Source organism: Podarcis melisellensis (assembly GCF_964234715.1).
Source record: "Podarcis melisellensis genome assembly, chromosome: 5".
In the NCBI taxonomy this organism is placed as follows: Eukaryota; Metazoa; Chordata; class Lepidosauria; order Squamata; family Lacertidae; genus Podarcis; species Podarcis melisellensis.
The window spans coordinates 46,211,534-46,499,891 of record NC_138537.1 but is presented as its reverse complement, the minus strand read 5'-3'; positions in this window follow the sequence as shown (position 1 = coordinate 46,499,891).

Below are 288,358 nucleotides of genomic sequence, written 5' to 3'. Positions count from 1 at the left end.
TTTCCCAAACTTGGGTCTCCAGCTGTTTTTGGACCACAACTTCCATCATCCCTAGCTAGCAGGACCAGGGGTCAGGGATGATGGGGATTGCACTCCAAAAACAGCCAGAGATCCAGGTTTGGGAAACAACTAATCTTGTTTGCTGCTATCAGTTACTGCCTTCCTCATTCACGGTGCTGCCTCAAATAGGTAGCTTCACCTTGCTACATAGCTGTGTCTGCCCTGGGTGATTGACTCCAGCAAGCATGTACAGAATAGTCAGCACTCTCAATACCCTGCCCTTTCTCTGACTCTCACACATATGTACCTAGTACAACCATGTCCCCACTGCAAAAAGAGACTATTTCAGCCTTTGCTTGCATTGCTTATTCCTTGCTTTGCTTATTCCCTTAATCATCATTAATTATTTATTCACTTGTAAATAAGTAAAGGTTACTTCTACAATTCGTCTGCCTTTCCTTCTTGCCTGCGTAAGTTTGTTGTCATTTCAGCTTTCTCTGTATCCAAGTTCTTATTGCCCATCATTTTTTGGTAAGAAGACTGAATCCTTTCTGCCCGTTCAGCTTTTGATTAGGATACTTCCTTTTTCTCTCTATTCTTCTTCAAGTGATACAGTTTCCCATGTTGCTTATGCTGTCTTCTAGCCTGGTTTCTTTGGAGTGGCTATTGGCAGTTAAACAGCTCTGTCCTCTCTCTTCCTTACTGAAAAATGGTTTACCATAAGGGATATACTTGCAACATTTCCCCCCTTACAGTTAGATTTTTCAGAGAAAATACAAATAAACAGCAAAGCCATTTGATCAAGGCCTATGAGAAACTGAAAGTTATAACTTTTCTGAAAAACCTGTCCAGATGTGAAACTTTATAACAGGTAATTTGTTCTTCCCTATCTTAAGAGTAGCCTTTCAGTGTTATACTCTGAAATCATTGCTGATAAAACATGATAAATCATTCTAACAGGAACAGTCAGGAAACCCCAAGAGGGGAAAAATAAAAGAAACACAAAACAGGGATGTGCAAAACCTCCTCAATTTTTACCAGCATGCTTGTCTCATGAAAAGGTAAGATAACATGTTCAGGAGGGCAATATTTTCTGAATTACTGTTTGCACTTTGATCTAGGAATGAGGGAAGACAACATTAGTTGGCTTAAGCAAGGACATAATTTTGTTGAACAGGATTAAATGATCTGCAATTATTGTTAACAACTTTTAACTGATACTTCCTGGGCTGAAATTGCAGATATAAATTTTCCACTGCCTCATACTCTAATATGGGCAAGTTCTACTCAAACTCAAAGCCTAAGAACAGTTGCTATAACTGCTTGAGTCTTCTCTCTTCAATATAGACCCATGCACAGCTTTTCTGTGGCCCAGGGCAGGAGTCTTGTTAGACTAAAGCTATAAACTCAAACAATAAGGCAGCCAGTCCCTAGTGTGTGTACCCCCCCCCCCAGCTTAGCCCTCCGAGGCCCAGGGCAAGTGTTCCAGCTGCCCCCTTCCCTTGTTTGGGCCTACTTCGATCTAACTTGTGACATATTGAAGGAGACCTACCCCACTGACCATTCTCCAGATCCGTTAGCCTTGGTGGGCAAATAAGGCATGTGCTGAGTCAGTTTTGTATTATGTTCCTGCATCTCTTTTGCTCTGAGATGCTGATCTGAAATACCCTACATCATCAGATTGATGCCTCACTCCAACCCTGAATATCCTTCTGTTGGTTAGCATTTAAACAAGTGGAACTATAAGAGAAATGGACATGATTTAAAAGGAGCATGACTTATAGATGAATCTGAACGTCACTTTTTTCTTGACTAGTTTGAGCTAACCTATCAGCAACAGCTAGCAAGTTTTTGACTGTTTCCTATTTTCAACCTAAACATATTTTGTTATTGTCCTCCTCACATTTCCCTTATTCTTCTATGGTTCTGCTTCCTACACAATCCAGGAAATAGTTCCTATTCTCATATCCAACCAACATATGGGACTATATAGATGCAAGTTGCTAGATTCACTAGAAATCTAGCATTACAGTCATCACAGTATTCCACATTTTCATATGTTCAGCAAAACTGAAGATTGTATATAGCAGGCATGTCCAGCTCCCCAGAGACTGTGATCTACTCCCACTATAAAAAAAACTGGCGGTGATCTACGCATTGGATTTACCAAAGTTGTTGAGCTTTGTTGGGGGGGGGGCACTATCGACCAGAATCACACGATCGACCAGGGACGCCCAGCGATTGCCCTGTTGGACATGCCTGATATATAGTATGATCCATCCTCTACAGCTTATGAGACAAGAAAAACATGAGATGGACCAGAACTCATGTTTTCTGTGAACAAAAGAACTGGAGGCTTTTAACATGAAGTGTCCATGATAGCTTAAAGCAATTTCATACCTCCTAAAAGTGATGTGTGTTTTCTAACAGTATCTGAGAATGAAACTCTGAATGTGTCAGTGAATGTTTCAGCAAAGAGGTGATTTGCTTGTTTTATTGCAGAAAATAATATTTCCACCTGATGATTTTGTGTATTTCTGCAGATCCCAATAAGTTATGTTATGCTAACTAGAGAAAAGCAATGCCAGAATGTCTCCTACTTAATATGCACATTAGAACATCACACCAAACAGCAGCAGGATACTGAAGCTGGCAGAGCATTCCTGTAGGGAAATGTCTCTAGCAGTTGTTTTCATCCATGAGCTACGGACCAGACCGGAGGGACCCAGTCATCATCTCAGCTGTTGCCACCTATAATTACTTCTAAAGATTCATGTACTATAATGATCCCAGGCACTCTTGTTGTCTGTTCCCAGTGACTGATCTGCAACATCTGTCACTTACATCCACACAAGTTAAGACAGCAATTTTGTTTGGGGATGACACTGACAACAGGCATTGACACTGAGAGTACACTATGCATTGAAACTAAGGGGAAAATGAGAGCCAGAGAGAAAGGGAGAATTAGGAGGGGAATGTCATATAGCATCTGCAAGCTGATGCCTTAGTACTGAATTTGAAGACAGGTGGATGTTGATAGGTGAGCAATGAACAAGCAGAAGTTATGCTGCTAATAAGCTTGCTGCTGTGTTTGGCCAAAGCAACCTGTGAGTTAGAGAGCCTTCCAGTTTGTGTCACAGTGGGTGCCATCTTCTTACTGATGATTTAGAACTCAAAAAGAACAAAAAGCAACAAAATTGCATCATGTAATTGCCAATGTAAATAACTTCAATGGTACCTCAAACAGTGATAAATTTGTGACCAGGAAATTTCCCCACCTCCACCCCAAATTAAAATTTCCTCATTTGCATGACTCTTCCCAAAATATTTGTTTTATTATGGAAATGGGCAGAAGGAAGACCCTAGTATCTATCAGAATGCCTTTACAACAGTGATGGCTGAACTTGGCCCTCCAGCTGTTTTGGAACTACAATTCCCATCATCCCTGACAACTGGTCCTGTTAGCTAGGGATGACAGGAGTTGTAGTCCCAAAACAGCTGGAGGGCCAAGTTTGGCCATCACTGCTTTACAGTATATAACAAAATTAGCTTTAATATCTTCTGAGGAGACACTGCTGGTCATTTCTTGACCAGCAGATTTTCATTTGGTGACAACGCAGAAGTGGGCTTTCTCGGTGGTAACACCAACCTTTTAGAATGCCCTCTCCTAGGTGGTTTGATGGACAGAGACAGTACCTATCTTTAAAACTTCATAAAGGAATATATGCTTACCCAAACTTACCTAGACTCTGATTCCTGGTTCTTAATTATGTGTTTTTGTATGTATGACTCAGTTATATCCATGGTATATAGTTTTATTCTGCTTTCACTTGGCTTTTAAAAAGTATTGGCTGAATGTTCTTGTTCTATTCTTCTTTGATTTTATGTTTATTTTTTAATATTTCATGTAAACCATTTTAAGATTTCTTTTTAATGTAGGTGGTATATAAATTCTATAAACAAACTTCTAGGTGACTAAACACCACCACTTCCCAGTTTCTGGTGGAATTCCTCAGTCAAGCTTAAATATGCTTCTAGCAGACATGAAAACGAGAGTTTAGATAAGGATCTGCCTTCTAGGGTGTTGATATATTGGTTTCAAATTTGTCAGTGGTGGAGGTATAATTGAGTGGCCAAAATTCCAGAAATTCTTGGGTGAGATTGGTTTTCTGACCTATAATAGTCAGAGTTCAGAGAAGAGTTCAGTCTGCCCTGGTTATCTGGTTTGATTATCTGTGTTAAGAGATCTTTCCAAGCTCTTATTGGCTCCCAATGTAACTGGCCATCAAATTCTGGTGTGCCAGCGGCAGGTGAAAGTGGCAGGTACATCATGGTGGTAGATGAACTCCCACTTAATAATTTGGTGCCATTTGTTTCACATGGCCAGTGGCCTCTGCAGCAACATTTACTAGGCCCTAGGCACATCTTTGGACCTCACTGTGCATGACGAGAACCAGGTCTAAAATGTCTTCTGCAGCATGAAATGTTTGTGGACCAGAATTAGCTTATTAAGAACCAAGGCAAACCTTCCTTCGTGTGATGATTACACTGTACTCCAGTGCTTCCACTGGTTGAAAGTCTGGACTATCCTTCTTGCAAAAATAATCAACCAGTAATGACAGAATGTCGAGCATAATACCTGGTAGTTGCTATTTATAGGAACATTACATCAGATTTATGGTGATCTTGTGGTGACTTACACTCCTTCTACCTACATTGCTTTTGCCTCAATAGCCGGTGGTGCTCCAATTCAATTTAATGATGGTGGCTAATAGATGGAAAGTCAACATAAAGGACAAATAGATGGGTTGTATGACAGCAGTTGGAACAGACTGGAAGAATTGGAGGGAGATCTGCAATTCCAAAGGTGGGTTTCTTTAATGAAAAGTGTAAAGTCAACGAAAAGTGTAAAGTCACCATCACAGTAAAGCTTGAATTAGTCTTCACCATGATGGCCTTAACTAACTTACAGCTCCCATTGGTATGCACATTGACATATGTTTGAAAGAAAGCAGGATATTTATACCCAGTCCCTGAAAGTGAAGGGAAACTTCCAGTGTTGCTAGGCACAGCTGGTGAGGAGAAGGCTATAGATCAATCAAATCTTTGAAATCCTTAAAAGGAGCCCTCACTGAGCAGCAACCTTTCATCTCCCCTAAATGACAGATCTGTATCGGAAGTAACTGTTCCACTCCCATGAGCTAGTCATTTCTCGCTTATACCTGCTGGCTTCTGGTGTGAATTAACAGACTTCAAAAGAATATATTCCTGATTGGCACAAAAGAAAAGAAGAGTCAGAACCAGGCTCTTTTGGAGCATGTTATGTAACTGCTAGACCTTGCTATTTTCAGGATTAACCCCACATTGATGTACTTTCTTCCTTTTCCTGTGGGAGGGGAAATATTATTGATAAGAATGGTGCATTTTTGTCTGCCTTGTAGTCTATATATAATTCTGCTCCTTTGGAGTACTGAGTAGGAATCTTTTAGATGTTCTCTGATTGGTCTCGTGGTTCACTCTCTGCCTTGTTTTTTGCCAACTCCATACCGTCATCATTAAAGGTTTGCTGGATTTACAGTTGCTACCATGTTGCTCTTGGTCTTAGCTGGTGGCAGGTGCAGGCAGGAAATAACAGGTATGCTACATTTAACAGCAGGCACTTTGAGGCTCCTGCAGCACCCAACTCACTACATTTTTGGATGAAGGAAAGTGGCAAAGGGGTGATTGCTGGGCTGCAGTCAACCTTCCTTACAAAGCACAGGTCAGTGGGGGCAGAAAGGTCCATGGTGCCCCCTTGGCTTACTGTTTGTGAGCAGGTGGGGAAAGACACAACTCAGCCAGGTGGCTGAATTGTACCTGAGCTGGATAGTTGTGCCCTTGATGGGGGACAGAGTGGAGCTTAACACCAGCTGGCTCCAATCAGGCTGCCCATCCTTCTAGATAGGATGTTATCTGCTCATTGCAGATCTCTTATTAACAAAAACTATGACATTTTAATCTCATTCACTAGCATCATTTTTATTCCAGTGGTGACAGCGGCAATCAATGGATAGGTAGGTAGGTAGATAAAAAAAATAAATATTGCATCGCATCACATTACATCTCTTTTCTTTAATAATTTTAGACAGTTCAACTAGACATAAGGCTCAAGTCAAGTAATTGTACACCAGAAATAGATGCGTAGATGGGAGACTATTTAGACTTTCTCAAAAGTGTGAGGGGCATGGAGTGTTCATGCCTTGTAAAGAATCCTCAAATACTTTAAATTTGATTAAATGTAAATTAAATCACATCTTTTACTTTGATTTCTTGAAATTCAAAGGAAATTTTCTCCAAATACCATATTGACATATATGACTTGCTAATCAGGCTCTAGGATTTTGTGGCAGAAGAGCTGATTGGATCTTTATCATGGCAACAGCAGAGGCTGGTTGGAAAATTAGTTTTGTACTTAGTCGTGTATCTGGGAAAAGATACCTTTTGACCAGCCGAATTCTGAAATTTCAGACTACTGGCTAGAGGAACGAATGGACTGAGCTATATAATTGAACTGGTCCTATGCACTCGTGATCAGAATTATTTCTGTTGCTGAGACAGATTCCAGTTTCCATCTATATACATAAAAGAAACTAACAATAAAAGTGTAAATTGCCAGATCTTTGGCGTGTACACAAGAACATAAAAAAGCTCCACTGGCCCATATAGTACAGCTTTCTGTTATCACAGTGGTCAACTTGTTTCATACAACATCTTTTCACTAATATAAGCAAGAACAGCTTTTCTCAGCAGAATAACTTACAGACTTGTCTGTCCACAGTGCCAAAGAGCTTTGGCATTTAGTTGTGGTGAAGAAATACAGTACAGAGAAATCAAGGCAGTGAAAAAAGAACTCAAGTACAAAGGTGCAGCAGTTGGTTCAAGGCTCACAAGAGGTACTGCTGCCCATTGGGACATTTTGGTCAGCATTTCAGAGTGTGTCAGCTTGAGCTGGAGAATATCAATGGAATTCAAATTCTAGTTCATTGCGGTCATTTCCTCTTTTATATATAAGATATTCCTGTGTTGACCTCTCCCTGTCAAATGAATATAGATGCTTATGGCTAATGGGCTTTGATCTCTGCTGAAGACAGACAATCAGAAAAGCACATGGATGTCATAGTCTAGCACTGATTCTTTCTGCTTTGGTTCCCTTTGCTTGCAACTTTGATAGATCAGTATTAAATGAAATGACTCTCCAGGGTCCTGTAAAACATCATTCATGGTATATCAAATTGAAGATGCATCTCAGAATAGAAAAGGAGAGGGAAGGAAGGCGAATAACTTAGTGAATCATTCATTATAGACACAAGTTTGCAATGCACTCACTGTCTGATGAAGGCAAGTCAAAGTTTGTGAAGGGCATTTTTCAGTGAAGGGTTGCTACTTGCATTAAAACATTAAAATTCTGTTATTGAAGGTCCACAGCTTCTGCTTTGTGCTTCTTAATCCTTGCCCAATGTGATAGTACACAAAATTATAAATGTGGAATTGTAAATTTCAGACTCATTCAGAACCAATCACCTGTAGTGTCTCGAAAGATCCTATATATAGTCTATAGAACTGTCATGAAGTGTGTGGTGTACATTCAAGCCTGCAAGTTTCACATGAGACACAGAAACTGATTTTTAAGAACATTTGACATTGAACTTGGGTGCACTCTGGAATTTGACACCTCTTGCAATTAAGAAAAATGAAGATAAATCTCAAATGTTAGTGTATCAAAAAGGGAATTAGCATATTAATTAAAAAGATGTTTAAAAGGAAGTTACATGGTTTCCAGAGGCTTGATATGCAAAATATTAGTATCATAGAATTGTGGAGTTGGAAGGGATCACAAAGGTCATCTACTTCAACCCCCTGCAGTGCATGAATCTCAGCTAAAGCATCCATGACAGATAACCATCCAACCTCTGCTTACAAACCTCCAGTGGAGAGTACACCACCTTCAAAGGGAATCCTTTCCACTGTTGAACAGCTCTTACCATCAGAAAGTTCTTCCTGGATTCTCCTCTCTTGTAACTTGGAGTCATTGGTTTGAGTCCTACCTTCTGGAGCAGGAGAGAACAAACTTGCTGCATCTTCCATGTGACAACCCTTGATATATTTGAAGATGGCTCCTCTCAGTCTCCTCTTCTCCAGGTTTGACGTGCCCAGCTCCTTCAACCATTCCTCATAAGAATCAGTTTCCAGACCCTGTATCATCTTGGTCACCCTCGCCTGCACATGTTCCAGTTTCAAGTTCCATCCTTGTTAAATTATGGTGCCCAGAACTGGACACAGTACTCCAGGTGTGGTCTGACTAAGGCAGAATAGAGCAGTATTATTGCTTCCCTTGATCTGGACGCTATATTTCTGTTGATACAGCCTAGCATCACCACCTCCTCCTCCTCCTCCTCCTCCTCCTCCTCCTTCTTCTTCTTCTTCTTCTGCATCACACTATTGCCTCATGTTAAGCTTGTGGTTTACAAAGATCTCTAGATCCTTTTCACGTGTACTGAGTGTCCCCCATCTTATATTTGTGCAGCTGGTTGTTATATTTGCACAGCTGGCCTAAGTGTAGAACCTGACATTTGTTCCTATTGAAATTCATTTTGTTAGTTTGCGCCCATAGAAAGGACACATGGATACTTTGGTGGAGGATTGTAGCACAATGGCAGAACTCAAGCTTAGCAGGATCCAGCATGCTTTCATATTAGATAAGGGACTGCGTGTTGAGATTCTTGCATTGAAGGGAATTGGACTACGCTGATGACCTTCAGGCTCCCTTCCAACACTACAATTCTATGATCTGTCGATCTCCAAGCAGGGCTAGAGAAGTCCTCTCTCTGAAGCACTGTGGAGTTACTGTCAGTGCAGAATTCACACTCTAGATAATATGTTGTAAAATGGAGCTAAGTGGTCTGACCCAATATTATAAAGCATCTTCCTACATGTCTATCTACTGCCTCCATTAAAGCAAGTGGGGTAGTCTTGTGGGTTTAAAATCTGTGTGTACAACATATCATTCCGCATTCCCATAGCTAATTGCTAGATATAGATACATGATACGTGCAATCTGGCATTATTCAAAGAGTGTTCACATGTTATGTTCAATGAATATAACCGCCTGTGTACCTATATACAGTGGTACCTCAGGTTAAGAACTGAATTCGTTCTGGAGGTCCGTTCTTAACCTGAAACTGTTCTTAACCTGAGGTACCACTTTAGCTAATGGGGCCTCCTGCTGCCGCTGCTCCGCTGCTGTGCGATTTCCTGAAGCAAAGTTCTTAACCTGAGGTACTACTTCCGGGTTAGCAGAGTTTGTAACCTGAATCATCTGTAACCCAAGGTACCACTGTACACAATAGCTGGCCTATACACTTGAACAGTTATTCGTATGTAATCTTCAGCGAGTGTACTGTCTGTGTACTTATGTACCTATGAGCTTAACCTGCGCACCCACAGTTGAGCTTATAAATCAACTAGTGCATACACTGCACTGTGGTCAGAGTAACTTTTGAGCAAGCTTTCAAGCAATTCCTTTTTAAAAGGGGGTTTGCAAAAAGAAGTTCCTAGCGCGCTGCGCTCAAACGAGTTTTGTCAGTGACTTTGCTGAGATTTACATCGTAGCCCATACCAGGAGTCTTGCACTGGGTTTACATATTTTGTTATTCCATGACTATAGGATCCAAAGTACCAATGGGAAGGCTTGTTCTCCCTTATGGCAGGGAAAAAAATTCTTGCTTAACACAATTCTTTATGCAAGGTCAATCCATATATCATTTTCCTGTTTATCACAGCATCGTTTATAGCTCTGAATAAATCTGAAAGTTCATTTAGTTGAAGATGATCAATATCTCTTGGTTTTATGTCTGAAATTGACTCTGCAGAAAGAAATACACCTCTTGGAAAGATTCCCTGGAGTTTGCTCCAGTCTTTTTATTTATTTTTGAAACCAAGCTTTGTAACACAAAGGTATCTGAAATAAGCACAGCAGATACAAATTACAGATTGCGCCTGGTTTTGTCCCTTGGAAGCGATAGAAATTCATGTGATCTGAAAATTAAATCTTCCATGCTTTTGTGCCTGCCCTCTTCCACCTTCACACACACAAACTTAGGTGTTATTGATGAGGCTCTGATCTTTTATGCACAACTGCAGCTGAAAAATTATTCATATTGACGTTTGATAAAGAGCACATCACTGGGGAAAGGGAGGGAGGTGAACAGAGGAGGAAATGCAAATGGCATTCTGGTAACATAATTCTGATTTTGTACATTAGGTGTGCTTGCTTATATAGGTTGGAGATAATGCAGACTACCTCATTTCTTTTAAAACATTAACAATAAATGGAGCACAGCTGGAGAGGTTAAGAAATTGGAATTGAATGGACAGGATATGATTTGCATTGTCAAATTGTGTGTGGAAAGCTAGGACTACATTTGGAGAGTATCAGGTGTGTGTGTGCTCATTTTCTGTGGTCCCCCTGCTTTCCTGTAGTTTGAATGATATTCCTTGTCTCATTTTAATGTGTTGTATCTTGGTAGGGGAAGGGATTACACAGTGGGCTGTAGGTTACAAAATCATGTAGATTTTTCAGTGACTGAGAAGGTCAAGAAGCTGGAAGGATACTTGCTGGCTAGGGGCATCTAATGTCAGAGATTTATTTTACTGCCTCTCATTATTAAAACGAAGATAGCATATGGATGAATGAAAATGGAAGTCAAAAGCAGGCTGTGACAATAACAGCATTATTAAATGCAAAGTGAAGAGAAACCTAGTTAAGAAAGCTGCCAAAAATATTCCATCCTTGAATATGCATTACATTTTTTAAAAATATATCAGTTAACCTGCCCTTTTGAAGAGAAAAAAATCCAGAATTTGGAAACCAAGTGAGGCAATAATTTTAAATATCAAGTTATGAAGACAGAATGACACATATAAGCAAATTTTAACTTAAACAGCTATACAAGACACTATAACCAGGGTCTAAATAATTAAGAAATACATGATAATTGCAGCGTAATCCTATAAATGTTTACATAGAAGTACACCCAACTGACTGGGATTGTACTGGTACTGGCTCAGATTAGTATGTGTAGGATTTCAGCTGGGGAAGAGGTCAGCTGAAAAATGCTCAGGTATGAATGCATCTTGCTTCTTAGAGAATAGCCTTCTCCTCCTGCAACTATATGGAGATAATAAAAAATCTTACCTACAAATTATAGGAATAATTAAATCTCTCCATTAAACAGTCTAACAGAGGTCTCCTATTCATGTTTAGTAAAGGTAAAGGGACCCCTGACCATTAGGTCCAGTTGTGACCGATTCTGGGGTTGCGGCGCTTATCTCACTTTATTAGCCGAGGGAGCCAGCGTACAGCTTCCGGGTCATGTGGCCAGCATGACTTAGCCACTTCTGGCGAACCAGAGCAGTGCACGGAAATGCCGTTTATCTTCCCGCCAGAGCAGTACTTTTAATCTACTTGCACTTTGACATGCTTTCGAACTGCTAGGTTGGCAGGAGCAGGGACCGAGCAATGGGAGCTCACTCTGTTGCGGGGATTTGAACCGCCAACCTTCTGATCGACAAGTCCTAGGCTCTGTGGTTTAACCCACAGCGCCACCCACATCCCCTATTCATGTTTACTCAGAAATAAATCAATGGGGAAAATCTACCTAGTGAAACTACCTAGTGTGTTTAAGATTCTTTTTGTTGGCATCTGCCTGTCTCAAGAAACAATAGACTATGCCTTCAGGAATGAAGTCAAACTGCTGTTTTAGCAGCACCGAAGTGACCTTCCCAGGGCACAAGCCTGGGCAGTGTGTATGCAGGTCTTGGGCTTGCCCAGAAGACAAGATCTCCTCCTTGGTCTCACTGTTCTTGGAACTATTCATATCATGATAGCAAACAAACAAACATTTTTAACTAAATATACTAATTGTGTGCATGGCCTTGTATCTTTTCTTTAATAATAATAATAGTAATAACACTAGTAATAGTAGTAGTAGTAGTACAGTCTGCTTCTGAGTTACTCTGCAATGTGTCCACTGCAATCTGGGATTCTGTTTTTGATCCACTCTGTGTTATACAAAGCTCTGCACTCCTTTTTCATTCTTAAGGGGAATTATATGATCATACAGCTATAACACCTCCCTTTTTCCAGGAATAGATGAAATTTGCAGGCACAGGAATTCTCCAGAGTGGATTAAGTCATTGAAATTGCAGGCTTAGGTGATTTTATGGGGGAAGTAAAAGAGTTTTACTTTTCATCATAATCCATAATAAGGCATTACCTTTGTTCTACCAACTAAAACTCCAAAATCCATATCAGTTGCAGTAGGGAGTCTGGGGTTTGTCTCTTGTACTGATTCAAAATAGTTAAGAGGTGACCTAATGCATATTCTTGCTTGGAAATTTTTATTTAAAATAGCACCTTCATATGGACTGGCTTAGCTTTCCTGATGTTGGGAAGGAACATCTTCCAATAGTAAGGCTGCCAATGGAATGTTGAAGAGCTCTGGGGATCCTCGTCTCAAGCTGAGCAACACACCTTTTAAAAATAATAATATGTGAAGGTTTTAAGGTAAAAACACCACCTTCAAACCCTCTAATTCTTGGTTTTAACAAAAACCCATCCAGAGTTCTTTAATTCTTTTTAGACAGGCAGGATTTAGACAATTGCATTTATTGCAAAATCTGTGGACCAAAAGTAGAGAAACACAAAGATGGGAAACCAGGGACATAGTGCACAGATAAGTAGAGAGTACGGCCGAGGGTAGGGGAGAGACAGAGCAGCAGAGAGCTTTCTGGGGGTCCTGATCTGACTTGGGGCTTTGTTGACATTGCGACTGAACTTTGGGAGAGTAAAATCACTCCAAATCATCTCCATTTGCCTCATTATTTTGACAGGAAAGAGCAGTTTCACACCCCTAAAATATCCCTTCATAATGGTGTCAGCTACATTGTAATATCCATTCAATTTGTACCTGTGATGATATAATGTATTAGGTATTCACTTCATCTAACCTTGCACTTACATTTTCAACGTAAAAATGAAGCCATTTAATTAAAAATAAAACCACCCTGATATCCATAAACACTGACACAATCTTTCTGAAACTCATTATGTATCATATATATGGTGCCCACTTCTGTCTCTTAGAGTTAAAGATTAATAATTCCAACCATGAAAAAATAAGTCTCATATTGTCTGGGTGCATATTTATCAAAGCAGACACTCACAAGCAGGATGCTTCCGTATAATTAGAAGAGATAATAAAGGCAATGGGTAGATAAACCAAGGTGGACTACTGCCAGGGACAATAAATTAGTTAAGTCTAGTACAACAGTTTCTAATAACCAGGTATCAAGGAATGCGAGTGTTTGCTAATTTGAAGTGTTGTGTTAGTGCATATTGATTTGCATTCGAAGATAGTAGCTGCTTTTGGTGGCTATGGATACAAAATAGAGATGGATCACACATTTTGAGCTTGAAACATGCTATGAAGTTTTTGTTTTTGTTTAAAAAAACTCAGTGCTTAATGGAAATAGGGAGAAACCTTATTTCTACTTCTCCTGCCCAAGAGTTAGAAGTGAACAGTGATGGTTTATCTCCAGATCATGGGCCAAATTAGGTCCATCAGGATCTGTATTTGACGGACCAGGCCAAACTGGCCAAGCTACAGCCACCTGCCTTTTACTGGACATCATATATGGTGTAGGGCACATGGCTGAACTAAAAGGGGATTTGCAGGCACTCAGTAGCAAGACACCTACTGCTTAAGCATTTTGGTTATATGAGGTTGGTTATCCCACAGCCTGAAGATGAGAATGGTTAAACCAGGATAGTGACAGGGTGCCTACTGCGCGTGAACTTACTTAGAAACTCTCAATCAAACTTGCTTAAAAGCCCTCTTCAGATCTTTGTGTTAATTATGTGAAGATTTCAAGAGAAGCTGGTGCTCCTAAGGACATTGTGGGTGGGTTTTGTGGGTGTGTTCCCAACCCTTGAACAGGGTTGCATCTGGGAAACTGAAGAGAATTTCAAGAGCAAAGCAAGGGTTTTGTAGGAGAACAGTCATGAGCCTTCAATGATAATGTGTGCTGAATTCTAAGAGAAGGAATGTGCTGGCTGAAGTAGGACTGCCATAGGAGGAATGGGGCGGGGATTTCCGAAAGGTGGTGTTTTCCCCAGGATCTTAGGCAAGTCAGCAACTTTTTGAAAGATGGAAACTCTAGAAAGGAGTAGCTGAGGATTCACAGCATACAAAAAGACTCACCTTGAAATATAAGAGTATGAAAACAATGCTCATAGTTACTGAGGAAAATAAAAATATATACTGTCTTATGTGACAAAGGAATGCAGACACAAATCATAAGACTAAGGAAAAGAGGTCAGTGACATACATATAACAAATATATAAAATGAATATTTCTTCATACCATTATCTAGTGAAATATAAACTGTAATCTTCCTTCGTGGCCTCAAATGACTCTTCCAGATTATCACTGGAAAACAGCAGATAGTTCAATCATATCAACTTCCCTTGCTATACCATAGCTTATAAATCTAAAAAGAGTCATTTGTTTATATATATATATTTAAAAAAGATAACCACATGCTCTTATGCTAATTCACACAACCAGATTTGTGCAACACGATATGGATTACCTTCCTATCTTACCGGATGATAACGCACCAAGATAATTAGATAGTTGGATGGTAAAATAAGATAAGCCAAACAACACTTGCACAATAGATCAGGTGAGAGCCAAAAATTGTCAGAGAACATTTTTCCTGGAATAAAAAAACTTTTCCCATCCATTTCATGAAATATTCTTCAAAAATTCTTCATACATATTTGTTCCTACTACTACTACTACACACACACACACACACACAGAGATAGATAGAGAGAGAGAGAGTGAGTCTAGGTCCAGGGGATTGTGGAAGATGAAAAATGGCACCCAGGTTGGCAATGCAGTTTCTCCTGTGGCTAATTGCAGTGACAGGACTTGGGCAGGGGTGGGGGGTGGGAAGAAAGAGACAAGGAAAGAAATATGTGTGTTACTGCTGTTGTGAGTTCCACCCCTGAAAACTGCTGGAGAATTTCTCCTCTCCCTGGGTTTTCTGCAAAATTGTTCTCCCACAAATAGTGCTAAGAATTTTCAAAGGCCATTGCTCTACAGTAAATCATGCCTAGCTGTGCTATAAAATATCAGCTAATTGGAAGATTACAAAAGTAATGGTTTATATACAAGTAACCATAAAACTGATCCATTGAATCTATTGTTTCAGCTATCTATTTACATTGACCCCGTCTTTTTCCCCAGTATGTTTTAGATGGCATACATGGTTCTCTCCCTCCTCATTTAATCTTCATAGCAACCCTGCATGGTAGGTTAGGCTGAGAGGCAGTGACTGACCCAAGGTGAACTTCATGGCCAGGTGGGGATATGAACCCTGGTCCCCCAGGTCCTAGTCTGACACTAACAACAGCACCACACTACCCACATATGGCATAAATAGTTCAAGCAGAATTTTACAGCTGTTTGTAACATGGTCAACTGTCCTCTAGTTCGGCCTGCTCCTGGAGCACAGACAAGCATTCAGAAAATCTTCCACTGATTCAATGCTGTCTTTGCCTAAATGAATGTATTTTGTTCAGCAATTATACCTCCATATCCAATATTTTTGCATTCCTTCTGTCTCCCCTTAAGCTTGTTGAGTCTTCTACTTCCAAAATTCTCCACCATCATTTGGCTCATTGGGAGAGGAGCTAGCGCTTCTGAACTTCTCATTATGGACTCTGGATTCATTTATAAATTTGATGGGATGGGAATTAATAGTGACAAGGGGCAATTATGGTACTTGAACATACGATCCTTAATTGAAATAAATCAATGGCAGAAAGGAAGCTAGAAAGAGAGGCTGATTGAAGAGGTTCGAAATGGAAAATAGCAGGCTGAATTACACTCTGAAATGTTTCAAATAGACCAAGAACAGAATGTTTTATCATGGGAGGGAAACTACCATACTAATCAACTCTCTGCATCTTTCTCATTATCCCAAATGTCCCTGTGTAGTGCAAAAGGAGGGGGCAGCCTTATAAAACCTCAAAACACATTACAAAAAGTTGCATGAATCTGGGGTTTCCCGCAGTTGTATTCCAACAATGTCCATCAGGAAAATGGAAGACGAACTGTGACAGACACAAACAAAAATATAATGCCTTATTGTTTCTTAATTTACAATCCTCTTACACATAACTGAGCCCTGTTAATATTTTCTTATGTCTGAGTTTATGCATAATTATTACTTTTGTGGTTCTCCAGCATGACTTGGGAAGAGGAGAACCTGTCTTAAATATATATCCCAGGGTTGCAAAAGTTATGAATGCAGAATGTAGACTATCAGCCATGTTTTGTGGCCTGTCCAGAACCAGAGGCAACTTTGGTTTTTGCCACATGCCTGGGAATAAATAAACAAACAGAAGGTGTTATGCTGAGCATCTGTTAAGCCAAAACATCATAAAATGTATGGACTATCATTTACTTACTTACTTACTTACTTACTTACTTACTTACTTACTTACTTACTTAATATCCCACCCTTCCTCCCAAAGGAGCCCTGGGCAGCAAGCACAAGTGATAAAACACATCTAAAAACACATCCAGTGCACATGCAAACTGGAATGAAGCTCTACTTAACAGTTTTGTAGAAAGAGGAAGGTCTTCAGCAGGTGTGCATCGATATATGTCTCATGTATCTGATGGCTAACTGGACTAAAGCCCCCAGAAGTCCATCTATCAGTCTTGAAGGTGACCTTTGATTCTTCATTACAAGAGGCTAACCTGCAATTCCTCTAGAATTTATCATGCATCTTTTATTTTTTTCAAACATACCTCTGCAATTATAGAGAGTAGAGAAGCTAACTTAAAATACTAAGTAAGTATCTTTTCCAAAATTCATTTTCTAATAAAATACTTTTGTTGTCTGTTATATTTATCCCACTCTCTGAAAGTACAAAGGTCAACTACCTAGTAAGCTCATTTTGGCTTATGAGGTGTTTTGATTAATATCCCTTGTCTAATTCCCTGAGAAAAGTATTCTAACTCCCTGGGCAATGAATCCAAGGCTGAGTTATTTAGAGACTTGTTAGTGAAGCTGATTTGCATATAATTAACAGTACAGATTCATTTGTGCACAGAGAGCACAGGATGCCTCGCCCTTTCTGCATGTTTTGTGCCAACTTCATGACAAATTAAGAAAGCATGGCGTGATTTTCAGATCATAAGGATTCAGGTGGGTAGCTAAGTATATTTTAGGTGATTGATAAAGCATTAAGGACCTTACAGAAAACAAATTGCTTCTCCAGTGCAGCACTATTTATATCCTTCATATTTGTTACTGTATGATCTGTTTCTTAAAAATCCAATTAGAGTATATACAAAGGCATTAAAAACAAATGGAAAGTTGAGCTGTTGTGGTAAGCCTGGAAACAATTTTTTTCTGACCTACTTATTGGGAAATTGATATTGTTGCCACTTTGCTATTGTCCTTATCTCGGGTCTTGACCTATGATAGAGTAGAGCACTTGTTATCAAGGCTAATATGGAATAGTTGGTGTATGCATTAGAATTCTGCATTTAAAAAAATCCACATGAAACATGTCCAATTCTGCAATTAATGTGAAATTAAAATAGTTGAGACATATTTGTTTTAATTTTCATTAATACTACATTCAGATTTTGGTGCATCTCTGAAAATTTCATTACAAATACAGTGGTATCTCGGGTTATGTACTTAATTCGTTCCAGAGGTCTGTTCTTAACCTGAAACTGTTCTTAACCTGAAGCACCACTTTAGCTAATGGGGCCTCCTGCTGCCACCGCACCGCCAGAGTACAATTTCTGTTCTCATCCTGAAGCAAAGTTCTTAACCTGAAGCACTATTTCTGGGTTAGTGGAGTCTGCATGTAACCCAAGGTACCACTGTAATTGATTGGTGCAATCAAAAGGAAGATAAGCAAAGTTACGGTAAGTTCCTTAGAAATTGGTGGGATTTAAGCTCCCACCCTACCACTGAACCCTCTAGAAGGAAAGCTCATGGGAGAGAAGCTTCAGCATGGAGAAACAGTAGGCCCTCTGTAACACTCCCTCACCCCATTGCTTCTTTATTACAAATTTTCCTTTCCTGAAGCTGCTTTTCTTTGGCAAACAGAAGGTTTTCAGACTCATTACTAGGGGTGTGCATCAGCCCTGTGCACTTTCACAATTTCAAGGTGAACATGGGTGTGGGTGAGGTTTTTGCACGCCCAAGTTGGATTGTGCCATTAAAATGACATTTCTTATATGGATCATGGACTCCCTGAAGTCTCGAGTTGTTCTGTGGGCAAAGTGAGTACTACATTTTTTTAAAAAGCGAAACCAAAGCTGACAGGGAAATTCTCCAACTTCAAGTGGGTGTAGAGATGGGGAACCATTTGTTTTGATTGGCAGGTCTATGTTTTAAGCACTGTGAATTATTTTGGCAGTGCACTCTGATCACAGTGATGGGGGATGGAGGAATATTGAACTAAATAGAGCTTGTTTTTCAAGTGGATCTGTGCTCCCCCCCCCACTACCCTTTCCATTATACAAGTCAATAGATGGCTCTCTCTCACCTGTGAAGAACCTCTTCTTCACATCTTCATGTGTCTCTTAAATCTGTGAGGCAGGGGTAACAGGGTCCCTAACCCAGTCTTTCTTGGGAGTTCATGCTCTTTTTCACCACCCCTTCCCCAGCGCAGATCAATTGGGATATCTCTCACTCCTAGGGATTGAGAGATCCCAAAAAACCTCTCTGGAAGAGAGAAGCCCACCATGACCCTTGGGATATAAAGGACCTTGCTAAGGGGTATTTCACCCACCTCGGTCTTCCTTGGAGACCCATACTATTTTTTCCTTCCTCCCATGATTCTTTCCAAACTCAATATGGTAAAGTCTGTCCTTGCAGGAGAACCATTGCAACTATCATTCTTAAATTTGGCAGGCTTTGTCCCTCTAGAAGGAGTGACCATGCCTGTAAATTGCATCCATTTCTGACAGAAAATAAAAAACACCTTTCCTTTTCTTTGAAAAATGAACCTTTAAATGTGCCCTGCCCAAGAAACCCTGGGTGTAGCTACCTACAGTTTTGACAGGTTTAATCCATCCAGAAGGGACTTCTAGGCCTGCAAATTCCACCCACTTCTTTGAAAACAAAACAAATTATAACCTATTTTAGATTCCCCATTATAGTGAAAGGTGAGAGAAGAGCTTCATTTTTTAACAAATCTAATTTGGTTTTGAATAATGAGTTGAATTTGGAAGATTAGGGTGGTTCTGAAACAGATTGGGCTGCTTTCCAAAGCTACAGGTACAGGTACAGATTGAATTTCCTGGCTGAAACACTTCACTCGCATTTCCTTCTAGCCTGCAATGAGTTTGAGGGTGGGGGAGACTACTGACAGCAGTCTGAAGATGTCTCATTAATGAAATCTCTGTAGACTTGCCAAATGATAGAATTACGCTTTTTGTAGGGAGGGGATTATACTATGTAGTTTGGCCAGACAACAGTAAGTAACAGAATGACTAATTATGTTATGAAATATTGTAATTAATTGCCTGGTTTGGAATGCAACATTATTCAACTCATACTGCTTGGACGTATTACAAATTGAGCATCTTCTCTCCTAAAAGGTCTTCTCTGTCATGAATTATAAAATGACTTAAACACATAAAATGATATACAAGCCCATGTACATTGAAGCTCATTCAGCAGCTATATAGGAACATGCACAGAAGTTCCTTAATGTCAGCCTCTTCCTCTTGATAACATTCTAGCTCAGAAGTACCTCACATGGGACCTTCCATATCCCCTTAAGCCCCAGCTAGCATGGCCAACTGTCAGAGATGATGGAAGTTGCAGTCCACTGACATCTGGAGGGTGTGCTGAATCAAGAAGCTTCATTCCTCATGTACACTACCCACAGTACAGTTAAAGCTTAAAAACTTCCAATGCTCCAGGATTTTGTTTCATTAATTTGTTATGTTTATTTTATTGAATTTTATATACTGCTTCACACACCCAAATTGGGTGCTGAATTAATTTACAAGACAATGAAGCATGAAAATACAATATAAACAGAAAGTTCGTTAAAGCAATAGAAATAGAGAAATACCAAAAGTGTTCATCCAAAAGAACACCTAACAAGAATACCTGTGAGAATTAAAACACCTCTGCCTAGTGCTGAAAAGATGGCAGTGGCAGGCTAGCTTCTCTGACTTAATAAAGGCATTTGAATAAAATAAATTGTTCAAGAGATGAATGTGATTTAATTAAATTAATCAGCAGAGCATCCTTACAGGGCATTACAGAGCTCTATTTCCCCATCACCCACTGCATGTGAAAATATGCATTCAACATACAAGGATGTTATGGGTAGGGATGATTTTTTTATGAAAATATCAATGTTGAAATTATCCATATGGAGTGGTATCTGTCTAAATGGATCTGCTAGTGTAAAGAGGTTTAGTGGTACAATGGAACTTACACACACACACACACCTCTCCCCACACACTATGTGTGATCTCTAAATTTGTTCAAAGGGTTCCCCCAACCCTCTGGAGCAGATCTGCATAGGGAGAAGAAAGGGAAAGGAGGTTCACTGCACAGATAAAACTTGCTGCACTAGCAGAGCTGTTTTGTTGGCTAGTACCCTTGGATTCTACTCTGCCCTAATTCCCAACTTGCATATTAATCTTTATGAGAAGCACCCCTCATCTCAGCTAAAAATATGAACAATTATTGCATATTATATTCATTATTATGCTATACTGTGGTACCTTGATTGTTGAACGGCTTAGCTCCTGAACAAATTGCCTCCCGACTGCCGCAAACTCGGAAGTGAGTGTTCTGGTTTGTGAATGTTTTTTGGAATGTCTGACACAGCTTCCGTGGCTTCCAATTGAGTTCAGGAAGCTCCTGCAGCCAATTGGAAGCCACGCCTTGGTTTTCGAATAGATCCGGGAGTTGAATGGACTCCCGGATCTGATTAAGTTTGACAACCAAGGTACCACTGTACTAATATACATTATTAATCAATTTAAAGCAAATTCCTCCTCAGTTCCTCGTTATGAGGAATGGGTGGCCTATCATATTGCCATCCAGCCCTCCAGCCCTTGCAATGTAAAGGAACTTCTGCATATGATAAACATAATTAAGACTCTCTCTTGATGAACAATTGGTATTCAATGGGACTTTTGAATTTCCTTGTGGGAAGCATGGGGCAAGTGGTGCGCTAATCACACACAAAAAAAAACCTCCAGCCGGATTACATTGAGAAACAAGCACAGCGAAGTTTATTATTTAAGCCACACACTGACTGTACTGTTCTACTACGTTGGAACCCGTGTAAATAATAAAGTCAGCAGTGGCTGACCTTTGTCCTTTTCCAGCCCATCTCACAGCAATGACATCCGCTATGAAGCCAACCCCTAATTAGAGTAAGATTCACAAGAGGCAGATCAGCAGGGAAGGTTAACAATACCCATTAATCATGATGAGGTTTCAGTACCATTACCAAGAATGACAGTGAACTGAAACCCAAGCAAATAAGTTGTCTGTGATTATAAACATCACAGCTGAAAGGTAGAGGCTAAAGATCAAAGTAGGGAAAAATAAGTCAGCCAAGTTACCTTGTCCTCTGCCAAGCTGAATTGGAAAAAGATGGCAGGTGAAGAATATGAACAGTGAAAGCAATCATTAATAAGCATGTAATAATTTGGAATCAGACAGATATACATATAAACACTAGGGATGGATGGATTTGTATGGATTTATATACATGGGAGGGTGAAGAAGTGGATGTATATGGATAACCAGCCTCATATAACTGAAATATTTAGTCTAATTAATGCATGAAGGGGTTAATGCTGTAGGTTGTAGGCTGTAGGTTGCAGGTCACTCCTGCTCAGCTTGAGACAAAGGAAGACAAGCCTATTGTTTCCTCAGTCTATCATGTGAACTCTGGTGTGAAAAGAGGTCTGAGCGGGTTGTTTCAACCATGGTCTTTTCTACAAAGCCATTCTTGTGTTCCTATACAAATAATTTAGGAACTTTCACAACTTTGGACCTAACCTAAATTTTTCTGCCTGTGTTTTCTGAATAATGTATGGGAAAAGCACATGTATCTGACCTTTGAAGTGTCTGTAAGTAACATCATTTTTAACATCAAAAATGTGGGTTTCTTTCTATGCTAAGGGGACTTGGGAAGGAACTTGGGAAGGGCATACGTTAAAGATCTAACAGCCTATATTTCCATGCTTTACTTTATGTTTTATGATTTTAAATCTCTGCTGGGTTTCTCTCACCAAAGAGTAATTGCCCCAAACCTAGATCTTAATTATCCAGGGAATTCTTTTTGTATCCCATATATTTTCTTTCCCAGCCAACATTCTTTACAGACTCTAGGGTTGGATATATCCTCTGAGATTCACAACACAAAGTTCTAAATTCTGGAACAACACATTTACATAAAGTAACACCCACTAGTGGTAGTAAAAAAACAGTATGCATATTGCTTGCAGTCATACTGGTTGGACTTCAGTGTTCATATTATAGTAAGGACAGAAAAACAAAGAGGTGACTCTCATACCTTTAGGTTATAATAAATAACATTTTCTAGATAAGAGCTGATCTGTATGTTCCGAAACTTCTTCAGTGCTGTGTGTGCTCATCTCTAACTCAAACTACTAAAGTTTTAATTAAAAGCTGGAATACGGTCAGTCGTGCCTGCTATAAACTTTACTATCTGTTTCCCGTCAAAGGTGGAGAGTAAATTACAACTACTTCTTCATTTTATTTTAATTAAAAATAGTTAGATGGCCATGATCGCCTTTCTTCCACTTTTGTTATTTAATGGCCATTAAAGTAACAGAATTGAAGGGCTATTTAGTATTCCGTGAAATCACTGATGGTTAAATACAGCAATGGAAGCTTGGCTTCCAGGGATGGATCTGATTAATTAATTTAATGTGCTAAGGAAATTGCACTCCATCCAGGCTAAAAGCATATTGTAAGAGGAAGGCTATGGGGGGTTTCTTTGTACAGAAGTCTCCATGTTTTAATGACATTATTTCTTCTCTCAAAAGGAACCTGGGCTCAAATGCAATTAATGATTGCATAGTTTGCAACATACCTTCTGATTAGTAGGCCTGTATATTCTCTTCTTCAGGGCAATGTCACCACAGTAGATGTTGCACTACAACACTTTGTCTTGCTCAGTCTGTATCAGGACCCACTGTTGGTATACATTATATCTGCATCAGGGAAGTTCATCTGCATCAGGGAAGGGGTATGCATCAGGGAACAAACTAGCCATTATATACACAAGTGCATGTGACTTTCTCTCAATTGCTTAAAAAAAATGAAAATCATCCTCATGAGGCTGAGGTTGGGAGTCGGAGAAAAGCAAAAGGTTGGTTCATCTTTTCTCCCTCAATATAGGGAAATTCACTCCACTTTCCATAGGGGAAAAGCAGCAGGGGAATTTTGAGGAAGAGCCTGTGGGGAATGATTCAGCTCTCCACCTCTCATTTTCTTTTGATCATCCTATCTTAAAGCTGGTGTGTGTGTGTGTGTATCACAAGACACTTGCACTTTTGTAGCTTCTTATTTCCCTTTGTCTTCCACATTGTTATTCTGCTCTAGACTGTTCCATCCTGAAAGAGTGCCAGCTCTCTCTCAAAGATGCAGTCTACCTAGCAATTCCTGACTTTCCTCCAACTGGTTTTTTTGTTTGAACAGGGCCTTTGAAAACAAAGAATTGGGTGCAGTCTATAGATCTAACTTTGACTCCCCTCAGTTTTATCCTGGCCACCACCACCCTTTGGTCCCTTTTGAGGAGCTTTGTATTGTAAAATCACCACTGGAATCAATACAAGTCTACCTATAATCCCTCACTTCATGTGTAGAATACCAATGGAGATACTTGTGCCAGCAATTTTACTGCCATCACCCTTTCTGTCTGTATCAGCCCTCCTTTCCTAACCCCCCTATTGAGACTATGTCCTGAAAACTAATACTTATCAAGTTTTCCTCATATCCCTGAGCTTCATGGGCCTGCGTGTTAAATGGTGGCCATCCGTAATTCAAATGTTAAATGGTGGCCATCCGTAATTCATTTGGCTACAGGAAATCTAAATTCTATGTGGGTGTCTTTAAAAATACATTTTTTTGAAGTCTGTTCTTCTGCAGATCAGAATACATTATTCTACAGAGGCAAGGATACGATCTTTGGCTGACTCTTCTTGATCAGTCTATTACTGATCTCTGAAGGGTAGTGTTGTAAGTTCAGGCAAGATTTGTGCTGTGGGTTAATTGAAGAAGAAAAAAACATAATTTTTAGAGACACTGTGCGTAGGCAAGCAGGATTGCGACATAAATTCTTTCCATGGTAGATGAGTACATTTCTGTATTCCACTATTAACTGAATACTTTGTTTCTATGAATTGTTTCTCACACAACTATTTGTACCCAAGTGGTGATACAAGACACACTGTAAGTACATGGCATGCAAATTATGAAGAGAAACATGTCTGCATTAATCACCACCTGTTTTCTTTTTCAAACCACAGATTTAGAGACAATTTAAAGAAAGGAGGAGAAAGAAAACGTTAGAGGAATATTCTTGCTGTAATGAGATCATCTGTATTAGAGGGTTTTTTGTTGTTGTTTTTTACACAAAGGTTATTTTCCTGTGATTTCTGAAAGCTTCTACCTTAGCCTTGTTCAAGACACTACCCAAATTAATTAATTTTTGCCTTCTATTTTTAAAACACTCAGTTCTTCGTCACTGCCTTTGTTGGCTTTCACCCAAGCTACTTGGAAGAAGTGCCCAGATTTTTCCTACCTTATCCTTTACATCTGTCTGTGCAGATGCCTAAGACTGTAGTACCATAAATACTTATGGGAAACTCAGACCCAGGTCTTACTTCTAAGCAAACACTCATAGAACTGCACTGTCAGAGAGAGTGATAGTGAAAGCTTGATCCCTGTTCTTTGCAACCTGCGAAATGGCTAATAACATATGCTAATCAGATACTTCTTATTATGAAAAGCAGGGTATTTGCAAAGCCAGTAGCTCATGGAGTACCAGTTCATGAAAGCTAGACTAACAACTGCAATAGATCATGCAACTCTGCCTTCTTTTGCCCCCACCAGAGTATTGCCCTCAAGTGCCTCACTTTAGTTTTCTTTATAGTCATAGCAGCCATTTATTTATATAGGATAAAGTAGAGGATTCACTGAGAAACATCACTGGGATGAGGACTAAACTTTCTTCATGCTGCTGGAAACCTCAGTCATGGAATTGTAGAGTTGGAAAGGACCCTGAGGGTTGTCTAGTCCATCTTCTCGCAATGCAAGAATATTTTGCCCAGCGTGGGGCTCAAACCCATGATCTTGAGATCAAGAGTATCATGCTCAACTGAGCTACTCTCACTTCTTAAGAATCAAGCCTGCCCCTATCTGCACACCTGTGCATGCATGCACACAGATTTTAGTTCTTTGTCCCACTTGAGTGTGACAGAATTTGAGGAACACGGCATGTATATTAGGCAGAACCTGTGACCCTCCCGGTGATGTTGAGCAGCAATTCCCATCATCCCTTCCCAGCATGGCCAATGTTCCTGTTCACAAAAATGTGTAGTGAAAGATGGGAGTTCTCACAGCACCACGAGAGTCATAGGTCTCCCGTTCCTGTTTTTGAAAGATATACATGTTTTTGCTTTCCTCTGTTTTGAGATTAGGATGCTAGCTCTTCAACATAGGCTTCTTCAATGTATGTAGAATGTCAATGTATCTATGACAGAAGAGTCTAGGATTCCTTTTTTTGTTTATTTGTTTGCCAAGCCTTGTGGGGTTCAAATATTTACTTGCTTCCAGTGTTCCAATTTTCCCATGCCCCCATTTGCAAGTTTGACTTACTACACATGGAATGTGTGTGGCTTTTGAGCACCTGCTGAACTTAAGCAGAAGCAATCTGAACTTTTAATGGAGCAGGAGTGTGGGAACAGGCTCTTCTTGCTTTCAGACTTTTACAAATAAGGATTACAAATAAGGATTAGGGAGCTGGTGGCAAACAATATAAATAATTCAAATGTCCATCACTCTGACTAACAATCAGAAGAGAGCTCTTCTATCCTCCCACTGGTTAGACAGAAAAGAGAGGAGGAAAGAATCTGTCGGAAATGATTAAAGGAGGTACTCTATAACAAGCCTTCCATGCGTTAGGGCTGGCGGCGAAGAATCTGGTCACTCATATTTAAAAACATATTATTTCCATCTTCCTGTCAGTTTGTTTTGTGAGCTGCTCTTATTTGTCTGGCGTCTGGATTGGAACGGGGGCTGGTGAATAGTAGCTGAGCTAACATGAAAAATCAATCTGAAATGTAACATGCTCTCAGCACATTGCCTCTGGTTTATCTTTTGAAAGAAAGAAAGAAAGAGTAAATTCTCATATGTTGGGGGCACATTTAATTATTTATTTGTTCCTCACTCTTTAACCCAAGGTCCCAGGGTGGGTTACAACCTTAAAACATTAACACCAGTTGTAAACAACTTGCAATCATAAAAATATGTGGGTCCTAGACGCGGGTGGCACTGTGGTCTAAATCACTGAACCTAGGGCTTGCTGTCAGAAGGTTGGCAGTTCAAATCCCAGCGATGGGTCCCTGTTGTTGGGTCCCAGCTCCTGCCCACCTAGCAGTTTGAAAGCACCTCAAAGTGCAAGTAGATAAATAGATAAATAGGTACCGCTCCAGCAGGAAGGTAAACAGCATTTCTGTGTGCTGCTCTGGTTTGCCAGAAGCAGCTTAGTCACGCTGGCCACATGACCCGGAAGCTGTTTGTGAACAGATGTCAGCTCCCTCAGCCAGTAAAGCAAGATGAGTGCCGCAACCCCAGAGTCATCCACAACTGGACCTAATGGTCAGGGGTACCTTTACCTTTACCTTTAAACCTTTACCTTCAAGTGTCAAAAAGCCAGGGTAAAGAGGTGTGTCACCATCATCTGGAAGCTGTATAATGAAGGTTTCACAGCTTGGGGGCTGCCACAGTGAATGGCTTTCTCCAGGCTGCCACCACCGTGAGCCTCTCAGAATGAAAGAACTTCCAAGAGGGTCCCTTCTGTCAATCTCAGCACCCAAGAGGTTTGAGTGAATGTGAGGAGAACCAGGAGAAATTGTGAATATTCAAATGGTTTGCATATCTGAATTTTTTTTTATTTCACATTACCTCTGAAAGATATCAAGGCACACAATAATGATAATGAATTAGAACAAATAAATAATAATAAATAAAATAAATAATAATAAACCTTTATTGTCACTATACCACCTGTGTGCAGTGAAATTAAACGAGCCCCCCCATACACTCAGTCTTGTTCGCGCTCTGTGTGCTTGTCAGAACTCAATTACACCACTATTTTTTTTCCATTCAGCAGCCCACCAGCCCACCGATATAAATTGTTCTTTAACCTGTTGGTACGGCTGACTATACTTCTGTATCTCCTGCCTGAAGGTAGGAGATTAAAGAAATGCTGGCCAGGTTGTGAGTCGTTCCTAAGAATTTTCCTCGCTCTCCTGAGGCAGTGGTATCCCGTGATATCATCTAGCGAACTCCAAGGACAGCCCATGATGTCATGTACTGTATTTGCCCCCCTCTGTAGGGACTTCCTGTCCATGGCTGTCAAACCAGCGTATCACACTGTTATACAGTATGAAAGGACACTTTGTATTGTGGCCTGGTAGAAGGCGATCATCAATTTTTGTTTGACATTGTTCTTTTGCAAGACCCTGAGGAAATGGATCTCTGTTGGGCCTTCCTAACTACCTAGGTTGTATTGATTTTCCAAGTGAGGTCTTCACTAAGGTAAACTACCGGGAATTTAAAGGAAGAGACTCTCTCCACACACACATCCCTGATATACAATGGGGCTAGTTCCTCTCTCTTCCTCCAAAAGTCCAACACCATCTCCTTTGTCTTGCTGATATTTAGGTGCAAGTTGTTCTCTAGGCACCATGTGGAGACTTTTTGAACCTCCTCCCTATACGCTGATTCATCTCCACTTGTAATTAGACCCATTATGGTGGTATCACCTGCAAACTTAACAATTGCAGTGGATGGATCAGATGAAATGCAGTCATATGTATACAACGAGTACAGGTAGGGACTCAGCACGCATCCCTGTGGGGAGCTAGTGCTGAGCTTCAGAGAGGTAGATGTAACAGGCCCAATCCTCACTATTTGTGTGCGATTATGATTAATTATGATTAAAAACTACACAAAACTAAAAGCAGCAGGGAAACAGGCACTGAACCTGTGGTCCTCCAGATGTGGTTGAATTCCAGCTCGCATGAGCTACAGCCAACATGGCCAATAATTAGGGATGATGGGATTTCTAGTCCAGCAGCATCTGGAAGGCTGTGGTTTCCTCGCTCTGGGGAAACAATAGTCACATTTAAAACACCCAACAAAAAGCAGGGATTTTTTTCAGCTAGAACTCACCAGAACTCAGTTGGGCACCATTGCCATTCTAAGAGAACAAGAGAGGCATTCATTGTGAGTTCTGGCACATCTTTTTCTAGAAAAATAGCACTGCTAAGAAAGGTGGTATTTACAAGGTGGTGAAAGGAATTAAAGAAAGTTTCTTGTGGACTTCTCTTGGAAGGGAGCTGCAAAGTCTGGAGAAGCAACTGAAAAGGTCCTCTCCTGGGTCCCAAGCAGATGTATTTCAGTGCTCATTTCAACATGAAAAATGACCTCTGTGGTAGATCTTAATAATTGTGGAGGTTCATTTGAACTCTGAACAATAAAGGACTTTCATCAGCAATGTTTTGAATTGGGCCTGGTAATTAGAAACCAGTGCAGTTGTTACAGCAAGGTTGCAGTAACTGAGCACTGCATTCTAGACCAAAAGGTAAGGCTTGTCCAAATAGCTGCCATGCAGACACTGGTGGATCTCCATATACATATGAAAACACACACTTGTCCTAGTAAGGTGACTATATGAGAGTTTATTGCATGGTGATAAAATATTACCATATTGCAGCTGTGTGATTTGTGTTCACATTGTATTGTAATGGCCATTGGCCACAAACAACAAAATTGATTGATTGATATTACCATATTGTAGTTAATGCTTTTGAATTATGGTGCTGGAGGAGACTCTTGAGAGTTCCATGGACTGCAAGAAGATCAAACCTATCCATTCTGAAGGAAATCAGCCCTGAGTGCTCACTGGAAGGACAGATCCTGAAGCTGAGGCTCCAATACTTTGGCCAACTCACGAGAAGAGAAGACTCCCTGGAAAAACCCTGGTGTTGGGAATGATTGAGGGCACAAGGAGAAGGGAACGACAGAGGATGAGATGGTTGGACAGCGTTCTCGAAGCTACCAGCATGAGTTTGACCGAAGTACATGAGGCAGTGAAAGACAGGAGGGCCTGGAGTGCTCTGGTCGGTACATGGGGTCATGAAGATTCGGACACAACTAAACAACAACAAAGTTAATGCTTGGGCCATTTCACTTTTAAACTATTTAAGAATTTTCACATCTGACCTGGGGGACTTGGGTCACTTTTTAACTATTCAACAATAAATACTAAAATGTCATCCTCTCTCACTTCTTTTTGTTGCAATTCTCAGATGCTCTATCAAATTAGTCCAGCTTTGGATATGTATTTATGGACAACCTATACTACAAATGTTTATTGCTCTTGGACAGTGCTTCCCCCCAAAAAATATGTTTAGGGTACTCTCATTTTCCTGCTCATATTGAAATACTGCCCCTCAACAAGGCCAAACTTAGATTCACTACCTGTTTAGGGGTATATGTCCCCCGAGAAAAAAGCACCAGCCTTGGATAAGTATAATAATGTTAGCCCCCCCCCCCAAGCAATCTGGAAATTATAGTTTGGCAAGGTTGCTAAGAATTTTCTCTAAGCTATCCCTGCACCCGCCACCACAAAAATCCCTACAGAATTCTATTATGATAGGTAATGGCTACTGAACCTGTTTAAGTCAATATGTGATGTGATTTTTGCCTTCCCTTTTTGTAAAAAAGGAATAAGGACCATGCTAGGCACATTAAAAACTGCAAGTTATTTGAAAGTAATAATACCTGAATATGTTCAGGTGAGAAAGCAAAATGCAGTCATATATGCATTGAATTCACATAAAAATGTTATTCCTACCACTAAAAACTCTGCCAATGTATGTTTTATTTATAGCTAGATTTAATTTCCTTTTAAATAAGAAATTAAAGGTGCTGGTTTAGTAATTGGTTTTTATGTGCAAGCTAAACTATAACCATTAAGATGTCTTTCTATATTATGTTTCAAAGATTTAACCAAGATCTACATGCATAGTTAATGTTATTTATTTTAACAAAGAGTTACTTTCCTGCTGAGTTGCTCCTGTTGTAACACAAGTAATGCAGTACATAAATATCTGTCTGATTAAGTGATTACACAGAGAAGGTTGCCCAAACATCTTTTATTTCTTTTTGTTATTGATTAACTTTTCATGTAAAACAGATGTTTTGGAATGACCAGGTTGCTAACCCTGAAAGCCCCACATCAAAATGATTGTGCAGTCACTTCCAGATGACCTGATTATTAAAGACTCATCCTGATTTGTTTCCCTGTGACCAACATCTCCAAGCAAACAAAGAAAGTCCACAGGACATTCAGTCTCCACTGCTTCTGCGTAGATCTTACCACCAATTACCATTTAACTCACCACTATCACTGAACTACTATGATTACAATGAAAACCCCTCTTCACTTCATCTTTGCTCCCCAGGTGTGCATGCAATGAAGTGCACTGATGCCGCAAACTCCATCTCCTTTCAGGCCTTGTCAACCCCAATACATCTGAAAGGGAAGGGCAAGATTCTTTTGTGTTTCTGGCAACATAGAAGGAATGGTCAATTTAGTTGTATTTCTCTGCACTTCCTTGAACTTCCCAGTGGTGTGATGTGATATCCGATAGCTTCACATGTTATTATAACAACAAAGAGAAGGTTAAGATCTCTTAGAAAAATCTATGTGAATTTCTCCCTGTTGAGACCCTATGCTACTAAATATCACATCATCCATTAACTCAAAAATCCCTCAACTTAACGAAAACCTTTCAAACAACTTCCATTTTCACCATGTTGCTGTCTGTAAAGGCAATCTGCCACCACATCTAAGAAACAGGGTCCAAATGCACTTCATTTTTGCTCGTTCATTCACTTAACGTATTTTTTTATAGCACTCCTTATACAAATCCCAAGGGGACTGATGACAGTAACACAATAAAACAACACATTAAAACAAGGCAGGTAAAGCCACATCACAAGAAACAAACAGATTGTAATACAAACAGTAACAACAGTAGTCGGACAAATTTTCAAGCCTCAGAACCTGCAAACCACCAATGCCTGGGTGAATGCATATCTAGGAGACACTGACAATGCAATTGAATCAGTGCTTACCTTATTTTAGCAAGGAAATGTTTCTACAGAATAGGCATCAGAACAGAATAAGCCCTCCCCCTAGTTGCCGCCAGATGTACTTCAGCAGGCTATGGCACAACTGGAAGGGCCTAATCCCAAGATCTTAATACCTGGGAAGCTCTGCATGGGCAAAAGTGTTTGCTCCTTCAGGTAGCCCTCTCCAATAGCAGTCAGACTCACTGGCAGAGAGCTGGGGTAGAAGGGAGAGAAAGCAAGTGAATTCACCGAAATGATAGCACAAATAAAGCACTTCTCATTTTTCAAGTGTGTCATGATTCCTTTAATGAAAGCATTTTATTATCCAGCTTTTTAAAATTATACCATATGACTACACTTTAAAGATGATTTCATTTTTTTAATAGCTCTGTCCCATTACTAAGAAAAGCACGTTGATAAGGCACCTATTGGATCCTATTGTAAGCCATGGAGAAAGTGTAAAGGGCTTGGTAGGCATTAAATACAGAAGCTCATGTCACTTGTTGATGCTTCCTATCAACCACATCATCATATCCTGTCAATAAAGGAGCTGACCCTAGGAGGTAAATGTCAAGTGTCAATTAGAAGAACAGAGCAGCAGAAGGAAATTGGATTTTTTTAAAAAAGAAAACTTTCCAGTATATTCATTTAAATGTCAGGGTCATTCCCCCCGCCCCCCCCCCAGTTCTTAATAATTTTCTGAGCCATATATTGGTAGGGTTTCAAGTAGTAGCTTAGCATGGTCCATCAAAACTGAAATCAACAAATAACTGAATACTTAATGTTGCAATCCTATGAACACACTGCTAATGGTGCTATTATTACAAATATTATTTTTCCCACAGTGATTCAAACATTAAAAGATGCTTGCTTCTTGGGAGAAAAGCAATGACAAACCTAGACAGCATCTTAAAAAGTAGAGACATCACCTTGCCAACAAAGGTCCGTATAGTAAAAGCTATGGTTTTCCCAGTAGTGATGTATGGAAGTGAGAGCTGGACCATAAAGAAGGCTGATCGCCGAAGAATTGATGCTTTTGAATTATGGCGCTGGAGGAGACTCTTGAGAGTACCATGGACTGCAAGAAGATCAAACCTATCCATTCTGAAGGAAATCAGCCCTGAGTGCTCACTGGAAGGACATGTCCTGAAGCTGAGGCTCCTATACCTTGGCCACCTCATGAGAAGACAAGACTCCCTGGAAAAGACCCTGATGTTGGGAAAGATGGAGGGCACAAGGAGAAGGTGACAACAGAGGACGAGATAGTTGGACAGTGTTCTCAAAGCTACCAGCATGAGTTTGACCAAACTGTGGGAGGCAGCGGAAGACAGAAGTGCCTGGCGTGCTCTGGTCCATGGGGTCACGAAGAGTCGGACATGACTAAACGGCTAAACAACAACAACAATGGATGTTGGAGGGTATGGAAACCTGAGGGTATGCAAGGGGTGGGAACTTTTGAGAAATTTGAGGACAAATGTTGGCAGAACACTAATTTAGACCCTTGTTTTAGTTGCACACTGGCAAGCTGCTAGTCCACTAGCCTGTAATAAGATGTAGACATGTCAGTCAGCTGTGCATTGGTGATGCTTAACCAGACCCAAAGTAAAAAGGAGTGTACACCTTTTAATCTGTAACTTAGTACAAGAGTGTTTGGACTGAGAAGTGCACAACATTTGCAGAAATATATTTAGTATTTTGGGGTGCTGACTTGTAGTAGATAGAAGGACCTAGGAATCTAATCGCATTAGTAGGTGATCCAGTCAACCATACTTTATCCTAATCTATGATAACAGTGTACATTTGTGTAGTGCTCAGATTGAACTAGTATAGAGTATCCAAGCAACAGAACTAGCCTTGAAATAATTTCAGCAAACAAATCTGCAGGAAAATAAATATCCCATGGAGAAAAACCAATTATGTGTTTTGAATCAATCTGTTTTGAAAGCTGGTTTATTAACAGGAGGTTGTGGGGCAGTTAACTTCTGGTTTGCCATTTTGGGATGCAGTTTGGTCACCAGTATCCGAAAGGAGGGTCCAAATTCAATGGGTACTTAAGAGAAAATGTGACCTTTCCTGTTCTCTACACAGTCTTTTATATTCCTTTATGGGTGGATTTTGCCATTCCTGCAATTTTCTGCTTCTCTGAGGACTGAATGATGCAAAAACATATGTGAATAATATGTTTACAAATATAAATAAATATGATTTCACATCTGCTTTATTACAGTATTAGATCCTGTCAAAATCACGATACTTTATGGGTACTTAGTTTTCCATATTGGTTTTTACTTATTTGTTTATTTATATCCCACCCAAAAGCTCCCAGAGCTTCTTAGACATATATTATGTGGTGTATAAATAGGAAAGACAGAAAAAAAAACAATCCACAAATGAATGTAATAACTTCTGCCTGGAGTACTGTTATGACAGATTGGAAAGATACGTTGAAGTGATTGTTTAGTGAACGGTTTAATGAAATGTGGTTAATTCCCAGTAATGAACAAATAGAAGCGGAACCACAATGCCATCTAGATATAAAGTTCATTGAATAATTAAATTGTAGATTCACATAAGCAATAGCTTTTACAGGTAATGAGACAGAACTGGGGGTTATTCTTAATATCACATTTTTAACAAGCAAGATGCTTTAAAATGAGAATGTTCTCAAACACAACCAACTTGGATGCTACCTTCTCAGCTTTTCATCAGTCATTAACCCAGGGATGAGGAACCTGTGGCCCTCCCAATGATGGGAGGTCTCCCACTCCCATCAGTCCCAGCCAACATAGGCAGAAATTATGGGAGTTGTAGTCCAGCGACATCTTCTTTTTTCTCTTTTTGTACCCATCTTCACAAAGGGGGGGGGACTCAGGTAAAAGATCCAGGTAACTACTGATTGGTCAGTTAGACACTGAAAACAGCAAAGGCCCATGTATAGATATAATTAACAGTCCATCTGTATTCACTTAGGAAAGGATGTAATGATTACTAAAACACAGCATGGGTTTCTCAAAAACAAGTCATGCTAGATGAATCTCATTTCTTTCTTTTCTTTTCTTTTTTGATATTGTTACAAGCTTGGTGGAACAGGATAATGATGAAAACATAGTGTATCTTGATTTCAGATTGGAGAACTGGGCTCAAACTAAGCAAATGAATTTCAATAGGGACACATGTAAGGTTCTGCACAGGCAGGAAGAACCAGCTACACAAATATAAGATGGGGGACACTAGACTTGCCAGTAGTACATGTGAAAATGATCTAGGGGTCTTAGTAGACCACAAGCTTAACATGAGTCAACAGTGTGATGCAAAAGCAGCAAAAAAAGAGCTAAGGCTATTCTAAGCTGCATCAACTGAAGTATAGTGTCCAGATCAAGGGAAGTCACAGTACCACTCTATTCTGCCTTCGTCAGACCACACTTGGAGCACTGTGTCCAATTCTGGGCACCACAATTTAAGAAGGATATTGATAAGCTGGAATGTGTGCAGAGGAGAGCGACCAAGAAGATCAAGGGTCTGGAAATCAAGTCTTATGAGGAACTTTTGAGTGAGTTGGGTATGTTTATCTGGGTAAAGAGGAGACTGAGAGGAGATATGATAGCCATCTTGAAATATCTACAGTGATTTCCTATGGAAGATGGAGCAAGCTTGTTTTCTCCTGCTCTGGAGGGTAGGACTTGAACCAATGGCTTCAAGTTACAAGGAAGGGGATTCTGACTAAACACGAGGAAGAACTTTCTGACAGTAAGCGCTGTTTGGCAGGGTAACGGACTCCCTCAGCAGGTGGTGTACTCTCCTTCATTGGAGGTTTTTTAAGCAGAAGTTAGATGGCCATCTGTCATGGATTCAAGCAGAACTTTCTGATGGTAAGAGCTGTTCAACAGCGGGACAGACTATAATTCTATGATTCTTTGCTTTAGTTGAGAGTCGGCATTGCATAGGTGACACTTGGGTTACATTCCAACTATACAATTCTATGATCTCAAAGAGCCCAGTTCTCCATCTGTTCTTCCTATGACATCACTCCACAAATTCACCATCATCAATGGAAATGTTTGCTCATGAGGAAAATAGGTTTCAGCATAGATCTTGCCTTTCTTTAAAATGTCATCTGTATGGCATTTTAACAAAACTTTTATCTCCACAGTCTGTCAGCCAAAGCCTATCTCAACACAACTCCTCAAATTGCAAATCATATCTTCAGATTGCAAGTTGCCTGATTTCTACTAAAAGAATCAAGACCTGCTGATGGAGGAGTATGAGAAGCTGGCTTTCTAGTCATGCCTGGAGGTGCTAGGTTAAAGAACAAGAGAGATGCATTGGATCCATGACAGAGCCTCTGACTTATCACTTGCTGTGAAGGAGTTCTTCTTTCATCAGTGTGTCCTACCATGTATCAGAAGAGTTTCTGAAACTTAATGTATGGGTCAACCGTCTCTCCATGTTTCAGATTACGTAACACTGAAACATTTGAACTGAAAATTGATTGAACCTCTTTGATTCAATTCCTGTGATTTCTGCTTGCTCCTCACTTTCAGCGTCTCTCAGCACATTTAAGCTCCATGGCACATGATGATACATTCCCAGAGAACGTTGTAAATCTGCTTGAGATAATTTATATTTTACAGCCTCTCTTGTACAGTTTCAGAGAAATCAGTTAAGCATGAGCAGAGATGAGGGTTTTCTCAGACCACTTCCCCCTGCCTTTATGTATTTTATATAAATTAGCCAACCAATACCTAGAGTTTTCAGAATAGATGTTCATCTGCACACAAGTGATTTGGGGTGGGGGGAAGATGAATCCACTTGCTTTAGATTTGTGTTTTAAAACAAACAGAGTTCTGCTACTTCCCACAATTATGTGCCAAGTTTGAACTGCAACCCCCTCTCATTTTACTGAGTTCACAATCTGATTCATTTCCTGAAATCAGAATCTTTTGTGTATCATCATCAGGTGTGTGAGTGTTTGGGTGTCTATTTCTGTTTGTGATCCATTATTCCTTCAATTCCAAAATTCCCTAGCCTTCACCATTCCACAGTTCTGAGGGCCATCTGACCAACACTAAGGGCAGACAGAAAGTGACAGCTCCTGTCTCCAGAGTCTCATAAAAAAAAATCCTAAGAAATTTAAGTTTATAATATAGAGGACATTGTAAAAGAAGGCACAATCCCCTGTGCAAACATTAATCTTTTTATCCTGTTTTGTGCCATTCATTATTCCCATGACTGCTTCTTCTGTCTGTTTTCTGGATCAGCTGTGGAAGAGATATCACCAGACAGAATTAAGAAAATGATCTCATAATGCTATGTGGCCAATCATATTTGCCTATGTGATGAAACTGATGATTAGTGAAGGCACATGATAGTGAGAATAAGTAAAGGAGCTACGATATGGCAACTGTGAGGTGGCTCAGGAATCCTAGAAGTGCAGCTTTGAGCTCTCTCTCTCTCTCTCTCTCTCTCTCAAAAAAAAAGCCAAATGCAGGAAAACAACTGCAATCCACAATGGAGCAAACCCATTTGATGATAGCACATTATTCTTAGAAGGATCCAACATCAGCAAAATAAAATGCCAGGTTATTTGAGCTCATTCTTGCTGGAAGAAAAATCTATTAAAATAAAGTAATTATCTGTAAGACATTTTTTCTCTCCCACAACAGCCAGTAAATTTTAATTGGAGCTGTATAATAATTCCATTGTGCAGTTTAATAAATTAGATTTTAAATGTGCCAAATGGCTTTTGAAATAAAAAGAATTAACACACAGTTTTCTTGTTTAGAATGTTAAATGGAAACTTTGCTAAATGCTGTGTGAAATGTGTAATGGGAGGGAGTCTTTAAGGTTACCGTGTCTAACCAAACTGAGGTGAAGGTTTACCACAGGAATAATCACATAGTGCTTTTTTTGTTTTAACCAGAATGAACATGGGTAACCAAAGAAAGGAAGAAAAATGTACAGCTCAGGATAGAAAAACTGTTAATACCAAATACTCTGTTGTTTTATTTGCCTATGTCAGTAGTGATGAATAAATCTATCAGTGTCAGTTTCTCTCAGTCCTAAATCTTCCAATCTTAAGTTCCGCCCTCTGCATTTCCACATCAGTTGGTGGATTGTTTTATAAAGAAGTCCACATAAAAATTCATCAGCATTTCAGTGGGAATTTCTCCTAATATACAGAGTTTGGCATGCATCCTTGCCTAATCCACACATTTTTACAAATGAAGTTCCCCAATATAATGCATTTTTGTACACATTGCTTGGCTTGAGAATTGCACTGCAAAATTCAGAGAATTATGAAGGAAGGCTTCATACATATTTTGGAAAGTTCAAATTAAATATGTTGGCCTTCAGATGAATATCATTCATCTCCCATCCCTATCTGCTACTCTACACTGGTCTGCACACCACTGTAATCTAAGCTACGGTTTACCGGGACCATGTTAACATGTGGGCTCTCAGAGAGGTATGCTCGCAGCCAATAGACTTTGTGGTTAGTGAAAAGACTGCTTAACTCTGAACTCCAGGTTATGACAACATGCTAAGCCCAAACTGGTTTACTTCAGTGTGGGGTGAGAGCAAAAAAGATTGGGTAGGAGCAAGATGGTTTCAAGCTCCTCTCCGGGAGCCTCCATAGACCCTGGTAAAGCATAGCTTGAGTTGCCATGTTGCGTGAACCACACAACTGTCTTTATGACTTACTAAATTGGTACTTGGTTGTGAACTACTTCAGAATCATTGACTTCAAAATTACAGAAAGAAAAAATATTCTTGCCAGGCAAATTTAATCCTAATCATACACTTCTCTCATGATTCTGGGCAATGTTGATACATTTAAGATACCATCAGATTTGTTACATAATGGACTGCCAATTGTGTGGATTAGTGTAGACACTATATTTTGGATCCCTTCCAGTTGGGATTCAGGCTCATCATGGGACTGAAACTGCCTTGGTCGCACTGGTTGATGATCTCCGGTGGGCTAGGGACAAAGGTGAGAGCTGTTTCCTAGTTCTGCTGGATCTCTCAGCGGCGTACCATCGACCATAACATCCTTCTGGACCGTCTTGAGGGGCTGGGAGCTGGGGGCACTGCCATACAGTGGTTCCGCTCCTTCCTCCTGGGCCGTGTTCAGAAAGTGGTGTGGAGGATGAGTGTTCAGACCCCTGGGCTCTCACTTGTGGGGTGCCTCAGGGTTCTGTCCTCTCCCCCATGCTTTTCAACATATACATGCAGCCGCTGGGAGAGATCATCAGGAGGTTTGGGCTGGGTGTTCATCAGTATGCGGATGATACCCAGCTCTACCTCTCTTTTAAATCAGAACCAGTGAAGGCGGTGAAGGTCCTGTGTGAGTGTCTGGAGGCGGTTGGAGGATGGATGGCGGCTAACAGATTGAGGTTGAATCCTGACAAAACAGAAGTACTGTTTTGGGGGGACGGGAGGCGGGCAGGTGTGGAGGATTCCCTGGTCCTGAATGGGGTAACTGTGCCCCTGAAGGACCAGGTGCGCAGCCTGGGAGTCATTTTGGACTCACAGCTGTCCATGGAGGCACAGGTCAAATCTGTGTCCAGGGCAGCTGTTTACCAGCTCCATCTGGTACGTAGGCTGAGACCCTATCTGCCTGCGGACTGTCTCGCCAGAGTGGTGCATGCTCTGGTTATCTCCCGCTTGGACTACTGCAATGCACTACGTGGGGCTACCTTTGTTTTGTTTTTTTTATAATAAATTTTTATTAAATTTTTCCATAATATCTCCAATCATACAAATTTCCACATCACATATTTTGACTTATTGAACCTCCCTCAACTCCTCTGACAATCATCCGTAGTTAAATTTCTATCTTCACATTCCTTAATTATAGTATCGCCTTTAAATAATATTTTTCTGTCTTCATTTACGTGGGGCTACCTTTGAAGGTGACTCCGAAACTACAACTAATCCAGAATGCGGCAACTAGACTGGTGACTGGGAGTGGCCGCCGAGACCATATAACACCGGTCTTGAAAGACCTACATTGGCTCACAGTACGTTTCCGAGCACAATTCAAAGTGTTGGTGCTGACCTTTAAAGCCCTAAACGGCCTTGGTCCAGTATACCAGAAGGAGCGTCTCCACCCCCATCGTTCTGCCCGGACGCTGAGGTCCAGCGCCGAGGGCCTTCTGGCGGTTCCCTCATTGCAAGAAGCAAAGCTACAGGGAACCAGGCAGAGGGCCTTCTCGGTAGTGGCGCCCGCCCTGTGGAACACCCTTCCAACAGATGTCAAAGCGATAAACAACTACCTGACATTCAGAAGACATCTTAAGGCAGCCCTGTTCAGGGAAGTTTTTAACGTGTGATATTTTACTGTATTTTTGGTTTCTATGGAAGCCGCCCAGAGTGGCTGGGGAGGCCCAGCCAGATGGGCGGGGTATAAATAATATATTATTATTATTATATTATTATATTTTCATGTACTGTTGTTTTAATTTTTTGTGAACTCCACCCTGGAGGAGGAGGAAGAGGAGGAAGAGGAGGAAGAAGAAGAATATTTAAATAAATAAAATGTTCACAGCTATTGAATCTTGGCTTTCAGAGATGGTGAAGTAATGAAAGCAAATTCTGACTGCTAATGCATGCTTCATACAGCTGCATGAATATAATCTTGTAAAAATGTTGACTGCTTCTGGAAAAGCATTGCATAGAACTATGAAACATTCACTGGATATTCACTAACACAGAAAATATTCAGAAGATATGTGCTAAAAAATTGTTGGAGATATTTTGGGGGACACATTTATTTCAGCATCCATTCTCACACTGGAAAGAAGGAAGAAATACATATTAAGGAATATACTTGTCCAATCCATCAAGTATATCACATCAATACTTTCCCCGTATGCAAGCAAAAATTCTTGGGAAATTACTAGGCGGGGAATGAACTTTTAGATGGAAAAAATATGGAACACTCCAAATTAGTTAATATTCGGCGGGGAGGACCTTTGCATGAGGAATACCAGCAACCTGCTTATAGACATCAAATACACAAATACATTTTTTATATATCACATACATATACATGGCAAGTGTTGCTTTCATTATGGGAGGAAATAGGTTTGCTGACATCTGTTGATGTGATGCTAACCTATCAGAAGATATACATATATCGTAATGATTTCCATGCTAATGAATATCTAAGATCAGACCACCAGTACTGCTCATGATACTCTGCCACAGTGCAAACAACAGAGAAATGAACTGCTGAGTCGTGTATTAGTCTATTCTATAGATAATAAATATTTAGACACAGATGGAGCATGTGAAATAAGAGTTTTGAGTTAAAGCTTGGTTCACTTCATATGCCAACCAGAAAACCAGGATTGATTACAAACGTTCATTTTGCTCTTCTATACAAACCTTTTAAAATTGGAGCCAATCTCTATCCAACACAGCAGCTAAACCTTTCAGTGTGGCAACAATCTGCTCAAATTTTCCTGTAATCCTTCAGATATATGGGAGAAATGTAAAATAAGATTTGGGTGATCTGTGTCATTGTGAAACGGCTGCTTCTAGCCAACAAGGAATAGACACAAATGGCAGAAATGGAAATTTCTTCTGAATGGCATCCAAGTTGACAACAGCCAAATGCACTGAACTTTCCACTACCTTGACTTTCAGCCAATTGGCCATGGGGTGATGCTTGTGCATGTCATTAGGGCCAAAAGCTAGGGGTATAAATATTAATACATTTCTATTTTCAAACTCTACAGACTGGTTTTCAATAATTTAAGATTTATGGAGCTCAGGAAAGAAATATCTGCTTGAATGCTCATGCGCTGCCTTACAACTCTGCTAATGCTTTTCATCCCATCCCTTTTCTTATTCATTCATCTCCAAGCTATTTATATATTTCATATGCTTAATCCCAGGAGAGGGTGAAAGTGGCCAGGTTCAGTTATAGATGACATACACAGCTCTGTAGAGCCCCCTAATTGGAGTAGGTACTTTGCGATCCATATTTTGTGGGCATTGCTGGGATTTGGCCATTGGAAACAGTGTCCAGGTGGAAGTGTAGATTTTGGTGAATTTCCTGAAAAATAGCTCTAAAACTAAAATGACTCTAAAACAAAGCGCAACAGCTTTGGGCAAAACAAAACAAAAGCATAATAATAAAGTTCAATAACTTTTCTGTCTGGATTTTCACTTTTTTAAATATGGCAACCCTATCATATCTTCTCTGGAACTATGAAGGATATAAAGGGCTGCAGCTTCCCTTTTCCTGGCTAGGGGCTGGGCAGAGTGTTCATAGGCACGCTCCCAGCAGGAAGTGTGCAGTGAACATAGAAGCCAACTCCTTGGGGCTGAGGTCCCTACAGTCCTTCCAATATTTTTTTTGAGGAGGCTGGATCCCCCAGAGTTGATGGAGATTGGCATTCAAATGGTGTGTGTGTGTGCCCCCCAATATTTTGTTCAAGTTGGCACTCCTGGCATTGAAAGGAAGAGAAAATTGCTCCCACACTTTCATTGGGGATGAATGTCCCTTCCAAAAAATAGGAGTGGGATTTGTCTCCATGTTAATTCATATACACCAACCCATGTCACTATTATTTTTTTTTACCAAATAAACTGAGTTGAGCCCATACTTTCATGCACACACACACACACACACACACACACACACACTTCGCCCTATAGCAAAGTTCTCAGGGCAGCTTGCATAGAGATACAATGATGTGGGAGCTTTTGAATAGCATCTCATTCAGAAAGGCAATATGTCTACCGGGACATTTCCCAAAAGAGTGACAGCCATGGTGAGGAATGCAAATTGCCAGCATACATTTGTTTTATTGTATGAAATAAAAAAGAACTGCTGATCTCTCCTCTGATATTGCCCTGAATAGTATTTGGCCACTCCTTCATCAGAATCAACAAGTCATTTCTTATTGCTTCAGATTCACCTTTTCATAAATTCTATGGTGATTTCTAACAATACCAATGAACTACTTCTATACAAGCTGATGTTGATTAATGATTACCGACATCATATCCATACTCCATGTGACAAGTTAAAATAAGGATAGAAACTGGTTTTGGGTTTTGTTATTATCCCCATTTATTTCCATTGTTCCCCAGATCTAGCCATGCTGAAGTGAGTGTGCAGAAAAGCATCAATGGTCCTTAATCCTTGCTATGACAGAGATGGAGGGATGGAGCTTTCTCTGCCATCCCTTTCACTTTGATAAAATAGTATGAAATGCAGGAAGTAAGGTAGCAAAAAAGAAAAGGAAAAGCTTTGATTCACTGCTGGAAAGCCTCAGCTGAATCCAGAGAACATCCATGTAAAACACAGGAAGCTGCCTTATACTGTGTCAGATGGTTGGTCCACCAAGCTGAGTATCATGTACACTTCCTGGCAGGGGCTGTCCAGGGTTTAAGATGGGGGCATTCCCAGCCCGACCTAGAAATGCTGTGGATGAACCCTGGGGCCTTCTCCATACAAAACAGAGCTACAGTTCCTCCCCTCATCCTCACACCTTACTAAATAAATGTAAGATTACCCTCACTGGCTGGCTGCACTCACCTGTTACTAACACATCCGCCCTCTTGAAGCTCTTAGGGTGAAGAAGACAGCAGTGGAAGCCCTGCCCCAACAATTCCACAGGAGATTATCGCACACTGAGCATGAAGGCCTAAACAGACTTCTAATTGTTTTTGGCTGAACACAGTTTGAATTCTCCACATGATCAGAAATCCTGCATTAGTAGGTTTCCCAGTTGTGAAGATGCTTATAAGCATATTCATTCATTCGAACCTGCTTAGAAGCCACCTTCATACCCTCTATTCAATGCAGGAAGGTTGAGGAGGTGAACATGGGATGAGGACATTGGATGCAGGGCTGATGCACATGCTTCAGTGACCCCCAAAATAATTCCCCCATGTTGCTTGAAGACTTGAGTAGGATTATCCTAGATGCCTCTATGTATATACAGCTGTATGTACTTAAGACCCATTTTACAATAATACTGAACATGTAGTGTTTTCAGCAGGCCTGGCCAGTAAGGATAATCCCCTTTCCCCACTATTCATTCACTGAATATGGGGATAGGAACACCCTCGCATCTTGGCTTGTTGAGGGACCTCATCCAAAATGAACATTGGAGCAAACAGCTAAAATCTGGGTCCTTCCAGTTTTGAGTATTTGGTAACCTTTGATTATCAGAGATTTTGAACCCCACTAGGAATCGGGGAGAAATTTGATTCAGTTCACATTTAAAGGCAAGCATACCCAATTCACACTTTCTGAAACCATTCCTGCAGTTCTTTAGTTAAGTGATGTGTACAGAAAAGAATATACTATGCTAAAATGTGCATATAAATGTGTACTTTAGTAAAACAAATGTATAAAAATATATTATATTACTGGGAAATGCTTTGGGGGGAAATTCATACAAATATGTATCTTTGCAATTTGCAATAATATGCTGATGGGTTTTCATGCGAACTTTTTTTTTTTAATCACAAATGTGATGTGGAAATGCAGAGGACTGACAATAAGATTGGGAAAAAAATAAGAAACTGAAATTGACAGATTCACCCATCCCTTGAGGTGTAATTGTGTTCTTTGTACATGGGAAGTTCAATGGCAGTTCACCTGCTTTGCATGCAGATGGTCCCAGGTTCATCCCCCCAAATCTCCAGTTAGGGCCTGGAAGTCCACACATAAAATACTGCAGACACAAAACTGAACTAAATGGGGCAGTGGTCTGACTCAATATAAGGCAACTTCCTACATTCATGTTTTTCATGGGCAGAACTAGAATAAGAAAAGCAGGCCATTCAAAATCCATTTTCTTAAATGTAAAAGATTTGAATACCTGACTGATGCTGAATATATTATGCTTACAGCCTTAGCACTACTAAACACAGCTTTGATTAGCTAGGAATGCAATTATTTTTATAATACTACTTTGCAGACAAGATTGTAAGAATAGCACTGACCTTTTCTCCCCGCTTGCTATTTTAAAAGCTGTTTTCCTTAGACAGGCTGAAGATTTACTGGAGAAGTAAGTGCTTTGGCTACATTTAAACACCGCAGAAGACAGACTAGCTGTGCTTTTAGACATTTACATCAAAGTAATTATAGCAGTATATTAAAGTTCTGCATTCATTAAAAGGATCTGAAGCAATTATACAAGAACACACACGTATGTGTGTGAGAAAGAGAACACAGGAAGGTAAAGAAATGAAATGTGATTACATTTCGGTAGTTGGGTCCCTCTCAAATTGGTACCAATGAAGGATTGCAAAGAAATGAAAAAGATGAGATTATAATACTGTTTAGTATCTGCGCCATTGCAAATGTTCATAGACACAATTCTTTTCTTCATTTATCATACCAGTATCTATTCAACAGAAATATATAATTTTAACTATATTTGCTTGCTGACACTAAACATGCCACAGTCCAGGAAGGAGTCCTTGCCACAAAATATGAAACCTGCATACACAGAATTCCTTTTCTTTGCAAGAAAACCTACGGGGGAACCCTACAGATCCAAATACACTATTTGTGGAGGAGTAGATCAGCTCTGGATGCTGCTGTGCACATCTAAGTTTAGGTACCAGAAATAATTCCTCAACAAATATCAGCAACACATAAATCTGATTTTAAGTACAAGGTGAACATTCTGTATGCCCTATCATAAAGGTAAAGGTAAAGGTACCCCTGCCCGTACGGGCCAGTCTTGACAGACTCTGGGGTTGTGCGCCCATCTCACTTAAGAGGCCAGGGGCCAGCGCTGTCCGGAGACACTTCCGGGTCACATGGCCAGTGTGACATCGCTGCTCTGGCGAGCCAGAGCCGCACATGGAAACGCCGTTTACCTTCCCGCTGGTAAGCGGTCCCTATTTATCTACTTGCACCCGGAGGTGCTTTCGAACTGCTAGGTTGGCAGGCGCTGGGACCGAGCAGCGGGAGCGCACCCCGCCGCAGGGATTCGAACCGCCGACCTTTCGATCGGCAAGTCCTAGGCGCTGAGGCTTTAACCCACAGCGCCACCTGCGTCCCTATCATAGACTCGTAGAATTGGAAGGGACCCCAATTGTTTTCTGATCCTACCGCCTGCAATGCAGGAATCCTGGACAGGTGGCCATCCAACTTCTGCTTAAAAACCTCCAATGATGCAGAGTCTACCACTGTCCAAGGTAATCCATTCCACTGTGGAACAGATTTCCCCATCAGAAAGTTCTTCCTACTGTTAAGTCAGAATATCATTTCTTGTAATTTGAAACTGTTTGTTCAGGTTCTACCTTCTATAGTTGGAGAAAACAAGCTTGCTCCATCTCCCATGTGACAGCCCTTTAGATATCTGAAGGTGAATATCATATCACCATTCAGTCTTCTTTTCTTTCAGATTCATGCTCAGCTAGTAATCGAAGCCAGACAAGAATCCAGTTCTTTCCTCAAACTCATCCACTTCCCTCCAAACCTTACTTTCCAGCAAGTCTCCAGCCTTTCACTTCCACAAGTCTGCAGCCTCTCCCCAACTACCTGACTTACTATTCACCAAGTTACCCCGCTGCTGCAGTTCTGGTTCAGGTACTGGTAAAAAGGGAGGTGGTTTATCTCTCTACTCTCCTCATTTCTTATCATGGAATTGTAGAAATGGAAGGGACCAGAAGGATCACCTAGTCCATCCCGCTGCAATGCAGGAATCTTTTGCTCAACGTGGGGCACAAATCCATGTTGTGGGTGGTAACATTGCATGCTCTACCATCTACCATCTCACTCATATCTGATACAGGAACAACATTTACATGGTGTCCATTTGGAAACAGGGTTACTAAGGTTCTTGTTCTTCCTTGGCAACATACCAAGCACCACTTCCTACCAAAATCTGAGGCTCTGAGACAAGGAGAGGGTCTGAGCAGCTGCATCTCACTTAGACCATGATAGAGGCAAGTCTTCCCTTGTTGGCAATTCACAGTTGCCAGGCAACAGCTTTCTATGAGGTCCAAAGTACCAGGAACCTAGAAGCAGAGCATTTATACAAACAAGTCTCAGTTGTGGAAGCTGAATTTGATACAAATAGCAGATTTTATGCAAATAATCATGGGAAGAAAAACTTTGAAGAAATGTAAATAAAGATGTCTGTACATTCATGTTTGCGTTCTAATTAAGCTACTTTGATATTTCATTAGTTCTGATGCAGGAAAATCAATATATGTCCAGTTCATTACCAGACATTTTGGTTTTTCTTTGCAAAACCAAGGGGAGTAAAATAACATGTTGGTGCTATAATTATCCTAGCCTATGCCACTAATTTTCCTAATTATTCTTTAATTATCCTATCCTATCTAATGGAAGCCTCAAATATCAAAGAGAAAGTGGAGAGAAAATGGCATACCAAACGAATGAAACATTAATTGGGGATATTATTTGCATAAGTCACAAACTCATATGAAGAATGGCATATGGATTCTTGTGAGTGGTCTTGTGACAAATAGTTTGCATTAATGCCAATTCATTGCCAGCTTATCTTCTTGTCCCAAATCTACTGATTTTAAACATTTTCTTTTTATCCCGGGGATCCCCATGTTGGGAAGAATCAGCATCAGCTGTGTTCTGAATGATAATGGCAGTTGTGATGTGAAATACATAAGGATGTGAATTTGACTTTAGGCATTTATTCATTCAGTAGGGCCGGTACACAAGTTTGCTTTGTGAATATGCAGTAGCTAAAAGTCTCTGCTGACTTGCTTTTTTCCTGGGGACACTATGAAAAACAATCTGTCCTCATTGCTTCTCGATTCACCTGAGAAATGTTGGCACAGAAACAATAGGCTGGCTTGGGCTAATTGACATGTGATCTGTTGGACCTTTAGGCAGCCAGTACAATCATTAGGCATTGACCAGTCACACCCAAGGATGTAACATCCTAACTGCCATTTCATAGTTTTTACAATACAATTAAGGCACTTATGTGCCTGTGGCCTATAATTTATGGTGTTAACAGGCAATCTACTCAATGACTTGATGGAGGAGCTGAGGTCAATGACACAAATCAGTGCCCCATTATTACTTACCCTTCCATATGGAGAGATGTCACTGGTTTCATGAGCAATAGGTATTCAGCACAATTGCTACTCAGTATATGGAGGTCAACATTATTTTCCTTCAATGAAATTGAAAATTCTAATTCCCTTTCCCTCTCCTGTCTCCATGCAGCTCTTATTTCTTTCCCCTCACATCCATCGTTTTAGAAAGCTTCCTTATCTTCAAGGGAAAATTGCAGGGACTACAGTGTTCTAAACCTGATTTTGCTTTCCTGAAATGCAAAAGACACCACAGAGGCAGTAGACAGCATATTAGCCTCCACTTGTTCCTGGACAAATACTTCCACCTGCTACAGGCAGCTCAGCCAATGGTCAGCGATGAAGAAAGTTTGTTATCCACTTGCCCTTATAATTTGAGTGCTAAAGGGAGTTTGTTAAACTTGTTCTTGGGATTCATTGAGATCCTTTAATTGAGGGTGGATTCAGAAACCAGCCTTTTAGCGAGTTTCAACTATGTATTCACACCATGTCAGATTTTTCATTGCAATTTCCCACAAAAATATTGTTTCAAGACAAACACGCCAATGGTTGTAGTTTGACAATTGCTATTTTTTGCATCCCCCTCTTGGCCACACCATTCCTCCCTCCCTCCCACCCGTACTGCCTATCCTCAACATGCACATATTTGAATAAAAGGTTCTTGTAGTGCAATCCTAAACATGTCTACTCAAGAAATAAGCCCTGTTGACCAGGCAAGTGAGGTTAGGTTTACAGTCATGGACGGTAATCTTTCCCAACCCCTTTGCATCTTCCAAAACACAAGCTTTTATAAATGGATGTGTGTGTGTGACCATAGTTCTTTCCCTTGCTGCGAAAGCGGAGAAGGGTCAAGGGGAGGTCACTTGCATTTTCTATGAGGCAGGTGTGACCAAGTCTGTCCCAGCAGCTCTGAATTAACACAATACAACACAACACAACACAACACAACACAACACAACACAACACAACACAACACAATACAATAAATACCTTCATTGGCCTTACATGTTAAGACATTTCAAATCACTGGGATAAATTTAAAAGGGGCAGGCTGTTGAGGGTCACAAGGCACTCAATTGTTCTGCTTCACCCTGTCTATTCCCTAGAGAAGGGATGTCCAACTTCCAAGATACTGCAATCTACTCCCACTAAAAAAAACTACCCATTGTATTGACCAAAGTTGTTGAGCTTTGTTGATGCCCTGCAATATCGACCAGTAGATTGTGATCGACCTGCTGGACATCCCAGCCCTAGAGGGATGATTCATTAAGAACCCTTTCGGGTAAGATAGAGATTAAAAAGGAAGCCACTTAGACAGTAACATCCTTGTCCCTATCCGCTAAGAGGAACCTCATTTGGCTTTCTCTTGGAGCCATGGGTTGTAGATTCAATATCATGCTCAGCATCTGTTTGCGGAGTTTGCTGTGCAAAGGGCGGTCCAAGACTATATTTCCAGCCATTAAGGTTGGTTAGGGCAGAATTGCCTGGCACTCAGTCTCACTCATCTGCCTGTTCCAATGAAATGAACAAAAGGTTTTATGAACCATGGGAGGGAGAAGAAATGATCTTAGAACCAAAATGAAGGCTGAGGAAGAGGAATATGGGTAGTCTGGAAGTCCAGAATAACCACATCCACCACAAATGTCACAAAACCAGGTGGTAAGTAAAAAGTGGAACCTAAACATTGAATTAGCACTTGGGGGGGACAGATCTAGGAAGAATCATGCTAACTAACTCTTGATGGAAAGTGTAGTTACACTATTTCACAGGCTTGGATATTTCCTTCCAAATATTTGGGGGAAGAGGAGTAAAAATATGCAGAATTGTCTGCTTTGATGTGTAATTAAATGAATTAAAACTGATGCCAGAAACTGAACATTTTATTATCTATTAAGAAATGTGAGTTTCACCTTCACCATGTGGAAAGGAAGGGAACACTGATTGAATGAGCTAAATTATTGAAAACTAGAGGAACATTTCTGCACAATATAGATTAATTGCAAAATCAGAATCAATATTTTATCACAGCTGCTCATGAAATATTTACCAGGCACGATGGAGTAATTAAGAAAATGTAACCTCCAGGTTCACATGTCATTTCTCATATCCATGTTTATGAACCAAATGAGTTAAAATAAACCAGTTCAACTGGGAATCGATCTTTCCTGCCATGTTGTTGATATGGATTTTTTCCAGCAGTTCTTGCACAATTTTCGAACATATTTTGGAATTCAATTCTTTGAGAATGGTGCTGTTTTGTGATTCTCACTTACTTGGTTCAAGAAAATGCTGGGCCCCTGAACTGGAACTGAAAACACACATGCCTAAACTGCATTTGCAACACACACTCATTTCTGCATCATATAAAGCCACAGTGATATTGAGGTTGCAAAGCTCAGTCTGAGTGTAATGACTCAAATGCTCCAAATCTGAAATATTCCCTGTGATGTAATATTAATGCACACATTCTTATCTGAGGATTTGACTATTAATTTTGAAAGGATTTTTAAATCACTGTTTTCTCTCTTTCGCTCTCATAGCCAAGGGTAATTGTGTAACATTTTACTTTCAAAACCTAACTGTTAACATTAATTTTAACCGTGTTTTTAAGAACAACAGTTCACCACCTATGTTCCATACAGTCCACACTCCCAATGTGTGCCTCTCACTATTTATCCTCTGACCTAACATGCTAGGGCATGTTAGGATCAAAAGGCCCTTAGAAGATGCCTCTGCCTTATTTCTGATCAAAGCAATGACAGTAACTACCTTGTGACAGCAGGAAGAGCGGACGAGGCCCAGTCTGTGCCCCATGATCACTGAGATCTTCTGATGGGGCACTTCTGGTGGTTCTCTTCACCCTTTAACTTATCCTTCACTGAGGTCTAAGCCTTTAGCATGCCAGGCCCTGCCCTGTAGAACTCCCTACAAGTAGAAGTTTAACAGGAATCACCCTTGCCTTCTTTTAGATGAATTCTGGGAAAATATATTGTTAAAGACAGGTCCAGGTGACACCAGGGATCTCCCAGTAGCAGTTTGTGCTATGGAAAGGACCTAGGAATCATGCAACTCCCATTAATGTTATCCCAGCAGGTTGGTATTGGACATCAACCAACAAGCAGACTGCTCAGTTTTTGGATCTCTGATCTATGTCATGCCAAACTTTGTAATTCATAACCCTTTCTGAGGCTATGCACTGTCGTTTTCACAATATACCTCACCATATTGAGCGCTGGGAGTCATTAGAAAAAATGAACGTGCATTGCAAAATAGGATGTGGCTTTACATTATTGTGTTGGTGTTTCAGATAAAACACATTTCCTAGCAGAGCTTCAAAGGAAATTTACACTCAGAAAATAACACTGACTTTTGCGGAGAGGTTATTCCTTTTCTTCAGTGTAACTCATATCCCTTTTTTATGTGTGGGTAGCAGCAAACCTACAGCCTCTGTGTAAAGAGATTAGGATGCCCTCTTTCTTTCCTTTGCATACCAAAAATATATATAAAGAAAATAGAAAAGAACCTGCAATTCTATAAGGGATAATTGGATTATTTATTATTTAATTTCTTGGCCATAATTTCTCCCTCTGACATATAAACAGCGGAGATAACACATTATTTCTTTAGAAATTAAACTAAATGAAAAGCAAATTGCCTCCAGAAGAAATGGGCTTAGGTTGCGTAGCTACTAATTAGCAACTTAATTCTTCTAGCAGGCCTGGAGGCATGAATCAGAAATGGCAGAAACCCTTTTAGAAGCCACTTCCTGGTTAGGAGGAGAGTTCTATTGGTTAGGGAAGATGTCCATCATGAATGAGTGGCAATCTGTTTGGGTGTTTGGCAGAGCTGCTGCTTATCTGGAGCCTACGGTGGCAAGGTGGAGTGGGATTGAGGCTGCATGGGAACACTGGTGGAGCCATCATTCACTCTAAAACCTTAATAATTGAGGCCAATTAAAAATCACATGGTTGTTTCTACATACTTGAAGGAACTCTTGAATACAACGAAGTATATTAGTTCATAAATTCAAAGAAATTATAAAAGAAAGCAAGACAAAAGTGTCCAAAGGATGTCTCATTAGCGAATTCTAGGAATTTTGTGGCGTGGAATTTTGACAGTGTCTACTCAAAAAGAAAATAGGGGGGGGGGGAATGGTCTGCTCAAGCTATTAAGAGCCAAGGGTGTCACATTTTTCAGAGCCCTATCCCTGGGAAACACCTGCCCCCCTCGTCATGATAATTCAAAAATTGTAGTTCCTGATGAGAAAAGCAAAAATAAAAATACAACTATGGAAGTTATTTATTTAAAGGCAAATGCTAATTTTCCTTTCCAGTGTGGCATTCAAATTGAATTCTTCTATCATTGTCTAGTCATCTGCTTCTCCCAGTCCACTAATATTAGTGGAGCTGCCGTGGAAGTATGCAAAGTTGAGCAATGGAATGCAAAAGGGCCAGTCTTTCCTGCTTCCATCTCTTCCTTTAATATATTATTTACTTATTTCGTCTGTTTTAAATCCCCCTTTCTCCCAAAAGAGCAGAGGGCAGCTAACAACACTATTATTCCTGCTTAAGAATTGTATGTTGTAGATTCATGGACTGATCTTAGACTAGTCATTTACTGTTCCACAGCTGTAAAATGAGACCAATGCCCTCTAAATGGTATAAATGTTTCCCTCTATTTGCTGGGTCTGTTTTATGGATTTTGTGATGGTTTTATTGCAATGTATTGTTTGTTTTTATGCTCTGCCTTTGCCAGGGCACTTTGACACACCCCACACTGGCTTGCCAGAATATATTATGCTTTCACTTTTGCTTTGGCTTTTCTGTTACTTTTATCAGGGCGCCAATGGAAACTGGCATGAAGTTCCAAGCAGCTTGCACAGAAATCACACAAAGATGACAGTGTCATCTATCTTAATCCATCATGGCTACTCTGCTGTGCTTTAATTCATAATAACACTTGGGTATGCAGGCCTAAGGTATGCCAGTGGCGCTGTGGGTTAAACCACAGAGCCTAGGACTTGCCGATCAGAAGGTCGGCAGTTCGAATCCCTGTGACGGGATGAGCTCCCATTGCTCGGTCCCTGCTCCTGCCAACCTAGCAGTTTGAAAGCACCTCAAAGTGCAAGTAGATAAATAGGTACCACTCTGGTGGGAAGGTAAACGGTGTTTCTGTGGGCTGCTCTGGTTCGTCAGAAGTGGCTTAGTCATGCTGGCCTAGAAGCTGTACGCCAGCTCCCTCGGCCAATAAAGTGAGATGAGCTCTGCAACCCCAGAGTTGGTCATGACTGGACCTAATGGTCAGGGGTCCCTTTACCTTTACTTTATGCAGGTCTAGCAGGTCCCAGGTTAACAACTTCAGGTAGTGTTCACGCTATCAGGAGAAAAGTAGGGAGGACTTTGATGTCATTCAAAATCCCAAACCTTGATTCCCCCTACCAGTTTTAGATAAATCATACCTAGTAGTCTTCTACAAGCAGGAGTTACTGAGGAGGTCCCCTCTTCTGCCTCCCCCCAATCCAATCCTCCTTCATACCCTTTCATCTACAATTCAAGATGAGTATTATGCCTCTTCATAGTGCTTTCTACTGAAGTCTTTCCCATCTGCCTTTATAGTTTGCCAGTATTTCTAGAACAATTTCAGGCACATTCAGAACAAGATGAGAGCATTAGTCTTCAGTGTATTATTTTGTTATTATGCACTGTTAATGTTTGTTTCTTTGCTGATTTTTGGCCAAAGGCCCCCAAAGCATTGTATAAACTGCTAAAAATACATATGGAAAATACAGTCTAATTAAAATCTAAATCAAAATAAACAACAACAATATCACTTATAAATTAAAACAGTATCCAAGATTCTAATTTCTGGAACCAATGGATTTGTTCCCTTGCCAACTGGTGAAATGTGGAGGAAGATAAATGGGAAAAAGGACTGTAAAAAGGGCAGAAACTGAAGAAGGAGCAAAAAGGGTTTTCTTGTGTGTGTGTTTCTTTGTGGCTGATTAGCTGCTCTCCCTGTGCAAAGGTCAGAGGGGGCAGGGTTTCTGTTGAGGCAGGTGATTAGCTGTGGGAGGAGCTTATCAGAGCTTGCAGGGCAGCGGCGTGCGCCTAGCGGCGCGCGCAGTTTGATCCATCTTTTAGATTTAGGGGAGCTAGTCTCAAACGTTTGTTGGGGGAGACCTAGGTTTTTTGGGGGGGAGTTATTTGTCCTGTCTTCACACTTTTTATGATGGAGGACCACTGTAGCCACCCCCACGACATGTTCTCTAGATGGAGGGGGAGGGAACAGCTGCAGTCGCCTGCAGTTCCTGCGCAATGTTTGCCATCCTGCCAAAGGTTGCAAGGCAGCTTTACCTGCAGTAATTGCATGTTGATTGCCCTTTAGAAGACAAAGTCCAGCAACTGGAGGAACGTGTAGCTACGCTCCAAAGAATTAGTTCACCAACACAAGAGCCAGATATATGGAGAAACGTGACTCAAAGAAGTAGGAGGCCCAGGGTTCACTCTGATTGTTTAGAAATACACAATCGCTTTGAGGTCCTCTCCCCTAGCATGGAAGACGAAGAGCAGACTCCATTTGAGGATCTCTTCCTCATTACAGTCGATCAGGTATATGAAGACGAGCAGCAAAGTCAGTCCTCAGGGAATGTGCAGGTGACCTTGGAACGGACAGCTCACGGAAGAACCCCAAACAAACCTAAGAGGAGGTGTGTAGTGGTGATAGGGGATTCCCTACTGAGGGGAACAGAAGCAGTGATCTGTGGGCCTGACTAGATGTCTCGGGAAGTGTGCTGTCTCCCTGGGGCTAAGATCCAAGATGTAACTGAATGACTGCAAGGAATCATAAAACCCACTGGCAAATACCCCTTCCTCTTGGTTCATGTGGGAACCAATGACACTGCAAGCAATAGCCTCCAGAAGATCAAAATGGACTACGAGGCTCTGGGCAGGAAATTGAAGGAATTAAATGCACAAATTGTCATCTCATCTGTCCTCCCAGTTGAACGCCGTGGCCCAGGGAGAGAGGGAAAAATAGTGGAAGTGAACAGCTGGCTTCGCAAATGGTGTAAACAGGAACGGTTTGGATTCTTAGATCACGGACTGCAGTTTCTTGAAGATGGACTTCTGGCAAGCGATGGGCTGCACCTCACTACGGTTGGGAGGAATGTTTTTGCCAAAAATCTCAGAAACCTCATCAGGAGGGCTTTAAACTGACTAATGTGGGGGAGGGAGACAGTGCTCCTGAAGGTAGGAGTCTATCAATTGATGAAGATGATCATCCAAATATCATAGACTAAATGGAGCAAATAGCATGCAGACCTAGTGGTGGGAGGAAAAAATCCTTAAATAAGAGACACGGGGGAATGATAAATGGACTTCAATGTCTGTACACTAATGTGCAAAGCATGGGAAATAAACAAGATGAGCTTGAGCTCTTGGTACAGCAAACTAAATATGACATAATAGGCATCACTGAAACCTGGTGGGATAAGTCCCACGATTGGAATGTAATAATGGAGGGATACAATCTATTTCAGAGAAACAGACCAGACAAGAAAGGAGGAGGAGTGGCGTTATATGTCAGGGATGTGTATACCTGTGAAGAGATCCAAGATTTAGAACCTCAAAGCCAAAGTGAGAGCATTTGGGTCAAAATTAAGGGAGAGAAGAATAACAGTGACCTCATTGTGGGAGTTTACTATAGATCCCCAAGCCAAATGGGGGACATAGATGATGCCTTCCTGGAACAGATGGCCAAGCATGCAAAAGGAAGGGAGATAGTAGTAATGGGGGACTTCAGTTACCCAGATATTTGTTGGATGTCAAACTCAGCCAAGAGCATAAGGTCAAACAGATTCCTCACTGGCCTTGCAAACAACTTCATTGTCCAGAAAGTAGGAGAAGCAACAAGAGGAACAGCCATTTTAGATCTGGTCCTAACCAATGTTGATGACCTGGTTAGTGGGGTAGAAGTGGAAGGGTCATTAGGCGCGAGTGATCATGCTCTTCTGAAGTTTACTATACAGCGGAAAGGAGCAGCCAAGCATACTAGGACTCAATTTCTTGACTTTAAGAAAGCCGACTTCATAAAACTTAGGGAAGTGCTGGGTGAGATCCCATGGACAGTAATACTAAAAGGAAAGGGAGTTCATGATGGCTGGGAGTTTGTTAAGAGGGAGATAGTAAAAGCACAACTTCAGGCAATACCAATGAGATGGAAACATGGAAGGTGCCTAAAGAAGCCAGGGTGGCTATCTAAAGAACTTTTAACTGAGTTAAGATTAAAAAAGGATGTGTACAAAAAATGGAAAAGGGGGGAAACCACCAAAGAGGAATTCAAACAAATAGCCAGCACGTGTAGACACAAAGTCAGAAAAGCTAAAGCACAGAATGAACTCAGGCTTGTTAGAGAGGTTAAAAGCAACAAAAAAGGCTTTTATGGGTATGTTCGTAGCAAAAGGAAGCACAAAGAAACAGTGGGGTCACTCAGAGGAGAAGATGGTGAAATGCAAACAGGGGACACAGAAAGGGTTGAACTCCTCAATGCCTTCTTTGCCTCAGTCTTCTCCGATAAAGAAAACAATGCCCGACCTGAAGAATTTGGAGCAAATGATTCAGCAGAGGAAACACAGCCCAGAATAACTAAGGAGATAGTACAAGAAAACTTGGCTAGTTTAGATGTATTCAAGTCTCCAGGGCCAGATGAACTGCATCCAAGAGTATTAAAAGAACTGGCAGATGTGATCTCAGAACCACTGGCAGTCATCTTTGAGAATTCCTGGAGAACAGGCGAAGTCCCGGCAGACTGGAGGAGGGCAAATGTTGTCTCTATTTTCAAAAAGGGGGAAAGAGAGGACCCAAATAATTACTGCCCAGTTAGTCTGACATCAATACCAAGGAAGATTCTGGAGCAGATCATTAAGCAAACAGTCTGTGAGCACCTAGAAAAGAATGCCGTGATCACCAATAGTCAGCATGGATTTCTGAAAAATAAGTCATGTCAGACTAACCTGATCTCGTTTTTTGACAGAATTACAAGCCTGGTAGATGAAGGGAACGTAGCGTGGGGGGTGCCAGGGGTGCCGGCCGCACCGGGCGCAACATCTGGGGGGGGCGTGAGTCCAGAGGGAAGGGACAAGTTCCTTCCTCCGCCGGGCTCCCTGCTGCCGCCGCTGCGCTCCACTCACTGCTCGCAGGAGGAGCAGCCGCTGCAGCAGCGCCGACGCCGCCTGGCCGGGCACGGGCAGCCTCCGCACCCCGACGCCGCCGCCATCCCCTCGGCCCAACCACAGGGGGCGGCTGCTTCTGCCGACTGGGAGGGAGGAGAGCTCCGAGGGGCCTCGCTGCGCCCTGCGCTCCCCAAAACCCTCCGAGAGGAAGCCGGCGGGTGGGCGAGGGTCTCCCGGCGGAAGGGGGCGCCGCTGGCTCAGGCTCTCAGTGCAAGTCTCAGCCGTGGGGGGGGGGGAGGACGGAGCACGGCTAGAAGCCCCCGGACCCGGCCGGGAGGAGGAGAGGCGCTCGCCAAGCCCGGATCTGGAGCGCCTCGGAGCGCGGACTCCACCTACAGCCCAAGGAGAGGAGGGGGCGGGGAGGCGCCCGAGGGGAGGGGGCTTCGGCTGCCTCGGCTCGTGGGGGCTCCGCAAATAATAAATTTAATAAATTCCTGCTGAGCCTTAAGGGGGGGTCCTTGGCTCCTTCGCTCGCCCCCAGCCCCAGTGGCGTAGGGGGGCGCAAATTACTTGCCTTGCCCCGGGTGCTGACGACCCACGCTACGCCACTGGTGCCACTGTATTCTGCTCTGGTCAGACCTCACCTGGAGTACTGTGTCCAGTTCTGGGCACCACAGTTCAAGAAGGACACTGACAAAGTGGAACGTGTCCAGAGGAGGGCAACCAAAATGGTCAAAGGCCTGGAAACGATGCCTTATGAGGAATGGCTAAGGGAGCTGGGCATGTTTAGCCTGGAGAAGAGGAGGTTAAGGGGTGATATGATAGCCATGTTCAAATATATAAAAGGATGTCACATAGAGGAGGGAGAAAGATTGTTTTCTGCTGCTCCAGAGAAGCGGACACGGAGCAATGGATCCAAACTACAAGAAGGAAGATTCCACCTAAACATTAGGAAGAACTTCCTGACAGTAAGAGCTGTTCGATAGTGGAATTTGCTGTCAAGGAGTGTGGTGGAGTCTCCTTCTTTGGAGGTCTTTTAAGCAGAGGCTTGACAACCATATGTCAGGAGTGCTCTGATGGTGTTTCCTGCTTGGCAGGGGGTTGGACTCGATGGCCCTTGTGGTCTCTTCCAACTCTATGATTCTATGATTCTATGATCAGAAACAAGGCTAAATTTGGAGTCTTGTTCAGGGTTTGGTTAGTTTGCTAAGTTTCAAGCGCTGGGAAGATTCAAAAGAATGTAACAAAGAAGTGGCACATTCTCTGTCTGAAGATTATGCAAAGTTATAGGTATATTATCCTGAAGACTCTGATTCTTACTTGCAGTAAGAACAGTTCAGAAAAGGAACCAGGTACTTAGAGGGTGATGAGGTTTTCCTCACTAGACATTTTCAAGTTGAGACTGACAGTATCTCTTGGGGATGATCTGCTGTGGCAGAAGCAGAGCTGGCTCCATGCATCCAACAACTTATTTGACTCCTGCCCTTAATGTTTCCTTCCCCAGGCTGTAAAATCGAATCTTTCACCTGCCCATCAATTCTGCAGTTAAAACTTATCACGCACATGGCTGAGTTCTTTCACAGAACTCTGCTTTGAACCAGTGTTTGAGCCCTTGCAAAGTGTATCTTGCCAATATTACCCAGCAATAGTAATTGTCAGGAGCTGGAATGAAGTCAGCAATAAAAAAACACACCAGTGTCAGTGAAGTTAACTCTTTCAAAGAAATTCAAATAAACCAAAACAGTGCAGGCCTGGCGATCACAGCATCTCTTCCCAGTAGGTCTTGCCCCAATGAGGCAGTTGCAAGGACTGAAGGTCCCCACGTTCCCACAGCTGCCCAAGTCCCCTCCTCTCAAGGTTTCTTCCCCCCCCCCAAATGACCAGAAACAGTGTTAGCGCTCAACCAATCTCTGCCCTCTTCTCTGCACTTTTCATTTGCAGTGGTACCTCAGGTTAAGTACTTAATTTGTTCCGGAGGTCCGTTCTTAACCTGAAACTGTTCTTAACCTGAAGACCACTTTAGCTAATAGGGCCTCCTGCTGCTGCCGCGCCGCCGGAGCACCATTTCTGTTCTCATCCAGAAGCAAAGTTCTTAACCTGAAGCACTATTTCTGGCTTAGCGGAGTCTGTAACCTGAGGTACCACTGTATCTGTGTGTTCTGGGAGACCAGTGAGGAGGGAAGCTGGTCGCTGCTGTAGGGGTAAACAGCCTGGCTTCCTCACCAGCCTGACTCATCTCTGTCTCCTGCCTGCCTCATCTCCAGCCTCTGAATCAGGACTGCTCTCTGCCCCAGGCTCTTTCTGCTCACTAAACCCTGTTGCCTCTTCAGCTTCAGACACCTCCTCCCTTCATTCTGCTCCCTTTCCCCGCTCTAACCACTCATTGTCATCCCACCACCAGTCCCCTGGCTCTGAGCCTTCTTCCCTTGGGGGTTCCTCAGCTGCTGTGACCTAGCATTCCTCTGCATCCAGCCGGTCCATGACAGTAATAAACAAAAGAAAGCATAATTCCCATAGGCCTCTTGTGCTTAGTTTGAATATTTATTGCCTGGTGCACCAGAAACTACATTGTCACATTTTTCTGCAATGCAAACAGCTAGATGACTAACATTCTCAGATGGCTAGCCAACAGTTCCGAGTGAATAGATTAAACTTCTTCTTTATAAGTGTGACCTTGTAAAAACTATTTTTAATATAAATAGATGAAGGCGGACCCAAGGAGACAAGCACACATTGTTTTGCTTATTTCCCATTCAATTCTACTCCTTACCACTAGGTGGCACTCTGTAGATGCTTCTAAATTGGTTGCTTCTATTTTCTTTCTTTTTGTTTAAAGCCATCAAATTAGAGACTTCCCCACAAACCTCCATTGTTTATAGCCTGCCAGAAAAGCCAAGTGAATTAGACGGAGCAGTTCAGAAGATTAGCATTGTTAAATGTGTCACATATATCACTAATAAAGTTTCATTATTTACATCGCCAACTAGAAAAGCACTTATTTCCCAATCAATCAGTTCACAACTAAATAAACAGTCATATAGGCATACAACATGAAATGAAGGCATTCCCAAATCAGATTTACTGGAGCTTGAAGAAAGAAAATAAAGTTTGTTGGCTGAAGGAGACCAGAGGCTCAGTGCTCCCCTTCCAACCCAAAAAATCTGATGTTTTTGCAAGGAAAGAAAGAAAGAGAAAGGTTTACATATATTAGGCCTTATGACTCCATTGTTAAAAGCATAAGAGAATCTTGCATGCAAAAGCAGCTCCACTATTTCAAATAAAATTAAAGTGGTGGCAAAGATTTCCAAGAGAGGAAGATTGTTAATATTAATAGCTGTTTTCCTCTGAAGCCGGGCCTGGGTGCTCGGGGGAGTGCTTATGAAATTTAAAGCTCAATGTGCCAAAATTGCTTTAAAGGCAGCTACAGAAAACAGCCGCTGAAAGCCATAGCTAACTATCTCTATGCAGCATTTATTTCATTCTATTTCATCCCTGGAAAGATTTAGACCCTACCTTTCTGCCACTAAGTGCTCACGGCAGCTTGCAGCAATCAGAGCAGTCAGTCGCAGCAGGAAAAGAACAGCGAAACAAACAATTAAGAAATCCAATGAGAAAGAGCAGAGACTGCAGGAAAAAAGTCCAGTGACACATAGGCTAATGGAGCAATCCGAAAATCAGGGTGGTGGAGAGGAAACGTGTCAGGGGAACCACCACTTTTTAAGCCCTGCTGGCTCGCTCTGGCCAGGGCAGCATGTACTGGTGGAAGTGGTGGGTTCTTTCCACGCTTTATCCTCTCCCCTCATCCCATTGATTCCAAGGTGAAGGGATTTACTATGCTCCAGGCCCATTTTGTTATAAACTGCTAGGAAAACTAGGAGACTGAGGATCCTGCAGATTTATGGCCACTGCTCACCCCAACACGCCCCTGACACCTTCTTCAAAGCATCCTGTTTTGAGCCTCAATGTTGGTGGAACACCTGAAATATTTTTGACAGCAGATCCCTTTTTCTGCTGGAAAAAGAGGGAGGTCTCCATCAATTTACGCCACCTTCTAGGAAGCATAGGATTGCTCCCTAAACGTCTAATTAGGTATCTCAGTATAGGAAAGCTGAAGGAATTTCAGCTTGCTAGAAAGAACAATCTCACTTCTCCTCCCGCAGTATTGTTCTGGTGGGGGGGTTCCCTGACTGCCCAGAAACAATTTGGGGGCATACTGGCAGCGGGGGGGGGGGGGGAGCTCTGTTGCACAGTGGAAGACCTTGCCCTCTCTTCCATTGTTGGAACTCAGTAGCTTCATCTAGCCCTTTAGCTGTAATTGTAGAGCAGGATTCACCAATTGCGCCCTGTCATCGCAAACCCTATGCAAGGGTTTCCGCTTGTGTGATAAACGTTCCCTTTCTCTCCACCGCCTGCATCTCCCAAAACTGGCTTGGGGGTTCAAGAGAGAACCCTCAGAACAGTGGGAAGGGGGAGGAGAGAGAAATTGTTCCATCTTGCAAACTGCAAGGCTTTCACTGATGGGATGTTCACCACAGCATGACGTTGATTTCCTTCTGTACTTTTAATCAGTTGCAAAACTACTCAAGTTTAGCTTATGTATTATTATTATTATTATTATTATTATTATTATTATTATTATTATTAAAGTTTCTTATCTACCCTTCACCCTAAGGTCCCGGGCAGGTTACAGCAATTTAAAATTAAGATCAAAGCCAGTTTAAAACAAGTCACAGTCACAGGAATAGGGTGGGGCCCTGCCAATAGATATCTCAACTGTCCAAGGTCAGGGTAACACAGTGGATCTACAGCCTATGGTGGAAACTATATAAAAGGTAAAGGTAAAGGTACCCCTGCCCGTACGGGCCAGTCTTGCCAGACTCTGGGGTTGTGCGCCCATCTCACTTAAGAGGCCAGGGGCCAGTGCTGTCCGGAGACACTTCCGGGTCACGTGGCCAGCGTGACATCGCTGCTCTGGCGAGCCAGAGCCACACACGGAAACGCCGTTTACCTTCCCGCTGGTAAGCGGTCCCTATTTATCTACTTGCACCCGGAGGTGCTTTCGAACTGCTAGGTTGGCAGGCGCTGGGACCAAGCAGCGGGAGCGCACCCCGCCGCAGGGATTCGAACCGCCGACCTTTCGATCGGCAAGTCCTAGGCGCTGAGGCTTTAACCCACAGCGCCACCTGCGTCCCGTTTGGAAACTATATAAGGAAGGTGCCAATTGCACCTGTGTGGGAAGGGAATTCCACATCTTAGGAGCTGCTATAAAGAATGCCCTCTCACTAGGCCACCCTCCCCCCCCAAAAAAATGTCTGAGGGTGGTGGAACTACCAAAAGGGGCCCCCTGCCCATCTTAATAGCCAAAAGGGTCTGTCGGGAAGTACCGTAGGCAGTCTTCCAGATACTAATGGAAACTTTGCTAAGTTAGGGACTGAGAGGGGTGAAGCAGTGGGGAGGGCAACATGGTGCAAATGCACTGAGGGAGCCAATCTAGTGCTCCTCCCGATACATTTGCATCACTCTGACCACCTCACCACCTTCCCCCTTTCCCTTTCCCTTCCAGTAAGAAACAGTGAGCCTCCTGCTGACTCAGCCCTACAGTCTGCAATCTACGTAAACTGACAAGTGACACAGGATTGCCGTTATGACTTCAAAGTTTGGCTTTTCATGTAAACATGAAATCTGCACTTTAACGTTTGCATAGGGCAGGCATATTCATAAATGGAACTCCCTGCCTAGTGAGATCATTGTGCTCTTTTCAGTGCATGCACAAAGCATTCTTGTTTTAGAGAAGCCTACCCAGATGTTTAGAAACTTGAAATTTTAATCTGTGTTGTTGTTGTTGTTGTTGTTGTTTAAAAATATATGTTTTAAAGTATTTTTCCTTGATTTTATTGTTTTATCTTTTTGTAAACCACTTTGAGGGAATAAATAAATCATTGCCCAATCACTTCTAAAAGGCCTAGTGTTGTTGTTTTTAATCGTTTTTATTTGATTTTACAAATATAAATTTATAACAAAACCAAATACATATCCATATTTATCTGAATCTCGAGACTTCCCCCCATCCCCTCCATGGGTCCTATTGTCAACGTTTTCAGCTGCATATTATTTTATAGTCTATATTTTGTATCTATCCATAGTTTTATCTTATAAGCCAGCGCTAAAAAACCCCACCTATTTTGACTCTGGCCTTTCTCGGTTTTGTGCTGCTGGTGCTAATGACCATGGATTGTATGCTGCCTGTAGCTGCATGTTTTATTTTATTTATCTTTGTGCTCTACTGTTGATTTTCTGTCCCCAGTACTTCCTTTTTACCTATTCCTAGTCTACACATGTTCCCTATTGATTATACCCAGAGAAAATGACTTGGTTCTTAGCACCTTAGTCTTCAGCTTCTCCTGAAGATGTTGTCACCTTGAACATGACCAGTATGCATCTTGCTTCATTATCACCTTCCCTGGAGCAGGGAGTGGTTCCAAAGTTTGCTATCGATCTCTACCTTGGCTTATCTCCTGCCCATATAGGACCATGAGCCAACATTTAACTCTGACAGTTGTAGACCCTTCCAGTGTGTTAGATGTGTGGCATGAAGGGCTAAAACAATCTCTGAATCAGAAAGCGACACCCATGGCAGCATGTAATCAATGGGTCTTGTGAGTGCATTTATTTCCTTATTTCCCAAGAGGCATCAACATTATTTATCTCTGGTATAACTTAATTAGAAAAGTTAGACTTGCTGTTCTCTCACTTTGTTCTTTCTGCATCGGCAAAAGAAGAGAAATTCATCCTCCTTGTTGTTGTTTAGTCGTGTCCGACTATTTGTGACCCCATGGACCAGAGCACGCCAGGCACTCCTGTCTTCCACTGCCTCCCTCAGTTTGGTCAGACTCATGTTTGTACCTTCGAGAACACTGTCCAACCAACGCGTCCTCTGTCGTCCCCTTCTCCTTGTGCCCTCCATCTTTCCCAACATCAGGGTCTTTTCCAGGGAGTCTTCTCTTCTCATGAGGCGGCCAAAGTATTGGAGGCTCAGCTTCAGGATCTGTCCTTCCAGTGAGCACTCAGGGCTAATTTCCTTAAGAATGGATGCGTTTGATCTTCTTGCAGTCCATGGGACTCTCAAGAGACTCATCCAGCACCATAATTCAAAAGCATCAATTCTTCGGTGATCAGCCTTCTTTATGGTCCAGCTCTCACTTCCATACATCACTACTGGGAAAACCATGGCTTTAACTATATGGACCTTTTTTGGTAAGGTGATGTCTCTGCTTTTTAAGATGCTGTCTAGGTTTGCCATCGCCTTTCTCCCAAGGAGCAGGCGTCTTTTAATTTCACGACTGCTGTCACCATCTGCAGTGATCATGGAGCCCAAGAAAGTAAAATCTCTCACTGCCTCCATTTCTTCCCCTTCTATTTGCCAGGAGGTGGTGGGCCCAGTGGCCATGATCTTCGCTTTTTTGATGTTGAGCTTCAGACCATATTTTGTGCTCTCCTCTTTCACCCTCATTAAAAGGTTCTTTAATTCCTCCTCACTTTCTGCCATCAAGGTTGTGTCATCTGCATATCTGAGGTTGTTGATATTTCTTCCGGCAATCTTAATTCCGGCTTGGGATTCATCCAGCCCAGCCTTTCTCATGATGAATTCTGCATATAAGTTAAATAAGCAGGGAGACAATATACAGCCTTGCCGTACTCCTTTCCCAATTTTGAACCAATCAGTTGTTCCATATCCAGTTCTAACTGTAGCTTCTTGTCCCACATAGAGATTTCTCAGGAGACAGATGAGGTGACCAGGCACTCCCATTTCTTTAAGAACTTGCCATAGTTTGCTGTGGTCGACACAGTCAAAGGCTTTTGCATAGTCAATGAAGCAGAAATAGATGTCTTTCTGGAACTCTCTAGCTTTCTCCACAATCCAGCGCATGTTTGCAATTTGGTTTCTGGTTCCTCTGCCCCTTCGAAATCCAGCTTGCACTTCTGGGAGTTCTCGGTCCACATACTGCTTGAGCCTGCCTTGTAGAATTTTAAGCATAACCTTGCTGGCGTGTGAAATGAGTGCAATTGTGCAGTAGTTGGAGCATTATTTGGCACTGCCCTTCTTTGGGATTGGGATGTAGACTGACCTTCTCCAATCCTCTGGCCACTGCTGAGTTTTCCAAACTTGCTGGCATATTGAGTGCAGCACCTTAACAGCATCATCTTTTAAAATTTTAAATAGTTCAGCTGGAATACCATCACTTCCACTGGCCTTGTTATTTGCAGTGCTTTCTAAGGCCCATTTGACTTCACTCTCCAGGATGTCTGGCTCAAGGTCAGCAACCACACTACCTGGGATAGTTCATCCTTACATGCCATTAATTGGAAACTTCAGTTGTGCCAAAGTCACTTCAAAATTCTTGACCCAACTGTTGGCTTCAGCCAAGGAGAATGAGTGTGTGGGCTCTGCTCCATTGCCATGGCACTACTCCCACAACCTATAAGGTCTTTGTGAGGTTTTATGTATTTAAAGATGTAGAGAGGGATCAGCGATCTATAAAACAAGAGCTTTAGGGCTGATGAAGTGTATACTATGGAGTTGCTATGTGCTGACAAGCACAGGCAACCAACTGCAGTTTAGAGTAAATAAATGAATTTACGAGGAGTAAGAGAGCAAGACTGCTGATAAAACAGAAAAATATACTATACTCAGGAGGAGGCAATTTGAACTTGAGCCCTAATATTTTATACAAGGGAATATTGAATTTAAGGAAAGACTTATTCATTCATTTGCCTTTTTAACTTTCTGAAGTGCTTTTATTGACTGATTTTGTTGGTGGCAGCTAATATTACTGTCACTGTAACAATATTTTTTTCTTTATTTACTTCCCTTAGCACAAGTTGCTGCAGGAAATTATTTTGCATTCATTTGTTACCAACATATATTTTTAAAGGTAAAAAAATAATAATGTATACAGTGTGGACCAGAATTATATGGCTATGAGAGGTGTGTTATTGATCCGTAATGGTGGAAACTATTAGGAAATTATGGAACCTTTTCCCATATGGAACCTTTTCCCTGGTGCCCTCCAATTGATTTGGATTACCACTCCCAATAGCCCCCCCCTGACATGACAAATGGTCAGGACTGATAGGAGTTGCATTCCAAAACATCTGCAAGGCACCAGTTTGGGGGAGACTGGTTTAAAAATATGCTCTAATGCAGCCCAATACCCCTGGGAATTCACCAGCATATGCTGTGGAAAAGTGAGCATACTGGTGTATTTGGAACACAAGAAACTGCCTTTGTCTCTTCACGCTCACTGACTACACTGATTGGCAATGGATGCCTGCTTCTTGGGAGGAAAGCAATGACAAACCTAGACAGACAGCATCTTAAAAAGCAGAGACATCACTTTGCCAACAAAGGTCCATATAGTTAAAGCTATAGTTTTCCCAGTAGTGATGTATGGAAGTGAGAGCTGGACCATCAAGAAAGCTGATCACCAAAGAATTGATGCTTTTGAATTGTGGTGCTGGAGGAGACTCTTGAGAGTCCCATGGACTGCAAGAAGATCAAACCTATCCATTCTGAAGGAAATCAGCCCTGAGTGCTCACTGGAAGGACAGATCCTGAAGCTGAAGCTGCAATACTTTGGCCACCTCATGAGAAGAGAAGACTCCCTGGGAAACACGCTGATGTAGAGAAAGACTGAGGGCACAAGGAAAAGGGGACGACAGAGGAAGAGATGGTTGGACAGTGTTCTTGAAGTTACTAACATGAGTTTGACCAAACTATGGGAGGCAGTGGAAGACAGGAGTGTCGGACATGACTAAATGTTTTATTACAAACAACTTTAATGGAAGCTGCTGCCCACTAGACCTCTCAAGTGCTCTTAATTTCTTAAGGCTATCAAGGTAGTGTGTGAGAGTTAATGTTACAGGAAGAACTGACACATCATAGTATGCTTTTGAGATGGTGAATGGTGAAATATGATGATTCTATGGTCATATGGTTTCCATTTATTATGTGTGTAAACAAAAACAATGGAGACTTTTTCCTTTTTGGAAGGACTTGCTGAAATGTAAAGCATGGGGAAGATGGTGAATATTCAGCGGTTCTCTGGTCTGTAAGTAAGTGGCTGTTATCATTTCACTGTATATTTAGCCCTGCATGAGTCATACACTGCTGTGCACTGCCTGTTACTCTGTTCTTAATGTTTTGTAAATTAAAACGTTTAAAATATGCAAACAATAACAAGGTGCTTGTCAGGTTGCTGGCAACATACTGAACATAACTGCTTTGGGTTGTGCACTTGTAAGACAAAACCAGTCCATGAATGCATGAAGTCCAAAACTATGCTGATCAATGGAAGCTTTGCTATTGGTTCCATGCCAATGTTTGTCACTTGTTTAATTAGAATGTAAATTGTATTGAGATGCAAAGCATCTCCAGACTTTCAGTATTTGGCAAAAATGATTCAAGGGCATACCAGGAAATTTAGGTTTGCACAATTAAAGTGGGTTGAAGAGCTCTGTCACCCTAGCACAACAAATCTACCTTAATGAAGAAAGTGATGTTTTGTGATTAAAAGCAAAGCAGAAATGCATTGGAAATGGTGAAATGAACAAATGTTTAACAGGAAGAAAGACATCCTGCAAGCAAGTCATTATGATTTCTCATTGTCATATAACCACCTCACAAACCAATCAGAACAAATGTTCAATAAAGACGTGATATAATCTAACTTCTGTGTAAACTTTGAGCAAGCAAATCAGGATGACTGCTTAATAAATATATTGTCTGGAGGAACCTGAAGAAATTGAACAGCTTAATGGGAAGGAATATTCTATCTATGTTCTTGTGGCAAATGGAATTGAAGGTAGGGGATTATAGAGCCAGTTCAGCTGATAGGGAAAGCCATGGTAGTATACAAAGTCCCCCCCCCCCCACTCATGCAGCTATATTTGGGGGGGGGTGTGTGGAAGAGCAAACTTTACTATGTTTAAGGGAAATATATCTGTTCCCTCCAACAAATTTTGACTTGAAAATCCAAGTGAATGAACATTTGGCACAGCCCTAATTGTACCTTGTTAGGTATGAACCGACAAACTCTCCCAGCTTAATGTGTTACAGAAGGAACTCGTTGACATAATGACATATCACTCATCCAAACCATTCTCTGTTTGGCATTTGTGCCACCAACAATAGTGGCATTTCCACCTCTTTGAGTGGGAATTCTGCCATTCCAGCAGACGGCACGAATATAGGAGCCAGGAGAAGGATATACATTATGAATTCCAAATGGCTTAGCTAAGGGCAGGCTTCCAAACCCTGGTGAAACAGCTGTCATCTCTGAGCTTCTGCACTTAGGGTGAGAGGTGGTCTGGAATTACCTCAGCAAGACTAATGAGTTCCTGGACTGGAAATAAAGCAAGAAATTGTTCCTGTGGGTGCCATTGAGGGAGGTTTTGTGGCTGTGCTATCCAAAGGAGGGGGCTTCCTTACAATGTCACCTAACCCAAAGTGGATTGGATTAGAGGTCAATGATAACCATCAATTAAAATTGATATTTACTGCTGTTTGCTCCCTCAGCCTCTAGATATTTTGGACTGTACACGTTGGTATCTTGAAGCATAGTGAGGTTCTATGAAGCATACTTTTGAGCTGAAATGTTTTGAATTTAAAAAGTTTACAATAAAAGTGAAATATATGAAATACAATTCAGATGTTTTATAGATGCTGCTTATTAAACTTCAAAATAAGCAAAAACATTGAAAACCTACAGAAAAGGGGGGATAGAGATCAATAGTGTGATCTCTCAATCAGGATCAGCAGGACATGGTTGACTTCCTGTGGCAAGCACGGGGCTGTTGGAGGGTGAGGTGGGGGAAAAATAAGTTTGTGTCAAGCCATGCTCCAGGCAGCCATTTTGTGTTATGCCAACTCCCTCCATGATAGCCTTTTGCATTTATTAGACAAACTTTTATTAAAATGCTGATGAATTTTCATGAGGTTTTTTTAAAAAAAAACAACAACCACAACCACAAATCACTGCAGAAAGGTGGAGAACTAAATTTAAGATGGGGGGCAGAAACTGAGAACACTGATTTTTTTAGAAAAAGAAAACTTCCATTCATAATTGACACTATATGAACAGATTGTTTATTCTCAATATTGATGCCTATAGGCTTCTCATTTATGATTTCCCTACTCACACATATTTTGTGCAATATTTTTTAAACTGCAAACATTGTCCAGAATTCCTAGATAACTTTGGCATTCAAGAGCCACACATTGAGAATCTTTAGTTTGTGAGGCAGCTTCCAATTAATTAGGAAACAACAACAGTTAATTAATAATAACTAGGCAGCATTTATAAACCTTCCTGTGTCCCTTCTGGGAACCAGGTGGAAAAAAGAAATTGGTGATTAGCAGCTTGAAGAGACAGCTTATTTTCCTCTTTACTTTTCTTTGTTGTTGGTCCCAGGCACACTATGGCTCTAACAACAACAAAAAGTTATATTGCCATTAATTAGGAGCTCTTGATTAAGGCTTAAAAAACAATAATCATTGCTGGGTTGACTATAACTGCATCTAATGGTTGTTTCAAGCCTGCCTTCAGCTCATAAGCTTGTCTTCCACTCTTGTTTAAGCTGTTTTTAATGCTGTGTTGTATATTGCTTTAACCCAACCTGGCACCTTCTGATAAAGGGTGAATAATATATAAAATAATAATAGTTCGTCTCCCAAGACAGACTGGTGCCAACAAATAAGAGCAGTACGAAATATGGTTGACAATCCATCAATACCTTGGTTTACAAAATTCTTTGTTTAATTGGGGACAACTGTTTTCTAAACTCATAGAATCGTAGAATGGCAGCATTTTGGAGTTCAACTGGACCTTGAAGGTCAACTAATCCAAACTTCTGCTCAATGTAGCATCTACAATGCAGGACATCATCACAGCATCTCTGACAGATGGTTCTGTAGCCTCAGTTTAAATACCTGCAGCAAAGGAGGACCCACCACCTCCCAAAGCAGTCTGCTTCACTGTTGAACAGCTCTTGCAGTTCAGGCATTCATCTTGTAAGTGTTCTTCAATGGACCAAGTAACAAGGCTAATGCTAAGGTACTTTGGACTCCTTTCCAATGGCATTGTAGTCCAAAGTACATGCACTGGGGAGCAGGTGCACATTTTCAGGTTTCGTTGAAACAGCACAGCTCAAAGGCTTTCATCCTTGAATACATTCAAGATAAAATCCCAGATATTCAGATACTTCAGTAATTGTTGTAGTTACACTTTTATATATCTCAGTAACCAAAGACACAGGTTCCTTTGCATGATAATCACATGTGGCTTGAAACACAAGCAAGACTCTCCTCTATCCTCTCAAAATGTCAACATGCTGGTGCAGCTAAATTCTTAGCAGATACAGTCATTCCTTGGGGAGCGAAGGAAGCTACTTTAACCTGAGTCAGACCATTGGTCTGTCCAGCTATGTCTTTTTCACTGGTGACACTAGTGTTGTGACACATTGTTCCTGCTGAAATATGAGAAGCTTCGTCAGCACTGACATTTTGCCAGATCTCGAAGACACATCTGTTCAGACAAAGCGTGTTCTCATTCACAGAGAGCATGTGTTGCGGTGGGGTCTGGCAGGCCAGCCCTCTGTTGCTGGGCAGGTTAGTTTGGATGACCATCTGCAGTGATTGGGCGGTTGGGTTACTGGGCAAATTTTGGTGTTGTCATTTAGGGGGATGGACCAAAGGTTATAAAATTAAGTGACGCAGCACTGACTGGGCTCTTTTGCTGCATGCATTGGATCACCCTCCCTCCCTCCCTCCCTAATTTAGGGATTTTGGTTGACCTTGCTATGCCTGACATGGAGTTGCCTGCTTTAGGGGCAGGGGCCTGGTAGGAATGTTGTCCAATTGGCTGATTGGCTGGTGCCATTTGGTTTTTGCCTACTGCATAGCAAATTGTCACAACTTGTAAGGTTGCGATTAGGCATTGGTTAAAAAAATGCTGCTGCTGCAAGGGAATTCCGTTAAAGGAATCCAGGGGCTTGCCATTCTTTCGCCCATGCCCCTGAATAGGCTTAGGGCCGTGCGAGCCCCTGGGAGCATGCGGGGAGGGTCTGCTGCCCAGCTCCATGCTCTCCCCATATTGTTTCCCTTTACTGATTTTCTCTGGAATCTGGAAGTCAGTTCTGTCCCAGGGTGGGGGACAGATAGTCGGAACCAATGCCTAAGCAACCACTCACATTTATGTATTTTAATAAAGTTGTGGCCAAAATTATGCCAAAATCCTTAAACAAAAATTATGTGTGAATTGTGAATTATTTAGGGGTGGCTTGGGGGACCTCGACATGCAAGCTAATCTCCTGACTTGAACCTCTGGTTTCAACTGCTGTTTAATTGTTTTGCTGATTTAATGGGTTTGTTTGTTGTACATGCTGTCTCAGGGCAGTTCACAGAACAAAATCAAAATATAAAACCACAAAATAATCAAAATATAAACAACAACCCAATAGCCCCCTTCCCCCCCAAAAAAACTCACCACATTTTAAAATTCTGCACTAACTGAAGTTTCCGAACCATCTTCAGAGGCAGCCCTATGTATAACACATTGCAGTTATCTAACCTTGAGGTTACCAGAGCTTTAAAAACAGTAGTTAGGTGATCCCTGTCCAGATAGGGGCGTAGCTGGGCCACCAGCCAAAGCTGATGGAAGGCACTCCAGACCACTGAGGCCACCTGAGCCTCGAGCAACAGCAAAGGATCCAAGAGTACTCCCAAACTACAAACCTGCTCCTTCAGAGGAAGTGTAACCCCATCAAGAGCAGGCAATCTCCCACCCATCTGGTCTAGGGAACTATCCACTAATAGTGCCTCAGTCTTATCTGGATTGAGTTTCAGTTTGTTGGCTGTGTTGATTTATACTTTAATTCATTCATAAAATTACCTAATTATTGCACTGTATCATAACTAGTCTCCATTTTTCAGAACCTCAGTAATCTGTAGAATTATGGTTGATTGGAATAGCAAGTAAGCAATATTTTTAATCACAAGTGTACTGCAGCTATTATTTTATTTATTTTATTATTATTGCTTGCAGATTGTTAAGAAATGTGATGTAGACTTGCCAGGGGAACTGGGGATGGTTTATTCAACACAATGTGTGCTTTGTGATTATTATGAACTGGTTTTTTTATTATGGCCATTTCGTTTTCCCTTTGAATATTTTACTTTACTCGAACAACCGAGAAAATGAATTTTACACCAGATAATTATGAATTGATATGAATTACACCTCATACATATGAATGATGTTTTGTGAACTGGAAACAAGTGGAGATATAAATGTAGTCAGAGAAAGGTTTCCATTTAAATGTCCAGATACATATGGTAGCACACAAATCTCCTTAATATAATGATATCCATGGAATTAAGAAGCTGCTGCCAGGTTTGGCTTTAGACAATAATTTATAATGTTTACTCAGAAGTCAGGCCCACTAAAGTTCAATGGAACTTACTCTCATGGGAGTGAGCTTAGCAACCCTAGTCATGTGGACTTTGCTTACACTGAACTATTTTGTTTCCTTCCCATTTTTTTATTTTATTTTAGAGAGATACTTAATGATTTGCAAGATGGCAAATCAACCCTTTACAAAGAGTTATGCGTGTCTGACTTTTCCGGGTCCCACAGAAGTAAATATATTTAACTGCTACCAGAAATGTTTCATAATTCAAATTCATTTTTTGATCTCACCGAAAACTCAATAGCTGTTGCATAAAGCCCATATTACAGAAGTCAGTTTGAGAAAGTCATATAGAACAAATGTCCCCAACCTAGTGCCCTGGATCCAGATGTTTTAGACTCCAACTTCCATTCCAAGCCAGCATGGCCAATGGTCTGGGGTGTTCGGTGTTGTACAACAAAACATCCAGAGGGGACCAGATGGGGAAGTTTGGTCTAGAAGCTAAACATTGTGTTACTCTTAAGATAAATTTACCTTAACACGGGTATCTTTAATGGAGTCATTAGCAGGTAGGGTAAAGGTAAAGGGACCCCTGACTATTAGGGCCAGTCGTGGCCGACTCCGGGGTTGCAGCGCTCATCTCGCTTTACTGGCCGAGGGAGCCAGCATACAGCTTCCAAGTCATGTGGCCAGCATGACTAAGCTGCTTCTGGCGAACCAGAGCAGCGCACAGAAACACTGTTTACCTTCCCGCCAGAGCAGTACCTATTTATCTACTTGTACTTTGACGTGCTTTCAAACTGCTGGGTTGGCAGGAGCAGGGACCAAGCAACGGGAGCTCACCCCATCATGGGGATTCGAACCGCCAACCTTCTGATCAGCAAGCCCTAGGCTCTGTGGTTTAACCCACAGCGCCACCCACGTCCCAGCAGGTAGGGTAGGTTGGTCATATTCCTGGTGCTTACCAGGACGTAGAGAGGAGATGCGGAGGTTGGTGTAGTGCAGGCACACTGGCAGAAGCACCAAATTGGCTCTGCTGGGGCATTTGCCCTGCACTGACCAGCCCCCCTTGCCCTCTACATTCCATAAACACAGTAATGCCACCAAGCAGAGGTCATGTAAGCGCCATCACCCCACTGTAGCATCCATCTGAAGATGACAGGATTCAGATTTGAACCACTACATATAAATTGACTCTGCTACATGGTTGCATTATACTAAGTCAGAACATTGGTCCATCTAACTCACTATTGCCAGCACTGACTAGTAGCAGCTCTCCAGGAAGGAGTCTTTCCCAACCATGCCCATAGATATGGATTGGATCCAGGACCTTTAGTATGCACAGTATGTACTCTGCCATTGAGCTCTGGCGCTTCCCACTTGTCTACTGTGAAGAGTTATCTTAGTTATCATATGCTACCCATAAATACCTCCCTTATCTTCCAGGGTCTGTACAGTGAAAATGAACGAACATGAACCAATAAGAAATTGGTCATATCATCAGTACAAAAGCTAGTGAAACTATGAATGATTGGCAGTGTTGAAACATAGTAAAATAATCCAGTAGCCTGAGGCCTTTTTCCAATGGCTTAATCTGTACTGCAATACACCACCTCTCTCTCTCTCTCTCCACTAAATTATTGATGCATTGTAATTCCAAACACAGAATAGTATTCATTTGTATGCATTTTCAATATGACTTCTACTTTAATTTTTTTAAGTAATTCCCCCAGTCGCACATTTTCTAAGCAACAATCACTCGACAAATATTTTAAAACTGGGCTGAGGAATATTTCAGCAATGGATGTAGAGAAAAATAAAAATAAAATCTAATCTTTCACATGAAAAAGGAAGTGGGGGAATAGCTGTAGATGAATCAGTGTCAGCTAAAAGTATGCAAAGGTGTAAACACATGACATTGGGAACTTGGCTTAATTCTTCTGCTGAAAAATCATTACCTGTATTAGAGCTGCATCAAATATTCTTCAGTCCCAAGTTCTAGGTAGAAAGTAGCTTTTTGATCATCTGACTCATTATATCTTCTTGGTCGTTTTAAGTGCGGTTGCTTCCTATGGTTGCTGCTGCGCCAGCACCACAGTTTCATTCTGACTGTTGATGTTCCTGCTTCCCAGATTAATCACTTTGGTGATCCTACATAATGAAGACTCCTCAGTCAATCGGATGGCATCACAAAGTGACCATTCAGATTTGGCTGTGCAATTATGTGATTGATGGAAAGTGAGGGCTATGTAAATGAATGAGTGCACACTTTCACAAGAAGTGCTAAAAGATGACTGAAAGGGGGAAGTGTTTGGGGCAAAGCTGAATATGTTTGCTGAAGGGGAAAAACCCAACTGAATCATTTTGGCTTAGCACTACTAACCTGAATGTTCAGTATTGAAGATCTGTGGTGCTATTCTTATTCCTCTGCTTTGCTACTGAATTGACAGAGAGAGCTGTGCGTGAAAGGGGAGGCAGAAGTAGGATACAGTTGCTCTGGGCCAAAGTTCTATATTGGCGTCATAATACAGTGGTACCTCTCATTATGAACTTAATTTGTTCCAGAGGTCCATTCTTAACGTGAAACTGTTCTTAACTAGAGACATGCTTTCGCTAATGGGGCCTCTTGCTGCTACTGCGCCACCAGGACACGATTTTCATTCTCATGCTGGGGCAAAGTTCTCAACTCGAGGTAACTCTTCCAGGTTAGCAGAGTTTGTAACCCGAAGCATTTGTAACCTGAGGCATTTGTTACTCGAGGTACCACTGTAGCCCTCTTTGGGTGTTCAAGCAACAAATGCCCCTTCCAGCACCCTCATTTTGCCTGTGCTCCTCTGATCTTCTCACAGGTCAGCGGAAGTCACTGTTTCTCTGCTTAGCCTGAGAAAACAGAATTGCCAAGAGCATGGAGGCTTCCAACTATATTCAGAGAGAACTGTAACTAGAGAGAAGCACCCTTCAGACTTTCATGTTCAATGTGCAAAGGTCGCAAAAAGTGATTTTTAAGGGCCATTGGTCTGAAGTTACCATAGAAATTCAAGGCTAGCAAAAATTTCTCAGATGAGTTCTGTATATCTTGCTTGAACTACAAAATTGTGCGAAAATGATAAATTATTTTCTTATGTATTCTTATTCTAGACAAAAATAGTTTCTTGGAAGGAAAAGGTTCTGGTGTTTGTTCTCATTTGCACTGATGATAATCTAGGTTCATTGTTCCATAAATGCATCCATTCCCCATCTTCCTATCAGGCTTTGCTGAGCTGCTGCAGCCTCTGACTGTATGCTCTTGTAAACAGACAAAGCAGAGGTTGTGAGACAAATACAGATATGTCAGCAAAAGACAGTTACAACTTTAGGATAAGGCTGAGGATTTTGTAACTGTCAGACTGCAATTTTTCCTTTCTATCAGCTGCCCTAGTCAGCTTTTAATTGTACTGTGCCATGAGGTTGCCTTGGTAGGAAGGGGTATGTTGATTCACCCTATATCTCTGCTGGGCAATATATGCCATACTGTATTACTTTTCTCCTCATCATTCTTCCCTAAAAGGTCACAGGCACCATTTTGTTATCAGCTGAAAAACTCAGCCTGTTAAATCACCCTCAGAGCTGTCCATTAGCAGATCAGGCATCTGTGGAAAATTTGTCATTTCTCATTACTACTGAATAGATCAGTGCACCACACATCAACACACTGATTTATGGTGGATCAAAAGCCACACTAGTCTGTTGAAATTGTCTGTAATCTTGGAGAAGACCATGAGTTGGGTCCTGCACCATCAAAGTTAATGGCCACCTTACAAGAGACTTCAGTAGGTATTAAAAATTAAATGGAAATGAATTATTCAGAATGAACTAGCAGCAATTATAGTGGGGTTCACTACTGTGACATCCATAGATGCAATGATATCCTTGAGATCTTTCCCTGATACCCACAAAGTCTCTAAGCCAAACATATTTGTCTCCTTCTGTCTTTGTATGAGGAGGTGATCTGGAGGAAGGTTAAGAGAAGTGATTAGAAAAGGTGGCACCCATAGCACTTGAAAATCCAAATGTTCCCATGGGCCTAAAAAGTTTGGTGACACCTTCAGTTTGCTGACATTTGCTTCAGAGGGGGAGCATAAGTCAGGAATAGGGGGAAGCACTTTTAGTGTGTCAGGTTCCTTGCACAGTTCTGGAATCTCTTGGTTTGGGAAGGAGAACCTGGGTAATCTGCTATAATCTATGAAAGACCACTAGTCAGATTCAAACTACATCTACAATGGTTTTTCCTATATTTTCATTTATTTTAAGCATTTCTATGCTAGACTTCTTTTCCCGAACTTTATCTTATTTTTAACCTGATGAATGATTATAACTTTCCTAAGTTGGAAAGTTATTGGAAGATATTGGTGGGTGAGAGGCCTGGGCCTAATCAGGGCTGGTCCTAGATAAAAGATGCCTCTGACAAGCTCTGTTTTCACATGCCCTCTCCATTTGTTCAACTTTGAGCTGTATCCAGTGACGCCTATTCAGAGCACACACACTGAAATCAATGGACTTGACTATTGATTTCAGTGGGTCTACTCTGGATATGACTTCATAGGATACAAACTCATTTTTACTACATTGCTCATTTCACAACCTTGATATACAAGCATGATCAATGTTGTTATTTTAGAAGAAAATGCATGTTTGATGTGATCACACTACTCATAGTTTGTTGAATGGAAACTGTGAAGCATGGCCATCCCCTTTGCCCTATGAGGCAGACCTGGCTGACACACATTTCCTAGATTTATTTATAATTTGGCTGCTTCCACTTCCTCCTTTAGAACATCTAAGTCTAATTAAGAAAGAAAATCAGAGTTCCATATTTGCACGAAGAGGTAAAACTTTTAGCAAGTCTACTATTAGGAAGTACATAGTCTATTATTAAATTCCCCTCTCCTTAGCACATGAATGGAACAAATCCATGGGGCATGCAAGGATCCTGTCCAAATCAAAAGGGGTTTCAAGGAATGGAGTGAGACAAATAAAAAATATTTGTAGAGAAAAATAACAATGTTAAACAAACATGTCCTTAGTTGGGCTTAGTTTCATTAGTGTGGGGAGTCAATTCTCCTGTAGGATATAAAACCGTGTACTGCTGATGCACAGCTTACTTAAATGATATTGCTGATGGCATCAGGGCTGGGCCTAGGCTTTTAAAAGCTTCCTGAATTAGCTCCCTTCTGTCTTCATGAAGTCCATTTGAGAAAGTAACTTCTATAACACATGATTTGCTATGCAGACAGTATAAATGAACTGTGGAGTCAGAAATTAAAAAGCTTTTATAGCATATTCTAAATAGTGTTTATGGGTTTGTAGTGCTACCTAGATTGGCTACCATCCAAATAATTATAAGCTCTGCCAGGATATATTTTGTTGACAAATAGGCTGTGAAGCATTTGTTGCAGTTTATGTATATCTGTGAGCTAAGCTACCTGTTTAGTGGGCAGGCAAACTGCCCAGTAGTATCACTACATTATCACACAGGAATTGGAGAGGGTACTAAAGACCCTCATATGTATTCCAGCCTGTTCCTGCCTGTTTTGCCTCCCTATCATGTTGCCTACCATGCAGTATCAAGGTACCAAAGTCTGCTCAAGAATGGAAGTGGCTACTTCTTATAACTTTTCATCCTCAGATATAGCAAAGCTAACCAAATTAGAAATTCCATTAGTTAATTGGCCTGGTTCACACATATACTGCTAAGCCATGGTGTAGTGTACTATATATTCTGGAAAGCAGTTTGTTTGTCTATCCATCTATCGTTTCTCTATAGGAGGGGACAGTGGCCTTCAATGATGTTGGGAAGCTGCCCCCCCCCCAAGCCTCATAGCTGCATGTTTTTTTCTGTCTGGCTAGTAGCTGGAGAGAAAAGGGACAATGACAATCTCGCTATACCTGCAATTAGATGAAAAAAACCACAGACATAGTTTTATGCCGTGCAAATAAGGCAACATCTAATTTGGCTCTGAGTATACACTGAAACATGAGGTCAGGATCCACATGGACTTTGTAATAAGGCAGCTGCTGTGTTGTTGTATGGCTAAAACACCAATTGTGTGAATTAGCTTTAGTTATCCAATTGTACTGTTGTTCTGCATTTCTTTGCGGTCAACCTCTGTCTCGCACAGTCACAACCCTATGGAGAACACTATTTGTAATTGTTTGTCACAGTGGTGACTTTCGTTATTATCAACAACATCAGCAGCAGCAGAGAGCATCTTTCATGACCACGGGACTGTAATCATTGATGATTATGACCTTTATCTAATTTAAATGCATGTGTGAGGGATTCTTGGCCAGTATAAATTGACTTAGTTTCTGGGGGGTATAGTGAAACTGGGCAGGTAGTATGCCAGCTGAAGAGCTTTCCTAGGAGTGCTTTCACTTTAATGTTTGTGTCCATCAGCGCTTTACAGAAATGGTAACCAAGCAACATACAGGGATACATTTTATAATGCTTCTTATCTCTACCTCCCTAAACAAGTTCACTACCAGAATATATTACTGGTATATTCTCCCTGGGTTGTGCCATAAGCCTCTACTTGAAACCTAGACTTCCCGAGTTCATAGTCCTAGGTGTATTGTCAAATGAGGCTTGCTGGTGTGTGATAAAATTGCTGGGACTCTGTGACCTCACCTCAATAAGCTCTTGCCTGGTGCTCATCAATCATGTATACTGTGCTCCCAGTAAGAGTGCTTGTAGCACTGTCTCCCTTAGAATAGAATAACAGCACCATATGCTCAGGTAGCAAGTAAGAGGTTATCTTTCATTTCCCAGGTTCTGAAAAGAGCAAAATTCAAAGCAGAGACACGTTATGGTAATAAACTCATATGCATATAGAACATGTTGCACGAAAATAGAATGCACGGCTTTTAGGAAGCTGCTGGGGCTATTGATTCAAAAATGTCATAACTTGTTAAAAAAAAAACCATAGAAACCTCAAAGTAGAACGGCTACTATGAAAATTAATGTCGTATTCCAAATCCGCTTGGACTCCATCACCAGCTAATTTTGAAGTCAATATCTCATATTTGCTATAAGATTATCCAATCGATAGTGGTTTTGAGGTTGGAGGATTTTATAGACTTGCCCCTTATAATCAGTTTTGCAGTTCCTTAAACTATATTTCATTCAATAAGTTGCAGTTATGTAATTTGTTGGCATCCATCTGTCTTGAGAGACAATGGGGTTGTGCCTCCAGGGGTGGAGTCAAACCGCTGCATTAGCAGCACTGAAGTGACCTCCCCAGGGCAGAAGCCTGGGCTGTGTTTTATGGAGGTCCTCAGCTGCCTAGAGGACAAGATCCCCCTCTTGGCCTTGTTGATGTGGTCCAAAGGAAAGCAGAGCAATACATTTGGCACCAGCGTGGCTGCAGGAGTTGCCACAAGGAGCATACAAGGCACTATCCAACCATTTTAGGGACTGTACTCTAGATTTGTGTAGGGTTCACTCCTCAGCTTTTTCTTCTCTTGAAAATATCCCACAAGGCAGCACAAGTTTAGGACCAGAGTTTTCCCTCTCCTGGATGGTCTGCCTTCCCAGGTTGATGAGCCGCATCTGCCTTAATAATGAATTTTGCAGTTTTGAAAAATTTAAATCACATTAAATAAGTTATAAGCATTTGATAACTTATTGATAATAATACTTAAATACGTTGCTCCACTCTTGCATTCCATCAGAGTTTCTTATTCCCTGTTGCCTCCTGTCCCCCCCTGTTTTTCTGTAATGTCCCCCACCTTTCTTCCTATTTAGTTCCTGAAAAAAAAATGGAAGGGGCAGTGTTTAAAAAAATCAATTATTTTTTCCTTACTGTTTTCCTTGTTGTACAGCTTGGGGAAAAGATTTTGTCACTTTTGCAAGAAAATTGGTAGGCTTCTTTTGTGTATGTGTGTGTGGCACACTAAAGTCAGGAAGGAATTGCTCTAACTTGCTTTCCTGAACAGTAGCTGAATAATCTGTTGCGTGTCGAGGTCCCCAATCCACCCCCCCCCCAAATAACTCACAACGCACCCTTAATTTTTGTTTAAGGTTTTTGGCATAATTTTGGCCACAACTTTATTTAAATACAAAACCGTGAGTGGTTGTTTAGGCATTGGTTAAGACTATCTGTCCCCCCCGCCTGGGGACAGAACTGACTTCCGGGCACCACCGAAAGACAGTGCGGGGGAAAGCAAGTCGGGGAGGAATGGAGCTGAGTCACAGACCCTCAATTCTCATCCGCATGCTCCCCAAAGGCTTGCCGGCCCAATTCCAGGGATTGGACAAAAAGATGGCAAGCCCCAGGATTCCTTTAACGGAATTCCCTTTCCGCAGCAACCATGAAGGGGCAGGCCCAGCCTATCCTAACCCCTCCTCCACCAATTTATAACCAATGCCTAACTCCAACCTTACAAGTTGTGATGATTTGCTACGCAGTAGGCAAAAACCAAATGGCCCAGCCAATCAGCCAGATGGACAAAATTCCTACCAAGCCCCTGCCCCAACAGCAGATGATCCCATGACAGGCATAGCAAGGTCAAAGCAACAACCCCTTACTCAAGGGCGGGTGGGTGGGTGATCCGTTGCACACAGCAAAGAGAAAGCTCCCAGCTGCGTGCAGAGTATTTAAACATTTTACCCCTCCCACCAATATTGCAACATAACTTTTACTCCAGCAACCCAGTGAACCAATCACTGCCCCAGGCCATCTTTAGAGACCCTGCCTGGTAACAGAGGGGTGGCTCAGCAGACCCCACCGCAACACGTGCTCTCCATGAAGGAGAACACGCTTTGTACTACAAACCCCACCCCACACCCCTCTGTATACCATAAAACCCAGTGGTGCTTACTTCAGAATTGGCCTGCATGGGATTAGAAAGTCTATTCTGAGGCAAAAACTGAATAAAAACAAACCTGAAGCACACAGATTTTGAGGGTGATAGGAGGTACAAGAGGAAGGTGAAGTTCCATTGCATGAGTAAAAGCACATTGCACTCATGCTGGAACAGCAGTGGATACATCTCATAATTTAAATGTAATAGCAGCATTCCCTTCTAAACCATATAAATCACAATACTAAGCAGGCTAAATCTTGCTGCTATTCATATTTTAAGACTACTCATTTTTCTACTGTCAGTGACTATACATACACTTAAATCCTATAGGATTAAAAAAAAAACATTACAAATTATCAGGAGCTGAAGACTTTGTTAATAGACAAAAGAAAAATGTTAAGCTTGGAAAGGCAAGATGGAAGGCAAAATAAGATAATTAAAGTAAATGAAGATTGAATGGAATAACTATCTAGGCAAAGGATAATGGATTTAAGACTACACTAGTTTCAGATATGGCATTATAAAATCAACAGGATTTTAGATATGCAATATTGCAATAAAACTGAGAACAGGGAAAACCTTTAATTAGAATTCTTATTTTTCAAGACAATTGACAGTATTACTAACACATGGCATTTGGTATTAAACAGCTGTCAGTTCTTCACATCAAAAAATCAAAAACTCAGATAATAACAAGACAAATGGAATTCAAGGAAGCTGGGGGCAAATGCTTCTATCATAAGTAGCACTAAGTTGGTTGCTCAGTTCCATCATCATCATCATCATCATCATCATAATCTATTATTTATACCCCACCCATCTGGCTGGGTTTCCCCAGCCACTCTGGGAGGCTGCCAACAGGATATTAAAAATATTAGAGCATTAGAGGAATGGAACTACCCCTTTTCCTCCACTTACAACTCCCTAATTTTTTTCTGGTCCCTCTCCCCCATTTGAGGGGAGTGCAAGGTGCACACAGGAGAAGGGGATATTCTGTTCTGCTCGTGTAAATCCTTGTGCTAATAGAATTAATAATCATAATCATAATTTATTATTTATTATTTATACCCACCCATCTGGCTGGGTTTCCCTAGCCATTTTGGGCTACTCCAATAATAATAATAATAATAATAATAATAATAATATGTGATAAAACAGAAACATAATAGAACAAGAGCACTGGATACCACCTTGCAGAGGTGCTTCAAGAGCTTTGGAATCCTGATATTTGCAGCATCCCACTGTTCCATCTCACAGCTGAGCAGCTCTCCCAGGTAGACAACCACCCCCGGGGAAAGAGATTTGTATGAATCAGAGCTCCACAAAATCAGTCCTGCTGCAATTTCCATGATTGCAGCAGGTGTAAAATATTCAATTGTGACCTCAGTTTTCACAGCGGGAAATGAAATACCCATTTACCCTACGTCTTTCTATACATGGCCACTGTATAGGATAAGTCATTCAGTATTGACAAGAGCTATTTTGCATGCATTAAATTGTCCTAAGATATGAATGTTTCAAATGCCAGATATTCTCTAAAGTCAGTCGGCTGCAGGAAAGAGGTGAAGTATTTTGACTTGGTATATTGTGAGCAGACTAGAGCTATTAATAAATCATTAAGTAACCCGATTTATTTTTTAAATACAACACAGATAGTGTAAGTTGCAATGTTATGAAAACAGTTCCACCTTGTCATAAAAAGGATCAACAAGTGTGTAATAATATCAATTGTCTGAGGCAAATAGCCAATAACTTGTTGCCCTGCTGGGTAACTGCTGTCCACTTGAGTACTGCGTAATTATAATTTGCTGTGAGTAGCTATTGAAACAGTAATTCCTTGTCATTATGACTTAAGTACATGGCTATTTCTGAATTAACTTTTGGATCGGAAGGACATAATTACCTAACATTAATATTAACCATGAGCAGAAAGATAAAATCAAAGCATGTATCCATCTGCTTTGTAAAACATTACAATGCAGTGAGAAATCATGCCGTCTCTCTGAAGTATGACCTGTTTTGAATGAAGGATGGCTCCATCTCACTGGACCCACCATAGCTCAAATCATACAAAACTGAGTCTAGATGCTGCCATTTTGTGTGAGGTCAGCACCGTTCTGGAAACATATCTGAGATTTCCCTGGGAATTCTTCCAAGTAGGCAAATGAGAGCCAGGATAATTCTGCTAGTGATCCCATCGTCAACATAATCCTTATCGTAAACCTAACTGGCCACTAGAAGGGGTAAAATTAATAAAGCAATGCCAGAGTAAGGCAACCATGGTCATCCCAGATGTTTGCTTGGCACCAGTTACATTCATTAAATCATTACACAGTCAAATTGTGTGCACGCTGCATTAAGAAACAAATGCAACATTTTACCCTGCCAGTTAGGCAGCATAATCAGTTACAGAATAGAACGTCTGCTTCATTCTGAAACTCTTCTTCCTATACCAGAGGTGGGGAACATGTGACCCTCCAGATGTTGTTCAACTACAATGTCCATCATTCCTGGCCATTGGCCATGCTGACTGTGGCTGATGGGCAGTGCAGTCCAACAACATTTGGTTTAGAAACAAGAATGGGGGGCATGTCGCCTTTCAGATGTTGCTAGGCTTCAAATCCCAGCACTACTGATCACTGGCCATGCTGGCTGGGGATCATGGGAAATGTAGTCCAACAGTATATTGAGGGCCACAGATTCCCCCTCCCTGGTCTACACCAATATGAACGTACTTGTTTTCCTTTTCATCCTTTTCCTTTCCTTCTAGACACATGATAGAAAAAGATGCCAGTTACCTTACAAATTCTTTAAGCTCTGATTGATTCAAAGTTTCAGATAAAAGGAAGCAGATATTCTTTATTTTGAAAGAAAGAAACAGTAGGATCAATAAACTACTGTATATTTTACAATGACACGGGCAAGTAGAGTATGTTGCAGATGAAGTCTTGATCATCCAATTTTTCATTTAATTTGGGAACGATAATAGAAACATTGTGGGTTTTTCCCCCTTGTAGGAAACCTTTGGTTTATCTTTCAGGTCACACTGCTTTGCTCCCTTGATGAAACTATTTAGAAATCTCATTCATTTTGAGGAGAAAACAAAATCGAAACAATCTCCCTTTGGATATAAAGGGCCTGACAACACCAAACCTTATGGAGCCACATGTTTCCAATGTGCTGGTTAAAATGCTAGCAGCAGAACAGCAGCTTGTCAAGTTTTATTTGCAGTTAAATGAAATAGGTGCAATAAATGTGAATTGTGACAAAAAAAGATTAAGCAATAAAATGTAACATATTATTAGTTCTCAAAAAGAGTCACACAGACACACACACCCCTCTCTTGCGAAGACCAAGTAATTTGCAAGCTTTTGAGGCACCAAAGCCTTGGGCACACTGATCGCAAGGCCACAGGGCACTAAAAGTGTGGATCTTGTTAAAATGTGCAAACCATTGATCAGGGTATGGGTAGCTGGAAGGAACGTGAACAGAAACCATCCAGATTCCATGACACCTTAGATTTTGGGTGTTTGGGAGAGGGAGTGGGGTGACAAACACCTCTGGCAAATAAATTCAATTCAAATTCCATCTGTTTTATAAAATGAAAAATCCTTCAAGCACTTTTAGAAGGATTACTCATGTATTCAAAAAGAAAGAAAGAAAGAAAGAAAGAAAGAAAGAAAGAAAGAAAGAAAGAAAGAAAGAAAGAAAGAAAGAAAAAAAGAAGGTGCCAGGCAGAATGTTCTCTTAAATATCTGTGTTGATTTATGTGTGGTTATTTGTTTAGCACTTGTTGTTGCTTCCTGTGTTGTTAATAAGTGGATTGCACTGCCCTTCCCTCACACATTTGATTTGGGAGAAACTACATTAGCTCCTTTATGAAATGAAGGAAGCACCTAGGTTGATGCAAAGCAGCACTGCTTGCTCATGTAGACCACCAACTATTTATTTATATGCTTGTGTGTCTTTTAATATGTGTGCCCGAGATACTTTGCAGACATTATGACAAGCTGGCTGCCCTACCCTTATTTGTTCTGGACATTGGATCAGGTGGGGAAATGTCAGCTGCCAGGAGAAGAAATGGTAGAAATATCTGGATAAAATTCTGAAAAGTAGTTTTTGGTGCTGAGCAGGTAAGAAAAATATCAAATACAAACCCACTGAAACCAGAAAGTTTGGCATCAGACTTATAACTGGATCTATTAAGGGACTGGATCAGATGCAGGGAGTTGTTTACTTTGGACAATTTTGCCTGTTGAAACTTTTTTGAACCAGTTTGGGAAGAAGAAACAAGAAACTTCATTTAAACGGAAATGTCATTCCAATTCATTTTGGAACAAGGTAACAGGAAAGCAGCTCTGAAGCTCAAGAAATCTTTAATGGATATACATTTTTCACATTACCCAAGTAAAGTTAACAATCAGATTTGTGAGAGATAAAACCATTGATTCCCTTTGTGAAGTCTGAACCTCTCAAAGATTTGTTTCATCTCTCAATCTATGCTTCTGACCTCTGGCTTTGTCTGCTTGAAAAACGTCTCTTTTAACTGTTAAGGCACTGACTTCCATTTGCTTTCAAAGTATCACTATATGTCTGGACCATCAATCAGACCCATTCATTCCAATGGTCACAGAAATGAATGCCTTCTTTCATGTCATCTGCAAAGGATTTCCCCATGGTGGGGTTGATGCTGCATGTTACATATGAAGACATCTTTGTATTGCAGAGTTGGTCAGCCAATGGGCTTTGTCTCCCTGTAGAGGAGTAATATTCACTAGTGTATTCACTGGTGCATGTTCTGTAAACCAGATGCAGGTCATGATCTCTTTTTTCCTTGCTTCCACATTTATCCTTAACTGATACACTAAGATACTAGGAAAATTGCCATCTTGGAATCCTATACATTGAGTACTTAAAAACTAAACAAAACATTGGTACTTATACAGATGGGTGCTGTATTTTCAATGTAATGTAAGCCAACCAAGAGCGGCTGAGGAAACCCAGACAGATGGGCAGGGAAGAAGAAGAGGAGGAGGAGTGGCTACTACACTTTTGTCTGTCTATGGGCTATATAAAAAAGATTAGGTATTATGTATGCATAAAAGGTAAAGGTAAAGGACCCGTGACAGTTAAGTCCAGTCGTGAACGTCTCTGTTGTTGCGGCACTCATCTCGCTTTACTGGCCGAGGGAGCCGACGTTTGTCCACAGACAGTTTTTCTGGGTCATGTGGCCAGCATGACTAAGCCACTTCTGGCGAAAGCAGAGCAGTACATGGAAATGCTGTTTACCTTCCCGCTGTATTGGTACCTATTTATCTACTTGCACTTTGATGTGCTTTCAAAGTGCTAGGTTGGCAGGAGCAGGGACTGAGCAATGGGAGCTCATCCCGTTGCGGGGATTCGAACCGCTGACTTTCCAATCGGCAAGTCCTAGGCTCAGTGGTTTAGGCCACAGTGCCACCCATACATGTATGTAAATAAATAACCCCTTGATAGACTTAAGGGATTGGGTCCAGACTTAGCTCCTGCAAGCAGGATCACCCTCTGAGCAGGGTTCAAGTCAGGGGATGGTTCCAATAAGGGGGGGAGCAACCCCCCTTTCCTTATGTACCACTTCTCATGTTGTTGAGGGATCTTCCAGAACAGTGTGAGAGGTGGTGTTGGAGGCTGCAGAGGGATGGAGAACCATTAAATGTTTCCTCCCCACTCCACCAATGGGATTTGCTCCAATGTTGCTCAAGTGCACCTAGATGAGAGCTGCTTGCTTTTCACACAGTGAAAGCTGGTCCATTTCAGTGAATGGGCACTGCCCCATCAACCTCAGTCCACCCTCAGCCAGTCCCCACCTGCTTGCCTTCTTACATCTCGTCCAGGATGTGACACTAGCTGTCAGCTTCCTCCTCTTTAGTCTCAGTGTTGCCCCTTGTAGAACTCAGCAGGAAGGATGAGAACAAAAAAACGAAAATTAGTAGGCTTGCCTGTGATTAGCTCTGCTGCTGCCTATCATGTCTCTGAATCTACCTATTGCTGGTCTCCCAGCCTTCAGCCCTACCAGTCCCAATGGGCACCAGCCTACATCACTCTCACACATAATGTTCTTCGTAATTCTCTGAGCACACTTTGGTGTTTCTTTTGACTGGGAAGGGTACAGAATGGGGAAAAATACTTATCCACAGAAGTGCAACTAAAGCTACTTCTATGCCCTTCTCTTTCACCCCAGTGTTCTGCTCTGAAACAAGACGGCTGAACTGTCTCTCTACAGGAAACTAGCTTTTGAATGTGGAGATCCGTATCTGCCTCTTCATATCGCAGATATTGCAAAATCCAAGTGAAAATTCAATAATATGAAAATAGCAACTGTGCCTACAGTTAAGGCTGTTAAAACAATGTGTTGAATTGAAAATATGGTATAAAAATATCATTTTTTATATAAAATAGAAATTGAAAAGGCTCTTTCTGCTTATGAGAGTTGTATTAGGAACACTGCACAGTGCAAGGTCATATTGAATTACAGTGCAGAGGCGTGTTCAATTCATGGGATTGTGTCTCCTCTGACTAAATGAAGACTGTAAATGATAGAAACTGTTATAGAATGCCTTTGTTAACATCAGCATCATCCTTGGCATAAAAATGCCCAAACCCATAAACATTATTCACTGAATTAGGCCAAGGAGTTGTCGTATTTAAAAATGAAGAGCCTTGTCTAACTCATTATTGATTTAAAGGTGATAGGAACAAGCTCTCAGACTGTAGCCCACAACTACCTGCAAGGGCAGCTCAAGGTAGACGAGAGGAATTTCAATTATTCAATTTCACTCTTCTTTTGTTCAGCTAGCTTCCTGTCAATGTCAACATCTTCATTCAAGAAATGCAAAGTGAAAAGGGAATATTCCCAGTCCATTGCTCCTGTCTTTTATCCCATCTTTCCTAGCGGTTGCAGAATGTTTATTATAATATTTATTACTTGGAGGTGGTGGGGGAGGGAAATGAATTTAATAATCACTTAGTGGTGTATACATGAAAGAGGACTTGTTAATAGAACACTGCTTTGTAGAATCTCTCTCTCTGATCACTTCTGGTAACATGCACCACAACAGTATGTCACAAGAATTCAAACAGGGTGCTTGTTTTGGTGTATAACCCTACTTCAGTTCTTGTGAGCAGAACTGAGGGGAGCATAGCCTGCTGTGAACTCTAGAATAGTAGCTTTGGGATGCCTTTCCACGATGCTTGTTTCGTATAATGCATAAAAATAACACTGTTACTCCCCTCCCCCCCAGTAGGCAGGCTCTGTTTCCAACAGCTGCATAGCATGAAGAAATCAAATAAGCAAAGCTTTTGCATGCACTGATGTGTATTTCTGGGTACACATTCCAAACATGGGTGCTGATAATAATACAGTGAACTTCTACATTTCCTTGATTATTTTTCTTTTGGTTAATGGCCATGACAGTGGCAGTCTTTGTAGACTATGAAAAGGGGAGTTATTGTTTTGCTGTTTTGCTGTAGTTATATACTTGTTTTTATACTGCATTTTATTCTGTGAACTGCCCTGAGATCTTACGATGAAGGGTAGTATATAATTTTTCATAATTTTTCATAATAATAATAAATAGTTGGATTGAGCCCACTGCAGAATTTGGAGGAACATGAATTTCCCAAGAGAAAAGCCTTCCTCCTGCCCACTCTGCTCATCCTTACAGGCTACAAATAATCATATGACTAGCGAGTGCACAATATAGTGGAATAAAATGAATGTTGCAGCATACATCCAGAAAACTGTTCCAGGAAATTCAAGTTATCTGTGAACTTGAACAGTTGGAGTTCACTTACTCCTGATGATAGAGGAGACTGAAACCTTTTTAACCTTTATACTGGATAATTTCAGCTTCCATTCTTTAATAGCTGGATTCCAGGCTGCAATTTCAGAATCAATTTACTGGTATGTACAAGAAAGGCAGAAATGGTAAAATAGATGATGTAGGGTTTTTCTTCTTCTTAAAGACAGAGATAGAGAGATAAAAATCTCTCCCCCACTCCCCGTTCCACCCCATATGCCATCAAATGAGATCAGAGTTCTTTAATCTGCTCAGACTATCTGGCTGACTGTAACACCGAAATAATACTGCAAATATCTGACTGTTACCACATCTATGAAATGCAATATTAAAGTCACCAAAATTTGGTATTTCCTGGGGTTGTATACAGTGAAATGTTCCCATTAGTGCAATGATTTCTACTTGTGCAATGAAATTTCCCCTAATTCTCCTCCCCAATGCACTGCCCCCCCCCCCGATTTGTGCAGTCTACCAATCATCAACAATAGATTGTCAATTACATGACTTCACCAAGTCAAGACTTCAAAGCACCATGCACAGAGGAGACCTCAGATGCATGGTGGAGTTCCCTGGGGGGTTGGGGCAGGTTTTGCCTTGCAATATAGCAGGTTGCTTTCCCTTGCCAATGAACAATTGGAAGTGCACTTTAAAGCTCTTGACTGTGCATTGGCATCCATCTTCCTACCTGCCCCAGACTTGATGTCACATATGAGGTTAGTGTGGAACAGGTGGCTTAGTTTGGGGAAAACAACCTTGCAGGCTAAATTTTAACCCCTAGCAGGCCAAGTTTAATCCACAGGCTGGAGGTCCCCCACCCCTACACTGATGGAATGATTTTGTTGCATGCAACCCCTGGTTTGGAATAAGAATATAAGCAGCTTATAATGCCCACTTGAATTTTTAATTGAATACCATTTCTCCCAGAAATCTTTTATGGATTTGAAATTTAAATATGGTCCAGAACATGCAAAGTCAGGATCTTCAGACCACACACACAAAGTCATCTGCTTTGGCACATGCACATAATTCATTTAATGTTAACCCCTTGGTCTCAGTGAAACGCTCGTTGATAGTCATGAACTACATGGTCCGATAGCCTGACAAAGCAGCCTCTGGGAGAACAGAGGTGTTGAATACATACCTTTTATAGAGATCAATGGTCTTCACTATTGCTTACCAACCTTTTATGTGATTCTAGTCCCGATCTAGATCTAAAAGTTCTATTTCCAATGAATATATTTCCAGCTCTGTGGCACAGCATACTTAGAGACTGATTGATCAAGCAGATTATAGTTCTTCCTAAATACATACATACATAAATATATAACAGGATACAACTCAATAAAGTGCAAGTATGCCATATTATTGGATCACCAATATAGTGAGATGGAACAGAACACTTGGAAAACAGATTTTATATCTGAATGCTCACCAATAAATCATTAAGCTTGCCTGAGACAGCTTGCCTGTCACTCTTGGGCACAGATCTCAACGATGGAATATCTGCATCATGTATTATAGCTATTCCATTTCTTGTAGATTTCATATTCGAAGTAATTAAGACACGTGGATCTGTTTACATTAATCCACCTAATTCTATTACAAGAAGTGCTTCAGAAATGCAAACACAGAGATCCATCTCTTGCCTTATCAACAGCTGTCTGCTGCACTCCACAAAATATCAAACCAAACAGTTCCAAGAACATAATTAGGGTGATTTATCACTTGTATTGAAGTCGCATCTAGAATTCGCCAACTAAGACTCAGTGCCTCATTTGATTGGGTTTTTTTGCTCCAAATGCTTCTCATGTTATGCTGTTAGCGAGCCAAAATGCTACAGACATATGAAATGAAGGAGGCGATAACAAAATACACGAAAACATTACACAGATGTATGCACTGATATCCCCATCCACAGAGAAAAGTATCTTATTTCTAGAAAAACCCAATATGCTTAAGAACAAGTTTTTCAGTACAATTGTGTTACTCAGACAGACTCATTTCAAATCAATTTCAATGTGTTTTATGCAGTTACTTGGGGATGAATTCAGCACTACAGCAATCATTTCATCACTTCTCTCTGCCACAGACTGTATCAACTTACTGAGTCCTGTTACCCCCTCAGTTTCTCACACCTCCCAGGCTTTTCTTCCTGTGACCACTCATTATTCTCCCACCACCACTTCCATAAACCAATTCCCCCATACCTGTGGTCTTGGGATGGGAGACATGGCTGGGGAGGACTCTGGGGAGTCCTGAGGGCCAGGTAGAGAAGCCTAGAGGGCCACATTTAGCCCCTCAGCTTGAGGCTCCCTGCCCTAATCTAAACTTTGCCTAATGATAAATATAACATGGCATTCAGCTATGTTTAAGTCAGGGTAGAACTACTGAAAATAAAGAACATGACTGAAGTCGCAACTTTGCTATACATTTAAAGTAGCATCACACTACTTTAAACAGTCCCAATGATCTTGGGAACTGTAGTTTGTTAAGAAAAGTGAGAGCTGTTAGGCGACCCCTATTTGCATCATAAAGCTACAATTTCTAGTGTTTCCTGGGAAAATGGATGGACTGTTAAATCACTTCTTTGGTGGAATCTGTGCCTGTTTAAAGTGGTACTGCTTTAGATGTATGGTGCAGATGGGGCTTAAGTTAGGTCGATTAATTTCAGCAGGTTTCCTTGAGTACTGCTTAGTTGAATATCACTCACAGGATTTTATCTAATTAGGGTTGACAGGTGCAGATCTGGAAGCTTTGCTTGCAACTATGGCACTCCAATCCTATGCAGTTACCTGAGAGTTAGTCCTACTGAAATGAATAGGATTTGTGAGGAAATTATGAATAGGATTGATGTGTGTAACCTCCGAGATAGCATGAACATACGCAGTGACACTGGCTCCTATCCCACAGTCCCTCCTTTATGAAGCAAGTAAGGCTATAACTCCTGGTCCCTTACTCGTGACCCAAAAATGCATAGTATAATTTTTGGAGCTCTGAGAAGGGAGCCAACCAATCTGTACTCTCAAGATATTGCAAACTCTGTTGCTAACTTTTACAGTAATAGGAAGGCTGTATCTTCAAATTCCAATCCCATTGCATTTACAGAACTAAACAGAAGACAGAAATTGTAGTCAAGACATGCTTTCTTTTACAAACAGATGAATATTCATATCCATATGGCTATGAATGAATATTTAGCATGGGGATGTTCTATTCTATCCATTAAAAAACAAAGGCTCATTTTTCATACTTTAGCCTTATCCACTCCATTCTGCAACCAAAAGAACCACTTAATCTTAATTACATCCCTTAATTTCCTATTGCTTTGTTGGCTTTGTTGGCAAGAGAAGATGTAGCCTACAGGGAGAAATCCGCTTCCAAATCTGCACTTGAACAAATAAAGCTTTTGGAATGCTTTATTGCAGCTCAAACCCAATATTTAATGACACATAAGAAGTGTCGACTACTTCTCAGTCTTTCTCCCGCTCAGGGTTGGGCTGGAGGGAAGCACAGTAAGCAAGGATTCATAAAGGCAGATTGTGCCTACATTTTCCTGAAGGAAGAATGTCTTTGTAGTGTTTTCTAAAAGAAGCATCTTGGGGATGCTGCACATAGGTGTTGATTGGGATGAGCTCAGTTGAGTCACACAAATGGGGTTTATTAGGAGAGTTCACTGAACTAGTATAGCAAGCGGTGGTCAGTTGTAAAGATGAGGACTCATCTTGTTTGACCAAAGGTGAAAGATAGAGTGAGCAGGAACAGTAAGAGGATATAAGAGAGATATATCGCTCGCTGCTAAGCAACCTACTAAAAGAGCTTGGGCTCCTCTTGTTTCCCTTTATTTAAGGCATCAAGCATCCACAGCTATTCTATTTGGCTCTTGATGACACAATCAAATTTTAACCAAGAGTAGGGCAAACTGTTCATTTATAGATTCGGAATATAAGAAATAAAGAGTCTACATCAAATTCTAAATTTCCTTTTGCTAGTAGATTGTCAGACTGTCTTTAATTTTCCTTACAACCAGTGTATTCCATAATTTATTCTGTTCAAAATGGTAACCTCAGGTCTGCTGGAGGGATTTCGTATGTAATACCACAACAATTCCTGAACAAATGTGCTCCAGGATTGGGAAGGCTTTAATACTAGATGGTGCAAACTTTATTATGGAGTCTGGCCACTTATAATGAAAGGTGTTGGAGCAAATGTGGGTCTGCTACAAGGGACAGAGCTGGATTTGGGCCTTTGAATCTATATTGAACACCCATCATCACCAATAGACTTCTGTGTGTACCTCTGTCAAAACCCCAATATCTCCACCTAAGTTCTTAGTGACCTACTGTACAGGGGTATACTGAGAAGGGTGGGGCACTTTGCAAATTAAATGTGGTATTGTAATCAATTACAAATAGATGCTGCCATGTCCTTACTACAGTATTACTTACTGCATATCTTGCCTTTCCTCCAAGTAGCTCATGCAGGATACATTTGTTCTCCCCCCCCCCTCCCAAATTTATTTTTATAACAACAACCCCTTGAGGCTGGTTAGGATGGGAAATAGTGACTGGTCCAAGGCCACCCTGTGACCTTCACAACACCCATGGACTTTGAACATGTGCCTTTTAAGTATTAGTCCGACACACTAGTCACTACATCACAATGGCACTTTCACCACCTCTTCCTTAGTCCAAATCCTTTATCAGTCCTTCTGTGTCTCATTTTAAAGCTCCTATATTTCTAATACTCTTGTGTTGAATTCTCTCAGTTGTCCATATTTGATTTCATGGAACATGCTCCAAAACACGTAGTACGTACTCCAAAAATGCCCTAGTGGGTTGCAGTTGCAGTAAACAGTTACTATCAATTTCAAGGACTCAGAAGTATATAAGGAGTGAAGCAGTATGTGAAATTTGGTGTAGACGAATGTAAGGTTAAGGGAGCTAAGGATGTCATGTGCTAGGAAGGACAAAATTCAGAGCAGATCAATGGTCTGGAAATTATGAATTGATTTATAAATTGTGCAAGTGGGCCACAGAGGAGCAATAGGGGTCTAGAATAAAAGCAATGGGGTGTGCATGTATGTGTATCACTGAGTAAGGAAAAATCATGCTGATGATCAGGAAATACTCTCTGTGGAAGTTATGATGGCCCAGAAGAAATGCTTAAAGCCTGCGCTACATGTTCTCTTTTTTAAAAAGGTAAAAATAACCCTTAAATGAATGAGGCCTGATGCATACCAGGTGCCACCTTTATTGTAGAGATTTAAAAATAAATATTTTAAAAATCCTGGTCTGTATATATATCGGATTTCAAACTGCTTTTATTCACAAAATTGTTTAAATTGATTTTATGTATGAAAGTGTTTTGGTGTTGTTGTTTTTTATTAGATCATAAGAACAGAAGACAAGTCAGCTCAATCAGGCCAATGATTCATTTAGTCCAGCATCCTGTTCTCACATTGCAGGACACAAAATACCAGTAAATGGTATCCAGAAGCATCACTGCCTTCACCTGTGGAGGTAGAACAATTCAAGGTGTTTCATGGGAGGCAATTCATAAATGAAAGGAAATAAGTAAGCACATGTGAAATTTAAACAGACTTGAAACAGATTAATTTGCCCATGCCTATGGCCTTTCCCCTCCTTTATGCCTCAGAGATTCTTCTACCTCATCTCTTAGGACCCATTCTGGCCCTCTGTGTCTTCCTACTTGGCAACTACCTTGCCTACATGAGATACATCCTTTCTCCTGCTAAGAGAAACAATTGCTGCTGCAGCTAAATACTCTTGGATGATCTTATTCTATCCAAGTCACATATGCAAAGTTGACTCTTCACTTGGAGATGCACCCAGTTGTTCATCCATAAGTCTATATGGTCCTGTTTTTGCAATGATCTGCCTTTTAAAAAGAAACCCTTAAAATCATTTTTTAAAATCAAACTTTTGAATGATCTTTATTCTTAACCCTGGTGTTTCCCGTTTTCTCCTGCCTTGTTGCAAAATGAGCCAGCATTTTGTTCACGCCTTTTGCTCGAAAGGTTTTGGGCTTAGCTCAACTGAACAAAGAGCAGCCTGTCTTCTGGGGGGGGCAGTGGTGGGAAGCAGTTCCATTTGCACATTTGAGCTCAATTCTCCTCACCCATTGCTGTTCTAGAGGGGCTTTATTCCTCCTCGAAAGATTCCATCAATGGTGTTTCTGAAAAATTTTACACATCACTTGGGAAGACAGGTGAACTAATATCAGTGTACTGGAAGAAGCAAAGCTCACCAGTGTTGAAGCAATGATTCTTCAACATCAACTTCGTTGGACTGGTCGAGTTGTGCGGATGCCTGATGATCGTCTTCCAAAGCAACTACTCTATTCCGAACTTAAAAATGGAAAGCGTAATGCTGGTGGTCAACAAAAGAGGTTTAAAGACTGTCTCAAGGCAAATCTTTAAAAAGTAGTATAAACACTGGCAACTGGGAAATACTGGCCTGTGAGCACTCCAGTTGGAGAACAGCTTTTACCAAAGGTGTCATGGGCTTTGAAGACACTCGAACTCAGGACGCAAGGGAGAAACGTGCTAAGAGGAAGACATGCTTGGTAAATCCACACCGTGATCAATTCCTGCCTGGAAACCAATGTCCCTACTGTGGAAGGATGTGTAGATCCAGAATTGGCCTCCACAGTCACTTACAGACTCATTGTTAAACCATGTTTATGGAAGACAATCTTACTCAGCTACGAGTGATCACCAAAGAAGAAGAAGAAGATTCCCTGAACACAAAGAAAAACATAGAAAAACATTGTCCCTAGCAAGTTGTTGTAACAGCTCTAAGATCCATGCTGCTTTATATGTCACATCTTGTCTTCCCGCCTGACATGGCAAGATGAAATGAAGCACTGCACATATCACTTTTGCCCCCCAATAGGGAGACATACCACATTTGGAGGCTGAATAGCTGACATTTCAGACACAAACTAGAAAAGTATACTTGTCAACAGGATAGAATGTTGTCACAGAATAATGGTCTCCCACAGCTGCTTAAATGCTACAGGCTTTATGTGTTTCAGAAAGAGGCATTGATTCTGTAATAATGCTCCCACGACTTTGCTACTTTTAACTTTTGGAAAGTCGCAGATTGAGCCACTGCATCAGGAAATGCTTCAGGGGATGTTATGACAGTCATTCCCCGGGTGTGTTATTGACCTACGTACTCGAAGTTCTTAACACAACCGTTATCACTTTAGCATTAGAGGTCTTCACAAGCTTTTAGACATCTATCCTGTAGCTCTGCTTGATAGGCTTGTAAATATCATTATTTCCTTTGTGCTTGAAATGAAAGGCTACAAAATATTTTTTGCCTCTTTACTGGCCTGGCTGTATTTGCAACAAGCATGTAAGTCAATGATGGATCCAGCTGTAGACATTTATGAAACAAGGAGTTGTGCAGTTCATGACCTTCCCTCACCTCCTTTCGCATAAAGCAAGTATGTCATGTGAAGGCTCATACAAAAAGCTACCCAATTCTCGCCCTATAAAAATGGAGGGAGATAAATCATGAATACGGGCATCGGGGCGATGTATCCACATTGTGTTCTACATTAGTAGTATGGTGAGAACCAGGATTTTCTCACTGAAAGAAATTCAATGTTCAAATATTCAGGGCCAGTTCATACAATGAAACATGTAATAAAGTACTTTATTTCAGGCTACAGTGCGTGTGTTCACTTCAGTATTTTTAGGAAGGTTTATTGGACATATTGTTCTGCATTGTTCATTTAAGCCACTTAAATATTTTATTATATTTATTATATTATGATATTAAGGGACATAGGAATTCTGCAAATAAATAAAAGAAGAAAATAAACGTATTTACCAAGAATTTGCCCAATCCATTTTCAAAGCTGTCCAAACCATTCCCCTTTAAAATCCTGAAGTTTAAAAGCTACTCAGTTAAATGTGATCTGAAATATGAAGGTTTTTCTTGCCTCTAATTGGGAGCAATGCAACATTATGTTTTCCCAAACCTTGAGATTCCTGCATTGTAGGGGGTTTGACTAGATGATCCTTCGGGTCCCTTCCAACTCGACAATTCTATGAATCTATGTTCTGTCAGCACAAACATTTCAGCTTGCCTGAAGGAGGAATCTCCCCTTTCCTCCTCTTGCACACTATACTAGGTGTTCTCTAAAACTCCCAGATCCAGTTTGGAGTGCACAAGGGGCATGTGGAGGGTTAAGCAGGCAGTCCTGTTGAGTGAGCAGGACTCATTGTGCTGTCTGCCACTAGCGAACCTACTTAGTTAAATCCAGCCTGGAGACCAAAAGTATAGGGAAGTCACTTCAAATAAAGCTCAAGGTCAGCCTTCTCTAATCTGGTCCTCTCCAAAGGTTTTGGACCACAGTGCTCATCATCCACAATCAGCATAGCAGATGCAAGCCACCTATTGCACTTCACATGATGCTAGGAACACTAGGAAAGTAACTTCGTTCACCATGCCAGTGCACGGGGATGGATGCAATACAATTTAAGATGAATGACAATACTTGATGTGGCAAATAAACAGAAATAGTACACTAAACTTAATGGAGCTTGGGATAGTTTTTATTAAGAAGAATCTCAAGTACTTTTAAAGTGTGATTCATTTCCTCCTTATTGCAAACCCATGTCACAATCCCATGTATGATTTGTTATTAAAGAACTGTTACCCTTTTCACTGGAAAAGGAAGTTCTTGTAATTGGCTCCGCATAGTTCCTTGAGGCATTCATTAAACTAATTATCACACAGCATACTGAACTGCAAGTTTTATTTTGCCATATAAACCCGCCCAAAATTAAAGTGTGCCATTTTAAAAAGATAATAACTGTCATGCAAAACCTTTTTTGATTCATCGTTCTTTTTGCTAAACCACTCACACAATTAGATTTGCTAAAATTTAATTTTGCAACAGCTTAGAGCAGAATGAATATTTTAATTGGCAATTGAACATTTTTTAAAAGAATAGATTAATCTAGGTGAATCAGCATGACTGGCAGCTTCCAGATATCCAAGGAACACGCTGACATCACTTAAATTTGTATGACTTCAGAAAATTACCATTCCTTTCTTCTACCTGCAGCCATTAAGGTTATGTACGGTGGCCAGCTTTGTGTCTTTCATGTGTGAACAAGACACTGGTCTGTGGCCAGAGTGCCATGCAGAAAATTTCGCCTATGTTTTATTCTGAACATTCTCCATCAGCTTAAAAGAGTAGAAATTGTACTGGAAAATTATTAAAGGGAGGAGAGAAATTACTTGAAATGTTCATGGATTGTATGTGAGGGCTTCATGGGTTGGCTGGTTGGTTGGTTTACTGTATGTGTGTGAGAGAGCTTACTTTACTTTCAGGTGGTTTGTGAGAGTCTTGTTTCAATGATACAAATCCAATCATTCTGCAGCCTTCCTAGGTGTATGTATACCCTAAAACAGAAAACAAAGCAAAAAAATCGCATGATGTTATTGTCTAGGGTTTCATTTAAGTGAGTGAATCTGGGAAAGTTATCTACAATGCACCTGACAGCTGTTTGTTGTTAAAAAAATTTAGTGAATGAGTTTTTATTTTAACTTTTTAAAAAAATTGTGTTAAAGACAAAATCATCAAGTGTGCTCATCTCACAGCTTTGGTACCAGCTTGTTCATCTGCCTATGCTTCAGTTAAAGTCCAGGGGAAGTTGTCATGAGATTGACTCCTCCCATGGGGCCTTTTTTCAGATCAGGAATCACAGGCAGCCAGGGAGGCTGCAGCATACTGGGAAAATGTTTAATGGAAAGAAAATGCACACACACCAACACACCACCCATGGAACCCTTGCAACAATAAGGTTAGTTCAAAAATAATTCTAAAGCATCCTGTGAACGAGCAGAAAAACTGAAGCATCTTTCACTGGGGAGCAAAACTTTTCAGAAATTAGAGAACAGATTTTATCACAGCACTAGTATGTACCCAGACAGAACCTCCCAGTTTGATGGTGGTGTGACACAGGAGCTGAGATTATATAAGCCTGATGTCTTCTCCCTTCCTTGCCCTCTGCAATTTTGGAAAGGTTGTAGAAGGAACTAATCAATTGGTGTAACTTGATCAAAAAAAGAGAGAAGAAAAAGCCTCAGCCGTGCTTTCATTCACTATAACTCCCTGACCCCTGTTTCTGTTCCTTTGAAATCCTGCAGGCTGTTTGCCTAAGAACATTGACAATGTATGCTATTTTGCAACAAATTGCCCCCCAAACACGGGGGAAGTAAGTGAATCCCTTTTGCATCAAACTTTAAAGATTCTCCTCCCCTGCACCTATTTGTGTGAAATTTGGCAGACATTATACATTCACAATTGGATACTGTAATTTCATCCATTAATGTCAAAAAGATCACACACACACAGGTATATGTGATATTCCCATTATATTCAGTGAGGCATATGAAGCCTCGTATTTTTTGAGAGAAGGCTTTTCATTCAAGGTTAAGCAAACTGCTTTGTGAGGCACTGTCTATTCTCCATAAAATAAAACAAAACCCAAGAACCTCTGCAACTAAGGTTTTGCTCTACCCATCTACCTGACATCTAGCTTTCTATGCCTAAAGAACAACAGTGTTTTTATCCAGCAACTAACTATATGCTTGTGATTAGGTTGCCAATAGCTCGTGAAATAGCTTGAGAACACAGCAATAATAAACGGTGAACAACTGACAAAAGGAAGGTGCTTGGTGAGTTCTGTGTATGTTATGTGCTCATGAACTGCACTCCCTAAACTGACAGGCCAAGACATTTTTGCGTTTGTCTCCCACAAGCAGTAATTAAGGAGGGGGGGCAAATGCAAATATATATATATAATTAAACTAAGCTCCAGTCTATTTTTGCATACACTATGCATCAGTACTTCTGATGCATTATTTAGCCCACTGTGTGTGTGAAAACCCTGCTAAAGCTGTTGATTTAAATGATTTCTGCTGTACATTTCACCCTCAATTGTTTACTCAATGTAGCTGAATGTGAACATCTGATATCTAAATTCTGTACCTCATAATTATGTGATATATACTGTATACATATCACAAATTTAGGTATGCTCCCATATGCTTGAAATCCCTCAAATCTCACAGCAGAGTTTATCATATTGGAATGTTCTAAGTGCTTTAAATGCAGTAGTAACATCATGTGGGGTGGGGTGGAGCTGTTAGAATTCCTTGTTGTTAGCCGCCCTGAGCACGGCTTCGGCTGGGGAGGGCAGGATATACATAAATAATTATTATTATTATTATTATTATTATTATTATTATTATTATTATTATCTATGATTGCAGTCATGGGATTCTTGTCTCTCACATGACGGTGTATGTTTTGACTCCACAGAGTGGGATGTGACGGAGACAGGATGTTTGTGTTACTTTGTTCTGTGAAGTGGGACTGTTGTCCATTGTTCTTTTTCTCTTTGCTGTCTGATGCAAAGAGGGAGCCATGTTGCAGTGCTCCGTGTGTGTTTCTATGTAAATAAAGTAGATTAGCCAAAATGCTGAGTTGCTGAGGTCTGTCATGCATGATGCGCAAACTCTGCGGATCCCTAAGTGTGTTGGTGTTGGTTGGCATCGGTTGCTGTGATGTTCGGGCTGAAAAAAGCTTTTGAAGCTCCCAAACGATCGACCAGGAGGGAGAGAACAAGCCAGTTAGGCATGTGTCTCTGCCAGGGTCCTACTCCAGTGTAGGCTGAACTCCTGACAGGAGCTGCCCCTTCCAGCACCAGCATTAGTGTTGTATACCTTGACAGGGATGAGGCAGGGCACCTGTGGGGTGCACAGTCCTGCTGGTGCAAATGACCCCCACCTCAGCAACGCCCCAGCCCACCCAGGTACACAGCAACGATACTGGTTTAAGGATGGGAGCTCCGCATCCCTGCACATCCACATGCACCACTACTTTTAAAATACCTGCATAAATATTCAGATATCGTTCTCCCCATGGGCAAAATCTATCACATTTAATGTCCACATTTTCAGAACTCGAAGCCTGTCATGAATTTCAAAAATGGCTTTTCTTTCAGTTTCAAATGTCTCCCCTTTCCATTAATTAGCTGTCATTAATTTCCCTTTGTTTTCTCACTTAAAAATTGGTAACCATTTTTTTTTTTTTGTATTTTAAAGACATCGCAGTGTAATCTAGTTCTTTTCCAACTCACAGATGCCTTCGGTACACAACCTTTTTCAAAGCAGTTAGTTACAAGGCAGAAGGCATTTCATTTTGTCCAACATCTAATCAAGACTTAGGGAAGTATTAAATGAGTTTGTAATTAGCTAATTAAAAGGCCTGGCTGCCCAAATGACTTTGGTCGTGGAGCTTTGCTAATATTTATTTATTTATTAAATTTAGAAGATCTCAGGGCAGTTCACAGAATAAAATCCTTCTAAGACCCAGCAGAAAGTGTGGTAGAAATAAGCCTTGATTTGCTGCTCTTAGCAGTTGCCTTGTGAAAACAGCTGCTTGAAGCTTACCAAGAGAAATGTGCTGGATATTAATACCAATGAGCACATACCCATCATCTGTCCTGATAAATTCGGGAAATCCCAGTTTTGTGTGATGTGCTCTCAGCATGGCAGCACAAACCATGTGATCATGGAAGCCCAAAACTTGTGTTTTGAGGTTCTGTGACTCACACAGGTCACGTGATTCACGCTGGAGTGGGGCCATGTTGTGGATCCTAAGGTAAAAAAGTTGGAGGGTATTTGAGCAAGTGAAAAGGACTGGTGGGCTCAGAGGTGAGTAGCATACAGAAGTGGCTTAGTCATGCTGGCCACATGACCCGGAAGCTGTACGCCGGCTTCCTCAGCCAGTAAAGTGAGATGAGCGCCACAACCCCAGAGTCGTCCGCGACTGGACCTTACGGTCAAGTGTACTTTTATCTTTAATTTTTTATTTTTATTTTTGTAAACCTCTTTGAGGTGTTTTTAAAAATAATAATAATCAAGCAGTATATAAATTTGGTTAAATAAATAAATAAACCACACACTCACACACAGACACGCAAACACTCTTGAATAAAAGCACCCCTGTAGAGCGTCAGACACAGACCTTGGCTTGTGCAACAATGAACTAAAAAACCCCCTGTTTCCAGCAGTTACAGTTCTTCTCTGCCCTTGAGTGCCATCTTCTACCTCAGCCCTGGCTCTGCCAAGTTCTTACAGAGGTGATTCACTTTTAGTTACCTCTGTTGAGAAATATATATATATCTCAAGAGACAGACCCCTGACTGCTTCTTTGTGGAGTGTATGTTCCTCATCTTCCTTCTGCAGCACTTCTCTCAATTTATAGCAACTGAGGCACAAGTTCAGAGAGACTCCCAGACTGACAGCTACCAGGCCCAACAGACTGAATGAGGTAGGCTGAGGCACACAAGGTGTTCAGACAAACTGAAGGAGAATGATAGCAATCAGTAAGTAAAAACAGTTTGCACGTTTGTGTCCTGAGCATATTCTAATATTACCAGGTCACATCAGTTCCATGGGAATACATGCTATTCCATTGATTGTCTGATAATTACCTTGAAATGAAACAATCTACTGGTATTTGGCCTTGCATGTTTTTTGCTTAAATCCACAACAGAACAGCAATAAATTTTGCATGAGTTGCTCCTTCAACCAAGTAATTCAGTAGGGTCAATGCAGAGTCAGTGGCAGGATGCTCTGCTCAGTTTCCTCTGTCAGAATATTTTGTATTCTCCATGATCAAGTTGCCAACCAATGAAGCTTTTTTCAGAGAGTTTATAGATGGTCTAGTAGTTCAATCTCAGTCTAGGCCTATGATTAGTGTGGTCAATCTGACTAGAAGATGGAAGAGTTTAGAAAGCTAAGTCAAAAGAGATTAATATCTTGAGAGGTGGCTGAACCCATGCAAAAAAAAACAACAACAACCCAAAACAGATAAAGTTACACCCAAGTGATGTTTCAGTCCATCATGATGATTTAAAATGGTGCCAAGCAACCAAATGTCAATGAAACCTGCTGCACCCACCTCAGGAATCATTGTGCCACATTTGGTGATGATATATGAAGAGGAGTCTGAGGCTATGCCAAAGAACGGGCAATCTTATCCCAAAGTCATGTTTCAGTCTGCCATCTTGATTCACAATGGTGACCACTATCAAAACATTGATGAAATCCGCTGCCCCCAGAATGGGAACTCTTGTGCCAAGTTTGGTAATGCTATGTTGAGAGGTGGCCGAACCTATGCCCAAGCATGGGTAAAGTCATGAGAAAATCACATTTTTGTTTGCAATCTGGATACAAAATGGCAGCTGGCAGCAGATCTATGTACAGAATCAATCGCCTGGATGAAATTTGATCATATTTGTATTCATAATACATTAGTATGCCATATGCCATATTATATTTATGTTCTGTTAAAAACATGCTATGAATGATAATTTCATGCATAAAAACAATCTTATTTATATTTATTTGTAAACTGCTTCATAGCAATGGATAGTGAAGGAAAGGTAATAAAATATGGCCTATTTTTTTATTACTATGGATGATTGCTGCTGCTTTATAATGAGTCAGGCATTCTTTGACCAATAGCCGTGGTATTATGAGATAAGTGCTTTTACATGTTCCTCAACGGACATTAATTTGGTTCCTTTCTTTATCTTTCCCACTAAAGTTTGGAACTCCAACTAATGGTATAGCAAAATATTCTTCGGTTCAGAAAACCACATTCACATTTTCTAGTGTGTTTCAAAAAGGTCTACTGTACCAAGGCCTGGTGCGCCATCCTTTCAGAGTAAACTACCATTATGTACCATTTATAGATATGCAATGTCAATGAGTATTATCAAGTCAGGAGTATTTATTTTTTAATATACCGCTACCATGACTTTTAGAGGGGTCTTTTATGACAAGAACAATGAATCACCTGTAGGAACATAGGTTCATCTAGTGTTTACTCTGATTGACAGAAACTCTAGAGTATAAGGCAGCAGAATCTCCATCAGAGCACATTCACAGAGGTAGTAGTGCTGGTGTGGAACTTTGCATTCTTTTCTTGTTTTTTAGCTCATGGTTTTACAGGCTGAAAAACATTCTATTGGAAGGAAAGATCAAATTACATGGTAATAGGCTTTCAAATTCCATGGCTACTGTATGGAGCCCTGCCACAAACAGTTTCCTCTCATTTGAGTTCAACAGGACTTCAGAATGGCAGCATTATACCAATATTTAGATTAGTTAAAAGTCAAGCATGGGAAAGGAATACTATCATTCCCATAACTCTACTGATGGTAGATGAACATAAACGGAAGCATGTTCTGGAGACAAAAACCAACGTCAATGGTTGTCAATGTGACACCAACAGACCTTGGCATTCCCCCACCTTTCTCTAGAGATGTTACTTTCCTCCTCTTCCCCTTAGCTACTGGCACAAGTGCCTGGTTAGTATGACAAGTTTAGATGTATAACAGCTGGTTATGGACGGACACAAATTGCAGAGCATAGCGCAGCAGCATAAAGATGTGAAAGAGGCATTGCAGAGCTCGCCACCTAGTCGCTCAGCCTGTAAGAGGTATTGATCATGGGTTGCAGAGCAGGAAAATAATGATGCAAGAGCTCTAGGTTTAATATCAGATGTAATTATCCCAGAGAATATATGGGTGATTGTACAGCAAAGCCATTTCTCTTTGCCTCCTTCCCAGCACAGATTGCTCTAATGGAAATATTATTTATTAGGTAGTTTCACCCATTCTGGACTTAGCATACTTTCCCCATTGGGCTTTCTGAAGGGAAAACTGCCTTTTGCTATGTCCTTCACAAGATCTCCTGCCCCTTCTACAGAAGAATCAGTTACAATGTGAGACTCTTGCATATGTGGAAGTTTAATCACTTATTGTCCCCCCTAAGAATATCTGGGGTCGACTTGTTTGAAGGGAGTCGGAAGATAAAGGTCTAGGGAGCCATCCATGCATTTGTAAATTCAGCCACACAACGTTGGCCTCTCCTTGTCATGTGATGCATGTGCCATCAGCCCCCCCCCCAAAAAAATGGCGGCACAACTCAGAATCTATGATCAGGAACACATTCTGGATATGGCCCTGGAAGTTCAGCTTTTCTTCAAAAATAACTCTGGTCAGTTTAATCACATTTTAAAAAAGAAAAGGCAGCACAAATACTGAAATGTGCAGTTTGACCCATAGCAGAATCATATACCGTAAGCAGAAAGTGCAACTTTCATGTGCTTGGCTCACTAACAGTCCTACTTTAGTATTTTTTTATAATATGAGAATACACCCTATTTTATAGAAATGATGAATAATAACTGCAATTTAAACACACACACATACAGAGAGAGCAAGAGCAAGAGAGAGAGAACACAAATTCAACCAAAATTAAAACCCAAGTCTACCCACTGAAAGAATGTGGTATTCACATGGAAAAGAAGCCTGTCCTTTTAAAATTTCTATGAATTTTAACCCTTAATCACCTGTCTGTATTCCTCAGCTGCAACTCATTGTTACCTGCTACCCATTGCTGCAACATTTATGGGTCCCCCCCACTTTTTTTTTGCTGAGGCTTATAATGCCATTAATCTATTATTTACACCACCTAACATCTTTTATAAACCAGAGAGCAAACTGAATGGACAGCTTCTATTATTTTCCTTTGCCTGGAAGGCAAAACTCTCACTTTCCTTAGTGAAATGTTACTTCCGTTGATTTATAGCTTTGCAGATCTTTCTGTGTGTGATTGCTGAATTTGCCGTCCAACAGGGACTAGGTAATCTGTGTCTCTTGGCAAGGGCTATTCATCTTACACGCTTCAATCCCCCTGTTACATTATTCTTATGTTTATGAACTACAGTAACAGTGATCACTGTAGCTGAACATGACACTGAGATTGGGGTTTCTTCTCCATAGACGACGGGAAACCAGCTTTTTTGGGAGGGGGGATCTTAGGCAATCAGGAGAGAAAGGGCCTAATTCTAGGATACAAATGTTTTGCAAAGTGGAGAGGAATTGCCATTTCTGGGACAGATGTAAACCTTCAGGTTAGATTTTATCTGACTCTTGTAACATGGGTTTCACCAGAGCAGTCCAGTAGATTTACAGGTTAAGAATATGACTTGTTACCGGGTGAGGTGTGGCAAATATGGGTGCATAAAGTTAATTACTGAAGGCTGCTTCTACCCAGAGATGATATTCATGTAGGAAGGATATGTGTATTAAAATGTGTACATGGTTGTAAGGTGGAAGAAGACTTTGCTACTGAGTCCATTGGAGAGTACACATATTATTTCATTTTGGTGTGGAACCCCAGAGAAGCAGGGTAAGCAGGAGGCTGCAGTGCAATAAATCAATATTTATATGCAATAACACAAAGCAGCTTGGCTAGAAATTCGGCCCTTTCAGCATGAAGCCCACTTCACACCAAACACATATTTTCTTGGGATCCAAAGTCAGAGTTTTATTTAGACACTGATGTTAAAGTCCAAGATGACCATCTGCACCTTGAGAAATGTCATTGTGGTAATGTATTTACCGGTAGTGATAACTCTGGAAGTACTGTATATACGCAGTTCTGACCAACATAAAATACATTACTTCTGGTAAATGAGCCACGATAGCCACCAGAGGGCTGTGAAAATTTGTGTCTCAGGCTTTTTAGACTTGTCTGCCCATATACTAAGGATGCGGGTGGCGCTGTGGGTTAAACCACAGAGCCTAGGTCTTGCCTATCAGAAGATCGGCTGTTCGAATCCCTGCGACAGGGTGAGCTCCCGTTGCTCGGTCCCTGCTCCTGCCAACCTAACAGTTTGAAAGCACATCAAAGTGCAAGTAGATAAATAGCTACCGCTCCGTCGGGAAGCGTTTCCGTGCACTGCTCTGGTTCACCAGAAGCGGCTTAGTCATGCTGGCCACATGACCTGGAAGCTGTACGCTGGCTCTCTCAGCCAATAAAGTGAGATGAACGCCGCAACCCCAGAGTCGGTCGTGACTGGACCTAATGGTCAGGGGTCCCTTTATCTTTACCTTTACCCATATACTATCTGAAACCAAAGGGGCGCATTAGTTGCTAGATGTAAATTTCTTTTTCAGCTCTCCTACCCCACTATGATGGGTGTCAGTGGCATTGATTCAGTACAGACATCTGATATGTCTGAAATTTGAATCCAGTATCTCTTTTGCAGTTGGCATGACAAGGAGGAGCGAGTCGTTTTGGGTATGGAAGCATCAAAGTTATCAAGCTTCAACTTCTCTTTTCTTGTAAATGTTTGTGGCACTTCAAATCAGTGTCTCCGTTTATTATTAGACCATTGCGGAAATGTATCATCTGGATATGAAATACCAATTTTTGGTAAATGAATGAGACAAATTGAATCAAACTGGAAAGAGAGCAGAAAAAAGTATAGAGGCTTTGGGAAGGGGAGTCTGCAGAGAGAGATAAAGATGAGTAGGCATATTGAATTTGGAGAAGAGCAACTAGACCTGTCTACAGGTACATAAATGAAAATTATAAAGAGGAGAGGGACTAGTTATTCATTTTGAGTCAGCAAGGACAGGACAAGAACAAATGGACTTAGGATGCACTAGGGGAAATCTATTTAACATTAGCAAATAATTTCATGGCTATAAAAATGATTAGGATGGTGGATGGCACTTTGAAGAAAAGGTGTGACATTTACATTACTTGTACTGCTCATTCTACATACCTCAGCTGGCTCAAGGAAAAGGAAAGCGAAAAGTTCTTCTCTGAAGATGTAAAATGAGTCCTGGAGACCCTAAATTGGAATCCATTATAGTTTAAGGTCTTGTTCCTGCAAGTACTCCTTTAAAAAAGAAAGAAAAGAAAAACACTTCTGGAAAACCAAGAAGGGCAACCTCTTCTTAATGAGAGTTTGGTGGAGAAAATTGTAGAATGTCAAGTTTTTCTCTCCAACCATGATGGCTAGAAACATATGCTTTAAAACAAGGGACCCCAATACCAGTGTGTCCTCCAGTACATCCTCTGGCATCTGTGGAAGGTTTCAGTAAATATTCCCTCAAAAATACACAATACAAGAGTCTGTTATCTCTTTCTACACGGTTTTTGTGTGATGGGCTCAGCCTCTCCTACTCTGAATGTGTCCCCCAACAGTGCCCACATTTCACTGGATGCCAACATTGGGCACCCACCTGAACTGAAGAGAAGCACAAAGAGTGTAGCGGTGGTCTTTTTTCACTGAGGGGGCAGCTGATGAGAGGACATTCCCACACCATTTTGTAGCCCTGCCTCTTTCTCTGCCTTTTTTAGATGTGGCTGCGATTATGCCACACCCTTCCAGCAGCCATTTTGTGACTGCCACACAGACACTTTCTCAGAATTCCAAATGTGTCCACTGGCCTTCCAAGGTTGGTGATCCTTACTAAGAAAGACAGAAAGATGACCAGGACTGATATTGGGTAGGCATCATCAGGCACGTACAGAGGTACCTCAGGTTAAGAAATTAATTCATTCTTAGTAAAAGGCGAAAGATTTATACGATCTGAGGAGAAGCCAGAGTATAAAAAAAAAGAGGTGTGGTGATTTATGCAAAAGAAAAATTAGATCCAAAAATGATATTCAAGGATGAACAAGGAAGGTACCTGGCAATTGAAATTCAAATTCAAGGAGAAAAAGTTTTGATAGTAGGAGTTTACGCACCAAATGAAGGGAAGGCTGAATTCTTCAAGAAGTTGCATGAGACCTTAATGGATTTTCTCGACTACAAAATCGTAATGATGGGAGATATGAATGGAGTTGTCTCCACAAACATGGATAAAGCGCAGAGACAGGTGATTTCTAAAGAAGGGAGATTACCAAAGACATTTTTTGAAATGACTGAAACTATGGACCTTATTGACATTTGGAGAACAAGGAACCCTCTTGAGAGAGAGGGAACTTTTTTCTCTGAAGCAAAAATGACATGGACAAGAATTGACCAAATTTGGGTAACTAGTAGCCTGGCGCCAAGAGTGAAAAAAACAGAAATCTGCCCAAAAACCTGCTCCGACCATAATGCGGTAAAGATGGAGATGAAACTAACAACAACTGGATCCTTTAGATGGAAAATGAATGACACCCTATTTAGAGATGAAGAGATTTACAAGAAGGCCCAAAAAACATTGAAAGATTACTTTGAGATAAACCTGAGAACAGATGTGGAGAAAAGAACAATTTGGGACGCTAGCAAGGCCGTGATGCGTGGTTTCCTAATTCAGCAGAATTCCATAAAGAGGAAAAAACAAAATGAGAAGAAAGAAAATTTTTTGGAGAAAATGAAAGAAGGAGAAAAGAAACTGAGATCTAAACCAAAGTCCCAAGAGATTTTGAGAGAAATAAAATACTATCAGATGCAATATATGGAACTGATGAATCAAGAGATAGAATGGAAAATAAAGCAAATGAGACAAAAGACCTTTGAATCAGCAGACAAATGTGGGAAACTTCTGTCATGGCAATTGAAAAAGAGGCAAAAACTGAACACTGTGACATGCCTTGAAGTAGATGGGAAAACCATCCACAAGCCAAATGAGATAAGTAATTGTTTTCAAAGCTTCTTTAGGAAATTATACGCACAAGGGCCTGTAAATGAACTAGAAATAGACGAATTTATCAAAAGACATGGACTACCAAAAATTTCAGAGCAAAGCAAAATGATCCTGAATGAGAAAATTACAGTACATGAAATAGAGGGTGCCATTCAGAACATGCAATTGGGGAAATCTCCAGGACCAGATGGTTTGACTGCAAGATACTACAAAGCGCTGAAGGAATGGTTAATACAACCATTGAAAGAAGTATGCAATGAAATTATGGAGGGGAAAAAGGCTCCCGAATCGTGGGAAGAGGCATTTATCTCACTTATACCGAAAACAGAGACTGAAAAGAACTAGGTCAGGATTTACCGCCCTATATCTTTGCTGAACGTGGACTACAAAATTTTTGCAGACATTCTGGCAAAAAGACTCAAAAGAGTGCTGTTAGAGGAGATTCACAAGGACCAGACAGGCTTTCTTCCTGGGAGACAGATGTCAGAAAATGTGAGGAACATCATAGACATTTTGGAGTTATTAGAGGTGGATATTAATAGGAAAGCTGTTTTGATTTTTGTGGACGCGGAGAAAGCCTTTGACAACATTTGCTGGAGTTTTATGAAGAAGAATCTCCAAGGGATGGGGGTAGGCCAAGGTTTTGAAAACGGTATAGGTGCAATATATTCTAAACAAAAAGCTAAGTTAATAGTAAACAATGTGGTTACGGAAGAAATACCAATAGAAAAAGGGACACGACAGGGATGCCCAATATCCCCTTTGCTTTTTATATCAGTCCTGGAGGTTTTGTTAAATATGATTAGAAGGGACCAGTTGGTTAAAGGTATTCAGGTCGGAGTTAAAAATTACAAGTTAAGGGCATTTGTAGATGACCTAGTCTTAACTTTGCAACAGCCAGATACTAGTACCAAAAGAGTATTAGAACTAATTGAGACATTTGGTCAAGTAGCAGGATTCAAACTGAATAAACAGAAAACGAAAGTGCTGGAAAAAAACTTAACAATGGAAGAGAGAGAGAGATTTCAGAGTGAAACAGGGTTGGAAATAACAAAAAAAGTGAAATATCTGGGGGTGAATCTATTTAAAGACAATTACGAAAAGTGTTGGACAGAAGTAAAGAAAGATTTAGAAATATGGTCAAGATTGAGACTTTCCTTGTTAGGTCGAATTGCTGTTATTAAGATGAATGTATTGCCTAGAATGTTATTTTTGTTTCAGACGTTACAGATCTTAGACAAGATGGACTGCTTCAAGAAGTGGCAGAAAGACATATCCAAATTTGTCTGGCAGGGCAAAAAGCCCAGAATAAAATTTAAGATTTTAACTGACGCAGAAGATAGAGGGGGCTTTGCCCTGCCGGACTTAAGACTCTATTATGAATCAGCAGCTTTTTGCTGGTTGAAACATTGGCTGCTTCTTGAAGATACAGACATTTTGGATTTGGAAGGGTATGATAATAACTTCGGTTGGCATGCATATTTATGGTATGACAAGGCAAAGGTGTATAAAAGTTTTAAAAACCATATTGTTAGGAAAGCACTATATAACGTTTGGATTCGATATAAAGATTTGTTGGAAAGTAAAACCCCCAGGTGGTTGTCACCAATGGAAGCTAAGGCGGTGAAAAAACTCAATATGGATTCTAAATGGCCAAAATACTGTGAAATCCTAGAACAAGATGGTGAGAAGTTTAAACTTCAGAGTTATGAGAGACTAAAGTCCAAAGTTCGAGATTGGCTACATTACCGTCAGATAAATGAGACATTTAAGCAGGACAGGAAAATAGGATTTCAGAAGGAGAGGTCAAAGTTAGAAACAGAACTGTTAGAACCCAATACTAAGAACTTGTCTAGAATGTACAATTTGCTGTTGAAATGGAATACACAGGATGAAACAGTGAAATCAGCTATGATTAAATGGGCACAGGATATCGGTCATGACATTATGTTTGCTGACTGGGAACAGTTATGGACCACCGGTGTTAAATTCACGGCATGTAATGCCTTAAAAGAGAACATAATGAAAATGATTTACAGGTGGTACATGACCCCAGTCAAACTAGCAAAAATATACCATTTGCCCAATAACAAATGTTGGAAATGTAATGAGACTGAAGGTACCTTTTACCACCTTTGGTGGACCTGCCCAAAGATTAAAGCCTTCTGGGAAATGATCTATAATGAAATTAAGAAGGTCCTTAAATGGACTTTTCCTAAGAAACCAGAGGCTTTTCTCCTGGGCATGGTTGGCCAATTGGTGCTAAAGAAGGACAGAACCTTTTTTATGTATGCTACCACAGCAGCAAGAATTCTTCTGGCAAAGTATTGGAAGATGCAAGAACTACCTACTCTGGAAGAATGGCAGACGAAGGTGACAGACTTCATGGGACTAGCAGAGATGACCGGCAGAATCCGAGATCAGGGGAAAGAGACAGTGGAAGAGGACTGGAAGAAGTTTAAATTATATCTTAAAAACTGTTGTAAAATTGAGGAGTGTTGAGATGTCAAGGGGTAAGAAGTAGAGAAATACAGCTGTAAATATTAAGTTTAAAGAAATTTAATGAAAGGGAACTAATAGATAAACTGATTAAAGGGTTGCTAAAGAACTTTGGAATAAGGATGCAGCGAAAGGGAGGTACGGGGAAGTCAGTATATGTTTAATGTGGTGTATGTTTTTGTTTTGTAATGTGTTTGTCTTTTATTATGTGTTGGAAAAATCAATAAAAAACTTTTATATAAAAAAAGAAATTAATTCATTCTGGAGGTCCGTTCTTAACCTGAAACTGATCTTAACCTGAGATACCACTTTATCTAATGGAGCCTCCCACTGCTGCCCTGTCGCTGCAGCACAATTTCTGTTCTCATCCTGAAGCAAAGTTCTTAACCCGAGGTACTATTTCTGGGTTAGCGGAGTATGTAACCTGAAGCGTCTGTAACCCGAGGTACCGCTGTACTGAGGCTGTACTCCTCTAGGAGGCCCACTACCACTCCTGGGCTTTGTTTTTAATCAAAAGTTTTGTATATCACTTGTCTAAGTCAATATATTGGATGATGCGTTATTCACATGCTCTCTCTTGGATCATATATGCAAGATAATTGACAATTTTAATAGTGGAATTATTGTTGTTGTTGGTATAGCAGTGATGAGAGTGCATAGATAGAGAAGCACACCCCCCATTTCCCTTGCACTCTCCCTCTGGATGGTTGTGCAAACTGAGTCTGGAAGAAGAGAGCAATGAGTGGGCAATGGTGCATTGGAGAAGCCCCTTGTTCATGCCCCCCCCAACTTTGTAGCCCGCTCTAGATGAAACCATTATGGGGTTGTGGCTCAATTGGTTCGAACACGGTGCTGATAATAGCAATGTCACGGTTTTGAACCCTATATAAACCAACTGCAAATTTGTGCATTGGGGCCCTTCAAACTCTACAGTTCTTTGATTCTTTGATTCTCCAAGCATCCCACGAAAATGGATTTAAAACTAGAATAAGTAAAGGATGACATAACAATGGAATACGACAAAGGCGGAAGGAAAAATAAGCACTAGGTGTTCGTTTGATAAGCAAGCAGGTTGCTAAATAACCCAGAGGCCCAGGCAAAATTATTGTTTAATTCTGTGAAATGGCTGGCTGATCTAACCCCAATCTAATTAGGGGATAGAGCGGACAACACTTCATTATCTAATCTAACTAGACATTCCAAGATAACATGTCATCCTGAATGCATTACCTCTGCTTTTGCCTGGCATTTTTGAGGCCTTGCAGGCGTCTTTTAGTTGCAGTCATTTGAATATTAACCTTCTTTGTTTGCACTGCAATCTTTTTTTGGCCTCAAGTCTCAAATCATTTTTCTCAACTCACCTATTCAAATGCCCTTTCGGTTTGTGTGGTGTGATTGTTCTGCTATTTCCCCCTCATCTTCCTTCCAATTGAGGACCACAGTGTTGTTCGGAGGCCAGGAATTAGTTACCTGTCAGAGGCGCCAGAGAGGGTGGGAGGGAGCGAGAGAGCTGGCTAAGTGGTCTTTGTCAGTTTTCTGCCAAAGGGCAATTTTACACTGAATTCTCATTTAAAATTCATTTTTTACTTATGAAATTCTAAGCAGCTTATCTGATTGTTCTGCCTAAATGGAGTATCTGAATAGAGCACATAATGCTAGGGAAGGGTGACACAAGACCTAATGAAATAAGGGAGATAGACTTTGATTGCACTATGGAAGGATGGTACAGTGCAGGGAGCAGCCATATTTCCCCCTCCTCCCAATGCAACTTTGGAAAGCAATTTTTAGAACACTCTTCACACTATTCAGATCTTAATTTTGAAGAACCAGTGCAATCTCTTTCAAAGATAAGCTTGAACACAGATTTGTCTTTCTTTTCTGAAGTCTCTAGCCAACTGAATGGATCATCATTTCTACATTTTCTTTTCCCATTTTCCGGCATGAATCTTCCCATGATTGAACCCATTTGCATTAATCTGGAAACTGAGCAACTGTCAAATTGTTCTAGAAATAGATCCTCATCATTGGGATTTTTTGTACCCATTATCCTTTAACTCTTTGAAGAAAAGGTGACTAGATATTGATTTTATCTGACCTACTTCTCCAAAAGTGGGGCAGAACGGGTGTGGTGTCCAGCCACATGGACACAGGCTTCTAACACTGCCTTCATGTCACAGGAAACAAGACACAAGTTGGCCATACACCAGCAGCTCTCACCCTACAAATGCAACATGAAGAAGGGAGCCTGTAATATAGACCCCAGACAAAGTAAGAGTTAATCAGGCTATGATGGTAGAATCCAAGGATGCTTGCAGTCACATTTTTGCAGATCATGTATATAAAACATGAGAGAGGTATAGTGTATCCTTCTCCTTCCTGAATCTTTATTTGCATCAGCCTTCGGCCATAGCAATAAAACAACAATATGATATACAAAGAATAAAAATAAAAAGTCAATTATATAAACTACATTTTAGGGTTTTGAATCCTTCTCCCTTATGTCGTAGCCGGTGACAAGGAATTTTTACATGGAGAATTTGAATAGATAACAAATGATGTACATAATTTTGTTGAAATATGGTATCCTTTTTATAAAATACTTTAGTGATAATCCTGAAGAATAGCAACTGCCGAAATCACAGTTTACCGTAGTCTTGGGCAAACTTAACTAGATTGATCTGTCCTGGAGTGGGGAGGGGGACGAGTGGGGATTTTGTTTTTGTATCCTTTTCTCACTCTTTTTTGGTAGTTGTTTTATATTGGAAACCAATAGAACTATGTTAAAAGAAAAGTAGATTTCAAATACATTACTTTCCAACTGATGTCATCCAGCCCAGAATTCTACCACCACAATGGCCCCCATGTGTCACACTCACCATTAGTTTTCACACATTGCAAGCTGTATGAGTGATGGATGTCGTGGTTTCCTTCCTCCATACCATGGCATCTCTCTTTCATTTGCCTGGTGACTCTTTCATTGGATGATCATCTTGCATATGTTATGAAGTAAAATAGTGCTGTGCTGAACACCAAGGGAAGTTAATTCTGCTTATCAGTCAGCTCAGTTAGCACTCCATAGTATTCACTGTTCCATTTCTGCATCCTCCAACCCTGAAGAGCAGGGGTGGGAAACTGAATATATAACCAGCAGGCCAGTTTCTTATATCCCCTACAACACACAGGCCAGATTTGACAGGTGGGCAGGGCCAGATGGCTGTCAGTGACCTGATTCACAATGACATCATGTAATGTGGCACTTTGAACCCTGAAGTGCCTTCATTTAAGCAAAGTCTTTTCCAGCACTCTAAACTACTTCATTCCCCTACACCGAAATGTATACACTACAAGCAGATTTTCATACTCAATATTTCTTATACTGTAGTGAAACTCCCGGAAAGAAACATTGTTTCACTGTAGATGAAACAAGATACCCATGTGCAAGGGAAACATTTGAAAGAAGCTCAGCTAACGACTTGCAAATAATATTTTCACTACAAGGAGAAAAAGAAATGCAGGACAGCCTAATTTAATTCTTCCCTTGACAGTTATTAATGAACTCATACATACACAGAGACTTAAGTATTGATGAGATAAGCTAATCTCAATAGAGATAAAATGAACTTGTGGGTCAAATTCATTTATAAGACTATCAGCAGTACACATTTGTCATTGATACATATCTAATAAAGTATGTAGAGACATCTCAATAACTTGACTCCAATAAAGTTTTACCTTTTGGAGGGGAGCAATGATAGCCTAATGTCTTAACTTACTACACTTCTTATATTTGCAGTTCAGGGTATCTAACTAGTTAAATGCTGTACAGTTAGATGGTGTAATTAAAAGAAATGCACAAACCCAAGACTTTTCAGGTTTTCATCATAAGGAAACAAATTCACAAATCGCATAATGCGTTTTATACAAAGTCATGGCATCTCAGTGCAGAACACACAATTTCTTTCTTTCCCCCAAATCATTTCTCCTTATTCCCACCCCCCTGTTAAGCCTTGTGTAGTCAGGGTCAATGAATGTAAGAATAAAAGAAGATAACCACCGGATCAGATCAAAGTCCCATCCAGTTCAACATCTTTTTCTCAGATGGATGTCAGGCAGATGTTGCATGTATGGAAAGCCTGCAAGTGGGACATGAGCACAACAGTACTCTCCTCCATTTACAGCAGGGTGAGTCCTTGCCACAGAGCTGGCCTTCTGGAAGCAGTGTCACTGAGACTAATCTGGATGATTTGGTGGGTGGGGCAGAGTAAAGTCAGAATGGTGCAAACACACCTGCAAAAATAATCTGGTGCTCCCACATGTCAAGGACCTCTGACATTGCCTTCTGGCATGCCTGCCATTGCAGGATCTCACTCTCATCCTGATCAACCAGCTACTCCTAACCATTTGTATTCCTCAGCAACTGATATACAGAGGGATACTGTCTCCAACAATGGAGATGGAACACTGCGATCATGACTAGCCTTAGACTGCGATCCGGTAGCCTTACTATCCACGAGACTTGTTCTTCTATCATTCTGCTTGGTAATTCTGTCTACCAATTTTCCAGGAGCGAACACTAAGTAATTTCCGGCCTGTAATTTCATAAATCCCCCAGATCCCATGTGTTAATTGGTCACTTCCCAGTGCCCAGATATGGAGGCAGATCCTAGCAGTGGCGTAGCGTGGGTTGTCAGCACCCGGGGCAAGGCAAGTAATTTGCGCCCCCTAACCCCTGGATTTTAGCACTCGAGTGCGAGCGCGCCCCCCCAGATGTTGCGGACGGCCCCCCTGCACCCCCCCCACGCTACGCCACTGGGGCTGGGGGTGAGCGAAGGAGCCAAGGACCCCCCCCTTAAGGCTCAGCAGGAATTTATTAAATTTATTATTTGCGGCGCCCCCACGGGCCGAGGCAGCCAAAGCCCCCTCCCCTCGGGCGCCTCCCTGCCCCCTCCTCTCCTTGGGCTGTAGGTGGAGCCCGCGCTCCGAGGCGCTGCAGATCGGGGCTTGGCGAGCACCTCTCCCCCCCCCGGCCTGGACCGGGGGCTTCCAGCCGCGCTCCGTCCTCGCCCGACCCCCCCCCCCGCAGCTGAGAGTTGCGCTGAGAGCCGGAGCCAGCGGCGCCCCCTTCCACCGGGAGACCATCGCCCGCCCGCCGGCATCCTCTCGGAGGGTGTTGGGGAGCGCAGGGCGCGGCGAGGCCCCTCGGAGCTCTCCTCCCCCCCCAGTCGGCAGAAGCAGCCGCCGCCTGTGGCTGGGCCGAGGGGATGGCGGCGGTGGCGGGGTGCGGAGGCTGCCCGTGCCGGCCAGGCGTTGGTGGTGGCGGTGGCGCTGCTGCAGCGGCTGCTCCTCCTGCGAGCAGTGAGTGGAGCGCAGCCGCAGCGGCGGCGGCGGGGGGGGGGGGGCGCGCGCGCACTAGGGCGCAAGGCTGGCGGGCGGCGGGGAGCCTGGCGGAGGAAGGAACTTGTCCCTTCCCTCTGGACTTGCGCCCCCCCAGAAGTTGCGCCCGGTGCGGCCGGCACCCCTGGCACCCCCCACGCTACGCCACTGGATCCTAGGGATAAGTTGCATATCTTTGTAAGGAGATCTCCAATGTCAAATTTAGTTTTTCATGAAGAACCTTTGGGTGGTTGCCATCTGGAGTGGGTGATTTATTCATTTTTAATTTGTTGCCAGTGCTGATTCTAGCAGCAGAACAGGAGAAATATATAATTTTAGCAAGAATATTCTTTACAGCACCTTTTTTTAAAAATCCACCTTCTAACCTCCCTCTTCTTGGCTTTTAACTATAAAATAAATCAATAATGGAAATCCTTACAAGCAAACACCATCTTTTAAGGCCTATTCATACATTTTTTAAATGATTTGGATAAAGATTGGATGCATGGAAGAGAAAGGGTCATAGCATTGGTCTTTGGGGCCTAGTGCTGTTAATGAGTTTGCAGACAGTACTGCAAATAATCTCAGATCTACAAAACCATTAATGCTCTACAAACAGTGCAAAATTATTATTTTTTCATGAATGAAAGCTGCATTCATGAGTAATGAAATTTGTACAGGCTTCTCACTGAATTATGTGCAAGCACATTAAAGCATGAACTTAAAGTTTAGTTAAATGTGAAAGAAACAGCTGACATTTTCTATTAGAAATTAATACCTGGATAACTGGCCTGTCAGACTAGTATACAGTCTCATTAAAGTGCAGTGATTTGGAGACTGAAATGGTATTGAAATGGCTGCCAGCCAATTTTGTTCTGAGTAAAACACAACAGAAAAGATAATACACAGCCCCAAAATTCTGCAGGGAACATCTTATATCAGACTTCCCCAACTTGGTGCCCTCCAAAAATTTTGGACTACAACTCCTATCATTCCTGGCCATTGGCTGCACTGGCTGAAGCTGGCTAGGGATGGGAAAGAGATCGGAGGATGCTTGAGATTTCAGTTAATTCTACCTTCTCCTCAATATAGCACATTTTGAGCAGTCTTGTAGTGGTCCAGGATTGCAGAAAGTCAAAGACCCGTTACTATTTCTGCAGCAGGGACACTGCCTCCAGCATCCTAGAGCCACCCAATGAGCATGAAAGGAGAGGGGGGGTTGCCACTGCATGTTGCAAAGTGTTATAGGAATTCTAAGTACTTATATATATAAAATAAATGCTCATAAATGTACAAGGCAAACACAAGCATAAGTATATAAACCACGTGTCTGAAATAGTACAGGAGAACAATCCTGAAGCCATTTTGACTCTCCCAAATTGAGCTCAAATATTTCTCTGCAAGGAGGAAGGAAATGGGAAAAGCTTTCCAATTGCCTTTGGACTGTAGGGGCTTACAACTCCCTGTAAATACAGTCTGGCAAGTATCTGCTAAGCTGAGCACACTATCAATATACATAAGATATTCAGGAACTAAGTATTTACCATCTCAAAGGAATGGCCAGGCTACCCAGAAAAGGCAATCAGATAAGGCATTATCAGGTATCCTGTCAGACAGGAGAGAAGCAACACACTCAAATTTCTGCTGGGGACCACCTCTTTCTGTGACGTATGTATGATATTTTTGGGGTTGGTCTTGAGCTGCAGGGTAGGCAATTTCAAAAGTCTTTATAAAAGCTTTCATATCAATGTTCTGGGTTCCTCTCCTCCCTCCCCGCATGTGGTGAATGAGGACCCTGTTGCAACAGTTTAAGAAAGATCATGCTTATCAGCTGCTTTGCTTCTCAATATTCTCTGGTTGGCCTCTGTTATTTTCTCTTACCCATAGAGAACCTACATAAGGACTCTATGCATGAAAAGGGAGCAGTTTTTTCTTATAACAAAAGCATTTAGGAACACTGAAAACACAAAGTGCTTCTATTTCAAGAGAAGGTACACAAATTACATACAATAGAACTTCACCAAAAAACCCCTCAAATCACTCCAAAAGGAGATACTGGGAGCACTTCAAATCACTTGTCAATGTACATGCACAGAAAATAGTAGATCTAGCTGAAATGCAACACATGGGGATCTGCACTGGGATCAGCATACTCTAAGAATGGACATGGCTATGAGGTGGCATAGCTGTGAATATCACAAAGGGTCCCTGCACCTCTAAATTTGCTACCTGCTGACTGCTGATTTAGAGTCCTTGGTGACATAGATACGCCAGGGAATTCCAGGTACGTAGGAGCTGAAGCTTCCACAGCCAGAGTAACTGGACCATAAGATTGCATTATGACACTCACATGCAATGACTATTGAGGAAAGAAGCAGGGAAAAAAGAGTACTAGCTTTGTGTCTTACTGCTAAATATTATAACCTACAGATCAGCAGACAGTCAGGTAAGGTTTAATTTGTCCTTCCGCCTTGCAGCCTCACAGACACAAGCACAATTGATGCAGGAGATGCTTTTGAAAAATGAAATCTCCAACTGCTTCAGCGGCAATTACCTTGTTTCAAAAGTTCTCCATTAACTTCAAATGTTATTTTTGCCCCAGTGTCGTTCAGAGTAAATTGACATTTTAAAAGGAAAATATACGTTTTTGCGTAACCTTTAGAAATCACATTAGATTGAAAGACTATCCAGCTTGCCTCCTTTTTGCTATTCTTTTCCTCATCCCCAGTAAAAGCCATTTAAATCTTGGTGTGTTGGACACAAATGATGGTATGGGATGCAAACAATATAGGGAGCATTTGGTCACAAGTCCTGAAATATTATGTAGAATAATTTTTGAGCCACGACTTAACTGTTCTATCTTTTTTCTTTTCACCATGAAAGAGCACAGACCAAGCACATCTGATTAAAAAAAGATATGAAAGAGAATGGCAACAAGAACACAGTTGACCATGTGCATACTGATTTATTTTAATAAATTAAAATGGCAATAATTAATCATCATCACTGAAAAATCACAATGCCCCTCCCCCACACATCCAAAAGTCCCTGGGAATAGGTTCTAGACAGGCCTGATTACTGGCTTCTCTCATTTTAATCAATTTGGTTTTTACAAAAAACAATAATTAGGTCTGCAACATTAATAGATGAATCAAATTGACAAATTGGTTTTTAAAAATTGTCCTGATCCAATTGATAGGCCAGATGAATCTCTCCCATGTAAATCTGTCCCAAATACCAAGACAGCCTAGCTAACTTCTGTCTTTGTTACTCTCTCTCTCTCTCTCTCCCACACACACACTTTGGAAATGTATAGCTACTTTTTGAGAAAGCCTATGCAGCATTTAATTATTAGACTACCCCCTTTTTATTATTACCAAAGACACACATGAAAGGGGAGCTCTGCAAACAGAGTTACATATATTTTATTGTTGCTTTTTATCATCAAAATTCTGTCTGCCCCAGGAAACATCACTAAGCTAAATATTTGCTTGCAGAACTGCTTTTCTAATGAGATGTAAATTCTTTCATGTTGTTTGCCAGGAGAATGAGTAGATGCATTAATCAGCAGTTGAACCTTTTTATTATTATTTTAAGTACTTTTTCATTGCTAATAAGATCTTGGGATGTGTTTATGTACTTTCTTATTATATTTCCATTTCTTATTATACTTCCACTAATGGCTGATCTGCACGATGCAAGGTCAGATTCACATCAAGAATACTGAAGATTTCTGGAAAGAAAAGACAAACAGTCACATTCCTATCTCAGCCATTATACTTCATCTTAGCCACGCAGCAACTTCTGTGACACATGGACCTCTGCATGTGGGAAAAGCTGTTTCCTATTGGATCAGCCCAATTGTCCAGAGAAGCATCATGCCATGAAAACAGCTTATCTGTGTTACAACCTTAAGTTGAACCATTTCCAATCAAGTGTTTCTGGATGGCTTTCACATAACAAGAAACACTTCCCCACAGATGATCCAAAAGTCAATTCTAGGGTATGTATTATAGAATTGGAAAATTGGAAGGGACACCAAGGCCAATCTATTGTATTCCAACTCCGTTCAATGCAAGAATCTCAACATGCAGTCCCCCATTCAATTTGAAATCATATTGGACCGTGCTTAACTTTGCAAATGTTTTATTCTGTGTGGATCAAACCTATGATACTCATGGAACCTCCATACCAGTTTCATTTTCACTTATTTACATTAAGTAAGATATACTTTTGTGAGCAAAATGTTAGTAATCAGTACCAGATTCCTTTTATACTTGTCTTCCAAAATTATTTTGAATTTTGAGCCTGTTTGTTACTATGACATGGTAACATCCCTGATCTTCTAGTCCATTTAAAAAAATGTGGCTATATGGTACTGTCAGAAAATAAAGTCCAGAGGCTGAAATTAGAAGGTGGCAGCAATGGATACTGCACTAACATAGGGCGGTGAAAGCAGAGTGCAGAGGCACTGCCATTGAGAGAAATCTGCAGAGGAATCACACCTGTCCTTCACCGGAACCTCCACCCCACTTCAGTGCAAAACACTAAAGGTGCTTAACAGTCCCTGCCACTGTGGACAATAGTGAGTTAGATGGATCAATGCAATGATTCAGAATACCATATTCCTGTGCTTATAGTCCAATCCTAAATGCATTACTCAGAAGCAAGTTTAAATGAGAAGAATGACACTTGACTTTATAATAAGCATTCTCAGAATTCCAGCTTCATAGGAGAATTCTTGCCACAATGCATATCAAAGTCATTGAAAAACTGAAACACTATTGCTGTCTCAACAATGACAAAGATTTAGAATGAACTTTTCAGAATGCAGCATAATTGCTGAATTACCACATCATCCTTTCTAGTGCAGGTTTCTATGTAGGTTAGGTTCCTCGCTGGCCCCTTCTTCCAAAGTTATGTGTCCCATTCAAATCGGGTTGGCTGGAGCTCATTCTCCTTCGGAATCTTTGCCAGAAGTTATCATTCTAAGTAGCTTTATTGTTATTGCCCCTGTTATGATTGTTTCATTTTCTATAGAAATGATCACTTTTACTGGAATCATGAAAATGAAAGCAAAATACATCTGGTCACTGAGCAGGGACTACAGTGGTACCTCGGTTTTTAAACGTCCGGGAAGCTGAATGTTTCTGTTTTCGAACGCCGAAAACCCAGAAGTAAACGCTTCCATTTTTGAACGCACCTCGGAAATCAAACGGCTTGTGCTGAGTGTACATGTTATTTTTTTCAGTTTTCTGCAGACCGCCCTTTGCACCTTGGTTTTCAAACATTTCGAAAGTCAAATGGTCAAACGGTACCACTGTATTCAGAAGAACATTGTGTGAAGCATTATTACAAGGATTGGGAACCTGTGGCCCTTCAGATGTGATTGGACTCCAATTCCCACCTGCCCCAGTCAGCATGACAAACTGTCAGGGACGGGGGGGAGGACCATCCCTGATCTACAATTTATAGTAATAGTTTCCAAATCTTTCTGTTCTAGGAATTATGACTTTGAGTTGATGCCTGGCAACAACTGCACATTTTATACGATATCTATTGCTGCAGAATACAGCGAGTGCAGGGAGAAGACCACAGCAGTTTCTAAAGCCAATTTAAGACAACCAAGAGAGGTGCAGATGTTATGCTGGATTGCCATTTGAGCAAATAGGAAGCTTCGTTCATTAGGGGGATGGGTTCTTGAGGGGTAACATAATAGGTTAATTTAGAGTCAATGTGTTTCACATACAGCAGTGCCCATGATCTCTGATAATACAACAATGACTGCTGTTCTGAAATTCATAAAGTCCTAGCTTATTATACACAAACTATTCCCAATTACTTTTGTCTTCCAGCTGTGCATAGCAAAGGCTAATGTTGTTCAATGCTTCATCAGTCATAGTTTAGGGATCGTGCAAAATTTTGAAATGCAAACTCATGCTGCTTGAAAAATCTGGCCTACTTCAAGGTCGATATAGTCCTTTCTTGATCTGATCTTGAGTAAGAACTTGGGTCGCCTCATCCCTAACCTTCCTTTGCTTAGAGAAGGCAGGAAGTAGGAGAAGTATCAAGCAAAGGGAGAGCCACAGGAATCAATTAGGCTTTTCAAAGAGTGAATATGTGTGTGTGTGCTCTAATGGGATAGAAATTAAGCTGAAATGAGTATGGGCTTGTCCACATTTCTGCTTGCCCTGTGCCTAGAGATTTTGCCTTTGCCCCACCAGTTTCCCCTGGAAAACCTGATCTCCAGCACTAAATAGGAACAAATGACAATCCTCAGAAAACCAAATTGCCATTTGTTCAGATCTAGTTAAATATTGGTTTTCCCTGGGGGAAAGCATTGAGGCAGACAGAGGTGTGGTTAAAAGGTGAGTAGCAGATGACTGGAGCAATTTACTATATTGTTTCTGAGATGGAGAAAAGTACATACGATGCAACCCCTAGAAGCAGATGTAGCCTATCAACCTATTTGCAGTATCATGACGTGCAAAATTACCACTAAGTCCCTGTTACACTTGATGAAAGGCTACTGCCCCAAATGGCATCTCTATATCAAATCCCCTCCCTGCTATAATATTCAAGATCTGTTCCTTGAGGTCTAAGACAATCATATTATGCATGTCCTCACTCCCGCTTCATATTTGGCTGCTTCAGATGGAGAAATGCAAGATATGGTGATGTCAGGACATGGAATAAGTGATCCCATGTGTGAGGGAATGGCAGAATTGATAATACCAATTGTCAGTGGCAGCCTTCCATCAAGTATAATATGCATTTTCCAGTCTAAAAAAAATCTGCTTTTCAAGGAGACACATCCAACCACTCCAGTCAAGCAAAGCAGGATCACACAACCAAGTCTTCAATACTGCATGAGTTAACCTCCCTGCTGCTGGCAACTGCTGGGTAACTGTAGAACAGTAATTACTCTGACAGCATTATATTCTCTGTGAGATAGCAAAGTGCTGTAGATAATGTTTATTTTTGATCAAGTATTAAAAGTAATTGCCTTTAATTATCATGGCAAATGCTCTGTGTTAGATAATTACATGTTGACCCTTCTTCATAGCTTCAGAGTTGGGAGGCTGTTGGGCCAGCTATAGCCTATTGTTATGGAAGATAAGCCCTTTCAAGGCAATTATTCTATGCACTGCTCCATATTTCTCTCTCTTTTTCCTCTTCCTTTTTGATTTTGCAAGCTTATAGTGGCTACAATTCACCCATGCCTATGCCAATGCTTCTAAATGGCATATACAAACATGATTTTTGTGGATCACCTGCTTGGGTTAATTTGGGATGAGAAGCGGGTAGACCACATCCCTTCAAATGCTTGCCTTTAAACCAACCAATGGGAATGGGATCCAGGAATAAGAAGGGGGTGTTTGCATTCAGCCTATCCCCCCCCCAAAATAATAATCATAGCAATATGAAGAAACTTATCCACATTCTTGAGTGGCAACAAGGCCACCGAACAAGGCAACAAGACGTTGTTTTGCTCATGCAGCAAGTTACCTGAATCCCGCCCATTTTCTCTAGCACATACTATCTTCTTCAAGGATTCATTGCCCACTCTGCCACACGTTTCTCAGCCTTTCAGCAAAGTGTGTTCTCCCTCATGGAGAGCACAGGTTGCGGGCGGGGCTGACAAGACACCTCACTGTTACTAGGCAAATGGTTTGGCCATCCTGTAAGCAGGGGTGGGCTGTTACTGGGGAAATTTAGATGTTGCCAATTAGTGATTGACAGCCCTAATTGTTAAATACAAGGCACGCAGCAATAGATGTCCTCTTTCACTGCATGCTTCGGATCACCCGCCCTCCCTTCCCTAATGTTGGGCTGTTTGCTTGACCTTGCTATTGCCTGTCATGGGGTCGTCTGCTTTGGGGCAGGGGCCCGGTAGGAATTTTGCCATTTGGCTGATTAGTGTGTGCCACTTGGTTTTCGCCTACCGCGTAGCAAATCGTCACAACTTGTAAGGTTTGCGGTTAGGCATTGGTCTGGAATTGGTTGCTGGGGGGTATGGATTCGGATGTGCCTGCCCCTCCAAAATGCTGAAATGCTGCTGAAGGGTTTTACCGTTAAAGGAACCCAGGGGCTCCCCCATGCTTTTGTCCAAAACCCCCTGGCAAGGGGCTAGGGCCACACAAGCCCCTGGGAACATGCTGGGGAGAGGTGAGGCATGGTTCCCAGTCCCGTCTCTCTCCCCAGGTGACTTACCCTTCCTGACTTCGCGGGGGGTGCGAATGTCAGAGCTGTCCCCGTGCGGGGGGGGGGGTGTTAGTGCTACCAATGCCTAAGCAACCACTCACATTGCTGTATTTGAATAAAGTTGTAGCCAAAATTATGCCAAAAACCTGAAACAAAAATTAAGTGTCAATTGTGTTTTTCTTGGGGGGGTGTCTTGGGGACCTCGACGCACAAAATATTATTGTGATCAGCAAATACCTAGACCTCACGCTGGCAGTCAGCAAAACCTCACTTTGACCGACAAGCTGCTTTTCTGCCTTTCTCAGAGATTGCACAGAGCAAAACAATGTCCTCGAGCCTTACTAACTGAAACTCACCCAATGTAACAGGATTAGAAAGTGATCTGGACACCTCTGGAGATTAATGTGCTGTAACAGCGGGAGTCAAAGTCCCAGCAGTTTTGTCCTGGACAAAAAACACAGGTGGCTGTAGCCCCAGAGCAAGTAACAGAGGGAGTCTTGCAGCCAACCCCATCTCTCAGAAGTGGAAGGTTTGTGAAAACATTTGCCACACTCTATCAAGTGGGAGAAGACATCTAGGAGCTATTATGTCACCTGTCTGGGCTAATTTTTTGTTTACTGTCCGATGAAGTTTCCACGGCTTCCCATTGAGTACAGGAAGCTCCTGCAGCCAATCGGAAGCTGCGTCTTGGTTTTCAAACCGTTCTGGGGCTCGAATGGACTCCCAGAATGGATTAAGTTCGACAACCAAGGTATCACTGTATTATTCTGTTTGTATTTCCCAGGTAGCATCCAAATCAAAGGTGGCATAAGGTCCCCGTTGTCAGATAACCCATCTATAGGTTTAAGGTAAGCATCTAACTATAGAACAGATATGCTTTTCCACTACTAGCGTTATGTAAGAACAGAACAGCTCAATAATGAGTCAGGATGAGCCACAGAGCTCCCCCATAATGCCTCACTCTGAGGAAGGACTTCTCGAAGCTTTGTCAGCAACAAGTGGGCAGATGGGGAGGAGGATAGGATGGATGGCAGCAGAGATTAGGAGGAGGAGGAGGGCAGCAGTGGCAGAAGGTGGTGGCAACATAGTTCCATCTCAGGCACTGCACTGTTTTGCACCAGATCTGAAAAAGAAGCTTGACTGAGCCATTCTCACTCTTTCTTCAGCAACCGTTCAAAAAAATATTATATAACATCCAAAAGCACACACGGTTTTCAATCTCTCACAATGCTGCAATAAAATACATATAATTCATCTCTCCCCCCTCCCATTTCAAACCTGTTAAGCTCCTTACAGCACATACTGTTTACTTTTGTTTCAGTGTGCAGAAGTGACAATAGCTTGTTGAACCTGTTCTTTCTGTGTTGCTGGCAGAGGTGAAATAACAAGGTCAAATGAGGCCCCATCCATTTCTCTCACTGAATATTTCATTTGATGTAATAGCATCTGAGATTTCTGTCCTGCTAGAACTGTATTGCTGGGCTCAGAGAATTCTTGTCCAAACGGAAATGTAGTAAATTTAAATGGCATATTTGGTTTTTTTATGTTATGTGCCTTTCTCTCTCTCTCTCACTCTGTGTGTGTGTGTGTGTGTGTGTGTGCACGCGCGCCCGTGCAGTATACATATAATATATAACTGATTGCAGTTTAGTAGCTGTAATGGTAAACTTTGATATATGTTTGTGTGTGTATTTGCTGCTAACAGTATCTAAAATATAAAATTTTATCAGCAGATTTATGCAGGAGGGAGAGATGCATTATTTAGGTGCAGGTTCTCAAGAACAGTTAATCCATTCCTGTTTATTAAGGTACAAATCATACATACTTGGGTGCAAAGAGGCTGAAATATGGTCATGTAGGGAGCAGTATAATTGATTTTCCAACCTCAAAATGCAACAAGTGTGTGTTTGTGTGTGCATGATCAACAATAGAATCCAATTTGTCTTTTCCCACTTCCATAGTACACAATCACCATTTTTTCCCTTTTCCAACAACATGCACATTGTCCTGCAAGTTTTTTTTTTATTTCCTACAGAGTTTCTTTCACATAATGAGACTTTCCCTCCTAGTTGTTCAAATCTCTGTTTGTAGATTATGCCTTTTGAGTGACTGGACTTAATCCACTCAGATTAATCTTTCTTTAAATAAGCATGCTTCATTCTGGTGTGGTAGGTTTTAATCATTTAGTTTTCTACACTTATCATTAAGGGGCAAAAACAAATCCTCTTATCTATGGAGCATGAAATAACTAGTTGTATAACCAGTATGTAAAAAGAGCTCCCGATTAACTGTTGCATTGAAGCTGTTTACAAGCCTTGCACAGTACGTACACATCTCTCAACTTTTGCTGCTTTCCTTACACACTCCAGTTATATCAAAGACAATTGGTTTTTGCTGTGTTTCATCCAGGATCAGCTTTATATTTATATATGCACAGCATGGTGCCTACACTAGCACTATGCAAGGAGTTGGCGCTGCAATATACACTTTCCCTGCTGATTTCTAATATGTTTCCAATATGTTGTTCCCTGTGGGTGTCAAGGAGTTTCTTATGAGGTGATATGTAAGCTTAAAGCCAGTGGTGCAAATGCTAAGGACTTAGTTCAACAGCCAGTCCCAAAGAGAGAGCCCCAAACAGTACAGCCCCAAAGTGCACATGCATGTGTAGTACTTGGGGGAAAAGAGAAACAGTGGAATATTTATTAGTACTTCAAGCTTCCAACAAGGGAAGACTATTACCTTGGAGATGCTGGGTGATTTGGTAAAGGCTGGGGCAGAGTTATGCAGCTACCCTCCCAACAGCAGCATCGCTTCAGGTGACCTTGATGGTGCTAGGGCAGAGCAATGGCAAGGTCTGAGCTGCATGGATGCACTGGCAGAACCAATCCCCAGTGGAGATCCATTAAAAACTGGGAGGTTTGCACAGCCTTCTGTCCCCGCTTTCCATCCCCGCCTTCTGCCCAGGAATGCAGACGTGACAGTGGCCTATGCTTTGGTCGGGGTTTGCTGCTGCCCAAATGAAGTCTGGATTGCACCTTCAGTTGGATATATCACCCATACTTTTTTCTTCTTTCGTTGGATTTTGGATTTAATACGGTGTTTAAAAGATTACATGGATGCATTGACTAAAAGTGTAGCCCAATTCAGACCCCCCCCATTGATTTTAAAAGGAAACTTCAATTTTAGATTTGTGCAAGCTTAACTTAATTTACATAACACATAATCAATTCCTTTGGCTCCATTTTTAGGGGTAACTGAAAGTCAACGTAGCTTTCCAAAGTCAATTCAAGTCTACAAATGTTGCTGAGAACTTAAAAGGAAAATTTAAGGAGCCACCATTTAATGAAGCATTTACTGAAATGTCCTTGGTACACCACCTCTGACCCCCCTGACACCAAGGGTGGTGCAGATGGTCTCTCTCTGCAGCTACTGTGGAGTTGGTGTCTTATAACAAGCCAATTAATTCAGCAGCTTTTCTCTGAAACTACTCATTAAATAGCTTTTGAGCAAGTGCCATCCACTATTAATAACTACTAGCACAGTAATTGAGACAGGTATAGTTCAGCAACTGCAACCACCCAGCATGATTTCTCATCTAAGCATCAGGATATTCTGATTGAAAACTCTCCAAAACAGATATTTTTAAAAATAAGAGTTGAGCCAAAACTTCTCCCCTTTTCAATATCCCATTCACCCTCAGTGAAAGTGATGGTGAGGGATTTTGGCAATTGGGCAGGGAATGAAGTGAAATTTGAGGGCGGTAGGAACAATACTCAACAGTGCTTTCTCAACTTTCTTGGGACTGTCAACTTAATTCACCATGATACACCCAGAATGCTGCTACTTCACAACATAGCACCTTCCAGAGAGGTATTTTGTTTGGGAAATGGTGGCATCAACAATGAGGGCTTCCATGTCGTTTCCAGAACAGATCTGAGAGGGCAGGAGGTTGAGATAGGAAGATCTTTCCATTGCTCAAGGATAAATCCTTGTACTGATGGAGCATTCACCTTAGCGTTATATGTTGAATACAACCCTTAGTTCCTACAGAAGAAGACTAAGTATTGTCCCAGTGACTGCAGTCCCTCCCCCAAACAGGGGAGAAACGAGGCAAGAGTACTAGAAGAATACTGAGGTGAAATATTTCCCTCTCACTATTAACACTTGCACTTCTTTATTGCGGCACTTTTGCAAACACAAGCTTCAGAAACAATCTAACGTTTCTTCTGTTGTAGGTAGCATTACGCTGCTTAGGTATCAGTTATTCAAACATCTCTGCACAAGCCAGCCTTATCTCACCTTGCTCACAGATACTTCTACTTGAAAGCCATGATCAATGACCCCAGCAAATGAAAGAAAAGCAGGAATTCTGTCTGAGCATCAATGGTCTTGTTTCTTAGAAGGATTGCATTCTTGCCTACATTAAGATTGATGGTGAGATTAGCATAATTAAATCCCAGGGCCTAGAGCTTTCTTTTGCTAATCAGCAATTACTAATGGCTTTTTCCTTTCTGTCTGTGCTTTCCTGGAGACATCTATTTTGTGCCAAGCAGAAAGGCCATTTTTAAACCTGAACAGGTCAGCTGTCAATTTCACGTGTTTTGCTCACAGGTCTGATCCAAAAAGGATTCAAGGTTCCCAGTCAGACAAAATCTTGAAGCGACTGAAATTCCAGTGGGGCAGGAAGTGGGCTGTAAACAATACTGGCTTGATAGGCTATTCACATACCTGAGATTAAACAGCTACCAAATAGTGATCAAGAGGCACTTCACAATAGTTCAGAGATACACCTGACACCTTTTGAAAACACAAAAGATCACTAGTCCTCCATCTGTCCTTGAATTGTTCTCCCCTGTCTACATTACTGTAACATCATTAAAAGGGCTTTTCAAATGATTTTGGTAGCCAAACAAATCTGATCTCACTGGATTCAGCTGTCACTTTATTTGCAATCACAAATGCTGTGAGGACTGGGGTTGTGCTATTATCCTACTGGATAATACTCATGACAAGCAACACATCTCCAGCTTCTCTTCCCAACTAATTTATATCCATGGATTTAATTGGCCCTAAAATAAGGTTGGGACACAGGTGGCGCTGTGGGTTAAAGCCTCAGCGCCTAGGACTTGCCGATCGAAAGGTCGGCGGTTCGAATCCCTGCTGCGGGGTGCGCTCCCGCTGCTCGGTCCCAGCGCCTGCCAACCTAGCAGTTCGAAAGCACCTCCGGGTGCAAGTAGATAAATAGGGACCGCTTACCAGCGGGAAGGTAAACGGCGTTTCCGTGTGCAGCTCTGGCTCGCCAGAGCAGCGATGTCACGCTGGCCACGTGACCCGGAAGTGTCTGCGGACAGCGCTGGCCCCTGGCCTCTTAAGTGAGATGGGCGCACAACCCCAGAGTCTGTCAAGACTGGCCCGTACGGGCAGGGGTACCTTTACCTTTACCTTTTTACCTAAAATAAGGTTACCAGATGTGCCCGTTTCCAGGGGATAGTCCCTGGATTTACAAATCAATCCCATACAAAATCCATTGAAGTTGAAAAGTGTCCCCAACATCATTGGAAAAAATCTTGTAACCTTACCCTAAAAGCCTTATAAGGACTGTAATAAGTTGTATCATGTTATTTGTGTTGGTTTCTGCTTCCCTCACTGAGCAGCAGAAGTGCTTGTCACAAGACAGGTGTTTACATTCCACACAGTCTGTACTGTTGGAGGTTTTCCCACGGGAACGGGAGACTGGATGTGACGTATACTGGTTTCCTGTTTTTCCCTGCTCTTTGCAGTTTCAGTTTGTGATTCTCTCCGTGCTTTAGAGGAGAGATGACGCTTTCTCTGCTCCGGCAGAGGGAAAATGTTTTTTCTGTAACTTACCAGCTTTGAACTGTAAATAAAGTAGTATAGAGCATGTTGGCTCATACTTTTCATCATTCCGCTGTGCACTGGACACTGCTTATCAGCAACATTTGGTTATGGGCCCAGAAAAATGCAGTGTTTTGAGATTGGGCTTCAGAAGTCGGGCTCCTGGCAAAGGAACAAAGGAGCACAGAGACGAAGTGCCGGCAAAGCATCGGAAAGCAGCAGAGAGACGGAACGCACGGTATCTGCTCTGCGCGTCAAAATGATTGATGAAGGTATGTGCTACTGCTCCGGGCAGCCTGCCAGATTCTAATTAATGGCTTTATGGCTGGACTTTGAACTTTTATAGCCGGTTTTGCCGCGGCACAGGCAAATGGCTCAAAGGGACGCTATGCTGGGGGAAAACGAAAGTAAAGTGCTGTTGTTTCAAAGCAGCTGCAAATGTGACGCAGCAAAAATTAAAGGGCAACATTGAGAAAGCACTTGGGGACTATCACTTTTGAGCTTGCTTTTGGAATGCAGTTTGAAACAGCTGCAGATAAGCAACGCAGCATACAGAAAGGCGCAGGCTCAAAGGCAGAGGCTGTTTTGAAATTGCCTTTGGATTAAAGCAGCTTGATTTAAAGCAGCAGCAGACAAGCAGAAATGGCGACTGCAAAGCTAGCTGATGCTTGTGGGATTTCTAAGCTCAATAAGAAAAATTATGCGGACTGGGTTTTGTATGCAGAGGCAATTCTGCGGAAAGAGGGTCTGTTTGAGGTAATTACAGACAACCCCCCAGCTCCAATTACAGATGCATGGGAAGCTAAGGATTCCAAAGCAAGGGGAACTCTTACGTTGATAGTATCCCCAGAAGAGCTCTGTCTATTGCGTGATAAGACCTCAGCCAAAGAAATTTGGGATGCTTTGAAAGAGGCTCACTTGAGGACAGAAGCTGGGTCCACTATGTTTTACTTCAACAAGCTGCATAATATGGCTCTTGCTGAAGGTGGAGATGTGCGTATACATCTGATGGAGATGCAGAATCTGAGACATGAGCTGCAACAGAGAGGACTCAACTTTCCAGAGGCTGTGTATTCCTTCATGATACTACAATCTTTGGGTTCAGGTTGGGAGTCTGTTGCAACTCAGATTGCTGTACAGCCAACTGCTCAGCTGACAGTGGACTATGTTACTGCCGTGATATTGAATGAAGCGGATCGCCGCGGTGCTAGCTGCATCAACAAGGGGGAGACTTCACAGTCGTCATCCTGCAGTGCAGTGGAACCACCAGATGGCGCCAAAGCTTTGAAGGCAGTGAAATGCTACTCATGTGGACGTCTAGGCCATATGAAGAGGGATTGCAAATATCCCAGGGCCAAGACAGAGCAGCGCAGCGGAAGCTCATCGCGTGGAAAAGGCCAGAGCAAAGGCAAAGGTCCGGTGTCCAGGACAACGCAGCACAAGGCAATGGTCTCACGCTTCGCTCCAAAGGTTGCAAAGATTGCAGAGGTTGCAGAGGTCCAGAAGACGTCTAGATCTTTCTTCGTTGTTGATTCAGCTGCAACGCATCACATGTGCAACGATAAGCGACTGTTCGTGTCTTTTACACCGCAGGAAGGTGCGATTCACCAGGCAGATGGCCACACGATTCCCAGTAAAGGCTACGGAACTGTTGTTCTTCACAGTTTGGACTTATCGATACAGGACGTGCTTTATGTGCCGGACGCGAAACATAATCTGCTTAGCGTTGGACAGCTGATGGAGCGGAAAATAGACGTTTCCTTTAAGAACAATAGATGCATCATCACCAAGATGATTATCAATTGTATGCTGAATTTGTTGATCGTTTGTTTCTTTTGTATTATGATGATGTTGTGCAGGATGACACTTGTTGCATTGCAGGTTCTAACAAAAGTTTGCATGCAGAATGTATTCACGATTTTCACAGGAAATTTGGTCATTTGCATTTTGAGGCAGTATCTAAAATGCCTGCTTTGGTTGAAGGTATGACTATTAAACCCTGCAGGTACCACATGAAGTGCAAGGCATGCGCAGCAAACAAGGTGAAAATGGCTGCGAAAGGTAAGGTGTCTAGTAGGCAAGCTACAGAACCATACCAAATTATTCATGCTGATTTGGTTGGACCACTAGCGCCCTCTTTGGGTGGGAATAGGTACTTCATGGTTCTTATTGATGCATTTTCCAGGTATATTTTTGTGTACAATCTCAAGCAGAAATCAGAGGCTTTTCCTAGGTTCAAGGAATTCTGTGCTTGGTTGGGAAATGTGCATGGTAAGAAGATTAAGATTCTTTTCACTGACCGGGGGGGAGAGTTCACTTCTCAGCAGTTTGAAGCTTTTCTGGCTGAGAAAGGAATTCAACATGATTTGTCTAGTCCTCGCTCGCCATGGCAGAATGGACTTGCGGAACGAGCAAATCAGACATTGCTTCAAGGGTTAAAAACCTTGCTGCATGATGCAAATCTTCCAGAGAGTTATTGGGCCGAAGCTCTCTCATGTTTCACTTACAGTTATAATCGCAGGTTATCTTCAGCGATTGGTTGTACCCCCTATGAGAAGATGTTTGGCAAGAAGCCATACATCAAACACATGAAAATTTTTGGTTCGGACATGTGGGTTCACTCACCACAAAACTCCAAGTTAGACAAGCGTGGATTGCATGGTATCTTTCTAGGTTATCAGAAAGGGTCTTACAGAATAATGATGACTGACTCTAAGGAAATTAAGCTCACAAGAAGTGTTGAGTACAATGCCAAGTGGGGGGAGAATGTGGGAATTTTCCAATGTTATCCTGATGACAGTGATGAGACTGAGGATAGTCAAAAGCAACCGCAACAACCCACACCCACTGATGAAGGTTCTGATTCTGAGTCTGAAACTGAATCAGATGATTCAGAGGATTTCAAGAGTGCGAAAGCCTCTATGCGACCCTCTGAAAGCTCTGATCAAGAATTGGAGGAACCATTGTTCACAATAGGTCACTTTTCTCCTAAGAAGGAAGAGGGGAGTGTTGAAGACCTAAGGCTAATTCGTAGGTCACAGAGAGCCACAAAAGGCAGACCTCCAAAGAGATTTGCTGATGAGTTTGCTAAGATAGCAGTAACAGCTGTTAAAAGCTCCAAGAAGGTATTTGAACCTTCAAGTTTCCAAGAAATCCAGGATTTGGATTCAAAGGAAGCTGAGCCATGGTTAAATGCCATGAAGGCTGAGCTTGATTCCTTGGAAAGGAACAAAACATGGGACCTTGTTCCAGTAGTTCCAGGAATGAAATTGCTTGGAAGCAAATGGGTCTTCAAAGCGAAGACTGATCAAAATGGCAAGATAGTCAGACACAAAGCCAGATTGGTAGCCAGAGGATTTGCTCAGGTACCAGGTGAAGACTATCACGAGACCTACTCACCCACAGTGAGGTATGAGAGCATTAGGCTTATGCTCAAGCTACCTGCAGAGGAAAATCTACACATTAGTCACCATGATGTGAATACAGCTTTTCTGTACGGATCTCTAAATGAATCACTTTATATGCTTCCACCTGATGGCGTACAGGTAAAACAGGGATTTGTTTGTGCTCTGAAAAAATCCCTTTATGGTCTCAAACAAAGTGCACGGTGTTGGCACACAAAACTCACTGAAGTATTGTTTTCTCTAGGTTTTAAGCAAGGGAAATCTGATCCATGTGTATTTGTCAAAGAGGAGGGGCAAAAGAAACTGTATTGTTTGTTTTATGTTGATGATCTTTTATTCTTTTGGAAAGATGTCACAATGTACAATAACGCCCTAGCTCAACTGAAAGAGCACTTTGACATGAAAGATCTTGGTGAGGTAAACAACTACCTATCTCTGGAAATAGAGAGAGATCAAGATGGTAACATTCTAGTACACCAGTCATGGAAAATTGCTGATGTGTTAAACAAATTAAACCTGATGGATGCTAACCCTGTAGACACACCGATGACAACAGGTTATCAGGTAGATGACACTGAAGAAACATTTTCTGACACTACACTGTACAGAAGTGTGCTAGGCAAGCTAAACTTCATTGCCAGATGTTCAAGACCAGACATTGCTGTTAGCTGTAATTTGCTAAGCAGACAAGTCAACAATCCTACTGTTAAGGATTGGAAAGCTCTGAAACGCATAGCGCGGTATTTGAAAGGCACTATGCATTACAGACTGAGATTTAACAATCAGAAGTCTGGTGGTCTTGAGATATTTGCAGATGCAAGTTTTGGAAGTGACACTACAGACAGGAAAAGTACGTCTGGAGTTTGCTATAAGTACAATCAGGGTCTATTTGATTGGTCGTGCAAGAAGCAAACAACAGTTAGCTTAAGTACTTGTGAAGCTGAACTGAATGCACTGTCTTATTCACTTAAGGATTGTGAATGGTTGTTACAATTGTGCAAAGACATGAAAATTCCTGTCAAATGTCCAATCCAGGTTTTCCAGGACAACAAAGCATGTTTGGCTTTGCTAAATTCTGAAGGTTGTAAGCAAAGCACGAAGCACTTACAATTGAAGGTGCAACATGCTAGGGAACGTATTCAGAAGGGACTCGTAACGGTGTCCTATATGCCAGGTAATGAAATTCCTGCTGATGTATTGTCCAAGATTGTATCAAGGGATCAACACTGTACCTATGTGCAGAAGTTGGGTTTGTACTGATATTGTACGAACACGCTGCCCAGTGATGTTCACAGAAAGGGGGAGGATGTTGGTTTCTGCTTCCCTCACTGAGCAGCAGAAGTGCTTGTCACAAGACAGGTGTTTACATTCCACACAGTCTGTACTGTTGGAGGTTTTCCCACGGGAACGGGAGACTGGATGTGACGTATACTGGTTTCCTGTTTTTCCCTGCTCTTTGCAGTTTCAGTTTGTGATTCTCTCCGTGCTTTAGAGGAGAGATGACGCTTTCTCTGCTCCGGCAGAGGGAAAATGTTTTTTCTGTAACTTACCAGCTTTGAACTGTAAATAAAGTAGTATAGAGCATGTTGGCTCATACTTTTCATCATTCCGCTGTGCACTGGACACTGCTTATCAGCAACAATTTGTGGCTCAGACTGCAAGCGGGAGGTGTGGAGGCAGGAGAAACAACTTCTTGGATTAATTTTAATAGGGGTAATCAAGAAGAAATGCTCCTTTCCTCACAACCTGTGTAGTGACATGCAGGGCAGCAAGGATTGGTACTGTAGGAAGTGCAGCATTGTAGAGTTTTACGTTGAGTAGTGATGACTACCTGGCATCAATACGAGCTTTAGTAAGAGTGAATAGTCCTGGTGTTACACTGCCCTATTTATTACTGAATAGCTGAGTCCCTTTTATGGGTGAGAGGGCTTTGTCTGATCTAGATTACAAACACCTACTTCATCAGGCTATTTCAATCGCCATGTTCCCAACACCCCTTATGGAGGTGATGTCCTGTGTATCTAATTATGAACCTCTCCATTTCTGGGTTTATATGAATAAGCTCTGAGTAGGGCTAACCTGGGGTTAATAGCTCTTTTATGAGATTGTCAATGGCACAGGCCTGATGTCAGAACCTTTCCATTAATTATTCTTGACATGCAATATATTTGACTAATTCATGATGAGATCTAAGTGCTGAGCATCAGAACTAGAGGGGAGGGCAAAAAGACCTCCATCAGAAGTAAAAGACTTGATTATAAGATTTAATCAAGTCCTAATTGTTTTGACTTCGAGGCTTATGAGGAAAGTGGAGGCTTCTTATAGATCTAGAAGCTAGAGTCAAATGGTTTATCCATGTATCATTTACAGAGAAAAAGACTCCAGGCTGATTACTAAGAATTATGGAAGGGATTGAGGTCAATATCACTTTGGTTTCTAACTTAATATTGATGGCTTTGCCTTTGGGATGTTCAGGTTGTTCTGATCAGATAGGTAGGATGAATGCAAAATCCTGTACAGGCAGGAAAATGTGACAAAATGGAAATGTGAGGGACCAACACAGAGAAATAACCTGGAAAATAACCCACACAGGAATGGCACAAACCCAGCTTCTTCACCCAGTAATCACATAAAATGAAAGCACTAGGAAAAAATTCACTGAAATTAATTCCGAGATTAGATTCATCTTCTTCTGAATAAATTTGGCAAAATTGTCACCTCGATTTCTTTTCCCGTAAATACAGTGGAGAATTCTGAGAGGCTGTTTGTGCCCAGCTGTCCTCAGAAGAGGTTATGCTGCTGCTGCTGCTGTGTGTGTGTGTGTGTGTACCATTTTGCTCCAGTTTTGCATTTTAAAAGCTCATATAAAACCCTGAAAGCTCATATAAAAGAAAAAGGAAAGAAACCCTGTTTGGAACATGAAACACTTTGGGAGTTCTGAGTGAGAAACACACTTGGGGGGAATATGTTTGCAGATCTTGATTCTTTGAACTGCAAAATTTGTATTAAGATTAAGGGCCCAAGAAAGAAAGAAAATGTGGGCCCAAGACACTTATAGACAAATATCAAATGACCACAATGTGGGCCCAAGACACCTATGGACAAATATCAAATAACCACAACAATAACAATTCAGTTAATACGCTTTGAAATTCTCTATACAGAGCAGTTGTGTGGGTGAAATTGTATGATTATGTACCAGAAAACACGACCACATCATAAAACCACTTTATGGCATGTGATTCACCTGAACATGGCAGCACGTATTTCAGCCACCCCACTTCCACATATTGCCACTAGGAAATGCTGCTTGCACTGGGGTTGTGTTGGCCCAGAGGTCATGTCCTCCACATAACTTGTCTGTGAACCATATCATAAGGAGATTTGGGATAAATTAAGCCTACAGCAGGGACCCCACTCTCTCCAATTGTGGCTTCACAGAGGAAATGAAAAGATTCAGTCAATTAGCATTCAAAAGAGGCATCTATTCTGCCATCAGGCCCATCCTTGCTTAATTTGCAAAGCTACAAAGATTTAATTAGACATTTCAGAAAGCCACTAATACTGCAGGGTATTCACATTGTCACAATGTATTTTGACTCGCTAATGTTATGCCAGCCTGCACGGGCCACTAAATTTCATTCTGTTAAGAAAGTAAAAGAAACAGGATCCATGAACGACCAGGAGCTCTTCTCTTGACCCTCAACTCTGGTGTTTCAGTTAGATATTTTGCCAACAGAGAAGGTTCCATCTTATCTGGGGAAAGATTAGGTGTGGACAGTGAAGCCTTAAACTCTCTTTTCAGTGGCTTCAACAGGGCCTTTTTGATTAAGACATTTCCCTTATGCTTCAGACCAAAGTAATTTTTCACTGGTATACACTATGATCATGTGAAGCTGTGTTATTCTGAGTCATCCCATTGGTCCTTCCAAGTTAGTAATGTCTACTTTGATGGGCAGCAGTTGTCTTGCATCTTGAGCAGATTCATTTCCCAGCCCTTCTACATGGAGATGCCAGGCCTTGATCCTATTACTTTCCTCATGCTGAGCAGATACTTTTCTTCTAGTCATTGCCCTTTCCTACTAGATGTTATAAAGATAATCTCAGCAGCAGTGGAACCTGAATCAACATTTCTCATTGCACAGATGGTGAGGGGTATCAGATTAGGTTAGGACTGTTAGGCAGGGCTGTCCCTTCCATTAGGCAGACTGAGGCAGCTGCCTCAGGTAGCAAATTCTGAGGAGTTGAAAGTGACTAGAAAAGTGTTCCATGTGGTTTTTCCTACAGCCCAAAAGCTAGCTTTCTGCCCTAACATGCAGTGGAAGACTCTGTTCCATCACTAGTGCTGAAGTAAGATTCAACTACCATTCTAGTCAGATTTGTGCACAAAATGGAGAATCCACCATCTTGTCCTTCACCTCAGCAGCAAAATGGCTTGGGCCATTCCTGCTGTTTGGTTGGGGGAAAATATAACAAAATGATGTGATATTGTCATTAAACCATGAATGGTTGAGCAGAGAAAATGTGTTACCATTTTTGTGCTATAATTAACATGCAAGACATGTTAAACAAGCACTGATCTTTTCACACACTGTACATAATTGCTTCAAGTGCATAACTGAATTTTTGGGCAGAAGAGAGGCAGAAAAGTCATAGACGGCAGAATAGTGCCAGTTTTGCAAGACATTTTGTGCATCAGACAGTTTGCAGCATCTATGTTGGTACAGATACAGTCTGGGATGCGTTTGTTTGTTTTTTGCAACTGGTGCTACAAGGTTTCCGCCTGTAACACTTGCTTGTTTGCATGTAGTCAAAATCCGTAGGGGTTATGAGGTTAAGATTGGAGGAGAAATTGGGTTTGACTTGTCTTTTAATGCAAACCCACCTAATGCAGCTATACTTTCGAATTTGCACTTTTCCAAATTTTGTGATACCATTTCCCAAGAAATCTTTGTATACAAAAATGTGTATGTTAAGGGAATGTGAATGAAAAATGCTTTAACTAATGGAAAAAAATTGACTTAATATTAAGTAATTTGCAAAACTTTATATTTTAGACATACAAAAATATAGAATAATAAACTTTTCTCTTCTGATAAAAGTTTATTATTCTATATTTTTTTAATATAAAAAATATTGCTTTCAACTTGTTAATTTATTATGATTTTACTGTCTGTTTTCCAGTATTTATATTGTTGTAAACCACTGTAATAAATTTATATGATACAGTGGTATATCAATATTTTTATAAATAAATAAATAAACATTGGGAGAAATGCACATCAAGATGCTGATTAGGTGAAATCCTGGCAAGTTTAAAAGAAGAAGCCCTTCCTGGATTCCTCTGTATTGGATCATTTCAGTCTTTTATATTCTACTCTCTGGCAATGTGCTTGAGTGCATAGAGGTGAGGTAGAAGCTTCCTAATACAGTGGTACCTCGGGTTAAGTACTTAATTCGTTCCGGAGGTGCGTTCTTAACCTGAAACTGTTCTTAACCTGAAGCACCACTTTAGCTAATGGGGCCTCCCGCTGCTGCCAAAGCACGATTTCTGTTCTCATCCTGAAGCAAAGTTCTTAACCTGAAGCACTATTTCTGGGTTAGCGGAGTCTGTAACATGAAGCGTATGTAACCTGATGCGTCTGTAACCTGAGGTACCACTGTACTGTTACAGTGATTCTAATCCTTCCCAGAAAGGTGGCTTTAGAATGTGATTCTGATTGACCTGCTGTGTCCTATAGGGTTCTGTGGTGCTCTTCTTGGCTGTGAGCCTTTGCAGCCCTTTTCTACCTGCTCTGAGAGAGCAGGGCCCTGACTGAATCCAGCTGCAAAAGATGAGGCTGCGGAGCAAGACTCTGGGGCTGGTGTGGGGATTTTTTTTGGGGGGGGTGCTGTTGGCTTTTTGTATCTTTATTTTAGATTTTCATTTATGTGGAAACTTTTCTATTGGGTTGTATATATTTTAATGTTTTATTTATTGGCTATGACAATGGAAGTGTGCACCTTTGGGGGTGAAATCAAACCATTGGAGAGTTACAGTACCTGCTTTGACTATAGAGACAGTTATGGAGAGACGTGTTTTGTCCGGTTGTGCTGATGAATGTGTACCATGGCATAGGGAAATTTTTAATGTTTGAAGTTCTATTCTGTTTTTTCGTGTTCTGTTGAAAGCCGCCCAGAGTGGCTGGGGAAATCTAGCCAGATGGGCAGGGTATAAATAAATTATTATTGTTACTATTATTACTATTATTTATTCTTTCTGTGCTCCTCCCAGTCATCTTTCCTTCTCCTGTCGCTGTTGTGGATATAAGACTTGACTGATTGCCTCCACTGTGGTCATCTGTGAGATGATTCTTTTGATATTTTAAGGCACAAAAGCTCTTGTGGTTTCCTTTTTGGTGTTGATTTTATTATTTTGTGGTATTGCTTTGTTAGATGCTGTGTTGGATTATTTAAAGAAAGGCAGTACAAAGAAATGTTTTAAATATTAAGCTGGAGCTTAATATTAAACCGACAGGACATTGTGTTATGATCTACTTTTTGCAGTTAACCATTTCTTGCTTTGTGGAGACTTTTTGATTAGGATTACTGCTTTGGAATTTCAATAGGTTCTCAATAAAACATAAGAAAATAAGAAGTGCCTGCTAAATCAGGCCAGTGGCCCATCTTGTCTAGCATTCTGTTCTTACAGTGGCCAACCAGATGCCTGTGGGAAACCAGCAAGCAAGATTCAAGCACAAGACTCCCCTCTTTTTTCTCCAGTAACGGGCATTCAACAAATTATAGCTAATCTAAATCATCTGGAACAAACTTACTGATGGTAGCTTACAGGATATCGTTGTCCTGATCCAATGAAGTTTTTTTTTAAAAAATAATAATAATAATATTTATTAAAGTTTTAAAGGTTACAAAAAGAAAAAAAGAAAACACCAAATTAAACAAAAACAAGACAACATATCACAATAAGGAAAAATAAAGGAAAAAAGAAAAAGAGAAAAAACACAGAAAAATAAAAACAATTGAAAAAAACACAACGAACCTTCCCATAACTTATCTTTCATTTGCTTGTTTCCTTGACCTCCTCACACCTCCCTTTTTTGTATTCTAGTTCGGTTAGCTATTTCAGCAAATCCTTTCCATCTTTCCCAGTTTTTGTCCTATAATTTATCTTAATATAATGTAACGTTACTTTCCCTCCTTTCACCAATTAACAATCTATTTTTTCTTAATCCTTTATAACATTTCTGCTAAAACCACATAACTTCATTCCAACATCCTTCTAACATTCCTTAATTTTACAAAGTTTCTGTAAATAAACTTTAAATTTCTTCCAATCTTCTTCCACCGACTCTTCTCCCTGGTCTCGGATTCTGCCAGTCATTTCCGCCAGTTCCATGTAGTCCATCACCTTCATCTGCCACTGATCCAATGAAGTTTTTATGTTGTTAAGACGAGCTTTATTCAATGGAGCTGCTAATTTCTACAAAACCAATTTCTGGACACAACCTTTCAACTGGTGTGAGGAAAAGGGTCCCCACTCAACAACAAATGGTGAGGTGACCAGCATACTCTGCCATCACTACAAGGCAGCATAGAAGGCAAGTGCTATCGACTTATCACAGAATATCTCCCTTGTTTTCCTTGGGGCCCATGGGAAGCTGATGTGCGTAGCTACCTTCTAAACTCCTTGTCTCGCAGCCTGCTCATTTTTACAAAGAGGGAGTCTGAAGTTAGGACTTAAAGAGACACATGACATAACGTTTCTGGCTTAATTAAGCCATTAGGATTTTAGGGGGTTTTAAGCACTAGGCAATTTGAATGTATAATTCAGACAGCCCGCCAACTTGCCTTGCATTTCCCTCGTTTGGCACTGCAACAGATTGCAAAGGAGGAAGACAGCTGTGATAACATCCTGTAGACTCTGCCGGAGCCAGGCTCTCATTTACATTTGGGGCTTTGGAGATGAATTAATGAGATTTTCCTAACTTGGCATAGCTGATCTAAAAAAACTAACCTCAAACCTTTGCCCAAAGCACAGGGTTTTTTTGCTGAAGCAGAACACCCATAGTCCCAAATCCTAAACGATAATGATACTAATCCACAGGAAATATGGATCTCAAGCCTGCATGATAATGTGTACCTCTTCTACATATGGACTGTAGCTGTGTGGCAGAACTGCCTAAAATGCCCATCAGGCTCTCAGGGAGATGCTTTACTCAATATGTCCAGAGAGGGCAGTCAAACTGTGCTAGGCCTATAGCAGAGGGGTTTCTCATGGAAAACCAGTCCTATTCCTTGACTTCCGAAAGAGAAAATTCTTGCTACTCTTTATTATGAAAAGGATTGTTTGTTGAACCACTCTGGAGTTGTAGCTCTGTGAGGGGAATAAGGATATTCTAACAACTCTCAGCACCTTTAACAAAGTACAGCCCCAGGAGTCTTTGTGGAAAGCCATCACTATTTAAAGTGGTCTCATAATGCTTAAAATGTATGGTGTAAATGTGGCCTTTACTCTCTGCAAATATTAGCTTTTAAGGAACTGATTCACTGTTTAGTTTTTATTACATTATTTTTATGTTGCACACCATCCCTGAATTCAAATACTGTAGTATGAAGAGTGCTATGTGAATATTAACAAATTAGCTGCCACCATCCCTGGTCCCAGAAAGAAAAATGAAATTACTCTTTTTTGGAAAGTCACTGAAATTCTGTAGATTGATCCTCTCATTGTTAAGGTCACTGTCTGTTCCGGTTCACAAGTCCTGAGCAGATAATTAGAGAGATATAACTTCATCTACTGGAAGCTATGACATACCTGGCCAAATGCATGCATGCATGCATGCAGAAGTTAAGATTTTTCTCCCAAACTCTTATTCTGTTCTTTGCTATGAATCTCTCCAAAAGACCTGCATTGACGGTGCAAGCTGTGGGGAATCTTGAGAGATAAGAGGTGAGGGTGACTGTCTTAGATTTCAGCTATCATCTCCTTCAAGGAATTAATCAACACCAGAGGTTAGTGTCAGGGCTTATGTGGTCAGTATGAAATAGTCTTAAGAGACCTGAAGGTGCCCTGGAAGACACTAAACTTGGAAAGTATGTCCTCAATTGCTTGCCAGCAGAATACAAAAAGCAATACTCTTCTGAGATTCAGGCTACAATCCTATACACACTTACCTAGGGGTAAGCTCCTTGAACTCAGTGGCACTTATTTCTTAGTAGAGAAGTATGTAATTGCACTGTAAACTGATTCCCCTCCCCTTCATAAATAAAAACCATAATAAATTATGAAATGGCAGTGAAATTATGATTAGAATATATAGGTGGAAATCCAAGAACATGGCCCCAAATGATAAGGGGATTATTTTCATTAAAATGCTTGCCACTGAAACAAACACAAATGAAATAATAGGATAGGAATATGCCAGACCCTTTCTCTCCCCACAGTGCGGTTGTAATTCCTGAGTTTTATAAATTACAGATCACATTGCCCAGCATCAGTGTTGCCTTTGATGTATGAATCACTCTATGAATCAAATGAGCACCTTTTCGCTTTCCAAATGCGCAAATGTTAAAATTGATGAGACCCATCGGCTACCCTCACACGGTTTAACTAACCCAGAAAGAGCATGATGAACCCCCCACTGGGGCAGATGGGGCTGATCAACCTGAGAAGGTAGCCCATCTAGGAGAAGGGATGGGAAACCTGATCTTAAACCTCTTCTGCCTTGCAGGATATCTTTGGGAGCAGAAAAGGCTAAAGATTACTCTACACAAATCTGGAGTGGAGTCCCTAAGATGGGTGGATGGCGCCTTGTACACCTCATTCCAGCAACTCCTACAGTCAAGCTAGTGCCAAATGTATTGCTCTGCTTTCCTTTGGACCACATCAGCAAGACTGAGAGGGGAGTCTTGTTATCTGGGCAACCCAGGACCTCCTTACATACTGCCCAAGCTTGCACCCTGAGGAGGTCACTTCAGTGTTGTTAATGCAGCAGTTTGACTTCACCCCAGAGGCACACTCCATTGTTTCTCAAGACAGACAGATGCCAACAAAAATTGATGGCTTTCACCTGAATTGTGTATTAGTTTCTAAGGCTGTGTGAGAAAAAGAATAACCTAGCTGCATTATAAGCCAGTAATGTGTTCACATTCCTTGTGGTGGTTCTAACACAACTAAACTTCTATGGTCCATATTTTACAGGCAGCGCATAAAAGTGGACTCCATTCATTTATCAGGAGAGTACAGCAGCCTTAAATGCCTGATAAGAGCCATAGGGTTTTTCCTTGGTGAATGCACCTGTGTTATATCCCAGTGTTTCCACACATAGGGTCCAACTACTGTAGATGAGATGCAAGCTTGTTCAGGTGTCTAAAGTAAATTAAATGTGGGGGTGGGGAATGTACACAAGCCCATGCATGCTAAATCCTCTTCCAACCTTCAACATAAAACATGGAGATTCTAACCACATTCAACTGAACATGATTAAAAGCCTACACCTGATCGCAACCCCTGTGCAAGCAGGCGTCCTCATCACAGGGAGAATGAATGGGACACGGTTAAAATCTTCCTGCAGACCTTAGTGCTAAAAGAACAGAAGTCAAGTAAAGAGCAGGCTGGGCAAAGACGTTTCCCGTACTCAGTCTGAGTCCTCTCAACATGTTCTTTTGGATGACTGAAGAAGATTCATTATCATTATCTCCTTACTTTTCAGATTCCTGGGGCTCCCAATTTGATCAGGGAAGCATTGCTGAGTAGCGAGAATTAATGAACACATCTACAGTCTATACTCTGAGATTAGATGGGTGGTTATTGGAGAGAGGAATTATGAAGCTCTCTCCACAGACATGTTCATCTGTTACTATCACGGTTCTCTTTAGGAACCGGGAAATAACTTCCTTGTCCTCTTGTGGTTGTATGTAAGACCATTGACAGTACAATCCTATGCATGGCATGGTTATTGAAAAGCCAGTCCAGCTGAGGTCAATGGGGTTTATGCTCCTGTAACTCGGTACAGGTTTGCAAAATCAATTCTGGGGCTTCCACCTTGATATTTAGTTGCTTCTGTAGTTTGATCTTGTATTACATTGTGCTAACCACATGTTTTAAAGCTGCCTTGAGAGCTTTCCTATTTAAAGGCAGGTGTGAATGCTTCAGAATAAATAAACACATGAGCAAACAATATTGTTCAGTGAATCATTTTCATCTTCTTGAAATTAAAATCACTATCATTCCCTCTAAGTGGTTGAGTGCAGACTGAAAGAGAGTGAAAACTGGCCACAAGTATGCTTCAGATTGCAGCACTTCACAAATCTTGAAAATAAATTTTAAAAGTTAAGGAGGAAAGCCCAATATTAGCTCAGGGGGCACTGCGCATGCTCCTAGAATCTACAGAATGTTTAGCGTCAGTTGGAATCAGAAAGAGAGAGGGGAAGGAAGTGAAGTGGTTTTCTTGGGCCACTTACAGCATATGATATATGGGAAGAAGGCACGGTTGTCTAACTGGACCCCTCACAGGGGTAAGAACACAGTAATGTTTTGTTTAGGGCCCCACTTTTTAATTACACTAGTCTCACAGGCACAGATACAAGCTCACAAATGGTCTATCAATTACCAAATATTGAATTGCCATATGATCTGTATTTTGGGAAGATATTCATAGCAGAATTATTGTTGGCACTCCACACTAAGGCTTTTTGCAAGAGGTTTTGAAGCTTCCTTGGTTACACTCATAAAATGTTTATTTGAAGGGAAACAGGATTCTTGCAAAGGAAGTAAAAACCTTTCCTACTGATGAATGTAAGCAATACATGATGCATCTGATTAGCACATTATGGATGAGTACTACCAGAGCTGTGAAGTTTCAATGACATTTTGATCATAAAGGAATTGCATGTAGTGTGGTATTTTTATGACTTTGTACCTAGGAATTTTATTTTCTTAATAACCAAGTTACAGGTACTGCAAAGAATCTCCTCAGTGGCCTCTGTGGAACTGTTTGCCTGCTTAGGCACTCATCTGCATGCTGTACATAGCACATGCTTGTCCTTCTGAATGATCCGTCACAGAAATATGAGTCTAGCTCTTGACAAGAACTGGAAAGTGTAGAGCACTGGGTGTTTTATTTGAGAGTGTGTTTAAATACAAGCTTTGGGCAAATTGATGGTGTAGGCAATTTAAGAAAAAAGAAACAAGTTAAGGAAAAGCATAGTGATGAACTGGCTGCTCATTTGACTGCCCCTCTCAAACTTCTGAGCTGGAATCCTATGTATAATATTTTAATCACAACTTGTGATAGCAGAGTTATGCTTGAAACCATCTACAAAGAATTGGTTGAGTGGTTTGTCCTATCAGTTCTGAATGCTTCTTTGGAAATTCCAGGTAGCTGTGGCAAAATCAGCCACAGTGCACCAAATCTGATTAACAGTATTAGAACAGTTTTGTACTGCAATATTTCCATATGAAGCAGATCTATAATAACTGATTTTTTATGAATGCATGAAAATGTTGGAAATAAGTTATGCCAGTTCTAAGTTCATTCCTAAAAAGGAAAAGAAGAAGAAGAAACCTATATAGTAACTGAATTTAATTCAGGATGTGCTGGTAGCCCAGGGTTAAACTGTCTAATTTAGAATGTCAGTCAAAAATAAACTAATAACATTATTTGTAATCCCCTGCCATGTGTAACTGGCTTCAGGGACCAAGTCAACATTTCCTTTCAATATGACTAGATACGACTTTATATAGGTACATGATTCTTTGCAATTTGACATGTCACCCAGCTGATAGATGGCATCTTTCTCAGCCAGTTTAACTTAGCTACATTGTTGAGAAACCATAGAGTACATTTTATTACAAGAAAATTTTAATGATTAAAACATTAGTGGTTGGTGGGACTGGACATGCCCACCAGTGCATTTCCACCATAATGAATTCCACCCGCCCCTCACAATCAGCTCCAGAAACAAGTGAACAGTCTCCTCATGAACTACTACTGGATTCAAATAGTAAGCTGTTAGATGAGGCAGGGAAACTTTTTAAGCACAGAGACTACATTTTCTCATGATGAGCCTTCCTGAATGACACATGTGAGGTGAGGCCAGAGTCAAAAGAAGGAAAAATAATGAATGTGACTTTATACAATAAGTTACATTACTGCCACAATAAAGCTGGAGGTTTCTGCAAACTACCCCTTTTACACTGGGTTGGGAGATGGTGGATTTGTCAGAGATATTCTTCCATCGACTCTGCTAGCCTCTGTTGGTCTCTTACTGGTCCCAGGACCCTCAGTGACTACTGAAAGCTCCAAGAAAGGGATTTCTGGGACAGAGTGGGACTGATTCAGCCTGCAATCTATTGGATCCTGAGCTAACCCTACTGCCATTGTTTCATGACATTGGGCCCAATTTATGACAGATCATGGCAGCAGTTCTGGACGACAACATTTATTTGCCTGGGCTCCACAGGCCTGCAGAGCCAGCACTAACCCCACCACTCCTCCAAGTGCCACTGGACTACGGGATAAGTTTGAATTGTTCCTTCAGTTGCCGTCTTTTGATCTTTTGCATGGCTTTGCCTTGCTGTTTTCCCCCCTATTAGTTTGTTTTGCCTTCCGACATTTCGTTGTACTTTAGTGTGTTATTATTGTCACCGGTCTTCAGGCCATTTTGGTGAAAGATAGGGTATATGTTCTATAAACAAATTAAAGAAATAAACATGTAACTGCAGATTAGCCTCCACACCAAACACGGCTCCACTGGTTGAATATTATTTTTTCCTCTTTGTCACTTTGTTCTGTTAATGCTATAAAGATAAGGTAAGTATGAGAAAATATGCACGTCCATTTCTTTCAGAACTGTCTGTGCCTTAACAGTACCTTGGCCCAGCATGGCTACAACACTGTGTAGCAAAAAGGCAGGGATCATTTTCCATTATGGCAACCCCACTATGGAATACCCACAGAGGAGAGAGAGAAGGAGGAAAGACACCAATGCCATCATCTTTTCAGTGTCAGATTGAACTCTTTTTATTTGTCTGGGCATCTTAAGTTTGGGGCTGCTCTCTTGTTTTAGTTGTTTTGAAATGTGTTTTACTTGATTGAGGGTGTTTTTTGGGGGTGGGGTAGGCAGTCACTGTGAGTTCCGGCTACCTGTTTTTCTAGAAAAATAGCACTGATAGTATGTATAAAGGTGATGGACAGCTTTAAAATATTTTTTCCATAAATAAAATAGGAAGCTTTTTTCTTTCTTTCATGACTAAAGTTATACTGCAGCATGAAGTTGGTTTGCATAGCAACAATGGATAGTCAAGAATTTTTGTAGATTTATCATCTTCTTCTTTCTTCTTCTTCGGCGATCACTCATAGCCGAGTAAGATTGTCTTCCATAAACACGGTTTTAACAATGAGTCCGTAAGCGACTGTGGAGGTCAATTCTGGATCCACACATCCTTCCACAGTGGGGACATTGGTGGGAGCTGATCATGGTGTGGATTTGCCAAGCGTGCCTTCCTCTTAGCACGTTTCTCCCTTGTGTCCTGAGTTTGAGTGTCTTCAAAGCCCATGACACCTTTGGTAAAGGCTGTTTTCCAACTGGAGCGCTCGCAGGTCAGTGTTTCCCAGTTGTGTTTATACTACATTTTTTTTAGATTTGCCTTGAGACAGTCTTTAAACCTCTTTTGTTGACCACCAGCACATATCTTGCTGTTCAATGAGAAATAAGAATCTGCCTTATACCTAGTCAGATCATTGGTCCACCTAGTTCAATAGCCTCTGCATGGACTGGTGGTGATTCTCCACAGTTTCAAACATGACTCTTTCCCAGCCCCAACTGCAGATGCCAGGGATTGGACCTTGGGGCCATATGCATGCAGAGCATGTCCTCTGCCACTGAGCCACAGCTACTAGTTCTGATTGGGTTGCCAGTTAATTCACTCTGACCCGCAAAACGATGATTCATACCTGTGCCACACACAATCATTCAGCAGGATTCCAAAAGTGAGAAACCCAAAGATCTAATTCTCTGTCTATATGCATTGCTATAACTCAGGAGTCGGACCAGTGAAATAAGCTGGGTTATATGCTGTAAAACCTCTGCAAATGGGAAAGCCAGGCTCATTAAATTTTAATAGCTTTGTTTTAAGATTTATGCAAATAATAACAGTCAAGCAGAAACACGGAAAAAATAAAGATTAAATACAAACTCAAATTATAAGTACTAGCCACAGATTTGAAGGTTCTCATGCAAAATTAGTTTAGGCTCATGTAATCAATAGCTCTATACCTTGGAGAACTCTTTTATAGAGCATCATGTGCATCAATGGATGCTTTAAAGTGGGCAAATATTGCAAATGAATCAGCATAACCATTCATTTATAACACTGGGAATCATAAAGTCTAAACCAAAATATATTGGGTTTTCACTGGGTTTGCTTTAATACTGAGGAGTTTATATATGCCGCTCAACAGGAGGCAACATTGGTATCACACATAAATTGTTATTTCATAAATTACCTGCGATCATATCCTATTTTAGGCTATTAGTTGCAGGGATAACAACATAGTGGCATAAAATGTTCTGCCATGCCTTCTATTTCTACTTATTGATACCTAATTCTCTCTCTCTCTCTGTTCATAAAATATTACCCTATAAGTTGTTGTCATTCTCATGTGCATAAGTAAAAAGTTCAGTAACGTGTTTTCTAAAATCATTTCTGTCTGGAACAGGTTCCTATTTCTGGGGGAAAACTGACATGAAAATCTTTACTCGTAAAAAAAAAATGCAGAACAAGAGATAACTATCTATTTATTCCATCTCCTCCATTTATAATGGCATACTGCCTTTCAAGGCCTTCCCTCACTTAGCATTTATAGTAGTAGAGATGCTGATTGATGTTGTGCTGGTCCCGGGGGTTAATCAAGAGGCAAGGTCCAAGTCCAGTCCGTGGTCGATGAAGCAATATGAAGGCAGTCCATAAGTCAAAGCTGGGTGCAGGGCAGGGTTCAGGCAAGGACTGACAACCACCAATATTGTTCCCCCAACTTGGGACTGGGGCTGGCTGGCTTTTATATGCCCCGAGGTATAGGGCAGCCCCAATCCTCAGGTGACTCGCCTCTCCTGGCCTGGAGGTGAGCACTCCTCCTGTGGGAACTTAGTTCCCTCTGCCTCTCTGCCCTGAGCTTCTGCAGCTCAGGAGAGGCTGGAGAGTTACCGGACCCAGAGGCAACCCCAGCTTCCTCTGACTGGGCTGAGAGAGGAGCACCTGCAGGCAATGGGTCCTCCATCGCCTCAGGAGCCAGAGCAGACTCAGCTGGTGCCTGCACCTGAGGATCCAGCACAGGTGAGGACCCTTCAGGCTCATGCCCCAACCCTGGCTCAGCTGGTTCTGGAGGCGGGGGATCCTGTGCAGGCTGGGATTCCTCAGGTTCAGCATCTGAATCCGAATCCCAGGCCATCACAGATCCAATGTTTTTTAAGAGTGGATTTATAGTGCTAATTGCCTGCACCTTTGCTCACATACTGCTGTAGTTGGAGATCGAGTGTGAGGCTATCCTTACCACACTAATGGTAGGTTGTGCTTCAACTGAAAAAGTTCAGTGACTGTAGACACACCCCATTCATTCCCTCCTGTTCCTCCTGCCAATACATGTCAGAGTTATGAGCACGTACCTTTTCTGGCTTTAAAAATTTGAATGCCTAGTTTTCCAGGATCTTGATCCAGGGAGCACAGCATCTTAGAAGAGGAACTACGTATCGTCTACCTGAGCTATGGAGAACCTGGTTATGGTGATGACATTTGGTCTACAGCTACTGATTGCTATCATAGGCAGTACTTTGGCTCAGTTCTATTGTTTCTTGTCTGCCATACTTGTCCTCTGAGCTGAGGTCTCAAACAGTCAGCTCACATCTGCACAGCCTTGACCTTACCACCATTCTGGCCTTGTGCAGCTTCATCCTGGTAAGGTGCACTGATACTACCATTGGAATGGTGACTATGCAACTCCATACCACTGCAGCAGCCACCATTGCTGCCTCTGATCCTGGAGAAGCCATGCACCAATGGATGTACAAGTAGTGTGTGCCCCTGGCTTTTAAGTAGACAACCTTTTGTCAAGAGCTATTAAATCTGTGGTTGAATCAAAGGGACAAATGTCCCTGATACACTGATGTACTAACTCCCCTGCCAACAGAACTTATGCCTTCAAGTCATGTACACCAACCTTAAAGTCAACCTATGATGAATAGGTGCAGCAATAAAACTGCTAGCATATTTGCAAAGCTAAGCAGGATCCGGTATGGTTTCAAATTGGATGGGGAACCATACCTTGAGATTCCTGTGTTGCAGAGAGTTGGACTAAATGATCCTTGGGGTCCCTTCCAATTCTATAATTCTGTGATTCTATTATCATCATTAGCCAGTCTTTCTACAGAGATCTTTCGTTGTTTGCTGTATTGTTTTTGTAACTTCCTGACATCCAGAGTCCTGTCTTTCCCAGTGAAAGATAAAAGCACTAATGTTATGATGAATAGCATTAACTAGAGCGACAATGAAACAGGTTTGGGAAGATCAGTCACAGAGTATCTCTAAATTATGTAAAACGAAGAGGTAAGCGATTTCACTCACAACAGTAACCACAACAAAAAGGCTTGAAAGGAGGATATGGGGGGAGGGGAGGGGTGTAGAGTGGACCTGGAAGTCGAACAGCAAAACTACCTTAGTCTAAGGTTTTCAGTTTTGTTTTGTTTTACTGCTTGTCACTTTTTTTTAACACTAACTTTCATGTGCTGTGGTGTTCAGCAGGGACTATGTAATTGGATGAGGCTTCCAGAGAAGCAGAGGACAATTTATTAATGAAAATTGTTTTCTCACAGACATGCTGTGTTGCAGGAGATATTATATTAGTTCAAAGGCAGGAGGCAAAACAAAGTTGAGCTGGGTTGCTTTTCAGCTAGTCTCTTCTATGACATGAAACCAAAAGAATACTAATACAGCTTTTTGTTTAAAGGGCCCTTTAATCCTCATTTACTGTAAACATTTATAAGGATCTAAACGCTGCGTGAAATGTCACTTGGGGTTCAGGATGATAGCCTCTTTTCCAGTAAAGGCCTGTTGTCAATGCCACCATTTGAGGTAGCAAAAAGCTTATTAGTTAACACAATTAATGCAAAGGAAATAGATCTTTGCCCTCTCAGATATAAAGAGAGAAAATTAAAAGCAGAGTTATACATAAGAACTCAGGTTCATTATACATATCTGCCTTTTTTTCTAAGGGGACCTTAGTTTGTCTAGGGAGCAATTGTAGCTTACCTCGTAGTCCTCTGAAGCAAGTGGAATCAATTTCTTCCCTGAGCTTGGGATTTCTTTTTAATCCAGGCTATCTTTCCCCTCTGTTATTAGAAGTCATCTGGGTTAAACCACAGAGCCTAGGACTTGCTGATCAGAAGGTCGGTGCCTTGAATCCCCGCGACGGGGTGAGCTCCCGTTGCTCGGTCCCTGCTCCTGCCAACCTAGCAGTTCGAAAGCACGTCAAAGTGCAAGTTGATAAATAGGTACCGCTCCAGCGGGAAGGTAAATGGTGTTTCCGTGCACTGCTCTGGTTCGCCAGAAGTGGTTTAGTCATGCTAGCTGTACGCCGGCTTCCTCAGCCAATACAGTGAGCAACCCCAGAGTTGGCCCTGACTGGACCTAATGGTCAGGGGCCCCTTCACCTTTACCTTTATTCCTACAACATTTCCTCTTTGGGTGCCTCATTGGTTTCACTTTCCATCTCAGGATCACCCTGAGCATTTTGATGTGGGGAATGATAGCACATCCCGAATACTAAATTACTCTTGAGGTCTGGTAGCCCCACCCACAATAATTGGAGTCTTTCTTTTTTGGGATATCCAGCATGTTGAGCTCTATTTCTTCTTTTTATAGCAGAGTGACACCACCTCTGCTGTGCACCACTTTAGCTAATGGGGCCTCTTGCTGCTGCTGCCGCGCCACACACGATTTCTGTTCTCATCCTGAAGCAAAGTTCTTAAACCGAGGTACTATTTCTGGGTTAGCGGAGTCCGTAACCTGAAGCATATGTAACCTGAAGCATATGTAACCCGAGGTACCAATGTATGTTGTCTAGGGGAATGGAGAAGTAAGCTAAATGATCAACCAGAATTATACACCACAGAAAAGTGGTCAGCCTAAAGTGCTTCAGTCAAAATCCAAATTTATTAATCTAGGAACCAGAAGAAAATAAAATTAAATTACAATCCCTAGAATCCTGGCTTCTCGGATATTAGACACCCACAATTTCATATTACGGTCACAAACAGGCAACAATGCCTCTTGGTGTGGCAAACTTATTTCCATAAATAATTCCAAGAGTTTTTGCATGTGCCAAAATCTGCTCATTTGCCAATATATAATTGTTTGTGCATCTAAAGCAGCATAGAGGCAAACTGATAGGAAAGGGCAGCCTATCTCTTCCTCCTCCATCTAGTAGATCAAATGAAGTGGTTGCAAATATAACATTAGATTTGGCTTCCCACTCAAACTTTTTGGCTCAAACAGCTTTATAGCTGAAAACTTTGCTAATGACTTTAAGCGTCAGAGAAACATTCTGTTGTTGATGTTCCAAAGTGCTAAATTAATACAGTGGCATGCCAAAACATGAAATGCTTATAACAGGAGAAAATTTCAAAATTCTGGACTAGGTTTCTAATTAACCTTATTTAAATTCACGATAAGTCTAATCAGCAAGTATCTTTATGTACAATTTGTATTCTTAATGATATGTGGTATTTATTTTATTAACATTATGAGCTCAGAAGTAGGGTATGAGTGATCTAGGTACACACTTGCTTTCTGGTATGTAGCTGATTGTCAAAGGAGGAAAAATCAATATACAATAAAGAAGCCACATGCTAAGACTAAATGGGAATAATTGATTTTGCACAGCCTCCAGGGTGAATTAGGTTCCTTTCCCAGATTTCCCCACCAAGTCTTTTGCCTCATTACAGAGAAATTTTTACTCTCCATAGTATGGTACAAAAAAGGCAAATAATAAAATCCAAGGCCACAGTCTATACATGTGTCCTATGTGCCTTCAAGGGGCAACTGCACCTCGCTTTCAAATTACCAAGTCTTGCTTATAAAGTGGAACCAATGCGCCAGAACAGAAACATTCATACCACCTCCCCCAATTTTGTGCAGAGTATGCTGCATGTTGAGTTTGATAAAATAATACGAGGAGGGAAATGCTCTCATTCCTAATATCAATGATCATTACGCTTCACCTATAAAATGGGAAAACTGTATATTATTGTGCAAGGAGAGAGAGTGGCTGAGTTAACAAATGTTTGTTAAATCACTATAAAAGAAAAGGGCTTTGATGGCTCCCAGTGGAGAGATAACAGCCCACTACTATGACAGAACACCCATTGTGCACTGTGTGAAAGAGGATATATTTTGATTATTTAAAGATAATTAGCTGATTAGGTACCTAGCATGGCTGGCAGTCCTTAGTTAATTTGACCCATTTGCAAAGCTTAAGTACTCCAGTGCATGTTAAGTCCTAATTAAAAAATGTCAGTAAAGATAGTCTTCTGAAGTCAGATCTCCAGCTGCTGTGCAAACGTCGTGAAATACATGGTAATTGATTAGTAATGAATTTGTCCTGGGAAGTGGGAAATGATTGTTCTTGGCGGGAGTGCCCTGGTGATGAAAGAAGAAAAAGAAAGAAAGGCACCTGATTACTGTATAAAATCAATATGAGTGATCTAGGTATACAAATATGCAGGAAAATGCTAGCGGGAAATCCAGCTTGTCGCTTCAATAACACTGGCAGAGCAGGCATTTTTCCTAGCCTTGACATCTACCATTGTGAACTATGTCTTCAGACACAATCCTAATTTATAGTCAGGGTGCACATTCCTAATTCCAAGATGAATTTGGAAACATTTAAGGCATGTCTGAACCAAAGCAGAAAGTCTGAAGTGCTCTCTGAACAGAAGCATGGACCTCTGAAACAATTAGCAGGGCTTTGGAGATTCATACCTTAAAAAAAACCGAAGGCAGTGTGTTTGCAAAAAAATTTGAAACATTTCTCTTTAAGCTTTCCATATTAGGAAAATGCCAGGAAAAGAGGGAGAACAGCTCTTTTGTGATTGCAAGGTCTAGCTTCTAATCAGAGGGAATTATTTCACTAGTGACCTCCAATCACAGCACTTTGTGGGAGGGTTGTTGAAATAATGCGTCACCTGGTTCTTTGCCTGTTCTGTGTTCTTAACTAATACTTTTAGTGGTGCTTGCTTGGAAAATGATGGACATTCAAGTCTTCCTGCTTCTGTGCCATGTGTCTTCTTATTGATTGCTGTCAAATCTGTTTTGTACTTAGAGTCTATGACCTCTGGTGCCAATTAAGCAGAAAACAAGCTTGATTATGCTTTTTCCTCCACCAGAAATCCCAATTGCCTTCACCAATCTTTCTGAAATGTTACTTCTGTGATACTCACTTTTTACAGTGACATCATTGCCCATAAAATCCCCTGGGGGGGGAATCAAATTTGAAGATGCCTGGCACACACAAAAACAACCTTTTTGATGTATGCTATTTTCCTATAAATTACCCACAAAACAATAGGGTAAATTATGAATCCTTTTCCAACAATATCAAAGTCATAAATACTGTCCTGCCTGGAAAATCACTGCAGCTATGCTTCTATGAAGTTGAATACTACCAAATTTCAGAAGACACTATTGTGTCTGGAAATTTCAAGGAAATGAAAGGTTCATTTAAAAAAAAATCAAACTGTAAAAAGTGCCCATCACCAAAAAACCTGGACCTATCCAGCTGGAATTTGCCAGGCTTTATATACTCCAGAACAAATGCTTTGCATGAAAATTGATGCACTTCTGTCAAATGAAAAAAGTTAATAGATGTGTTTTAATATTACCATAATAGGAAATGGACAGACGATGAGGCTTTGAGTATTCTGAATTGGGATTCAGATTCTCACCCACACTTCATTCCACAGCCTTAGAAGCAATCTGAACTGAATTGGACTGTTTTAGGAAGTGCCAAATTGGTATCTGAACTGAATCTTGTAGCCTTTGCACAAACCCTACTGCTCAGGTAAGATATTCAGAGTGACTAAAGAAACACACAAAATCATAATCAAAACTCGCATAGTACTCGCAAGAAACAGTCCTGGATTCATTATTGAAATTCTTTCATTCACACTAGAACTTGTGGTTCTGATCAAATTCCAGTGAGGGCAGAACTCTCCTACATTTTTACACCTTTTCAGAGTGCCCTATGATGTACCTTTGATACAGAACCTTTGATAGCAGATTTAACAGACTAATGTTCCTGTTTCTGCTGGAATCACAGTGCAAATTCCATGAAACAGGCAATGCCAAAACACTGGACGAGTTATTTTGTCAGATTCGATTACCTGTTTCTAAATTATTCAAGAGCATAAATGCTTCAAGTGTGCTAAAGTTTATGTTGCAGCTCAAGCTTCCGAATACTAAATGGAAAACTCAGGAATATTTTAACCAGGAGAAATCCAACATGTAGCCACATACCAAAATTAGCTGAACATTGCATAGTTTAGCTGTACAGTGGTTTGGCTTGGAGATGCCATAGAAGCTAGTACTTTTAAGTTAATTGTAATAATACTATGTGTCAGGGTCTCAGGGAGAGAAGGGCAGATGGGGGAGGAGACAGAGAGCGAGGGGGAAGAATCCCAGAGAGATGAGGAGGAGGATGACGATGACCAAAGGTCGTCCATGAGTCTGTCCAGTGAGTCAGAGGACTCCCAAAAGGGAGCCCCCCTGGTCAGACCGAGGGGAGCCCAAGGGGGAAGCAATCAGGAGCAGGGGAGCGAAGGGAGAGCCCCCAGTGGGAGTTGGAGATCAGGGCCGGCTTCTCCGCCGGAACGGAGTGAAGGGGGTGGAGTTACCAGTGTGTCAGAGGGAGCAGAGCAAGAAGGAGACAGGGGGAGGAGATCGGAGCAGGACGTTCTGCCGGAAGGAGCGGAGAGTAGCACCGGGAGCAGTGTAGCAGTCGAGAGAAAGGTCAGAAGCAACGTACGCGCGCCAAGTTCAAATGTGGAGGCGCGCGGAAGTGAGGAGAGCCCTGGGGAGGAGCCGGGCCCCAAAGCACGAAGGAGGGGGGAAGAGGCGTCAGAGGATTCAGCCTCGGGCGAGTCCCGGCGGGAGGGAACCCAGGGGGGCAGAAAGACCCTGCGGAAGAGGAAGGAGAGGAAGAGGTGGTCCAGCACAAACCTCTTAAACTGGTGCAGAGGTGGCGCGGATTCAGAGGGGACTTCGGCGGTCTGATGTCACAGACGTAGAGCCACGGAGATGGAATGTAAAAGCAGCAATGCTCTTCAATAAAGACTTTTGTAGATAAACTGGTTTGGACTTAGGTCTCTTGTGAGCTGGGACCAACGGGTGGCTCTGACACTATGTTTGGTTCAATGTCTTCTGATCTTCCAGATAAATTTGGCTGTTGGTGTTCTAACGCAACTCACGTCCATTTATGCTGTCATATTGTGCCAAACAGAAAGTGTTGAGGTAAATCCATTCCATTCCTAATCAATTAGCATATATTTCACAACAGCATTGAAACAGCTGTCTTTAGAAGATTGCCTTTACCGACATATTTTAATTAGGATATATTTTAATTGGGACTTATGATGGCTCTCCCATAGCTTGTTTGCTTGTGTTTCTTCAAAGCAAACATGCAGAGTTCTTGAAGAATGATCCTGTCTGTGATTGCTCAGAAGTCAGTCTTCTTAAAATCAGTGGTGCTTACTCTCGAGTCGATGTACATTGTCACACTTTTGTCATTAAGATGTGGAAAGTGGAAGCTTTTGTCCCACCCAGTGAAAGAGGATATCTCAAGAGGCTTTCCTCCCAAAGGGACAGGGAGGGGAATCTGAAATCCGGCCAATCAGTATCAGCTACTGCTTGCTGTTAAAAGGGCTGCACCACCCACAAAACTAAACATACATGCTTAAAACATTTTTGCGTAAGCAAGGCTAGCCCAACATGTAGACACTTCATGGGTGCTTTAAACACTTTTTAGCTTACTGTTGGTTTTAATTACATTGTGAATGTTTTTAATGGCCTTTTTACTAATAAATTTAATGTTCAGTTTTTTTGTAGACCACTTAATGATTTTGTTACAATCAAGCAGTATATAATTATTGTTAAAGAAAATAAATAAACGTCCTGTTTGCTGCAGTATAGTATATCACCCACCCACGGGGGACAGGTTGAGCAGAACTGGGTGGTGCTTTTGGAGTGCTGCTGAGGCATTTTTTGCCTACTCAACATTGGGCTTTTCCTTCTTGCGCTTGGTGTTTCCTTGCCACACTTTTGGCATTTCATTTGGAAAGGGATGTAAAATATCTTGTCTCTGATAAGCAACCTGGGGCACTCTTGGGGGCCAGGCATTTTACCAACCACCTCTTATTCCTGGCCTTCCTGGGGCTCAGCCTACACTCAAGTAGGACCCTGGCAGAGACACATACCTGACTGGCATGTTCTCTCCTTCCTGGTCTTTCGTTCGGGAGCTTCAAAAGCTTTATTCAGCCCGAACATCACAGCGACCGATGTCAACAGACATTGGCACACTTAGGGATCCGCAGAGTCTGTGCATCATATGTAACAGACCTCAGCAACTCAGCATTTTGGCTAATCTACTTTATTTACATATTAACACACACGGAGCACTGCAACATGACTCCCTCTCTCTGTAGCATCAAACAGCAAAGAGAAAAAGAACAAAGGACAATAGTCCCACTTCACGGAACACAGTAACACAAACATCCTGTCTCCGTCACTTCCCACTCTGCGGAGTCAAAACATACACTATCATGTGAAAGACATCAATCCCATGACTACAATCATGAAGCAGGAATTCTAACAGGGGGGCACTGGCAGTCGAAGGTGGGGGTGGCGGAAGCGGCCTACCCAAGGTGCCATCCGAGGGGGGGGTTGACATCGCAGCCGCCCCCTCGGGCTGCCCGCTGCCCGCCATACACCCCTGGGATGTGCGCCACGCCCCCTGCGATGTGTGCCATGCCCCCTGGGACATGTGCTATGCCCCTGGGACATGTGCCAGCCACATCCCCGCATGTTCACCACTCCAGGTGCTGGATCATGTAGCTCCACCACTGAGGGGTGGGGATGTGGGGTTTTATTGATCTAATACTCTAGGAGGCTTTCCCTTGCAAACAGTGAACAGTGAGGTGCAGTGGTTAGAGGGGTGCTCTCTTAACTCTCTTAATTACAGTGAGATGGCAATGAAAGCTCCTATCAGTCTAAGGCTGGTGCTGGGTGAACCAGGGTGGTGCCACCCATGAAATGAGACAGAATCTTTGCCCCTGTATATCCCCAAGTTAGATATTCCTGCAGCAAGAGAATATTGGTTTATCAGCTGATGATTGGAAAATTGGAATGGGATATCCCACTGGATGGGATAGAAATTTGCTGCCTCTTTACATCCTTGGCTGCAGAGCCTTAATTAAATAGTTGACACAGTTGTGACCTTTTTGCCACAGAACTTTTCTCTTGAGTTTTCACTCATGGGTGTGCAGCAAAGGACTGAAACCCTAATTTGGTGAGGGAAACAGTGCTTGAGGAATGAAAGGTCTTTAACCTTTCCTCTGGAACAATTTTCTTTATCTAAATCACTCCACAAATGACATTTATAAAGGACAAAATTTTAAAGATCTGTGGCACCATCACAACCTATGGGATTGAGGATGGATCAAATAGCAGTTTAAGTATGTTTTATTTACATCCTTCTACTCCAGCATGTTTCCAATGATGTCTGGAGCTATTCCACTGTGCAAACAAAATATTTTTTTGAATTGCACGCTTACAAATGAGACACTCCAAGGAGGAAAGTTAGTTGCCTAATAGGGAATGATTAGCACTGATGGAGAAAATGTTTTGCATTCAAAAGACTTCAGTAGTGTTGGAACTTATCAACTGTTTCTGATTTCATATGTCTTTCAGGATACTACATAGCTGACCTTAAAAAGAATTACAGCTTTCATACCGCAGTACAGTTTTCAGAGATAGACATGAAGGAAGATCCATGAAAAATAGCTTCACTTGTAATACAGGGAGCTTCCCCTTTATTCTAATTTTAATTTGCTTCCAGCAGTAGAACCTGAGGAGCAATTACTTCTTTTAAAAGGAAGATGAATTTCAGTGTGCCCAGAATCAATGTGTAAACCTCAAGCAGGAAAACACATCTATGAAACAATGGCTGCTGTACTGATCAAATCATTTAGCTGTGATTCTCTCACATCTCATATAATGAGATTTTTTTGAGTACACTGTCTTGATTGTCTCCCTTCCCCCCAGCATCTTTCCTTATCAGTCATCAGACACACCCATACACAGACACAAAGAAAAGTAGGTGGGGGGTGGGAGAAATGGTTATCAGTAGTATTTTTTGTATAGGACAGTGGCTGGATCTAGACACAGGTCAAATAAGCTATTCAATTAAACGCCTTGTAAACTCATACAGGGAAATGCAGTAGGGAAAGACGGGACTCCACAGCGCCATCTGGTGTCACAGTGTTATATCACATATACAACAGATATAAAATGCTTTTTCTTTACCAATCTAGCTGAGTCCAGTGTTTTCAAACAAAGTTTATAGTTAGGTGAACACTCTTGACACCTCCCAAATAAAAATACTGAGTTTTTAGCCCTGCACTTGCATTTATTTATTAAAGCAATTATGGTCCACCTTTCCATTCGGCATCCCCAAAGTGACTTATATTTTTAAAACAAAAAAATTCCTTCCAGTAGCACCTTAAAGACCAACTAAGTTAGTTCTTGGTATGAGCTTTCGTGTGCATGCACACTTCTTCAGATACCTAAATGTTTTATTATGAGATGAGAACAGTCACAAGACAGCACTTTAAAACAGTCAACTAAAAATGAACAGGAAAAGCAAATAGGAGAAAACTTTCTTTAGAAGCCATTTTCTTGCACTATGCCAAAAAGCAAGCTGTGAGGTAACCACGTTTATTTATATGTATTTCATAAAAGGTATATACCACTTAATTGTTAAGGGGAGGAAACACCTCAAATCAGTTAACTTCATTGTTTTATCATTTTAGTAACCAGCAAAAACAATTAAAAACAACAATTTAAAGCCTGACAAAATAAAATACAATCAGCGACAAGCTAGAAACAGATTAAAACATCCTACGTATTTGCTTAGGCTTGCCTAAACCAAAATATTTTTAGCAAGTGCCAAAAAGAGTACAGTGAAGGCACTGGTCTGATGTCAACAGGAAGGGAGTCCCAAAGTTTGGGTTCTGCCACACTAAAAAATTGATTTCTTACAAATGGGGAATGTGTATTACAGTGTGTGGCAGTTGTAACAGTGCCAGTTCCACGGGGGTCACAAGGGCCTCCCTGACACAAGTAACATTTCACAGTGTAGGTGGCACAGTTGAAATAGCCTAATTCCATGTCCCCACCACCACCATTCAGAAGGCAGAGGGACAATCAACATGGCCTCAATTTGGTGAATAGAATCCCCAAGCATGAAGCTTTCTAGCATGTGAAAAGGACAATTCTGTGTGCTCACCTCGTTGCATACACATCACCACACTCTCCACTGAAATGTCCAAGAAAAGCCTTGTGGGCCATATGGCTTCAGGTGCAACCAGATCCCTCTACCTACAGGAAAGTGCTGTATTGATACATGGATTTTCCTACTGGTCTATTTACCATGCAGTCTGTGGCATGGTCCCATTTGTAAATATTGGAGCAGCATCAGTTTTCCAGTATTAAATTCAGATTCCGAGACTCATAGAGCCCCTAACAGGCTGCATGAAAAATATGCCTGAAAATGTCCCCAGATGCTGCTTTTAAAAGTGCTCCTTGAACTATTTACATGTTTCAGAGACTGTTACATAATTAGCTGTGAGACCATTTGATCTCTAATAGCAAGGTGCCAGTACTCCACCCGACTGATGCCTTTCGTCTGGCACTGCCACCCCACGCATGAGTGATATATATATATATATATATATATACATATATATATTCTGACGCACTTTGAAATATTAGCTAATGGTGAAAAGCAATGCCTGTGAAAGGAAGATGAGGATGCTCATCCGCTTCGAGGGAAAACTTGCTCATCGTTTATCACCTGTTAAGACTGCTTCAGATCTCAGCCAGCCACCTGTTGTTATTTGCTGCAGCAGCAGTAAAGATTGGCAGGGCTAGTCTCCAGGCTCGTAATTTCACAGCTCCTGCTCATCAGAGTTAATATCCTGGCAATAAGATATGAATGTCAATTACTGAACTCTTTGAGTTTCCAGTTTCTGGCAGCGCCACCTTTGGAAAAGGTGTGTGCGCACATGTGTGCATGAGTGACATTTGGTCATAGATCCAACAAGCTGATTAGCTCGCTACCCATTCTTTTATTGGGCATAATCACTGATGGCACTGAGAGCAAAACAGTGCTCCCAAGTTTCTGGGAAATAATTAAGTTTTAGTGAGGGTTTGGGTTGTTTTTTTTAAGTCCTTGACAAATTTTGCTTTTCTCCAGCAGGCTCTGTCCAATTAACTCTAACACAAATAAAAGGCATTCTCCCCTCTCTTCTCACAATAAATAAGAGGAGATTGAATTAGAGTTGCTGGCTGACTTCAAACACCTCTTGTCCTATTACAGGCAACATAATAAGGCCAGACCCATTACATCAAAAGTTTGGTTTGTCAGCTATGCATCTCTTGATGATATCAGTGCCATGGCAATCAATAGGGCCCTGCCTGAACTATCAGACATTATAAGGATAGATACAGCATGTCAATGTTTTTTACATGGTTTTCCACATTTTTAGTGATCACAGATGTGGTGCTGCTTGCATACACTTGACATTTGCTGCCAAAGCATGCTCTGAGGACCGATGTTTTTCTTTGTCTCCCCATGAAAAATTTAAATCTTTTTCCTATCGTTTCTTGCACACACCATTTACCACTCTTAGAGCAATCCTTCCTGCCCTGACCTTTTGGGGGAAAGACTTTGGGGAGATGGAACTACAACACAATTGATTTAAAAGATTTAAAGCTTAAAAATAAAACAGACTAGGCAAAAGTCATGCAAATGCCTTGCTAAATTCTTCATCTGCTCAGAATAATTTAAGTGACTGTCAGTGTGTCAGTCTCCATCAGGACTCTTCTTCTTCAGAGGTAAGTTGTAAGTGAAGGGGATTGCCCTAAGGCTGTTCCCTTGTAGCCACGGCCATTCAGGAATGCACATTAGACCAGAGGCATCCATGCCTCAGAAGTGGAACTCCCTTGAATGGCAGAACTGAAAGAACTTGCCTTTCACTGCCCAGTTCCCTTGATTTGTTTTAAGAAGCAGAGCAGCACTTCATAGTCTCCTAGACCTCCAGCTGCTCTTCACTTCTTTCTTCTGCTTTTTCCAAGAACATTTGAGGGCTTCCTTGCCTCTTACAAGCATATCTTGAAAAACTAAGGATTCCATACCACAACACTGGAGCCCCAAATACATGAAATGGATCTGGGAAAGCTAATAGTGAATCTCCCAGTGTTTTAAATCAAGCAGAAATAAAAGCTTCTTCTCATGACAGTGACACTGGAGGAAGGTACCTGTATTTCCCCCAGTGGTGGGGTAAAACAACAGCTTTGTGTGATTTGGGGAGGGGGTGATTTAGATCAGGAAAGTGAAATGGGGGGGAGTTACCCTTGTATCCCATAAACAGTGTCTGAATAAAATTTGGAGTCTCCTGTGGCTGTTTTAGAGTAAAGCCTAAAACAGGGTTGTTCCAGGTCATGTCTATTATGAACCTGAAATAAACTTAAGACAGTTTGCAAAAAAATAAATAAATCTGGTGATGTAGACAATTCAGCAGGAAGCAATGGTAGCCAATCAACAGTGAGAGATGCCAATCAGAGGGTACAGGGAGAAGAATGCATCCTCTCTGAAACCTGAACTTTGGTGCCATGGAGACATTTCTGATTATCAATAATCTAGGATTGAAGTTCACCAGAACTGGTATCTGCATACATACTTTTTTGGTTGGAGAATTTCATCACAAAATTTGGGGAAGTTCAAATTTTCAAGACTAGCAATGTTTTGATTCACTTAGTGGTTAAGGAAGCACAGATTAGGTACTGTCACATTAAAATGCTAACTCAATGAATTTATTCCTCATTCCTATGAAAAGACTAAAAAACACACAACTAGATCACACTCTTTCAGTTAATCCACATGAGAATAGCTCGTTTTAAAATCTGTAGAACTTTAGTGCAGACCATTCTCACTTGCAATCAATAAACAGATGTTTAAAAATGTTAAAAATGGGATAGGAGACTAGCAGATAATCCATAACACTGCTGCATTTGTAGAGTAACTATCAGTTAGTTATCTTGGTCCTCCCATGACACCTCAACAACCAATGAGACCTAAGAACTAGGATTTAAATTCATCAGCCTCTGAGTATTCCAATATACCCACCAGAGGGTGGCAAAGTGCTACATTGCCACTGTGACCCTTTAAATATAAGTTGGCTACTTGATCACAAAAGCTTTATGTGTCACACCCAGTGCTATTTTTCTAGAAAAAAGGGTGCTGGAACTCACCATGAAGGCCTCCCTTGTTCTCTTATAATGGCAATGGTGCCCACCTGAGAGGTGCTGGAACTGAGTTCCAGTGAGTTCCAGCTGAAAAAAGCCCTAGTCACCCCCAAATGATAAATACATCACATCCAGCATGTCCTCTAAACAGCCACCTCATAAAACCCAATCTAATTCCTGTATGAGATCCAGATATAAGAAATTTGAAGGGACTCTTCTCTGTCCTACACATATTCTTTTCTGCTGGATATAAAGTTTAGTTTGTTGTTAAAATGACAAACAGGATAAGCTCACCCCCCCCACCAGCATATGGTGCAATAATGGTGACTCTATAACATTACACTTATTTTTGAAATGAAAATTTGAGTAATTGGACAAGCAAAGTGGAGCTACAGTTTAACCACTGTCTCACCTGGCATTTTGCAAATGAGGTTTGTTTGTAGTATGATAGCTCCATTGAGATCTCAGAATAAAATTAGACACACATGCTTAGATCACAATTTTCTACTTCGTAAGTTCTAACGCCTCCATACCCATTTTCAGAGAAAAATACAAAATCTAAAACAATGTGATATCACCCTTGGACAGTTGTTGCCGTGGTTTCACATATTTTTGTGTGCGTTTCATGTAGTTCTTTTCATGTCTTTTTCTGTGTGTGAGGACAATACTGAGTATACAATGAACTGAGAATTACTTAGTTCACATTGAACTACTCATTGTTTCGAAACAGACTTACTAAACACACACATAGCTGTACACAGTCTCATTATCCACTTCTTAGTTACATATTGTGTCATCCTGAACTGGATGGCAGAAACTAGGTTTTGCTGGAACTTCTTGCAATAACTACCTGTGTTATACCTTTAAAGAGTACTTTGAAAATGGAACTTTATTTGATGTTACCATGTAACAAAGATGTTATGCCTCCTCCTTGAGATGTTGTTTTTAAAACTGTCAAAATACAAATACATCTCACAGTTATGTGGACGACTTTTATCATTCTTGTTGGATTCATCTCCTGTCCTGTGTTTAAATTAGCATCAACATAAATGAGAACAGAAGTGAGCTGAGAAGAAGGACATGACTGAGAGCCACTGCATGCAATCGACTCTCAGATATTTGGGGTATCTAGAAGCCATCTTAGAGCATGAAAAGCCCCCATGGGAAATTATGTTATGATAAACCCTCGTGCCTGGTAGAATATGAAGCGCATTAGATATTATAACTGAACATTGTTTACATCTGCAGGGAGCTGCTTTGCCAGAATCAACCACCAAACAATGTGGATGATTTACTGTACATCAAGGATTTTGGTCCAATGGAATTACATTGCCACTAGAAGAGATTAGAACCAAGGAGAGAAACCAAATAGGACTGCACCTTTGGACAAATATTGTGTAACACGTTTCAACATGCAAGTCAGCTTGCTGAAATGTTTGCAATAAGCTTTGTGCTCTAAATCTGGGTAGCAAACCTGTGGCCCTCCATATGTTGCACTCTAACTGCCATCAGATGCTATTCAGCATGGCCAAGCACCAGTGGTGATGGAGGCTGTAGTCCGACAACATTTGGAAGGCATAACAACATCATTGGTCTAAATGAGTATGTGACTTTGCTGGAGGATTAAAAATGCTGTTCCGACTTGTAGCAGTATGAAACAAAACATTAATTCTATTGAAAGTACAATCAACTGCTGAGTTTGACTCCATAAATAGATTGAAAGAACCAGCAACAAGACTTTTCATCTAGATGTTTTGCAAGCTTCTCATTTTATTATTATTAAAAATAAGCTGTTCCTATTTTATCTGTATGCCACTTTGAGTCCTTGTCAGGGGAAAAAGCAAAGGTATAAATAAATATAATTGTTGTTGTCATCATTCTTGTTGTTGCAAAATACCTCAGATCCTAGAATTTCTATTCCATTTGCTAAATCGGATATGCTCAGGTCTCACTGTGCTTGGCATCATGGATTTATGCATAGTCTAAAAGGCCTCAGTGACTGTTCCATAATGCTTAGGATGGCAGCAAGAATTTCCAGAAGTGGTCTGAAGTGCCAAGCTCCCATTCCAGTTCATCAAACTGGCAAAACCTAGAATATGTAGCTCAATACTGGCCCAGGCACAATTCAAGAGTATTCCAAATTGAACCAATAATTTATTTAATAGTGAACACGAAGGAGCAACAGTACCCAGCATGGTGGGCCACACGCTAGAGCCCATGGGCCCCAGAAGGCCCACCACAGCAGACACTGGCTTATCACTCCTTAAACAAATTATTTTCATTTTTAATGCCCCAGTACTGCAAAGCAGAGGGGGGAATATTTGATCCTTCAAGAGCTGTTGGATACCTGATTCAGCACAGTCAATTTTCAGGGATATGGGAGTTGTAGTTCAGCAACATCTGGAGGGTCACAGATTCCCCACCCTTGCTGTAAAGAGAAAGAGAATTTAGGGTTTAGCTCCCTAAGGGAGTTCTTTGATAAATCAAATTGAGCTGAAATTCCTATTAGGAGAGGATCCTTCTACAGTGGTACCTCTGGTTGCGAACGGGATCTGTTCCGGAGGCCCGTTCACAACCTGGAAAGAGCGCAACCCACGTCTGCGCATGCACGGGTCGTGATTCACCGCTTCTGCACATGCGCGTGACATCATTTTGCACGTCTGCGCATGCGCAAGTGGCAAAACCCAGAAGTAACCCTTTCCTGTACTTCCGGGTCACAGAGGGACGCAACCTGAAAATGTTCAACTTGAATCAAACGTAACATGAGGTATGACTGTATACCACTCCAGACACTCCTGAGATTCTAACGCAGTATTTCCCAAACTTAGGTCTCCAGCTGTTTTTGGACTACAGCTCCCATCATCCCTAGCTAGCAGGACCAGTGGTCAGGGATGATGGGAATTGTAGCCAAAAACAGCTGGACACTCAAGTTTGGGAAATACTGTTCTAATATTCATAGGGGAAGGGTTATCCAATACTGAATCAGTAAAATACATCTGTGATAATCATAAAACTTTATTGAAGACAGTTGTCTATATTGCAGAAAATGAACGCTATATGCTAATTCATGCATTTAGGATAAGAACTTTCTCCTAGAATGTGTCAAGAATGAAGAGCACTCCCACACTGTGTGGTACATGTGACTTTATTCTTATTGATTTCCCCGAAGAGGCTATCCATGCCTCAAGATAGGCCGACTTTTATTGCACAGGGCACAGCCTCTGCCTACGCTAGACAATTGTTTCCATGTTCCTGCCCCCAGCAACATCAGGAAATCTGAGTGTTTTTCCTTTGTTTGCTCTGATGATCAGGGGCATAGGAAGCAGGGTCAGGGAGCAGTCTGCCCTGGGTGACAAAATCCCCCCTGGGTGGATCGCCACCACGCCGCTCGCACCCCTGAGCAGATCACCGCCATGCCAATCACACACCCCAGGTGGATCACCGCCACACCAATCACACACCCTGGGCAGATCGCCAACGTGCCAATCGCCCCCCTGGGCAGATCGCCCCGCCCCAGAGTGCATGGCATGTGGGCCACTCCAGGTGCCCAAGCGGCTAGCTCCGCCACTGCTGCTGATGGATCAAAAATGGTCTGGTGCTAACCACAAAGAAAACCTGGCAAAGTGCTTGCCTCATCTTGACTTCATTTTCTTACTGACTAAAAACTATTGCCTTAGATTTCAGATAAGTCATATGATTCCTGCTAAGCTTGCCAATTTATGTTAAGATACCCTTAGCGAATATGATTATATGTATGAGCCAAAGCTATTATTGATTGTGTATGTTTGTAAATCTTAACACAGGCCAGGTGGATGCAGCCTCCGTGAGCCTCTTTATCCCTCTGGACGCCACCCTTGGCAAACACATCATTAGTATCGGGGATAAGAAAAATGATATCAACTGCACTTGTCTTCCCTGGCGCTTCTCTTTATATTGCAGGTTCACACAGAAAGAGGCAGCTAGAGCTGTACTACTTTGTGCATCACTGCCTGGTCCATTTTCTGCCTGACACTGATGCCCATTTCTATACTCCTCCTCTTAAGCTTTGCGGGTACCACATAGAGGCACTGGGGAAAGGTGCTGAAGGGGTAGCTTGGGTTGAAGCCATTGCTACTCCTACTCAGAGTGGAGCCATTAAATTTAATGGACATGACTTCCTTAGGCGGGTCTATTCTGGGTACAATTTATTTGGATACAACCCCTAGCTCAGAGTCCCATCACACCTGGCCCAGGCCTTGGTGATAGTAAGATGTCAGTGGTAAATCAAAGCAGGCTCATGTAGATTTTATTATTGAAGCCCTGATATTACTCAGTGGTTCAGGGAAAGAAAAAAACCCTATCACTTTTCAGTCCAGAGAAAGGGAGAGAAATGAACACTGATGCAATTCAGAATTCAAACCTTGCTAGGAATGACAGATTATTCAATCACCATGAGCTCAACCTAATAAACATTTTTATAAAAAAATAGTGCATATGCAAACATTTTATAAAACAGCCTTGCAGTTGTGTTCCCATCATGCAAATGCGGAGAGACAAAATGTGAGCTTGGATTGTTCAACATTACACCCAACTGGATGTAATTATTAATTAGCTGAGGTCATCATTAATAAGCCAGAGGTCATATTTAGTCATCAGCCCAGACTGTTAAAGAAACAAAGCAGTAATTGTCTGAGAGGGGTGAAAATCACTTATCAGTAGTTAGTGACAGTGGGATTAAAAGGATGGAATGTGCCTTTGGGCATTGTGCCATGAGAAAAGAAAAAAAGGGAAATGTACATTTATATTTCTTCAATATGTCACCTATACATTAATACAAGCAGAAAACAAGCACTGAATTGCAAACAAAACTCTTTCCAGATTTGGGGCGGGGGTGGGGGGAGGAGAGAGAGGTGATTCCGGGCACAGGGAGAAGCATGTTTCAGGCCAAGTACTTTCATCTAACTGCATATTGAATTAGTCAGAGGATGCTGTCTTATGAAAATGAATGCTATACTTCAGCTCTGTAATCGGCCAATGCGCTCTTATCTACATTTCTGTGCTCAGTGGAGCCAGAGCCCATGAAATTGGTGTTGACTTTTAAAACAATTTAGGCACACAGTGGTATATTAAACAAACAAAAACATCAAGAGAGAAGCAAGCACCGTTATCCCATTTGACAGGTAGGGAAACTGAGATGCAGGGAGAGAAGACATATTCAGAATAAAACATTTATCTACAGCAAATGTATTCAAGTGTCATATGAGTGTGACAATGGAAGTGCCAAAAGCAGCTGGAGCTTTGCTGATGACTCATTTGATGTCCTTGAACAAGTCAGTTCCTTGCAGCCTCCTTGAGAGAAGAGCAAATAATAATGGGGGCTTCCTTAGCTCATGAGGCAGCATATGGAGGAAAAGAAGAGTGGTAATCTTCATTGTTGTGATTTGCAAACACATACATTCTATAATAATTATGAGAATGATGATCCTCCCTTTGATTACTGTGGATACCACAGATGTTTTCTCTGAATGTACACCTTGATTCAACATTCACTAATTTGGCTGGTAATATAAAAGATATGCCATGATGATGATATGTAAATATCTATTGTGAGGGGAAGCGAAGAATACTTTGAGTGGCTCTTAAGGCACAAGAAATAATAAATACATGTTCTAGGATCTTGGCTAGCACTACTCTCAATTACTTTTGTTGTTTAGTTGTTTAGTCGTGTCCGACTCTTCGTGACCCAATGGACCAGAGCACGCCAGGCACTCATGTCTTCCACCTGCCTCCCGCAGCTTGGTCAAACTCATGTTCGTAGCTTCAAGAACACTGTCCAACCACCTCGTCCTCTGTCGTCCACTTCTTCTTGTGCCCTCAATCTTTCCCAACATCAGGGTCTTTTCCAGGGAGTCTTCTCGTGAGGTGGCCAAAGTTAGAGCCTCAGCTTCAGGAGCTGTCCTTCCAGTGAGCACTCAGGGCTGATTTCCTTAAGAATGGATAGGTTTGATCTTCTTGCAGTCCATGGGACTCTCAAGAGTCTCCTCCAGCACCATAATTCAAAAGCATCGGTTCTTCGGCGATCAGCCTTCTTTATGGTCCAGCTCTCACTTCCATACATCACTACTGGGAAAACCATAGCTTTAATTATACGGACCTTTGTCAGCAAGGTGATGTTTCTGCTTTTTAAGATGCTGTCTAGGTTTGTCATTGCTTTTCTCCCAAGAAGCAGACGCCTTTTAATTTCATGACTGCTGTCACCATCTGCAGTGATCATGGAGCCCAAGAAAGTAAAATCTCTCACTGCCTCCATTTCTTCCCCTTCTATTTGCCAGGAGGTGATGGGACCAGTGGCCATGATTTTAGTTTTTTTGATGTTGGGCTTCAGACCATATTTTGCGCTCTCCTCTTTCACCCTCATTAAAAGGTTATTTAATTCCTCCTCACTTTCTGCCATCAAGGTTGTGTCATCTGCATATCTGAGGCTGTTGATATTTCTTCCAGCAATCTTAATTCCTGCTTGGGATTCATCCAGCCCAGCCTTTCGCATGATGAATTCTGCATATAAGTTAAATAAACAGGGAGACAATATACAGCCTTGTCGTACTCCTTTCCCAATTTTGAACCAATCAGTTGTTCCATATCCAGTTCTAACTGTAGCTTCTGGTCCCACATAGAGATTTCTCATAAGACAGATGAGGTGATCAGGCACTCCCATTCCCTTAAGAACTTGCCATAGTTTGCTGTGGTCGACACAGTCAAAAGCTTTTGCATAGTCAATGAAGCAGAAGTAGATTTTTTTCTGGAACTCTCTAGTTTTCTCCATAATCCAGTGCATGTTTGCAATTTGGTCTCTGGTTCCTCTGCCCCTTCAAAATCCAGTTCTGTTATTAATTTCATCGACAGATTGCCCTTCATCAAAGACCACAGGGCATCTTACATTGCATTAAGATTAAACAAGAAATCAAATAAGCAAAAATTCAGTGATCACCCTGATGATCTATGCAGAGAGCAGGGCAGGAGTATGACCTTCTTCCTGCTCTTGATAGCTTTTTTGGTTTTTGAAACTATTGACCATGACATCCTCCGGTCTACAGTGACTCTCCAGGGTTCCAGACAGAAAATATTCCTCAGCCCTACCTGGAGATGCTCAGAATTGAGCCTGGGACCTTCTACATGCAAAGTGTGTGCTGTGCCACCCAACATTGCCTTGATCATTCTTCTTGACTCTAACTTCTGGCCATCCCCAAACATTCCATATTGAGACAATAAATTCAGCTAAAAGAACCAAATAAAACCTCATATTTGCTTTGAAATAAAGATTTTACCAGTAGCTCAAAATAATTCATAATTTCTGCACCTACACATGCATTTAGAAATGGATCAAAGGGTTATGCTGCAATGAAATTTCAAGCCAATACGTGGTTTTCTAAAAATATGTATTATTAAAGTGCCATTTTGCATTCCTTCAGCAGGCCTCAGAATGGGGTAGAGAGCACAAAAAAGCAGTTTTCAGCTATAATGCAAAACTGACTGTTTGATCGCTCCTCTTTTTTAAAATAAAGGACTGGATCTTTTTGTGTTCAAGTTTCAGCAATGATATGATAAGCTACTGTGATGGGATAATGAGCTGCTTGTGCGTAAAAGCTTGATCCCTCTGGTGTTTGGCAGTTCAGCCAAACCGAGGCACTAACGGAGCCTCCCAAGGCATGACTCCGTTAGTCGCTGGTAGTGTCTGACAGTGGGCGTCTACGAAATTTACGCCAACATAAAAGTTGTTTCACGGACATGCGCCTTTGTGACTCTCTACGTGACAGCTTCCGGCGAAGGGTGGGAGTTGCCAACGGGGGTCTTGTTACCTCTGCACTATTCTCACTAGAAGTATCCCAGAGCCCTCCCTCCTCCGACTCCCCTTTTGCCGGAGCTTCTGCTCTCCCCCTGCTGGTTCCCTCCTCCGCTGCAGAATCTCTCCGAGTCTGCTGGAGCCTCTGCACCAACTCTCTTTCCGATGACAGTTCCCTGACATCCACCTCCCCCTCAGGGCCCCCTTCACCCCCCGCGTCCTCTCCCACTGGCGGTGAGGGCGGAAAGCCCCTAAAGGAACTCTCCTCGTCGTCCGAGGATTCAAACACTTCTAACCATGGCGTACCGTCTCTCTCCCCGTCTTCCTCTTCTTCGTCGGAGTCGGCTTCCTCACCCACCCCTGACTCTGGGAACCCTCCAAACTCTCCTTCCTCATCAGTGGTCCCAAAGTGTTCCCTTCTAAATCGTGCCACGGGTTGCGGTTTTTTTGGGAAACGCCGATGAAATGTTTCTATTAAAACCTCGTCATTGACTACCTCAGCGGGTACCCAAGTGTTTTCCGACTCTACTTCCCCCTCCCATTCTACCAGATATTCCACCTGATCCCCCTTCCACCTGGAATCAATGATTCCTTTTTTTTTTTATAAAATTTTTTATTCATTTTAAACAGTATAGAAAACAAAATAGACAATAAAATAGAAAAAGAAAAAGAAAAACATACAAACATACATACATGACTTCCCCAAACCTTCCCATCACTGCACCCTTATTTTTTAAATTAGCTTTAAGCAATCCTTCTTTCAATTTTAAAAGAACAACTTTCTTTAAATTTTCTTAAGTTTAGATTTTAACAGCTATAAATTCTCTAATTTCATAGCCCTTGACATCTTCTCATTCCAAAATTTTACAAAAATTCTTAAGATACACTTTAAATTTTTTCCAGTCCTCTTCCACCGTCTCTCTCCTCTGGTCGCGGATTCTGCCGGTCATCTCTGCTAGTCCCATATATTCAATCACCTTGATCTGCCATTCTTCCAGAGTAGGTAGCTCTTGAGTCTTCCAATACTTTGCTAGAAGAATTCTTGCTGCCGTGGTTGCGTACATGAAAAAAGTTCTATCTTTCTTTGGAATCGTTTGATCGACCATGCCCAGGAGAAAGGCCTCCGGCTTCTTTGCAAATGTCCACTTTAGGACCTTCTTAATTTCATTATAGATCATTTCCCAGTAGGCCTTAATTCTTGGACAGGTCCACCAAAGATGATAAAAGGTTCCTTCACATTCATTACACTTCCAGCACTTGTTATTGGGCAGATGATATATCTTTGCAAGCTTGACTGGGGTCATGTACCACCTATAGATCATTTTCATTATGTTCTCTTTTAAGGCACTACATGCCGTAAATTTGATGCCTGTGGTCCATAACTGTTCCCAGTCTGCAAACATAATATCATGTCCGATATCCTGTGCCCACTTAATCATTGCTGACTTTACTGTTTCATCTTGAGTGTTCCATTTCAGCAACAAATTATACATTTTAGACAAATTCTTAGTATTGGATTCCAATAGCTCTGTTTCTAACTTTGACCTCTCCTTCTGAAATCCTAGTCTCCTGTCTTGCTTAAATGTCTCATTAATTTGATGATAATGTAACCAGTCTCGAACTTTAGATTTTAATTTCTCAAAGCTCTGTAATTTAGGCTTTTCACCATCGTATTCTATAATTTCATAATATTTTGGCCAATCTGATTCCATATTAAGTTTTTTTACCGCCTTGGCTTCCATGGGTGACAACCACCTGGGGGTTTTATTTTCCAACAAATCCTTATAACGAATCCATACATTATATAATGCTTTTCTGACAATATGGTTTTTAAAGCCTCTATGAACCTTTACCTTGTCATACCACAAGTATGCATGCCAGCCGAAGTTATTATCATATCCCTCCAAATCCAAGACATCTGTATTCTCAAGAAGTAGCCATTGTTTCAGCCAGCAAAATGCTGCTGCCTCATAGTAAAGTCTTAAGTCCGGCAGAGCAAAGCCCCCTCTATCCTTTGAGTCAGTTAAAATCTTAAATTTTATTCTGGGTTTTTTGCCCTGCCAGACAAATTTAGATATATCTTTCTGCCACTTCTTGAAACAGTCCATCTTGTCCAAAATTTGTAGTGTCTGGAACAGAAACAACACTCTCGGCAATACGTTCATCTTAATAACAGCAATTCGGCCTAACAAGGAGAGTCTTAGTCTAGACCAAATGTCAAGATCTTTCTTCACTTCCAACCAACATTTCTCATAATTGTCCTTAAACAGATTCATATTCTTAGATGTTAAATTCACCCCCAGATATTTCACTTTTTTTGTTATTTCCAAACCCGTTTCCCTTTGGAAGCTATCTTTTTCCTCCATTGTTAAATTTTTTCCCAACACCTTTGTCTTCTGTTTGTTTAATTTAAAACCTGCCACTTGACCAAATTTTTCAATAAGTTCCAATACCCTTTTTGTACTGGCTTCTGGTTTTTGCAAAGTCAAAACTAGGTCATCTGCAAATGCTCTTAACTTATAATGTTTAGCTCCGAGCTGTATCCCTTCCACCAGCTGGTCTCTTCTAATCATGTTTAACAGTACCTCCAGGACCGATATAAACAATAGGGGGGATATTGGGCATCCCTGTCGTGTCCCTTTTTCTATCGGGATCTCATCCATCACCATACCATTCACAATTAATTTAGCCTTTTGCTCAGAGTATATTGCACCTATACCATTTTCAAATTTTTGGCCTACCCCCATCCCTTGCAGATTCTTCTTCATAAAACTCCAGCTAACGTTGTCAAAGGCTTTCTCCGCGTCCACAAAGATCAAAACTGCTTTTCTGTTTATGTTCGTCTCTAAAAGCTCCAAAATGTCTATAATGTTCCTCACATTGTCTGACATATATCTCCCTGGGAGAAAGCCTGTTTGGTCTTTATGAATCTCATCCAATAACACTTTTTTCAATCTTTTTGCTAAAATGTCTGCAAAGATTTTATAATCCACATTTAATAGTGAGATAGGGCGGTAGTTCTTAACTTGGTGCTTCTCAGTTTCTGTTTTCGGTATGAGTGAGATAAATGCTTGCTTCCACGATTCAGGAGCCTTTTTCCCCTCCATGATTTGATTACACACTTCTTTCAACGGTTGTATTAGCCATTCCTTAAGTGCTTTGTAGTACCTCGCGGTCAATCCATCTGGTCCTGGTGATTTCCCCAATTGCATACCCTGAATGGCACCCTCTATTTCTTGGTCTGTAATTTTCTCATTCAAAATCCTTTTATTATTTTCACTAATCTTTGAAAGTCCATATTTTTTAATAAAATCTTCTATCTCTTGTTCATTCTTTGGCCCTTGTGCATATAATTTCTTAAAAAAACTTTGAAAACAATTACTGATCTCATTTGGTTTACTGATAAGTTTCCCCTCTACCTCGAGGGATGTTACCGTGTTCAGCTTTTGCCTCTTTTTCAATTGCCATGACAGCAGTTTCCCACATTTATCTGCTGACTCAAAAGTCTTTTGCCTCATTTGTTTTATTTTCCATTCTATTTCTTGATTTATCAGTTCCATATACTGGGTTTGTTGGTACTTTATTTCTCTTAAAATCTCTTGAGACTTGGGTTTAGATCTCAATTTCTTTTCTCCTTCTTTCATCTGTTCCCAAATTTTTTCTTTTCTCTCATTCTGTTTTTTCCTTTTTATAGAATTTTGTTGGATTAGGAAACCACGCATCACGGCCTTGCTAGCATCCCACACTATTCTTCTTTCCACATCTGATCTTAAATTCACCTCGAAGTAGTCTTTCAATGTCTTTTGGGCCTTTTTGTAAATAGCATCATCTCCAAATAGGGTGTCATTCATTCTCCATCTGAAGTTTCCAGCTGTTGTCAGTTTCATGTCCATCCTTATTGCGTTATGATCGGAGCAGGTTTTTAGGCAGATTTCTGTCTTTTTAACCCTTGGTGCCAGATTGCTAGAGATCCAAATTTGGTCAATCCTGGTCCAGGTCATCTTTGCTTCAGAGAAGAAGGTCCCCTCTCTTTCCAGGGGATTCCTTGTTCTCCAAATATCAATCAAGTCCATGGTATCAGTCAGCTCGAAAAAGGTCTTTGGTAATCTCCCATCTTTAGAAATTATTTGTCTTTGCGCTTTGTCCATGTTTGTGGAGACGACTCCGTTCATATCGCCCATCATTATGATTTTAAAGTCCATATAGTCCATTAAAGTCTCATGCAACTTCTTAAAGAACTCTGCCTTCCCCTCGTTAGGTGCATAAACTCCTACAATCAAGATCTTTTCTCCATGTATTTGAATTTCCACTGCCAGATATCTTCCTTGTTCATCCTTAAAGATCATTTTTGGTTCTAATCTTTCTTTAACATACATCACTACCCCTCTTTTCTTAACTTTGTCTGACGAAATGAATTCCAATCCTAATCTCTTGTTTATCAGTAATTTTCTATGTATCCTGGCAATGTGGGTTTCTTGCAGACATATTACATCTAGATGTTCTTTCTTTAATATGTGAAATACTTGACCTCTTTTTCGGGGGTGGTTCAGACCATTACAATTCCAACTCAGAAGTTGCAGAGACATTTTGTTACTGGGCTTCTTTTCCACCGACTGCTCCAAGTGCTTGCTCCTCGTCTGTCGGTGCTGGGGTCAGGCCAAATGATAAGTTTGTTATATCCAATACCTCCCTCTCAGTCACGGTTCCTTTTTGGAAATCCTCAGCGTTTCTTTCGAGGAATTGATCTTTCTCATGGATTGTTTTGATTTTAATTTTCTTCCCTTTGAAGTTAAAGGACAACCCCTGTGGGAACTCCCACCTGAATCGGATGTTATTTGCTTTCAGTAGGTCCACTAGGTCTTTAAATTGGGCCCTAACTTCCAAAAAGTGTTTAGGGATATCTTTGAAGATCTGTATTTGGGAATTTTTGATGATCAAAGCCTTCTGGAAGTGAAGGTTCAATAATTTATCCCTTTCTTCTTTGGATCTCAACGTGATTAAACAGTCCCTTGGTTTCTTGCCTTGTTTCCTGCCAATCCGGAAGGCTGTGGTTATTGCAAGTTCATCTTCCTCTCCTTCCAACTCATCCGTCCAGAATTCTTGGAATTTGTCTGTGAGAAATTCCCCAAGGTTGTCCTCTTCCTCCTCTGGTACCAATCTTAATTTCAGATTCTTGCTTTTTCTCTCCAATTCCAAAAGTGCCAAAGTAGCATCGTGTTCATGTACTTTCTTTGCAATAGGTGCAAATTTTCCCCTGGTTTCCTCGGCAGTGCTCCTAGCGGTCTCAGCTATTCTCCTTGTCTCAGTACTTTCCTGAATTAAACGGTTAATAGAGTCAGTATTTGAAGATATTGCCGTTGTGTTCAGGTCAAGTCTTGTTGTCAGCTCCGTCAGTTTCTTAGAGTTCTCTGTTGATTGCTTGGTAAGTGCTTCTAAGGATTGATTTATTCTGAGCAGAGCCTGTGTCATAGAATCCATTGATGCCGATGTGCCTTTTTCCTGTGCAGCTGTAGCTCCTGTTAAAGAGCCTCTTTTTTGAGCTTGCTTTTGAGCTTGTTTTGTTTTGCTTCTTGTTGATATCTCTTCCAGTGGAGTGCTCATCTCAAGGTCATTCACACAGGAAAGTTGTAAATGGAAAGTCCCACTTTCCTGCCTTGATTTTCTGTTTTAGTCCTCTAGAGGGAGAAGTTGTATCCAAATAACTGTAACAAAGAGACAGGGGAGCCAAAAGCCATGCAAAGTCCCAAAAGAAAAAGTTTATCCAACAGTCTTACTTTGTTGCTACTGAAAAGTTACAAATTTTGCCCTCTAAAGTCCCTATACTTTTGTTTCAAAAGAGATCTTACTTTGTAGCGCCGCTTTCTTTTGACAGTTCTCTCCAGGCGCTCACCTCTCAGGCAGCCCGGCCAGGGGTATCGACAGCGGAGAGTTTTCCTTTCTAAACTCTCTTCAGTTAGCAGGTTAAATTCAGTCAATCTTCTTCCCCCTCTCTCCCGCTCAAAAAAAAGGGGGGGAGATCACCTCAGATGTCAGGCTTAACAGTTTTCAAAATAAGGGTTCCTTTTAAATATAGCTAGTTCCTTTCATTGCTACTTAAGTCGTGCAGTTCCGGGAGGCTGACTTCCTTACTTTTTCGCCTTCCCGTTTTCAGCCAAATCTTCTTAATTTACTGAGTCCGTTAACTTTATATTTGCCGTTCTTACTCACGGGTTGTTGTTGCCAATTAGTCGTTTCAGGAAGGAATCGGCGCTCTCCGTTAATGGCGACGCGGCTTCGCTCCGCAAGCTGGGTTACGATCCTCAGCACCGCGCTCACACCCGGTGCCGTTCCGGAGCCTTTAAAAAGGCTCTTTCACGATACCGGGGGGCGCAAAGGTGCCCACCGAATCTCCTTGTCCACAGGCTTCAGCGCCTGTGATTTTAGGGGTCCCCCGCTCGCCGTAGCGGGACAGACCCGAACTTACGGAGCAGTCCTGCTTCAGAGCTTGAAGCAAGGACCGCCATTAACGCTGGCGCCGACCGGAAGTCTGGAATCAATGATTCCTGCCACGTTCATGTCGCGTTCTCTCTCTACTATCACGGGCGTTCGGGAGACCTCTCTCTCACGCTCCCCCCCCCATTCACGTCCCTCTCAGTACGGCGACAGTAATGACCTGTGAAATACTGGGTGCAATTTCATGTGACTGGGCAGTCTGAGTTTGAATGCTACTGGGTTCACCTGCTGTATGACCTCAAAGGGTCCCAATCTTTTGGGTTTCAGTTTCTTACAACCCCCCTTGAAAGGTAGTCCCTGGGTGGATAGCCACACCCGGTCTCCCACCCTTATAGTTTCACCTTCCCTCCTATTTTTGTCTGCTTGCTTTTTATATTCTTCCTTGGCTCTCTCTAAGTTAAGTTGTAGCTGACGGTGGATGGCTTCCATCTCTTCAACAAAATGTTCCGCCGCCGGCACACTCCACCTCTCCCCTCCTTCCCCTGGAAATGCCCTGGGATGACACCCATAATTTGCCAGAAAGGGACTCAGCCCTGTGGACACGTTCTCAGCGTTGTTGTAGGCAAATTCTGCCAGAGGTAACTTATCTACCCAATCATTTTCTCGGTCCTTTACATAACACCTCAGGTATTGTTGTAAAATCCCGTTTGCCCTTTCCGCTTGCCCATTTGTTTCCGGGTGCCGGGCAGTGGAGAAATTGATTTCCACGTGCAGTAAGCTCATAAGTTTCCTCCAGAACCTGGAAGTAAACTGTTTCCCTCTGTCGCTGACCACCCTCAAGGGGGCGCCATGCAACCGGAAAATATGCTCTACGAACAACTTGGCGGTTTCCTCCGCTGTGACCGCATGAGAACAGGCTATAAAATGACACATCTTAGTTAATAGATCTACCACTACCATGACCGCCGTTTTGCCCTTGGATTTTGGCAGGTCCGTCATAAAATCTATGGAGACTGCCTCCCATGGCCTTTCTGGTGTGGGTAAGGGTTGTAAGAGCCCCGCTGGCGCCACCCTCTCCCCTTTCGCTCGCTGGCACCTGTCGCAACCCCTGACATATTCCCGTACATCCTCCCTCACCTTGGGCCACCAAAATTCCCTGGTAACCAACCACATGGTTTTGTGCTGTCCAAAATGCCCCGCTGTGGGGCTATCATGCAACTGCTTGAGTACTCTGCCCCTCAGTTCCCCATCGGGTATGTACAGTGCCCCTTTGTAATACAACGCCCCACTCTTTTCTTCAAACCCCCCTGTGTTCTCCGCTGTCCTCCTGAGTTCTCTGAGTTTCTCTTGGGCGTATTCGTCGTTCTCCGTACCCTCTAACAGTTCTTTCTGCCCCACCAAAGCCGCCCCACACACCCAGCGGTCTTCAGGGATTACGTGCCTTGCTTCCGGCGCCCCCTCCCCCTCTAAGTACTCAGGCTTTCTGGAAAGAGCGTCCGCCCTTACGTTCTCGGACCCTGGCACGTAACGAATCTCAAAATTGAATTTGGAGAACTCCTGGGCCCATCTCACTTGTCTCTGGTTCAGCACTCGGGCTGTTCTCCAGTACTCCAGATTTTTGTGGTCAGTCCGGACTTGAACCTTGTGCTGCGCCCCAATCAGCAAGTGCCGCCATCTCCGGAATGCTTCATGAATGGCGAGCAGTTCTCGGTCGTATACTGTGTAGTTCCTCTCGGATTTGTTCAACTTCCGCGAGAAGAATGCACACGGTCTCCATTCAGACGCATCTTTCCCCGGCTGGAGAAGCACGGCCCCTACCGCTCGGTCTGACGCGTCCGTCTCCACTCGCATTGGTTGCCGTAGATCCACGTGCAAGAGTTGCTCCTCCGACGCAAACGCTGCCTTTAAGCGTTCGAATGCCCCTTGCGCTTCTTCCGTCCAAGCAAATTTTTTCTTGCTGCTAAGACAATCCGTGATGGGCGCTGTTAAATGGGCAAAGTTCTTGATGAACTTCCTATAGAAGTTTCCGAAGCCCAGGAACCTTTGCACGTCCTTCTTGGTCTTTGGTGTTTTCCATTCCAGTACCGCTTGAACCTTGCCGGGATCCATAGCCAACCCCTTGTCAGACAACCGGTACCCCAGGAATTCCACCTCCCTGCTATGAAACTGGCATTTCTCCAGTTTCACCCACAGCCGATTTTCTCGCAGTTTGCTCAGTACTTCTCTAACATCTCGCACATGCTGCTCCTCATTCTCTGAGTACACCAGGACGTCATCTAAGAACGCCACGCAGTTCTTGTAGAGCAATGGCCCCAGGACGTGATTCATAAATGATTGAAAGCAGGCGGAGCCCGCTTGTAATCCAAAAGGCATAACTAAGTACTCAAACGCCCCCAAGGGGGTGAACATAGTGGTTTTCCACTCATCCCCCTTCCTCACACGTATCAAGTTATATGCCCCCCTAAGGTCCAGCTTGGTAAAAATCTTCCCTTTTCTCACCCGTGTCAGAATGTCATCAATTCTGGGCATAGGGAAAGTCACTGGTTCTGACACAGCATTTAGGGCCCTGAAATCACACACAAGCCTGGGTTTGCCCGTGTTTTTTTTGTCCACAAAGAACACTGGGCTGCCCCCCACCGCTCGTGACTCTCTGATGAAACCTCGCTTGAGGTTCTTGTCAATGAACTCCCTTAACTCCTGCATCTCACGGTCTGACATGGCATACAGCTTGCCCACTGGCAATTGTGCTCCTGGGAGTAAGGTGATTTGACAGTCAAAGGGTCTGTGCGGGGGCAGTTTATCTGCTTCCTTTTCACTGAAGACGTCAACCAAATCAGCGTATTGTGGTGGCACCTTCCCCTTGTCAGTCACTTCCATCCCTGCTAGAGTGGCTCTGGCCCCTGCCTGACCCTCTCCCTCCTTGCAGTGTTCTAGGCAATGTGCTGAACCAAAGGAAACAACCCTCTGATGCCAGCCTACTAGCGGATCGTGTAGTGCCAGCCAGCTCATTCCCAGAATGATGGGAGCTCCTCCCAAGGTGGCTACATTAAACGCTATCAGTTCTGTGTGTCTTGCCACCCTCATAATCATTGGTACAGTCTGTTGGCTCACTTCTCCCCCCAACAGTTCCCTCCCATCAATCGTGGTTACTTGCAAAGGCTTACTTAATGGGAGAGTTTGTATCTGGTGTTCAGCAGCAAACTCCTTACTCATGAAATTACAGGAGCTGCCTGAATCCAATAGCGCTTTTATCTTTAGTGGGTGTCCGTTTGGCAGTTCCAGCAACACCTCTATCACAAGCGCTGGTCTTGGAGGTTCCGGCGTGGGCACATTCACTACTCCCTGGCCTGGCTGCTGTGCCCTGATGTTGGCAACCAGGCGTTGGCTTTTACTTGCTCCTCTATTTCTCCTTCCTCCTTTCCCCCAACAGTTCCCGCCATGCCCTGCCATTCCTTCCTTTGCGGACAAACTCTGGCAAAGTGCCCTGGCTGTTGGCAGAGATAACATCTCTTGGCACTCTTTCCCTCCTTCTTCCGCTCTTCACTGGTGTTTGAAACTGCGCGCGCGCGCGCTGTTCCCAGTTCCATCGGCTCTGCGGGCGGGAAAGACTGCTCCGGAATCTCTGGAATGCGGAAGTCCTTCCAACGTTCCCCCTTTCCTTCCCGCTTTTCCAAAGCTCTTGCTTCTAGGCGCGCTCCTATGGACAGTGCAGATTTAGTCAGCTGGTCCATAGACTCCGCCCTGGGCGCCCGGGAAAGTTCATCTTTCACGGTCGGAGAGAGCCCTTCTTCAAATAACATTTGAATAGGTTCGCTTGCTAGATCCCACCCCAGTCTATGAATAAGCATAGTGAACTCAGTCCAGTACTCACGTACAGATCGGCTCCCCTGTTTGCACCCCATCAACTGCCTCCGCACCACCCCCTGCTCAATCTCGCTGGAAAACATCAAGTCCATGGCGCGAAAAAACTTCCTCGTGTCCTTTAAGATATCATTATTGGCTGCCATCAGGGGTCGAACCCAGTCCATCGCCCCTCCCTCTAGATGGCTAATTACGTACGCCACTCTAGAGTTCTCATCGGTGAAGTCATCAAACAGTAGATTGAGAGCATATTGCATCTCCGTTCTAAAGGCTTGATAGTTCCTGGGATCCCCCCCAAATCTCTGCACCAATCCAGGCACCTTTCTGGCAAGTGGGGCGGTTTTCCCCTTATCCGCATCTTGAGCCCTCCTCTCCTCAAGCCTCGCCGTTTGCAGCGCGAGCTGGACCTCCATCGCTCTGTACCTTTCCTCCAGGCTTGGACCTGCGCCCGCTCCAGCTCCTGCGGTTCCGGCTGGTTCGCTCATGATGCCCTCTGCTTGCACAAGCAGCTTACAAAGACTGTCAGATTGCTGTGATGGGATAATGAGCTGCTTGTGCGTAAAAGCTTGATCCCTCTGGTGTTTGGCAGTTCAGCCAAACCGAGGCACTAACGGAGCCTCCCAAGGCATGACTCCGTTAGTCGCTGGTAGTGTCTGACAGTGGGCGTCTACGAAATTTACGCCAACATAAAAGTTGTTTCACGGACATGCGCCTTCGTGACTCTCTACGTGACAGCTTCCGGCGAAGGGTGGGAGTTGCCAACGGGTGTCTTGTTACCTCTGCACTATTCTCACTAGAAGTATCCCAGAGCCCTCCCTCCTCCGACTCCCCTTTTGCCGGAGCTTCTGCTCTCCCCCTGCTGGTTCCCTCCTCCGCTGCAGAATCTCTCCGAGTCTGCTGGAGCCTCTGCACCAACTCTCTTTCCGATGACAGTTCCCTGACAGCTACCCATGCAAATAAATAATTTAATAATGCTCCAACTCTCCACTCTTTTACTTGGGAGTGAGCCCCATTGAACACAAGACAACTTTCTTCTGAGAAGTCCCATTGCATAGTATTGTGAATGGAATATCAGGGCTTTGTGATATTTCATTTCAAAAACCATGAAAATATGATTACATTCAAGTTCATTTCCTAGAGCTTTACTGACATTACATGACAGGGCCTAGTAAAGATACCTGACCATCTTTGCAAGGTAAATAAAGTTTTTTGGAAAGCGAATTTATTTTCCAGATTAAAATATTAGATTGAATTATTCAATTTATATATCACTTAATATATTAAAAAATTCTCTAAGTGATGTGCAGAAAACTGAAGTAACAACAGAAAACCTAAAAGAAATATCACAAAACTATGCAGTTACATATAAATATTACATTAATACAAAATTAGAGTCCAACAAACTCTTAGCTTACCCACAATTGTCTTACAATAAGAAGAGTTCCTGGAAACAGTGGACAGCACTGTAGTGCTTTTTATTTGGCAGGCCCAAGGTAGAGGGTAGATTTGGAAACAGCTTAGTAAGTGGCGAGGACATTATTGCCTGGAGTTATGAAAAATCTATAGGAGTCCTCAGGCTGCCCACAGCTGTGTCCCATTCAGCTGCTCTCCACAAATGGTTCCAGGTACAGCAGGTTTGTTGAGTTTCCCAGGGAGTCACAGCTCTTTCTTCAATCTCTATTCTTTTGTCCTCCTCCAGTATTAACTCTCCTAACTCTTCCATGTTGATGATGCAATCTACAGTGGTACCTCGGGTTAAGTACTTAATTCGTTCCAGAGGTCCGTTCTTAACCTGAAACTGTTCTTAACCTGAAGCACCACTTTAGCTAATGGGACCTCCTGCTGCCGCCACACCGCCGGAGCACAATTTCTGTTCTCATCCTGAAGCAAAGTTCTTAACCTGAAGCACTATTTCTGGGTTAGCGGAGTCTGTAACCTGAAGCGTATGTAACCTGAAGCATATGTAACCCGAGGTACCACTGTATATCTAAATATACTTTTGGATTTCTGCTGAATAAGTGCTCCCATGTTTGATTGAACAAACTTCCTTAAATAACTCATCAGAGGACAATCATATGCTCGGGCAGAGAAACTAGGCATCTAAATATGAACTCTTGGGGCAATAGCATAAATGGCCATCCGAATGTTCCTGCATACATTTTTGGTATGGGGGAGACTGTGATCATTATGCTGAAATCACATGCAAAGGAAAAGAAGAGGATTGCTCCTAATAAGGCAGTCTTACACACAATGCTCAGTGTGTATTCTGCATGCTGATCTAACTCCAAAAAGGAAAACAAAAATGCATAGGAAAGAATGGCAGAAAAACTGCTTGAAGAAGTTACATGAGGGCAGGGGTGTACCAAGGGGTTGGTTAGATTGGCCACTGCCAAGAGTAAAGGCCCAGGGGGAGGGGGGGGGAAATGTGCCTCTCCACCCTGGCTCTATTGCAGCAGCCCTGTGAGGGACCTTCCCCAGTGTTCTCTCATTTCTTATGGTGATACTGTCCACTTACTTGCCTATAGCTTATTGGAAATATCCAGATAAGCAGCATTACCATGTTTTATTGCTAATGTAGCATCCCATCGCATGCCAGCCTTGGTTTGGTTTAGTTTTTATGTGTTTGTCTCCTGAGGCTTTATTTTGTTGTTTGGGTTATATGGATAAAGCTCAATAAAAACACTTTCAAAAAGAAAAGAAATCCTGCATTATTATGGTTAATCTGACATCCACTGTAATGTAGACATAAGGGCAACCTTTTGCAGCAGTTTGGGCTTGATAATTGATTAATCTTTTGGTATCTCAGAAAGCACAACTTTAGACTGTATTGATTGCAGTTTGTGCGTACCAGTTACAGCTGTAAAGATTCGCACTGTGTTCATGCACATATGGAAAATGATTTGAACAGACTTAACATTTGTGGTTGAATTCTGTTTACACAGATCTATTAATAATTGTGAACAGCAACATAACCGAGAGAACAGACTATTTTCAGCTTTCCAAATGTGATCAGCTAATTTCCATAGCTTGCCAAATACAATAGGTGTCTGCCCAGGGCATTAACCTACATAATGTGACAATTGCCAATGGAGAGAAACATAGTTATGCCAAGAAATGCAATAAAAAAAATCACCTCTAACATTGTTTATCTAAAAGTATCCAACCCAGCAGCATTAAAATTACCAGCTGGTCAACAGACTCCAAAAATACATCATTATATGAGTAGTCTGCTAGCGAGACAACTTGTAGTTTCTTAAATCATTTGTTTAGCTGTACATATAGTTAATGCAGTAACAATTGGGAGTTGGGGGAATCTGCATAAAAATAATAAAATATCATTTAAAAAAACTTGCAGTGCCACCCATGACCCCATTTTTTCACTGTGGTAAATTGAAGAGTTGTTCAATGTACTTCAGGGATGCAGCTTTCATGTGAACCAGCATGAAAATGGATAATCACAATAGTAGAGATGATTGTTTAATGAGAGAACAAATGCAGGGAGGCCTTTGGAGTTCTTCATACTTTAATTCATATTTCTAGTATTGTGTTTTCAAAGGTAATAGGAGAAACAGAAGAGCACATTGCGCTTCTGTCTGTCTGAGTTTTCCATTGTAAGAGAAACGCAACTGTCCTTGAAAACAGCTTTAAAAGAATAAGATGACAATATTGTTCGGTCAGGGACAATATTGTCCCTGACCACAGGTCCGGCTGGCGGTAGCTAATGGGAGTTTGGAGTCTAACAACATTTAAAGAGCCACAGGTCCCTGAACTTTTCAAGAGGTCAGCAGAGAGAGATATCTCAATAACTCAATTATTAAAGCAAATAACAAGGAACCAAAAGAGCTTGTTGCTATCCCCCCCCAGTGCCTCATTCCATCTCAGGAATGCCGTGTTTTGGGGCCTTCCTGTGGCTACTGCCAATGAAAGAAGCACCACTGGCAACTTCATATGTGCTGAGCTATCCTGATGCGTAGCACAACCTAAGAGGAAGGCATGTTCTTGCACTGACAAAGCTCTTCTCAAGCAGCATGGAAGCACCTCTGCTTCTTCCTAATCTGTATCTGGGTGTTGGGATTTCAGTGTCCCTCAAATCACTTTTTTTTTAAAAAAAGGGTAGATACATGAAAGTCTAAGCAAAATGGTTTCAGATTTAGCCAGATGAAGAAGTTATCCATTTTAATATATGTGAAATATCCCTCCCTTCATCAATATGCAATGCTTTACAAATTGAGAGATTTTTAAACAGCAGCTTTGATATTCTATCAGGCAGTTACTGGGAAAGGACAATTTTGACATTGTACTTGTCAAGTATCCTTGCATATAGTTTAGTTCATAATAAATGTCATTTACTGCAGTCTTTCTGGAACTCACTATTTATTGACACAATATAATGAAATTCTGGCAGCAGCTAAGAGCAGCTGTTTTCTGTCTAGCTAAAAGAAGCAACTATCAGAAATAAAAATCTGAGAACCACCAAATGTGTGCATGATCACTGTGAGCTTGTTTTATAAAAGTTAACCTGAGAAATATTGCAACAGGATTGCAGTATTTCTCAGGTTAGCTTTTCTACCACATTTCCTGCCTCCCTCTAATTATTATAAGCCATACATTCCAGTCTTGCAGCCTCTTATCGGTCCCGCCCTTACTCAGCAGCAACTTCCCCTGGTTGATTGCTGCTTCCGTATTGGTGTCTACAGCCACAGCAGGCGCTGTAACTCTCCAATGGTTTAACTTTACCCCTGATGGCAAGCTCTTCCATTGTATCTCAAGACAGATGGATGCCAGAAACATACAAGCAAGCAGCCAGTTAACTACTTTTTCCCATGCTATACTTCACAGTCATTTTGTCACTTTAATTAACACATGCTAAAACAGTAACAAACTCCTGCATATAACCTGTCTGCGCAGAGCTAAGGCTGATTCACGCAACCAAATATTGAACACCGTGCAACTCAATTAAATGTGATATGTTGAACTGAGTTTCAACTATTGACCCAGGACCCAGAGGCATCAGAGCAACTGCCATGATCTGGGGCTTGAAATTCACAACCAAGACTGGAGACAGTTTGATCACAAACTTTGTACATAGCCTTAGGCCCTTTCATTCTCTTCTCCCTTCCGACTTACTTTCCAAGAGCAATGAAGTATCTTTATCTTTCTGTAATGGAATTCATTCTCACCAGACAGGCAGAACTTTAAGAGTCCAAAGTGATGGTCCCTGCCTTGAGGAAATAAACATTTAGGCGACATGAAAAACAAGTGCAATATGCTCTCTTCAGACTATACAGCTTAGCAGTTTATCCAGTTATGATGTATTGGCGGCAATATCTTCCTGGACATCCAACCACACACTGAGCAAATTGTAAAGATTCTCACTAGTGGAAATGAATAAATGGGCTGCTGTAGTTGAGCCAGCATTTGAGGAAAAATGGCCTGCTCTCAGCCACTCTTCTAGTAGGTGTCCGAATGGCCTGCTCAAATAATGGTCATTGCTGGTAGTTTATTACATGAAAGCTACGAGGATGATACACATCCAGTAAAGTCAAATAATAAACTCTAGAGGAACAAATGTTACCCTTTCTGTTGGCACTAAAGAAAGCTACAACTGGTAGCTTTTGGAACAATGCTAAGCAATTTGGGGTGCCTTATATATAATAATAATAGACACTGGCTCACTTATTCTGCAATCCTAAACATGTTTCTTAAGGACTGCAGCATTAGAGGTTATGTTAGGCTCCCACAGTTAGTGGGAACCTTCTGAGGGTTACATCCCAGTGGTAGGTGGGGCCAGAGGCAAAAGTGACCCAAGGAATGGATATTACTGTATTAAGAAAAATGTCCAGTAAACCCAATGCTAGGAAGAATTCTGAATTAAGTCACATCCCAAATCTAAACCAAAACTGAGCTACTGACCTTTTGGAAAGCAGTCTGTTCCATGTGAATTACCGTATTTTTTGCACCATAACACTCACTTTTTTCCTCCTAGAAAGTAAGGGGAAATGTCTGTGCGTTTTATGGAGGAAATGCCTACAGGTGGGATGCCTACGGATTTTCCTCCTCTAAAAACTATGTGCGTGTTATGGACGGGTGTGTGTTATAGAGCGAAAAATATGGTATGTTTCTTTTTGTGTTTTGGTTGTTTTAACCATATATCTTCCAGACTTAAAATGACGCTGTTATTTAGATTCTTGTTTCACACAGTAATAATCTTTTGACTGTAATTATAAATCCACATCCTTTTTATATCGTGCTTTGAGTTCCCCTGCAGGGCAGCAGCTGATGCCTCGGCTTGGAACAGCAGCATCTTTGCTCCTGCTTTTACAACCTGTCAGAGGAGATATCTCCAAAGTTTGTTTCAGACCGGGAGCTGGAAGACAAAAGAGGTGTCGATTTCAGTAAACAGCCAATAGCATGATAGCATGAAAAAAACCTCCACAAATCAGTCACGCTTTTACATCATAGGAAGCTGCCTTATACTAGGTCAGATTGTGTGCCCATCTCTCCCAACATTGTCTATTCTGAATGACAGCAGCTCCCTACTATCTCAGACATGGGTCTGTTCCATTACTTGCCACCTGCTCCATCTAGCTGGAGATGTTAAGGATTGAATATGGGACCCTCAGCAAGCGAAACATGTGCTCTGCCACTGAAAATCAGAGAAGAGGGACAGACTCTTCAGAACAGGGATGTGACGAATGTAATGACGTCGTGCACAGTTGTTCCAAAACTTCCATGGGATCAGAAATAGGATTCAGGAAACTATATTTGGAAGAGAATTTAAAAAGAAGCGGAATCCAATGCTTGGAATGCAGAAAAAACTGAGGGTGTTGTAGTGGATGATGGTCGGTGACATCTGTTATACGAGATTTAATAAATACAAAGGCAGGAGCAATAAAGCAAGTCCACTCAGAAAATAATACAGTCATATGAAATATAGTGTTAAGGTCGTAAGGAGTATAATACAACATGGAGAAATATATAAGCCATTACAGCCTGCAGAATGTGTAATTGACAAATGGAATTTGTTGTCACCAGATGTAGTAATGGCCACTGGTTCAGATGGTTGTTAAAAACTTGGCACATTCATCAAGGGCATATCTATCAATGGCTATTAACCAGAAGAGCTAAATAAAAGTTCCACAGTCAGAGGAGAACCAGTCAGCTCAACTGTATCTCCGTTTATCATTTTTTAATATTTATTTTTATTTGCGTTTCTGATACAATTCCGTATCAAAGAAATAAACGGAAATAATGCAAAGGACACAAAAAAAGAAAACTCTGAAATAGAAAAGAAATAACAATTTTAGGATATCAAAAAATAAACAGAAAGCCAGAAAGCATTCCTCCACCGATTTCCCATCCTCTCCTTCCGTGGTTCCTTTTGTCTCCTCTTTTTCTTGCATTTTCTTTGTTCACCCTCTCTATCGCAACTACGTAGATACACATTAGTTGTTTCCTACACTGCTGAAAATCTTTCCATCCTGCTAGCTTAAGTGTTTGTTATACCTTTTCATAAATTCAATAAAAGATATCCAGATCTCCTTACAGTTTTCATCATTTTGATTTCTTTTTCTAGTGGTCATCCCTGCTAACTCCATGTGTTCTAACACTTTAATATGCCATTCTTCTTTCATTGGTACCTTATCTGTTTCCCATTTGGGGGCTAGTAATAAATATGCAGCTGTTGTCACACAGAGGAACAAATTTCTCTCTTTTTTAGACATGTCTGTTGTTATTAACCCTAGCAACAATGCTTCTGGGTTTTTAGAAAAGGGTTTTTTTAAACCTTTTTTTAGTTCATATGGATCTTTTCCCAGTAGTTTTTAATTATACTACACATCCACCACCTGTGGTAAAAGGATCCCTCTGCTGTCTTACATTTCCAGCAATTGCCCTTTGTTGATTTTGACATTTTTGTTAGTCTATTTGGTGTCAGATACCACCTACGCAACACCTTCATAAAATTTTCTCTCAGTGTGTAGCAAGCTGTAAACTTTATATTTACTTTCCACAGCTGCCCCCATAGTGCAAAATTGATAATGTGTCCCATGTCCCTGGCCCAATTTATCATTGAAGATTTAAACATTTCCTCCATTGTTTATCATTTTTCTAATCTTTTTCTGTTTGAAAAAAATTCAGACTTTCCCAATCTTCAGTTCAGTTCCCCACATTTCCACATCAGTTTGCAATTATTTTTTAAATATCACCAGGCATCTTAGAGAAAACTTTAGAGAAATATTTGCAAAGCAATTTGCTGCAATATAATGCATGTCTGTGCATGTTGTGTTATTCTCACTAATATGTGCATTTTATGCACAATTTGCCCTAGTATATGCATTTTGTACACATTACCTGAGTGGAAAACTGTGCTGCAAAATTCAAAGAAGTGTGACTTTTGGAAGAATGGTTGTGTTTGGTTTGCATCGTTTCATATTGAGTGAATTAAGTAGTTTTGCCTTCAAATGTGAACTGAATTGACTTTTTCTCCCATCCAGAGGCAGTGTACATTTGCAAAGAGCTTGCTGAGAATAAAAACAGGTGAGAATTGTTGTCCTGCTTCTACACTTCCTAGGCACATCCACTATAGAAAACAGGATTCTGCCCTAGATGGGCATTGGATCTGAGCCATCAGAGCTATTCTTCCATTAAGGACACACAAATAATAGTTCAGTGTTCCAGTTACTATTAACTGTATGGCTTGGTGCACAGACCAGGCAAGTTACGAGCCAAGATGTTGAGGAACAGATTAAGAGTGACAGATGGAGTGCAGGCTAAATAAAGCTACGGAGACTTGTTGAGGCATAAATTAAAGGTAATAGATGAAGATTTATAATACCTGACCAAAGGTTCTTAATATCCAATCTGACTCAGGCTGCAGCCGGCCTTGTTCAACTGTCCTGCTGCTACAAGTCACATACAAGTTGACTATTAAGACCACTGAAGCAACAGGCTGATGTAAATAAAATATATCAGCCAATCTCAACATAGACACTAGAGTCACTGCTCACACCATATTTCCCCGCTAATGTTCCTCTTGTTTTTCTGTCTCAGAGAAAGCAGCCTTCTCTTACTTCCTAGTAAGCATATATTCATAGACAGACATATTGTCATCTCTCTCTCTCTCTCTCTCTCTCTCTCTCTCTCTCTCTCTCTCTCTCTCTCTTTCAACATTCATGACATTTCCCCCCCTCTTTGTCCCTCTCTGAACTGACATAATTCAGCATGCTGTGAAAATGGAGCCCAAGGTCAGGGTCTTTCAAATTTCAGCAGCACCCTGTGTGAGGCCAAAATTTGGTGGCCCCCTTCCCTTTGCCTTCCACTCTGCTCAATTCATAGTTGTGACACCCTGTGGCACACCCTAGGCTTGGTGCCCAGTGTGGAAGAACTGGTCGCATAACCCTAAATCTGCCCTTGCCAAGGTGAGACAGGTCTAGGTTCCCCTGTCCATAGCGCCCACTGAGTTTTATGGGACACAGTAAAAGAGCTGCAGTAAGCTAGTAAGCAATGCTGCTAGATGGCGCTTGAAAGCTTTAATAACCTCCCCCTTCAAGAAACCAAAAGTAGGTTCAGCTCTCACCTCAATGGTGTCCTGGTGTCACTTTCACTTTAACTGTACATGTCGGAATGTTGTTCTTTAAAATTCTGCATCTTTTACTTCTTGTGTATTTAATTAAATGCAAATTACAATAATTTTTGCCTGTCCATTATCCCTAGATCTCAGGGAGGTTCCAAATTGTTAACGCAACAATAATACATCCGAATATATATAATGTGTGTGTGTCATATATGCAGGGGGAGGAAGTAAAAAGAGAGAGAGAGATGGGGACTAAGATTCAAATCTAAATTGAAATAATAAATGATTGACTAAGAATTGCTACTTTCCGAATACACATCACTTCGCTTCCACTTCTTTTAGTGAGTAGATTGTTGGCAGGGTAACAATCTAAAGAGTCTGGCTTTTGCTCAGCTATACAGCTGCAAATGAAATGTTTTAAGTGTGTTTTAAGTGCAATATACAGTGTGACACTAGATGGTGATGCTGAGCCTTATGGAAAATTCAATGTATTTTTTAAAAATGCTTTAAAAAAAGCATTTTCAGGATGTGTTGTTTTTTAAAATGTGTGTTCATTCCACCTTAACTGCACCCACATAAGTACTGAGTAGTCAAATGTTAAGCATAACTAGCAGCATATTTAAAATATTTATCAAAATTCTGCATAGAATCCCAGAGTGTGGAGACGAAAAGGTATTTGCATTGTCTTTTAAAAACCTTGATCCTTCTTTGCACAGTTTATATTTTTTACACTAACTGGTCTTTCTGCACTGCTCACTGTTTCATGTCCTTTCTGTTTCATATTTCCCATGTCCAAGTAAATTGAGGCAAACTAGAATGCAATAGTTTAATTCTGTGTGAGGGGTCAGAGGTTTCCAATGGACTGCAAATTACATATGCGCTAACAGTGTGGTTTTGATGTAACAAAGGAATCTTCCATTCTGAGGTGCTTTCAGTAGATAGTCTTCCAAACTCCTCAGCAGAAATATTAACAAAGAGAGTGAGAACACACACTCAACCTAGGGCTCTTTAGGTGTTTCCTTTATTTCCCCCTGTTCTGCTATGGACTGAGTCAGCCAAGTGGAACTGAGGTTAGAGATCTCCTCCATGTTCAAAGAGGACCAGGCAGCTCAAAAGATCGAGCAATGGGGCATCTCTGGAAGAGAGAAAAATGAGAGTTCTTAAGAGGCAGAGAGTGAGGAAACAGTTGCAGAAAGCAGGCTAGAATGAGACAATGCAATAAAGTTTTTATATTGTCAGAGGAAATACTTTAGGTTAAATATTGGGAGGAATTTCCAGTTAGAAAACACAGCAAATTGCAGAGTTAAACGTGGTTAAAAAAGTGAAGTACCTGGGGGTTAATTTGACTGCTAAAAATCTGAATTTATTTATAGACAATTATGAAAAATGCTGGTCAGAAATTAAAAAGGATTTAGAAACTTGGTCAAGATTGAAACTTTCCTTGCTGGGTCAAATTGCAGCTATAAAGATGAATGTATTGCCAAAGATGTTGTTTTTGTTGCAAACTCTACAGATTGTGGACAGAGTGGAATGTTTTGGAAAATGGCAGAAAGATATTTCCAAATTTATCTGGCAGGGCAAAAAGCCCCGAATAAAATTTAAAATACTAACTGATGCAAAAGAAAGAGGGGGGTTTGCCCTGCCAGATTTAAAGTTATATTATGAAGCTGCAGCTTTCTGCTGGATGAAAGATTGGTTACTCCTTGAGAACACTGATGTCCTAGATCTGGAAGGGTTTAACTATGCTTTTGGTTGGCATGCATACTTGTGGTATGACAAGGTAAAGATTCATAAAGTGTTCAAAAACCATATTGTCAGAAAAGCAATATTTATTGTCTGGACAAAATATAAAGACTTATTAGAAAGTAAGACACCAAGATGGCTATCACCAATGGAGGCTAAGGCCCGGAAAAGACTCAATATGGAGGCCGGTTGGCCGAAATATTGGGAAATAATAGAAAAAATTGGAGATAATTGGAGGTTGCAGAGCCTGGAGAAATTAAAGAATAAGGTGCAAGATTGGTTACATTACGCTCAAATTCAAGAGGTTTTTAAATAGGATAAAAAGATAGGATTCCGGGTGGAGAAGTCGAAATTAGAGACAGAACTGTTGGAACCAAAGACTAAGGTACTTTCGAGAATGTATAACTTGCTGCTTAAATGGAATACACAGGATGAGACTGTTAAATCAGCCATGATAAAATGGGCTCAAGATATTGGGCATAACATTATGTTTGAGGACTGGGAAAGGTTATGGACCACCGGAATAAAATTCACGGCATGTAATGCCTTGAAGGAGAATATTATGAAAATGATATACAGGTGGTACATGACCCCAGTCAAGCTTGCAAAAATATATCATCTGTCTGATAATAAATGTTGGAAATGTAGAGAGACTGAGGGGACATTCTTTCACCTCTGGTGGACATGCCCAAAAGTGAGGGTCTTCTGGGAAATGATCTATAATGAACTAAAAAAGGTATTTAAATATACCTTTGCTAAGAAACCGGAGGCCTTCCTCCTGGGCATTGTCGGCCATAAAGTGTTAAAGAAGGACAGAAGTTTCTTTATGTATGCAACAACAGCAGCAAGAATACTTATTGCAAAGCATTGGAAGACACAAGACTTGCCCACACTGGAAGAGTGGCAGATGCAATTGATGGACTATATGAAATTGGCTGAAATGACTGGCAGAATCCGAGACTTGGGAGAAGAAACAATGGAAGAGGACTGGAAGAAGTTTAAGGACTATTTACAAAAACAATATAAGTTGTATGAATGTTAAGTTATAAGTAAGAAAAGGTCAAAATTTAAGGTAACACTATGTTTAAATTTAAGGTATGAGTAAATGAAAAAAATATATTTTAAATTTAGAAATATAATATTGGGAAAGTACAAAATAAGGTATGAAACAAGGTAATAATTTGCTGATATTTTTATTATAAATAATGCAGGGTAAAGGAGATGTGAGGAAGTCCAGTTAGTTATACAAAAAATTGTATTGAATGGTTGGTTTTTCTCTTTTTTTTCTTCTTTTCTACTTTTTATTTCCTTCTTTCTATACTGATTTTTGGGGTATTTGTTCTGGCTTTTTTGTGTATTATTCCTTGGTGAAGGGATCTTCTATGTACATTGTTTACTATGTATTTGAAAATTTAATAAACTATTATAAAAAAAGAAAAGAAAACACAGCAAATTGCTAAGGGGGCAGGTTAATGACCTCACCCCACCCATGTAAGCACTAGTTGTAAAATAGATTTAAACATAGGTTTATTGGTTTATAATTGGTTTATAAACATAATCTATTGGATGCAACATCATATGGTCTAGTCAGATTGAAACTTAAGAAAAGAATCAGTGAGCCATTATTCTGTTATGCCACAACTGATATTAATGGGTCTGTCCTGGTGTGAGGCAACATCAGCTATAGCCTTAAAGTTGTATGTAATACTTGTGTGCTTGTTGAAGTGTAAGGATGAACATCTGCCTCATTTTGTTTTGCATTTTGCTACAGTACATATTTTATGTTAATTAAGTTCATAATGAAAGCTAAAAAGCTAAAAAGAGAAACCCAGTTGGCATGGATATAGCTGAGCAATTATCTGGTGTAACTGCTTGTTTGCATTAGCTAGTGATGTTAGTGATGCAAACAAGCAATGAAGGAATAACATTAAAGCTGATTTCTAAAAAAGAAAGAATGTGAGTGAATGGAAGTTGCAGACTGAGAAAAATAAAAACAAGGTATCATATAAATTGAAATACATTAGTTTCCAGTGGGAAAGGGATAAAACTTTATTGCAAAAATCAGGAAAAGAACTATTTATATATAGTAATTTTATTTATACATGTGTAGCCCAACACGTTCCAAGGATTCACACCTGGCAAAGTACTGAGCCTGGTATCCAAATTGATAGAGCAAGGTATTCTCCTGTCCCCACCTCTGGGTACCTGGTGAGGCAACTGTACATTTTCCAGTGAGATAGAGGAACAAGTCAAAGCTAAACTGTACTTTTAAGCAAAAATAAACTGTACTTTTTAGACAATGTACAGGAGCACGTGCAAGCTAAAATTCCAGTGACCAGCAACTTCCTTCTTGGTGTCCTTGTTTTCCTCCAACACATCCATTCTCAAGGTGGTACCTGTGCCAAATTGCAAATTCTAATCCACTGCAGGTCCTTCCATTCATGTTGGAATTATCCTTTGGGATCCTAGAAAGTTATCAGGAGGTATGGACAAAAGGACAAGGAGGTGATGGCACTTGGATGCTCAGGAAAATGGACAGGCAAGAATTTTAAGGGTGTAATCCTGTTCACACATACCAAGGAATACATCCCAGCCCACTGAACTTGTGGGACTTATTTATGAGTAGATAATGTATAGGTTCTCACTGTTAATAGACTGAAATCTGAACCTGAGAATGGGATGTAAATAGGATGTAAATAAAGATATTTTCCATTTCTGTATCAGTATAGTGGTTTAGCCCTCTTCAGTCCTGTCCCCCAAGCCACTGATGTTATTGGCCTCATCCACTGTCCATCACCCTTTTCTCTCATACAGCTTTGAGTCACCTTAAATTTTCCGCTGTGCCCCAAATACTGAGCTGGGGCATTGAGGGCAATCAGTTTGGAGTACCGTTGCTCCCCACTACTACTTCTTATTATTACCTGTTTACACTTATATTGTTTTCTTCTTGTTTTTACCCAAGGTATATTAGATTGCTTTGAGCCCCCATTTAGCAAAAGCAGGATATACATTTTATGAAAAGGTATGTTGAGGAAGTTGAGAGGATATTGAGAGGGGCACTGCTGTTGGTAGAAGGAACTTAGGGTGGAGGAGTCAAGCAAAGAGCCATCTTTGTTATTGCTTGCTATTTGAATTTAATATATCTTTACCCCCTGATCCTAAAAGCCTTATGAAGGAAGTCTTTCAGGGAATAAACTTTCTACATATTCCAGTTTCACTCTTGTGCAGACCTGGCAACCTCTTAGTTTATTACAGTCAATGCTGCAATATTTTTTTTTAAAGCTCTGAGTATCAGAGACTCACTTTTCCTCTTAAAATCAATATTACATTTAAAAGGAGTCTAGCACTGGGGATTTAAAATGGGAGGAAATCACTAATAGAGCTGCATTTCTGTGAAGTGGAGAGCTGCTGTTTTTCAAAACCAAATGAAGCTCCAAAATTACTGTAAAGAAGGAAGAAGACTTGAGCAGTTAGATATAAATAGATAACTTCTCCTAATAAGAAAAACAGAAACAACTATGGACATTGCCTTGCATATTGCAAGAGAGTGACAAGAAATCAAAATGTCCAAGTTTGCAGTCAAAAGTCTTTGAAGAGTTTTCATGAATTTGACAATGAGGTTAGAGGAAGTTAGACCAGAGCAGATGGACCTCAGTTCACCATCTGTCAAACGGTGCCTCCCAGGTAACAACGTCTACCACCAGCAAAATAAAAACAAACAAAAACAAATGCTTCATAGAGAATGCTCAAAGCAGGGTAGGATGTCATCCACCTTCTTTTCAGACAGATCTATAACCCTCCCATTTCATTTAAGGATGATATAACTGAACCTGAACAAACCTCCTTTTTATCCCACTTTCAACCCCTTCCATTTTTCTGGGGATTAATAGTTCACAGTAACTAGTGATAATCCATCCACTAGTATGTGAATAGTATCCTTATATTATTTAGCTGCTAGGCAGCACTGGACTTGGTTGTATCTGGGTTGAGTCATGAGTTTCCTATTAATGTTCTGTTCCTGTTGAAGAACATTCTTGTCTAGCTTCTGACTGGCATGAACTCTAAGACTTCCACAACTTATAGTTAAAACTGGGAATTTTTAATTTATCCAAGGCTCAGAGAAAATAATTCTATTTCTTTTCTGTCATTGTTTACTAGGATGAATGCTTGTTTGTACCAATACAGTGTGTGTGCTGAGGAACCTGATCCAAAGACCAATTAAGCCAAATTCTCTTACTTAAAACCAGACCTCTTGTTAATGGATTGGATTCAGGTGAATTTCTTATCCCAACACAGCCGGACAAGGTGGATGCCGATCTCTGCCCCCAGCTGGATCACTGCGGGGCCCGGGACCCAGCAGCAACGTTGTCCACCAAAAAGATAAGTGGACTTCTTGGAGATATTTCAGGCTTGTTAGAGGCAAAGCAGGATCTGTATGAGGTAACTAACACTGCCAAAGTAGGCATCCCATCCCAGTGATCCAAACATCAAAAAAAGGCTGCAGACTGGCGTCTGCTGATGGTAGATGTCATGTCTTTAACCTTACCATAACACCAGGGTGGCATGATGGCAGTCCCTCCAAGTGTCCCTATTTTCCAGGGAGGTCCCTGATTTAGAGAAGCCATCCCAGTTTCTGATTTGACCCTGAAATGTCCTACTTTTCCTTAGGATATCCTTATTTTCATAGGAGAAATGTTGGAGGGTATGGAGTTATCTGACTCTCGAGCAGTCTGAAAGCAATCCTGTATAGGGAAGGTTTTTAAAAAATTTTAATGTTTTTTATGTTTTTATATATGTTGGAAGCTTCCCAGAGTGGTTGGGGCAACCCAGTAAGATGTGTGAGGTATAAATAGTAAAATTATCATTATGAAATGGGACGTCTCTATTTTCACCAGAGAAATGTTGGAGGGCATGTGATGGGAGAAGGTGGAACACGCACAAGAGTGAAGGAAGGTTGCTGAGGGAGAGCCCTGTTGTGACTGACAGGTCTAGAAGGAAATCAGAGGAGTTGATTTTACCTGGAAAGCAAATCTGTTAATCCATCCCACCCCAAAATCAACTTTCAAGATACCTAGGATAAATGCACCTTGACCTAATAATCTGTAATCTGCCAGGTTTCTTAGCCAATGGCACCTCTCCTCTGCTGGCAATTTTCAGACCGATTTCCCACAGACACTAAGAGAGATTAAATGATTCCCCTCCTAAACCTGTAATAATGGCTGTCCTTGTAGGAATACCACTGCTGCGATCCATCACAATTTGGCAGGTGCCTGGCTTCTAACTGAATTGGACTGGATTGGAAGTACACTGGAATTTTATCCCAGTAGAGAGAATTCCAATAACAAACATTTGGAGCTATAGCTATGATAAACACAGTCCTTACATAGAGTTTGGCCAATTAATGTTGGCATTGCAGAGGCCTTATGCTCTAGACATGTATGCCAAGGCAAATAATTTAACATCATTATGAAAACATATTTGTACTGGCACTGGCTGTCTGAACAAAATGACTTTCCCCCCCAGTTTGAGCAGCTCAGATTCTGACTTACCACATCAATTTTGTATCCCGTTTGTACTAGGAATACTCTCATGGGGACCTGGGTTCCACTTTCTGTATGCCATTCCTAATCCCCACAGAGCTAAATCAAAATGCTTCTTGATTGTGCCTCGCTTGGTCAGGGAGCATCCCATGTAGAATACCTTTGGAAAGGTTTCCTATACCCATATTTTTATTTACCGTACACAATATCTTGATATAGGCCATGGTGCAAAGAGGGATGGATGGACACAAACACAAAGCAACCATCTGCTCTGAAGGCTGGTTGAGGAATTCAGCCTTTGTGACTTTCCACATGAACTGTGCATATTCCATACAACTTGGAGCCTAATAATAATAATAATAATTACCCCGCCCATCTGGCTGGGTTTCCCCAGCCACTCTGGGTGGGTTCCAATAGAAGGTTAAAAATACATTAAAATGTGCAGACTGGAATTTAGTTATTCACTGGATTTTGCATTTCTTGAATACAGCTTTAAGCAAACAAAAACAAAAACCCATAAACTTTTTTTTTAAAAGGGTATTTGAGAGATGGTGCACTTAGAAATATATATTTAAATGCACAGTTAAATGCATTTTTTTTTTTACATTAAAACAATCGCAGATTAATATGAAAAATGAAACAGGAGTGGAAATTGCTGGTGTTTACTTATTCACCCCCTGACTGGAATGGAAATCAATGCAGAAAATACTACAGGTAGTCGCTTTTGCTGTTGCTTTCCGTTCGTAAATGATTCATAACTGTGTGTTGGAAAGAATGGGAATAATATAAATGACAATTCTGCCACAGCAAGTGATGTAGCTTCTGGCAGAAGACGAACCGCAGCGGAACAGCAACAGGGCTGCATGTGATGAATCCAGGGAAGGATGGGAAACAACATCTTCTTACATCCCTAATAGACAATAAGAATAAAAAGTTAGGAGTAGCAGCTGAGCAGGATGGATGCTTCCCTCGAAACCTGACCATGCAATTATCACTTCCTTTGCAAAGGACTGCTTTCCATTTAATATAAATGTGAGAAAAGCAAGGTAGGCTTTAATCAGTCAAAGTGATTTAATAGTGGGTGACAGAACTCTCTGCTGGCTCTAATTTTATGCTGCATGTTGGAAATTGTTGTTGCCAATAGTGGATCATTCAAATCCCCCAAGAAGCTTCATATTAATCACTCCTCTTCTTTTCCCCTTACAAAATAAAAATAAAATAAAAGTGACTTGCAGGTAATACAGGCAGCTGGGCTGAATATTTTATTGGGGCTAGAAGTTAAACTTCCTCCCTGCTTTTCCTTCCAAATCATCAGCGTTAGCAGAAGATACGATTATCTCTGCTGTGTCTCCCAGTGTTATCCGCTGTGCTTTACTTCCAAAGGCTTTATCACCAAGGTGCAGCGCTAAACAATCTGAAAGGGATCCAAAACACCTTGAGCAACATCACAGAGGCAGGGGAGGCAAACGGTGAGAGAAACCCAAAGGTATATGACAGGCAACGGCCGGACAAGATTATGCAAAATGTCTCCAGTGACCAAAAGCAACAAAGCAAAGCAAAAGCAAAATGTCATTTCACAGCAGCCCTTGATGCAATCTTGTGGATTAAAAAGCCTAGACAGCGCTAGTCATGAGGAAATCCAGACTGACTTCTCATGCACAGAGACATGCAAATATGCCATTTCATTGCACCTACTCCAGACATGAGAAAACAAAGATATTATATGTGCTGTTTTAATTGTGTTGTTTCTCATCCTCCAGTTGCAAGTTAGGACAGTCAGTTCACTCATCCCACCCCCTACCCACCCAATAACCTAGAGGCTCTGAGCAGGTAACAAGCCTCAGAAAACGATCAAATCAATGTTAATAAAGGCAGTAACCATTGCAAATAATAAAACCTCACGAGTATTCCTCCTCCTGCCCCCACTGTATACGATTTGTCAGCTCAAATTTCAACAAAAGAAGCTCAGGTTGAGGCACATAAGTTAATTTCCCTGAGATGGGAGCTACAGAAGTGTGGGATTGGCAGTCACCAAGAAACAATTTACATGCTTTGCAGAACGAGGCAAAACACTGTGGTGGTATTTCCCTGACCTGTGTACTGCTAGCAAGGCTTATATTTTTATTGTTCCCTCATGTAAAATAAAATAAAATAATAATTAAAGAAATAACCTCACTGTTTGTAGAAAAGGAAATAAAGGTTTTGCAAAGCCCCCTTCCCGCTTAACCACTTGACATCACACCAAGAGTGTTTCATGTGGAGAAACATGGGGACAGCAGCAATGAAACTCCGCTCTGCGGTCTGAGCTGCTGTACATCAGAATTCTCTCATCACACACTACCACCTTAGTATGTGCAAGGTGTAAAACTTGAGACGTTAGATTTATTCAGAAGTTACCATGTGTTCTAGGAGAGGGAGGGGTATGCTGGTGAAGGAGAACTATATATGGTGACCCTACACCCCAGTGTTTCCATACCACCATCTCCCTGACACACACACACAATGGAAGGTATGAAGGTTTAGACCTGTGCGCATTCAGCTGACTCTAACTAGGTTGCTCCATGAAATTGGAACCCTCAGTCACACAGTACTGATAATTGCCCAGAGGAAGAACCTAGATTCAGCTGAATTCACAAAGGTCTGGAGATGAAGCCTGGAGGCGGTGTTCTGCTCTGGCTCTGGCATGCACAGCCCCATTCCCTCCTCCATGTGCTCCAGGAATGGGTAGAAGACAACTTCTAAATGGGGCTATTGGCTTGGGTCTCAGGTTTCCTTCTGTGAATAGAGAAAAAATTGTATTCTTATTCTTATTTAATGGGATTTCTTGCGTCTTTACTTTCTACAGAACGCTACATCTCTCCCTAAAAACTTCTGGTGGTGGAAGACTTTGGGATTCACCTGAGATATGCAGTGATCCCAACTCTCCTCCTTATGCAAATGGAACAGTAGCTTAGGATCCCAGCCAATGTTTTCAAAGTAACATTAGCCATCTTCCTCTCATAAGGATGTACAGAAAGTAGGTGGTGGCGGGCTTCACTCCTCCATTTCCATGCATTCATGGAATACCTGAAGGAACCTTATGTCCACAGCTTCCTCCAGAGGAAGGGAGAGGAATCTGAAACCAGCAATACCTGAATCAGCCTTCTGAGTAGTGCTCAACTACTCTCACAACATACTCTTTGTGAGTATGTTTCTAAAACTCTCCTAGATTTTGCTTTTTCTCATTTCCCCCCATTTGAATTTTGATGCGGTGCACATATCGGATGATAAATCTCACTCAAGCCAGACAAAATTCTTCCGGGCTTTTCTTGTTCGCTACTTGTTACTCGTTTGACAGATTCTTACAGAATTAGTCTTAGTACCTTCCTGGAGAAGTGTTGTAAATAATTACAGTTGACAATTCCACCTAAGAAAGATCAAAAACAGAGAGAAGGTGTGGGGGGGGAGAGGGAGAATTTTCAAATGCAAAAAGGGGAAAAAAACATTGAACGGTTTTGGAGGGGAGGCTATGGGTAAACACAAACCAAGATAGCAATTTCACCACCACCTCCTCCTCCTCCTCCTCCTCCCTCTTTCACACACTTTCCGTCCCTCTGCCACTTTCCACATTGATATGCAGCATCACATCTCTCAACAGGTACGTTCCACTTATTGGAATGTTATTTGAGAACAACTTTATTAAAGATGCACTCCGTCGATACAATACAATGCGGCACAGAGAGATTTGTATCCCAAAAAGCATTGCAGAATGAAATAATAGGAGACAGCAGGCAAGGTACCGTATGAATTACACACAGATTGTGAGGCAAAGCCAGTCAGCAGAGGATAAATTAAAGTATTCTGTCATATAGCTGGGAACGTGGGGAGAGTCTGAGAGGCACAGCTAGGCCCAATGACTGGGTGGTGGCGAGTGGGACAAACCGCATATGATACTTGCATCTCAATCCTACCTCCATCTAATCGGAAGCCCTATTGAGTGATACGGGGCTTGTACTGAGGTATGGGGTTGCCTTAGAAAAACTGGCAAAAGAAATGGCCAGCCTGGTAGGTACTGCTTCTAAAGATGTTTTGCAGCTTCTCTCTGGAGAATCATCATCAACAACTTATGTAGAGCTACGAACCTACTGCTTTTCAGAGGAAAATAGCAAGAGAAAAAGGAGAGTGTCTGTCTTGAGAAGCTTACAGCCTGCAGAAGCTGCAGTGGCTGAGCTGAGAGAAAATAAGAAGGGATTAATGTTTGTTAATGGAGCTGCATTTCCTCATATATACAAAGATATATATATATATGGTGCATCTGAGGTCCCCAGTGCTTGAAGTAAACAAGGAAACAAGGGGGCTAAAAGCAGGAAAGGGAAACCAGTAAATAGCCCACTCCCTCCCTCCATAGGGGAAGGGCCATGGCTCTGTGGTAGTGCATCTGCTTTGCATGCAGAAGGTCACAAGTTCAATCCCTGGTATCTCCAGGCAGGACTAGGAGACAACCCAGTTTGAAACCCTGGAGAATCACCAGAAGTGGGTGAAGACGATGTTGACTCAGTATGATCAGATGATGGTCTGATTCAGTATAAGGCAGCATCCCAAGCTACCTATTCTTGGTGTCATATATCACCTAGAGGAGAAGACAGAGAGGTCAAAAGGTTGGTGGTTCTCAGTTCAAAAAATTGGAAAGGAACACCAGCAACTTTTACACAGTCTCCTCAGGTTAGGAGGCAAAGGGCTGTGTGGGACTCTGGAGGAGGGGTATCTGGATCTGCTTTACTCCTTGCTCCCCCATGATGATCAGGGGCTCTTGTGTCCAAGGAAAGACCTTCAGCTGCCCTCTGACATAGGAAGGGATTACAAAGTGCTTCTGAGGGGTGATGTAAGAAGCAGTTCCATGAATATGTTTGGTTTCCACTTTATACATGTACATTTTCTTGGAGATACGAAGCCATTGACCTCACAGTCAGTGACTTTTAAAGTAAGGATGTGAAGGAAGAGAAGTTGCATCACACACATATATATTCCCATGGAATTTCAGGCTTAGTGAGCAGATCTCTACAATGAACCACACTTGTGCTATGAGAATAAATTGTTTTCGGGTACCTCTAAGGAGCTCACGTGGTTTAATTCTGGATTTGACTTGTTTCAAGGAAGAAGCAACTTTGGAAGCCTCTGTGTTTTTTCCTTAGTGATATATCTCAGTTTTGACAAAATGTTCATGCCTGATAAAATCAGAAAGGTATCAGTGGGCTTTGTGTTTCTTTGTATTGTGACATATCTAAGAAGAGGCTTCTTTGTGAACAGAAAGCACTTGGAAACACATGTTTCCAAGGCATTCTGTTTCTAAGACATCTTTCTGAACACGTCCCTGACATTCTTCATTTCTGAGCTTGAAGGTGTCCATTGTGGATGTAACTGAAAGGTCTTCACATCAGATTTACTAGTTAGTGGAGTGAGCAGCAACCCAAATTTGTGGTTGTGCAGAGGCTAACTCAGTTCCAGAAGTGGGTTTGCAGCAGGCGCAAATACCATGTTCTCTATATGACATGAGTAGTGGAACAAGACTTCTGCAGATAAATTGAGTGATCATTCTCAGGATCAAATGATGTTTTGAATTATCCATGATAGTAATCTGAAGCCATTTGAAGTTAGTGAATCTATCTATATATACAAATAATATTTAAAGCAAGCAATAAAAGGAGGAATTTGTGGTTTCAAAAACATATCAGAACTAGTGGTAATAACATGAAACAAGAGACATGGGCAATTGGTTCTATTCTGCAGTTTAACAACTACTTTTAAAAAGTGCAAGCTACCTTTAAAAGATTTTGTCCTTTTACAGTGTAAGTTACCATTCGGATGTTATTGTTATAGGATACTTCATGCATGCTTCTTGTACCTTTGCTTTCCTCCCTCCCTCTCTCACTACACAACATTTTCACACAATAGTAATGTAATTTCACTAGGGTTTCTGGGGTTTATGATTAAGCCAATAAACATAATCTTAGGTTTGCTGAATAATATGCAAGAAGACATCAGCACCATCTGGTTATTTCAGCACCATTTATAGTATGAAACAGATGTTACATTTACTGCACAGATATCCAGCAGAAATCAACTTGATACATACCCACCAATTTGACTGCTTAGTGCTATATAAGAGTTGCAAAATTCAGATCAAATTCTGGTAAGCCTGTATACTATTTACATTGGGATAGCCAATGTGGTGCCTCCCAGAGGAGATTGGATTACAACACCCATAATTCCTGATGACTGGCTATGCTGGCTGGGCTTGATGGAAGTTTTAGTCCAACTATATTCTAGAGGGCACCAGCTCAGCTATCCCTGGTCTACGGAATCACATCCAAGATGGATTAATTGAAAAGCTGCTGCTGTCATAGACCTAGTCTTGTGAAAACTAATCAGGAGGGAAGACTGCAGATAGAAAGGGTTATGAATTTCGTCACCAGTGGATCTTGTTGGGTCATGGGCAAAATCACAGAATCAGAATTGTAGACTTTTAGAACTTGGATACTTGAACTGCGCTTCACTAGAGAGAGACATTAGACTTCCTCTTTTGGAGAGGGTATGGGAGTAAATATTTTCCGTCTTTATTTCTATTTTTAAATTGTATTGTAATATGTCAAATCAATAAAGACTTTGTTGTTTAAAATGTATTCATATTAGAACCAGCAAGATACAGTGATTCCGCCAAAAGTTTGTGAAATTGACCAAGTAATTTGAGGAGAAATGGCTTTGTGAAATCCCACCTGCTGCCTTTGTTTCACTGATTTATTTTGCTGGTTCATCTGTGTGTCCTATTAAACTCAGTGGGATGGCACACTGTGACTATATTTTTAACACACCTGCTTCAATCACTTCAAACACCTTTTAACAAGCCTGCTTCAATCACTGTCCTTGCTTTGGAAACGTAATTAACACTGCACCTCTCAAATAAAATGAGCTCCTGGAGGTACAATCTTAAAATCACTTTATAAAAAGTCTATAAAAGTGTGTATTTTTCTGTCCGCAATTTGTTACCACAGTTGCTCCGGATATGAGTTTGCAAACATGTCTGCAGAATGTTTTCCCGGGGGAATAGCATAACAAAACAGCAATTAAATGATTAACTACCAACCACGTTCCACAAATGAAGGGAGAAGGAGGGTGTGTGTGGTTGAGGCAGGGCTACACAGTAAACTTCAGCTTCTGTGAAAGAGGAGGCGAGACATGGGGTAGTTGGAGATCTGTTTGTATGCTTGCTTAGGGCATGTGTCTCTAAACTGGAGCTGAGCCTAAATTTCTCAGAAGTCAATATTCAGAGTTCTTTAATTTTTTCCCACCCAATTGGAGAGAGAAAAAATCACTTTGCAGAATTTCCCTTAATTATTCCCCACACTTTTCAGGGTGTATGTGGCAGCTGTAATTCACCGCTACCCACACCACCATGCCCTGTAATTATATTAATTTGGGGGCATTGTGGATGGTGAAAAATGGTACAACAGCAGTTTGGGTTGGGGGACAAAGCAACAGAAGCAGCAGCTGTGTTTCTACCACTCCTAATGATGAGAGCCACTTATGAGAAACTGTTCAAGAATTTCTCCTCTTCCTGCATAAGTTGGTGAATCTCCTCTTTTTGACCCATGAATAGGGTAGAGAATTTAAGAGATCACTTGCATATAGCTCCTTTCTTAACCTGTCTGCAGACTCCTTCTGCTATTCATTGAGTAAGCCCTTCTTGAAAAACAGTGTCTGGGGGGAATTTAAGCTCAAATGTTGCACACTAGAGAAATGATTTTCCCGTATGAACATAACTCTATTGCAGATGGCAGGTTGCTGCTGCATGTGCAGTGAAGCTGGCCAAGACTAGCACATTTTTAGCACAGTGCAAGGAGCTGACCGTGTAACTTTGAATCGTTTAGTGAAGGCAGCAGAGCGTCCACATAAAGAGCAGGAGAGATTAAATCAGAACTGTTTCCAGAAAATGAAACTTTTATTTAGGAAGTATAACAAAAGGGTTTAACTAGTGAAGGCTTTCGAGGAAAGGGGCGAGAAAAGGGAAAAGAGTGGTGGGTGGAGAAAAACTAAGCAAGGCAGAGAAATAGATTGCAAGAGGAAAATAATTATTTAAAGAGGAAACATTTTTTCCACCATTTTGCTAAAAATATTGATGAATCAAAATGAACCGTGTTTAACTGAGTAAAAAAAGATCTTTAAAATGATCCTATTTCATATTTTATAACATTTTAGATTAACATATAACACTAACAAACCAACATATAAAATCGCAGTCCAATTGTTTTTCCTTTTGTTATAAGGCAACACTAATTATTTCTCTTTCCCAGTATTCTTCCAGGTGAATACACAATGATTGAATGAATGAATGATGGTTCATCAGTTCACCACATGTGGTGAATGAATATCACCTTATCATTCATGCACAGGGCTGTGATTAGTTTTTTTATTCCAAAGTCTGCTGTTAAGTGATGCAGGGTCTGCATTGAATTTACAAAAATAAAGATAAATGCTTTCTAAGCAAGGAAAGAAGTTCACATCTTTCTCTTGTCCTCTTATTACTTTCATTTGGTGGATTATTTTCCCCCTCTGTACCCAACCAGCCCTGGACTGTGGATGCCAATGTGTTTACAAATCATGCCCCCCAGAAATACATGTTTGGTGTTTGCAATAAAAAAAAAAAATCCCATTTCTTCTGAAGGCTGTGCACCATTGCCCCCTCTAGTGTCAGACTGAATAGATGCTCAACAGCAGATAACCATCTCCACCTTAGCAAAGGCACTTCCACAGCAGTACATGGAGTTGGAATAGGTGGCACTGGCATCGGAATAAAATTTGTGGGAGCATAGCAATAACAACAAACAGTGAAATCTAGAGTCTCTGTTGTCTTAAAAGCCTTGAAGCAAACAACTCCAATAAAACTAACATTTCTGCCTAAAACCCTGCCGCCTGTTTCCATGCAGTTCCACATAGTTGCTATTGCTAATAAGTCAAGACCAATTAACTCACAGCTGGAATCCCTTGATTTTGTATACAGAGAGGAAAGTGTTCTGAACTGCAGTCAAACCATTACAGTGAGGGAGTGCAGTTCCTTCTCCAGAAAGCAGTGAAACTAATAAGAAGTGATCCAAATAACAATGTTTTGACACCTAGGTATGCTTGAGAAATTGCACATTTTTATCCGTACCTCCCAGACTAGTAGGGAGGAATCCCATGGCTTTCCAGAAAAAGTATGAAACTACGATTTCAAGTGCATACCTTGGGAGAAATATGCTTTGAATACATATTTTAACACAAATTTTCCTGTCAATGTTTAAAAATTGTTGGCTAATGTGGGAACAGTTCAGAAAGACTGATTCTTTCATCCCCCCATCTTCTTCTTACACTTCCCATTCCCTTCTAACCATCTTTTCTAGTTCTATCCACCAGGGGTTGCCAACCTTTCTGAGAGCACTGTGGGTGCCATTTGAGAGCACTGCGGGTGCCACTCACAAAATAGTTCTCATTTGAGAGTTAGCCACCCCCCAATGACCTTATGCTTTCCATGGGAAGTCATTTATTTGTGCTCTGAATGTGAAGATCACACAATATTGATATCACACACACACCGAGAGAGAGAGAGAGAGAGAGAGAGAGAGAGAGAGAGAGAGAGAGAGAGAGAGAGACATGCAATTGTGGTCTAATAGCAACAACAAGGGAGCATTTCTTAGTACCAACATACTGTACATGGTGACCACACCACACTAGCTCTCATTTCTCTTGCCTAGAAGACACTTGCACTTGTTAGCCTATAGCTTTCTTTCTGGGAGGGTTATTTTTATTATACATGAAATCCCAGCATCTGGAATACCTTCTCAGGCGCACCAGTAAAAGCCTTTGGGTGTGCAACAGTGCCCATCAGTCTCAGTTTTGTGACCCTATGTTTTGAAGACTATGTGTGAACTGTGCTTCATTTGCAGTTTTTAAGCAGAGGTTGGATGATCATCTGTAATGAATGCTTTAGTTGAGATTCCTGCATTGCCGGGGGTTGGACTAGATGACCGTCATGGTTCCTTTCAACTCTACAATTCTATGATTCTATGAAAAGAATATGCTTCTCAGGGCAGTCGACTTTCCTACTCTGGAACAAAGGAACCTCTATACCAGATAGCCGTTATCCCACAAAGATAGACAAACACAATCTCACCAGCTTAAGGGAGTACTTTCACCCTAATGTGTTTCATAATTTATTGATTTACTGCCCCTTATAAACCGTGTTCTCCATAGCAGAGAGCACGTGTTGCGGTTGGGACTACCAGGCCTCCCTGTTATGACTAGGCAAATTTTGGTCGGAGCACCCAAGCATTAAATGGTTAATTGGGTTGCTGGGGAAACTAGGATGTTTCCAATTTGGAGGAGGGGTCAGAGGACTTAAATACTAGGGACAGACGTGGGACGTTCTCTTGGCCATTTTGCACCGGATCAAGGAGCAGCTGTGCCTGGAGACGGTTGTATTTTGCCTGCATTCACCCTCATTCCGTGGCTTTAACCACCTTTCCTATTCCCACCTTTTATTCTTGGCTCCTCTTATCCTCTTTCCTTTCTTCCTTTTCCTTCAGACCCTCTCCCCCCCCCACCTTTCTGCCTCTTTCATTCCTTCAGTTTACCCCCCCCTTAATTGTTCCATAGCTTGGGGGCGGGAGGCAATCCCCCCCCCGGCCTAGGGAGGCCGGAGCGCCTTCTAGCCCTCCCCCCCTCGCTTGCGATTGCGGCTCCGCGGCGGCGGAGCCGCTGAGTCCCTACCTTCTCTTTCTGCTACCTGGGGGTCCGGCAGCCGAGTGGGCCTTGCGATCGAGCTTCGCGGCCTGCTCGCATCCCCCCCCACCCATAGCTAAGGGGCTGAGGGTGACCCCCCCCGGCCTAGGGGAGGCCGGAGCGCCTTCGCAACCTCCCCCCCTCGCCCGTTTGCGTTCGCGGCTCCGCAGCGGCGGAGCCGCTGAGTCTCCTCCCTTCCCTACCTTAGGGGTCCGGCGGCTGAGTGGGCCTGGCGGGCACGTTAAGCTTCTCGGCCCGCTTGCATCCAGGAGCGGGCCGATTCTCCTCCTCGCTGCGCCGTGGCCTGGTGGGCGCAAGGCGCGCCAGGGCCCCTCTTCATTTCAACTCGGCGGGGCGTGATTCGCGGCCTAGTCCGCGGTTTGTTGCCGCCCCCCCTTGCCTCGCAGGCCTCATTGTGGGTGGCACGGGGGAGCGTTTGGGGACGCTCTGCCTGCCGGCCCCCCCCTGGATCGTTGGCAGTGTCTCGGAGCCCCGCTAGCATCCCCGTTGCGTTGGAGGCCTCAGCGGGCCTTTGAGGCCTAGTGGCGGCCTAGGTTATACAGCACAGGAGGTGCTGATTCATTGGCCGCCATTTTGGATCAGGGAATAGGCCTCCACTAGAGGGCCCTCTAGTGTTCATAGTTGGTTATTGCGGCCTGCTGGGTTTTGGTTACTTTAGGGTTTTTTCTGCTTGTGCTTTTAATCCCTTTGCCTATGCATTGCAGCATTCCCAATTTAATGTTGAAGGTGGGGATTTAGTGGCATATATTATTCATTCATAGTTTGAAAGTTTATTGTGTTGTATTCTGTTCTTGTGGGTGCCATTTGAGCCCTTTGGCTTTGCTTATCTGCATCCCTGTTCCTGGCCTAGGGGAGGGGGAGCGGTGATTCCTAAATATAGGAAGTTAATCGTTAATTGGAATTGATTGGCTCTTTGATCCTAACCGCAGTGGTCTTGGTTGGTTTGGAGTAACGCTTTGAATTTATTTGGTGCATCTATTCTGCTACTTTCATCAGTTGTGGTTTCATAAGAGGCGTATGCCAAACTGTGTTATTGTTGATATTTGAATTTTCTGGTTTTATTGGCGGAATTTTACTGTCTTTCATTTATTTGAACTAGCAGGTATGGCTCCTAAGAAGGTCGCAGCACGTCCTGCTTCCTCTACCACCGCTAAGCGGCCGATTAGAGGTCCATCACAGGCGCTGCGCTCTCCTACCCCAAGCCAGCCGCAGGGGTGGGTTCAATCCTTGGTAGCTGGCATGGCTGGGGACCCAGCAGCCTTGTCTCGTTTCGCTGAGGACCTGGACAGCTTTCTTCAACAACGTGCCAGTCAGCCTTCCACGTCGGCAGGGCGTTTTCACCCGGTGGGGGTGTCTTCTCCAGTGTCCTCTGCATCTAGCGAAAATGAGAGAGAAGGGTTATTGTCTGGGAGCGTAGGGGTTGAGTCACAGCCTGCCCAAACGCATTATTTACCTGTTGCTCGTGGCCGTTCGCGGAGGTTGAGCCATGCGTCGAGACGGACCATGGGGAGGGGGAACCCCTCATCATCATCCAACCGCCGGAGCAGGAGGGCCCATCCTTCTGATGAGGTTGTGTTGGCTCCTGGTTCCTCACATGCCGCTTCTTCTCCACCAGCTCCACAGGTGATTCAGCCGAATCCTGACTCTGAGTCTTCTGTGGAAGACAGCTTACCTGTTCCTGTTAAGAGGTCCTCAGGTGGGAAGCGTCGTCGCAGGGGGTCTTCTCGGAAGCGCGCGAAGAAGAGGAGGGACGACACGTCTTCTTCTTATACCGGTACGTCGTCTTCGGATTCTGACGAGGAGTCAGGTAATTCGAAGGAACTTTACTGGGGCTTTGGAGAAACGGCCTCCGGGCTCCCTAGGTGGGCCTGGGACCGGAGGGCCAACTCACATAGGGCTAGGTATGGTGCGGTACAAGAATGCAAGGATGGTGTCTTGGTACCTGATGTCAAGGTGTCGACTAACTCGGCCAGAGACATCATTCCAGGTACACACTTGACAACTAAGCTTAGGTCCAGGATTCTGAATGGTCGTTTCGTGGACATGTTTAAACTTATTCCTCCGTCTGAGGATCAGGAGAAGGGGAACACTTCCAAGAGACGTTCTGCCTCCTCCTACATAGACAGGTCTTTCGAAAAATGGCTTGATGGTTTCCAAGTATTTGCTGGCGTAGTCACGGCAGCTTATCCTAGGAGATCTCTCCATTTGATCGTTTATTTATCTATTGTTCGTTCTGCCTTCACCAATGCTGGTGAGAAGGCCGCGATTAAATACGATGAGAACTTCAGGCGCCGCGCGGCCAAGATCCCTTCGGCGCGTTGGGATCGTAAGGATCTTGACGTTTGGACCACTTATGTGGCCCCGCTTATCGACAAAAAGGCACAGGAGCCGTCAAAGCCGAGTTCAGGGGGCTTTAAATCTGGGCGTCGCCTGTTTTGCTGGGATTTTAACAAAGGGTCCTGTCAACGTCAAGGGTGCAAGTACGCTCACCGGTGTGAAAGGTGCAATGGTGTGCATGCCGCCTCCTCTTGCTTTGGTGGGCGGCGGCCCTTTCGAGGTGGAAGGGGGGGTTCTCAGCAACCCCCCAAGTCAGCCCCTTCCACCCCTGCTTCAGGTTCAGGGAAGTAGTGCCCTCACTTCGCTGGCCCATACTCCAGTCAAGTTGCAGGCCCTTCAATCGTGGTTGCAGTCTTACCCTGACAGGGCGGCTGCGGGTTATTTGAGTGATGGTTTTTCTTTTGGTTTTCGGATTCCGGTGGCCATGCCACCTGTGACGCGCAATCCGACTAACCAAAAATCAGTTCGGGAGCTGCCTTTGGTTGCTCGGAGGAAGATTGCGAAGGAAGTGGCTTTGCAACGCATGGCCGGTCCGTTTGATTCTCCCCCATTTCCTAAGTTGCATATTTCACCTTTGGGTATTGTGCCTAAGAAGGCCCCAGGTGAATTTCGTTTGATTCATAATTTGTCCCATCCCAGAGGCACATCGGTCAATGACGTGATTCCCACCGAGCTATGCTCGGTTCGTTATGCCTCTCTTGATCAGGCGATCAAGATGATTCGGCAATTCGGTCATGCAGCTTTATTGGCTAAATGCGACGTTGAGTCGGCTTTTCGCCTTTTGCCAATTCATCCCGATGATTTTTGGCTCTTGGGATTCCAGTTTGAGGGCAAGTACTATTTCGACAAAGCCATGCCTATGGGCTGTTCGATTGCGTGTGCCGCTTTCGAATCCTTTAGCACTTTTTTGGAATGGGCCCTCAAGTCCAGGACTGGACTGGGCGGAGTTACCCATTACTTGGATGATTTTTTATTGGCCTCAGCTTTTGACACGGGCGACTGCCCGGTGCTGTTGCAGGCGTTTGCAGACCTTACACAGGAAATAGGGGTTCCACTGGCCGCAGAAAAGACGGAGGGGCCCACTACCCAGCTCACTTATTTGGGCATCCTGTTGGATACGGTTGCTCAAACTTCGAGCCTGCCGAGTGACAAGCTGGCGGCCCTCAAGGGGATAATAGAGGAAATTCTTCCTCTGAGGAAGGTGTCTCTTAGGCAGATACAATCGCTTTTGGGGCACCTGAACTTTGCGTGTAGGGTTGTTGCCCCCGGGCGCCCTTTTTGCTCGCGCCTGGCTCGGCTCACGGCCGGGTTGAGGGCCCCTCATCATAGGATACGCCTTTCTAACGGGGTGAAGGCTGATCTCGGCATCTGGTTGGAGTTCCTAGCGGAATTCAACGGGGTGTCCTTGTGGCAGGACACGTTGAACTTGCGCAATGACTTCCAAGTGCAGTCGGATGCTGCAGGTTCACTTGGTTTCGGCCTTTATTGGAAGGGCCGTTGGTGCGCACAGCGTTGGCCGAGGGAGTGGCAAGGAGCAGAGATCACGCGGGACCTAACCTTTCTCGAGTTTTTTCCCATTGCAGTGGCAGTGCATTTGTGGGTCGAGGAGTTCAGGAACCGTCGTGTCTGTTTTTGGACCGATAACCAGGCCGTGGTGACTGTGCTTGCAAAACTATCGTCACGTTCTTCCAGGGTGTCGGCACTCTTGCGGTCTTTCGTATTACATTGCTTACGTTATAATATAGTATTTTCAGCTCGTTTCATTCCTGGAGTGTCTAACGAAATTGCTGATGCTCTGTCCCGTTTTCAGATGAAGCGGTTCAGACTTCTGGTTCCAGAGGCGCGGATACGTCCGGAATATTTCCCGGATCATCTCTGGAACCTTGGCAGCAATTAGTCTTGCAGGGAGTAGCTGCTTCAGTTTCCCCTTCTACTTTGAGGTCATATAGGAAAGCCTGGGACGATTTTTTGGCCTTTATGCGTCAATCTGCTAATGGGTCACAGGGGGTCCCACCTTCTTCTTCTCAGGTGTTAAAATACCTGGCGCATTTATTTCAGTTGGGACGGGCAGCCAAGACGATTAGGGTCCAGGCTGCTGCTATAGCATTTTTCTGTAAAACATTTTACGATAAAGATCCTTGTGCGAAGTTTGTTGTTCGCAAAGCCATAGAAGGATGGAGTAGGCTTTGTCCCACTCAGCCAAAAAACAGGCTTCCCATTTCTTTTGATTTATTGAGCAACATGCGTAGCAAGTTGCGGGTGGTGTGTTGGTCGCGATATGAAGCCCGCCTCTTTAAGGCGGCGTTCGCTATCGCATATTTTGGAGCTCTACGAGTGGGTGAATTGGTTGTGGAGGCCCACAGGGATGGTAATTTCAGAGGCCTTCTCATTCAGGATGTCCAGCTGTCCCCGTTGGAATTGTGTATCACAATTCGACATTCCAAGACGGATCAGAGGGGGAAAGGGGCCCTCATTCGTCTACCGGCCACGGGGGAAGCGGGCCCCTGTCCGATGAAGGACCTTACTAACTACTTGGCGGTGCGTACCCCAGGGGAAGGACCGTTATTAAGGCACGAGAATGGTTTGCCCTTGTCGAGACATCAGTTTTCAAAGGTGATGCGTAAGGCGATCGTGGCTTGTGGAGGCACAGCCCGGGATTTTGCCCCCCATTCCTTTAGGATAGGGGCGGCCACGACAGCGGCCCATTGGGGCCTGTCAGCCGCCAGGATAAAGGATTTGGGTCGCTGGAAGTCGAATGCGTTCAGAGGTTATGTTCGCTGAACTTGGTGCCTTACACTCCTTTTGTTTCATTTTCATTAGGTTTAGAGATGGTTCGCATTTGGATGGTGGGACACAGTATCGTCCATTGGGCCGGTGTTGCAGCACGGCAGTCCGAATGGGGTCCGGATCTTGGCCTTCCTCCACACGTGCGAGTGTCTTGGATTTCCAGACGAGGAATGCGTTGGTCGGAGTTCCTGCCTATGATTCGGAGGCAGTTGCTCCTGGAGGGGCCGCCGGCTGCTATTATTGTACAGTTGGGAGAGAACGATATGGTGACTATGGGCTGTTTGTCACTGCGTGCCGCAATCATGGGCGACCTTGAGTCGCTGAAGGCAATGGTGCCCGCGGCAAAGATCTTTTGGTCTAGCCTGTTGCCACGTTGCATTTGGAGGGGCAGTCGCTGCCCGGCCGCTACCGAAAGGGCCAAAAGACGCATCAATGCTGCTGTGGTCAAGAAGGTTCTGGAGCTTGGCGGTGATGTGATTTCCCACCCCGAGATTCGTGTCCAGAAGCCATCTTTATTTAGAGGCGATGGCGTGCACCTTTCCGCTTCAGGAAATGAAGTTTGGATTGATGCAGTGGCAACCAAGCTGCGGTCTTGGTTGGGTTTGTGAGTGGTTTGGCGGTGAGCTGAGGGCTCCTTTGGCGGTTAGGCATTGGTTAAATTGGTGCTTGGAGGGGTAAGTGCCTACCCCTCCAAATGATGCGAAGGGAATTCCGTTAAAGGAATCCAGGGGCTTGCCATTCATTTCGTCCTTGTCCCCGGAGTCGGACCTGGGCCGCGCAAGCCCCACCGGAACATGAGGGTGAGAGGTGACGGACTGTTTCCCGGCCTCATTTTCTCACCCAATACTTGTTTCCCACGCTGGCTTCCGTTGGTGTCCGGAAGGGCCAGCTCTATCCTTGAGGGCAAGGATAGATAGTCATAACCAATGCCTATGCAACCACTCACAATTTGTATTTGAATAAAGTTGTGGCCAAAATTATGCCAAAAACCTTAAACAAAAATTACGTGTGATGTGTGAGTTTTTGGGGGGCACTGTGGGGACTCAACACGCAAACCGTGTTCTCCATAGCAGAGAGCACGTGTTGCGGTTGGGACTACCAGGCCTCCCTGTTATGACTAGGCAAATTTTGGTCGGAGCACCCAAGCATTAAATGGTTAATTGGGTTGCTGGGGAAACTAGGATGTTTCCAATTTGGAGGAGGGGTCAGAGGACTTAAATACTAGGGACAGACGTGGGACGTTCTCTTGGCCATTTTGCACCGGATCACCCGCCCTCCCTCCCTTTTTTAAGGGTGGTGTCTCACGTTCGCTTGACCTTGCTATGCCTGTCATGGGGTCGCTCGCCTTGGTGCGGGGGCCTGGTAGGAATTTTGCCATCTGGCTGATTGGCTGGTGCCATTTGGTTTTCGCCTACTGCGTAGCAAATCGTCACAACTTGTAAGGTTGGCGGTTAGGCATTGGTTAAATTGGTGCTTGGAGGGGTAAGTGCCTACCCCTCCAAATGATGCGAAGGGAATTCCGTTAAAGGAATCCAGGGGCTTGCCATTCATTTCGTCCTTGTCCCCGGAGTCGGACCTGGGCCGCGCAAGCCCCACCGGAACATGAGGGTGAGAGGTGACGGACTGTTTCCCGGCCTCATTTTCTCACCCAATACTTGTTTCCCACGCTGGCTTCCGTTGGTGTCCGGAAGGGCCAGCTCTATCCTTGAGGGCAAGGATAGATAGTCATAACCAATGCCTATGCAACCACTCACAATTTGTATTTGAATAAAGTTGTGGCCAAAATTATGCCAAAAACCTTAAACAAAAATTACGTGTTATGTGTGAGTTTTTGGGGGGCACTGTGGGGACTCAACACGCAACGACTATTTGCAAGGAAGGTACAAAATAAATACTGTTGTAGATCAGGATTACACAATGTCAGCCTAGACTGGCAATGCTGAAGGATGCTGATACTCTCAGATTGCCTGTGAAGGAACATCCTTCTTAGCTATAGTTCAATACACTTAAATATTTAGAACTGAGCTGCACAAAGTAAGCTGCAAATTCCAAGCCAATCAGTCATACAATTGCCTCACACACTGCTGACTTTGAAAGACTTAGTATTTTAACCACAGGGTGGCACCCTGAAAGCCATTTGTTCAACCACAGGAAACAGATCAAAACCAGCTTTCTATAATGGTCTATTTTTCTGTCTCAAGGACAGAAAATCTTCTATTTCTGTTTTGTTTTGAAAACAGATCCTTGCAAACATAATGTATATGTCATAAGTAAAATAGATTATCATAAATGGAAACACTATAGGGGAAAAAATGTGTTACTTAGATTCCATGATCATGAAGCTGTTAGTTTTTGGCTGGAGCCTTCACAGAGATACAGTTCTCAGAGTGCTTTCACAGTCAATCCCTCTTCCCAGGAATCTCTGAGAATTATATCTCTGTAAGGGTATCCTGGCATTTCTCAGCACCTTTACCAGACTACAGTTCCCAGGATTATTTGGGGAAAGCCATGACTGCTTAAGGTAGTATGATGTTGCTTATGATAGGGGGCCTTACAACAGAGCTTTGTAAATCATATTTCAGTTGGCAATATGATTATCCTGTCTCCAACCTGCATCTTTGTGCATCATTAAGGTCATATCCTGGCAGAGGGCCTTCTTGGTAGTGGCGCCCACCCTGGGGAATGCCCTCCCATGAGATGTCAAGGAAATAACTACCTGACTTTTAGAAAACATCTGAAGGCAGCCCTGTTTAGGGAAGTTTTTAATGTTTGATATCTTATCATGTTTTTAATATTCTATTGTGAGCTGCCCAGAGTAGCTGGAGAAACCCAGCCAGATGGGCAGGGTATGAATAATAATAGTAATGATGATGATGATGATGATAACAATAATATATTATCTACTACTACTACATTTTGCTTTTGGGTGGACTGCCAAGCCACAGCTATACTAAAATTGTAAAATTCTCTATTTTCCCTGGGCAAGACTCACTTCTTTGTCTGGAAAAATGTGAATCTCCCTTGGGGCATGGACATGTCAATCGCAGCTTGAACATCACTCATTGGCTAAAAACACTAAAAGGCATTTCAGAAAGCAGCTGCTTTGAACGATGCTTGCACATTTTGCTTCTCAATTTTTGTTCTACAAGGGCTTGAGACCCTCTTTTTAAAATCCTGAAAGCTCAGACCAGGCTTCCTCAACCTTGGCCCTCCAGATGTTTTGAGACTACAATTCCCATCACCCCTAACCACTGGTCCTGCTAGCTAGGGATCATGGGAGTTGTAGGCCAAAACATCTGGAGGGCCTGGCTCAGAGTCTGATCCTCTGATAGCACTGGCTCCGTACCCCTCCTCAGTGGTTCTTGCTCAGTGCTCTTCTCCCACTCATCTTCTGTGATTTGCTTCTTTGTTTGCATCAGCTTAGGGTTTTTTTTTTATAGAGAGAGAGCTGACTGCCAATACTATTTCAAAATCCCTTCATGAGCAGAGTCACCAAGGCAGCACAAAGTCTGCCAAGAACAGAATGTTATTTCCACCCACAATGGCAGGAGACACCCTCTAATCACCCTCTATATTATGATCTGAACTTGTGCTCTGCTCTCACTTGAAATAGGAAGGAAGCTGCGTACATGCGTAAGATACATTGGCAGAAGTTTATTTTCAGACAGGTAGTGGGCATTTTAGGTCAATGAGAAGCAGAGGTTGCCCCCACAGAAGTAGGTGTCATTAAAACCAAAGAAGCCATGAAACAGTCATTTAGTTTGACACCACCCTCCTCTGTAATCTGTCTACAGACCAAGACACAGCCTATGGTTTGAGCTGCAAATATTACCCTCTTTCTACTGCACCAATATACAAAGAAAAGCTATGAGACCAGTGATCAATGGAAATGTATGAGAATGAAACTGGGTCTATGATTTACTTCTACTTGAGGTTTATTACTTAGGCAGAGTTCTAATTATTATTTCTCTGTTGTTTCTCCTTACAAAGCTCAGTTGGCTGTATTTATCTTACCTAACCTGAGCTAGTCACTAGTTTCTTCCTTCCCACTGATCCCAGACTTAACTGAACCTACTACAACCAGCACCTGGAATTGTAGTAAACCTGCCAGCCAGTACGATGCCATTGCAGCCCTGCTGATTTTGACATACCCAGATGGTTTGGCACAACCCTGCCTATAAAGGTAATTACAGGCATCCAACATGCTTTGATACCCAGGAAAGTGCCAGACTTTCATTCAGATTCAAATGTTCTGTTTAGGGCTCCATGAACACTATGCAAATTTTTTGGATCCCGCTTTAAAGAAGCTAATGTGTTTATGTTTAACAATGCCCTACTATGACTTTTCCTCCATTATGTTCATGTCATATTTGTGAGAAAACTTTGGACATTTCTCGAAGAGCCTCTGTTCATATTTCTTATCTACCTAAGAAGCAGTTGCTCTAAGATCCTACAATCCACCCTCCCCACATCAAAAGAAAAAAACCAAACAAACACCCCAAGGCCATCAAATATTTAACAAAGATTGAACAGAACATTCTCACAGCCTTGTTCCAAGCAGACAGGTGTTTGCATCAGAAGAAAAAACCATCCGAATTGTCACTTAACCGTTGCCCCTGGTAGTTTCACCCAGGAGTGAGCAAGTTTTGGAAGCTGAGTGGAAACATAGTGGAAAAGAGCATAGAAGGCAAAAAGACTGCATTCAAGACTAACAACAACAACAACAACAACAACAACAACAATAATAATAATACATGCAGGACTCCCTTCTCGGCAGTCTGCCTCTCCTCAGTACTGAATTCTGGTAGGGAAAGAACACTTAAATAAAAAAATGGATTTCTTATATACCTCACATGCACAAAAAGCCTATTCTCTCCCTCACTCCCTACACAGACTGAATATATGGAGGGGGAACATGTGGATAGGTCTCTGACCTTCGTCCATGAATTTGAATGAGATGCTGGGCAATTGTAGTTTATGTACAACTGCTGCACTCATTTTATATATTAGTTTTATTCATACCCTGCTCTTCATCTATCAAGATCCTGGAGCAGTTTTCAAGACATAAGCTCATAGAATACCTCAAAAAACCAAAGCAATAACACTTAGAAAACCATCCTCTAAACCAGCTGTTTTGGGACTACAACTCCCATCATCCCTAGCTAACAGGACCAGTGGTCTGGGATTATGGGAACTGTAGTCCCAAAACAGATGGAGGGCCAAGTTTGGCCATCACTGCTCTAAACATTACAAGCAGCTGAAACTTCATAATGCCACAAAACTGTGATATGGCCCACTTTTTCAACTAATTTCCAAAAGCCTGAATGAATAAGAATTGGCATTAGAAAGTTACAAATGAAGGGGAATCCTGCAGTTTTGGTACCATGGGTGTAGCCAAGGGGGTGCTGGGGGACAGCTGCCCCTCCTAAGTAAATAAATAAAAAATACTTAACTAACTGACCAGTTGCATCACAGATAACTCAGTTCTGCCCCACCTATCATAATCCCTGCCCCTCTAAAATAAATCCTGGCTATACCCATGTGGAGTGCCACTATGAAGAAGGCTCCATCTCATGCTGCTGGACACGTATGATCACTGCTTGTGATTCAGAATCTTGATGTCATGAACTGGCAGGACAACAGGAAGAAGAGAGGAGGAAGAGGATCTCGGTGAGAGGTGTAGCCAGGAGTGGGACACACCAGGGCAAGCTGGGAATGGGGAAGGAGAGGGTCATGTAGGAAGTACGCACAGGGTGATGATGGATGACAAGGCGATAGGGTCTATGCACAGGAACCAAAGCAGCAGAGCCAGAGGAGCCCCTATCTCCACAAACACAGCAAGCTCTGAGGCACAGGAAGCAGTGGGCGGGGCACTCCAGGAGGCTGAGGCAGGTAAGGGCCCCCAGCTGAGCTCCAAAACTAACCAGGTGGGGCTTGCTAGCTCTGGGAGGAGGGGTGTGATTCCTCAGCTGGAGTAGGCTTGGAGCAGGTGAGGGTCACATGCCTCGTGAAGCCCAGATGCTGCAATCAGAATGCAAAGTAGGAAAGGGAAGCAGAGCTGAGGTGCTGTGTCTGCTCAACTGTGCATGTTGAGGGACCACAGCTTGGATGTTCCAGGACTGTTCTTTGGTTTGGACTTTGGACATGTGGATTGACCCTGGACTGGGGACCCGACATACAGACTTGCTGCCAGGTAGTTTAAGACACTTGAGAACAGTATTCCTGATTGCAAGTACAATACAAACCTACACATGTTTGTAGTTGTCTGTGCATGCATCCTGATCTCACCTCCTAGTGAATGCACAGAAGGCAGGGGCAGCGGATATGAAGTAGTTGGACTGGGCTCAGCAAGTACAATCTTCTCCACACATGGCACACATGTGAGACCAGGGTTTAAGTCTACAATCAGTTCAAATTCCTTGGCAGCTGTAGCAGTAGTCTCAAATATGAGTGCAGATAGTCATTGGATTGAAGCTGGGCATTAGAAAAAAAAATTCTAAAGCTTAATAAACAGCTAATCCTTTTCTGTCATTTCCCCAACAAGCACTTCACCAGGAAAGTGTCCCTCTTGTCCTTTATTTTGTTATGAGTTTGTGAGTACTGGGAATTTAGAGGAATTTAGTGGATAATGCTAGGAAATCAACATGAGCTAAGTGTTAATTGAGTCAGACTAATTTCCTTTGAGGTAATGAGTCATTATCACAACACAGGATCAAAGGAAGGGGGTCTCTCCCTGTGTTAGGAAAGGTCAGAGCTTAGGTCAGAAGAGTCAGAGTAAGCTGGACATTATGTGACCTAGGAAGGCAAGCTTCAGGGCAAGGATATTGCTGTTTCTATGGGAGACGCTGGAGCCTTTTGGAATGTTGATGCTCTGAACCCCTCCATCCTAGGCTCAAGTTGTATATGTGTGTAAATAAACCATATATCATAAAGACGCCACAGTCTTTAAATTGTCTGCGCCTCATTTTCCAAAAAGAAATGCAGAATTTGGGTAAGTGTGCCTGGTACCCCTGGAATCTTGCACCACTCAGCAGAGATTAGGGTGATGTGTAACATCCCTTGCTTTTATACTATCTCTTTTTCTTTAGCTGACCAGCCCAGATTACTGCAGCCCCTCTCCCATTTTACCAGTAGTCTTCCAGTCAATACCACCCTTTTGCATATCCAGTTCTCACTTTGCCTACAATCCAGCAGGGCCCACCTTGAAAAATGCCTCATTAGACTTGAATGCTGACCTGGACTTTTAAACTCTTAAGTACTCTGTTTCTGGTCCATTAGGCCATATGCAGCCTACATCAGCAGAAGTTCTTCATTTCATTAGATTCAAAAGTTGTTTTTATTTTGTTTGAATTCCTTAAAGCCCAGTCCTAGTTATGGCATGCATTATTGAGTTTCAGATCCACAGCAGCTTTTCCTCAGTGTTGAAATATTACCTCTGGACCCCCTTTCAGCTTTTTGATTGTGGGATCCTAATGTGTTGAGGGGAAATGGTAAATTCACCATGGTGTTTACTTTATGCTAAAAGAGAGAGAGAGAGAGAGAAAGAATGTTTCTTATGCAAAAAAGAAGATTTGCGATGATCCTCCAGTGAACTACACATGAACCACGACAGAGGCTTTGTAGTGATTTTCAGGAATCTCTTTAATTGAACCATCAGTTGTTTGTTCCAGCTAATTGAGTTCCCCTCTAGTAATTACTCTTTGGAGCCCTTTATGACACAATACATACCCTGTTGATACTTTAAACAGTTTCTTAAGCTCAATTGCTGCCTATGACTTTTTCAGCCACATCTAACTGGCATTGAATTGCTTCCCAATTGGAATAAAATGGACTAGTGATTTGTTGCTTTTCATAGCACTGCATCCTGCAAAAAAACTTTGACATTATCCAGTTCCTCAGTGCTAAGAGCAATCCAAATTTTGTGTGCTTAAGGCCATTTTTAATGTGTTTGTGTCCATGATATACCTACATTTCCACATCTTTATCCAACATGATTATGTGAAGGGAGAGGAGAGAAAGTGCAGCACAATTATGATATCTTGCAAGAAGCTTATCACTGATTTGTTTATCATAGGCTGCATCAACAGAAGTATAGTGTCCAAATCAAGGGAACTAATAGTACCACTTTGTTCTGTTTTGGTCAGACCACACCAGGAATACTCTGTCCAGTTCTAGGCACTACAATTTAAAAAGGATGCTGACAAACTGGAACGTGCGCAGAGAAGGGCAACCAAGATGATTAAGGGTCTGGAAATCAAGCTTTATGAGCAATGGTTGAGGGAACTGGGTATGTTTAGCCTGGAAAAGAGGAGACTGAAAGGAGGTATGATGACATCTTAAAATATTTTAAGGGCTCTCAACATGGAAGACGGAGCAAACTTGGTTTCTCCTGCTCCAGTGAGTAGGACAGGAACCAATGGCTACTATTTGCCCTAAAAGTTGTCTTTTCCTTCACAAATCCTGTCTTAAGGTTATGTCTGTGTCTGAATAGGGTGTGAGCCTGTGACATGACCCAGGAACTAAGTATTTATCATTACAAAACACTGGCCAGGCTACCCAGGAAATCCAATCAAGTAACCTGCCAGACAGGAGATAAACAAGGACAAGAGATAAACAACATTTAAATTTCTGTTTAGACCGCCTTTTCTGTGATGTAGGTATGATGTATCTGAGGAGTGGTCTTAGGTTACACACCTTCTGTGATGTATGTATGATGTTTCTGGGGGTGGTCTTGATCTACAGGGTGGCAATTTCAAAAGTCTTTATAAGGCCTTGCACACCATTTTTCTGGGTCCTCCTCCTTTCCTGCGTGTGAGGGGAGCACCCTGTTGCAACAGATCAATAAAGATCAAGCTTACTAGCTGCTTTGCTTCTCAATATTCTCTGCTTGGCCTCTGTTATTTTCTCCTACCAATAGGGAACCCATGTAAGGACTCTATATGGGCTCTTGGATACCCCATAAGGGAAAAGGGCAATTTTTATTTACAACAAGTTCAACACAATATAATAGTGTCCTAACTTAGATGGTCTTTCCAAGAATTACCAACAGAACAATCCTAAGCCCTGAGCAGGGCATGGCGGAGAAGCAGAATGAACACAGCATCTGAATGATTAAAAGGGGTATCAGTCAGGGTGGAAGGCAGAGAGGATTTTAAGAAAAATGTTCCACTGCACTAACTTCAGACTGAAGCAGTTGAGGAGCATAAAGATTGGACACCTCAGGGGATCCACAGGACTTTGCCCTATCCCCCAAACAACCTGCTTGTGGGCTTTCCATAGGTTTTTCTGCCAGCTTCTTGCCTGGATTGACACATCAGAGACTCTTGAAGCATCAGAGACTTCCCAATAGAAACTGCTGGAAGTCAGTGGAGAACAGCATAGCCTAACCCTCCCCAGCAGCAGAGATCTCAGGGTTAAGATTGCACAGTAAATAAAGTGTGTGAAATGTAGGGATGGAAGAAGAATTTGTTATGTCAGACCAACTGGCAGTGAGGATCTCAAACTTATTTGTGGATCGAAATGCATCTCCCGACTGGATCACACACTTAATCCAGATTTTTGTGATTTGGCAATCCGCATGGACATTGGTTAAAAAAATGTATACAAATTAAAGGCGGACTTGCATTCTTGCACAAAACATGATGGAACAGAACTATGACTGAGCACCAGCCACGCTGAAATGGGATGAAATCAGGCCGCTCAGGACATCCCTAATGAAATGCTTTGAGAACTTTGGCAATGCTATATATATAAATACTCTGCTTCATTGTAGTCAAGAGGCAATATTTCAAATGCTAATAGCATATTATTTTAGAGACTTGTTAGGAACATTTGTTTTTTCCTCCACTAAAACAGCACCAAGAGAGAACTCTGCCATAAAAACACAGTTGGGGTGTTTTTTATGTACATTCTTGTGGGCCATTCTTATATGTTACAGAAATATTAACAAGACAAAGAAGGAATATGTCAGTGCATTTCTAAAATCTGAGGCTGGTGAAAAACTCTTGAGGAATCCCTGATTGTTATAATTATACTTGAATCTGTTCCAAGGCTGATTTACTAGTAGATCAAACCCAAGGTGGAATAATCAGTAAGTGCATTTTTTTCAAGAAACAAAACAATATTTATCCACAGAAAATCCTGACAATTGCATTGTTGAACAGGTGCTCTGGACGTATTCCAGTGTGGGAAGTTAGTTCCATTTCTGAATATTCTTCTACTGATTCAGTACAGGATGTGGCATTAATACCCATGTTTTGTGGTGTCAGTTGTCACTGTTAAAGAGAAGTAGCGTTCTGCCAGATATGGAGAAAATGGCAATGTTTTATTTTTAAACTTAATGATTACCCTTCTAGAGGAAGAAGCTGTTAGGTTTTCAGGATATGAGATGATTTCCAAGGACTTTCAAAGACAATGATGTGTTGTTGTTTTTTAAATGTTCCTAAGCTTAACTGTCCCCCAAGAGTTATATAAATGATAAAATGCCCCCAACCTCTAACATGCTTCATACTCTTCTCAACAAAGGAGTTGTTGAGTTTCAACCACCTCCCTTGGGTGGGTATATACACACACCACCAGGTAAGTTTGCCAGGGGTCCATTAATTTTAAATTTTAGGTTACAATCCTATACCTACTTCCTTGGAAATAACTCCACTAAGTTCAATGCGACTTACTGCTGAGTAGACATGCACAGGATTGCATTCCTAGTATTTAATTCAAGGGTAACTCAACTTTATTGAGCACAGTATTTTGTATTTTGTACAAGAAATACAAATGCTCCACACACACAAATCTGAATTCTACAATCAAATCAGTTTTGCATATTTAGGAAATGTCCATTTAGGGACTTCTGCTTTTCAGTAGGGGAATAAGAAAGAATAAAGTGGGGCACTGAAAGCCCCAGCCATAGACAATCCTCTGCCCCACAGAGGACAACTCAGCTGAGATGCTCAATTATGTATCTAGTAGTTCAAATTCACCTTGAACTACAGAATGAATATCAAAAACATTTTGCTCCACTATTAAGCTTGCCAGTTTGGCTCCATTTGCATTTCATAAACCAGGTTCCTCTCCTTTTGTTTAATGAACTGAATGTCCCAAAATTTATAATATTATAAGAGCCAGTATGGTGCAGTGGTTAAGAGCGGTAGTCTCGTAATCTGGTGAACCGGGTTCACGTCTCCGCTCCTCCACATGCAGCTGCAGGGTAACCTTGGGCTAGTCACACTTCTCTGAAGTCTCTCAGCCCCACTCACCTCACAGAGTGTTTGTTGTGGGGAAGGAAGGGAAAGGAGAATGTTAGCCGCTTTGAGACTCCTTTGGGTAGTGATAAAGAGGGATATCAAATTCAAACTCTTCTTCTTCTTCTTCTTCATAACACTACATAACAAAAGCAGTGGGATCCTATATTTACTGTGTACAAATTCAGTATTTATATAGACAAGGCATAGCTATTAGCACAGGACTGGATTGTCATAGCTACTATTTCAAGGAGAGTGCTACTAAGCTCATGTGTAGATTCCCAGACAGCTGGTTAGCTACTGTAAGAACAGAATGCTGAACTGGATAGGCTTTTGGTCTGATCCTGCTGGGCTCTCATTGTATCATGCTACTTAGTGCTAATGCCAGTTCATAACTGACACCACAATCCTAACCATGTCTACTCAAAAGTAAGTCCTATGAAAGTCAATGGGACGTGCTTCCAGGAAAAAGGGAATTGAATGCTAAATCTTATTGAAGTGAAAGAAAGTCTTATTAATATTTTTATGAATATTTAGTATTTTAGTATAAGCTTCATATTTTTTTCCAAGTATGCCACTGGGATTTTTCCTCATTTAATGCTCTTTCTAAAACACTGTTTATTTAGAAAGATGGTTATAGTGCCATTAACAGTGTCAACCCTTCACCAAGTTGTTTCTAAAGAAAATAGCAATCAAGAAAGAGCATCAGAGAGGGCTTACAGTACCCAAAGGATTGTCCCTGTCCCTTGTCATTATTACCAAAACAATTGCTTTCTAGATTAGAATAGCTAACAAGACTACTGGAAGGTGTTTGCTCTGTTTATTGTGTGAGATGACTGATCTAACTTCTGACCTAGTTATAGGAGCTATCACTAAATTACCAATTAACCTTGAGAAAATAGGACATATGTGTCAGACCAGAAAAGGATTTGGGGAGGGGGCTGTTTAGATGTGTTTATGGTTTGTTTTCTGTAACAAGATGTCTCATAAGATTGTTTGAACAGGGGCTTCACTTCAATTCAACATAAGCTTTTTTCAAACAACCTGACTAATATGTCTGAATACACAGACAGAGGAGAGTGAAGAGGGATTGTGGTGGCAAGCTTGGGTGAAAGACCAGAACTCTCTCCGTGTGCTCAAGAATCTGCAAAAAGTAGTGTTCCCAATTGCGTGGGGAGAACACAACATAAAGACAACATTAGGTAGAAAGAGCATCTTCACACAGGTCACTGAATATTCATAGGTCAGAAGCAAGAATTGCTATATGATTTTCTTCCTTCCACGGTATGTTTAAATCATATTGGAGGGATCTCTTTTTTAAAAAGCCGACTTACATCCTCAATGATTTAAGAGACAAAATACCTCCTAAATATTTGTTCCATTTCATTTAATGTTAACATACTTTCCCCATTAAAAATTGTAGTATGGTTGCAAACTGGTTGGGAAAGTGAGGGAGCATTACTATCACTTGTCTTTTCCTATGAGACTTTCCACACTTTATCTAAGGTTAGGAAATGTGATGTGATGTGATGAGGGAGGGAGTAAAAAGGAAAAGGAAATAAAGCAGAGCTAATCAAGTCTTTATTATGCAGTCATAATACATAAAATGTACAGCCATTCAGCAAAAATACCCTGACGTACAAAGTCCGTTAACATAGATTGCACTACATATATGATATAAGATGTCAGGAATGTCCAAAACATGTGTTAAATAAGCCGTGCAACATGATACCTAAAATATGGAAGTTAAAAGTAAGTTTTAAAAAGTGAATAACCAGATTAAAAACTGTAACAGCAGCTGAACAGCATGGATTTAATTGGGAGAGATTTCCTTTTGTATTTTACAGCCAGAAGGAAAAATCCAGTCACAATCTCTGTTAACAATCTGTTCTAATCGACCAAAAGATAGGCCAGGTAGGAAGTCTGACCCTGAAATTTTGAGAAGAAGAGCCCAGTGTAACTATTGCCACCTTGGGAATGGGCATGTTTAGTGTAACATGATTTTTCCACCCCTACACTTCAGCATACCATGTGCCATTATGCACTGTTCTCAGATTGTAATAAATAAAATAAAATAAAATAAAATGGTTTCTCTGTGTGGTGCGCTCTGTGGTGGGTCAAGAGAACTGCTCTGATACAGTCGAGCACACCCAATCACTCAGTCATGCAATCCATGCAGGTACAAAAAAAGAGAAAGTGGCTCATCTGACAAGCATGCTACAATTTAGATTAGGCTTCCTCAACCTTGGCCCTCCAGATGTTTTGAGACTACAATTCCCATCATCCCTGACCACTGGTCCTGCTAGCTAGGGATCATGGGAGTTGCAGGCCAAAAACATCTGGAGGGCCGAGGTTGAGGAAGCCTGATTTAGAAATCCAAATTGGTTGCTCCTATACATACAGGAATTACCAACAGGCTGGATAGCACAGACAAAATCATTATGAATTTAGGCAGAACTACTAGTTGTAAGAGGGACATGGGTGGCGCTGTGGGTTAAACCACAGAGCCTAGGACTTGCCGATCGGAGCTCCCGTTGCTCGGTCCCTGCTCCTGCCAACCTAGCAATTCCAAAGCATGTCAAAATGCAAGTAGATAAATAGGTACTGCTCTGGCGGGAAGGTAAATGGTGTTTCCATGTGCTGTTTTGGTTTCACCAGAAGCGGCTTAGTCATGCTGGCCACATGACCCAGAAGCTGTACACCGTCTCCCTCGGCCAATAAAGCGAGATGAGCACCGCAACCCCAGAGTCGGTCATGACTGGACCTCATGGTCAGGGGCCCCTGTACCTTTACCTTACTAGTTGTAAGAGGGACGCGGGTGGCGCTGTGGGTTAAACCACAGAGCCTAGGACTTGCTGATCAGAAGGTCAGTGATTCGATCCCTGCCAACCTAGCAGTTAGTTCGAAAGCACATCAAAGTGCAAGCAGATAAATATGTACTGCTCCGGCAGGAAGGTAAACAGCATTTCTGTGCGCTGCTCTGGTTCACCAGAAGCGGCTTAGTCATCCTGGCCACATGACCCGGAAGCTGTACACCGGCTCCCTCGGCCAATAAAGAGAGATGAGCGTCGCAACCCCAGAGTCGGCCACAACTGGACCTGATGGTCAGGGGTCCCTTTACCTTTATTGGTTGTAAGTAGGTTTCCTCTCCAGTGAATCCAAGGTCAAGATTCCAATGGACCTGGAGACTAGGACATGGGTTTGGAGAGTAGTCCCCTTTGGTAGTAAACTGCTTCCTAAAACCAATGCCTCATTTAAGCATTAACACCTTGTAAAACATTAATGGGATAGCACTTGTGTAAGATGGTACAAGCAGTTTGCCTTGCTAGAAATGCATTTGCTGGCTCGGGTCTGTGTAGCCGAAAGAGACAGCTCCTGCAAGCAAAATCACACATCGGTCGGGAGGTTGAAATGTCTCCAAAAGGCATTTTAGTGGGAAGGCTCCTTCTTTCATGAGTTATCTTTGGGCTTCCTCCTATTTTTCAAGGGCCTCTTACCTCATTGGAAGACGTAGGGGAGCAATAGTGTTGGGGAGGGGGGTAAATACAGTATAATTATACATCTTTGAATATTTTGAGCCTGCTGCTTAAGTAACAGTTTGAGAACTGGTTGTAAGATTATTCGAATGGGGAAACAACTACTTCCATATTTTTATGAGGATATTTTTTCTCTGGTCTTCACATACTATACAGACTAGTATACTTGATATATATATAATATATATATATGAGACATATAGCATATATAAGACAGAGGGAAGCGGGTGATGCTGTGGTCTAAACCACTGAGCCTCTTGGATTTGCCAATCGGAAGGTCGGTGGTTCGAATCCCTGTAATGGAGTGAACTTCTGTTGCTCTGTCCCAGCTCCTGTCAACCTAAGCAGTTTGAAAGCATGCTGGTGTAAGTAGATAAATAGGTGTCATTGTGGCGGAAGGGTAAATGGCATTTCCATGCACTCTGGCTTCCGTCATGGTGTTCCGTTGTGCCAGAAGCAGTTTAGTCATATTGGCCACATGACCTGGAAAGCTGTCTCTGGACAAACACCAGCTTCCTCGGCCTGAAAGCAAGATGAGCGCCACAACTCCATAGTCGCCTTTGACTGGACCTAACCGTCCAGGGATCTTTTACCTTTTTTTTTTTTAATAAGACAGAGTGCTGAGTTCTGTTAGAAAAATATTATTCCCTTTTCCTCTATCCCAACACCCAGGAATCTAACTCCCCGAGGCAGAAGCAGCTTACATTTCTGAGGTGATGGAGGACCCCCCCCCCCACAAACCTCGTAGGTGTTTCTGAGTTCCAGCACAGCTGCACAAGTTTTGTTTTCTTACCTTCCCTGCTAGGGTCAGTCCCAGATCTCTCCTAGGTCCTCTAAAAATATGCATGAGTTCAGAACTAGTCAGGAGAAAATAACTTAATTGAGATAATAATTATAATTTAGAATAGATTCTTTCAGTACATCAGAGGTTGCCTCTTTAAGGCCTCAAAATAATGAATTTGACAGATCTTGCTCACTCTGCCACCCTGTGCAAGGTTGCTTAGCAACCACAAGATGTGGAGTAGAGGAGGTTGCAGGAGTCAAATGTAGAAAAAATTGAGAAGGAGATCATTAGCTCTACATATTCGGAGAATGCCGAGGCCTCATCCTCATTCTCATGAAGCCAGTTACCCAAACTATACTGAAATTATAATAAAGACATCTGTAGACCTGTGGCCCATACATATACCACTATAGTATGACTTATTTATTTAAAGTATTTACACAAAACACATACATTAGGAGGACTATTTTAGCTGTGAGGACTTTGAATATTCAAGATTAATCACATTTTGGGGGGAAATGATTTGTAAGGAAATCTCAAAAAGCTCCTGCAATCAAGTTTTTTCTTTTAGTCTACTTTATCCTTAGTGTAATTCCAGGTTTAAATCCAACCCACCAACGAAACAGAGCTGCACTAGTATAGATTTAAGAACAATAATTCATTCCTTTTTTTTGTTTTCAACACCCAAACATGTTCTCTTGATCCCATCTCAAGCATTCATCCATCAAGGTGTTTGGATGGTCTTGTTTGCCATGACTGGAAGGAAATCCTCACTGGAGTCATTTGTTGAGAAGATAACATAACCCATAATAACCCATTATTAGGACAATGGCTAGACAGAAACCCCTGAATATGTTAGGCCAGTGACAACTAAATATTCATTCTTTGTGAGACAAACCTGGAGAATTGACAATCGTAAATTACTGTTGTAATGCAGAAACAGTTTGGGGGCACCTGCAGTTGAGATAAGGCCACATTTGTAGAATTCATTTAAGGCACTATGGTACCACTTTTACAGTCATGGTTTCTCTCAAAGAGTCCCAGGGACTGTAGTTTGTTACAGGTGCTTAGAGTTGTTTGGAGACCCCATTCTTCTCACAGGGGTACAATTCCCATAATTCCCTGGGAAGAGATTTAATTATTAAACTACTCTGGGGTTGTAGCTCTCAAAAATAACTGGCTACTGTACACTTTGATTTAGGGGTATGTTTTGGGCTAACCCCATGCAAATCTGGTAAACCTTATAAGAAGCCTTGCCCAGGGTGTGACAAACTTACTCCTGCTTTCTTTTGTCACAGGGAGGGAAGTGGCTGTTGTTTTTAGGCATGTGGATAGGTTTGTTTGGGCCTTTAATTTTAAATATACTATTGAAATATTGTATTGCTGTTTTAAATTTGCTGTAAGGTTTTTATTCTGCTATTTCAAGTCTGTGTTAACCTTTGTAAGCTACTTTGGGGGGTCTTTTTAGCTAAAGAAATGAAGTATAAAGAATGCACGCAACTGTAGCATAATGTGCACATGTTAACTGGCCCTAAGAATTAGTCCACAAAATAGACGGGTAGGAAGATAATCTGACATGGCTGAATTTTAACTCATGCTGCCACACCGCAAGAGCAGGTGTGGGAAACATAATCTAGAGGTAGTTTCCATCTGAAAATATAATAATCAGACCATGTCTACTCTTCCTCCTGAAATAAAAAGTCTTGTAGCTCACCATAGTAAAGCATTAGTGCCTTCCCCTCCCCACAATCTTTATCTGGCCAGCTTGTGTAACCTACCTAAATGGATTCTCAGGTACAGCTAGGCATGAAAGATGAGACCTGTCAATTCTGGGCCTACAAGATCGATGCATCACCTGTCTCCACCAAGATAAATCAGATTATAAGCATAGATAGCTGCTCCTCAGCACATATCTTCAGTGTTCCCGACAGCCTGCATCAGCCAAGAAGATAACATCCCCTACTCCCACCGATGGCACATTGATGTCCTTGACCTGGGCAAAACATAAATCAAGTAAGCTCACTTTTTTGAGTGCAAGTTGTACATCCATATTTGAAGTTGCTGCTGCTATGGCAGTTTTCGCTTGTAAGGAGCTGGAGTGCAACAAGTTTTGTTTTGTAACTGCTGCCATCCCAGAGTGGGATATTATAAGAGCAAATACTGCAAAACCATCAATCATGCAAACTATTGAGTAACTCTTGGGTTCCTTTAAGTCAATAAAATTCAGGATAAACCTGTTTCAAAACACAGAAATTACATCCCTTAAGAAATGTCAACCTTTTAAGATTATATTTTTTAATCAGATGATTTTACAACTTTAAAAAGTTGTGCATATTAGGCAAATGCTATTATTATTACTGAAGGCAAAAATAACACAATTTGTCAACATAAACATTAACAGTTGAATAGGCTATGCAACCATTTTGCCTGTCAAAAATGCTGACCTTTAAAGCCCTAAACGGCTTCGGTCCAGTATAACTGAAGTAGTGTCTCCACCCCCAACATTCTGCCCGGACACTGAGGTCCAGTGCCAAGCGCCTTCTGGAGGTTCCCTCACTGTGAGAAACAAAGTTACAGGGAACCAGGCAGAGGGCCTTCTCGGTGGTGGCACCTGCCCAGTGGAATGCCCTCCCATCAGATATCAAGGAAATAAGCAACTATCTGACTTTTAGAAGACATCTGAAGGCAGCCCTGTTTAGGGAAGTTTTTAATGTTTGATGTTTTATCATACTTGTAATATTCTGTTGGGAGCAGCCCAAATAAATTATTATTATTATTATTATTAAACACCCTCCAACCAGAGGTATCCCTTCATTTTGGGGATCTTGAAGCTTGAACTGCTACAAGGCCCCTTAGCATCCAGCAACAATGTCTGGGACCACTAGTACCTTCTTCAGCGGAGTTGTTCCAGGACAGATCACCACATTAAAAAAGCCAACCAAACAAAAACTACTACATCTCAGATTTTGATTATAATTGCTGTACTGAATTGTCTCACATGTCCAAGTCACTGGTTTGAATAAATATTTCCTATGCCTTATAGTTTTCAAGTTATGTTGGGGATGAAAATTAGGAAAACGTCATATACTTGCATGAATAAAATTGCTTCTGGGGGCCCTCTGGGTTTAAGAGTCCTGAAGCTCCATTAGTTTCATTCCTGCCTCTGACATTCCACATTACTTTTAAATAGAATGTTCCTATCTTCATGTGGAATGTCAGAGGGTAGCCCCGCCGCTAAAGGTGGTTTGAGGTGAAAAATACTTTTTAAAATGACAACTTGGCCTAGAATATCTTTCCACAAACAAAATACTGCGCTCTTGTGCTCGGTAATGATTCTGACAAAAATGGAGCAGAAATTCCCCTGTGTTTGCAGTATCAGAACACACTGTGGGTGTGAAACCTGTCTGCCGTTCCTGTGATATATCTCAAATAGACAGGCATATATAGAATACAGGGCCCTTTCTGGCTGCAATAGAATTATTTCTTGGTGTCAGCTGGCCAACATAAGAAGGAAATAGTTACCTTGCTTTATTGTTCTCCTTGTTTCTAATAAACTATCCCAGCCAAGGTCTGAATCTGAAGAGAAGAGAGCATTAATCCCCCAATATCAGCATCCCAAACTGTGACACTTGAACATACAGACATTAAAACTAAGTTCAATCTGGATTGAATCATACATGATAACTTCATCTCTTCAGCAGCTAGTTATTCTCAGTCCTTCAGACTCAGAAGAACCTGCAATAGTCTTATTATATATGATACAGCTGTGCAATGCAGGACTGTAGATTGTGGGAGAGGAAGGGATAACATCCTTCTTAATCTATTATGATTCATTTCAGGGAACTGGGGCTCCCTGTTTTCAAAGTCAAATGTAGAAAATCTGTGAAGTGGAGTGTCAAACTACTGCTTTGGGAAATAACCCTGGAAGGATGCCCCTTTTACTTTTGAATGCATACCTTATAATTGTCCATCTCATTTGGATGTTTGCAGGGACATATAGACTGCCTATATCAATTTACAGTTGACTCACGACCTGTGCAAAGTTAGATTCTGGGGATTGCACATAAAGACAAAACTGTGTAGTCAGAATAACCATGGAACCACCTCTGTACAACCATCACTACTTTTCCAAGCTGGTGCACCAAGCAGGCCTTGTCCCCAAGACAGAGAGCTTTTAAACTTTCCACCTTGCATACCAGGCTCTGGATCTTAACTGCTATCAAGGAACAAAGCAAAATGAATAAAGTTCTCAGGCTGTGATAACTCAGAATGAGATAAAACTTACACTAGAAGGGCCAGAGGCCTCACTTCTTTCAGAGCATTGTGAGACTCGTAGTTTAAAAAGAGTATGGCTTGTAGTCTCTGTTTTGGGGACCTACCTTATTTTGTGATTTTAAGGTATTTTAAACTGTTTTTAATTTGAATTGTAATGTTGTAACCTGCCCTGGGACTTTGGGGTGAAGGACAGGTTATTCACCATTGCTACCAGGCCAGAAATGATGTTCCATTTTGCCACTTCCAGCTAATGAGAGGCCTTTTGTGATGTCACATTTGTGATAAAGAGAACCTTGCTGGCACCACCCCTCTTTCCCCAATGCAAGGTTGTAACAAGAGAGGTTCTTTTTGCTAGGCAAGGGGAGGGACTGTCAGTGAATGGAAACTCATTACTGCCATTTGGATTTTTTGAGCATTCCTATAAAATGATTTTTTAAAAATTGCTTCAGCTTTTTTCCCCTTTTCTTTTTTGACAGTTTGCCAGGTATGCTCAAAAATTCAGAATGGTTTTCAGGAGAAGACAGCCACATGACAAAGAGACTCCCAAATCATTACTGCATTGCTCAAAAGGCAGACAACTGGAGCCCATGCTTGTGTGTGTGTGTGTGTGTGTGTGTGTTTATATCCAAAATTGGCAACCCTAAGGGAATTCAATACAGATGTCATGCCAACAGCCGACAGGAAATTATAGCTAGCTTTATTGGTGTGCATTTGTTTATTTAATGACAATTTTACAGTATGGCATTTAAGCAAAAATAAATAAATCTTTTCCTTAAAACAAACAGATAGACAGACAGACAGACAGACAAGGCTGTGTACTTAGCTCAGCTCTCTGTCAGTGTGGGAAAGAGCTGTAAGTCATTTTTTTGCTTGGCAAAAAGTCCCAGGTACAGTCAGGAAAGAGTCCTATCTGAAACCCTGAAAAGTTCCTGCCAGTCAGTGTACACAAGACTGAGCTGGATGCGGGGGGGGGGGGGGCACAGAAAGAGGCTGTTGCCCTGGTTGCAGAATTGTTAGGGGTGCAAAATTTCAACAGCCAGTGCCACATTAATTCAGCTGTGTGCTTCCATCGCTAGGCTTAGTTGAAAAGGCTTCTCCACGTGAACCAGGAAGTAACCTCTCCGGACAATGGAATGACTCTGCTTTCTTAGCTTTGCACCTGTGATCTCCTGGGTGATGCGGATGCTGCTAGGCAGTTGAATGTGCATGCCTACCCCATCCATTTCCCTCCCCCTCCGCACAGCTCTGGGCACTGGCAACCCACTGACTGGATGGGCCAGTGCTCTATCTCCATATGAGGCGGCTCCTTATGTTCCTCTTCTGTTAACGGCTGAAAATACTGTACAATAACTACTTTGTCCCAGGTGCCCATGTAGTGCTTCAGGGGAAGAACTGTCGCTGTTATCACCTGTGAATATCTTCACTGTGTCCCTTCCCTGCTTCATGCCTTTTGTCAATCAGCAACCTCTGACACTTTCCTCAAACCAGGGCTTAGCTGAGACTTACTGCAGCATGTTGCTGAGGCAGTTTCAAACCATGATGGACAGATAATGCTTCTCAGTACTTTCCCAGAAGACTCCCAGGTAAATGAAAGGAGGATTTAAGACATATTTTCCCCTTCTGAGTCACTGTTTGTAGTCTGTCAACAGGTTCCTTCTAGTTATTCTTAAATATTAAAGCTAGAAGTGAGCTGGCTCTAGCAGGCAGATTGCCAAGCTCAGTGTGAATCTTTGCACATTTTAAATCTTACCAAGATCTTGTGTGAGTTTAGTGCTGCCTCCCACTGCAAGACAGGAAACAATTACACTTGTACGTCTTAACCTTATGCAGATATTTGTCTTGCCATGTTAACATAATTCCGTGATATATACCAGATGTCACGTTTCCACGTTCATCAGAATATTATAATTTTTTCTCCCTGCAGCTTGAACAGAACACCCTTCAAGCTATTTAAGTGTTATTGCAGCATCACTAAGCACTGCATGCTTAAAAGGTATGGCAGCAATAAAATCTCTGAAGATGTGGGGAGAAACCCAAAAAACTATTTTTAGGCAATTTGGCTAGCAGCATATTTTACACAAAGGTAGTCAAGTGTTCAAGACATCAGTTTAATAACCACCAGTGGCCCAATTCAACAAGGGCAATCTGGGTTAGAAACAGGCTTCCGTGTGCAGATGATGCAGCATGAAATATTCTCCTGCCCACCATAGCCGTGTTCGCAATTCCACAGCACAGATGTGTGAATCTATGTGTGAGAAATATAACTGGATCTATGGGATGGTATCCAAGAAAGCATTTCTATTAGCGCATGGACTTTGGGCTGTGCAATGGACCCTTTCTCCCCGTGCACCCCTAGATCAGTTCTGGGATTTCTCCCAACCCTCTGGATTAGAAGGCGGCAGGGTAAATAGAGGAAGGGTAAATTCAGTAGCACAAGGAAAAATCCTTGTGTTAGCAAAAGCACACTGTGGGAAACTGCCCTATATACCTATTTGTGAAGCAAACTTTAAGTCTACGGTGCTTATAGTTGCTGTAGCACAAGGCATATAAAAATATTTGGTTTTGTGTACTCCCCCCCCCAAAAAAAATACAGAAATTCAAAGCAAAAGCAAGAAAAGTTTAGGGAAGGTTTGATTGCTGCATGTCCGTCATTTAAACACACACACACACACACAATTTGTTGTCTGTCTGTTCCTTATATGTTTGGCTGCCTCTTGAACTATTGTTTCCAAACTTGTCATAAGGGTTTCTGAGGTGGGAGGAGGGACACTCTTCAGGGAGGAGTCAACTCCTAGGGGCTGTGGGCTCTTGGTCTCCCCAATAAAATATTTGAGGGGGCTGGGGCGGCAAAGTTGATGGCCATTCAAGTGGTGTGTGTGCACTGCTTTTTGTGACTGATTATGTAGGGCAGAGCTTAACTGCCTCCCCCCCCCATATTTTATTCAAGTTGGCACCCCTGGCTGACTAGTACCATTTGGATATTGGACACTGTGTTGAATCAAAATGGCAGGCTGAAGCATGACTTTGGCACGACTTTGCAAGTTTTTTGACACAGTTTCATCTGCCTCTTGCGATAGCATCACCAAACACGGCACAAGAATTCCTGAGATGAGGCTGGGAGTCTACACTGAGGTTTGGGTTCCATGTGCTATTTTGAATCAAGATGGCAGACCCAAATTTGACTTCATGCAATTTTTGGCAAATTACACTATCTGTTTAAAAATCACAATATTTTCTGGTCCCTAAAAATTCCCAGGCACCAGTGGGCACTCCTTGCTAGTCCTTTATAGAGTTGTGACCATTTAACTACGCACCTGCCTTGTGTCTTCATTTCAGGTACAGGGGCCATGGGAAGCCCCTCAGGTTATTATGCAGTACTATTATGCAGACTTTTCGGCTGAGACCACTGTATCTCAGAAGATGCTTACCTAAAAGAACTGAATGGAAATGCCACCATAAATTTCAAGAATGGATGGTTTTATTTTATTTTACTTTTTTGCAGAAAACCACCTATGTGCTTAACTTATATGGCTAAGTGCTCATCTAGCCAGGTGACAGAGGTGCTAGAGGAATACCAGAAGGACCAAGACAGGTCAATGCATTACGCGTTAAATACCAAATGGAGGATGATTGCAATGTCATATGAAAAGCAGTGGTGTCACTAACCATTTGGATCACACAAAATGCACCTTTTTAGCATTTACCCTTATACTTTCCCTGTCACAAGCTTAACAGTTTCTCAGCTATTCATCTATCTTTGCAGGATCGCTGAGAAAATTATACACATTGCTTTCTGCTTCTCAGGAAATATCCTGAGCTGTTGCACCCAGTAATGGAATAAAAAAGACCTGCAAATTCATTGCAAAATAGCCAATTCCCCCCGGTATAATCCTCATGCCAAATTGGGAGCTCAGTTACTTAAGGAGGCTTTGCAAGGCATCATGCTTGTACTTTATTCACCTTTGTATTTGTTTGTCCTGTTCATGGGCTTGGTGTTTAAAACCTCTGGGGAGTTCGAGTCAATAGGGTGTGGAATGGTAAAGCAACGTAACAAAAATAATTTGGTACCTCCTGCATGTCCACATTTGTGTTTTTTTCAGCTCACAGAAGGGGATCAGTCGTGAATGCTATGTATATATGTGTGTGTGTGTTCATTTGTGTGTAAAAAGATGAGATGTATTGCACTAGACATAAGAATGTTCTCTCCCTAGAGGTGAAAATTATTCCTGCAAGAAATGTTTGATTTAGGCATGCGTTTGGGTTGGCCTATACAGTAGTACCTCAGTTTAAGAACAGTCCTGTTTAAAAACGATTCGGTTTACGAACTCTGCAAAACCAGAAATAGTGTCCCAGTTTCAGAACTTTACCTTGGTCTAAGAATGGAAGGACAGATCCTGAAGCTGAGGCTCCAATACTTTGGCCACCTCATGAGAAGAGAAGACTCCCTGGAAAAGACCCTGATGTTGGGAAAGATGGAGGGCACAAGGAGAAGGGGATGACAGAGGACAAGATGGTTGGATAGTGTTCTTGAAGCTACCAGCATGAGTTTGACCAAACTGCGGGAGGCAGTGGAAGACAGGAGTGCCTGGTGTGCTCTGGTCCATGGGGTCATGAAGAGTCGGACACGACTAAACGACTAAACAACAACAACAAGAACGGAAGCCAAACAGTGGAAGGGCACCGGCGCCAGGAGGCCTCATTATGGAAAGTGTGCCTTGGTTTAAGAATGGTTTCAGTTTAAGAACGGACTTCTGGAACAGATTAAGTTAGTAAACCGAGGTACCACTGTATAAGGAAGCAAAATTATACTGAGTCAGAACATTGGTACATCTAGTTCAGTATTATTTACACTGACTGGCAGCACCTTTCTTGGGTTTCCAAGAGAGTGTCTTTCTTTTTTATATATATAAAAATTTTTTATTGATTTTTCAAACACATAATAAAAGACAAACACATTACAAAACAAAAACATACACAACATATACCGACTTCCCCATACCTCCCTTTCGCTGCATCCTTATTCCAAAGTTCTTTAGCAACCCTTTGATCAGTTTATATATTGATTCCCTTTCATTAAATTTCTTTAGACTTAATATTTACAGCTGTATTTCTTTACTTCTTACCCCTTGACATCTCAACACTCCTCAATTTTACAACAGTTTTTAAGATATAGTTTAAACTTCTTCCAGTCCTCTTCCACTGTCTCTTTCCCCTGATCTCGGATTCTGCCGGTCATATCTGCTAGTCCCATGAAGTCTGTCACCTTTGTCTGCCATTCTTCCAGAGTAGGTAGTTCTTGCATCTTCCAATACTTTGCCAGAAGAATTCTTGCTGCTGTAGTAGCATACATGAAAAAAGTCCTATCCTTCTTTGACACCAGTTGGCCAACCATGCCCAGAAGAAAAGCCTCAGGTTTCTTAGGAAAAGTCCACTTAAGGACCTTCTTAATTTCATTGTAAATCATCTCCCAAAAGGCTTTAATCTTTGGGCAGGTCCACCAAAGGTGGTAAAAGGTACCTTCAGTCTCATTACATTTCCAGCATTTGTTATTGGGCAAATGATAAATTTTTGCAAGCTTGACTGGGGTCATGTACCACCTGTAAATCATTTTCATTATGTTTTCTTTTAAGGCATTACATGCCGTAAATTTAACACCAGTGGTCCATAACTGTTCCCAGTCAGCAAACATAATGTCATGACCGATATCCTGTGCCCATTTAATCATTGCTGATTTCACCGTTTCATCCTGTGTATTCCATTTTAACAGCAAATTGTACATTCTAGACAAGTTCTTAGTATTGGGTTCTAACAGTTCTGTTTCTAACTTTGACCTCTCCTTCTGAAATCCTATTTTCCTGTCCTGCTTAAATGTCTCATTTATCTGACGGTAATGTAACCAGTCTCGAACTTTGAACTTTAGTCTCTCAAAACTCTGAAGTTTAAACTTCTCACCATCTTGTTCTAGGATTTCACAGTATTTTGGCCATTTAGAATCCATATTAAGTTTTTTCACCGCCTTAGCTTCCATTGGTGACAACCACCTGGGAGTTTTACTTTCCAACAAGTCTTTATATCGAATCCAAACATTATATAGTGCTTTCCTAACAATATGGTTTTTGAAACTTTTATACACCTTTGCCTTGTCATACCATAAATATGCATGCCAACCGAAGTTATTATCATACCCTTCCAAATCCAAAATGTCTGTATCTTCAAGAAGCAGCCAATGTTTCAACCAGCAAAAAGCTGCTGATTCATAATAGAGTCTTAAGTCCGGCAGGGCAAAGCCCCCTCTATCTTTTGCATCAGTTAAAATCTTAAATTTTATTCTGGGCTTTTTGCCCTGCCAGACAAATTTGGATATGTCTTTCTGCCACTTCTTGAAACAGTCCATCTTGTCTAAAATCTGTAACGTCTGAAACAAAAATAACATTCTAGGCAATACATTCATCTTAATAACAGCAATTCGGCCTAACAAGGAAAGTCTCAGTCTAGACCATATTTCTAAATCTTTCTTAACTTCTGTCCAACACTTTTCATAATTGTCTTTAAATAAATTCACATTCTTAGATATTAAGTTCACCCCCAGATATTTCACTTTTTTTGTTATTTCCAACCCTGTTTCACTCTGAAATCTCTCTCTTTCTTCCATTGTTAAGTTTTTTTCCAACACTTTCGTTTTCTGTTTGTTCAGTTTAAATCCTGCTACTTGACCAAATATCTCGATTAGTTCTAATACTCTTTTGGTACTAGTGTCTGGCTGTTGCAAAGTTAACACTAGGTCATCTGCAAATGCTCTTAACTTGTAATTTTTGACTCCGACCTGAATACCTTTAACCAAATGGTCCCTTCTAATCATATTTAACAAAACCTCCAGGACTGATATAAAAAGCAAAGAGTGCCAAGAGAGTGTCTTTCAACCCTCCCTGGAGATGCAACAGCTTGAGCCTGGGACCATGTACAGTACATGCAAGACAGATGCTCTATTGCTGAGCCAAGGCCCCTCCCCATATTGCCCATCTCAGGTATCTCTTCTTGTTTCTCTGTCCCTATATCTATTGACTATCTGCTAGAAATGGCTCTTGGCATAATGTTCATTTTCCAAAGCTCCTACTTGATAAATATGTGATGTGAATATATAAGAATTCTGGTAAGGATAATGCTGGTTTGCATTTGGACAGCAGTGTTCATAAACCCCTGTGCGGGTGTAAATGCCATATTGTTAATATATTTGGCTTTATTTGTGCTCTCCATATCCCTAAGAGTTTCAGTTCCCATGTGAAGTGAGGGTACATAAGACTTGGGGGTGTTTTTGCAATATCTAGTTATTTACAAATATACACGTTGAAAAGCAAGGAATTGACAGAATGGTGTCAGCGTGGTGCAGTGGTTAGAGTGCTGGACTAGGACCTGGGATAGCAGGGTTCAAATCCCCTCTCAACCTAACCTAAATGCAAACAAAAAAAACGAACACAAAAAATGGGGTTGCCACTCTTTAAAGCATCAATTTTCCCCAAAGCAAACACAGCAAAGTCTTAGTTCCATAAGGCTCATTCCTACCAGCCACCTGTAAAATGTGGACTTTCTCATCCACTGCCTACTTTCAAATGGCCAAACTACTTTTCTTTTTCTTCCACACACACAGAGGGACTAAGAAAGAGAAAGAAACAGAGGGAAAACACTGACTTCCTCCTCCTCACTCACTAGGAAGTGTGACCTTCAAATTCCAAGAGCTTGGAGGAGCTACCAGGTATTGAAGGCCATTAAGCAAGCAATCAGGCTCTACAAAGGTCTGGAGAGATTATAATCTATCCACTCCACACAATGCAATAGGCATCCTATAACTATATGTTAATGTGTATTCCCCCTCCACGCTGCTCAGAACTGCAGTTAAACGAGAGGTATTTATGTAAAATTATACAAGCAGGCTCAGTGGATTTTCTTAATCAGAAATATAAACTCAAGCAGCCAGATTCTGGCTTCTCACATACATCATCCACTAGCAAGACTCGAACAGAAATGATCAGCTGCCGGCCACTTGTGACAAACTATCGACACAAAGTGGTTGATAGTAAGGTGGTCTAGGGAAACAACAATGCTCCACTTAACAATAAAATAAAACCAGTCCAGATTAGGGATAGGCAAATGTTCCTTTATCTGATCCATCTAACATTCACATGTATTTGCCCCTAATACTGATCCATATCCATATTAATTTGTGGTTAGGTTTTTTGATATGGTTTTTTCTATTAAAAATGTTTTAAGAACGTGTGTTCTTTCAAAACAAATATATAAATGTGCCTTTTCCCTTAAAGTGTTGCTTAAAATGAATATTTCAAAATGTTTGAACTGCTGAGAACTGTAGTGCCATGTTTGTCAAAGTGTAAAATCTGGTGCATAGCTTCCCATTCCGCATTATAATCTGAGATGTGCAGATCAGGTCAATTCGTATAGAAATTTGCAGAGATCTAATTCCTTAAGCATTCATAATCCAGACCCTACTCTCGCCCCCAAAAGTCTCTCTTCCTGCATAACCCTTTATCCTTCTACCTACCTATCTGTTAGGTGGACACCTGTTTATTTTCTCTTCCTCCCTACAATGACTGTCCCATTGCATTTTTTCTTGATCTCACACCTCTGGCTACCAGCATCTACAACTCCTTTGACACCATCCAAAAACCATGATGCCAAACAGGCCACCTGCCAGTCCTGACAGCCAAACAAATTGAAGAGTAGTTTATTCCATCAATTTTATGCAATATTGCCTCATCTGATGGTGTTAAACATCTGACACTTGGATCAATCTGGTGCAGCGCTCCTGTGAAACCCTTTACTTTGTCAGTGTCAGCTTTAAGCCTATCCAGTTCCCGGAGTTAATGGATTTTTTAAAAGCTTATCTGAACCTTCAGTTTATAGAATCAATGCACCTAGTATTGAAGACTAAAGAATTAGGGACAGGTTTGTATGTCAGAGATTAATCTAAATACCCAGCACTTTGTACATAAGCCTCTAAGTGGTTAGAACACCCTTCCTGCTCACAGCTATTATTTCTTCTGCAAGGGCAATTCATGTCTTCAATTACAGTATTAAGTAGTAATCTAAAGGAAACATTTTATTTTAACCCATTGATTATTTTGTTTAAAAAATCAAGTGCTTGGGGTTAGTTAACCTGGAATCAAATACAAGGGTTGCCGCCATGGGCTCTTTTGGGAGGAGGAGCAGGATATAAATTGAATGAATGAATGAATGAATGAATGAATGAAATACAGTACGAGATTGGCATCTATATACTCATGCAAACATGTAAAAACACATTGCAGTTTTGTTGGTACCATATTTATGAAGATACAGAAATTATATTTGATGCCAAAAACACAAAACCAAATCCACTTAGAATAATGAGATACTTTTGATCCTTAATTCTGTTTCTTTTTATTTTGACTTTTATTGTGGATCATCATGACATTTTCCTAACTGTTCAAAATCTCCTTCTTTCAACTTGGCTTGAGGAAAGGAAACAGCAATGGATGATCAGAAAGCTCTGGGTTTTGCATAGACAGTTATTTTCTAGCAGAACACCAAGGAGTCAAGGAAGGAGAGAAAATCCTTGTTTGTCAAAAGTTAATTAAATCCCTTGGCTATTTCTATATTTTCATGTGGGATCTTCTCCAGTTCTATTAACTAACAAAATCTTTTGGACAGCTTTTAGTCGAGAAAGTGGTTTTTAAAAAATGTTTCCTGGATTGTATATATTGCAAAAAGTTTTATTTCCCTAGAATTTTAATAATGTCAGACAGATTGGTGAATTCACAAAATGTCTCTGTTATTTGCCAACCTTAAAATGAGCAAAACATGACTGCTTGCAGACTTGTGTTTGTATGGCAGTCAGAAGCATTATATTGCACCTAGCTTAGTAAGGCTAAAATATATATTAAACAATAGTAAGTAATAATGTTGTCTTTGCCAGACTGAGTTGCACAGCTGCTAAGCAACAGAAGCACATGTAAAGTTATGCCCATGAAACTAAGTTTGTGTCACACTACTTTATTAAGTCAGGTTCAGAACAATCCCTAAATCAACAATAGGCCAACATAACTGGACATTAATTGCAGGTCATATGAAAACAGCTAATTTTTCTCATTTACTTCCTTGATTGTGAAACATGAAAACCCTGGTTTTAAGACTCCATTCCAAGACTTCAAACATTCCATTTTATAGGTGTGTAGTCCTCAACAGGGCTAGCTTCAGAGGATGGCAAAGCTGGGCACTGCCAAGGCTACAAGACCAGCAGAGGGTCTACCAAGTGGTATAATTTCCCCTTTGCACAGAGTATCCAAAAATGTGGCCTTTTCACTGCATGACACAAATGGAAGAAAGGAGATAATGCAGAACACAATGCCTTAATAGTTCTGTTGGTGGGAGAGCTCCAGCAAGAGCACAATGGCTTCCATGGGGTAAGGATTTGAGAGCCACAAAGGAGGAAAGGAACTGGGAAAGGGAATTAAAAAAAAAAATCCATTGAGGGAAGCTGCAAGATCACCCTTGAAGGAATAATTATCCAGCAGACTGGCTGGGTGATTCAGCATAGGCAGCCAGTGCCTATGCCAAAACCTACTGGCACCTGTAATCAATAAAGTTGTGGCCATTTGACTCCATGCTATTTGTCTTGACAAAATTCTTCTTCACAGCCCCATCCACCTATGGCCCAGGCTCACTGCACCTAGGCCTGCAACAGCCATTATTATTATTATTATTATTATTATTATTATTATTATTATTATTATTCTGAAAAAACTGCTTGAAACAGAGTTTACTTTAAAACTTTTTTATTTTGTTTACCACATTACAGTACATTTTTGTTTGTTTACTGGGTTAAAAAAAAGGTATAGAAAAGTGTTATTCATGGGAAATGGAATTTTTAAGTGCATTTCTTGCGTTCTGTTTGCAATTGCCATTCAGGGGACAAAGATGTTTTATTATTTTACCATTGTTTGGACCATTTGTGAATTATAAAAAGAGATGAAAAGCAAACTGGTAGTTCAGTGTTCCATAAAATCTTAGAGCTCTTCCTTAAAAGTATGGGAAAGCTAAGAGGGCACTCTGATTCATTAAATCTATGTCATTAGTACATGATTCAGGAGCTTGCAAGCTTGATATTTCAGGGACAAGACTTCCTAATGTCTGTAAGCAGCAGGACATTTTTTTCCAGCTAGAACTCAATGGAACTCAATTCCGGCACCTCTCAGGTGGGTGCCATTGTAAGGTAAAGGTAAAGGACCCCTGGACAGCTAAGTCCAGTCAAAGGCGACTATGGGGTTGCGGCGATCATCTCTCTTTCAGGCTGGGGGAGCCAGCGTTTGACCACAGGGATTTGAACCGCCAACCTTCCGATCAGCAAGCCCAAAAGGCTCAGTGGTTTAGACCACAGCGCCACCCACATCCTGGGTGCCATTGTAATTATATGAGAACAAGGGAGATGTTCATGGTCTTACCCATAGACGTTAGTGGTGCGGGACGCCACAGGCTGAGTGTTCGGGAAGAAGAGTCAGGGCATGCTCCCTTCCCCGCTCTGGGGCAGCCCGCTCCTCTCCTCTCAGCCAGCGATCGGAGCACGCTGCATCCGGCTCAGGGAAGCCCTTTCACGTCCCTTCCCACCAGGGCTGCCTGACAGGCAGAATCGGGGGCAGGTGTGGGGCACCTGTCTCTGGCCGCGTCACTGCCTGCGCGCCTCCCTGCGAAGTGCCCTGTGCGATCCCAGCACTGAGAGAGGATGGCACAGCTGGCAAGCCAACTGATCTGCTTGCTGGTACTCCTGTGGCGCAGACTTCCCTGGACGGGGGCAGGTAAGGGGAACTGGGCGCTTAGAGGGGGGGGCTCCACAGGAGGCCGTCTGGGCTGTGATCTGGGTGCCTCTTATTTACATGCAGCGCTGAGCACGCGTCGGACCACATGATGTAAATGAGCCAGACCAAAGTCTTGCCTCCCCCTTAAAAAAGGTTGACAATTCTGGGAAAGGGGGGGGGGAGGGCACTGGAGAGATATTTACAACCCTGGTGCTGGATATGCTTAAGATGGCCCTGTTCATGGTGAGTTCTAGCTCCTCTTTTTCTATTAAAAAATAGCACTGATAAGCAGCAATCCTAATAATATCTACTATGGAGTAAGTTCTACTGGGTTCAATAGGCCCTTTTCAGATGTAACATGCAAACAGAGGTTTAGCCACAGAATTAGCAGTAAGGGAGAAGTTTCATTGTTTTTGTACAGGTAGAGTGGCTGTCTGTCTTTGTCCATCTGTCTTCTATATGCTGCTGAAAATTTTGTGCTGAATTTTTAAACTGAAATTTGTTTACTGTTTTTATTTTGTGATTATAAACTGCCCAGAGAATATTATTATGATTATTGGGCAGCACAGAAATTCTATAATTAAATAAGCCCAAGATGTTTCCCCACCTCAGATGAAGCCAGTGGTCGGTTTGGTTCACCTGACCCTGCTTCCTGCAAGTCAGTATCTGAGGCAATAGTCATGACAAGGGACATGGTATTCAAGGCCTATGACTGCAACTCACTCTTCCAGCACATTTCTAAGAATTAAGTTTTGGCACTTCTCATCAAGCAAATGGATACAGCACTCCTTTCATAGTTATAAAAGTCTGTTCCTTTTAAAAAACAGTTCAATAAATAAAATGGATATTTTCTTCTAGATGTGCAACATCTCATTATTGCTCCCTATGGCATCCCTGTGGCCATCAATGCAATATAACATTACAAGGTCAGTTGATTATGGTTCTCATTATCAGTGAGTGAACAGATTGATGGGAGTGCCTGTCTCTCTCCAGCTAATCTTCTCATGACATCCTGCTATACTTCAATTGTAGCAAATAGCCCTGTTCTTAAAATTTAAATAAATGAACAGTCACAGCTTTTTTTAACTTCCTGGCACAAAGCTTTTTTAAAAAAGTAAATCAAGACGAATAAAATAAAATATTCTCCACACCTGAAATTTCCTGGCTTGGATTAGAGGTCAGGAGAAAGAAAGATAAAGGAAAAAGTGAATGCATCTACACATTGGAATAATGCTCTTCTGTAATGAATTTGTTTTAGGATAGATCACATTTGTCATTATGACAGTGGAGAATGCCAGAAATTTGCCTCTTGACCCCAAATAGATGGTTGTTTTGATGACATTGCATAAGATGATCACTTTGTCGGGTCTTGTGCTTACTGGGAATGGTGAAACCACACACACCCTGCACCATATCACAGAATAACCCAGCGCCATCCATGGGGTTTGGGGGATAGATTTTAATGGAATGTGGAAGGTCCCCAGGCACTTCCACTGCCTGATGGCTTTGTTAGGCCTTTGCAGTCCTAGGCCTGGATCCAGCCTTTGGCAAATACCCCAACCCCCACAGGGCTCACCTCCACTGCCACTGGACTGCTGGTGCACAGCTGAAGTGACTCACCTAAGTAAGTGGCAGCTGCATGGAGTGTCGCGCACAGCCTCCTTGTCTCACGTTTTGTGGTGAGCACCACCCTAAAACGATGCCATCAATTCTGCTGCATAGGCATGATTAAACTTAATGGAGAACTTGTCGGCAAATGCTTGTTGTTCGGTTTGTTTCAAGCCTGACAGGCTCCCATCAAAGTAAGTAGCTGCTGTGTTTTTTTCCTAAAACACAGCCTCTGAACTGATTAAAGGAGCACTTTTTCATGTTATCTTTCTCCAATTGCATGTTGGAGATTAGCAAACACTAATTCAAATTACCTTATTATCTGAAACACAAATTACTGATAATTTCTTGATGAGGATTTTCTGTCTTCATTTCATAGTGCTCAGGGAGGAGGAGAAGTATGTTAATGAAAGTAAAAGCTAGGCTCTTTATCAACAAAATTCTAGCTACAAAATCAAGACACGTGAATTCATTAATAGTCATATCTTGGGACTAAGTTCTCACTTACTTTAGATAGCTATCAGATCATCCCCAGCAGAGGTCAATTAGAGAGCAAAGAGACAAGATTTTCAATTTTCCACAGTAGCTGAAACTATTGTAAAACTGAAGTAACCCATAACCATGCAGTTAAGAAATCACTAAATAGGAGTTAGGCGTGGAGGTGGTTGGGGGGTGGGGACAAAAATTGCAATAAGACAATGGAGCCAGTTGTTTTCTATGCTTTAGCTTTCCATGTGTTTGTGTTGTTCACTATGAATATTTCGTATTCTTCTACCTGATAAATTGGTAGAAGCTGGAAATGACAAAGGGGGAAAGAAAATGGTCAAGTCAGTAGATTGAAAAGAAGTAACCAATGGCCCTGGAGAGGGTTTAACACCTATTTTGTTCTAAATATGACCATTTACCACACTGTATATATGACTTTGGCAGACCCAGGTTTAAACAAGCAGGTCTACACAAACAGGTCTACACAAAGGAAGAGGAGAAGGTAGAACACATAAAGACATAGCAAAATATGGGGTAAATGGGCATTTGGGTGATGAATAATTGGCTCAGTTATATTTAGATTTTTTTTTCTGGAGACAATTTAGCTGCTTTGCCTTTGTTGCCAAATGATGTAAACTTGGATGAAATTTGGTCATTTAGAGGTGCACTCTGTTGGCCATATTCATTGATAAATCACAGAATCATAGAATTGTAGAGTTGGAAAGGACCCTGAGGATCACTTAATCCAACCCCTGAAATGCAGGAATATGCAGCTGTCCCATACAGAGAGGGATCAAACCTGCAACCCTGGCATTATCAGCACCATTCTCTAACCAATTGAGCTATCTGGGCTGTCAGAAATATTTGTGAAGTTTGTTTTGATCATGTAAAATAAGGCATAATCAATATTATTCTCTACTGGAAAATTATGGAAATATGAATGACTTTTTAAAAAAATCAGTATGAACTCTAAAGCACGATACAAATGTTTTGAAAAACACAAACCGCCAAAAGGGGTGAGCAGGATTGTGGTTCAAAGAAAGTATCCCATGCTTACTGAAGCACATGGAGGGGTGCTCTTCACAGGTTGGGGCTTCTTCCATGCTCATGTTCCATGCTCTGCCCAGCTTTCCCAGCGAATCTGGTCTTTCCCTGGCACACAAATCAACCAAAAGACATGAAATGGGGTGTTCTAAAAGCAGGGCAGCATTTAGGCCAAGATACTTTGGATCTCAAACCAGATTCACTACTGCCACACAATGGCATGAGGCCCAATTTAGGCCTGACTGCTGCACTGACTCCAGGTTTTGTGCAACAATCTTTCTGCTCCCCCAGATACTGTGAACTGCAGGGCTGTCGATGGTGGCCCCACTCCATGAAGCCCTGCCAGGGATGGATAGTTCAGATTGCAACCATCAACTCCTTATTGTTGTGTCTTAACTCTTAAAGAATACATGCAGCACAAGAGATGCCTGCATTGCTAATCCAATAGTAGTGGTGATGGGGCATAGTTCTGAAAGCATGTCAACATCCACAGACATGAACAGCACTTGAAAAGACCATGTGTAATGCTGCATACTTATTAGCAAGCAAACCCTAGTCAACACAGAGAGGTTAACCTCTGAGTAAATGTGTCTAGGATTGGTTTGCACCATGCCAGGAATTTTAGATCAACAATACATCATCTGAACAGTGGTGTTTGTGGTGGTTCTGAGGCCTCTGCTGTAGAAGTGGAAGAACAGCACCCTGTAGTTTTATCAAGCTATAATGTTAAAGGGAGGTGAACAGAGGGATTCAACTGCATTTGTACTTGTCAGTTGTTTGGTGTAGACTGTCAATGCCAGAAGACCAAGTAGCTATATTTAAAAATGTGTCACCAGTGATGACTAAAGACACCCACTCTTGCTTGGGATTTGAAGTGACCTTTTCATTTTGCCTCCAAGAGAGTTGTCTTGCATTGACCAAGCAGCTAATTAAATTGCTGAAGGTTGCAGTACATCTCTATCACTATTCCACAGAAATCCCTTTCTCAACTCGACAGCTGGCTTATTATTATAGCACACCTCCATTTGTCTCGTCTGCTTGTGACTAGAAGTAACAACATTGTAATGTATTTGGTGCCTAGAAACACAGACATAAATAAACAAACCCGGCTGGATACATCTACTGGGCTAGGCTGCTCATTGGATTTTCTAGTACCCTGAGCACTGGATGTTGCAAAAAGGGAGTATGCTAGGAAACCTGCTAGCTTAAAGTATGATTTTCAATATTCCTTTTCTTGGACTAGGAACCTTGTTGCTGTTGTTATTCACTGAGGTCTGTAGAAAGCTGATTCTCTGGCATAGTGCCCTCTGTGTTAGAGTTCTTGCCACGGGAGCCTTTATCTGGACCTTTTGTAGAAATGAATGAACTTTCCACCACAAGAGATGACTTTCAAAGCTTTACTGCAGAACAGTCTTAAAACTAATTACAAAAGATGTTGCAAAGAAACAAAATAGCACATTGCAATCAAGTAGCAGACAATGGTGTTCAGTCCTTTATCTCCGTTTTTAACAGTGCTTCTCCCTAATTCAGTCTCTAAACCCTTTCATCACAGAGTTCTTAAACAGCACTATCTATTTGAGGTTTGAATGTGTCAGTGATTTTCCCCCCTCCATTGAATCACTTGCTAGAGTGGGATAGACATTTGGAGGGTCGGCATGGATTGGGCAATGTCCTGTATAACAAAATATCCCATTTTAATCACTGCTTTCCATACCCTTATTTTTTTTCGGGGGGGGGGGTGCAAGTATGTAAAAAAATTAAGTTATATTCAAATTGTTCTGGTCAGTTAACAACTGGGCAAAGTGGGGACAACATTCTGCAAAATACTCTTATCACCCAGGACTCACAGACCATGCACTGTGTGCTGGAGAATTCAGAGGAGGGTAAGGTTTTGGGTACAGTGGTACCTCAGGTTAAGTACTTAATTCGTTCCGGAGGTCCGTTCTTAACCTGAAACTGTTCTTAACCTGAAGCACCACTAATGGGGCCTCCTGCTGCTGCCGCGCCACCAGAGCATGATTTCTGTTCTCATCCTGAAGCAAAGTTCTTAACCTGAAGCATTATTTCTGTTTTAGTGGAGTCTGTAACCTGAAGCGTATGTAACCTGAAGCGTATGTAACCCGAGGTACCACTGTACATCCTTAGGGAAAGAATGGACTAGTCTGTCTTCAAAGCCCTCCTAACAGGAGGACACAGCTTTATCATCCTCCTTTTATTCAGAGGAATCTCCCAAGGAACTTCTGTCTCCCTGGCCCTGTAGGAGTAAAAGACTGCAAAATAAGTTGAGGACCCTTGGAGGAGAATGCCTCTGTTGGAGCAAGAGTTTACAGCCTGTAAACCTCAGATTTTGAGAGCTCTCCAAGGTCCTGCAGATGTTCTAGATGCATTGAGCTCCTGCAGAACATGACAAATCTAAATATTTATCTTTAATTTATGCAGTATTAAATGTGGGAAAGGTCTTTAAATTTGCATGCCCCCTTCCCTAAATGGTACCCTCTTAAAATAAGTCCTTTATTCACAAACAGTATAAATAGAAAACTGGGGTGAGCGAGTTCTCTACTGAAAAACACTTTGCAATACGCAAAGAGCTAAGTGTAAATAAAGGCGGTATTCTTTTCTCTATGCCGCCTAATAAAATATCATAAGGGAGGGGGGTACAAAAAGGAAATTGGAAACTCAGCTTTGCAGGAAATGTTTTATTTTAATCAGTTTAGAGGATTTGTTGAATGATGAGGAGAGGGACTGCTTTATTTGCTCAGCAAGCAGGACTCTGGAGGCCTATCAGACTTTAATTTGTTTCTATTTATTTGATATTTGCGTTCCGCAGGGTCAGACTCTAGAGGGTAGCCTACATACCAAACATTAGTAACATGGAGGCATGCTCATAAAATCTCTATTTGTGTACAATAAATATGAAATTGCCAAATGTATTAAATTAAAATGTGATTAGTTAAACTGGTTAGCGGGCACTACTTATAAATAATCATCAAGCTGCTATTCCTTTGAGTCCACCATGCATCTTTCAGGCAATTTTTGTCCTTTGAAGTCTTAGAAATATGCACAATTCATAAAAAACACCACACCTTATTTACAAGCTTAAATATGTTGCATGCACATGTTTGCTGTGGTAGGTAGAGACTACAGTTCAGTATATGCAGAAGGCTTCAGGTTCAATCTGTAGCAACTCTAGGCTTTAAAAGAGTTAGATAAGAGGTGTTGTGAAAAACTTCTGCCTGAAACCTTGGAGATTTGCTGCCTGTCAGTACAGGGTGTTTGATGGACAAATGGATGCGCTGGTTCAATCATGCGCTGGTTGTTAACACATAACAGTTTCCAGCTTCGCTTCACAATGCAAGGAACAACACACCTACCAGCAGCAGCCAGCTTCTGATGGAGAAAGTCTTGTTTCCTTTTGAACCACGGCATGTCTATATCTAAGCCCAAATGGATTATGATGGATGCTTGAGGACCACTTTCCTTCATGGGCAACCTTCCAGGAGCAGCATTCCAGTGGCAGGTGTGGCCAGAGGCAAAAAGTGGGTGGAGCAATGAATGCAGAGCACCTTGTCACAGTAGAGTCCAGCTACATGCACACCTTTCCATCTTCAATTCTGGCCAGCAAAGGGCATTATCTTGGAAGATAGATATGCACTCAGACAGATGAGTTGGTGAGGTATTATTCAAAACTGTTTATATGCTCAGTAGAGTAATAAATATGGTTTTTCATTTAATTCAGCAATTTAAAATTCTGATAATACATTTGAACAAAAACAAGATGCACTGTGACTGCTTGTCAGATATTGCTGAAATATTATGGAGATGGGAAGACATTTCTTCAGAGTAGATTGTAGCCTCTTATTGACTCTTCAGAAACAAATGTTTGCATGTGGAATCTTCTGTCTCTGTGCCTCTCACCTTATTCTTTAACTCCACATTTACAATATAGTTCTTTACCTAGAAACGTTGTTCTATTAAACTTTGTTACATCCCATGCTGTTGTTGTGACTTGAGATATCTTCTCCACATTTTCAAGTTACAGTACCAAAAATGCTCAAAGCCAAGTATTTGGGGGGTCCCCTTCCCCATTTTTTCTTAAAAGAATAGACAAGACTATAAGAGAAATTATACCCAGGTATAAAAAGGATATTATTAAAAGGTAAGAGGAGCAAGATTAGTTTTTTTTTCTACCTCTAGGGCAGGGGAGGGAAACTTATGGCCGGCCCTCTGCCTAATTTAATGGAGCCCTCTCAGCCTAATTTCATGGGGGAGGAGGGTGCAAATCAAGGAAACAGCCAAAATGGTTGCAGTAAAAGGAGCATAGGAATCATAGAATCATGGAATTGTAGAGTTGGAGGGGACCCCAAGTCCCACTCCCTGCAGTGCAGGAACCTTTTTGGCCAATGTAGGGCTCGAACTCATGATACTAAGATTAAAAGTCTCATGATGTACCAACTGAGCCCTTAATACCAAGCCAGGCTATTGGTCCATGTAGCTCAGTCCCATCTGCAGTGTCTTGCAGCAGCTCTCCAGGGTTTCAGACAGGGATTCTTTCCCAACCCTACCCATGAATGTTGAGGATTGAACCTGATATATTTTCCATACAAAGCAGATCTCTGCTTCTGAGCTAGGGATCTCTATGTAACCTTCTACAGGCAATCAGTTGGTACCTCGGGCAAGGAAATGAGGAGGAGGAGGTGCCAAAACTTGGGATGGAGGAAGGGAAGGAGAAAGCACCTAGAGAAATAAACTATGCAATCCTTCAATGCTGCAGTCTCTGGCAGGCTACTTCTGAGGGTATTCAACTCTCAAGAGAAAGAGGATGATAATCTCTTAGGCAAAAATTAATTTATTACAGTATTTTCTTCACAACTGTCCCACAGATATCTCATACTCATTTAGGTTCTGCACACACTGAGGTTATGTTTGGAACACTGTTTCCATTTATATCTGGCAGGCACCCGTATCTGATATTTCAGCACCTAATGAAAACGTTGCTGTTTCACGGAGCCTTTTACGTGTATTAATATGATTCAGTGTTGGCCGTTTCTGTATTTCATGATTTTATAATGTTTTAATGATTTTATTATCCACTGTTGTGATGGGGTGTTTTTAATCAACTGGTAGTTGGGGGAAAATTAGAACCTTATAGAAAAAAATAAACAAATAAGCAGTAGATACCCGATGCCTTGGGTTTCAATTCCTGTGAAAGGTCTTTCCATTAGAACCTTAGAGCAGTGTTTCCCAACCGGTGTTCCGCGGCACACTAGTGTGCCGCGAGACGTTGCCTGGTGTGCCGTGGGAGGGAGGCGGGCGAGTCGGGCGGCGAGAGGCGGGGGCCGCCGCCGGACCATCAATCAGCCTGGCCGAGGGCCCAGCTTCCCGCGTCCGCTGCGGGCCCATCCCTCGCCTCGGACTCCTCGGCGGGCTCGCCCAACCCACTTGAGAGAAGCGCCCGCGGCCCTCTCCGCGCGCCCTTGCCCGCCTGCGATGCTCCCCCGCCGACGCCGGAACTCGGGGCTGTGACAGCGGCGACCGGACCCGGGCTGCCGCCGCCGCCCGCCCGCCTGCCTCTCCACCGATGGTGCTGCGGCCGGCAGCGGCGGTGCCTCCGGAGGCGGCCTCGGCCCTGCCCGCGCTGCTGTAGCGGCCGCCATGAACAGCGGCAGGATCCCTTGCTCTTCCTCGGTGGTGGCGGCTGCCGCGGCGGCGGTGGCGGCTGCGGGGCCGCCCCCCGGGCCGGCGGCCGCGGCGGCTCCCGTCGGAGTGAAGCTGAAGTTCTGCCGCTACTACGCGAAGCACAAGACGTGCTTCTACGGCGAGGAGTGCCAGTTCCTGCACGAGGAGCCCGGCGGAGCTTCGGCCGCCTGCCCTGGGCCTCCGCCCCCTGTGGCCCTTGGCGGGCTCCCGCTCGGGCTCCCTCCGGGCCCCGCTGCCCCGGCCGTGGCCGCCTCGCCCGGGCACGTCGGCGGCTACTCCAGGCATGGGGCAGCGGCGCCCGTGGCGGGGCCTAAGAAACCCCCCGAGCTGTTGGGAGGAGGCGCAGGATGCGGCCACGGCGGAGCAGGCGGCGGGGCTGGACGGGCCCCAGCAGGCCGGTGAGTGCGGGGCGACGGGGAGCATCGAGGCGGGGAGGGAGGGAGGGACCGGGAAAGGCTCCAGGTGAGTCTCTGGCCCCAGGCCCAGGCCCCACGGCCTTCCCGCGGAGGAGCCAGGGCTGTGTCAGTCGAGATGCTCGGGAAGAGGTGGGCGTTAGGAGGGTGGCTCACCGAGGCCGTTTCCCTGCTTCCCCTGAGGGATTGGAAACCTTTGACGTGTGAGGTAAAATGTGTTGAAAACGGGAGAGGGCGAAGCTATATAATGCTGCTCCTTCGCCCACATGGCAGGTAAAGTAAGGGGGTGTCGCGTGAATCTTGATAATGTGCACAAACATACATACACACACTGTGTGAGATAATAGGTAAACATTTAAAAACTCTTGAGGGGAAGTTGTCATTTTATTTCTCTTCAGTCTCCACTGAATGCCTTGACTGGGTTAGGGACCCTTATAGCTCAGCATCAGTTGGTGGAAAGGACATGACTTTACAGGAGCAGGAGAAACTAACTGAACTGAGACAAAATCGTGGTTTCAAGCTAAGATTTGCTGATCTACCTTTGGACAGTTTTTGGTTGGAAACTGCCAAGGAGTTCCCCCTTCTGGCAAACAAAGCTATTTTGACATTGCTCCCATTTTCCACTACATATCTCTGTGAGTTGAGCTTTTCAAGCATGATTGCTATAAAAACTAAATACAGAGAGAGACTGAGAGCTGTTGACAAAGAGCTACGTGTGTGTCTTTCTTCGATTCCAGCCAGAATATCAGCTTTGTGTTCAGCCAAACAGGCCCAGGTTGCGCACTGAATAAAGTATTTTATAATTTTTCATATTTCTGTTTACTTACTATTTTATAATAAAGTAATTATAAAATACTTTCTTTGTGTTTATTTGATTCCTATTAAAGAGAGTTACTTTATATATAGTCAATATAGGCACAGAGTTAATTTTTTAAACATTTTCTAATGGTGGTGTGCCTCGAGATTTTTTTCATGAAACAAGTGTGCCTTTGCCCAAAAAAGGTTGGGAAACACTGCCTTAGAGACCAACTAAGTTTGTTATTGATATGACCTTTTGTGTGCATGCACACTTCTTCAGATGAAACAGAAGTCACCAGACCCTTATATATATTGAGAGGGTGGGGAGAGGTATTATTCAGAAGGGTGGTAGGAATGGGTGATTGGCTGATAGGTGTGGTAAACCTGTTGACGACTGTTAACGACTGCAATTGGTCTTACAGGAAAAAGCAAGGGGTGAGATGGCTAATGTATAGTGAGATAAGAATCCAATGTCTCTATTCAGACCAGGTCTCTCCATGGTTTAAAGTTTGGTAATAAGTTGCAATTCAGCAACTTCTCTTTCCAGTCTAATTCTGAAATTCTTTTGTAATAAGATCGCTACTTTAAGATCTTGTATAGGATGTCTGATTCCTCCAAATCAGCAGCACAGCTCAGGACTATTTTATTGTTCATCTTCTAACATTGTGTATGCCATCAAATGCCAACAGTGCCCTTCAGCTCTCTATACTGGACAAACAGGCCAAACCCTATGCCAAAGGATAAAGGGACATAAATCTGATATCAGGAGTCACAAGACAGAGAAACCAGTAGGAGAACACTTCAATCTCCCAGGATATTCACATGAAAGCTCATACCAATAACAAACTTAGTTGGGCTCTAAGGTGCTACTGAAAGGATTTTTTTTATTTTGTGTCGACTACGGCAGACCGACACAGCTACCTACCTGTAACTGTGAAAGGTCTCTTATACAAGTATCATTGAAATAAATAAATGGGATCTGCACAAGTGTACTGCCCTGGATTTAGTCCCTATTTTACAAGCCATTTACCATTTACTGTGAGATTTAGCACAGACTTGGCAATATTCCGTGTAGCTCTGTGGTTACCGGAACTGATTTTGTGATGTGTGAAAGTTGTCTTATTTAAGTGACACCAATTGTAACCGCAAATAATTACCAAATCATTTATGTTCAGAAGAGTTTTTGTTGGTATAAAGGAGTGACTATATTCTCAAATTGTGGCCCATAAAGCTTGGAATTGGGGGCATGGAAAGCAGTAAATAACAAAGTCTTCAAAGATAACAGATCAATAGATTTGTGCTTCTCCCTGCTAAGCTCATTTTCACTTGTGCTTCATGGTCCCTGAAGCAGACAATAGTGTTTAAGGGACTCTGTAGAAGCTATTGATTAGGAAGCTTGAGAAAGTTGCTTTTGATCATGAGAAAAATATCTTGCTCAATATGAGCCCCTCAATGAATTAGCTGCTCAGGAGAAAAACACAAACCACCCTTGCAGAGTCATCAATAGCAACTTTTAGCTTAGTATAGCAGAACAGACCTACCAAGGTCTATTTGGAATCCCATGGAGATTATTAATGAGCAAATCCAAAGGAAACATGAAGAACTGCAAGAGCATAAAATCTAGTAATATGTTTAGGTATGGACTTTGGAATTCCAAATTTCAGCAGTGTCCTTTGCAAGGCCAAAATACACACACACACACACACACACACACACAACCTCTTGCCTTCCATTCTGCTCAATTCACTATATCCTGGTTGTGACACTGTGACTTCCTCTAGGCTCAGCACCCAATGCAGCAGCACTGGTCGCACTGCCCTAAATCCACCTCTGATATGTTCATTCCCTTGAAGCAAGACAGAGAGGTGCTGATTTCCCATTGCATATGCTAACCCTATAGCAAGATCCACCAGGATTAATAGGGTTGCTGTTGCTAGTTGAGCTGGTTTAAGCCTGGCAGAGGAAAGATATGCTACACTGCCCTTTTTGCTATGTTGCCAGGTCATTAGTAAGCTGAACAGGCTTAGAATCCAACCCAAATACCCTCTTTTGGGGTCCATCCCTGAAACAACCCCCTTTCTGGGCTTACTGTGATTTAAGATCCACCAGGCTCAGCTCAGCCATCTGGGGACCAGCTGAGCTGCGATGGAGAAGATACACCAGCTATGTCTGGCTGAGCTGAGGATGTGGGTGTTAAGGTGGCATAGCCTAGTTGTTCCAGGAAGCTCCCGAAATTTGCTGGATCCTAACTCACTCATCCCTGCATATCTTTCTATAGGATTGCTCCCTAAAAATCATGTTCATATCTGCTAAGCTTAGGCAGGCTTAGCCGGCAGCAGTCCAGTTTCTGAATGGTGTTCAGATCTGGTGTCCTTTATGCCAGCTTAATTTGCACTGACTTACACAGCTTCTTGTATGTAGGATTGATCCCTAATTCACAAATGCTAGAAGTCTCACAAATGCTAAAGGCCAGAATGCTTCACCAGAACCCTGTTTCCACACATTAGCCATGTTACATAGCTCTGCAAAGAACCTTTAAGCAGTTATGCCTTCCATTACTGCCAGATGACTATATTTTTTAAAAAAAATCATATTAATTAATTGCATACAAAATATAAAGTATGGGCCTATTAGAAGAGGGGTGTGTACCCAGTTCATTATCTAGCCACAACAGTCTAAGTTAGTTAATTAATAATTGAGGAGTGTTTATTGCCCAGGTTTTATGTCCTGGAAATTTGTGAGCTGAATAGCACACTTCTTGTTAAGATTCTCTTAGCAAACACAAACTGGCACATTAATACATTTCTTTGAAGCAGGATGTAATTCATTCAATGTTTCATTAGGTTCATGCTTGTGCCCTTGTTTATACTTTGTCATAAGCATAACTTACAGTGATCAGAATGAGAAATGCAGGTGAAGCTATCTGGAAAGCAAATGAATGCTCAACGAAGCGTTTTGTAGTCTTGTGGTTCCACGTTGGCTTGTTTAATAACTAAAAGTTGTCCATTTGAAAGTAGGATCCCTGGTTTGTATATATGTAGTGCTTAGCCAAAATTATTTGGAGGTGAAACTAAACACAGTGGAAGCTCTCTGCCTGACTACACAGGCCATGTAACGCCGTTGTTTGCTCATGGTTGTGGAGGCTCCTCCACATAGTGCTAAACTATGGCTTAGGCTTCTATGCCAATCGGGCTAGGTCAGAATGTTCAGGCTAAAACCTTTGGTTGGGATCCTGGCTGATAAAACCCTTGATGTCTCAAGAAGATGCTTGTGCATGAGACCTTGAGATCTGGGCTGTTAGGAGAAAGACCAAAGTGAGCTCCCTGGCATGCAAGCCTGGGAAGTGTGTATGGGAGTCCTGGACTTCCCAGTCAACAAGTCATCCCCCATGCACAACCTTGCTGATGTGGTCCAAAGGAAAGCGAATCACTATGTGTGGCACCAGCTTGGCTACAGGAATTGCCAGAAGGCAGCATAGAAGGTGCCCTTCAACCATGTTAGATACTCCACTCCAGATTTGTGTAGGGTTTACTCCCGAAGATACCCCACAACTAAGGTTTAGGATTAGAGTCTTTCTTCTCCTAGATGGGCTACTTCCCCAGGTGGGCGAGACCCACCTGCCCCTCACATCCCTCTATTGCAGGTGCAGAAGCTGCCTTCTTGACCACTGGATCCACTATTGGCACAGTCCGCTCAGTCCAATGAAGCCTGTCTTCACATGCAGGGCAAGTCCGCAACTCACCAAGGGTTTGAAATCCATCGGCTACCTTCACGTAGTTCAGCTGGCCAGTAAGAGCTGTTTCTGGAGTGTGGTTGCTGTCACATGCTGACAGCTTGTTGAAGCCACAGGTGAGAGCTGAGTGCAGAGTGGGGACCCATGGACAAACTATCCCATGTCCCCCAAGTACCTCCATGTCCCCATCAGAGGTATTGCCCCACATCTGGAGGAGCCCATAGTCTAATCACCAGCTTAGATTTGTGCAAGCAAATCAGGATGAATGCTCACTGAATAAGTAGCCTGGAGAAGCACTAGAAACAGGGAAGTCAGCCTATTTCAATTTCTACACTCTCTCATGTTTTTAGCCTTATATCTGTTCTATTTCATTTCTATATTAATTTGCTATGTTTAAAATTATTTAAGAGAGAGAGAGAGAGAGAGAGAGAGAGAAGGCAAATAAAATACAATATATTGGAAGGATAATACAGGAGGGAACCTTTGTGTGATTATTTGTTATTTGCAGAGAACAGCTGAAGACAATACAGTGGGCACCTTTGGGGAACAATCTTCTTATATGGAGATACAACCATCAACGAAGCAATCTCTGCATTTCTTTAAAGAATGTATTGACACTTAGGGATGATCCACAAGCCTTAGTGCTCTGTAGAGTCTGGGTGTGTGGATATTACATTATATTCTCTGCCGCCTCCCAAAGAAAACAGCAGGACTCAATGCATTTAGCATCACTTTTCGGAATACCTGTTTACAAGGATGCATGTACACAACAACAGCAGAGATTGACTTGTTCCAACAGAATTGCTGGCTGCAGCAGATAAGATATATTGAATTTTTAATTGTGTTCCATCATGAATACAGCTGTTTTGCATCAGCCACTCTGTAAGAGCCATTTAACAATTTTCTGCTGGTTTCTCAACAAGAGGAACCTCAGATTTAATTAGAACTGTGAGATGCATCCAAAAAAACCACCTCGATAACCGACTGCCATTCTGATGGAAATTTTTTTTTAGAAAGCAACCAAATAACCAAGAAGGTTGGACAGTGAGAGATAAGATTTGTTTTAAAGAGATAATGGGAATGCATTTTAGCCTCTGGCTCTCATATAGACAAAAGTAGCACAACCTTTACAGAAAATTCCCAAGTCAGGCTGCATAGTGGTAGCAAGCGACGCACTTTCAGCTACTTTGATGCAGTTCTTTTCCCGCTCTAGTCAGCTCTCACTTCAGAAAATTAAATAACACTAGGTTATCAGGAGGTTGAATCTCACTAGATATAGCTATGAAATCATCTCAACTGACCTAAAACTTTAAAAGCTTTAAACAGTATTTAGATCCATTTCAGGTACAGTATCTTGTAGCCAGATAGTGCTATGCAGAGCTAGAGGAAAGTAAACTCTAAGGAAAAAACACATAGCTAATATAGGACTCTTTCTACCCAGAACTAAAAACTGAAATGTGAAGCATTTACTGACTGTTAATATGTTCATTTCAAGTAAATAACAACATGTATACATCTGACACCTTTTCAAACCTGCTCCTGTGACGGAAAATCATTTTGATAGAGAAATTATGACAATTACTGAATTTTCAATATATAAATATTTATATCTATCATAGGCATTTGCATTGGATCATAATTATTTCCTAATTTAATGTTCTATCTTTTTCAAAATCATATACTCAGAATTAGTCATGATATTCACAATACCACATCATGTCTTAATCAGAAGTTAGCTTATAGTAACTACTTTCTCCATTTCCCCATACAATTCCACCATGAATATAATATATTTGGGAGAAAACATGCCTTGATGGATGTGAAATAGATTGGAGGGTGTGTGTCTTAGATCTCTCAGCACTTCTTGATACCATTGACTACACTTAGCCTTCTGAATCATCTGACTAAGTTGGGATTGGAAAGCACCATTTTACGATGGTTTCACTTTCCTACCTGCCAAAATTGGTCCTGGAGAACTTCTGCTCTACCCATTGAGACTTGTTCTGTGGGCTTCTGCAAGGGTCAGTATTGTCCCTCACAATGACCAACATCTACATGAAACTATGTGGAGGGTGCCCAGGGATTGGGGCTGAAGGGTCAGCCATATGCTGCTGGAGGAGTTGATGAACCTTCTAAATAAGGGTCTGGTCTGGAGTACATGCCTGTTGCTGATTTAGGGGGGCTATTGGAGGTGGGCTAGTTTGTGACAGGTTTTAGGGATGAAACAAGAAACTGTTTTTCAAAGAAAATGCATATACAGTGGTACCTCGGATTAAGAACTTAATTCATTTCGGAGGTCCATTCTTAACCTGAAACTGTTCTTAACCTGAGGCACCACTTTAGCTAATGGAGGCCTCCCACGGCCTCCGGTTCATGCAATTTCTGTTCTTATCCTGAAGCAAAGTTCTTAACCCGATGTACTATTTCTGCATTAGCAGAGTCTGTAACCTGAAGCGTCTGTAACCCGAGGTACCACTGTAGCAGAATATTTATCCAGCTTTGAGTTATTACACAAATGCCTGATGCACATTTGAGCTTCTAGTCTTAAATTTTATATATATGTGTGTGCTCTCTCTCTCTATACACACACACACACACACACACACACACACACATTACCTTGATAACTTATTATGTATCAGGTTAGAAAGGTAGTAGCTCTGTCTATGGCCTTTATCATTTGTTGCTTGCATATGAATCAGGCAGCAAATGTCAACACTCTTGGAATTTAAAATGTCTGCCTGTTCATTCTTTCATCCCTGCAGTCTTGCCATCCCATGTTGAGAGCAGTTTTGGACGTTTCCCAGCTATGATTTGCTACAGTCTTATAAACTGACAGGGGCATTAAATGAAGATGTATGCTCCCCCCCCCCACCTGCCAGTTTATAACCTCAAAATCACCAATGTATAACTGAAGGATGCTAAGGTTTCTTTCCTCACCCCCCCCCTTTTTCTGAACAAGCATATGCAACCAAATCTTCAGCTCATGGAGCAAGCAGCTCTGTTAAACTTTGGTTATGCAGCAGTGCCCTGCAGGCACCTGTACAGCTGTCAGGGTTGACATAACTTAATGGCTTTTTTGCCAGGAGCAACCTGCTTGCTGCTCTTGAACTATTGTCTACCTATGTGATAATATGGATTTCCTTTGATCCTTTTAAGGTAATATCAGGCTGGTTTATTCAGTTCCATATGTGAAACAGAGCAATGCCTCAGAGAAATTGAGGCTTCATTTGTTTTAAAAAATATATATAAAATTACCTTTAACAAATTTCTCATGTCATTTGTCAAGAGCAGGCAGGATTTGAAAACACCTGGTGGACCTGTATAATTCTAAGACATTTTTTGGATTAAAAAAATAAGAAGAAGGATGAAATTGCAAATTAGATTTGGACTCAATGGTTACTCTAATGGGAAAATTAAGGGTCGGTATTTTTTTAAAAAAAACCAGAAACATGGGAGGGGAGGCAAACAGAATGTGCCATCTATAAAAGAATGGTTACCAGTAATATTGCAGTACAAAATATTAATGTAAGAAATTTCTTATTATTAAAAAAGCAATTAATTTAATGTAGCACTAGGGAGATCACTCTGTGCTGTTTTGGGGGATCTCCCCCCATCCCAGGTGCAGAGGAGAAGAAAGGGGAAGCTCCATTGCACTAGTGGAACAAATGGTGACTCCCACTAGCACAACTATTTTGTTGAATCCAGCCTTGTTGAAAAAACAATAGTTAATATGCAAAAAGGTTAACTGATAGCTTCTTCTTCTTGGAATAGCAAAACAATACTGGTAGAGCTATTTTGTAGGTACTTTAATTGAGTACTGAATGAAAAAGGTCAATATTATTGTAACAGGTATCACTCTAGTTATGAAACAGCAGTTTGTACTTATTTGTGGAATTTTTATGTTTCTGTTCTTCTTTCTCATGATGGTGAATGATGATTATATTTTTCTAATATACTTTAAATCAAGATTTTCAGCAGATTTTGTATCCAGTGACCACTGTCTTCCATTTTGTCCCATTCCATTGAGATGTGTGGTAGTACTGTACTCGCATAGCCACTTTTCGAAATAGTGACACTATTTTTTCCTTTGGGATTCATGTGAAGCATTCTTTTTAAAGTGTCTCAGATAGAGGAGTTGTGCTGCCTTTCAGTTGAACATGCCAGGGACACAACTTTATGGACAATGTATGTGCTCTGCTATAGAGCTTTGACCATTTACATTAATCCAATCCTTTATTTAATACATGGTTATTTAAAGAGTTGGGTCTGTAGCACCCTTCAAATCTAGTTTTACACTTAGATGATGAACCATAGGATCAACAGATAAATGAATGCCTCTTGCAAAAGCATCTCCACCCCCATTGTTCAGCCTGGATGCTGAGGTCCAGCTCCAAGGGCCTTTTGGCAGTTCCCTCCCTGCAAGAAGTGAGGTTGCAGGGAACCAGGCCGGGGGCCTTCTCTGTAGTGGTGCCCACCTGTGGAATGCCCTCCCATAAGATGCCAAAGAAATAAACAACTATCTGACTTTTAGAAGACATCTGAAGGTAGCCCTGTTTAGGGAAGTTTTTAATGTTTGATGTCTTGCATTTTCATATTCTGTTGGGGACTGCCCAGAGTGGCTGGGAAAACCCAGCCAGATGGGTGGGGTATAAATAATAAATTATTATTATTATTAAGCAGGAGAAAAGAAACATGTGGAGCAGGTACAATTGCTTCTTGAATATGCATATCTCTGTAGAGAGAAACAAGCACAAAGTCTACCTTCCACCACCTTCTATACACCTTAAGGATCAGTGAGGAAGTGATGGCAAACACTCTACAGTCATACCTTGGAAGTCAAACAGAATCCGTTACGGAAGTCTGTTCAACTTCCAAAATATTCAGAAACCAAAGCATGGCTTCTGATTGGCTGCGGAGCATCCTGCAGCCAATCAGAAACCGCAGAAGCATCGCCAGACGTTTGGCTTCCAAAAATAGTTCACAAACCAGAGCGGTTGCTTCTGGGTTTGCGCTGTTCAGGAGCCAAAACGTTTGACTTGCAAGGCGTTCAGGATCCAAGGTACGACTGTATATACATACATCACCTAGTAGGGGAAAGGCAAACAGTGGGAAGAAATCACTGCCAGAATTAGAAACTGCCTGTCTCGGTACAGAATTGCAGCTTGGCAGGCGATTAACAGTAGTGACTCCTGTCACTGCAAAAAGCTGCAGCCTGAATCATGAGAGGGCACTCAGACTAGCAAATCAGCTAATTCCACTCCTGCTGGTCTGTCCCCTGCCATGGTCTTCACTGCGCCACCAAGTGAATGTCTTTTTTCTCCTGACTGCTTTCAATAAAGGAAGTCTTTTATCTTCTATGACTTTGTTGCCTCCTATTACTGTTCCAGCTAACTCACTGTACCAGATAGGATGAAGTAGGCATGAGACAAACATCTATACATCAAACCAAGGTTAAATCAACCAGTAGAGTTTTGTTATGTTTTTATTTCCCATGTTAACTAGGTTTCTTGCAGCCTGTTTAAGTTCCTGGGGACTCACTAGCCAGAAGCAGATATAAACAATGTTGCTTGTGAAAATAAATACAAAGTGGACACACAGTTTTCTTCCTTCTCTTTGCATGCTTGAGACCCACATGTAAAATTTAGTGCAAGCTTCCTGCAACATTCACTCCTTGTCTTGAGCTATAGTGAGGTTCCTGGTCCTCAGCAATCTGTGATGATGATTCAATTTGTTGCAATGGCTGTCATGAACTTCTACAATCTATTGAAGTTATATCCAGGAAACAAATCAAAAGTGTTATCTTTAGCTGTCTACATATTTCCCCCCAGAGAATTCATTGTCTAAATAAATAAATAAAGTGCCTTCCTGATTGTATGATTCTTAAAACCACTATGGGCTTTTACTTTATCATACCAAAGATATGCATGCCATCCAAACCTATTATCCAGACCCTCCAAGTCCAAAATATCCTCATTTTCTAATTTAATCCAGTCTTTAATCCAGCAGAAGGCCGCTGCTTCAAAATATATCTTCAAATCTGGTAGGGAAAAACCTCCTCTTTCTTTTATGTCCGTAAGCAATTTATACTTAATTCTCGGTTTTCCCCCCTGCCATATAAATTTAGACAGGGTCTTCTGCCATTCTTTAAAACATTTAACATTGTCAATAATAGGCAAAGTTTGAAACAAAAACAACAACAAAAACAACTCAAATTTAAAATCATTTTAGAAACAAGGTTCAAGTCTGATTCACACATATGTTTTTGAAATCGTAGAATCCTCAAGTAGTGATTTTACCACTTCATGATCATTCATTCTGAAAAACGTTTTGATAACATGAATCTGAATAGAAATACTTTCATTCTCCTCAGTTATTGCATTATTCTATTAATTATTTTGCCTTGGAATTATGTAAAAAAAGAGAGGACAGTTTGTTCCATTTACTATATAATTGCCTATAACCTTTGTATCAGTTAAACTCCCTCCTATATCTACTTCCCCAGGGACCTGAGGTTTCAAAGGCAATTTTCCCCAATAATAATTTGCTAATGAATCTGCAGCTTGGTATACCTTCATATTCCCACAGTCCATAAGAAACAAGCCTTATCCCTTGCAGCTTTATACATAAATCTAGCAATTGCTTCTGTAACCCAGTGCATGCACAAAGCTCTCCCAACTGCAGAAGCTTCCCCATTCCTTTAAACTGAAGGACTTAATCCATATGTGAATTTATTTCATGCTTCTACCAATTCCTGCTTTTGAAGTAAATGAGGATCTCAGAATACATGGAAGATTTTTGTGTGTTTGTGCTTAGATGTGAGAAAATATCCTACTTTTTTCCATGAATTATTAGCTCATTAATTGCTTCAAACCGAGGGGAGATTTATAGAATCATTTTTTTTTCTTTTCTTTAAATGGATGACAAGATGACAGAACTACTGTTTTGCAATGTCTGGCTGTAACCAGTTTCACAAGCTTTCAAGGCATCAAGGATCAACTCAGCTTAGAGTCACAAGTCACCATTTATACCATGTAATATGGAAAGGCCCTTGAGTTCAGCAAGGCTTACTTCATGGTAAGTTCAGAGAATCTTTAAAAAGGAAGGCTAAAATGCCACCATGACAGACAGATGTGTCCATCCACAAAGCCCTGCCCATGTCTGCTGGCCCCTACTGTCTTGGAAATTGATCCAGTGAAGGGGTATTTTCCCTTCTGCCTTATTCGGCGCAAGTGATGGGGCTGTGGCAGTGGCTCCATGGCTCCATCAAGGACTGCCATGACTGGCCAGGTAGCATAATTCTCATCATTCATTGTACACAAATTAGCCAGGCACTGAGTAAAGGCCAAACCACAAGCTGAAGTGGGCAATCCGTGAACACAACTCCAAACTTTTTAAAAAAATCAAACAGGCAAAGGCAGTTCCAAATTTGACTGGAGCTAGAATGGCCACTAACTCATTTCCATGGCCAAAAAATAGGACAAAAGAGAATACAAATTTGTATATGATCATTAAAATTTACAGATGAAAATTTTGAAAGAATTACTATGATTGAAATAAAATTAAAAGGCCAAAGACATAGGTACCAAACCCCCAAAACATGACTTCACATCATAAATATAAGGTGCATGTCAGGGACTGGCTGGATGTTGAGGAGTGGTAGAAGGCCCCAGCCAAAGGACCTCCAAGAGAAACCTCAGAGAAGGAAAGCTCAGGGCCAGGAAATTGGTGGTGGGACACTGAGGAGAGGTCCGAGGGAGAAGAGTGGGAGGAGGAATTGAATGCTGAAGAGACAGTTGGATGCTGAAGAGTGAGCAAGGAGAGCCAGTGACAGGAGCCTTTCAGACTCAGATGCTGAAGCAGACAGGATGGGGAGAGGCTGCAGGATAATCCTGAGAGCCTGCCTCTTTTACTGTGACAAGCTCCCTCCCCCCCTTGTCTCCAAGGACATGCAGGATGATGTGTAGAGTGGAGTAGAGATTACAGGTGCCCAGGTGAAGTTTGGGGCTACTTGGGAAACATCTGGCAGAGGGGGTGGAAGGCGGGGACCATCAGTCCTGGCAACTGCTCTATTGGGACAAGTCTTGCCAGGAGTGTTGCTGATTTGAGGTTTCTGACTGCATCACGAATCAATGGCTGTTGTTCTTCGCAGCCCTCGATGGGCTGCAAAGAAGTTCAGGCAGGGGAAAGGGAGGATTTATGAGGCATAAATCCTCACGATGCTCCTCAGTGGGGTCTGGGGAGTTCACTGCATCCCGCAGTGCCACACAATCCCATGTCTGCCAATTTGAAAGGCAGAGCAGGAGCGACCTGGGGGTGCGTCCCTCCCATGGATGAGCCTCCATTACCACCATGATTTGTGGATGGTTCCCCCTTAATCTGGACAATTGGCTTTAAACAAGAGACGCTCCTGAACCAACTAATGGGCTACAATCAATAAGTTGCTGAGGAACTGGATTTGGTTCTTTGAAGGTATTTGAATCTTTTTCTGAAGTTTGAGAATCCCTACAACAGCCGTGAAAGCAAAGGTGGGGGGGGGGACAAGGTGCTTTGCGCTCCTTATGGTTTTTAAATTGTTTCTCCCCCCCCCTTGTCCTCCCTTACATAATGAAAGATGTGTGTATATCTTATTCTGTTACTCGTTTTGTGACTTTGAAAGGGGGGGGGGCTTTTGATTTATGCTCAAGAAAGAATCTAATAAGGTTTTGGTATGCCCCCCCAACTAAGGTTAAATGGATTTTATCTACAACCATTTCCAGACGGGGGTGGTTTTGTTGGAAAGCAGTGACAGATAGGGAGAATGACCAGCAGCCAAATAGATGTGGAAGAGAGGCTGAACTTGAGAAAAATCTTGCTGTTTACTAAGTGCCGAGAAAGAGCTCTAGAGGGGGATTTAATGGTGGAAGTCTGGAAATTTACCCTGGCTGAGGCTTGAATGCTAGTTTCTAAACAGCGGAAGGAATGGAATGTGACCTTGTACCATCCAGATAAACACTGCAAAGAACTGAGCAATGGAAGATAGAAATGAACTCTCTAAGCACACCAGGTCTGGGGGGGAAATGTATAAGAATGACTAGATTTTATATTTATAAAAAGCAACAGAGGTGCTATTCATAAGGGGGGCAGTGGTCAGCTGGAAGAATGGTTTAATGGCAAGTGAAGGATGGCAACTGGACACTAAATAAGAAATGAAGTGGCTACGGAGGGAAATGATGGACATATGTTTGCAACAGGAGTGGGGAACCTGATTTTAAGAAATTGTATTAAATTTAAATAATTTGGTTTTATTTGTAACAATTTGGGAAAATAAGAAATATTATTTGGAAAAAATAAAAAATAATTATAATATAATATATGATAATACATTATAAGAAGAATAATAAGAAATATTATTTGGAAAAAATAAAAAAATGAGTGTTGCTAAGTTGTGTGTTGTGTTCTTGAATAAAGAATTAACCGCAATGACAGTCTCTGTTTCTTTTGTGCTGACCAGCATCTGAACCCAACCCCAACATAGCTGTCAAGTGTCCCTTATTTGAAGGGACAGTCCCTTATTCCAGCGCCATGTCCCACTGCTGTCCCTTATTGATAGATGTCCCTTAAATGTCCCTTAAATGATGTCCCTTAAATTTCAAAGGAAGCAGCTCCTCTCCCTCCCTCCCTGCTGGCCAGGGAGGAGGGAGGCTCCAACTGTGTTGCTTGGCTGTGTTGCTCACCCAATAAGAAGTCTAAGAACGACTGGGGGGTGGAGCTTGCATGCCTTGTGTGTGGCTAGTTAATGCAAGCTGAGGGGTTTTTTGAATGCTGGATGCCATTTTGCTGCACGTGCTGCTGCAAACTTTGCAGTGCAAAGCCAGGCCAGGGAGCCATCTTAAGTTGAGGCTGCATAGGCCTTGTGGTACATGTGATTCAGATTCTATTCAGTTGAACCTCTGGTTACAAAGTTGGTTGGACAGTGTTCTCGAAACTACCAGCATGAGTTTGACCAGACTGCAGGAGGACAGGAAGACTGGAGTGCCTGGAACAGGTGAGGCTGCAGGTCCCTTATTTTGGCTGCTGGTCCCTTATTTTCAAACCTGTAAATTGACAGCTATGAACCCCAACAATGCAGTATATCCCATGAATTTACACACAATTCCATCCCTCAAATTCTACATTCTTCCTTGCTTGCTTACTTTCATTCCTCCTTCACCTATCTTCCTCACATACAGAAACGCATATCCCATTCAATTCACCCAGGATCCACACCAGGGTAGGGAAGCATCTTGCTCTGTTGGGCCAGATTTTTCCTTTAACCTCTTTTCCCAGCCCTGTTCTGATTAAATAAGGAGCCACCTGTTTTCAACTGAAAAGGAAGTTGAAAGAGCTGATCTTGTGTCTCCTATGTCACATGTGGTTTGGCCCTTTGTTTAGCTGATGAATAATAACATATGCATAATAGTGTTGATAACATTATAGTTTAAAAGTTGATTTGTATTTAAAGGTTCTTTCAAGTGCCAAAAATACAACAACCCACAAGTGATGTGAAGATTGCAGCCTTCACTCTCATATGCGTTTTAAAACTCAAATTATTAATTGGATGATAAGCATTTGCATGCACCTCTTGCAATATCTTTTTCGTCTAGATTATTAAATACTCAGTCAAATGGAACCCTTTAAGTTATCAGTTATTCACTCATTAATTTGAAAGCACTACACATGCAGGAACACACAGACTTAGAGCAAAATTACCTTGCAAAGTGCTAAAGTTGATCTATCTAGTTACTTATTTCCATCTGATAATTGGTTAAATCATAGACTGTATCCAATATAGAGCACTTCATGCAAATCAGATTAGTCATATCATTTAATTATATTGGACGTTAATAAAACTCCATCCTGGAACAGTTTTCTTCTTGTATTTAAAAAACAACTTTTATTTACAGTCCACAGAGAAGAAGGGGGTTGATTTTAATCCAATTACTATAATTTGTGTATTACTTTGAAGCACTTAAGGCCCATAAATCTCGCCTGGGTGACAACTGTGGATGTGAAGCAGATCTGCCAAACTAAAGTGTTCATTATTTGATCAATAATTTGCGTAATGACCCTGCAACCTCATAGGTGTGATAACATAAAAAGTTCATGTTTAAGGAGGCTTTGTCTCATCTCTAATTATACATTCAACGCTACATATGTTAAGACTATTATCTAACAATAATTCTTAATCAAAGTCAATAGCATTGAAAAGAACATTTTCCTTGCAATCCAATGGTGCCTGGGAAGGCGTCCTAGGGAATAATTGGATCTCGCTCTTTGAGAGCAGACACAGAGTCTGACCTTCCTGATCCAATGTTCAATGCCCCCCACCAATGCAAAAAATTCTGCAGACTCTCCCTACTGATGTTGGAGCTCTGATATCAGTAGGGAGTAGGGCTGAAAAAGGGTGTGCTGGATGGATTGGGGGTATGCCAAGGTAGATCAGCAGCATCAGGAGTGGCCCAGCATCAGGAGTGCTGCCTGAGGCAAAGGACTACTGTAGATTATGCATTCTCCATTCTATGCACAAAATTTGACAAGACTGGTAACTGAATCCTCCACTGAACCCTGGGGCAGCAAGCTAGCTTAGGGGCTGCAGGGCAGACAGCACAGCACACCTTTCTGGTCACTTTCCACTCCTCAGAATGTACCACCTGAAGCAGCTGTCTCACTCTGCCTCATGGAAGGGCCAGACCTGAATAGTCCCCAAACCAGGCAGAATACAATGCCTCAGGAGCTGGTATACAGTGGTACCTTGGGTTACAGATGCTTCAGGTTACAGACGCTTCAGGCTACAGACTCCGCTAACCCAGAAATAGTACCTTGGGTTAAGAACTTTGCTTCAGGATGAGAACAGAAATTGCACAGTGGCAGCGGGAGGCCCCATTAGCTAAAGTTGTAAGAACAGTTTCAGATTAAGAACGGACCTCCAGAACGAATTAAGTTCTTAACCTGAGGTACCACTGTACATTTATTTCCCACTCATGGTTTCCAAGAGGAAAGGAAATGCAAAAGAAAACAAAAATAACAGAAAAGGAAGGTGAAGTGTAAGCAAGGCTTAATTCAGGGAGAACTTGCCAGAACTCAGTTCTCTCAAGTGGATGCCACTGCCATTCTAAGAGAAAGAGGAAGGCATTCATGGTGAATTCTGGCACCTCATTTTCTAGGAAAATAGCACGGACTGTAAGAGTGACACTCTGCTCTTATTTCCATCCTGCCCTCATGAGCTTGGTGCAGTTTTGGAGGTGCAAATGACTTCTGTTCTCCCTACTGCTGCCTCCACCTTTGGATTACAGTTTTAGGCTGTAATCCAAATCCTATCCTTTCGCTACTTATCTGCAAATATGGTAAGATTCATTGAACTCAGTCTACTTCTGAGTAGACATATATAGGATTGCATAGCACAGTAATCAATGATCCTAATAATAAACCTTGCAGTGTGGGCATCAGGTATTGATTTACAGTATGTAACAACACTGTACCGATCTCCTCTAAACAGCGTCTTATACAGGGAACAGGCTGGCTGCCATTTGCTATTGGGACATGGGATTAAGCTTTAATGTTTATGCTACCCAAAATAAACTCACACTGGTGCATCTTGTGTAAGACAATCCCTCAATGTTATGCCATACAATCCAATTAGCATCCTCCAAATCCATTTTTCTCCCACGCTGGCCAGCCAAAAGTTAATTTTATTGCTCTGAAAACTTTGAGCAAAATCAGATGATCAATCAAGGCGATGTATGAGCCATTAAAAACTACAATTACATTATTTGAAAGCCATAATTAAAAAGTTTGGTCCTGCTTCCAGTCCTGCCATTGATTTTCTAAGGGAAATACTTTTCAGTTATGATGTAAACCCCAATAAATCACAGTGGTGAAGAAAATATATATGTTTTAGTCTCTTCCATAAAATATATATCTGGTCCCTATTGTAAGCTGGGCAAGGAGGAGAAATATTAAATGACTATAAATTTGCAACACACTTTTATAACCACTTGGGTTTGAAGTAAAGTATAATTTGGCATTTTATTGATATTTCCAGTATTTAAAACTGACATGCAGTACATTAAATTTTACCATGTAAATCTGAACTGACAATAAAAAGCATTTTGTGATCTGCTTTGCAACAGTTGCAGTAAAATAAAATGAGAAGTGCTAGGCAGGAAATGGATTGTTCTGTCTCCTAATCCTTCCTGAAGAGCAACTCTTCAGAGCACCTGATCCTCAGAGCATCAGACCCTGTCTCCCATGCATCCCTTTTCCCTGATATATCTCCTTCTTATTAAAAGGAGTCAGGTCAGAGCCAGTCAGTTTTCTTTTTCATTTTTATGGGATTGCAGAGCCTCACTAGATGAACATCACCAATCATCTATGGGATGCTTCTCTCAGAGGGGGAGGGAGAATAAAGGGAACAGGCTTCTCCTGTAACAATTTGCCGATATTGTACGACTGAATCAGACCAAGCGTTTCTCTGAGTCCTGCATCCAGATTCCAAGAGTAGCTAGCCAAATGTTTCTGAGAAGCCAGCAGCTGAGAATTCCCTGCTGCTGCACCCCAGTGTACTGTCACTGAACAGGGAGGTTCAATTTAGCCATCATAGCTCATAGCAATGGATAGATCTTATACCTATGAATCAGTTCAACCCACTTTTAAAGCCATCTAAGCCTGTAGCCATCACCATGTGGTGTGGCAGCCAATTCCATAAATGAATTATGCATCGATGAGGAAGTGCTTTTCCCTCTCCAACCTGAATATGCTGCCAATCAATTTTATTGTGTGACCCTGAGTTCAAGTAGTATGAGAGAGGGAGGGGGGGGGGGAAACCTCTCTCTTCACGCCATGTATAATTGTATAAATCTCTATCATATTCCCCCCTCAGTCATATTCTAAGCTAAATGGCCTCAAATGTGTCTCTTTCTTCATAAGAAAGATCCTTTATGCATTTTATCATTTTGATTGCCCATATCTGCCTTTTCCCAAGCTCGGCGTTGCCCCTTTTTAAAGATGTACAGTGACCAGAACTGTATGGAGTATTCCAGAGGTGACTACAGCATGGAACAGCAAAAGGCTGCAACAAAACAGGTTCTACATGTAAATGTTGTCTGCTGAGGGAAATTCTAGGCAGGCTGAAATCTCGAGTTCTCTCAATGAATAGGATTTCTCACTCTCTCTCTCTTCCCTGTCCTTGTTCTTTAAGATGGTAACCAAAACTTTGTTAATGTTGGTAACTTCAGCATGCATGATACCTGAGATGTCAATCTTTTGCATAATTAACCCATTTCTTTAGAAGAAATGTATTGCCTCTTCTTGTCAGAGGTTCCTTCCCAATGACAATATCCCCATGTGATTTTGGGCCAGAAGTAACAACTCAATTGGACTCTGGCCAGAAAACAGTTGGACCCAGACTTGCAGGTAATGGAAATCCAGTAACTAGATAATTCTGCAGGTGACTTTTGTTTATTTCTCCCCTTTCCCTGACATCCACCTGAAAATTTGCTCAGCTAAGTTTGTTGGCCCTCTGGAAAAGTGCGGAAGGTGCTGCTGTAGGCTGCTTGAGGCTGGAGAGCATCTCTGTCTTCCCCTGCCCCCTTTCAAATCTCTGTTGGATCTTATGTCCTTCCAAGAGCAAAAGTAGCTCTTCCATTCATGGAAGGGTATGGGTTAAAGCCAATGTTCCACTAAGTAACTTGTTCTGCTAGCTCAGAGGTGGGGGACCTCCAGCCCGCAGGTCAAACGTAGTCCACCAGGCCTTACCATTTGGCCCACCAGGCCATTTTCATGAAGCCATGCCCATCCACTCCACCAGGAACCTGGAATGTGATTTCCAGTAAACCAACTCCAGAGTGCGGAAAAGTTCAAGCATAAAGTTTGTCAGCAACAACCCCCGCCCCATTTTCCTATGAGGTGAAATATTTTCTCTCCCACAAAGAACATTTGATACTGGCCATTTTATCCCCAGTCCCTTTTCTAGTATCCCTCCGCAAGATATTTTCCTTCTTCATCAATCCAGCACACTTGACTTGACATTTCCATTCAGCAATCCACTGTGACCCAAAGATCTTCCCCTGACAAATTAGAATTTCGCATTCCTACAGGCCCAGACACACCAGGCAGTAACTCCTGGCTCTCATGCAAATGATAGGCTGTGGGGAAAATTAGGTACATGAAACAGTCTTCTCTGAACTTGCATAATGTGTAACCTAACAACGGGCGCTGAAATTGCAATTTCAAATTCTCCTGTGAAAGGCCCAAATCTTTCCCTGTGTGAAAGGACCAGCGTTCCAATATTTTAAAAAGAAATAATACCCCATGGACAATACAGGAGGTTTTTTCTTTGCATTGGCTTATGGGAAACACACACACAGATGACAACTCCCTTCAGAAAGGAATATCTGATAAAGGAACATGTTTTCAAAGACTCTTAATACCCAGGGGATCAGAAAGGTCAAATATAATGGGGAAATGAACTGTTCAAAAGACTAGTTTAGCTGAAATGAAGCTTTTCCCTCTCTCTCCTCAGTGCCATTTCAAAATTTATATTTCATATAAGGAACCTTTGAAATAAAGTAGAAGGAGAAATAAAGCTGAAGAAACAGTATTAGTATTATGGCTTCAATCCAACATACGCAGTGCAGGAGCAGAAATTACTTCCACTTATGCTGGGGACTCAGCAGCTGACCCCCTTTTGCACCCCAAATTCACTCCAAAGCTGAATTGGAGGGCCCCTCAATCTGCTGGATCCAGTTTTCAGGCACAGAAGGGCTGAAATCAGCAAGACTCCAAAGAGTGGAACTAATTTCTCCAAATCTGCTGAGAGTCTTTGGATCCAAGCCATTGTTCTCAGGATGAGGATCATCTCCTGAGAACAAGACTCAGATTTTTATTTACCCAATGTTGCCATAGTCCTTAAGCTGCCCGTCATCCATATTATAAAGCAGTAAGCTCTTAAGAAAGCTCTCTAGTCTCACAGCAAAACAGTCATTCTCCACAGCTCCACTGCGTTTAGGAAATTACAAGGCTATCAGAAATACACCTGTGAATCAGCCCTTTGGTTTCATTTACTGTGTGTGTCTTTTCTTCAAACAAGAGCAGTGTGTGGACTACGGTACATAGTTATGACATCCCTGCAGTAAGTTATATGATTAATATGCTACATGCAATCAGGAAGTTCTGTGACTAGAATGATCAGTATGTTGCAAGGGCAGGATGTGGAGTATCAGATTATCTCCACTGCTCACTCACACCATCCAGAGCTCCTCACTGCCTTGCTGCTCTTCCTTCCCTCTCAATAACCAGCAGCAAGATGGTGGCCAATGCTGCATATGTACTAGTTAATCTCTGCAAAGAAGGCAAACTGGCTGTCCTTGTAGGTGTCCAGGATCACATCCTGATCTCTAGACATCACTTTCCCATCCTATCCACCTGCACCTGAATGGTACCCATGTTTGTCTAATGCAGGCATAGGCAAACTCGGCCCTCCAGATGTTTTGGGACTACAACTCCTGTTATGTACTGAGTTGAATAGGATCCAAAATGCAGCAGTCTGATTGCTCCTAGAACAATAGGATTCAGAATGCAGCAGTCTGATTGGTCCTAGAACAATGCAGCAGTATGATTGGTCTGCAGGAGCCACCCAATCCAGCTCCAGGTGGAAGTGAATCCACAACTGATTGGCCTACAGGAGAGTCCCAGAATTAGCCAATCACGTGCAGCCCATTGTGTAAATAATGTATGTAAAGCAGATATTGTGGGGAAACTTCCATTCCTCCTCACCACTATGAGCTGAATAAAGAGCATGAAATCCACTTTTGACTCAAGTATATTTCAGTTCCCATCATCCCTGACCACTGGTCCTGTTAGCCAGGGATGATGGGAGTTGTAGTCCCAAAACAGCTGGAGGGCCAAGTTTGCCTATGCTTGGTCTAATGCAAATGTGCAACTGTAGCTCAAATACACAGAGTCTCTCTGTTGAGCAAACGTTTGCGGCCAAATAATTAATATTGCCATTATTACAACTCTGTTCTACATTGATTCCTGTTCTCTATCGATTCCTGCCCAGCACTTACAGTAAAAGCAAAAAGATTAGAAAAATAGAAGGTAGTTCCCCCAATGCATTTCTTTGGTTATGCCTACACAGGGGAGGATTCACCAAGAGCATCATGGGAACAGCCAGCCTGAGAGTGAGATTCATCTACATATGCAGCAATGGATTGGTCGTTTTAGAAAGTCCTGCCATTTAGTGGTCAGGGTTCTGATCATTACATTAGCCCAGAGCAGGTCAGTTTGAATTTTCAATTAGTAGATTCCTCAAGTGTCCCTAGCAGGAGCTGCTAGCTACTGTTGCAGGATGATGAAATGTAGAGGAAAATCTACATCTATCCTGATAATCATTAGGAGACAGTATTAAAGGCAAGGAGGGTTGCCAGCACTGTGCAAGTGTACAATTGCTGACTAGTTTGATGCCCTGGAAAAATTACCAAACCATTTGTTTCCTTTTACTAATGTCAAAATTATGTGGGGACAGGGGAACACATTCAGTCGAAATAAACAAGTTTTCCTTTTGATATTAAGTAGATGGAAATTCCACAATCCATTTATCCCTCTTGTACATTTGGCTTTCATTCAGCAAATCAAATCAGACCTTCGTAAAGCGTGCATAAATGCTCTTGGCAACAGAAGCCAACAAGAACATTAATAAATCATAGCCATGGTTTGCATTCCAAGACCAATATTTTGCATGCTCTTTATTATCAACATTAGGGCTGTCAACTATGTTTTATGTATTTAGCCCACTCCTCCACGCCTATTTTGCTTTGTCTGGGAAATTATGTAATCAAACATCCCACAGCTGATTAGTTTACAAAGGTTGCTAATGACACCATTAAGATTAAGAACAGATAAATGACAAATTGGGTGTGCACGAAGGGAACAAGAGCCAAAGGGATTATTAAAAGCATTATTTGTCATAGAGATGCATCGGTATCGGGTATATTGGCTCAAAGTAACCAAAGGAAACCAAAACAAGACCTAAATATCAGAAATTACAAAACTGGTGCATGGACTAAATCACAGAAATTCATATATTTGTGCATGAGCAAGAGGTGCTTCCATCCTACATCTCTTCCCCACTTGCAAAATCACACACAATCTAATGGGCCAGCTTTGCTCTGTTAGATTGTATGGACAGACACTACAGGGAAATGATATTGGAAGCATTTTTTCTGAGATACCAGATTGAGTTCTTTCCAAATGTGGTGGGCATGAGGGTAGTGTGTGAGACACATTTAGCAAAATTCATTACAAAACAGTGGTTAAAGTATTTTAAGTCAATACTTTTTAAAAAAAGCTGCTTCAATTTTGTATTTAAAAGTACAGTATCCAGTGGTCATTTCTCTACTTATCTCTGTTCAGTCTTGAATTAAGACATTTCTTAGGACAGAACTAATTTTTCATAGGCATGGAAAGTAGGATTGAGGTGGTTTGGAAATGTCTATTAAAAAAGCATTATCCTCACTCTGTATTGACATGGTGATTACTGGCATTATCAAGTAACCAAATCTGATGGACTATGACTTCATAAAATCTATGTTGGGAATTGATAAGAGGATATATTAATTATATTTAACCCCATGTGTGTGGGTTAATGAACAAAGAAAAAACAGCTGGTGCCTGTTTTTAAAACATGAAGCTAGCACACAGATAGCCCCAGTAGCAGAGTATTAAGTCCCATTGTTAGGCAGATTAATGAAGCAAAGGCTATTAAACCTTTATTCATTTTCATTTAGCTGCATGAAGCAGCCCCCCTCCATTCTCATACCACACTGAAGTAAGATTAAAAAATGATTTACTTACTCAATTGAGGTCACAGTCATATGTTTTCTTTTATGCAATAGCAATAAACAATGCAGGTAAAATACTTAGTTGAAATTCACATGTCTGAGTCTGGGAGCTAAGTTAAGGCATGTGTGCCTCCTTGCTTGCAGGGTGGGGAGAGGGGAGGCAGGAAATAAGCTTCACTTCTTCCTTATCAGGAGAAGAGGGCGCGTGACCCCACTGAACTTACTCTAGCAATTAGAACTCTTTAATATATTAACTGGGACGTGGGTGGTGCTGTGGGTTAAACCACAGAGCCCAGGGCTTGCCGATCAGAAGGTCAGCGGTTTGAATCCCCATATCGGGGGGAGCTCCCGTTGCTTGGTCCCTGCTCCTGCCAACCTAGTAGTTCAAAAGCACATCAAAGTGCAAGTAGATAAATAGCTACCACTCTGGCGGGAAGGTAAACAGCGTTTCCATGCACTGCTCTGCTTTGCCAGAAGCAGCTTAGTCATGCTGGCCACATGACCCAGGAGCTGTAATAATAATAATAATAATAATAATAATAATAATAATAATAATAATAATAATAATAATAATAATAATTTATTATTTGTACCCCGCCCATCTGGCTGGGTTTCCCCAGCCACTCTGGGTGGCTTCCAACAGAGATGAACAATACACTAAAATGTCACATATTAAAAACTTCCCTAAACAGGGCTGCCTTCAGATGTCTTCTGAATGTCAGGTAGTTGTTTATCGCTTTGACATCTGATGGGAGGGCATTCCACAGGGCGGGCGCCACTACCGAGAAGGCCCTCTGCCTGGTTCCCTGTAACTTGGCCTCTCGCAGTGAGGGAACCGCCAGGAGGCCCTCGGAGCTGGACCTCAGTGTCCGGGCAGAACGATGGAGGAGGAGACGCTCCTTCAGATATACTGGACCGAGGTCATTTAGGGCTTTAAAGGTCAGCACCAACACTTTGAATTGTGCTCGGAAACATACTGGGAGCCAATGTAGGTCTTTCAAGACCGGTGTTATATGGTCTCGGCGGCCGCTCCCAGTCACCAGTCTAGCTGCCGCATTCTGGATTAGTTGTAGTTTCCGGGTCACCTTCAAAGGTAGCCCCACGTAGAGCGCATTGCAGTAGTCCAAGCGGGAGATAACCAGAGCATGTACCACTCTGGCGAGACAGTTTGCAGGCAGGTAGGGTCTCAGCCTACGTACCAGATGGAGCTGGTAAACAGCTGCCCTGGATACAGATTTGACCTGTGCCTCCATGGACAGCTGTGAGTCCAAAATGACTCCCAGGCTGCGCACCTGGTCCTTCAGGGGCACAGTTACCCCATTCAGGATCAGGGAATCCTCCACACCTGCCCGCCTCCTGTCCCCCAAAAACAGTACTTCTGTCTTGTCAGGATTCAACCTCAATCTGTTAGCTGCCATCCATCCTCCAACCGCTTCCAGACACTCACACAGGACCTTCACCGCCTTCACTGGTTCTGATTTAAAAGAGAGGTAGAGCTGGGTATCATCTGCATACTGATGAACACCCAGCCCAAACCTCCTGATGATCCCTCCCAGCGGCTGCATGTAGATGTTGAAAAGCATGGGGGAGAGGACAGAACCCTGAGGCACCCCACAAGTGAGAGCCCAGGGGTCTGAACACTCATCCCCCACCACCACTTTCTGAACACGGCCCAGGAGGAAGGAGCGGAAACACTGTATGACAGTGCCCCCAGCTCCCAGCCCCTCAAGACGGTCCAGAAGGATGTCATGGTCGATGGTATCAAACGCCGCTGAGAGATCCAGCAGAACCAGGAAACAGCTCTCACCTTTGTCCCTAGCCCGCCGGAGATCATCAACCAGTGCGACCAAGGCAGTTTCAGTCCCATGATGAGGCCTGAATCCCGACTGGAAGGGATCCAAATGGTCCGCTTCTTCCAGGCATGCCTGGAGTTGTTCAGCAACCACTCGCTCAATCACCTTGCCCAAGAATGGAAGGTTTGAGACTGGGCGATAATTGGCCATCATGGCCGCATCTAAAGATGGTTTTTTAAGAAGCGGTTTAATAACCGCCTCTTTCAGCGGGTCTGGGAAGGCTCCCTCACGGAGGGAAGCATTCACCACCCCACGAAGCCCATCGCCCAGTCCTTCCCGGCTAGCTTTTATAAGCCAGGATGGGCAAGGATCCAGGAGACAGGTGGTTGGCTTCACTCGTCCAAGCAGCCTGTCCACATCCTCGGAGGTAACAGATTGGAATTGATCCCACACAACTTGACCAGACAGGACTCTAGCACTCTCCCGCCCCGGCCCTGCTCCCACGGTGGAGTCTACTTCTTCCCGAATCTGAGCGATTTTATCTGCAAAAAAATTTGCAAAATCATTGCAGGAGAACATGTGGCCCGTACTGGGCCCCGATGTTACAGGTGGTTCCGCTAAATTGTGAACCACCTGAAAGAGTCTCCTGCTGCTATTTTCTGCAGATGCAATAGAGGCGGTGAAGAAAGTCTTCTTCGCCGTCGCTATCGCCACTTGGTAGGCTCGACGTTGAGCTCTAACCTGTGTCCGGTCAGATTCAGAATGAGTTATCCGCCACCGGCGCTCTAGCCGTCTCAACGATTGTTTCATTGCCCTCAGATCCGTGGAAAACCACGGGGTCTCCGGGCTCCATGCAATCGGAGAGGGCGCTTCGGAGCCAAACAGTCAATAGCCCTGGTTAACTCCACATTCCAGCGGGCCACCAGGGAATCGGCTGAAAGCCCATCAACATGGGATAAAGCATCCCCTACCACTCTCTGGAAACCATTTGGATCCATTAAGTGGCGGGGGCGGACCATCCGAATCGGTCCCACCTCCCTGCAGAGGGGATGGGTCGCAGAGAAGTCCAGTTGCACCAGGAAGTGGTCTGACCATGGCACTTCTTTCGTTTCACTTTTACTTAGTGTCAGATCACCAACATCCGTAGAGGTAAAGACCAGGTCCAAGGCATGTCCGCGGCTATGGGTTGGGCCAGACTTATTCAGGGACAGCCCCATGGAGGCCATGCTTTCCACGAAGTCCCGAGCGGCCCCTTGTAAGGTCGTGTCGGCATGGATGTTAAAATCCCCTAGGACAACCAAGCTAGGTGTCTCCAGGAGAACATCCGCCACGACCTGAAGCAGCTCGGGCAGGGAATCCTTGGTGCAGCGGGGAGGTCGGTACACCAAAAGGAATCCTGTACTGCCCCTATTGCCCAACTTCCAGAACATGCACTCAGAAAACTGGGTCTTCCCAATAGGACGCCTGGTGCAAACTAATGACTTCCTAAAAATCACTGCAACCCCCCCCCCCTCCCTGCCCACATGACCTGGGTTGCTGTGTGTAAGAGAAACCTGGTGGACAAGCAGCGGCAAGGACAGGCCCATCTGCTTCATCCAACCAAGTCTCTGTTACACATGCCAGGTCAAGTCCTCCATCCATGATCAAGTCATGGATGGCAGTGGTCTTATGAATCATTGACCTGGCATTGCACAGCAACACTTTCAGGTCATGTGGGTATCCCTTGCTGATTCTAGTATTCATCCGGTCAGGACCAGACCTGGAGGCAGGGATAGTCCTCAGACAACGACTAAACCTGCCTCCTCTGTAATGACATGGTCTGGTCTTAGCGTAACTCCTCCTCCTACCCGTGATCACTGAGATCGGTTGTCCCAGTGCATTCCCCCCTGTGAAATATATCCCAGCCATTTTGTGGGCTGGGGCCCATTCCCCGGCAGCCCTGACCCCTCCCCTTAAGAACAAAATAACCCCTTTAAAAAACAACAACAACACAAATAAAACAATACAAACAAAAAACAATAAAAATTACAAAAATTACAAAAACATAAAATCAAACAAATTCCCAGGCCCAATAAACATCCACCCCACCCCACCCCCACATACAAAAAATTCAAAATAAAATTTTTAAAACATTTTAAAAGCACTCTGCACCCCTCGAGCAGTAACAGCAACTGTCCTAGTGAGGCCCGTCAGGCCCTGCCCTGGGCCAGCTGGTAAGTGGCAGGAGGGAGCAGGGCCCCATACACTCACACAGGAGAGTCCTCCTGGGCAGCAGAGCGCAGCAGTCCTTATGAGGCTTCAGGCCCCGCCCCAGGCCAGATGGTGAGTGGCAAGAAGGAGCAGGGCCCTCAGACACTCACATACAGGAGAGTCCTCCTGGGCAGCAGAGTCCAGCAGTCCTTATGAGGCTTCAGGCCCCGCCCCAGGCCAGATGGTGAGTGGCAGGAAGGAGCAGGGCCCTCAGACACTCACATACAGGAGAGTCCTCCTGGGCAGCAGAGTGCAGCAGTCCTTATGAGGCTTCAGGCCCCGCCCCAGGCCAGATGGTGAGTGGCAGGAAGGAGCAGGGCCCTCAGACACTCACATACAGGAGAGTCCTCCCGGGCAGCAGAGTGCAGCAGTCCTTATGAGGCTTCAGGCCCCGCCCCAGGCCAGATGGTGAGTGGCAGGAAGGAGCAGGGCCCTCAGACACTCACATACAGGAGAGTCCTCCTGGGCAGCAGAGTGCAGCAGTCCTTATGAGGCTTCAGGCCCCGCCCCAGGCCAGATGGTGAGTGGCAGGAAGGAGCAGGGCCCTCAGACACTCACATACAGGAGAGTCCTCCCGGGCAGCAGAGTCCAGCAGTCCTTTATGAGGCTTCAGGCCCCGCCCCAGGCCAGATGGTGAGTGGCAGGAAGGAGCAGGGCCCCATACACTCACATACAGGAGAGTCCTCCTGGGCAGCAGAGTCCAGCAGTCCTTTATGAGGCTTCAGGCCCCGCCCCAGGCCAGATGGTGAGTGGCAGGAAGGAGCAGGGCCCTCAGACACTCACATACAGGAGAGTCCTCCTGGGCAGCAGAGTCCAGCAGTCCTTTATGAGGCTTCAGGCCCCGCCCCAGGCCAGATGGTGAGTGGCAGGAAGGAGCAGGGCCCCATACACTCACATACAGGAGAGTCCTCCTGGGCAGCAGAGTCCAGCAGTCCTTTATGAGGCTTCAGGCCCCGCCCCAGGCCAGATGGTGAGTGGCAGGAAGGAGCAGGACCCCATACACTCACATACAGGAGAGTCCTCCCGGGCAGCAGAGTCCAGCAGTCCTTTATGAGGCTTCAGGCCCCGCCCCAGGCCAGATGGTGAGTTGGCTTCCTCGGCCAATAAAGCGAGATGAGCGCCACAACCCCAGAGTCGTCTGCGACTGGACCTAGCAGTCAGGGGGCTCTTTACCTTTAATATATTAACTAGAATTGTTAGGTTTGACTGCGCTGCAAATCTCTCGCAATCTATGCTATAGATAATCTCATTCTCTACAGCAAGATCCCCATGAGACCAGGATCCCTTGTGTGGCTTCTCCCTTTTAGTTGACTTTTCTTAGTGACATCATCATGCAGCCAAATCAGTTTGACCATGTACAGTTGTGAAGTCATCCTGTTCAGTATATGATCCCTGATTTGCTTGTATCACCCATATGACTAATAGGATAAAGAGGGGGAAGAATAGTCATTGTAGCAGTAACAATTAGAAGAAAAATACAGTAAAGTAACTACAGTAACAATGGCAGCCGCACCCCTTCCTGCACCAAGATATTAGATGAACAGTCTTATATTTAAGGTTTTTTAGATGAAACATTTCTACCTGCAACCAAAAATACTACTTTGGGCCAAAAATCAAAATGGGAGAACATTCTGTGCAGAAATGATGGACTGAATTAAGCTATGAAGATGGCTGCAAGTTCCCATTAACATTCATCCTTTTCTGGCTGATGCATTCCAGCACATAAGGAATTAATAATGACATTTGTATATTTGGCTACAAACAAAGAAGCATTTTTAAATTTTGATGTTCCTTTTGCATGTCCATTGTACTCAGAATAAAAATTGGCAGGGGAAAGTAAAAAGAAGCAAAGTGATTTGAGGGGGTTGCATGAAATCTGTCATTCATGGCTTCTGAGAATGAATTAGTTTTTGTGTTTGTACTACAGATTTTCCCAATTGCACGGTGAATAATTTCACACTTACTTGTCAAGAAAGCAGAGAAGACTAAGGAAAATATTTACATTTGCATCATCATCATGTCACAAATTTGGCCGAGGCTAACAAATCATCTGAGACTCTCGATCTGTCAAACATATACCTTACAAAATATAGACATTTAAAATAACCCCTTGATGTGACTGCTATAACTGTGCTATAACTGTGCTATCATAGTTTCCTGAGAATGGTTAGCTTTATAGTTGGTACCTGGTATTCTCCTTAATACCTACAGAATAGATAACAGAATAGATCTACATGATTGGACTTGATTGCTTATGAAGCTTAATTCAGGGAGAAGAAGCAATGATAAGTAGAAATATCACACACACACACACAGAGAGAGAGAGAGAGAGAGAGAGAGAGAGAGAGAGAGAGCAGCAGCAGCACCCTTCATTATACAAATCTCAGGGTAATGTACCCCAAAATAAGCCAAAGCAACAGCTGGTTGGGGAAACAATGGATGCACAGTTAAGGGTTTGGGATAAAGTTATTTCTCCCTACTGCTATCCCATAAGCCTGCTTTTGACTAGTGATGAATGGACTGACCCATTTGCGGTTTGGAATCAGACAACTTGATTACAAGTCCAGCAAGATAAACTTGGATGAAAGCTCTCCTAATTTCTGAGATTTCAAAACATGGTGGAATTTAAGGGCTTCACTAAAGTACCTCTTGGAAACCTGGCATGCTTAGTCAGTGTGACGTTCTTCTACCCCTGTGTATCACATGACATCATTCATCACAACACACCTTTTCTGATTGGCTGTTACTGTTTTGTTGACAAACTATATAGATTAGCTTGGACTCATGGGCGGAGGAGGTGGCTGGGATGGAACAGGTAGCAAAAGCAGAAACAGTGTTGTCTGATCTTTGTTGCAACTCCTGGCTAGTCTTCATTGCCATCATTTACCAGGCCAAGGCAGTCTGGCAGATTTTGGCTGCTTAGTCATGCCAACCACGCACACCATACAGGTGCAGAAAAGACAAAATTAACTCCCAATTACTTTCAGTTTTAATTACAAATATATTACAATTTCAGTGGATCAGAGTCAGGGCTCATTAGACATATGAGAATTAGGAGCTATCTAGATATAAGATACAGGCTGAATATTTAGAAATTCAATTGGCCTTGCTGCTTTTGACCCCTCCCCACAATGAAATGGGAAAGTATTTGATGCATCCTTGGTGCTGGAAGATGTAAAGGCATGCTTTGAAACTTATTTTTGTGTTATCATTTGATATATTCTTGGGCTAGTAACCAGTAATAGTATCATCATGATGAATTTGTCCATCTTCTTTTAAAGTCATCCAAGTTGGTGGCCACTAAAGACTGTTGTTTGGGGAAGTGTGAAGTGTGGGCTGGGGGTTGCTTTAAAATGTGAAGTGAACTGAATCTGCCCTCACATTCCTCTCTATGATGACATAGAGATAAGAAATGACTTAAAACTCCTATCCTGGGATGTAAATGGTTTGAATGCAAAAACTAAAGGAAATAAAGTAGCAAATTACCTATCAAAACAGAACTTACATGTTATTTGCTTACAAGAAAACATATTAAAAGGAAAGATAGAAGACTATTCACTGGGAACCAAACATATTGCGTTAGACAAAGTCA